At 43.7% G+C, this 288358-nt stretch overlaps 3 protein-coding genes, 1 long non-coding RNA gene, 1 other non-coding gene and 1 pseudogene across 11 annotated transcripts; 3 read left to right on the forward strand and 3 right to left on the reverse strand.

Moving 5' to 3' along the window:
• Positions 1-50509: 50509 nt before the first annotated feature.
• On the reverse strand, positions 50510-64122 carry NENF (neudesin neurotrophic factor). Its single transcript, XM_055233492.2, has 4 exons — positions 63880-64122; positions 53977-54037; positions 52136-52239; positions 50510-50825 (listed from the first exon to the last, which is right to left on the reverse strand). Exons 1-4 carry the CDS (start codon positions 64042-64044, stop codon positions 50649-50651), a joined length of 507 nt encoding a protein of 168 aa, XP_055089467.1. The 5' UTR covers positions 64045-64122; the 3' UTR covers positions 50510-50648.
• A 75-nt stretch (positions 64123-64197) lies between these two features.
• On the forward strand, positions 64198-134511 carry PACC1 (proton activated chloride channel 1). Of its 6 annotated transcripts, none has more exons than XM_055233481.2 (9): positions 64198-64382; positions 65176-65279; positions 87112-87208; positions 111095-111304; positions 112767-112918; positions 118076-118218; positions 120417-120561; positions 122814-122921; positions 133627-134511. In XM_055233481.2, exons 2-9 carry the CDS (start codon positions 65244-65246, stop codon positions 133786-133788), a joined length of 1053 nt encoding a protein of 350 aa, XP_055089456.1. In that variant the 5' UTR covers positions 64198-64382; positions 65176-65243; the 3' UTR covers positions 133789-134511. The 6 variants fall into 6 exon arrangements, with proteins under 6 accessions (XP_055089456.1, XP_055089455.1, XP_055089458.1 ...); XM_055233478.2 differs by lacking the exons at positions 64198-64382; positions 65176-65279 and adding exons at positions 82703-82881; positions 83527-83715; XM_055233480.2 differs by lacking the exons at positions 64198-64382; positions 65176-65279 and adding an exon at positions 82686-82881.
• A 2603-nt stretch (positions 134512-137114) lies between these two features.
• PPP2R5A (protein phosphatase 2 regulatory subunit B'alpha) lies at positions 137115-214430 on the reverse strand. Of its 2 annotated transcripts, none has more exons than XM_055234972.2 (13): positions 213934-214430; positions 172493-172689; positions 168237-168338; positions 156266-156358; positions 152635-152765; positions 151190-151249; positions 150098-150206; positions 149355-149408; positions 142005-142055; positions 141615-141734; positions 141396-141523; positions 140185-140286; positions 137115-138340 (listed from the first exon to the last, which is right to left on the reverse strand). In XM_055234972.2, exons 1-13 carry the CDS (start codon positions 214112-214114, stop codon positions 138208-138210), a joined length of 1461 nt encoding a protein of 486 aa, XP_055090947.1. In that variant the 5' UTR covers positions 214115-214430; the 3' UTR covers positions 137115-138207. The 2 variants fall into 2 exon arrangements, with proteins under 2 accessions (XP_055090947.1, XP_055090949.1); XM_055234974.2 differs by lacking the exon at positions 213934-214430 and adding an exon at positions 199697-199926.
• LOC129459077 (small nucleolar RNA SNORA16B/SNORA16A family) lies at positions 145691-145826 on the reverse strand. Its single transcript, XR_008649885.1, has one exon. It is a non-coding gene; the product is annotated as a small nucleolar RNA SNORA16B/SNORA16A family (small nucleolar RNA).
• On the forward strand, positions 192548-193054 carry LOC129458758 (large ribosomal subunit protein uL23-like; annotated as a pseudogene).
• Positions 214431-261848: 47418 nt separating the features above from the next.
• LOC129458759 (uncharacterized) lies at positions 261849-284391 on the forward strand. The gene is made up of 4 exons (XR_008649725.1): positions 261849-262082; positions 266666-266722; positions 282635-282709; positions 284198-284391. It is a non-coding gene; the product is annotated as an uncharacterized lncRNA (long non-coding RNA).
• The last annotated feature ends 3967 nt before the right edge of the window (positions 284392-288358 follow it).

Genomic DNA, 288358 nt, shown 5'->3' on the forward strand with positions numbered 1-288358 from the left:
GAAGTAAGGCAGGGCCCCTGCGCAGGTAGGGACTTTCATGGGACATGCTGGGAAACCAATGCAGGGAGTGGTTTTAGGCAAAGAGTGATGCGAGACCCTACTTTCCCCTTGAAAAGATCCCTCTGGCTGCCCCATGGAAAGTGGACTTGAGGGTGAGGCAGGGGAAAGCCGGCTAGGAAGGTGAGGCTCAGGTTCAGCTGCAAAGTGATGGAGGCTCAGATGAGGGGTCTGGCGGAGGAGCAGAGAAGTGGTCTGGTTGGTGATAAACTCTGGAGGCAGAACTCCAACAGGACTTGCTGGTGGACCCACCGTGGGATGAGACAAAAATAGAGTCAACTGTGACCCTTACAATTTGGTCTGAGCAACGGAGTGGACAGCGCTGCTTTTTACTGTGGGATAATGAAGGGTAGAGTGGAGAGTTGTTCTGAAGAGGGACAGCCGGCCTCCATCCAAACATGACTTCTAAAATGAGGCCAAATTGAAGATTGAAGAAACAGAGCTCCTGTCCTGGAACTCACAGCCTGAGGGACACAGATGTGTAAACAATAGCAATACAACGTGTGAAGTAGCTGGTGACACTCACAGCTGTGGGAGTGATTCTGGGGAAGTTGGACAGAAGAAGTTTTTGTTTTGTCAAAAACCATTTCTAAGTTACGTAAGTGCTGCAAAAATAGTACAAAGAATTCCCGATACCCTTCACCCACTTTCCCCAAATGTTAACATCTTACACATTTACAGTGCATCATCAAAACCAGGAAATTGACACTAACTACAACCTGATTCGAATTTTGTCAATTGCCCCACTAATATACTTCTCTGACCAGGAGCCAATCCAGGATCACATAGAGCATTTAGTTGCCAAGCTTCCTTGTTTCCTCTAGTCTGGGATAGTTCCTCAGCTTACACTTACACTTTCATGACCTTCAAACATTTGAAGATTACTGGACACTTATTTTGTAGAATGTCCTTCAATTTGGGTTTAGCTGGTATTTCCTCAGGTTGTGAATTATTTATTTATTATTATTTATTTATTTATTTACTTATTTATCTATTTTGAGACAGGGTCTCGCTCTATCGCCCAGGCTGCAGTGCAGTGGCACGATCTTGGCTCACTGCAACGTCCGCCTCCCAGGTTCAGGTGATCCTCCCACTTCAGCCTCCTGAGCAGCTGGGACTACAGGCACACTCCACAGCACGCTACAGCTAATTTTTAAATTATTTATAGAGACAGGGTCTCCCTCTGTTGCCCAGGCTGATCTCAAACTTCTGGACTCAAACGATCCTCCTGCCTCAGCCTCCCAAAGTGCTGAGATTATAGGCAAGAGCCACCATGCTCAGCCGGATTTTTTAAGAGCACCATGTAAGTTTATGTTGTGCCTTTCTTGGGGCATTATATCAGATGCTACATGAGGTTGATATGCTCTATTATTTATTATGTTAACTCTGATCACCTGGTTAAGGTGGAGTCTGCCACATTTTTTCTACTATAAAGTGACTACTTTTCTCTTTGCAATTACTAACCATCTTATGGGAAGGCGCTTTGAGATAATGTAAGCATCTTGTTTCTCTACATTTTCGCTCATCTGTTTCCATTGATGATTCTTGCTTAACACAACTATAATGGTAAGTGTTTGCCAAGTGTTTTCTATTTCCATCATGCCTTGTAATTCCTACTAATTATAATCCTACTTTAAGGAAGAACTGTCCCTTCTTGCCTGTTTATTTACTTATTCGAATATTTACCTCTATTGGTATAGACTCATTACTTCTTATTTTATCCTTAAATGCTGTAAGTTATAATCTGTTGTGATCATTATTTATTTTGTGGCTCCAACTATCTCATTTTTGGCCATCAGCAGACCCTGTAAGTTAGCTCGTGGGTTCAAGAGGAAAGTTTTGAGCAGGGTCATGAACAAGCCATGGGGGCTTATTAGAGAAGAGGAAATGGAAAGGCTTCCAGGCCTGAGGGAGCCTTGAGCACAGGCGGCTCTCCTCTGAGCTGGCCGGTCCTCACTATGAGGGCCAGGAGGATGCAGCCACACACCTTGCTCGGGTGGACAGAGCTCCACAGAACGCCATGTCCGTGTGGGCTTCACCACCAGCAGGACTTCCTCAAGGATCTTCTGGAGCTGCAGCCATGAATTCCGAGCACTCACGGTGTTAGTGCATCCACCTGGATTTGCTTAGGAGAAGCCCTCCACCGTGTCCATGAACCCCGCCCACCACCTCCTGCCTGCAGTTGCTTTGCCAGACTGGATATCACCCAGGGCTGTGGTGTCCCCACAGCTCTGCCTGTGTCTGAAGGGTGTTTCCTGGACTTCTCTGCCTGAAGAACTTGTACTAGGGGAGGCTCTCAGAGCTATCAAGTGGCAGAGCCATGTGTCCTACAGATCATTTAGCACACTGGCTATTGTTTTGACTTGTATGTTGTCACTTTCTCAATCCAGGGCCTCTGTGAAGTCTTGAGTGGATGCCCAATAGGCTAAACAGAAGGGAGTGGGTGGAGGGGGTGGAGGAATAGCAGTTGCAGGACCATCAGTCTGGTCAAGGCCCCAGTTGACAGGGATAGAGCTGGGCCCTGGAAGGAAAATGGCTTATCTAAGGTCACAGGGACAGTTGGTATCTAAGCAGAACTAAAGGCCAGTGTCCATGTCCTTCTCACCATTCCACATTCCCAATCCACTCTGCTTCTTGTTTATCAGCTACTGATGAGGCCACAGTCCGGGTGTACGGGTCCATTTCTCTTGTTTCCCCTGCAGGCAGAGAGATGGAGGCCAATCTTCTGGCCCCTTTCTGGGCCAGGGCCTCTAGGCATATGGACAGCACTGACCACTTGCCCACAGGGAAGGGGAATGTCCTGGGTCACGTAGCAAGCACAAGGCTGAGGGCAAGTCTGGGATCACCTTGCAGCCTCTCCACTGTAGGCCCGTGACCTCACCCAGACCAGCACTAAGTCAGCCACCTCTTCTTCCATCTCTTCTTCCTCTTCCTTCAGTCCCAGAAGGGAAATAGGGCCCTTTTTTTTCTTTTTAAATTTCAAATTAAGGGCTGGATGCTGTGGCTCACAGCTATAATCCCAGGAACTTGGGAGACTGAGGCAGAAGGATCGCTTGAGGCCAGGAGTTTGAGAGCAGCCTGGGCAACACAGCAAGAACCCATCTCTATTTTTTTAATTAAAAAAATTAAAATAAATAAATAGATTTCAAAGTAAGCTTACAGTAGGTTAAACATTCACGTGATTCAAAATTCAAAAGATACAAAAGTTATGCTGTAAGAAGTCTCCTTTTTGACCCTATCCTGTGGGCACTCCCTTTCCAGCTGTGGTTAATCTCTCCTGCAGCTTTCCAGAGATGTCTGCATAAGGCCTCACAGATGGTTTCTGTAAAGGGCCAGGTAGAAGATAAGTTCAGCTTTGAGAGCCATAGGCCTCCTCTCACAACTTTTCAGCTCTGCATGGTGGTACAAAAGCAGCCGCAGATGATACCTAAACTAATGAATGTGGCTGTGCTCCTGTGAAATTTTTTTATGGACACTGAAATTTGAATTTCATGTAATTTTTCAGTATCACAAAATATTATTCTTGGCCAGGCGCAGTGGCTCACGCCTGTAATGCCAGCACTTTGGGAGGCCAAAGCAGGCGGATCACCTGAGGTCAGGAATTCCAGACCAGCCTGGTCAACATGGTGAAACCCCATCTGTACTAAAAATACAAAAATTAGCTGGGCGTGGTAGCACGCGCCTGTATTCGCAGCTACTTGGGGAGACTGAGACAGGAGAATCCCTTGAACTCGGGAGGCGGAGGTTGCAGTGAGCCGATAGCCACTGCACTGTCCAGTCTGGGTGACAGAGTGACACTCCGTCTCAAAAATATATCCATAAATAAATAAATATTATCTTAATTTTCCCTTAAACATTTAAAAATGTAAAAACCATGCTTAGCTCAAGAACTGTACAAAAATATAATATTTCAATGTATGGATAAACCATAATGTAGTTAAACAATGTCCCATTGATGGACATTTAGGCTGGTTCTAGTTTTTTGCTATCACGTCTAATACTGCAGTGAATAAACTCACCCACACATAATGTTATGTGCGGGTAATGTATCTATAGGATAAACTGTGGGACGTTTGATCAAATCTGAACAGCCTTCCAGGCTCCTCCACCTCCTTTCTCATCTTGCTCCCTTGGTACCTGCCAGTTAACATCAAATGTACTGAGAGCCTCACAAGTTCTAGCCACCTTGCCGTTCTCCTTTCTCATTTCTCATTCTAACCAGCCAATAGCCCAGCAGGACTGGTTTCTTCTTTCCTCATGTCACATAAACCCTGGAGTCTGGTGGACCAGAGCTTGCGTTGCAGCTCCTCACCACACCTCAGTTTCCCAGGCTCCTTCTACCCTTTTGCTCTGCCATACTTAGGATGTGATGTGACTTCCATCTTCAAGGTTGCCATATGGTCGTGACATGGCCGCTGTGGCTCCAGACATCATATTCTCATCCCACAGAATAAAAGAGAAAAGAGGGTAAGAGGCCGCAGAGCACACATCCGTGGAGTCAGCCTCCTTTAAAGGGCTTTCTCAGAAGTTATCCCCAGATGCTTCCATTTTCATCTCATTGGCCTTACCTGTGACCCATGAGCCCCTGAATGCCAGGAAGCCTGGGAAGTTTGTTAGCTGGGCACGTTGCTCCCCAGAGCAAAATTGGGATTCTGTCAGTGAAGAAGTGGAGGAAGTAGATACAGGATGGTTAGTTAGCTGTCTCCACCACAGTTGGGATAATCTGGAAGACTTCGTGGAAGAAATGGGCATCAGTAGAATTCAGACAAGAATTTAGCACATGCCAAGAACTTTATTGCGTGCTGGATAGGTCAGGGAGAGGAGGCTCCTTCTGTTAAACTCACATGTGAGGGAACAGTTTCAGTTCCCATTTCGGATATAAGGAAAACAAAACCTAGAGCTGTCCACTCACTCACTCAGGGTCACACGGCAAGTAAATGGCAGAGTCCAGCTTCCAATTCCAAAACCCAGCAGACTCTGCTGGGCTCACCTCCCCATTCCAATGAGTGTATGTAGAGGGGAAGGATAAAGATTCCAAGACAGGGAAGCTCATCGTGTATTTCCAGGACACACTGATGGGCACTAGGCCTCAGAAGGGAAAGGAAGAGCTGAGTCTCTGATTGCTCAAAGCAGGAATTTCTGAACACAGAGAGATCTTATTTACTCATGGGATAATTCCCAAAAGGATTTAGTCTTTTTTACGTTTAAAAAATAAAAGTCAAAAATGAAGTGGAAAATGGAAGGAGACATTTTGGTGGTGGGGCGGGGGGAGTTGAGAGCCTTCTGTTGGAGACCCCGGAGGCAGGGCAAGGCAGGGGGTGGGAGGCAGACCCCAGGCTGGGAGGCCGGGACTGGTGAACAGGGGGCGTCTCTGCTCAGGACCAGCGCCCTCTGCCCTCGGGCAGCAGCCAGCAGTGGCTGACACCTGCCAGGAGCCGGGCAGAGGCCAGACGGGTAAGGAGTGTGGCCAGGCTCTTCTGAATCCTGGGGACCTCCTCACCTTGGGTGAGGTGCCACGCTTCTGCTCTCGGGGTCATCTTCATGCCTCAGTGAGTGGAAAATTGCCTACCACCACAGGCATGTCACAAAGCCTAGGGCCTGAGTTTCACCCCAGACTTGGCAGCTCAGGGGGTTAGAGAATGTAAGGGGGACAGCGGGAGGGGTGGGGATCCCTGGGCAGTAGCTGTGGCCAAGCACCCACCACCACCCCCCATGAACAACAGGACCCCAAGACTGCAAGCAGAGTGAGTTAGGGTCAGATGCGACGAGATGGGTGACCTACAAGGTAAGTTAACCTCTCCGACTGTCACCTTCTGAATCTAAAAACCTAAATAACTAATCCTACCCTGTGAGGTGACATATACAGAGAGCCAGAAACCTAGCAAGTGCTTAGAACAGGTAACACACTAATTTGACTAATGTAGCTATTATCTTTGTTGTTAACATTTTGCTGTTTGGTAGATGACGCCCCATTAACTAAAATCCAGAATATGGAAAGAGGAACAGGTCAGTGGGGGTGCCAGGGGAGCCTGGAGACATCGGTTATTTCAAAGAGAAGATGGAGCCCATCCTTGACCTCAATCAGTTAATGCATACAATGGTTGAAAATGGAAAACAGAACAAACCATATTCCAGTGCTGTACGGATTCATTAGTAAACAGGGATTTGTTAAGCCCTCCTGATGTGCTCAGCATGACTCTAAGCTCTCTGTCAAATACAAGAGAAGTAGAAAAGCAGAAAAAAACCCAGCTAATGCATCCACTTGGAAATTGTGGCAGAGGAATTTTCTGGACACTATCCACACACACTTTTAAGAGAATTTTGTAAATGTTACATATTTTGGATGAAAATACTTTTAAAATGTGCTACACGCATCCCTGGCATCTTAGAGTCTATTGAACATATTTGTTACAAACATCATCTATTCTGCTGTCTTGTAATGTGATGACGGCCTTGGGGGTTGTGGCTGTTTGCTGCCCAACTAGGTAGTCCCCGGGTGTTACTTTGTCTTTGCATCTACTTTTATACTTGTTTCCAGGCATTCCCTCACCACTAGGCTTTCATGTGTGAGTTTTCCTTGCTGTTTTTGAGCTGCCCTTCGAGTACTTTCACTTTATTGCTTCTAATTTGCTCTGAGGTTAGAGATCAGATATAAATGATTCATCTATTGATAGCACATCTTGGCCCTAAAAGGAATTAAGGGGACCATAATGATTTCCTAAGTACTTACTATGTGCCAGACATTTGACCAGCTGTTTTGCAGCCGTTATTTCATTTTTCACAACAGCCCTGGGAGGTGGGCATTTTTATCTCCATTTCAGAGATGTGTAGACTGAGGCTCAGAGGGTTTGAGCAACTTGCCCAAAGTCGCACAGCCGCTAGTGAGTGGCCGGGCTAGAATTCAGCTGCACTGGGAACATCCGTGCTTTTCCCACTGTGTGGCATTGCTGCACCAGTGTTATGGTAGATTGCATGCTGTTCTCTATCGCTTGTTATTGCGTTGGGCTGTGGCAGTTTTATTTTCCTGAGTAGAACATAAGCCCCTCGAGGACAGTGACCTGGCTGTCCACTTATGAACTGCCCACATCATTGGGCCCAGTGCCAGGATTTCAGGTGGTCAACAGCTATTTTGCAAAGAGTGGGAGTCTGGAAGAATGAGGGCAAGAGAGTGGTGTAGGCTATAGCCTGCTCCCATCGCAATGCCTCATTACCTTTCTGCTTCCTAAAATTCGCAACTTGCTACCAGGCATTTTCTGAGCAGAATGCTTTGTCTGCATAAATCCAAACCCTTCCTTTGGCTTAAACCAGTAATCATTAAAGCCTCCACGTGGGCCACTCTGGTCTGGGATGAAGGAGTGGCTGGCTCAGGCTGCCTGCCTCTCCCTGGGGGCAGACATGGAGGCCAAGCTCACACAAGGAGACAGCAGCCCAGTAGGGAAGGCTGGTGTTGAGTTCAGGATTTTCGCTGAAGAAATTCTAGAGCTGGTGCCTCTGAGAAAACCCTTTCATAGAGAGTTTCTTTCCTGGAAGGAGAGTGGCTGAAATTGCAGTGGAGCTGACTTTCCAGCCAAAGCAAAAAGCAGGCCAGCATCCCAGCAGAGCCAGATTCTGCTAAGTAATGCTTGCTCTCAATCTTTGCTCTGTGGCTACAGCTTTGTGTTCCATCACATGACTTACAGAGTTTATTGTGACATGACAGTTTCTGTTGTGTCTTGGTTGTCCATCAGAAACACTGAGCTCAGTGGGGAAAGCCCCCATGTGGCCAGAGATGTTGGTGAGCCAAGCATTTCTCCGGATGACATCACACCCTTGCTGATTGCCCAGGTGTTTCACGGCCTCCGAGAGCTGACACGGAACTTGCATCATTTCTGATGCTTGGCTCTTTCATTTGTTTGTTTTTGGTAAATAGTAAACCTGGACCAGGGTGGGGGAAGTTTCCAAGATAACCAGATTGTAAACATATTCTACAGAAAATTTGGCAGGACTTGGACCTGGAGCCATCTCATTTCTTGTGGGCTGACACCCTGAGGCAGAGGAAATGATGGTGTCCAGCCCCTCTTGTGTCAGTCCCGGAACACACTTAAGATTCTGAACCTCTTTGGGTCAGCCACAAAGGCCCAGGGCCAGGCCCTGCTACCTCATATGCTTTTGTGTACCTCTTTTCCCCTTTCCCCTCTTCAGGCTGGCTGGTACCGGAAAACCCTAGATTCCCCTCCTTCCCTCTGCTTCTGTCCATTTATTTTCCTGGAATCAAAGCACAGCCTTGCACCCACATACTCACTTTGGGTCCATGAGCAAATCATTTCACAGGCCTGTGGAGGGCCAGGACGGGGGTACTCTGCAGAGCTCCCACCTCCTCCATGACCTTACAGGAGAGGAGACAAAGGCTGGCAGGGCAACTTCCCCAAGTACCCAGAATGAACTACTTAACCCTGGGCAGGGCTCTGGAATGCTATGCTTCAGCCGACACATTGAACATGAACTTGGGCTGGACCATTGATGGTTTCTGAGCAGGAGTGCTGGGACCAGAGCTGTGTGTTAGAAAGTGGATTCTGCCCGGGCACGGTGGCTCACATCTGTAATCCCAGCACTTTGGGAGGCCGAGGTGGGCAGATCACCTGAGGTTGGGAGTTTGAGACCAGCCAGACCAACATAGAGAAACCCCATTTCTACTAAAAATACAAAATTAGCCGGGTGTGGTGGCGCATGCCTGTAATCCCAGCTACTTGGGAGGCTGAGGCAGGAGAATCACTTGAACCTGAGAGGCGGAGGTTGCAGTGAGCTGAGATCGCACCATTCCATTCCAGCCTGGGCAACAAGAGCAAAACTCCATCTCAAAGAAAAAAAAATAGTGGATTCTGACTCTGCAGGGAGGAGGACGCGAGGGGACAGAGCTAGGAGACAGAAACTAGTTAGAGGCTGCCTGTGGAAAACACTACTAGGCCACAGTTGACAGGCCTTTGTCACCAATGGGCTGGGAGCAAGGAGGAGGAGACAGGCAACACAGTTCCCCCAGGGCATGACCCCAGGGGGTCCTGTGCAAGATGTGACCTCAGCCAAGGGCACTGGCTGTGGGGAAAGGAAGGGAGGCCCCTGTGAGAGGTTTGCTGTCTGAACCTCCTTAGACATTGGCAACAGGCTGAATATAGAGAAGGGCTTTTACCTGGAATGCTGTCAGTGCTTTAGGGAAGAAGAGACATTTGGTGTAGGGGGTGAGTGTGCTTAATCTTAGGGGCGGGTGGGACATATTGACATCTAGATGATCAGTTGATCATTCCACAGTGTATCGTGTATCAGAACACCACATTGGCCAGCACAGTGGCATGCACCTGGCGTCCTAGCTACTCGGGAGCCTGAGGCAGGAGGATCACTTGAGCCCAGGAGTTTCAGGCTGTAGTGGGCCACAAATGTACCACTGCGCTCCAGCCTGGGTGACAGAGCAAGACCCCAACTCAAAAAAAAACACATTGTACCCCATAAATAGATGCAATTATTATTTGTCAATTAAAAATTAAATTAAATTTTAAAAAAAAAGATGTCCAAGCCAAGTGCCCTACATAGAAAGTGCCCAATAGCACTGGAAGAGTAAAAGCACGTACTGTAGAACCGAAAAGCATCAGGCAGAGAAGGCTGAGACGGCCAAGCATGTAAGAGAATGCAGTGCCCTGGCCCCCAGCGGTCACCCCAGGACCCAGATTGTGCATGTGAGCACGGTGCCACACTTGGTTAAGGCTTGCTGGGGAATGGAGAATTCTGGTCCATTCCACCAAACCCCATCCCCTCCCAGAACCTACCTCCCAACTCCTTCCCTACTGATCCCTGTGATTGCCGATCTGTGCTAGGACTGGGACCTAATAGGACTGTTCCCATATGTGCCCTGCCCCCTAGCAGACCAGGTGCTTTCTGAGCCTGGAGCCCTGTCCCCCTTCTTTCCTTCTTCTAATTCCCCACAGTGTCCAGGACAGAGCCCATATGTGCTGGGGGCAGGCGCACCATAGGATACTCAGACTGTCCAGACAGGGTGCCTGAGGCCCCATTTCCTCCTACCAGGAATTTGTGCCAGGTCCTGCCAGCATAGACAGTGACTTCCTTGACTTCCTAGTTTGGACAAGGTCGATCAGTTCAGGTGGCTGCATGGTTCCCCCCAGGCTATTTACCTAACCTGCTGCAAATAGACCAGATGCCTGGATTCTGGGTGAAGGGGCAGGAAAGGGTTGTTTTTATTCAGACCTGCTCAGCCCACCTGTCCCAGAGGCTCCATGTTATCAAATGTTTTCCAGTTCCTATGGCGACCAAATCACAGAGCCAGGATGTGTTATTGTTCTGGGCAGAAAAGGGAAGGGCCACACCATAGGACTGACGTCCATTCGTCCATCCGTCAGCCAGCCGCTGAGTCACACAGCCATGGTCTGGTGCGTCCACGCAGTCACTCCTCTGTGGTCTGAGGCTCCCACAGGCCTTCTCTCTTTGGCAAGAGGCTGGTCCCCTGTCCGTGACTGTCAGCAAGCATGCAACAGAGCACCCCTGCTGTGCCACATGTTGCCCTGGGCACTTCGGGGAGGCTAGCAAGGTGGGGAGGGAAGCTACTGAGGGGGGCACAGTCCTACACTTAGGGAGTCAGAGCTTATGGGGAGGCATGGTCCCTGTCCTTTCAGAGCACACATATATATTCACAGACAGTTTCTAGGGCCACCTGTCGACTGGCTTACTCAGTGACCTCAGCCAAGCCACTTGACCTCTCTAAGCCTTCATCTCTTTATGCACAACATAGGGAAAGTGGTACTATTTCATCAGATGGTTATGGGAAAGAAATGAGAGTGCCAGTGAAGTGCTTAGCACCATACCCAGCATTCTACAAAGCACTCAATAAAGAGCCGTGTATGGTTATTGCTGATGGGTAGATGGCCACACATCTCTGGACTACCTGAAGGTAAATCAGAGGGAGCTCCTGCTACTCCCCCAACACATGTGCCACCCACCTCACCTGCAGGACAGCCATGGGAGGCCACCACGCACACAACCAGCCCCATCGCCCACCATCAGAAGTAGAAATAGAAAGCTTCAACTGCGCAGACATAGATGAAGACAGAACGAGAGATTTGACAGGTCAACCAAAGAGGTGGGTCAGCACAGGTGGTGAGGACCAAGGAGGCCAGCAGGCAGGCATTTCGAGAGTATCCCGGAGAGGTGCTCAGGCCTCCCAGGTGCGCAGCAGGTGTCTCCGGGCTTCTCCTAACTCCCTTACTTCAGGACTGTGCTGGCCAAGCACCTTCTGATGATAGTTTGGCCTTCTGGTTAGAATTCCCTACCGGAGAACAGGTGCTGATGGGTGAACACAGCCCCCTGGGTAGCTGGATCCTCACTGTGAGCGACTGAATCAGCACTCTGATATTTACACTTGGGCTGCAGTGTGAGTCACCCCTGAACTCAGCCACCTTCAAGGCTCCTAACCAACTTGGATTTCTAGGCCTACAAAGTGGAAAACTGGCCCCTGGAATGTGATGACTACAGGGAGGAAGTGCCCTCTAGGGAAACTCCCCCCTAAAGAGGAGCCTTCCCCAAGGGGAGCCCCAGAATGCACCCAGGGCCATTTTCCATACTGACCTCTGCTACACGCTATAGCCAGCCCAGCTAAGGCCACTTACCCTGGGCTGGCCCTAATGCAATGCCTTTCAGACTATGGATCAAGACCCATAAGTGGGTCACGGAGTCACTTTAGTAGGTGGGATGAGCATTCTTTAAAAAGTCCACAGAATACAATAACATATTAGAGGGCAGGGTGTGGTGACTCATGCCTGTAATCCCAGAACTTTGGGAAGTTGAGGTGAGTGGATCACCTTAGGTCAGGAGTTCAAGACCAGCCTGGCCAACATGGTGAAACCCCATCTCTACTAAAAATACAAAAATTAGCTGGGCATGGTAATGGGCGCCTGTAACCCCAGCTACTCGGGAGGCTGAGGCAGGAGAACCACTTGAACCCTGGGAGGCAGAGGTTGCAGTGAGCCAAGATCACACCATTGCACTCCAACCTGGGCAATAAAAGTGAAACTCTGTCTCAAAAAAGAAAAAAGAATAACATATTAGAGTGTCTCACAGCCAAGTAAGGGTGAGTATTACTTCATGAATCATTGGTGTGTATATATATATACATATATGTGTATATGTATGTGTGTTGTATGGGTGTATGTACACACACAATACATGGATAAACTTGAGCCAATGCCCCTGAAATAGAAAAACAGCACATTCTCATCGAATAGTTTCTCGGAGCATTTGATAGAGGCTATTTACAAAGACGGGTGTGGGTAAATCATAAAGGACAGTGGGGCTCACTTATCACCTTTAGGCTTGAAGGCTTGAATGAAGAAAGTGTTTTCAGAACTTGGAGACAAGAGAATGATGTGGAAAGAGCAGCGATCATCAGGTGAGGGACCAGCCAGCCCATGGCAACCCCACTGGGGAGTAAGTACTTCCCCCTTCTCCCTCTCTCTGCAGTCCTGCCAGGCCTGTCCCCGCACTGAACCCAAGGGAAACTGAGAGCAGGGGAGCCAGGGAGGAGGTCGTTCAGTGGAAACATCCAGTATATAATGTGTGCATGGGATGCAAGGTAAAGTGCAAGTGTTTTTCACTATGGGTTTCAGTTAATGACTTTTTTTTTTTTTTTTTTTTTTGAGACAGAGTTTCGCTCTCGTTGCCCAGGCTGGAGTGCAGTGGCGCAATCTTGGTGCACTGCTACCTCCGCCGCCCAGGTTCAAGCGATTCTCCTGCCTCAGCCTCCCAAGTAGCTGGGATTATAGGCACACGCCACCACGCCCAGCTAATTTTTGTATTTTTAGTAGAGATGGAGTTTCACCATGTTGGTTAGGCTGGTCTCGAACTCCTGACCTCAATTGATCCATTTGCCTCGGTCTCCCAAAGTGTTGGGATTACAGACATGAGCCACTGTGCCTGGCCAGTTAATGACATTTGCAAAACAATACCCTAGAGGCCCGTGTCTGACACCGAAGTTACTGCCAGGAAGAAGCCAGGCACTTCTGAATGCCCCAGGTCAGGGTCAGCCATGCTCGGGAAGGCTTTGGGTGGCAACGCTAATGCCAACCAGGAAACAGCAGCTGAGAGGGAGCTCACCACCACATTCTCCAGATGTGCCAGTGCTAAGCAGCCACCTTCACCCAGACACCACCCAATGGCCCTGAGCCCTGCCCACAGTCTCCATGGGCCAGGGACCGAGGGTCACAGGCGCAAGGAAGGAGTGGGAGGGTGAGTGGGAGAGCGGAACAAAGGGGCCTGTGGTCACCAACACCCACACCACGCCAGGCGGTTGCCTCAGCTCCTCAAGGACAAAGGGCAGAGTTCTATTTCTAGCTCCCTGGAGGAGCAGGAGAAAATGATGCTCTTGTATTCCGCACACTTGTGGTTGGCTCACAAATCCTTGGGCTACTGGTTGTGGTTCTGGGCTCCCACCATGCTGTCTCTAAGCCTCTGTGTCCACAGCCCACATGACTGCTTGAGGCTTGGTCACATGCTGGGGATCTCACGTGTTCCTGACCAAACGTGGCCAGGCTCAAAGGCTGAGTCACCTGGTGCCAATGGCTGGGCCCGAACACGTGTATGGCTGGAGAACCTTAGACCATCAACCACAAGTCCACTTCACACCCTTGCCAGGTGGCCCAGTCCAAAGCTGGGTGTGGAAGGACCACAGAAGAGTGACTCTTCTGGAAAGGAAATAAATTCCTCTAATGATTTAAAAGAAGGGAGGGGGGACAAGAATAATCCATGTTCAGAATAACAGAGAAATCTCATTTTCCCTTGTTTCCTAGGGCAATAGAATGCAACTCTGCCCTTCATAGAGTCAGGATCCTCCTGGGTTACTCATCTGTCCTTAAGGACCAGTTGTTTATTCAAGCGTTAATCAAGTTGAGAGTTTTTGCCCTTTGAACATTCCTCCTCCTTCAGAATCTCTTGGTTTCTCTCTGCCATGCTCCTGTCACTGGTCAGGGCTGGAAGAAGCCTCAAGTCCACAGGTAAAGGTGGCTCCTGGGCTGTGTCCTCTCCTCCCCTCAAACCCACAGGGCCTCGGGCTGGATTCTCCAGCCAGATCCTGAAGACGCCCTGGGGAAATGGCTCACCCATGCCACATATTTGAAGTCAACCAAACAGAAAATAGTTGCTTTACTATTTAATCAATCTTAACCAAGACAGGATTAAACAATGTAGTAAGGGAGGAAGTCCAAGAGGACCAGTCTCTTCCGGTTGCCTGTACATCAGCTTTGACCAATGACCCACTGAAACTAGTGTCCGTGTCAACATCTGGCTCCCATCACTTACAGCCTCACTTCATTCTTCCCTGCTCTGCCAAGATGCAAGCGGCACCAACTCCCTCTCTGCACCTTGCACCTCCAACCACACATGATCTCTCCATGTGGTGTCTGCCCCAATAAATTGGAGAGACCCGTCAGATGGCAGCAGCTTTGCCTTCTTCACTTTATTTTGTCCCTATCATCTGCAACAGTGCCTGAGCTGTGATAAAGGCACTGTAAAATATGTACAGGGTGGACTGGGTGAGGTGGCTCATGCCTGTAATCCCAGCACTTTGGGAGGCTGAGGAGGGTGGATCACTTGAAGTCAGGAGTTCAAGACCACCTGACCAACATGGTCTCTACAAAATACAAAAATACAAAAATTAGCTGGGTGTGATGGCACGTGCCTGTAATCCCAGCTACTCAGGAGGCTGAGGCAGGAGAATTGCTTGAACCCAGGAGGCAGAGGTTGCAGTGAGCCGAGATCTCACCACTGCACTCCAGCCGGTGCAGCAGAGCGAGACTCCCCATATCAAAAAAAAAAAAAAAAAAGTACAGGGTGAAAGAATTAATTAAATATTCATTACAGCTAAGTTTTTCCATGTAAAGAGGAAAAAATGAAGAGTCAGCATGACTTTCAAAACTTATATTTTTTTTGGCAGTACAAACCTTTCCTTCCATGCATAGCTGCATTTTTATAAAACAAACACAGCAAAACAAAACACCTTTCTTATTCCAAGAAAATCTAACCTAAGACCCAAAATAAATTTTTTTCTTCTCTCTTTTTTTTTTTTTTTTTTTTTTGAGACAGAGTCTCACTCTGTTGCCCAGGCTGGAGTGTGGTGGCGCAATCTAGGCTCACTGCAACCTCCACCTCCCAGGTTCAAGTGATTCTTGTGCCTCCGCCTCCCAAGTAGCTGGGATTACAGGCACGCACCACCATGCCTGGCTAATTTTTCTGTATTTTTAGTAGAGATGGGGTTTTGCCATGTTGGTCAGGCTGGTCTCAAACTCCTGACCTCAAATGATCCACCCACCTTAGCTTCCTAGAGTGCTGGGATTACAGGCATGAGCCACCACACCCAGCCTAAGGCCCAAAATAAATTTTTAAAAAGCAGCATACTTAAGTAAGGTTGCCATGTTTAGCAAATAAAAATACAGGAACAAAGGAAAAATAGAACAGTTTCTCTACTCACGTAACGCTTCTGACATCAAATGTGTGAGGTTTTCACACCAAGCAATTCTCTAAGTCTCTGAGGACACCGAGTGTCCTACAATTTAATTCAGTTCTGACACTACACAAAGTCAACACAGACCCCACAGGCTAAGGACTCAGTCCCACAAGACTGCGCCCACTTCCGACACCAATCGCAAGTACTGGGTCCCTAGGTTATCTACACTTGGCTGCAAATCAGGAGTTCCCATGACCCCTTCCTCAGGTTCAATAATTTGCTATCATGGCCCACAGAACTCAGGGAAACACTTCACTTACTATAATGGATTTATTATAAAGGATATTATAAAGATACAAATGAACAGCCAGATGAAGGGGTACTGTATATATCATCTCAGCTACCCAGGAGGCTGAGGCAGAAGCATACCTGAGGCCAGGAGTTCAAAACCAGCCTGGGAAACGTAGCAAGACCCCATCTCAAAAAAAAGAGGGAAGGTACTGTACACAGAGGGAGGTCCAGGGTCCCAAGCACAGGGGCTTCTATGCCATGGAATTGGGGTGCACCACCCTCCCAGCATGCAGATGCATTTGCCAACTGGAAGTTCTCTGAGCCCTGTTATCTAGGGTTTTTATGGGAGATCCACTATGCAAGCATGACTGGTAAAAATTATTGACCGTTGTTAACTAACTCAATCTCCAGCCCCTAACCCCTTCCCAGATTTGGGAGGGAACTGAAAACTCTAATCATTCTTTGGTCTTTCTGGTGACTGTCTCCCAACCTGAAGCTATCCAGGGGCCCCCAGCCACCAGTTATCTCATTAACATGTAAAAAGACACTCATCACTCTGGAGATTTCAAGGGTCTTAGAAGCTTTGCGGTAGGAACTGGAGACTGAGAGCAAATAGTACAAGAGATGCTCCTGCCTCCCCAGTCACTCAGGAAATTACGTGTTTAGGAGCTCTGTCCAGGAACTGGGGATGAAGACCAAATATCGATTTCTCATTATACCACAATGTCACACAGGACATCCAGCTGTTTTAATTTTTAAAAAAATAAAAAATGTGTAAAGATCCCAAATATTACATGGGACCTATTTATACTAAAATTTTATCTGATTTTTAAATGTAACTGAGTGTCCTCTGTTTTATCTGACAGACCTCTACCCAGGGCTGTGCATGCCTGGGGTCCCAGAGGTGCCTGGGGTCTGTGCAGTCCAGTTTCTACATCACAGTTTTAGGGAAAAGTGTGGCTCTCTCATTCTGCTTCCCTCTCCTGTCCCTGGAGCCATTCTGCTCCTGAGTGGAGCTAAGTCTTCCTTCCCCAGCAGCAGCGCCTGACACCCCAGCATCTGTGTGCTTCCAGTGGAGGAAAGTCTGTGAAACAATGGACTCAGTTTCCTGAAGCGTTGGAGTGTTTGCTTTTTTCTTTCTTTTTTTTTTTTTTTCCTGAGACAGGCGTTCACTCTGTCACCCAGGCTAGAGCTCAGTGATGCGATCTCAGCTCACTGCAGCCTCAACCTCCCGGGCTCAAGCGATCCTCCCACCTCAGCTTCCGGAGTAGCTGGGATTACAGGCGTGAGCCACTATGCCTGGATGGAGTGTTTTCTAAGGATCAGAATAACTCCATACATAGCCAACATTTATGACAAACAACTATATCAGTTCACACAATCACTTCAAGTGAAACAGATTGCTTCATACCCTGTTTCCACAGAGGTCCTCCTTCTCCCTGATGGATGGCCGCTGTCCTGGGCAGGCACATTATAAAACTGCGGCTGCCTTGCTTTCCCCTTCCTGCTCCCCAGCCCTCTCCTTCTGGAGTGAACAAAGGAATGACCACACTCAAACCATTCATCCTGGTTCTGTTGGGTGGATACTGGTGACTTCTGTGGGAACCGGTGCTAGAGATGACGGGGCAACTGACACACCTCTTTGTCTTCACTCCCCTCAGCCCAACAAAGCAGCAAAAGGACTTCTTGGATACTCAAATGAACTCATGAGTGCCTTCCAGAATGAGCTCATTCTAGAAAGGGAACTGGTGAATCCCGCAGAGGACATCTGTTGATTTTTGTCTGCCTACATTTGAGTCCTTCCTATGTGGAGGAGTCCTCCAGGGGGTGGTCTCGACAGGAAGCAGACAGTCTTCTAGGGCCCATGTTTGACCCAGCCTCAGCCCGTGGGATGCTCAGGCTGGGGGCTTTGACTCTCGAGGAGAGACAGGTAATTAGAGATGGTGCACACCTGTAGTCCCAGCTACTCAGAACACTAAGGTGGAAGGATTGCTTGAGCCTGGGAGGTCAAGCCATGGCAGTGGGGCCGAGAGTCCAGCAGTCCATGGTAACTGGTAGCAGAACTCACATGGGCATCCTGACCCCGAGGCTGAGTGGCTGTGACTAGGTTCTTAGCTACCTGGCCTTCAGGGCGGTCCCTGCCCATTTTCCCGAACCTGGTTTGCCAGATACGAATCAATTATGTAAATCATCCAATATTCTTTCTCATCAGCTCGTTCTTAGCTTGAGTTAGCCAGAGTGAGTTCCTGCCGTTTGCAGCAAGAGCACTCACAGATACTATCTACAGGTTGTCACACTTCATCCCTCTCACTCACTGCCCCACTCCGTGGTGATGTTAAATAAAATTTATAGGAGCCTATTGTTTTGGACTGAGGTCCTACACTAGGCCCCAACAGACCAAGTCAAAATGGAGTCACTTGTGCTAAGTGCTGCATAATCAAACTGAAACTTTATGAAGCAGGAAAATCCCCTAACAGATCATGTTTTCCTAAAAATAGGAGATTTATGGCAACCAATTGGAAAGGGCCCAGTCAACCTGAGCTGGCAAGATAAGACAGTCCTCTTTCCTTTAACCCTTATAAGGAAAGCAACCTGATGTTAACTCATCTGCTTTTTTGTGGTGTTCTGTTTCCTTGTTCCTGTTCAAGCTACCTTACAATGGATATGTCGTGCCGAGTGGAACTCCCTCTGTTTTGGAAGATATGCTGTCTGATTCCTGGATCACTAATAAAAGCCAAGTAGGGCTGGGCACAGTGGTGCATGCCCGCAGTCCCAGCTACTCAGGAGGCTGAGGCAAGAGGATCACTTAAGCCCAGGAGTTCAAGATTGTAGTGAGCTATGATTGCCCCATCGCACTGCAACCTGGACAACAGAGTGAGACTTTGTCTCAATTAAAAAAAAAAAAAAAAGGTTGGGTGTGGTGGCTCATGCCTGTAATTCCAGCATTTTGAGAAGCCAAGGCTGGCAGATCACTTGAGCACCAGACCAGCCTGGGAAACATGGTGAAACCCCTTCTTTTACAAAAGAAATAGCTGGGCTTTACGGTGCGCACCTGTAGTCCCAGCTACTCTGAAGGCTAAGGTGGGAGGATCGCTTGAGCCCGGGAGGTCAAGGCTGCAGTGAGCTGAGATCACACCATTGCACTCCAGCCTGGATGACAGGGCAAGACCCTGTCTCAGAAAAAAAGGAAAGCCAATTACCTGTTTCACTATGTTGAAATTTTATTTTTTAACAGTGCCCTTGGCTGCCCAGCTCTGTGCATAAAAGTTAAGATGGCGTGGCAGATGCCAAGAGAAAAGGGCTGTGCAGATTCCAGGAGTGAGATGTGGCCATGTCGGGAAGGACAGAGCAAGAAGAGCAGGTCTGGGGTTTCCCAGGCCAGATACTTGTCTACCCTCTACTGCTCTCTAGTGGCCAGAGTCGGGAAGCTGGGCAAACCTTTCAGCTTTCCTCCTTAGAATAACGTCAGAGCAAGTGGGAACACAGAGGAAAAGCTCCCGGCTCCACAGGTCAGAGGACACAGTGCTTCCACTGAGCGTCATAATTCTTTATAATGGGGCCAGACCAGCTGGTAGGGCCGTGACAGGCAAGGTGCAGGGAATGACATGGGTAAAAGCATGGAGACTTGAGATTATATTGCACCATCAGAGAATGCAAATTATTTGGTAGGACCAGAAGGTAGGGTGTGGAGAGGGTGGTGAAGAATGGGTCTGAGACCAGTGGAACAGAACAGAAGCCTCAGAAATAACACTACACATCTACAACCATCTGATCTTTAACAAACCTGAAAAAAAAAACAAGAAATGGGGAAAGGATTCCCTATTTAATAAATGATGCTGGGAAAACTGGCTAATCATATGTACAAAGCTGAAACTGGATCCCTTCCTTACACCTTATACAAAAATTAATTCAAGATGGATTAAAGACTTAAATGTAAGACCTAAAACCATAAAAACCCTAGAAGAAAACCTAGGCAATACCATTCAGGACACAGGCATGGGCAAGGACTTCATGACTAAAACACCAAAAGCAATGGCAACAAAAGCCAAAATTGACAAATGGGATCTAATTAAACTAAAGAGCTTCTGCACAGCAAAAGAAACTACCATCTGAGTGAACAGACAACCTACAGAATGGGAGAAAATTTTTGCAATCTACCCATCTGACAAAGGGCTAATATCCAGAATCTACAAAGAACTTAAACAAATTTATGAGAAAAAAAACAACGCCATCAAAAAAGTGGGCAAAGGATATGGAACAGATACTTCTCAAAAGAAGACCTTTATGTGGCCAACACACATGAAAAAATGCTCATCATAACTGGTCACTAGAGAAATGCAAATCAAAACCACAATGAGATACCATCTCACGCCAGTTAGTATGGCAATCATTAAAAAGTCAGGAAACAACAGCCGAGATGCTGGAGAGGATGTGGAGAAAAAGGAATGCTTTTACACTGTTGGTGGGACTGTAAACTAGTTCAACCATTGTGGAAGACAGTGTGGCAATTCCTCAAGGATCTAGAACTTGAAAGACCATTTGACCCAGTGATCTCTTTGCTGGGTATATACCGAAAGGATTGTAAATCATGCTGCTATAAAGACACATGCACACGTATGTTTATTGTGGCACTATTCACAATAGCAAAGACTTGGAGCCAACCCAAATGTCCATCAATGATAGACTGGATAAAGAAAACGTGGCACATATACACCATGGAATACTGTGCAGCCATAAAAAAGAATGAGTTCATGTCCTTTGCAGGGACATGGATGAAGCTGGAAACCATCATTCTCAGCGAACTATCACAAAGACAGAAAACCAAACACCGCATGTTCTCACTCATAGGTGGGAACTGAACAATGAGAACACTTGGACACAGGAAGGGGAACATCACACACCGGGGCCTGTCGGGGGGTTGGGGGCTGGGGAGGGATAGCATTAGGAGGTATACCTAATGTAAATGACGAGTTGATGGGTGCAGCAAACCAACATGGCACATGTATACCTATGTAGCAAACCTGCACGTTGTGCACACGTACCTTAGAACTTAAAGTATAATAAAAAATAAATAAATAAAAAAGAAGAAGAATGGGTTTGAGAGATGGCCTGAGGCTTTGCCTAGAAGGGAGTTTGGAATGCATCATAGACCACTGAAAGCCTTCCAAGGGTTTAAGCAGGAGCGTAGTATAGGGATTCCTCCTAGAAAGAAACATTATCAAATTTGCACTTTAGAAAGATCACTTTAGCAAGAGTGTGGAGTATGGAATAGAGAGTCTAGTAGCTGAGGCCCTGCCCTAAGCCACGTCAGTGGGGACAGAGAAAAGAGAACCCATTCATCCTTTATTCATTCATCTAAGACATATGCCAGGCATGCTGGAATTGCAAAGCTGCACCCAGAAACCCACATTCTCCCCTTTCTGCACAATGTGGAAGAAAGCCACGGACCTGCCCACATACTTGGAGCCCCAAAATCTTGACCATTGCTGGCAAGAGTTGGAGCCTGATTTGTGTGGCCAGTTCAGCTGCTTTATTTTTTTAGCATTGATAACTGGCATACTGATTAGGTAATAACTCTTAAGAATTGAATACTACTACATCGCCATTTTATAGGAATAAGGAAATTGAGGCATAGCAAGGCAGATTCCACCCAAGGCCAGCTGGCTCCTGAGTCTATCCTCTTAACCATTTGCTATTCCTGCCTCTTTGTGCCGATCGCACAGCAATGCTCACAATGCTCAGAACAGCTTTGGGGAGTGTTTTGCCTCTAAATGTCCTCATCTTGTTCTCTAGCCTCATTCAACCTGTTTCCTGTTCTCTGGAAGTCATTTTATGGCTAAATAAATCCCAACGAAATGTTAACTCTGAAGACAGGCACCTCCTGCCTTCTCCCCTGGACCCCCCTTTCTGCTTGGAGTCCTGGTGTTTGCCAGTGTCTGTATTTTCAGAAGGTTAATGGGTGCGGGATCCCACATTAGGACTCACAGGGAGGGCTCAGCCTCTGACCTTAGAAAATTCAGGTCCCAGGGGGAGTCAAGACAAATGAACTATTCAGTCTGTTCCTTATTCTAGCTATCAGCATCTTCAGCTAACCTGGTGTTTTTTAATGTAGTTTGAGAGTCTCTAAATGGATTTCAGGACCCACTAACTAGCATCTCAAATCACATTTTATTTAAATGAAATTGAATGAAATACAAAACATGAAGTGTATTGCATATAGTACAATTCATAATTGTTTCAAGAAAATTTCTGTTTTAGTTGTGTGTATCTGAGTGTATGTGTGTGTGTGTGTGTGTGTGTACACACTTGATTACAATACAAAATACATTTCTTACTGTGAGTCAAGTCAAAAAGTTAAAGCACCACATATCTTAATATTTTCTCCCTCTAGCTTCACAATAGTTGTTTGCAGCAGTTTTACAACCTATGGTTTGTTCAAGGAAATACAAAAAAAGAGTTTTGATCCGCAGACCTGTGAAGGAGCAGAGGAGCCAGGCTGAGCCAGCACACGAGGGAAGTCCTTGACTCCAGACACCGCAGCAGAGCCAGGGCTGGCCAAAGGGCTGCACGGACTATAACTGGCTCACGCTGAGGGCCCCGCTCCTCACCTGCCTGTCTTAAGCCACCTGTTCTCTCTCTCTCTCTTTTTTTTTTTTTTTAATAGAGATGGCGTTTCGCTATGTTGCCCAGGTTGGTCTCAAAACTCCTGACCTCAAGCGATCCTCTCACCTCAGCCAACCAAAGTGCTGGGATTACAGGCATGAGTCACTGCACCTGGCCCAGTCACCTGTTCGTGAAAACCCCAAGGCTCGCTGCTACCCAATCCGAGGTCAAGACTGCAGAAGGCGTGCAGATGCCTTCTTGCCTATTCAGCTGTTGCCCACTGAAGCCTGGTCTGCAGCTCCCACTGCACCGCTCAGGCTGCCAAATGGGGAGGAAAAACCACGGAGTGGTCGTAAGCTGTTCTTCCGCAGGCTCTTAAGCATTTGTCTCTAACCAACAAGGCCTGGCATATGTATTGAATTATTTATTTATCATTATTATTGTTATTTTAGAGCTGGAGGTCTTGCTTTGTCGTCTAGGCTGGTCTTGAACCTTCTCACCCATTGCTTGGAGCAGCTGGCAGCCCACAGGTATACCCCAAGCAATCCTCCTGCCTCGGCCTGCCGAAGTGCTGAGATTACAGGCATGAGCCATCACGCCTGGCCTTGAATGCATTGAACTTATTCTTCCGTGTATCCCAGGCACGGACCCACTTTCTGTGAATGGGAGAGTGGTCTGGCCAGGGCTCACTGGCCTGTGGGTTAGCAGGACTGATTTGGCTGCTTCTTAGAGGCCCCTCCAACCAGAGCTGCATCTTCATTCAGGGAAGACGACCTTCTCCAAAAGGGCCCCTCTCCAGACCCTACGATCAAAGGTATGCCTCTGTGTGGAAACCACATAAATGCACTCATCTTTCCTCCACAAAACTGAAACTCCTGACACCCCCCACTCTCCACCATCTGGGCAGGGTGGTTTTGTTTTTTTCCAAGAAGCAAATATTCTAGAAGTCAGAGAGAGTGGGGCCCAGAATCAGGCAGCCTGGACTCTCATCTCAGATCTGCTTATGAGAGAACGCCTGTGGGCAGGTTGTTTAGCCTCCCCAAGGGTCAGCAGCCTCCCCTGTAAAGTGGAAGATAATAATAGCTCCTATTTCAGCAGGTTACCATGAGAATAAAATGAGGTAATACAGGGAGGCAGGTAATCCAATACTCAGCATATAGTAAGTGCTCATTAAATACTACCTACCATCATCGTAATGACTGTGGTTATTATGACAGCCTCCAGGCAGCCCCAGAGTGGCCATAGGGCCCCACAGGGCCCCTCCTGGTTGATTCCCCAAATCCACTTCTCCATCACCCTCACTGACCTTCTCCCACTGTGAGGCCTCCTGCCTTTCACAGGAACTGCCTGCTGTCTCACATCTTCGTAGCTCACCTCTGTTCTGTGCCCCAAGGCTGGCTTTGGGTGACGCTGGCTACACAGTCCTTGCCACAGTATGAACAAGATAATGTGGGGTCTGGCATGAAAGGACCTGGGTTAGAGTCCTTGCTCGGCTGCTGCCTGTAGGGAGGCATGGCTTTGTCCTTCAAGTAAATCAGGATGGACCGGAGACGGGTACCGAGCCTGAGACCCCACCAACGAGGATGGTCTCACACATCCTCGGGCCCAGGGCCTAAGGGTTGTGACCATGGCTGCTTGCTGCAGGTGGAAGTAGCAGCTAGTGTCCGGCAGGCAGAAGGATGCATCCTGGGGCCGGGGCGTGGAACCCGGAGCAGGCAAGCAGCCTCTGTCCATCTCCTGGACGGAGTTCAAGGGACACACAATGGGAGCAGGACCTCAGATTGAGAGAACTGAGGCTGGAGCCCAGACACACAACCTGGGAGGGGAGAGTTTCTGTGATGTCTTGTTTTTGTGGAAAAGTCTTGGATGCACACACTGGTAGCTGAAGGTTCACCAGCTGTGGAATCCACATGGGGATAGTCTGTGAGCGCCGGTGATGATGAGCCCAATGCGGGGATTCGCTGCAGCGACCCATCTGGACCCTGAGTCCTGAGCCCTGGGTCAGCCTGGAGGGGTTGAACCCCTCCCTGCTAAGGCCACTGTGTGGGGAGGGGCTGTGCTGGTCCTGGGGGCTTCCTGCCTGAAGATGGGTGTGGGCCAGTCGGCACAGAGCCTGCAGCTGGCTCCGCACTCCCAGAGCCAGGAGGCGGGCATGGTAAATAGGCTCACAGAACACTCACTGTATACTAAGAGACGTTTGTCCCCTGAGCCCCCTTTTACTGTTCTAGAAGGTGGGAATGGCGATGATTTCCAATACGTAAGTTCATAGGCACGCTACTGAAATGAATACAAGGAGTGGTTTGCAAACAGCTAAACTAACGTTCTTATAGTGTCATTAATTATCCTTGGGGTAAGTACAGAAATCCTTTCAGTGTTAAGGATCTTACAAGAATCACTACAATCTAAAGATAATACAACAAATTGGGAAAGTTACAAAGGTTTCTGAAATCAGAAAAGGCTTCTGAGCAAGAACGGCATTGATTATTACTTCAGCCATGGTGGGGATGAGTGCCTGCATGGAGGAGGAGGGGGCACAGTCATTTTGGCTCCAGACTGGCAACAAAACAGGGCTTTGAGTTCTTCTGAACCAGGTGACTGCCGACCCCAGGGCTTGGCCAGTGTTCAGGGATGGGGTCTCAGTGGTCAGTCAGAACCACAGCCTGAGACCTCCCTGCTCTGAGCCAATCCTAGGGTGTCTGGGGAAGGCCTTCGGCCAACATGGGCAAGGTGAATGGTGGAGAAGGGGAGCTGGGCTCAACACCACCCTTGGGATTAAATGAGCTGAGGCAGGGAAAAGGGCATCAAGCCAGCACTTCTCATATGTTGAAGAGATTTTTGAGATGTTGCAGTTATTTTCATATCTCCCCATGCCTTCCACTCTCTCAACAAGTCTGCCCAATTATTATCTCATTTTTTTATTATTTTATTTTTATTTGCAACAGTTTCACTCTGTCGCCCGGGCTGGAATGCAGTGGCACCATCTTGGCTCACTGCAACCTCTACCTCCCGGGTTCAAGCAATTCTCACACCTCTGCCTCCCGAGTAGCTGGGATTACAGGCGTCCACCACCATGGCTGGATAATTTTTGTATTTTTAGTAGAGACGGGGTTTCGCCATGTTGGCCAGGCTGGTCTCAAACTCCTGACCTCAGGTGATTCGCCTGCCCTGGCCTCCTAAAGTGCTGGGATTGCAGGCGTGAGCCACCGTGCCCAGCCCTATTATCTCATTTTTAACTGAAGAGACAAATAAGACTCAGACAGAGTAATTTGCCTAAGGGCACACAGCAAGCTAATGGCCAAGTTGAGACGAGAGCCTCTCCCTGTTGTGTTTGGAAGGACAGAGTCCCAGGACCGGGGCAGGAACAGACCTGGGCTGCAGGTAGGAGCTCAGTAGAGTTCAATGGACTGGAGCCTGGCAGGTCCGCACCCAAAGGCAAATAGAAAATATCTCACTGGATTAATACAGCATCTGGTGGTGGCAGGTGAGAGATATGTCCTTTCTTTTTTATAGTTTTCTGTATCGATCTGGAATTTTGTATAAGCAAGCTTTCCATTTACAATCAGACAAAATAATCAGATTATACTCCAGGGGTCAAGGGGGTGGAGATCCCACCCACACGTGGCCAAGGTAGGGCCCTTCACCCACCAGCAGCTGCCCTTGTGGGCAGGTCTCCGGTCTCGACATACCAGAGCCCCCCGGAACGCTCTTTTCCTGAGACGACTTCCAACCTCCAGTTCTCTCAGCTCAGCCTCCCTCTTGGCAGTCACAGCTGCCCTCCCTCATCCCTCGAGGGTTTTCCAGCAATCCTTTGCACACAGTTCCTTGGCAGAAGATAGCGGGATCACATGGCTGAGTGACGGTGTTTTCTGACTCACGGAATGGAAAGAAACACTACACACAAAAGCAGCACACAGGGCCTCTGTTGCGAGTTGGGCTAATTACTCGGTGTGGGACGTGATTCATCCGAGACTGCCTGGCGAGTGCACGTGCTCGCAGGCCAAGGGCAGCGCAGCACTGAGCTTCTCAGGCCCAGGCCCCTCCCACACAGACCAATGAGTCCAGCGGCTCTGCCGCAAGGGTCTGGGGCTGCCATGGGCCAACCGAGAGGTGTGTGAGGAGACTGCAGACTGGCTGGAGATGGAAGGTGAAAAAATTAGAAGATCCAGGTTGGGAAAATTTGAGGAAGAAAGTAATCAGGCAGGTGTGGGCAGAAAAGGGTCAAACTCTCCTGCAGACCGGGACACAGGCTCTGACTTCTCCACACCACACCCCAGGCCCACCAGGTACAGCAGACACATGCTCATCATCGTCGGAAAGGTTCTAATAAAACATTGATGTATTTATTATTATTTTATTTATTTATTTATTTATTTATTTATTGAAATGAAGTCTCATGTTGTCACCAGGCTGGAACGCAGTGGCATGATTTTGGCTCCCTGCAACTTCTGCTTCCCTGATTCAAGAGATTCCCCTGCCTCAGCCTCCCGAGTAGCTGGGACTACAGGCGTGCACCATCACTCCTGGCTAATTTTTTTGTGTGTTTTAGCAGAGACGGGGTTTCACCATGTTGGCCAGGATGGTCTCAATCTCCTGACCTCGTGATCCGCCTGCCTTGGCCTCCCAAAGTGCTGGGATTACAGGCGTGAGCCACCACACCCGACCAATTGATTTATTTTTAATACAAAGGCCAGTCACTATCTAAGTCCTTGAGCTGTGCTATCCCACTTGATCATCCTAACAGCCCTGTGAAAACATCAGTGAACCCATTTTGCAGATGAGAAAATTCTATCCAGAAACACAAAATAAATTGCCCAAGGTCACACAGCTACTAAAGAAAATTCTAACCCAAATCATCTGGCTCCAGAGTTTGCTTTAAACACAATGCCTCTCCACAATGCCACCTAGAGAACTCCTACTGTGGTCCAGACACTGTCCTTCATATACATTACTGATTTAATCCTCACAGCAACAGTGCAATCAAAGTATTATTGCCCCATTTTATTATTTATTTATTTATTTTATTTTAATTTTTGTTTGTTTATTTGTTTTTGAGATGGAGTCTCACTCTGTCACCCAGGCTGGAGTGCAATGGTGCCATCTCAGTTCACTGCAACCTCTACCTCCCAGGTTCAAGAGATTCTCCTGCCTCAGCCTCCCAAGTAGCTGGGACTGCAGGTGCCTGCCACTACACCCGACTAATTTTTTTGCATTTTTTAGTAGAGACGGGGTTTCACCATGTTGGCCAGGCTGGTCTCAAACTCCTGACCTCAGGTGATTCACCTGTCTCAGCCTCCCAAAGTGTTGGGATTACAGGTGTGAGCCACCGTGCCCGGCCATCCCATTTTAAAGATAAGAAAACTGAAATTCAGGCTGGGTGAAGTGGCTCATTCCTGTAATCCCAGCACTTTGGGGGGCTAAGGGGGGGTGGATCACCTGAGGTTAGGAGTTCAAGACCAGCCTGACCAACATGGCAAAACCCCATCTCTATTAAAAATACAAAAATTACCTGGGCCTGGAGGCACACGCCTCCAGTAATGCTAGCTACTCGGGAGGCTGAGGTAGAAGAATCACTTGAACCTGGGAGTTGCAGGTTGCAGCGAGCTGAGATTGTGGCACTGCACTCCAGCCTGGGCAACTGAGTGAGACTCAAGAAAGGAAAGGAAAGGAAAGGCGAGGAGAGGAGAGGAGAGGAGAGGAGAGGAGAGGAGGGGAGGGGAGGGGAGGGGAGGGGAGGGGAGAGGAGAGGGGGAGAGGAGAAGAGAGGAGAGGGGAGAGGAGGGGAGGGGAGGGGAGGGGAGGGGAGAGGAGAGGGGAGGGGAGAAGAGAGGAGAGGGGAGAGGAGGGGAGGGGAGGGGAGAGGAGGGGAGGGGAGGGGAGAGGAGGGGAGGGGAGGGAAGAAGAAAAGGAGAAAACTGAAGTTCCAAGAGGTTAAGTATGTTGCCCAAAGCCACCAGCTAGTAAGCGGTGACGTGGAGACTCACCCAACTCAGGTAAAGTCCATGATCTTCACCACAGCGACTGTGTTCTTGTCACTTTCTGGGATGGTGTTTCTCTCTTCTGAGTCCTCCACCCCCTCACCTGTGGATTGGATTAGTTGGAGTTTGCCTGAGTAGTAATGGCCACTTGGTTGGTTTCCATGGCCTGGCGTGTGCTGTAGCTGTAGGAGAGGGCTGCCTGTGTCCGTGAGAACAAGGAAGCCTTCAGGAGAGAAATCAGCCACTGCCACACTCCAGTCCTTTAGGAGGCAGTCAGGCTGCTGACAAAGGGAACTCACGCTCCTCCCACGCATTGCCTGGACCAGCTGGCAGCCCACGGGGGTGGCTTCAGGCAGCCTCCCCAGCAAGGAGGAGAGGGATGGAGGGCTGGCTGGAGGAGCACATGGGGAGCACTCCTCAAATGCTTCCTGGAGGTCATGGAGCCAGTGCCAGAACCAGTTCTTATTAACCCAGAGGAAGAGACTTCTGGCAGGGGAGAGATGCCTCGGGACAGCATGGTCTTTTGTCTTTCAGGTCACTTCCTGCTGCAGAGTCCTCACTCTAGCTTTCTCGCCAATCCTCCCCCTACACCAAAAGATCATCTCTGGGTTCAGATCACCCACCCAACTCCACTGATGGATTTAGGCTCATTTAATCCAAACTCGACTCCATTTCAGCCAGAACCAGGCACCTCTAGAAAGGTAACTTTGCAGCAAACAAAAATGTATACAACCAAATAATGCAACCCACTTGAAGAGAGCTGGCTTGAGATTATCTGCTGCTCGGGTTATCTCTGTCATTGATGCCCACATTCATGGAAAATCAACCCCTGAGGGTGTGATTTGGACTGTCACCTGGCAATGCACGTTAACAGGCATGCCTGCAGGTAGAATGACACTTCAACACGAGTCCTGTCCTTGGCTTTCCCAAGTTAGGAATTCTTTTACTGGGCCTGGCTTCAGAAGGGGCCAGAGGCTGTTGGTGAGCAGGGAGGAGAACTTTCATTTTCTTCGTACATTTGTTGTTTGCATTTTTTTCCCCTGCAAGCACCTATGACTTGTATAATGCAAAGATATTTCAAAGACGCCTGACAGAGACAGCAGCCCTGGGTGCATGTGCGGCCTGCGGCTCGCTGATCTCCAAACCCCTGGATCTTGGCAAAGCTGACAGGCCTTCTGTAGGGAGGATGGGAGAAAAAGCAGCCTAAGAAGGAAGCTGCACGTCCACAACTCCCTCCTGGGACCTGCAAACCCGTTCTTTTGCATTCCTTTGCAGGTCACCCTAACTGCCACATTCCAGTTCCTGATCTGCCATCTGCTTCTTTTCTATCTCTTGTGGGGCATTTCCCAGCCTACCACTAATGACCCTCCTGAGTCAAAGGTTCCCCTCTTCCAGGCCTCCTGCTCAGCTGACGTCCTGGACCAGGCAGGCCACCCTCGTTCCACTTCCCCTGGGAAGACACCTGGGTCTTGTGCCTGCCCTGGATTAGGGTGGGCAAATTAGTTCATCCAGGACTAGAAGAATGGAAATAAACAGACTTGTGTCTTGGGGCTGACTCCGAAAGGTCCAATGTTATGCCCAACAGAAAAGCTTACCATCCTCCAAAGCCCCTGGAGCCATCTCAGGAGGCCCAGGGCCACCTATTCCATTCCTGACAAAACCCTAGATGCCCACATACTGCCCAGGTTGGTGGGTCTGGCCATGCTACCGTTTGGATGTGGGTTGTCCCTGCCAAAACCCGTGTTGAGATTTGATCCCCAGTGTGGTGGTGTAGTGGGAGGTGTTTGGGTCATGGGGCAGATCCTTCGTGAATAGATTCATTGGCAAATTCTGGCTCTCAAGAGAATAGATTAGTTCCCGAAAGCAGGGTTGCTAAAAAGAGTCTTGCTTCCTCACTTTCTCTCTCTTGCTTCCTCTCTCTCCATGTGATCTCCGTGCACACATTCACTCCCCTTTCTTTTCTCCATGAGTTGAAGCAGCCTGAGCCTTTCACCAGTGCAGCTGCCCAGTCTTGAGCCTTCCAGCCACCAGAATTATGAACCAAATAAGCCTCTTCCAAATAAGCCACTTTTTTTTTTTTTGAGACAGAGTCTCACTCTGTTGCCCAGGCTGGAATGCAATGGTGCATTCTCGGTTCACTGCAACCTCTGCTTCCCGGGTTCAAGCAATTCTCCTGCCTCAGCCTCCCAGGTCCCTGGGACTACAGGTGCGCGCCACCACACCCAGCTAATTTTTTGTATTTTAGTAGAGACGGGGTTTCACCGTGTTGCCCAGGCTGGTCGCAAACTCCTGAGCTCAGGTAGTCTGCCCACCTTTGCCTCCCAAAGTGCTGGAATTACAGGCATGAGCCACTGCGCCTGGCCTTTTTTTTTTTTTTTTTTTTTTTTTATAAATTGTTCAGCCTCAGGAGCTCTGTTATAGCAACACAAAACAGACCAAGACAAGCCAGGACCTCCCAAGCGAACCCTGCCCACGACTAAGTTGGTGACTCTTCCATTCTTCTCAAGCTCAGCCCAGAAGCACCAGGCCAAGGGCTGCCCCAAATACCCGAGGAGAGCCCTGGCCCTCCTCCTCACTGGGGGACTGTGACCAGAGCCACAGCAGCACGTTGCAGGTCAACAGCACTCAACAGTTTTCAGAGCACACTGGCAGCTTCACAGTATGACCCAGTGAGGAAGGAGGAGCAGGGGTGTCACCTCCAACTACACAGTGAGTAAACTGGGCCCCTTGGCTGGTGAGTGGGAGCCAGACTCCAGCCCGTGCCTTTGGACTCCTAGGTAAAGGCTCTTTCCTTCGGAAAGTAGCACTTCCTGCTGTATGTCATGCATCTGGGATCCCTAGCCCCCTGGGTCTGAGGTCAGGGAAGCGCCAGGGTCCCATCTCTCCACACCCTTCCAGTGTGGCCCCCGTGAGCGCTTGCAGCCTTGAGCTAGCTCTGGGCACTGCCTTCTCCAACTAGCAACAAGCAGAGGCTCAAGGCTGGATTCCTGCAGAGACATGGACACTGGGGTCCCAGCTTCTAGAAGGCGAGCATGGGCTCCTCCCTCCAACCCTCCAGCCCCTGGTTGACAGCTGTGAGTATGGCAGGAACAGAAGGCTGTAGGTTTAGGATAGGGTGAAGGTTTTCTAAGCTTTGAGGCCACAGAGCACATTTTTCAAGTTCAACTAAGCACAACAGCCTAATAAAATTGGAGGAGCTGCTTGACTGATGTAGGTTTGGGGCTGGGCCCTGCCTCCCCCACCCCAACAAGGCAATCCCTCACTCCCCAGGCCCTGCAGTCTCCTGCAAGGAATCCCTAGGCCACGTCATTGCATAGTTTGCAAACCATCCCAGAGTCCTCCTGGCCAAGAGCTCTCTGCCTTGGGGGAGCCATGTTTTGTTTAGGTTCAGCCCCTCCTCTCTGCCAATCCGAGTCCTTGAAACCCCATTTGGGGTGGCCTCCTTGGGCAAGCCAGGCGGCAGTGGGAGAATGATAGAAAGTCAGGGAGTGCGGAGGGGGGCAGCTCTCTAATTCTTCTCCCCCAGAAATCCTGCCTAGGGCCCAAGGTGTCCCTTCACCCATGCGTTCAGGACAGTCAGTCAGGACCATAGATCAAAGGTCCAGAGGGAGGAAAAGAAATGATCCTTGCCCCCAGGAAGCTCCAGTGAGGACTGATGGAGAGTATGCACACGTACAGGCACGAGCACGCACACACACACACACACACACACAAGCCAGTTCAAACAAGAAATCCCACAGAAGCAAGCCCAGACCCCAGAGCCTGCAGGGCAACAGGCCTCCAAGTGGGCTGCTGACGCAAAGGCAGGGGCTGAGCCGGGTGAGGCAATCAGAGAAAAGTCTTCAAGGAAGAGGCACGCGGTGAGAAAAAAAAAAAAAAAAATGCCTGAAGCCGCCCTGGCTACCAGGAAGGCAGGTGCTACACATGGCCAGGCCCAGAGCATGCCGGGCAGAGCGTGCCCTGTGCCGGAAGTGGGGTGGAGCACTTTCCGGGAGGTGTCCAAGATGATCCCAGTTGGGGTGTGTGAGGGGCAGCAGTGGGAGACAGGGCGGTTAGGCAGAAGGGACCCACAAGTCAAGGCATTCACAAGTCAAGGCATTTATCTGGGGGAGAAACCCACTTGCACCCAGCCCCTGCCATGTAGCAAATGTAAATGAAATGATGCTTGAATGCGGGAAAGCAGAGAGGGAGGGAGGGAATGGATCCCTTAGCCGGATAATCCTTGTCCTTGAGGGAGGGAAGGAGGAAATTAAACCATTATCAATGAGGATTTATTTTTTGCTGAATGACTTTACCGAATAAGCTGTTTGGAGCTTGTAAAGATTAAACCCTTTAAAAGAGACAGAAGGGAGAATTCTGGAGAGATGAGTTCAGGGAGCTTCTGTTTTGGTGTCAGTTCCCTGCAGCTTCTGCGTAAACACCTCACCCTCCCCAGAGGATAACCATAACCCAGCGACAAGGGCTTCCCAGATGAGCCACCCTTTCTTCCCACACAGGTAGCTGGGTGGGGTGGGGGTGGCCCAGGAAACTGGAAAGGTAGACAGGAATCCGAGCTTCCTAGGAGGACAGGCCGCAGATGTCCCCGGAGGCACTGACTGTCAGAGCTGGTATGCACAGAGTGGCTCAGAATCCCCCTTCCCCAGCTCAGCTCTGGGGCCTTCTTACCCTCACACCTCCTTCCTCCCCAGTGCTGGGAAGGCCCTAGTCCTGGGAGCCAGTCCTCAGCACTGCTTGGCCGGGACCCATGTCCTCCTTTGACCTTCCTGGAGAAAGAATGTTCCCTATGAGCTCTGTTTATCTACTTTCAGAACAGGCTGGGTCAGGTAGAGGATGATGGGTCAAGTCAAACTTGGGGTGTTCCTGAGGGCAAGAAGGCTGCACTGTGCCTTACAGAGAGCGTCCGTGGGTTAGGTAAGCTTCGATCAGGCATGAATTATAGTCCAACGCTCATGAGCCAACAATAGAGAGTAAATGAGGTGTCTTTACACGGACACACACAAAGCCAGTTTAGGTATTGATGAATAGTCAGTATCTTCTGGGCCCTACCCCACAGGCTGTGCTTCATGCTTCTTCTGAGCCACTCCTCATCCTCACTGCAGCTAGACCTGTGGGGACAGGGCAAACAAAAGTGTCTGAGGCAGAGGCAGGGTGTTCAGCCACCTGTCAGCTCTGGGTGGGAGAGGGCATCCCAACGATATAGTGTCCAGCTCCAGTGGCAAGAGCTAGCGAGGATGTGCAGAGTTTGGCCTCAGCTTCTGTTCTTGCATGGATCCAGCTTTGCAACCTGGGAAACTCCTACAGAGCTGCCCTGAGGCTGGGGCTCCTCTGCCTGTGCCATGACTTTAGACAATGTGCACGGCCAAGGAGGGCAGCAGGTGGAGAGAGGCTTGTGGCTGTAGAAACCTTCCTTTCTTTGGCCCATCCTCACATATTCCTATCCACTCCCCACCACCCTGCCCTAGATGTCTGTAACCCCTCCCCACTGAAATCCTGACTTTGGCTGCCACCCCATCTTCCACTGCCTGTCTGGTACTCTTGCCCTCACCTTTCCCTAGAGATTCCTGGAGGAACCCCTCAGTCTCAGGACACCAGAAGGAGCAGAAGGAGACCCTCCTTCTCACAGCCTGAGCCCTGAGCTCTGCCGGGAGGCTTGCTGGGGTGGCTTCAGGTGTGGTGGGTCCCACAATGCCTCACTGACCCCTTTTGTCTAACCAGGTGTGACATGGGCCTCTGTGACCCAAGCAGAGGACCAACCCACCGCTCATAACACGGTTTCTACGGGAAAACCAAGTTCTGAATTTTGAATCTTTAGCCCACTGAGGGTGGAAGTCCAAGATCTGTGGTGATTTGGGTGCTGACACAAGGGCAGAAGTCACAGCCCAGAGCCGGCAGCGGCTGCACTGCCGGGTCCCCAGTCCTCGACGGGCACCAGCCAACCTGCCCTCTCGACCCTCCACAGCAACTCAGGCCCCCACTCCACGGCTCCCCTGCACCATCCTCATGCCTGGCCAACTCCTGCTGCCAGTTGCTGTGAGACCCAGCACACCGCTGGGCAAACAGAGCTTGCAAAACGCAGCCCATGCTCACCATTCATGGATTCCATATATACAAATTCACCTACTTGCAAAATTGTATCTGTAACCCCAAAATCAATACTGGCTGCACTTTTGGGGTCATTCTCGGACACACACAGAGTGGGGAAGAATGAGGGCTGCTCAACACGCACATTCCCAGCGGGGATGAAACAAGGTCCGCTCAGCCTGCTGGCTTCAGCTCCCACAACGCAAACAAGCGTCCTTTTTGCAGGCTATTTGGTGCCACATTTTTCATGTTTTTGTGCTTAGTGTTGGTGATTTCATGTTTAAAATGTCCCCTAAGCATATTCGAAGCAACCTAGATGAGACTGGAGACTATTATTCTAAGTGAAGTAACTCAGGAATGGAAAACCAAACATTGTCTGTTCTCACTCACAAGTGAGAGCTAAGCTATGAGGATGCAAAGGCATAAGAATGACACAATGGACTTTGGGGACTCAGGGAGAAAGAGTGGGAAGGGAGTGAGGGATAAAAGACTACCAACTGGGTTCAGTGTATGCTTCCCAGGTGATGAGTGCATCAAAATCTCGCAAATCACCACTAAAGAACTTACTCATGTGACCAAATGCCACCCGTTCCCCAATAACCTATGAAAATAAAAAAAAAATTTAATGTCCCCCAAGCAGAGTGCTGGTGTTTGTTCCTAAGCACAAGAAAGCCGTGATGTCCCTTACAGAGAAAACACGTGTTATCAGACAAGCTTCTTTCAGACACAAGTTACGGTGCTGTTGGCCATGAGTTCAGTGTCAAGGAATCAACGGTAGAGCGTAAAGCAGGTGTGTTTAATAGAAACGCACATAAAACAAGGCTATGTATTGGTTGTAACTAGAGGCAGGCAGGAATCTAACCCTGTGTTTCCCCTAGGAGCAAAGGTTCAGTATCTGCTCATTCAGTGTTCACAGAGACTTTATAAAACATAACTACCACGAAGAATGAGAATTGACTCTACAGATACCTGTGCACCTGAGCCCACCGGGATTAGTGAGTCAGAATTCCCTGGGCTTAGGCCCTGGCACCTGAGTTTTTCAAAGTTTCACAGGCAATTCTGATGCTGGGCTTATATGGGAACCACCACAGTCCAACCTCAGAACAGCCTGCGGGTCCCTGGACAGAGCCAGGTGACAATCTCAAAGCATAACTTTTGGCCACAACCGTGAGCTGATGTGTAACAAAATGCTGTGTGGTGAGCATGTGGGTGACTCCGTGTTAGGGATCTGGGGACTCTGAGTGACCTCAGGCAAGTCATCCGACATTCAGGGCCTCAGTTTCCCCACCCACAACGTGAGGATAACAACACCTGTGCACGGTGGGGTGTTTGCATAGGGGAGATTCAGACATATCTTATGGGCTGGGACCCCAGGAACACACTGGTGTGAGAGACTAAGGATGAAAAATAACTCATCCCAAGAGAAAGACTAGAGGTCTTGGTCTGAGAGTGCTGAGCACCTCGCTGGGGAGGTCCAGGAGGAGGGACAGCTTGGAGGACCACTTGGTGCTGGTCACTCAGGTCAGCCTCTAGCCTGGTCCTTGAAGGCTTGAGCCTAAGGAGACGAGACGGAAGACCGCTCGCCCAAGAATCTTCGTGAGACCCAGGGAGCACACGGCCACGCAGCGTCAGAACTGACATGTGGCCCAGGGCAAATGCATGTGTCTCCCCTCCAAGGAGGGCGCCATGCACCACGGCAGTCCGGGACACTCTGTGGGGGAGGAAATCTTCACGGGCAGCATCCCTCCCTCCACCTGTGATGTAGCACCTTCTCGAGCTTTGGAGGCACTGAGGGCAGCTGCTGCAGATATCACCCCAGATCGCTGGAGTTGGGCAGGTGAGGAGTGAGCTCAGGTAGGATGCTTGCTGGGACAAGGCCAAAAGGGAGACCCAGAGGCCCTGCTCAGAGGCTGGGACAAGTGCAAAGCCTGAGAAAGACTGTAGTTCCTGTTTATGTGACTGGTTTCTACCCCAGACATGTATGGCTGGGGAGTGGGGGTCAGAATCAGCCACCTGTCAGCTCTGATTGGCTGATTTCCACCTGATACCTTTAATAGCTGTGCTGATCACTATCGAAGTTTTAAAATGGTGCAGAGAGAGCCAAACACAGGGGCATTTTACATCAGTCCTTTCAGACACAGCCCTGGCAGAAAAGGCAGAATCGGCAGCAGGCTCTGAACTCCCACTGGTGGGCCTGGGTCCCACTGTCTCCCTCTATAAACCAGAACCAGGTGAGACCTATGGGTCTGCAAAGCACTGACAAGTTCCCCCAGTGAGGCTAGTCCTGGCAGAGGAGGTGTGCCCGGGGCATCACGGTTCTCTGAGAAGCCTGATCTGTGCTGTATGCCAGCCATTGTTTACCCTCCCAGCCTGCCTTTCTGTCAACACTTATATTTTGCACAATGTTTCTTTGTTTGCTTTGGGTTGAGAAACTGTATTTTTTTTCTTATTCACAATAGCCAAGATAGGGAAACAACCCAAATGTCCATCAACAGATGAATAGATAGAGAAAATGTGACAAATACATACAATGGAATATTATTCAGCCTTAAAAAAGAAGGAAATCCTGCCAATTGCAACAGCATGAGGAACCAAGAGGGTATTATACTAAGTGAAAAAAGCCAGACACGGAACGACGAATACTGCATGATTCCACTTAAATGGGTATCTAAAATAGTCAGACTCACAGAAGCAGAGAATAGAAGGGCAGTTTCCAGGGGTTGGGGGAAGGGGAAATGGAGAAATGTTGCTCAATGGGTATAAAGTTTAGTTATGCAAGATGAGTAAGTTCTGGAGATCTGCTGTACAACATGGTGCATGTAGATAACGATACAGAATTGCACCCTTTAAAATATGTTAAGAGGATGGATCTCAGGTTTATTGTTCCTACTACCAAAAAAAAACAAACCAAAACACAAAAGAATACAAGGAAATTTTTGGAGGCGATAGAAATGCTTAGTACCTAAATTTTGGTGATGGTATCACAAGTGTATGCATATGTCCAGACTCATCAAGATGTACTCTTTGTATGTATGCGATTTTTTGTGTATCTATTATACCTCAGTAAAGCTTTAAAAATGATCAAAACGAAATGAAACTGTGCTCCCCCCATACACACCACCCCAGTACAAACACAGAAGAGCGAGGCAAAAGGAAACTCTACAATGGCAGGGAACTGCTCTGATCCTGCCTGGTGGGCCACCTGCTTTGCGGAAGTTTTCGCATCTAGTGTTCATTATTCTTTCTTCTGAGACTGTCTTCCTAGACCCTCCCCTCCTCCCCCTCAGCCGCGCCCCCATCAGCCAGAGCTGCTCAATCAGTCCTCCGAGGCCATACATGTGTTCAGGGCTCGCAGCACTTCCTGCCACATAGCAGGTCCTCTGTGGATGTTGGATTCCTTGTCCTTTCTTTTCTTTTCTTTCTTGGGTTCACCTTGCAAAGGAGAACCAGTCAAAGACTCAGTCAAGTTACTTCAAAGAAAAGAGATTTTCTCCATGAGAAAGACACTAATGGGGAAGGAAACAGAAACCCACTGCGTCTGAGGCAGCCACCTTCTCTGTACCCTCTCCCAATAGCCCCAAGGTCCCCCACTCGAGTTTCTCTCCTCCCTTGGCCCAGCTTCTCCATCAGTTCTGCTCACACTTGGGTGGGGTGGGAGAGCATGGAGAAGGCCATGGCCTCTCCTCCAGGGAGCATTTTGAGGCTAGGCCAGGCCACAGGTAAGGTGCAGATCAGCAGGGGGGCAGAGTGGGAGGCGTGTGCTAAGATGACTGGAACTGAGATGGCACCTGTCCTTTCTTCCTGAGATGTGGAGGCCCGCACAGGGAAGATCTGAGAACAGAATTACTGGCCTCTCCAAGGATAAGCCAGCCCTTCTTTCTCAGAGTAGAGCAGTTACTAACCACCGAGGGGTTAGACAACCGCTTTTGATCTCCCCAGGGCTCACAAGGGCACAAAAGGCCCCCATAGTCCAGGAAATTCATGTTAGGGGTTGGGACCCCTTAACACTAATGTCAGAGAATGCTAAGAAGGTATCATGGAGGAAGCACTACCACCCCAAGGGCGAGGCAGCAAAGGGGTGCATTTGGAATGATTAAAACTTAGAGACAGGAGCGCCTTGTGGGGCTGGAACCAGACATCTGGTGAGGTGGGGGTGCCTGCCAGCTGGTGTTGGCCTCTGAGTTAGGGGTGAAGTTAGTTCTACAAGTGTTAGAAAGATTGTAAACTGAATTTAGCTGCTGCTATGGTAAGGAACTGCTGCTGCCGGGGTGAAGAAGTACTACCGGAGCCGCTTACAGGAACAGAAGTAAACAAGAAAAACAGGGCTTCCCTCCAGCTTTCCAGTGTCCTTCTTGCACCCCCTACTGGCTGAATCCGATAGGAAGGAGCTGCCAAAGCCAAAAGTGGTTTGCCAAGTCCCAGCCTTACCATCACAGACGAGAGAACAGAAGAAGGACTAGTGTGACCGGGAGCTGAAGCCTGAGCCTGCTCTCATGCACGTGTGTGTGTGCGCACTTGCCAATGCTCACAGGTATATACACCTACACCTGGACCACAAGCGCCCTCCCCACAGATTTGATTGTGGGTCCTATGCCTTGGGTGTCACGCAAAGTCAGCAAACCTCAAGGCCCTGACTGCAGAGACTTTTCCAATTCTGAAACTCCAGCCTCAAACATCACCTATCATTGCCCCATCCCCAAACAGCCACCAGTTTGAGTCCTTTCTGTAAAAAGGAACCTCAGAGTTCTCCATCTCTGGAGAGATACCTGGGCTTTCAGGGAGAAAATGTCAACAGCAGCCACCCCATGTCTCCTGAAGGGGACTCCAGCAGAGGCCCAGGGAAAAGCAAGCTCTGCACCAAACTGCCCAGCATGTAGTGAACACAACAGAGCTCATTTACCAACAGGAGGCACACACTAAAAACATTCTTCTGGTCTCTGTTTAATCCCAGCTCATTCTGTCTTATTAGGTCCCTCTGCTGTCCTATTGTTTTCCACCACTGTGCATTGCTGTCTCTTTCAGAGCATGTGTCACAGTGTGCATTTTTTTTTTCATAATGTGCTGACTGCCTATCTCCTCCTCTAGATTGCCAACTCACAAGAGTGGGGCCATGCCAGCTTCTTCCACCCCAGCAGACTCAGGTCCTGGCACATCATAAGTCTCAAGTGTTTGTCAAATGAATCTATTAAAAAATAGAAAATGGCTCTAGAGGCATTGAGATAAATGGACAGGTGATGGATCTGTAGATTGGAGTGTATGTGACATAACGAACTCTGAGGAATGTTGTGGAAGGCAGTTGCTCTCCTGTCCTACAAACCACCTCCAGATAAAGAGGACAGCAGGCAGGATGCCTGCTCTGCCATCACGGTGTTTCTGCTGTGCTTGTGGCCCTGTTCAGCCCTCTGCATCCACGGAGATTAGGGCCTGAACCCAGGCTTCTCCCCTCATCCCAACTTCACCTCTGCTTCTTGGAAGGCGTGGGGCTCATTGAGTGTTATAGCTGGTGGGACCCCATAGATTACAAAGGTGGACACATCACCATCACCTGGGGAACACTTAAAAACAGTTCAGTTCACAGTTCAGTGTAGCATAGTGGATGCCCAGAAACATGAACTCAAGTCCTAACTCTGCCACACACTGTATGATCTTGGCCAAGTTACTTGACTTCTCTCTGCCTTGATTTCTGTAAAGTGGAGATGACAGCAGTATCAATCTCATAGGCTTGTTGTGAGGATCAAAGTCAACAATGTATGTGAAGCTCTTGGTGCAATGTCTGGCTCAGAGTAAATACTGAATAAATGTAGCTATTATTGAAATTATTATCTCACAGCTACTTAGCGGCTGGCGTGGGACGAGCCTCCTGATCCTGGATCCAGTGTTCTTTCCAACACGTCACTCTGAATGTGCACACAGCCTGAGGTCAGACTCGGCAAGGCGAACATATAGTTGCTATCCCTGGGACCCTTTAATTAAACCGTATGGAACAGAGAACTGCCCCTGAGAACCAAGAGCAGATCTGACTCCTGGGAAGCAGAGAGCTGGAGAACACAGGAGTTTGGCAGTGCAGCTTTCAGGTCCCTTGGGAAGCCATTTGGCTGCTTCTGTTAGCATTTCATTATGGAAATACTGGGAACCAAAAATAGAAGTTCTTGAGGGAGCTTAATCTTCTGGGCTTTACAAAACAGCTGCTGGAGAGTTCCAGGAATTGACCACCAGGGGGCACTGTCGTCCCATGCAGGCAGCTGCTGGTGGGTCGGACCGGGACAGAAGTTTCCAAGAAAAAACCAACACCCTTCAGCAAGCTCCTACCCCAGCCTGCCTTGCTCAGGACTCTGTGGCTGGGATCCCTGTAGATCTCCACAGCTCCTGGTCCTAGAGAAACCACTTTGCAATTCAGCCCACTGCTCTCTTCTTTGGGGACCCTTAAGAGCAGAGCAGGTTCCTGCATTTATTTTAATCGATTCTTCCTCCCACTGCACCCCAAAACCAGGACCTAGGGCAGTGCTGGACATATAATAAGCAAGAAATATGCATCTCCTTTGTTGATTAATGGATATGTGAAATCAGGTGTGACTGATAAATTGTGGGATGTATCAAATAACAAAATTTCAATAAATTGAGCTGTAAAGGTCTAGTTTGCCTTTATTAGCAATTCATGAACTGGGCAGCATCCAGTCTACAAAATAAAAAGGAACTCCCATGAGCTGAGCTAAGGGCTGAGCTTTATAGGCAGAAAAGGCTGAAGAAAGCCAAAACAAGAAATAAGATGCAGATTGGCCGTTTCAAAGTTACTTTCCTTATTGAGGATCTTGTTAGCTTAATGGGAGATGACTATCAACTCTCTCCTGATTTCTCAGCAGCTCAGATCTTACAAGTAAACAGCTTCGTTTTTGGTTTCACAGTGTGGAATCTTAGCATGAGTGACTCTATTTTGGATGGGTCTGTTGGAGCCTAATGCAGGAGGTCAGTCCAAGTAATGGCCTCCCATACATTTTGTTTAACAGAAGGAAACTGCTTGATCTTTGAAGGAATGGCAGAGACAGTGCAGTGGTATGAATCAGACAGAGGTTATGAGTGACAGTTAATGGGAGGGTCATGGATAAATGGGAAAGGGGAAGAAGTGAGAGGGCTCAGGCAGGAAGGCAACAGATGTACTTCAGGGATCCTGAGTAGTAAGAGATTCCTCAATGTGGAGGCCAAATCCAGAAATATGGGAGAGATTAGACAAAGGAGTCCCAGCCATAGCTCACATGGCCTCCAGGTGGGCATCACCGACCACCACAGCCACTATTACCTCTCCTATCTTTGAGGTGGCTTGCAGCTGCCACCAGCAGGCTCTGAGCTCCCAGAGATGGGCCTGGGTCCCACGACCTCCCTCTGGGTTATGCCATGGGGCTTAGTACCCTGAGCCTGTATCACACATCCTCAGTCCGAGAGAGCCTCTCTCAAATGATAGCAGGTCTTGTTCACCACAGAATTCTGTGAAGACTAGAGCATAAGAAATACTTGTTAACTAAAGGATTAAACTATGTTTTAAAAAAAAAAAACAAGGCCGGGTGCAGTGGCACATGCCTATAATCCCAGCACTTTGGCAGGCTGAGGCAGGAAGATTACTTGAGATCAGGAGTTCAAGACCACCCTGGCCAACATAGTGAAACCCTGTTTTTACTAAAAATACAAAAATTAGCCTGGTGTGGTGGCGGGTGCCTATAATCCTAGCTACTTGGGAGGCTGAGGCAGGACAATCACTTGAACCCGGGAGGCAGAGGTTGCAGATTGCACCATTGCACTCCAGCCTGGGAGACAGACAGACAGACACACACACACACACACACACACACAAACACATACACATACACGTAGAGTCTCTCTCCATAGGACCTCCAGGTACTTTCCCTGGCTATGATTTTAGAGTCTCTGCCACCAGCTCAGCATATACATTCTAATTCCAATGGCCCTGGGGTGGGGCTCCCTGGAAGGCTCGATCTTCAGGCACAACAGGGCAGAATGGAAAGTGGCCAGACTGGAAGGAAGACTTGCCTTGGAATCTCAGCTCCAGCACCTCTCAGTTGTCAGAGGTGTAGTTTCCCTTACAAGTTACTTATGCTTCCTAAGACCCAACCAAATGTTAGTACCTCCTTGAAGAGAATCAAATTAAGCTGCAAACATGGCATGCCAGCACCTGGCTCATGCTAGCCCAGTGCCGCTATTGCAATGACCATCAGCACCGACTTAGACAAGAGGCAGGGACAGGGGCAGTGAGGCAGGAAGTAGGGCTTCAGCTGGGAGAGGCAAGGACAGGGTAGAGGTAACTACAGCCAAGGGGAGGCAGCAAAACTCAATATTCCAGGAGGTGGGGGGATGGCAGGGGAGCAAAAGCCTTGCTCACGCACAGGGAAAAGACAGCAGGAGCCTGGCTGATCAGGCTACTCTGAAATAGCTGCACCCACGAGCCACCCACTGGAGACCTTAGGTTTCCGCTCCCTGACACCTCAGGGTCACACTCACTCCAAGTTCTGCCTCCAGCCCTGCTTAGTGTCTCAGCTGCTGGATTTTCCCTCTCTCAAGATCTCCTAGAGCCTGGCTTCCTGCAGACAGTTTGCAGCCGGCTTGGCAATGCCTTCCAAGCACCCTCCCAGCCCGTGCTCCCAACTCTCACCCCAAGGGTTTAGCATGCAGAAGCCCCATGCCCTCTAATCATCCCAGAGAGGAGGTGGTGGTGCCATTCCTTCAAAGATCAAAAGATCCGAGCCTCGGGCAGCACCTAGACTAAACTTCGGTGGAGGGGTAAACCTGCAAGAGCTAGGCCATGAGCCCAGCTGGAGGGCAGGGAAACTGAAGAACTAGGCAGAGACCAAACTGTCGGGCAGGGGCTTGGTCAGCCCAGCACAAGGGGTCCACACATGCACATATGATATTAGACCCTGGCAGCAAGGCTGAGTCTCCCGCTGGCAGCTTCTGAAGTCCTCTGACTACCCGGATAAGGTACTGGACAGGGCAGGGCAGCCAGAAGAGGCCCTTGGTGACCCTGCGGGGAAGGCGCAGGGGCAGCAGCCCAGGGGCTGATGGGGCGGATGGTCTGGGCTGTTGGGGCAGCTCCTCCAGCCCATTATTTCCCTTTGGGCTTCAGAGCAGGTGGTCTCCAGGAAGCCATGAGACTAGGCGAGGCAGCTCAGAGGGCATGCTGGCCAGCCAAGATTCAGAGAGTGAGCAGTGAGGGCGGCGTTTGTTTTCCTCCCAGCCTCGAGGCTTTCCTGGACCACCCACCCTGGTTAGCATTTGCTGTGGTGGTTGCCAGGGGAACTACTTACTATTTTTATATATTCCCCAGATGATGAGGCTGCAGAAATGCCAGGCGAAGTTGGTCCAGGAGTAATCCTGGAAGCGATGCCCAGGCAGGCTCTGCTGGAAACTTGGCTGGAGGGTGGGGAGCGGCTCTGATGCTTCAGGAATCAGACCCACCTCCCTGAGTAAGGGGTGAAAGAGGGCTGCAAGGAAGGCATGTGCCCTGGGTGAGGGAGTACCAATCCACTGACTCATTCATTCATTCACCACTTGTCCATTTGCCCATCCATTCATTTTATCTCACATCAAAGGTGCTGGGCTTGTGCTACATGATACAGCTGTGAATGGGGCAAGTGCGTCCCAGCCTGGTGGGGAGGAAAACACAAAGTAAATACAATTACAGTTCAGTGAGATCTGATACCACAGGGGCATGTCGGGTACTGTGTGCCCACCTTGGCAGGGAGGGGTCTGAGAAAGCTTCCTTGAGGAAGTAATATCTAAGCCAATATAGGGTTTTACATGCAATGTGGGCAAGTAGGAAGAACATTCCCGGCGGAGGAACAACAGCATGTGCAAAGGCCCAGGGGAGACTGTGAATACAGCACCTTCTGGAACAAAAGTCACTTCACTTCTGGAGTCAGGGCTAGGGCCCAGCCCAGTGGGAAGTGGAAAGCTGTAGAGACCCAAACCATCAGGGGGTTGGGGATGAGACAAACTGCACCACAGCGGTACACCCAGGCACACCTGCTATTAGGCCTCTGGCAGCAAGACTGCAATCCCGGCAAGGCCGCTGGGGGAGAGGAGCAGGCTTTCCCATTGCCCTTGGGACTCTGGGAGAATCTATAGGGCATCTAGGAAACCTGAGACTCTGAGGCTGTATGAGGGAGTCTTCCATCAGAGGAGCTGGGTTAATGCTCTCAGTTCTGGCCTGGGTGAGATGTGTCCAGGGATGAGGAAGAGAGAGGGCACTGTAGCTGCTTATCCGGACTTCTTCCAAACTCCAGCCTGTTGTCAAGACCCTGGACATGTGCCTAAATGCTTTCTGCTCACCCATGTCCCTGCACCTGCTGGGAAGTCTAAGATGCTCATCAGTGCAAGAGGTGGAAGGTGGGAGGTAGAATGGAGCAGAAGAGGAAGAAAGAGAGAGAAGCTGAACATCCCGCAGGTGTCAGGAACCTGCTGGGCATGTTACACACACAACTGCATCAAATTCTAGCGCCAGCAAGGGAAATAAGTATTTTGGCCCTCATTGTAAAGATCGGGAAACTGAGGCTCAGAGAAGCTAAATTACTTCTCCATGATCATACAGGTACTAAGTGATGAAACCGGGATTCAAAGGCAGATCAGTCTGACTCTAAAACCTGTCTTTGTCCACAAGGCAAATGTGATTTACTGCATGCACACCTGCTACTTGACCTCAGCACTGCAGATTCAAAGATTAGATACAGTCTCTTTTGTGAGAATCAAAGGAGATAATGTGGGAAGTAACCATGGGGGATTGTATTTTCCCAAAATGTCCCCACGCCCCCTGACCTTAGGTGAGACTTTGTGCTTGCCTGCCTTGGTGAACAGAAATGATGCTGCCTGACTTCAGAGGCTGAGGAGGGACAGTCCTGCCACCATGCTGTGAGAAGTTACCCATGGAGAGGAGTAGAGCTTCTGGCAGCCAGCACCACTCACCAGAAATATGAGTGAGCCCTCATCATTCCATGTGACACCCGCCACAGACATCAGGGGCAGAAAGGCTATGCCCACTGCACCCTCTCAGTCCCCGGCACACAAAATCTCTGAGCATCATGAGCGGCTCCATCCTGAGTGATGTTGTCATAGTGATGCCACTAAGTTCTGGGGCAACTGGTTACACAGCTATCATAGCTGGAATGAGAACTTTGTAAGCTGTAAAGTACTATACACGTGTAAAACATCATTAGTAAACCTGAGTTTGGCACAACAGGACTGTGTCGGTATCTGAGGAAGTAAACTTGTGTCTCAGGCTGAGTTCTTCCCAAAAGTAGAAACTGCAACAAAGGTTTGCGTGCAGGAACACACATTTAGGAAGTGATCCATGGGCTCAGGCATCGGGGACTGGGAAGAATGAAACTGGGAAGGAGGCTCAGCCAGTCCATGGCTGTGTTGTTGAGCTGACACCACTGTGGGCAGCTGAGGCTCAATATCACTGGAGGCCTTCTGAGGAAGCTGTAGAATGAGCCTCAGGGCTGTGGGGAGAATGTGTCTACTCATGCCGTATCAGCTGTAGGTTGCCCCCAGAGGATGTTAATTCCTTGCACCTGCCAGTTTGCAGATGTCCCAGAACAGCTTAAGCAGCTCTGCCTGGCAGAGAAGCCCAGGGAAGAAAGCTAAATCAGGCACTGAGAGATTACAGCTGGGCTGACAGGCTGTGAAATGGAGCATAAAAATGACCGACACAACGTGGCATTAAATAATCCTCCAGGCAATGATTGCATTTGATGTCCTGGACAGAGGCCCACAGGGCTAACTTCTGCCTGGTCAGTCACTTTGCCCACTGGCTTGCTCAGGCCTCTCCAGTCAAGCCTGTGGAGTTCCAGGCCTGCTTGAGCAAGGCCCTAGTGTGGTCCTAGCGTGCTGGAAGCCACCATCCATCAGAAGGGCCAGCTGCATTCTCTGGGCCCTGCAGGTGATCTCTGGTCATCACAGTGATCTGGGGGAGGGCCTGGAGCCAGGGCACTCATTGCCTCTCAGGGGCCAGGTTCCAGCCATGGATTTCCAGCTTCAGCCCATCACAGCAGCATCTCGGGAGGCTGGCGGTGCCCAGTAGACCATGCTTTTTGGATATTGGGGCTTGAAAAGCAGCCTTCTGAAGGAAGCCAATGTAGAGGATGAGTTTGCTTTGTTCAGGCCCTTCGGTAGTGGTGGTGAGGAAACCCCCTGGAGCAGGTGCCTAAGGTATGGGGTGAGCATCTTGGGTCCAGGATAGGGCTGGGGCCTGGGCCAGACCTTAGGCCAGGCGATCTCTGCACAGCCTCCACCTCTAGGGACCAGGTCTGCCGGTCAGACCCCTCTGCCCTGCTCTTCTTTGGGACAGTCAACTCCATCACTTACCCTCTGGGGCATTTAATTCTTAGCAGTCTTGTTTGTTTGTTTGTTTGAGACAGAATCTTGTCTGTCGCCCAGGCTGGAGTGCAGTGGTACAATCTCAGCTCACTGCAACCTCCGGCTCCTGGGCTCAAGTGATTCTCATGCCTCAGTCTCCCGAGTAGCTGGGATTACAGGCACGCGCCACCATGCCCGGCTAATTTTTGTATTTCTTAGTAGAGACGGGGTTTCGTCATGTTGGCCAGGCTGGTCTTGAACTCCTGACCTCAGGTGATCCACCTGCCTCAGCCTCCCAAAGTGCTGGGATGACAGGCGTGAGCCACCGCGCCTGGCCCTTAGCAGTCTTATTTCAATAGTTTGAAATACAGTAGCGGGCTCCACACAGCAAAACCTTGTTTCCTTTTCTCCCATTACATGGCGTGGGGGCTGACCCCCAGCCATCTGCAAGCAGGGAAGGCTCTGTGCCCCGGGCCCCAGGAGCTCAGAGAGGGAAGGGTACTGATCAGCATTCTGGGGTGCAAGGAAACACGTTTCCTCTGAGAGAGCAGGGAGGGGCTATACCTCAGCAGAAGGAATTTAAATGTGGAGAACTTCACAAATTACGCCAATATCAACAACACTCCTTGCACCGAGCACCTTCTGCAGACCAGGCATTGAGCTTCCTGTTGGAGATGTTGAATTGGAACTTGTAGGGACTGGCTAAGAACCCAGCCCCCTGCGCTCTCCCAATGTCCTCCCTCCTTCTTCATCCCAGGGTGGTGCGTGGTCACCCTGGAGTCCCCCAGCTGGGAGGAGGCCTTGACTTTGTTGCTGGTGCCAGTCGGTCCTCAGGTTTGCCCAGGACAGAGGGGTTTTGTTTTCTGGGATGCAGGACTTTCAGGGCTAAAACCAGGAAAGTCCCAGGCAAATCAGAAAGTTTGGGCACTGTATGTTGGCCAGGCTGGTCTCGAACTCCTGACCTCAGCTGATCCGTCCACCTTGGCCTCCCAAAGTGCTGGGATTATAGGCATCAGCAACAGTGCCAGCACTTTTTTCTTTTAAATTATGACTCTCACATGATTTTCACTTCCACAGGTGGGGGTCCTCTGAGATAGTTTGTGTGTTATCTCCACAGGGTGATAGGCTGTGTTCTGGAAGGATGTTCAGGACTTGAATTTCAGTTTTCAGTCACTCTCACTGGATTCCCAAATCAGACTAGTTTGGGACAAGAGATTACAAAACACTCCTTAGAAACACTAACTCATCTCAACTAAAATAGAGAGTGAATGAACCTGGTATGCTAAAGGGTTAATAATGACAAAATGAAAAATATAAAATAACACAAAATAATGAGGCAATCTCAATGGAATGGGCACATGTCTCTGTGTGCCTCATTTTATGCAATGTAGGTATTTCAAAGAAGTTGTGTGTGAAATCAATTTCTGTGATCTGAATACTCTAAACAGGCCAAAGAAGCCTTGTTATTTAAAGAAATTCTGTAAGCAAATCTTTTTAACTGAAAAAGTAAGGAAACTCCTGTCTCAGAAATCATTTAGTATATTTTGCTTAAAGTGAGGCACACTTGTATTAAACTAAGGAAAAAAATCAGTGAGTCACGTTCTACTGTTTACATTATGTATAATTTCCAATGAGATAAGATAATGAAAAGTGAAAAAAAAAAAAAAAAAGTTTGGTCACTGTATGAGAGTGTGCTGGGCCCGTAAGATGCCCCTGTTTGAAGGAGACAGGCTCACAAACAGGCAATCACAGCAAAGCAGGTGAGTCTAGGCTAAGGGGATCACACAGGAGGGGGGGGAAAGGCTTCCTGGTACAGGTGCACCTAGGCTGAGTCTTAAAAGGAGGATGTGAGCCTTCAGAGAAAAAAAAAACCATTATAAATAGACATAGGAGCAGGAGGCACATGAGGCAGAGACTTCAGGCCTCCCAGGATCTGTGCGAGACTTTTAGGCCCTGCAGACCTCAATGATGCAGATTCTCAGGCCGGCCTGTGCCTCCTCCCCTGGGGTTGCACCCACCCTTTATGGAGCCCACACAGGCTGCCAATTTCTTACACACTGTCCTGGCTGGCTGGCAGCTTTTGATGTGCACTCAGGGAACTGGGCAGGGTAATCCTGGGAGGGGTGGTGAGCCTGAAACCATGAGGGAAAACTGCCTTCATGGGGGCAAAAGTGGGGAGTGGGGCAAACAGTGGTGTTGGGAAGTTCCCAGAGCCTGAATTTGGAGACCTTGATCCACTGCAGAAATCTCTGTCTAAGGAGTGGAATTCTACCCACCCTCCCGCCCCCACATTACATAGTGATGTAGGCAGTGGTGGACACATAAGTAAAAGAAGTCATCTCTCGACTATTCCCAAGGACTTGGACACCATTTGTATTTATTTGTACATCCTGTTTTGGGGCAAAATGTCCTGATACAGACAACCTTGGCTGCATGATCAACTTCTAGAATTCTAGGCCAAAAAGTCCTATCTGATAAGATCCAGGCGCGTTACTCTTGGGTGGCCATCAAGCTCCCATCTTCTTGATTGCAACCCAGAGATTTATCATTAGACTCCCCAGCCCTGGAACACATTAAAGGTCAAACCTTGTCCTCAAAAAGGATCTGAGTTCTCCTTGTGATGACTGATAAGGCAATAAGGTGGTGTCTCAAAGTGTGCTTGGGCCCGTTTGTATCACAACTTCCTGAGCAGCTCACTACAAGCACTGTTCCAGGCCATGTTCTAGAAATACTGAATCATAAGCGCTGGGGGGTGGGGCCCAGGAATCAACATTTTGAACAACCACCTTAACAGATTATTCTGCTTAATGTGAAAATTCTCTCTTGAGGGCAGTTGCTATTTATTTTAATAAAATACAAGTTTTATGTCAAGGAAATTCATCTCCACTGTAAAATGTTCAGGATCCATCTAACACAGTATTTCTCAGCCTCAGTATGAGTGAAATTTCAGACCAGATAATGCTTTGTCAGGTGCATTACAGAATGTTGACCAGCATCCCTGGCCTCGAGATGCCAGTAGCATCCTGCAGTCATGACAAACAAAAATTTTTTTAAAAATGTTGCTAGACATCATCCAATGTCCCCAGAGGGAAAAATCTGCTCCCTCTAACAAAAGGGGCTTCCTCCTAAAATCTGACCTCAGTCCAGCATAAGGAATATGCCTCCCCGTTCTTGGAATGACCTCCACCAGGCTCTGCCCACGCTGACCCCGGCCCTCCTCACCAATCTCCAGCTGCACATGCGCTGAAGCCAGTTCCCACCCTCACTCCAGCTGGGTTTCCTGGCTCCCTTCCCATCGCCCACCCTCCCACCTCATCACTCTCTTTTCCTGCCCCATTGCCTAAATGCCCCACCATCCGGCCCCACAGGACTATGGAAGAACAACACAGCCCACTCGCTTACGTGGGGTGCTGACGGGGCTCCAAGGAAATAGCCTCTGGGGAAGAATTCTCCTTTTGTAAAAATGGGACCTTTATTTTTGTTTTGATTATAAAGTGAACATGGTCATGGCTGAAAATCTGTCAAGCACAGAAAAGTATAAAGTAAAGGTCGCTCAAAATTCCAGCTGATACTGACATCTAGGAGGTGTCCCACTTTGGCTCTTATTGATCCCTGGTGTGCGGACAGGGGTCCCCAGGTAGACAGAACCCCTGACCAAAGACAACAGGAGGCATTTGCTCTTCCAGGGAAAGCATCTGTTTTATTCGGATCTGGGTGGCTCAGGGCCTCCAGGCAGCCAGTTTTGCAGGAGATTCAGCACCTAGTGTCTTCCTGCCTCAGGCTCCCAAGAACCTGCTCCTGCAGGTGGAACATCAGAACTCGTCCTTGATGTCAAAATGGGGCTGGTCTTCAGGCTTGAAGTCCAGGTTAGGGCTGCCATCCTCATTGAGAATTCTCCGGGCAGTGTAGCCGACGATGGGGTATTTGGCTTTGTACACTTTGGTGAAGACCTCATCCAGGGCCTCCAGTTCCTTGGCCGTGAGACCAGTCTTGGGGAGAAAAGCCCAAGAAAGACAGGAGATGGGGTAAGTGGATAGTGTTTGGCACTGGCCTTTCTCCATCCCTGCCTTGCCTCCCACATCCCTAATGCAAGAGAAAAGATATCTCAACAAACCAAATACTGGACAAATGGCTTAAGAGACACTCCTGTGTGTGTGTGGGGGGGGGGAGGGTACAACATATGGGGAGCAATGCTTCATCACATTTTGTGGTTTGACTGATGGCAGGGATGAAAGACTCCAGAGAGCACGCTGGGGTGGGGCAGGGCGTGCCCTATTGCATCTGCATCCCCTTCCTCCCCGTGATTAATCCTCCCTCTCTCTACACTCCTCCCATTAAACATTTGGCACCTTCCCCTTTCTTAAGTTCTTCATTCATTTTTGCAATATTGTTACATTCATTTTGTTATGAGTTTGGCTCATCTCAATTTGTCGCAATGTCAGTTTGATGTTGAGCACAGTTAGAGGAAATTCCAGCCTTACTGTTGGGATTATTTAGACCTTGAATAGGTTTAAAAAAATTTTTTTTTTTTTTGAGATGGAGTCTCACTCTGTTGCCCAGGCTGGAGCACAGCGGCACGATCTCAACTCACTGTAACCTCTGCCTCCTGGATTCGAGCGATTCTCCTGCCTCAGCCTCCCAAGTAGCTGGGATTACAGGCAGGCACCACCATACTCAACTAATTTTTGTATTTTTAGTAGAGACGGGGTTTCTCCATGTTGGCCTCGCTAGTCTCAAACTCCTGACCTCAGGTGATCCACCTGCCTTGACCTTCCAAAGTGCTGGGATTACAGGCATGATCCACCACTCCTGGCCTAAAAAATGTTTTAATGCTATCTTCTCCTTCACAGAAATAGGAGCATAGAGGGAGACCTTTCTTCCCAACCCAGTTCATCCACAAAGCTACCAAGCATGGCCTGGGGAATGGGTCTCTGAGACTAATAGCAAGGCTGTAAGGGGCTGAGGGGATGGGGTGGCAGGTACAGACCATAAGGAGCATTAGGTTGCCAAAGCAGGCTGGGGCCAAATTGTGATGATCACTGAGTTGGATCACAAGTTCCAAATAGTTTGGACTTGACTCTAGGCAACAGGCAGCCGTGGAAGGTTTCTGAGTCGAGGTGACATGGTAGGATAATCTATTTCAAGAAAATACCTGGCCACCACACCAAGCAGACTGAAGGGTAAGTAAGCCAGTTAGGAAGCCTTGCTCCTGCCCAGAAGCAAAAAAAAAAAAAGCAAAAGAGAAAAAGGCATGGACAAGGAGGTAGAGCATTTTACAAAGGCTTATAATCTGGCTCACAGTGTCATGGGTGAGGTCTGCAGGATCCAAGGACATCTTGGCTACTCCTCTAGTGGAGTCCTTCCCCGTCAAGGCATTGTAGGGGGCTCCTCGTCCATAAAACTCTGTAGTGGGAAGGAAGGAAGAGATGTGAGCATGGGTTTACATGCAGAGTAACCAGGAGCCTGCAAGTGGTGGCACTCCCAAGGCCCCCACCCAATCCTAAAAAAGGCTCCAGGCTCACGGAGAGGCCAAACAATGGCAACACAAAGTCCAGTAAGCCACCCCAGCCATCAGGTTGGATTCCACTCACTCTAAATGTGAAGTAAGTCACACATGCAGGCTGAGCAAGGGATTTTCAGAAAATACAAAATGAGAATAGTCCCCCTACAATTTTTTTTTTTTTTTTTTTTTTTATTTATTTTTTTTTTTTTGACAGGGTCTCACTCTTGCCCAGGCTGGAGTACAGTGGCATGATCTTGGCTCACTGCAATCTCCACCTCCCGGGTTCAAGCGATTCTCCCACCTCAGCCTCTAGAGTAGCTGGAACTACAGGCATGCACCACCATACCCAGCTAATTTTTGTATTTTTTTTTTTTTCGAAGTTATGGGGTTTCACCATGTTGCCCAGGCTAGTCTTGAACTCCTGAGCTCACATGATCCACCCACCTTGGCCTCCTAAAGCACTGGGATTACAAGCATGAGCCACTGTGCCTGACCCCCCTCTCACTGTTTTTTTTCACCTAAGTGTTAATACTGAGAAAATAGTCTCTTAAAAATATTAGAGACGCAGGCTGGGTGCGGTGACTCACGCCTGTAATCCCAGCACTCTGAGAAGCCAAGATGGGTGGATCATTCGAGGTCAGGAGTTCAAGATCAGCCTGGCCAACATGGTGAAACCCCATCTCTACTAAAAATACAAAAAATTAGCTGGGCGTGGTGGCGTGCACCTGTAATTCCAGTTACTCAGGAGGCTGAGGCAGGAGAATCATTTGAACCCGGCAGGTGGAGAAGGTCGCATCACTGCACTCTAACCTGGGCAACAAAGCGAGACTCTGTCTCCAAAAAAAAAATTGAAGATGCAAACAAGAAAAATGTTCCCTCTTCTTAAATGTTGGTGGAAGCCAAATCTATTTCCATTCAACAGTGTTTGTTACCAAATAATAGATGAACCAATACAAAACTACCTCCAAGATATCATTAGTAGTTACATTAAGTGGCACTAAAATGTTCTGTAATGTTCTATAATGCCAACTCTTTACTAAAGAACACTTCTCTCATTGCTTCAACTAGGGTAAATCATCAAGTTTGAATTTAATTCTACAGGCAATGGAATGCCATGGAAGGCTTTTGAGTAGAAGCATGTCATTATCGGGGGAAAAAAACCCCTGCTGAAGCAAAACACTGACAAACATTAACTCAATCTGCTCATTTAAGATGGAAGGAAGGCCAGGCGTGGTGGCTCACGCCTGTAATACTAGCACTTTGGGAGGCCGAAGCGGGTGGATCACGAGGTCAGGAGTTCAAGACCAGCCTCGCCAAGATGGTGAAACCCCGTCTCTACTAAAAATACAAAAAAATTAGCCGGAGGTGGTGATGGTGACTGTAATCCCAGCTACTTGGGAGGCTGAGGCAGAGAATTGCTTGAACCCAGAATGCGGAGGTTGCAGTGAGCCAAGATCGTGCCACCGCACTCCAGCCTGGGTGACAGAGTGAAACTCCATCTCAAAAAATAAAATAAAATAAAATGGAATGAAAAGGACTTGCCTAATGTTCCCTCCCTTTCCTCACACCTCCAAGTGCTCCTCACTCTGGCTTCTGTGCTCCCTGGAAATGAAGATTCAAAATGCCACACCACTTACCCTTTCCGGAGGTGACATCAAACACCACTCCCTTCACTGCCAAGTAGATGGGCTGATCTTCCTAGAAAGCGGGGAGAAGCTGTGAAGAGGAGGGGAAGGGCCGGCTCTTCCAGTGCAGCTTAGTAAAATCTTCTCCCATCACAAGCTGGGCAAAGAGCAGGGGCTCAAGTCCCAACGGTCTTCTGTTAAGCCTGGTCCTTGGCGAGCTTGCCACCTGCCTGGGCAGCGTCATGCCCACGCACAGAAATTTGGAAAAGTCATAAAGTCTCCTGACAAGAATGTGGCAATTCTCTCCCTTATAGAGAAAATCAGGGGCCAGGCACAGTGACTCACGCCTGTAATCCCAGCACTGTGGGAGGCCAAGGCAGGCGGATCACCTGAGGTCAGGAGTTTAAGACCAGCCTGGCCAATATGGCGAAACCCTATCTCTACTAAAAATACAAAAATTAGCCAGGCATGGTGGCACATGCCTGTAATCCCAGCTACTCGGGAGTCTGAGGCTGGAGAATCACTTGAACCCTGGAGGCAGAGGTCATAGTGAACCAAGATCATGCCACTGCACTCCAGCCTGAGCGACACAGTGAGACTCCGTCTCAAAAAAAAAAAAATCAGGAACAGAAGCAACTTCATGGAGATGAAAATTCAAACGAATAGTAAATGATGAATTACTTACCAGTCCAAATTTCCTTTCCTCTTCATCAATACACATACATGGATGTAACTGATATGAGCAATCTATTTTATATTTTGCTTCTTACAGGTAACATTCCTTCATATAAACATTTCCACCAAAATGACTGTCATTTAAACAGCTCCATGGGGCCCCATCTTTTTTTTTGATACAGAGTTTCGCTCTTATTGCCCAGGCTGGAGTCCAATGGCGCAATGTCAGCTCACTGCAACCTCCGCCTTCCGGGTTCAAGTGATTCTCCTGACTCAGCCTCCTGAGTAGTTGGGATTACAAGCACCCGCCACCACGCCCAGCTAATTTTTTGTCTTTTTAGTAGAGACAGGGTTTCACCATGTTGGCCAGGTTGGTCTCGAACTCCTGACCTCAGGTGATCCACCCACGTAGGCCTCCCAAAGTGCTGGGATTACTGGCGTGAGCCACCATGCCCGGCCAAGGGCCCCATCTTATATTAGTGATCTTGTGTACCTATTTGTTTAGCTAGCTTTCTATTTTGGGTATTTGGGTGGTTTCCAATCCTTAGAACTATAAATGGCAGCATTATGAATACATGTTTCTATCAACTACTTTCTAATTTGGTGACTTATTTCATTGAGGTCTTTATTTAAAAATTTCTCTCCACCCAGTGAATGCATAGGAAAGTGCCCTATTTCAATATATAGAATTCCTGGGCCTAAGTATATGAAAACTTAATCACTGTTTATATTTTATTAGTTTGTCCTATAACATTTATAGTGCTAGAGATATGTAAGCAATGCTGTTTTCCCACCGTTCTACTAACAATGGGCTTTAGACTTTTTTTGGCTCTATTAGCAGGCATAAAATGTTACCTCGGAATTTCCCCAAGAGAGAATTACACAAAAAAGGATGGCATGACTTTTCTAACTTCCATCAAGTTGGGCTCAGTTTGGGACGATGGGTACAGTCCCAAGACACCCAAGACCAGATCTCTCCTTTGTCTCGGTGCCATCAGAGGTGCAGGGGCATCAGCCAGGTGGCTCACAGCCCAGGCGAGGGTGGGAGTCGCTGCTGGGTCCATAGGAATCTCAGGCTCTGCAAGCACCTGCTGCTTGGTCTTCACTTTGGGGTGGGCCTTAGTGTTCTTGCGCTTGTGGAGCTTATGGTGAAGGGTTTTCATGACCCCATTTAAAGGACAGAGGAGCTACTGAGGCTCAGAGAAGCTAAGCAACTTGCCCAAGGAAACACACCTCACTGCCTCATAACCACTCGGGCCTGCTTCTCTACCTGTCATATGAGGGTAGCGCCCACTTGCCTCGGGAATGCTGAGGAAAACAGCGTATGTAACACCTAGCAGGCACGACACAGGAGCTCAGTAGAGGGCTGCCTTTTATTACTCCAAACCCGCTCCTAAAGACAGGCCCTAGAGGACTGCCATTGACGCCGTAGACACTTGCCCCACCTCATCTAACAAGGGTCATTTGAAACGGCCTGGATTTCCAGGCCAGCAGACAGCATTTTTCTTTGTGATGATTCACTGCCTTTCCTTTACCAGGACTCCTTATTCCTCAGTTTTGATTATTTATCAAGTGGGATTATGTATTTACATCAATTTTAAAAATATATTATAGCTATCAATTAACCCCAATATTTTGTCGTATCTTCCATTCTGTGGCTTTTTCCTTGATACTTCTTTTCTTTTTCCTTTTTTCTTTTTTTTTTTTTTTTTCTGAGACAGAGTCTTACTCTGTCACCCAGACTGGAGTGCAATGGCACAATCTCAGCTCACTGCAACCTCTGCCTCCCCAGTTCGAGCGATTCTCCTGCCTCAGTCTCCTGAGTAGCTGGGATTACAGGCACACGCCACCATGCCCAGCTAATTTTTGTTTTTTTAGCAGAGACAGGGTTTCACCATGTTGGCCAGGCTGGTCTCAAACTCCTGACCTCAAGTGATCTGCCCGCCTCGGCCTCCCAAAGGGCTGGGATTACAGGCATAAGCCACCACGCCCAGCCGACACTTATTTTCTATGGGCAAACAGCCATGTAAATATAATATTCACATACATAAGATAAACAATAACATGCATCTTATCACTAACACTCTTTTCTTTTTTGGGCGGAGGGGGGACGGAGTCTAGCTCAGTTGCCCAGGCTGGAGTGCTGTGGCACAATCTCGGCTCACTGCAACCTCCGCCTCCCAGGTTCAAGCTATTCTCCTGCCTCAGCCTCCAGGGTAGCTGGGATTACAGACATGTGTCACCACGCCTGGCTAATTTTTTTTTTTTTTTGTATATTTAGTAGAGACAGGTTTCACCATGTTGGCCAGGCTGGTCTAGAACTCCTGACCTCAGGTAATCCGCCTGCCTTGACCTCTCAATGTGTTGGGATTATAGGCATGAGCCACCGTGCCCGGCCAACAATCTTTTTTTTTTTATGAGACAGAGTTTCAATCTTGTTGCCCAGGCTGGAGTGCAATGTCACGATCTTGGCTCATCGCAACCTCCGTCTCCCAGGTTCAAGCGATTCTCCTGCCTCAGCATCCCGAGTAGCTGGGATTACAGACGTGTGCCACCATGCCTGGCTAACTTTTTTTTTTTTTTTTTTTGTATTTTTAGTAGAGATGGGGTTTCTCCATGTTGGTTAGGCTGGTCTTGAACTCCCAACGTGAGGTGATCTACCCGCCTTGGCCTTCCAAAGTGCTAGGATTACAGGTGTGAGCCACTGTGCCCAGCAATTTCCTTTTTTTAACAGTAAAATTTTTATCTCCTCCTTAAACTACTTACTTGAAGGTGTAAGTGCTAAGAGGAAGTCATATTATAGGGGAAGAAAAGAATGTTTAGCGTTTTTGAGGCCTCAGAGTGACATAGATACCTCATACGCCATGCAGAGGAACAGTCTTATCAGTAAACAGAGCGTGCTGTGGTGGTGAGTTCTGACCCAGTGTAGATGGACATCCATGGATAGCACGGCCTCCAGGCACAGACTCTCAGGCCTCGGAAATGACAACTGAGAAGGTGGAGGGTGGGTGGAAGGCTTGGGAGTATAAATGCAGACACAGGAATGGAAGTGACACAGAAACAGCCAGGCACAGTGGCTCCCAGCACTTTGGGAGGCTGAGGTGGGCAGATCACTTGAGGTCAGGAGTTTGAGACCAGCCTGGCCAACATGGTGAAAACCTGTCTCTACTAAAAATACAAAAATTAACCGGGTGTGGTGGCAGGTGCCTGTAATCCCAGCTACTGGGGAGGCTAAGGCAGAATTGCTTGAACCCGGGAGGCGGAGGTTGCAGTGAGCCAAGATCACACTACTGCACTCCAGCCTTGATGACAGAGCAAGACTCCGTCTCCAAAAAAAAAAAAACCACACACATACACAGACACACACACACACAAAACAAAACAAAATCAGCCACTGCACTCCAATCTGGGTGACAGAGCGAGACTTTGTCTCAAAAACTAAACTAAATCGGACGGGCGCGGTGTCTCACGCTTGTAATCCCAGCACTTTGGGAGGCCGAGGTGGGCGGATCACGAGGTCAGGAGATCGAGACCACGGTGAAACTCCGTCTCTACTAAAAAATACAAAAAATTAGCCGGGCGTGGTGGCGGTGCCTGTAGTCCCAGCTACTCGGAGAGGCTGAGGCAGGAGAATGGCGTGAACCCGGGAGGCGGAGCTTGCAGTGAGCTGAGATTGCGCCACTGCACTCCAGCCTGGGCGACAGAGCGAGACTCCATCTCAAAAAAAAAAAAAAAAAAAAAAAACTAAACTAAAATAAAATAACCTTGTGAGACAGTTATTACTATACCCATTTTGTAGGTGAAGAAACTGAGGCTTAGAGTTTACATAACCTGTCAACGGTTTCTCTGCTGGTAAATAAAAAGTCAAGATTCAGACTCATACCTGTCTGATTCTAAGCCTTTGCCCTTCCTAGGGCAATTCTTCCTTATTGAAAACTTGAATGCCAATCTCTGGCCTGCAGTTTGTAGACAGTGAAACCCTGCTATCATTAACAGGTGTGTGACAAGGCAAAAGCTACCGGTGAACATGTGCAAGCAATATCTCTACCTATCAGGGCAATTTTGACAAGAGTTGAAGAAAACAAGCGCCAAATAAAGGCACTCTGCAACACACTACCTTTTTTTTTCCCTATTTTCATTTTTGTTCAACACACTCACTCTATAACCTGTCATCTACATAAGAGGTCCTCAAAATCACCTCTTCTATACAACCCTTACTAGAATTACTGGGAGAATGGAGTTTTAAAGAAGCACCAAGGAGATGCCGTCCAGATTTTTTTCTTTTTTAAAATAGAGACAAGGTCTCACTATGTTGCCCAGGCTGGTCTCAAACTCCTGGGCTTAAGCGATCTTCCCAGCTCCGCCTCCCAAACTGCTGGGACTACAGGCGTGAGCCACCACACCCCGCCCAGATTTTCAGCAAGCATTCGAAGAGGACTAATGTATACCAAAGATTTTTCCATTCCCATATGTGAATGATTTAGGGAGCCATGCTATGGATCACTCTGAGGCCCTACAATGCCTAAAAGGAAAGAACTGGCTCTTGGTGCAGTAGATCCAGAACACAGTGTGGTTCTGTGAAAGACACCAGTAGCCAGGACACCCACGCTTCATGGATTTCCCATCTGAAGCTGCCACTGGAGAAACTACGCAAATCCCTGCGTGGGTGTCTGAGCTCTCTCACCTTGAACCACACAGTGGGATGTGTGACTGACAGAGGCGGGTCTGCCTTGGCTCTCATCCAAGAAAGAAGGTTTTATATAGACTAGAAGCAAGTCACTCATTGCTGGATGTTTCAGAAAGACTTGTTACACAGGTCCACAATCCCACAGCAGAAACTCTTGGGGGTCAGACATGTTTTCAATATGAGAATACGTCAGATTTTAGAAAGGTGTTATGGGGAACATACCATATATTATGCAATACCTCTAGGGAGGTCCAAGGCAACACCCATAATCAAATATGTTAGTATTTCTCCAGTGAAACATGAACATTCACAGTAAATGGGATAAAGACTAACGTAGACTCATAGCAGCTCCAACAAGGTTCTGTCATCAAGTGATTTCAGATCAAGTTGGGTTTTGCTGTCAAATGACTTGTGAAAAACAAAAATGTCTAGGTTTCAGAGCTTATTAGATTTCTGTAGTGCATGAAAGGACCGTGGACCTGTTATAATGCCTCTTGCTTGTATCTTTAATAAGGTAGTAAAAATAATAGTAGCTAACATAGTAAGACTTATGGTGCTAAGCCCTATTCCAGGCCTATGCTAAGCCTGTGCACACCACCATCTCATTTAATGCAGGCATTCACAAAACACCTGCTTAGAGTAGGAACTCTTTTTTTTTTTTTTTTTTTTTTTGGTAGAGGTGAGGTCTTTCTATGTTGCCCAGGCTGGTCTCAAACTCCTGGCTTCAAGCAATCCTCCTGCCTTGACCTCCCAAAGTGAGTGCTGGGATTACAGGTGTGAGCCACCACACTCAGCCAAGTAGGAACTCTTATTATAACCACTGTGATGATTTATTTTATGTGCCAATTTGCATAGGTTACTGTACCCAGTTATTCAATCAAATACTCACCTAGATATTGCTGTGCAGGTATTTACAAGTGTTTAACATCTACAATCAATTGGCTTTATATAAGGAGATTATCCCAGATGATCTGGGTGGGCCTAATCTCACAGTTGAAAGACCTTAACAAGGCTGGGTACAGTGGCTCATGCCTGTAATCCCAGCACTTTGGAAGGCTGAGGCGGGTGGATCACGAGGTCAGGAGTCCAAGACCAGTGTGGCCAAGATGGTGAAACCCTGTCTCTACTAAAAATACCAAAAATAGCTGGGCGTGGTGGTGGGTGCCTGTAATCCCAGCTACTTGGGAGGCTGAGGTAGAGAACTGCTTGAACATGGGAGGCGGAGGTTGCAGTGAGCTGAGATCACAACACTGCACTCCAGCCTGGGAAACAGAGCAAGACTCCATCTCAAAAAAACAAAACAAAACAAAACAAAACAAAAAAAACCAAAAACCCGTGGGCTACAGCATCTGCTCCTGCCTGAGGGCTTCCAGCCTGCCCCTTCTGATAGCCTGCTCTATGTATTTCCAACTTGCCCAGCCAGCCCCCACGATCGTGTAAACCAATCCTTATGATAAACCATTTCTCTATCTATATATAGTTGACCCTTGAACAACACAGGTTTGAACTGCATGGGTCCACTTATATGTGGGTTTTCTTCCACCTCTGCCATCCCTGAGAGAGCAACACCAACCACTCCTCTTCCTTCTCGGGATGCAGACCTTTATAATGATCCACTTTCACTTAATAATAAGTATATTTTCTCTTCTTTATGATTTTCTTAGTAACATTTTCTTTTCTCCAGCTTACATTACTATAAGAATTCAGTATATAATATGTATACAAAATATGTGGTAATCGACTATGTTCTTGGGTCTTGTGGTCAACAGTAGGCTATTAGTAATTAAGTTTTGAGCCAGTCATGGAGGCTCACACCTGTATTCCCAGCACTTTGGGAAACTGAGGTGGAAGAGTTGCTTGAGCCCAGGAGTTCGACACCAGCCTGGGCAACACAGGAAGACCCCATCTCTACAGAAAATTAAAAATAGCCAGGTGTGGTGGTGCATACCTGTAATGCCAGTAACTGGGGAGGCTGAGGTAAAGGACTGCTTCAACCTAGGAGGAGGCTGTAGTGAACTGTGTTCCTGCCACTGCACTCCAGGCTTAGCAATAGAGTGAGACCCTGTCTCAAAAAAAAAAAAAAAAAAAAGAAAAGAAAAAAGAAAAAAACTGTAGTTTTGGGGGTAGTCAAAAGTTATACATGGCTGGGTGCACACCTGTAATACTAGCTACTTGGGAGGCTGCGGCAGGAGGATCACTTGGGCCCAGGAGTGCCAGGCTGTAGTGCATCATGACTGCGTGAAAAGCCACTCACTCCATTCTGGGCAACATAGCAAGACCCCGCCTCTAAAACAAAAGAAAGTTATACGCAGATTTTTGACTGCATGGGGGTCGGTACCCCGAACTCCTGTGTTGCTCAAGGATCAACTGTATAGATATAGATATCCAAATGGTTCTGTTCCCTGGTGAAACCTTGACTAATCCAAGTATCTTACAGATGAACAAAGTAGAGACTTAGAGAGGTTTAGTAATTTGCCCCAAATCACACAGCAGAACAGGGACTCAAAACCAGGTATGATCCAATGTATTATACAAATTGTGACACTTCTGAGTGAAAGGGTGTTAATAATTATTTCTGGATAACAGGCCATAGACCAGAACAATCTAGGTCAAACAACAGCGCAGCACAGCTTGAACCCACTGCACTCAACTGCCTCTCTCGTCCCTCACTCCCCTCCTCTCTCTGGCTCCTTCCTTCCACCTACAGAGATCCTCGGGCTCCACTCCCAAAACAATTGTTTCCTACCGCTGTTTCCATCTCAAGGTCCTCTCTCTGTTTCTCTCAGTTAAATTTCAATCTATAACATCAACATCAAAAAACCAAGGGTCTTTTCTCAGTCCTCATCTGGCTCTCTTGCTGTAACCTCAGTGGTGAACTCTCTCTTTCCTTAGATTTTGTGCCAGCGGTCCCAAAGATCATTGGGTCAGTTGGAGAGTCCCTAGAAGGAAGACTCCAAGAACTCAGCATATAGTTCTACTCACAGCTGGGAAGGAAAAACACAGAGGGAGAATCTAGGGGAATCTATGTGCAGGTTTCCTATGCTCTCTCCCTCCCGTGAGGAAGAGCACACTCTTCCCCCAGCAACAAAACTTGACAGTATGTGCCATTCTTCTGGCAGAACATTCCTCTGCTGGAGATGCCCTTTAGACTCAGCACCCAAGGTTTTCACTGGGGGCTGGTCACATAGGGCACCCTCTGCCTAGCATATACAGTGTTCAATACTAACCACACCATCTGTATATACAGCCTAGGCAAGTGAGTCCACCCTTATTGGGTAGGGAAGGGTGAGAAATCCAGACACCAGACAAGTCCCACCCTTGCAAGCAGGCTTTTCTAAGGAGAGCAGGCCTGCCATGTTAACTCTTTTCTGCACAGATGCCTGGACTCTGAACCATCTGGTTCTCTCTGCTACCGGCAAAAAGGCATCCCTTAACATCCTCACATCCCAGCCATGTCTCCCTCCCTTGGTGTCCTCACTGACTCATGGTTCTAAACGGCCCCTTCACAAATGATGCCCAAACTGGCATCACTGCCTAAGGGCCAGGTTCCTGACCCCCATGCAATCCTAGTCCATATAAGGCCAATTAACTCAGGAATTAGGGAGACCAGGCCGGAAGGTTTTGAAAAACATCAGGCCCCTTCCTGCTCTACCACTAACAGGTGGCAGGCCTCAGTTTCCTTATGTGTAAAAGCAGGAGATGGGTTCCTGCCGGCTCTGAAATACTATGGTACTATGACCTCCCCCCAATGCCGTTCCCCCGCTCCGCATCTAAGGACCATCAGCCCCCTGGTGGTCCTTGTTGTGGGGCGGCAAGATGCTGCCGCACGACACAGCCACCGCACCAGTCCCAACCAACCCAGGTGGACAGGTGGTTGTGAGTTTTCTGGACGCCTCTAGACTACTGACGTGTGGGTGTGTGTGTGGGGGGGTCTCTATTGACGTGTCTGGGGGTGCGTGTGGGGGTCTCTTAACCTCCAGTCCACCCTCTGCGCTCGCTTCCAGCTTTGGCTGAGCCCCAGGGGTACATGACCTAAAAGTGGGTTTGAGGAGTCCGATGCAGAGGCCTCGGATACAGGGGCAGGAAAAGGAAGTGCAGGCAAAGGCTGGCTTATCCCAGGACCTGTCTCAATTCCCACCTAACCCAGGGAGCAGGCTCTGCTTCCCTCCCTCCGTCCCCCGCCACTCCCCACTATGCGTGGGCACAGTAAACGCCTCGGCCGATGCTAACATGAAAACCAAAAAGTTCTGAGGTCTGTACGCAGATCATCAACGAAAAGGCGGCCAGAGGGGAAATCTCCCGGGGACCGAGGGGGAAGTTCAGGGTGGGGTGTGCGGGCAAAGCGGGGCGCTCCGACTGTTGAGGACTCGCCCTCACCCCTCCGCCATCCATCCGGGCCTAGAGAGAAGAGGCCCCCCGCCGGCCCAGGGCGCCCGCCGCGGGCTGCGCGTCCCCCAGAGTTTCCTGGGCCGCCGGCGCCTCCTGGGTCCCCGCTGGGCTCGCCGCAGACCGGACGCGACCCCGGGTCCCTCGGCCCGCGCCGCCCCGCCTACCTCCTCCCCGCCATAGCGGGCCAGCTCCTCCTCGGTGAAAAGCCGTACTGGGGGCCCCCGCTCGGCAGGGCGCGGCGTCTGCCCGGCCCGGGCTGTCGGCAGCCCCGGGGCCAGCGCCAGGACCAGGGCCAGCGCTGCCAGCCGCCGCGGCGCGGGGACCGCCATGCCGAGCGCGCAGCGAAAGGCACGGCAGGCCAGGGCGGCGGGGCCCTAGCACGCCCGCCCCGCGCCCCGGAGTCCCGCCCCGCGCCCCGGAGTCCCGCCCCGCGTCCAGAGCCTCCCCGAGGGCGGGGAACCAAGAACCCCCGCCCTCCGCGCGCCTCCTGCGCCCCGGGGTGGGGCTGGCCGGGCTACTCGGGCCGCGCAGCTGGAACCTGGAAACTAGGATTGGAATCCTGAACTCCTAAATCCAAACTACAGACTGGAAGTTACCAAAAAATATCACAGTAGTTCCTCGATCAGGTAGAAAGATGACAGAGCCCGACATACCAGGACCTAGAAAGGTATATTTCTAAAATAAGACCCCAACTGTCTTAATTTGCTTTTATTTTTGGCTGATTTTTTTTCTTCCTAGTTGTGTTTAAGTTTCTGGTTCCCAAGGAGATTTTTGCGAAGGGTAGGGTGCTGTCACCGATATGCCCTGAAATAGTAATAGCTGACATTTGTGCCAAACTTTGCTCATTACTTTATGCAACAAATATTTTTTGAGTACCTCCATGTACCAGGTCACTGGGGACTCATCACTGAACAAGACAGATCCATGCCCACGTGAAGCTTACATTGTGTGGGCAGATAGACAATAAGATGCTAAGTAGTATGTTAGATGGTGGTAAATACTAGGGAGAAAAAGCGAGGCAAAGAGATACGGAGCACTGGGATGGACATTTTATTTTATTTTATTTTATTTTATTGTTATGTATTTATTTATTTTTGAGACGGAGTCTGTCGCCTAGGCTGGAGTGCAGTGGCGCCATCTCGGCCCACTGCAACCTTCACCTTCCGGGTTCAAGTGATTCTCCTGCCTCAGCCTCCAGAGTAGTTGGGATTACAGGCACCCACCACCACGCCTAGCTAATTTTTTTTTTTTTTTTTAATTTTTAGTCGAGATGGGGTTTCACTATATGCTGGCCAGGCTGGCCTCGAACTCCTGACCTCAAGTGAACCATCCACCTCATCCTCCCAAAGTGCTGGGATTATAGGTGTGAGGAAAGGTGCCCGCTTTTGGGATGGTCATTTTAAATAGGCAGGTTAGGGAAGGCCTCACTGAGAACATGGTATTTGCATTAAAATCTACAGGAGGCGAAGGAGGGGGTCTAGAGGGAAGAGCACTGTGGTCAAAGGATCAGGCGCATAAATGTGGAGGAATGAGGATGCCTGGCTTGCTGGAGGATCAAGCGAAGGTAAGACGGGTAGGTGAAGTCAGGAAGGAAGGGGGTAAGGGAGTGAGGGTGGATCTTGGGGGCTTCACAGGTTATTTTCAAGACTGGCTTTTACTCTGAGTAAATGGAATAGAGGAATTAACAGAAAAGGGGTCTCATTCCAGACCCAAGAGCAGGTTCTTAGACGTCCGCGGCAAAGAATCAGGGCAAGTCGCAGAGTATAGTAGTCAAAATAGTTTATTAGAAACTACTCCATTTCTAATAATAGTACTACTCTATTTCCGAGTAGTATCGTTGCTTGCAAGTAGTACTAAGCAAGTACTGCTTATATAGGGGCACCCCTGCCTTCAATGTAATGCTTGCTTTTATAGGGCTAAAACCATTGTACTTTATTACAAAAGCCTATGATCAGCTTGTTACAGACTATTACTATTGTTATTCTCTTGTGTAACTATTGATTTCAGGGAGAATTTATGGGTGTACTGTTATCTTTAAAGTGAAACTCATTTTTAAACTAAGAATGCCTTTTTCCATTATCTCATTTCCTCAACCATAAACATCTTGTGAAGAGTGCCTGTCTTCCTGGGAAAGTCGCCTAGCAGGTTTGGCTTTATCTGACCTTTATTCAAGATGGAGTCACTCTGGTTAGGACACTTCAGACATAATTCCCTCCTCCTTTTTACGAGGAGACCTTTAATCCTAAGGGGTGCAGGGGGACAGAGATCCATCTTCAGTAACTTCTTCAAGCTGAACAGAAGCAATGATATTCCTGCCTAACCATTAGGATCCCTTTGCCTAAAGTAGAGAGCTAGCCAGTCAGAAAGCATCTGTATAGTGAGAACCAATCATACATAATTCTAAGTCCCAGAAAAAGGTGAAATCTAGAAAATTAATGTGTTAAATTTAAAGAAGCATTGAGTAAGCTTAACTTTTATTCCTACATAAAAAGTACAAGGCAGTATATTCCACAGCACAAAACAGAATGAATAGAATTATCCCAAGCATGCTAAACAAAAAAAGTTTCCCGAGGACTAGGCAGTTGTTAGAACCAAGCTGATATGGGGTCAACTGACAGCGTGTCAATGGCAGAGATGTGGGTGTCTAAGTCTTTTGTGGCCTGAGTAATATTATGTGAATAGTCTGGAATGTATGCATAACATTCTGTTTTGATTATAGCATAAGTTCCCCCTTTGAGCTGCTGTTAACATGTCCAGAGCCATAGTTTCACAAGGCTATCTGTCTAATTTGAGATGTTTCTTCAGTCAAGAGGGTAAGGGATAGCGTGTATTATTGAAAACTGCAGCTGTGTTTAGCTACGGCTTTGTCTTGAAGCTCAATGTCACTTGTGGCTGCCTGTGGGGAGAAGATAGTGTCAGGCCTCTGAGCTGAAGCTCAGCCATTGTAACCCCTGTGACCTGCACACATATAAGTCCAGATGGCCTGCAGGAGCCAAGAAGTCTGGAGCAGCCAAAAAAAACAAAAAAGAAGTGAAACAAAAGAAGCTCCTGCTGTAACTGATTGACCAGCCTTACTACGTTCCACCATTAAGACTTGTTCCTGCCCTGCCCCAACTGATCAATCGACCTTGTGACATTCTTCTTCTGGACAATGAATCTTATGATCTCCCCACCATGGACCTTGTGACCCCCTCCTCTGCTGACAATAGATAACCACCTCTAACTGTAACATTCTACTGCCTATCTCAGTCCTATAAAGCTGCCCCTCTCCTATCTCCCTTCGCTGACTCTCTTTTCGGACTCAGCCCACTTGCACCCAAGTGAATAAACAGCCTTGTTCCTCGCACAAAGCCTTTTTAGGTGGTCTTTTATATGGACACGTGTGACAGATAGCCAATGGGTAAAACAACCAAGAAGACTGCTTTTGTAACTTATGACAAGCTTTTACAGTTTCCCAGTTAGATGGGAGAGATTATAATCTAGTGAGGATACATCCTGGAAGATGAGGATGACCCTATGTACATCTTCCAGTCCAATTATAAGGCATATATGGCCAGCCATGTGACCCACATGCCCATAACCAACCCCAAGGAGAAATACAAGCACCTAGCCATAAAGACTCATTTTGCCATCCCATCCACATTTGGCTGGTTACAAGAAGGATGCAATTATAGTGTTGGGGTAGTAACCATTCCATGTTACAGGTTTCAGTGTGGTGATCACTGCTATTGTCTTTCAAAGCATAGGGGCACTCTGCCTAATACCTGAACTTAGACAGCTGTCATCCATTCATCGTGTACAGTATAACCTTACATGAGAGTGGAGTTTAATTTTCTGATCAAACGAAAAAGAGGCTTGTTTCATGGTGGGAAGGGAAATGGCTGGGCCCTGTGTTTCTATAGTAGAAGGGAAAAAGGGTGGTCCATTTACCCCAATCATAATAATTTCCCCATATGCTCATAGTGGCTGGCAGGATGTGCCAGGGCAGCCTGAGGTGGGGGAGGCATTAGTTCCGTGCATACTCAGCAATTAGTGTTGTTGTGTAGGCAGGCTAAAGTTTGTGCCCATTTGGCAAAGAGATTGCTTCTTAGCTGGTTCCAATACATGCGCAGAATTAAGTGTTAATCCAAATCTTTAAGTTATTCATCCTTCTTGTTTCTTCTGAGCAGGCGCCAGAGATCAGTGGTTGGTACACAGGAATAAGTGAGATCAGTCTCCTAAGTTCCAGCAGCCTGTGGGACTTCATAAGAAATGGGTTTAATTCGAGATAAATGAACCCAGCTGCTTATTCCTTGAAGTTTAATTGCAGTTGGGGTACTAAGGAGTACTTGGTAGGGTACTTTGTACAAGTACTTTGGGGAAAGTTGATCTAATGGAGACCCTTCCTTCCAAGTTTTTAATAGAACCCAGTTTCCTGGCTGGATTATAACATTTTCTTCCTTAGTGGAGGGAGGAAGTCTCTGATTTCCATATTCAAGAAGAGCTTTTTGCACCCGACCTAAGTTAATAACGTAGTGCTGTAATTTGAAAGTATCTGTATCTACTAGGAAATCTGCAGTTAAGAAAGGACTTCCATACATTATTTTGAAAGAGCTGAGCTGCAAGTTTCCCTTAGGGGCAGCCAAAACTAGCAACAAGGCCACAGGCAATAGAGACAAATAGGTTTCTGATGTTTCCTGGCATAACTTGGCAAGAGTCCTCTTTGAAGTTTGGCCTTTTCTACTTTTCCTGCAAACTGTGGCCTCCATGCTGAATAAAGGCGATACTGAATTCCTAGAGCCAGTGATGCATTTTGAGTTCTTGTTGCTGTGAAAAATGGGCCACTGTCACTCTGTAAGCTTTTAGGCAGCCCAAACTTAGGGATTATTTCCTTTAATAAAAATTTAGAAATGTCAGTTGCCTTTTCAGACCAGGTAGGGAAAGCTTCAATCCAACAAGTAAAGGTATCAATGAATACTAATAAATATTTGAATCCTTCCCATGGGGGTATTTGAGTGTAGTCTATTTGCCAATCTTCATCTGGGTATGTTCCCCTGTGCTGAACAGGCTTTACTAAAGGAAGAGGTAAAGGTACTTAGGGATTATTTCCGTTAATAAAAATTTAGAAATGTTAGTTGCCTTTTCAGACCAGGTAGGAAAGCTTCAATCCAACAAGTAAAGGTATCAATGAATACTAATAAATATTTGAATCCTTCCCATGGGGGTATTTGAGTGTAGTCTATTTGCCAATCTTCATCTGGGTATGTTCCCCTGAGCTGAACAGGCTTTACTAAAGGAAGAGGTAAAGGTACTTAGGGATTATTTCCGTTAATAAAAATTTAGAAATGTCAGTTGCCTTTTCAGACCAGGTAGGAAAGCTTCAATCCAACAAGTAAAGGTATCAATGAATACTAATAAATATTTGAATCCTTCCCATGGGGGTATTTGAGTGTAGTCTATTTGCCAGTCTTCACCTGGGTATGTTCCCCTGTGCTGAACAGGCTTTACTAAAGGAGGAGGTAAAGGTTGATTATTTGGGTTATTTTGGACACATAGTTCACAGGCCCAAGTCTCTTGTTTTGCTGTTTTAAGAAGGGTTTTTCCTATAAAAAGACATCAATTGAAATAGGGAATCTCTTCCCAAATGAGTGGAGTCATGCACATGTTTAACTACTTTGCATTGATCAGCCTTTGGTACATATAGCTTGTCATTTTCGTCAATTAGCCATCTGGAAGTGTTTAAAGTTAATCCAGGGGTTTTAGCTCATTCCTGTTCTCCTTTAGTATACTGTGGCTTTATCATCACCAGGGCAGTGGGTACCAACATGCCCACAAAGTTGGCTGGCTCCCTTAATGCAGCTAGCTGCCTTGGGTACAGCCCCTGCAAAAGAATTTCCTTTTATTATAGTGGAGTCTCCCTTCTGATGCCCCCTGCAGTGACTCACAGCAACTTCCTTTGATAGCAGGACATCATCTAGTAGATTTAAAATTTCCAAGTGGTATTTTATACGGGAACCCTTAGCAGCAGTTAGGAATCTCTGTTCCTTCCAAATGATAACATGAGCATAAAGACCAGAAAGGCATACTTGGAGTCAGTGTAAATGTTCACTCTTAAATCATTTCCCAATTGAAGGGCTATGGTAGGAGCCATTAACTGCTTGTTTTTTTTTTTTTTTTTTTTTTTTTTTTTTTTAGAGAGAGATGGAGTCTTGCTCTGTCACCCAGGCTGGAGTACAATGGTGTAATCTTGGCTCACTGCAACCTCCGTCTCCTGGGTTCAAGTGATTCCTCAGCCTCTCGAGTAGCTGGGATTACAGGTGCCCACCACCAAGCCCAGCTAATTTTTTTATTTTTAGTAGAGAAGGGGTTTTGTCATGTTAGGCTGATCTCAAACTCCTGACCTCAGGTGATTCACTCACCTCGGCCTCCCAAAGTGCTGGGATTACAGGTGTGAGCCACCACACCTAGCCCATTAATTCCTTTTTGAGCTGAGCTAGAAGCTGTTAGAGCCTGGGCTTCGACTACCTCATGCTAACTGGCAACAGCCTATCTGGCTCTCCAGTTTCCCTGATACATAAAACTGCCCCCATTTGTAAACCATTCTATTTCAGGATTATCTAGTGGCTCATCTTTTAAGTCTGCCCAGCTGGAATAAATTTGCTCCATAACTTGCATGCAAGAATGATCTAGAGGGTCCATAGCCTCAGGCAGATAAGTAGCCAGGCTTAAGGTTTGACATCCGTTAAGAGTAATATCAGGAGTGTCTAAACAATAAAGCCTGGTACTTTAATAAGCATATCTTGGTTATCTATAGGTGTCCTTTAGCTTCTAGAACCTCTTGGACTTGGTGTGGGGTCAAAAACTCCAGATTTTGCCACAAAGTTAATTTGTTAGCTTCATCTACCAGAAAAGCAGTTGCTGCCACTGCTCTGAGACATCTGGGCCATCCTGAAGCCACATGGTGTAATTGCTTAGAAAAGTATGCCACCAGTTAAGGGATATCTCCTAGTTTCTGGACAAGAATGCACAGGGCTGTTTGTTGTTTTTCAGCCACGTAAACGAAGACTGGTTTGTCAAGACTGGGGATTCCTAAGGCTGGAGATGTACTTTTAGAGAGTATTAAAAGCGTGTTTATAATTGTTATCCCGTTCAGAAGGATGTGAGTCTGCTCCTCATACAGCGTCATCTAAAGGCTTGGCCATATCCCAAATCTGGGTACCCATAAATGGCAGAATTCTGCCATCCCTAGGAAAGCCCGTAATTGTTTTCTAGTTTGGTGTTCTGGAACACCTAAAATAGCTTCTTTTTGTACCAGGGCTATTGCCCGGGTGCCAGGAGTTAAGACATATCCCAAATACTTAACTTTTTGAGTTGAAATCTGGGCCTTGGCTTGGCGTAGTGGCTCACACCTATAATCTCAACACTCTGGGAGGCTGAGGTGGGAGGATCACTTGATTGAGCTCAGGAGTTCAAGACCAGCCTGGGCAACAAGGCGAAACCGTCTCTAAAAAAATTTTCTTTTTAATTAGCTGGGTGTAGTGGTGTGCACCTGTGGTCCCAGCTACTCGGGAGGCTGAGATGGGAGGACTGTTTGACCCCAGGAGATGGAGGTTGCGTTGAGCTGAGGTCACACCACTGCACTCCAGCCTGGGCGACAGAGCCAAACCCTGCCTCAAAAACATAAAAAGAAAAGAAATCTAGGCCTTGTACAGCAAGACTCTATATATCCATTAGTTCTCAGAAAATTTAACAACGAAATGGTGTTATTGTCTGAGTCCCTTTTGGTTGGCTAGCAATAAGCAGATCATTAAGTACTGAATAATGGTGCCCTTATCCAATCACAACATTTTAAATTCTTTAGTCAACGCATTTCCAAATAAATGAGGGGTATCTCCAAACCCCTAGGGAAGAACTGTCCAAGTTAATTGAGAAACTAAATGACTATGTGAGTCAGTCCATTCAAAAGCAAAGATGGATTGCGAATCAGGGTGCACCAAAATACAGAAAAAGGCTTCCTTAAGATCTAAGATTGTAAACCAATTAGCATCCCCAGGGACCTGGGCTAACAGCCTGTAAGGATTGCATACTATAGGATGTATGAAAACAACAGCCTCATTGACAACCAGGAGGTCTTGAACAAATCTATAGTCTCCACTTGTCTTTTTAACTGACAAGATTGGGGTATTACAGGGAGACTCAGAGTCTCAGCAAACCAAATTGCAGAAACTTATTTATTAATGGCTGGATTCCTCTTTGTGCCTCTGGTCTCAAAGGGTATTGTCTTTTCCAGGGAATATGAGACACCGGGTTTAAGTTAAACACAAACTGGAGGGGTATTTAATGCCCTCCCCAGAACTTAAATGTTCCAAACCATAGGATCTATTTGGGAGGTTACTACAACATGCAAGCTAGCTGAATCTCTATTAATTTTTCTCCATTGTCGTGGAGAGAAGTAAAAGCAATTCCTCATCCACCTTGTAATCTCTGAAAGAGACTACAGTTTGAAGCTGAGTTAATACATTTCTTACCAACAGAGAGGCAGGGCATTCAGGCATTAAAAGAAAAGCATATGAAGCCGTGAGCCGAGATCGTGCCATTGCACTTCAGCCTGGTGACAGAGTCAGACTCCGTCTCAAAAAAAGAAAAAAAAAAAGAAGAGCAGCTTAGAGGATGCTAAAACAGCACCTATGAGCTTGTCCATTTATCCCCGTGACCATGCAGTCTCGGGATGATAAAGCCTCTTCATAATGCGTCGAAACAGAGCAAGCAGCCCCTGTATAGAGAAAGAAATTAATATTCTTACCTGCCACTTGAAGGGTTACCCCAGGATCCTTCAGATATATGGTTTTGTTGCCCAATGAGAGCTGTGACAGAAGGTCTCGAGCCCCATCACTCTTGGCCTTCAGCACCTAAAGCAAGGATGTCTGAGAAAACCCAAGAGTGAGTGGTGCGCGTTCCCGCTTCCCAATGGCCAGTTTTCTTACAGCAAGCACATTAATTTATATTCAAGTTGTGGTGATCTGGAAGCCATATTGGGACTTTCTGCCTTCTAGCTTCCCTTGCCAAGGCTGAGAAGTGTAAGGGCAACCCCCATGTGGGTGGCAAGCTTAAGGCCACAGCTAAGAGCTGTCCCTTTTGAGAAGCTGTCTTAAGTTTTTCTGCTTTCTCTGTGTTGTCCTTGTTATTAAAAACCATAAATGCCATGTCCCAAAACTGGTTCATAGTAGTCTGGGGACCCAAGGCTGTTTTTTTTGCAGTTTCCAATGGATATCAAGGGCAGACTGGATTATAAAATGTACCCACAATCAGGTTTGTCCTTTTGAAGTGGGATCCGTATATTTCCTAATTGCCTCAATTGTCCCTGAAACAAAGCCAGATTCTCATCTTTACCCTGGGTAACTTCCTTCACGTTATCATAATTAATAGGTTTTTTTGTACATGTGTTTATCCCTTCTAATAAACAAGTGATCATGTGATCTCTCCTCTCAGTCTTCACTATCCCTTTGATCATTCCATCCTGGATTTTGATCAGGAACTGCAATGCCCCCAGCCCTGTAGATAGTATGATTAGAATTGTGGGATAGCATTTCATCTGCATGTGTCTTAGCTATTCCCAAAATCCATTGTTTTTCTTCCACTGTACAGCAGGTGGATAACAAAATATGCAAATCCTGCCAGGTTAAATTATGTCAGTTAGTTTCTCAAATTCATCTGTAAATTTTCCTGGGTCTTCAGAGGAACAACCAAATTTTTCTTTGCATAATGCCAAATCAGACATAGAAAAAGGGACACATACCCTCACAGTGCCTTCTTCCCCATTTGCCACTTCTCTAAGCAAAGATTTTCCTTTGAAAGTTGCTAAGAGGCTCCACTATGGGTAGTACAGGTGGGGCTGGATTCCTCAGGGAGTAACGGGTACAGAATAGGACTGAGTATCTCAGAAGGACGTAGACGTAAAATAGGGCTAGACAGATAAGGAGGAGGATATGAAGAGGTCTCAACAGAACTACCAGAAGGGCTAGAAGGGACAGGGGCAGATGCACCTGAAGCATTGGAACTGACCGAGGCTTGCACTGAAAGATCATCTAGAATATCTAATTGGTTTTCCTCTTTTGTTTTCATTAAACATTTACATGCTTGTTGTAGAGTTTTATCCTGACTAAGCAATAAAAATGCTTGAACGTATGGTATTTCACCCCATTTTCCCTCCTGCTTGCAAAACAAATCAAGTTGAAGCATAACTATTAAAGGCTGTAGTTCCATTAGGTGGCCATTTTTCTTGACTTTCCAAATAACATTATTATTATTTGGAATCATAACATTATTATTTGGCCCTATTAGGGCCAAACAATATTACACAAAAATAAAAATTTCTTTTTCTTAAGCCCACCTAATTTAAATTGGTCCCAATGCTGTAATATGTACCCTAGTGGCGAGCTTTTTAGGATCAAGGCTGTGTTACCCATGAGGGGAGCAGGTAAAGGCGAAAGTAGAGATCATTGTGAATGAGGTTGTACTGCCACTGGCTGAGCTCCACTAAAAAGGATGAAAGAGCTTTCAGAGCCAAATGAGCAAGGGAAAATGATCCTGTGGTCACCTTTTTTTTTTTTTTTTTTTTTAATAAAAATAGATTCGTGGTCTTGCTATGTTGCCCAGGCTGCTCTTGAACTCCTGGGCTCAAATGATCCTCCTGCTTTGGCCTCCCAAAGTTCTAGGATTACAGGTGTGAGCCATATACCCAACCCCTGTGGTCACTTTAATTCAGCTATTCATATTACCCAAATAATGAGTTGAGCCATTTGCACTAGAGAGACCACAATAGGGGACTTGACAAAGAAATGTCTCACTAAGCAAGGGAAATGACACGGACCCAGGAAGGAATGTCCAGGCTCAGGACAGTGATGGCAAGCAGGGTGAGACTTACATGGTCTTGCTGTCCCTAACCAAGAAGTAAAAGTCATTTGATTAGTGAGCAGATGGAAAGGAACTGCTAAAAACAAATCTCCCGTTCCCTATCCTAGAGCTGTTTGTCTACAGGGGACTGGCATAATTGCTGCCTGGCTCAATCATACACCCTGGAATTTTTCATTTAAAATTTCTAAGTACTGGCTGGGTGCGGTGGCTCATGCCTGTAATCCCAGCACTTTGGGAGGCCGAGGTGGGTGGATCACTTGAGGTCAGGAGTTCAAGACCAGCCTGACCAACATGCTGAAACCCCGTCTCTATTAAAAATACAAAAATTAGCCAGGCATGGTGGCACACACCCATAGTCCCAGCTACTTGGGAGGCTGAGGCATGAGAATCACTTGAACTTGGGGGACGGAGGTTGCAGTGAGCTAAGACCACGCCACTGCACTCCAGCCTGGGCGACAGAGCAAAACTTCATCTCCAAAAAAAAAAAAAAAACAAATAAAAATTGGAAATACCAAGTTTCAATTTTGAGAGAAGGGGAGGCAATAAATAATTCATGTAAATTGGCTACATATAGGGAAAGTAAATCTTGCAGAACCATTCATCCCCAGTGTACCTTAACAGGATGCTGGAGCAGACAGGCCAAGAGCCGATAATCCGAAGGCAGATGAGGAAAGTGAAAGTTAAAAATATCAGGACTGGTCAAGTGAGGCCTCTGAGAAGCAGCAGGAAAACACAGCAGTGAAACATAGACAGCAATCAGGAAACTGGCAGGTAGCAGCCTTTAATGAGCAGCCAAGAGTGCAAGCTAAGAGTGCAAGGAGGGCTAATCTAAAGAGAGTAATGGTTAATATCTCGTCACACTGAATCCATATCCAGCTATGAGGATGTGGAGGGCCTCCAACCCTTCGTAGTTGGACCTCTAACCCAGTTTTAGACAAGTACTCCTGTCCTTTACCAGTATAAAAATATATTCCACCACTTACCCAAAGTTGGCCAATTGGTGCTGCACAGTGTATTTCCTCTGGGTTGGAGGGTCTCACCTCATTAAGGTTCCAGTGGAGATGCAACGGGAAAATGTTACCAGAAAAGGGGTCTCATCCAAGACCCCAAGAGCAGGTTCTTGGCTCTTGCAGGGAAATAATTCAGGGCAAGTCACAGAGTATGGTAAAGTTTAAATAGTTTATTAGAAACCACTCTATTACAGAGTACAGCATGCTCAGAAAGCAAGAGGAGGAACGCCTCTACCTTAATGTAATGCTTGCTTATATAGGATATTAGGGCTAACAATAGTGTACTTTATTATAAAGTCCTGTGATCAGCTTGTGACAGGATATTAGTATTCATGTTCTCTTGTGTAACTATTGATTTCAGCAAGAATTTATGGGTGTACTATTAATAGTATCATTAGAGTAAAACCCATTTTTAAACTAAGAATGCCTTTTTCCGTTAACTTGTTTCCTCAACCCTAGACATCTTGTGATAAAGAGTGCCTAACTTCCTGAGAAAGTCACCCAGCAGTTTTTTTTTTTTTTTTTTTTTTTGCTTTATATGGCCTTTATTCAAAATAGAGTCATTCTGGTTAGGACACCTGTGACAGAATAAGTTTAAATGTTAATGGAACAACTCTGGCTGAAGCTGGGAGGCTACTGCAATAATCCAGGTGGGAGATGATGGCTGCTCAGACCAGGGTGGTGCCTGGGGAGGTGGTGAGAAGTGGTTGACTGTGGATATGTTTTGAAGATGTGGTTGATAGAATTTGCTGACAGATGAGACTTGGGATGTGAGAAACAGAGAGGAGTCAAAGGTGAGTTCGAGGTTGTTGCCCTGAGTAACTAGAAAGATGGAATTGCCATTTATTGATATAGGAGTAGGTTTTGCAGGAGAAGATCAAGATCAATTTGGGGCTTGTTCAGTTTGTGATGTGTGTTAGACATTTAACTGAACATATCAAATTGGCAATTAAATATGCAAGTCTAGAATGAGGGGAGAGTTCTGGGCTGGAGATAGAAATTTTGGAATTCACTGGCATAGGTGTTGTATGTAAAGCCACAGGAATGGATGAGATCGCCAAGGGAAGTGCATGTGAACAGAGGGGACTGAACCCCTAACATTTGGTGGTTGGTAGAACTGGCAAACAAGACCAGAGAAGGGCTCACTGTGTGCCGGGTACCGGTTTCAGTACTTTGATGTTAATAAGCTCATTTACTCCTCACTTTAACTCTGGGACATAACTATTACTATGTCAGCGGACCTTAAGTACCTTGCGTAGCTCTCACAGTAGGTGACAGGGCCAAGTCAAACACAGGCCATGTGTCCTACAGCCTGCCGTAACCACCAGGTGATATATCCTTCCCCCCAGCGACTATACCAAATGTTTATACTTTTACTTATTTAACAGGATGGGCTTCTAGTGCAGAGTGACTTAAACAGGATCTGTGTCCATTAACTTTACTCTGAATCTCAATTTCCACATTAGTAACATGCCAGCCTGCCTCTTTCATAGGACTGTGTTAAAACTAACAATGGTAGTGGACTTGTAAAGCTTGAAGTGCAGTATCTGCGTTACACTGTGTCACAAGATCTCTGGGATGGAGGAGGCCCTTGAAAACCCCTGAATAGAATATCATCCCCTTCCTGATGCATGTCACGATAACATCCCTATCATACCTTGTGCTGCCTCTCTGCTTGGGCCCTTTCTCTTTCTAGAGTTCTGTTTGTAAGGAACATCTTTAAGCCAAAAGACCCTTCTAATTTGTACTGATCCCATATAGCTCCCTGCTCCCTGAGATGCTGAGGATAAGTCTATACGTGAATAACATGCTCATAGGCCCTTGGGTTTCTCCAGGCACCCCTCTGATTGTCATTTTCTACTTGAACCCAGACATATTTTTCCAAAGTACTTGGAATCAGTTAGTCACCGGCAAGAAAAATGGAAAGTATTCTTTTTTCAAAAATTTTATTTTATTTTAAGTTCCAGGATATATGTGCAGAATGTTCAGGTTTGTTACACAGGTAAACGTGTGCCATGGTGGTTTGCTGCATCTGTCAACCCATCACCTAGGTATTAAGCCCCGCATGCATTAGCTATTTATCCTGATGCTCTCTCTCTCAAAATAGAAACTATTCTGGATAGAACAGAATGGCTGAATACAGGGAGCCACTTACACAGGTGATGAAAGAAGCTGAGACAGTAACCCTGGGGCAACCAGAGTGTATCAACAGCAGGAAGTCACCATTCCAGCCAATGGAAGGGTAACAGGGTGTTTATTTTTTTTTTTATTTATTTATGTTTTCTGAGATGGAGTTTTGCTCTTGTTGCCCAGGCTGGAGTGCAGTGGTGCAATCTCGGCTCACTGCAACCTCCACCTCCCAGGTTCAAGTGATTCTCCTGCCTCAGCCTCCGAGTAGCTGGGATTACAGGCATGCGCCACCATGCCCGGCTAATTCTTTGTATTTTTAGTAGAGACAGGGTTTCTCCATGTTGGTCAGGCTGGCTTCAAACTCCCGACCTCAGGTGGTCCGCCTGCCTCAGCCTCCCAAAGTGCTGGGATTACAAGCGTGAGCCACCATGCCGGGCAACAGTGGTGTTTATTAGAGTCTAAGGGCCTGAGTCACCCGGCTGAAGCTAGGACCACAAAAAGCCTTTGTATCAGGGCCTGGAGCCATGGAAGGGAAACTGCAAGAGGCAGAGAACAGGGAAAAAAAAAGCCCTGGCTTCTCCCTTGCCCTGACTCCTGAAAATGCCTCCTGCTAAGGTATAGATGTAAATGATTGCCAGCCATTATTCTAGAGATCACAAGACATTGCAACTTCCCCAATTACTCCTGCAGATAACATCACTATTGTAGAACCTCAGCTTGGCTTTTTGAAATGTCTTTTCGGGTTTTTTGCATGTCTGACACTGATGGCTCCACCTGGACCCACCAATCACTCCTGTGGCCCCCACCCAGCAGTGACTAAGTGCACTGGAAGACCATTTCCCACACCCCTGTGATTGCAACCCCAACCAATCAGTAGCAAGCACCCATCCCTATCCTATCCCACAAACTACCTTTGAAAACCCCTGACCCCCAAATGCTTGGGGAGATTGATTTGTGTAATAACTCTGTCTCCCTGTGGCCTCAGTCAGTTAAACCCTTTTTTACTTCAATGCCATGGTCTCAGTGAATTGATATTGTCCATACAGCAGGCAGGAAGAACACATCAGGTGGTTACACTACATGCCCCTAGTGGTCCTCTCCACTGACACTGCCTTCTGCTTGTGCTTCAGCCTAGGACCTGTGTACTGTACCTGTGCCTTCTGCCTGTACCCACGCAGACCATCATGTGCTGGTCCCTTCTTGTCATTTAGGTCTCAACTCAAAAGTAACTGCCATCAGGAGGCCTCTCTTGACATCCCCCAGATATATTAGCATCCTACCACCCTGGCCCATGTCTTCCACCTTTTTATAAGGACGAGTCATATTGGATTGAGAGATCACCTTACTCCAATATGACCTCATCCTAATTACATCTGCAATGACCCTATTTCCATCTAAGGTCACATTCTGAGGTACTGAGGTCTAGGTCTTCAACATATTTTGGGGGACCACAAGTCAATTATAGCAGGAATCTTTAGGGTATAGATGATAATTCAAGCCGTGAGGCTAGAGGTGACCACTTCACTAGCCCCTACGGAGTGAATAGAAAGGAGGTGGAAAATCTAGCTTTGGGGCTGGGCGTGGTGGCTCTCGCCTATAATTCCCCCAGCACTTTGGGAGGCTGAGGAAGACAGATCACTTGAGGTCAAGAGTTCGAGACCAGCCTGGCCAACATGACGAAACCCCGTCTCTACTAAAAATATAAAAATTTTAGCCAGGCGTGGTGGCAGGCACCTGTAATCCCAGCTATTTGGAAGGCTGAGGCAGGAGAATCACTTGAGCCCGGGAGGCAGAGGTTGCAGTGAACCAAGATTGCCGCACTGCACTCCACCCTGGGTGACAGAACGAGACTCCATCTAAAAAAACCAAAACAACAACAACAACAACAACAACAACAAACCTAGCTTTGGGAAAGGCCGCCCTGTAGAGCTGAGATGACGAGAAGCCAGCAGAGAGGCTGAGAAGGAGCAGTAACTGTAACTGTAATAGGCCTGTTGCCTGATGTGTGCGGCAAGTCAATATGCAGAGACAAGTGGTTGCAGTAGAAAAAGAGGCTTACCAATAAGGCCTCCCATCGAGGAGATGGAGGGAAACCTCAAACCCTCTCTCAAGGAGTTTGGGGCTTTTCTAAGGGTTTTTAAGGAGTAGGCTGAAGTGTGGAGACTGCTGATTGGCCAAAGAGAACAGGGTGAAATCATGGGACAGAGAGAAGCAGCTGTATTCTCATGCTGATTCCATTCCTCTGTTGGTGTCTTCAAACTGGTTGGTGTCAGCTGTTTCACTGGAATTTGTGATCTGAAAAACATCTTAAGCAATTTTTTTTTTTTTGAGACAGAATTTTGCTATTGTTGCCCAGGCTGGAGTGCAGTGGTGCTCACTGCAACCTCCGCCTCCCAGGTTCAAGCGATTCTCCTGCCTCAGCCTCCTGAGTAGGGAGGCTAGGGAGGCTGGGGTTATAGGTGCCCGCCACCATGCCTGGTTAATTTTTGTATTTTTAATAAAGATGAAGTTTCACCATGTTGGCCAGGCTGGTCTCGAACTCCTGACCTCAGGCAATCTGCCCTCTTCCGCCTCCTAAAGAGTTGGGATTACAGGCGTGAGCCACTGGGCCTGGCCTTAAATAATTCTTAAGAAAAAGCCTTATGATTCTAATATCAGAAATCCTACCTATAGGAGCAGTGGAGATGCAAATGGTAAGTATCTAGTGCTACATGACTTTTGGCTACAAGGAAGTGGGTCAGAGTACAGCCTGATTAATGCTTAATTATAACTCTATTCCTGTGCAGAATTAGTGTTAACCCTGTGAGGATGGCTTCAAAGTGAGGTAGGAGCAAGCTGGGAGTGTGTGGTATCCGGGAAGCCAGGGAGGAACGCGTATCAAGAAGGAGGGAGGATCAGCCAAGTCCACTGTGTCTGATAAATCAAGAAAGAGGAGGATGGGAAAATGGCTATTTGATGTGACAACACTGAGGTCACTTGTGACCTTGAGAAGCACTGTTCCAGTGCAGTGGAGGGGAGTAAAGCCTGACTGGCGTGTGCTCATGAAGGAATGGGAGACAGGACTTGGGGGCCACAAGGACAGAACATTATTTACATGTTTATGGTCTGTCTCTCCACACTTGCATGAAAGAGCCACGAAAGCCAGGACCTAAGGGTGTCTTATCCATTTCTGTAGCTCAGTGCCCAGCACATTGTATTTGTTAAGCCATATTTTATATTTTATTAGCCAGTATCTCCTTCAAATGTGGGAGCCCATAATTTTCCAGTTTGGTCACATCAACAAAGACTAGAGAGGAATGACAGGGTTGGAATAGAATTCTCTGGTTCCTTCCAGCTCTAATATTCTATGATGGTGTGAACTTGTTCTATCAAGTACCATTGTATTAATACAGTAAGGAATTTAATTAGTGGTCTGCTGTTGTTAATTTGTTTTGATAAGCAACTGTTAAATGAAATGGCTGGAATCAGTGTTCCATTCATAAATTTAACAAACGTTTGTCGAGTGCCTATGATGTGTTAGGCACTATATATATATATTTTTTTTTTTTTTCTTTTTTTTTTTTTTTGAGACAGAGTCTTGCTCTGTCACCCAGGCTGGAGTGCAGTGGCGCAATCTCGGCTCACTGCAAGCTCCGCCTCCTGGGTTCACGCCATTCTCCTGCCTCAGCCTCCCGAGTAGCTGGGACTACAAGCGCCTGCGACCACGCCCGGCTAATTTTTTGTATTTTTAGTAGAGACAGGGTTTCACCGTGTTAGCCAGGATGGTCTTGATCTCCTGACCCTGCGATCTGCCTGCCTCGGCCTCCCAAAATGCTGGGAATACAGGCGTGAGCCCCTGTGCCCAGCCGTTAGGCACTATGTATATTGTCCCATATAACAGATGTAAGAGCAGAGGGCCTGGGATAGGGGTGAGTGGTCAGGAGAGGTGATGGGGACCTCCCATGGCTAATGCTCCAGGAGGTCCAAGGTTCTTTAATGTGGCTGGCGCTACTCTGCTTATCACTGAAGAGAGAAGAGGCTCCCAGTGGCCTGAGTGGAGGGGTTACCAAGCTGCAGCTGCAAGGGACACAGAGCAGCATTCACCAAGGCACAACAAGCAGCCTCTATCTGCTTCACCACTGAGGAGCCGAGGGCCCCCACACAACAGCTGTTTCAGGCAGTGGGAGGAGAGGAAGATGTGGTCTTCAGGTCCACCCTGCCACAGGGCCAACACCAGATTTTACGCCACATCTAGCGCTTGAGGCTTCTTCTGTGGCTGCACAGCGCCTTTGGGCTTTCTCAGCACGATCCTTTCTTTCTGCTTTCATAGGCCTTGTCAGGCACGGCAGGATTTAGCAGTTGCATTCTAAGGCGAGGAGAGGAGGGCTCAGAGCATTGCAAGACCTAAAGGGGAGGGTCGGAGCCAGGACAAGAACCTAGGGGTACTCCTGCCTCTGGAATAATGGAGAGAACATGGGCTCCGCAGTCTACCCCTGGATGAAATAATCTTCATTTGATTACCGCTCCACCCGCATCCTTTCTGAAACAAAGTACCTCAGTTTCCTCATTTGTAAATTAGGGAGAAAAATGTCCTTCTTACAGGGTTCCTTGCAGAATCAACGGCATAATGTGAGTGAGAGCGCTTTGTAACTAACATACAAAATGCTCTCCAGACATTTATTACGGTTTTAAACCGCCAGGCCAAGCTTCCTCTTGCAATTATAGATGAGGGGCTCCTACTCATCTGACTTTGTTCCACTTTCCACTCTTCCCCGTCCCTCCCCCTCCAACAAAGAGAGGAAGTGAGAGACGCAGAGGCACGCGTCTAAGGACCAGCTTAGCTGGCCCAGGGTCACATGCAGGCTTTACCGCCCCAGGGGTGAGAGCTGGTGTGAGGGGCGCCCCCGCCCAGAACTACATTTCCCATCAACACTTTCGCGGCTCCCGGGCGGCAGCGGCCAGGCGCATGCGCCGAGTACCGCCACGCCTGGTCGGGACGCCCCTCCGGACCGGTTTTGCCTCGCGGAGCCGGTAGTTCCAGGTGCAGCGGCCGCAGTGCTGCGTCCCTGCGCCGCTGTCTGGGGCGGTCTCAGGTGTCCCGAAGCTCTGGTCAGTGCCATGATCCGGCAGGAGCGCTCCACATCCTACCAGGAGGTAGGTACGAGGTTGTGAGAGACGGAAGGGAAGTTCGAGGCGGAGGAGCAGGGTCCTGGGGGCCTGGGCGGATGCGGAGCGGGGGGTGTCGGGGCTGCGCGGCAGAGGGCTCTTCCGAGGGACCGGCGGGTGCGTCGGGGGAGGGCTCCCGGGGTGCAGAGGAGCGGCCCAGGGGCAGGAAGGAAGCGGGGCAGCGGAGCGGGCGCCCAGCCTTCTCCGTATGCTGCGGGTCGCATGGCCGAGGTCTGGAGTAGGGTCCCCGGCGCCGCGACCCGTAACCGGCATGTGAATTATTGAAGCCACCTGAGGCCCAGCCTTCCGCGCTCCCGGCCGGAGCGGCAGCCCAATGGCCCGGAGGAACCCGGCGCTCTTTGCAACAAGTGGAGCGCCCGCGCCCTCCTCCCGGCGAGAGCTGATGCGCGGTCGGCATCGTCGGCATCCTCCCCCTTCAAGCCCAAGGCCTCGCGGTCCCCGCGGCTGGTGACAGGATTGATTACCTGTTTTTTGGTGACCACCTAACTTTGAAAAAGTGCCTTCATGGACTTTGCTGGTTCTCGCTCCTCTTCGTCTCTCCCTCCAGTCTCACCTCCTCCCACGACTTTATCACTTTCCAGTTCTTTGTCTCTTCTCTGTCCTGCACTGCAGGCTGTGCGTCCAGCGCTTCCTTCAGGCAGACCCTGCCGCCTGACTTCTCCAGCTGTATTAGTGAAACTGCTCTCCTCCTCCTCCTCCTCCATTTTTTCTCGGGCCCTAAACCTTGGTCATCTTTGGCAACCGTCCTCTTCTGTGCCCCTCCATCGTGCCCCCTCATTGGCCAAAGTCAGGCAGTTCCAGGTCGGTCCTCCTCCAGTTTGTGTCCCTGTGTTTGCTGTAACCTCTGAGTGTGATACTGTGTTACCATCGCTCCCTTCAGTCTCTTATACTGTCCAGATTTGCCTTGAGGCCCTGCCTTCACCTCGGAGCATTCCTTTTTTCTCAGACCTGACGCTGCCCTTCGTCTGCCCAGAACAGTCCAGACTTCTCAGCAAGCTCCCAAAGCTCTGTACAGCACAGCAGCCACGTCTGCCATTACCTTTGCCACCTCCTCACCCAGCTAGGGTCTGGCCACAGTGGAAACTCAGTTTTAGAATGTGCTCCTGCCTCTGTGCATGTTCTCACTCCATTTCTTCATCAACCCTCCGCCAAGCTCCACTGGGTAAAATGCCCCCAGAAGTCAAGGGCTACCTCAAGTTCCATGTGCTCCATAGGGGTCCACTTTCCAGACCCGTCTGCATTTCTGTCTGTTCTTCTCATATGAACTTGCCTTCTGTCTTAGTCAATAGTTACTGCTGTACATACCTCCCTTTGTAAAAGACTGATTCACAGAAGGGCTTTGTGGACTATATAAAGTAGGTGGCTTAGCCCTACAGTGGAGGGAGAAGCCAGCTTGAAGGCAGATGAGATTGGCCTAAGGCTTTTGCCATTTTTTAATGTAGGATCTTGGCTGGAATCTGGCCTTGGACAGATTTCTATATTTCTCCTCCCATCCCCTTTATTCCATCTGTTTCCTTTGTCTGAAAGGAGTCTGAGGGATTTTAACCAGTGCTGTGGATTCCATGACCCCTAGATTCTGTACCCTAAACAGTGGGGGAATCCTGGGGAATGAGATGCGTCTGAAAGTTTTTAGGTTTACAGGGTGTGGAGCACAGTGGATAAATATTAGGGATTACAAGTCAGAAAGCCCACGTTCGTGCCTGGCTGTGCCTCTTGCCATTTGTGTGACTTTTATTGAGTCACATAACTTTCTGAGCCTCAGTTTCTTTGTCTGAAAGATGAAGATAACAAAAGTCCCTACCTCCCAGGGTTCTTTGGGGATTAGATAAGTTGGTGTGGAAAATGCTTGGCTCAGTGTCTGGCAGATAGTGACCCCACAGTGAATGATAGCTCTTGTTAACAGGGTGTGGGCAGCTCCTGCGTCCAGGGCACTTTGGGGTCCTGGCTTAGCAGGAACATGTGCCTCACCATCCACACTTAGCCAGCCTAGCAGGGCTCATAAAATGTTTATTAAAATATAGGCACTTATCCCACTTGGAGGGCCAAGGCCAAGGGTAGACTCAGTTTCTCTTTGGAGGCATCTCCAAGGTGGAAGGCACTGGAAGGGTGCCTGTTCTGTAGTGCCTGTCTCTCCCTTCTTCAGAGAAAGGGGCCACCCAGAGAATGGCCGGCATCTTTCTTGCCTGAACCATTCTGTAAGTGTACCTAGCTCTGAGTAGGTTTATTTACTGAGGGGGTATTTTTCCTTGGGGAGGGTGGGATATACTGAGAATTTGGCCAGGGGCAGGCAATGAGGCAGGCTTATTACAGCTGCGGGTAGTCAGGAAGGGAACATGGTGGGAGGGTGTTAGCACCTGGGTCAGGGTCAACCTGGGTGAGGCTTGGATCAGAGAACTTTGAGACTTCCTAGGACTAACATCTTCCTCTCCCTTTGGCCAGTGAGACCTCTGGGGACCTCTTTATTTGTGCTCCCGCTAGTGGCTTATATCTCTTCATGCCTTCACCAGCCTCCCTGCCCTTTCCCACTGGTTGCTTTTCTTTTCTTTCTTTCTGGTTTTTTGTTTTTTTTTTTTTGAGATGGAGTTTCACTCTTGTCGCCCAGGCTGGAGTGCAATGGCGCAATCTTGGCTCACTGCAACCTCCGCCTCCTAGGTTCAAGAGATTCTCCTGCTTCAGCCTCACAAGTAGCTGGGACTATAGGCATGTGCTATCATGCCTGGCTAAGTTTTATATTTTTAGTAGAGATGGGGTTTCACCATGTTGACCAGGCTGGTCTTGAACTCCTGACCTCAGGCGATCCACCCACCTCGGCCTCCCAAAGTGCTGGAATTACAGGCATGAGCCACCGTGTCAGGTCCCGCACCCGGCCTTTTCTTTTGTGCTTGGAGGGCTTTAAAATGGAGATTTTGCCTGATTCGAAGGGGCAGGAGCAGAGTCGTGGAGAGGGAGATAGAAGAATAGATTCATAAGAGCTGTTTTTCGCTTGTCTCTTGGAGGTGAGTTTTTAATGAAAATGTCTTGAAACCTTAAACACTCATGCTGCGAGCCTGAGAAAATGCTTGGGAAAGCTGTCCCCTCTCCCTCCCAATTCAGGGATGGCTTCTCTTCTAAGCTCTGGTCTTGACCTCTCTTGCCCTCCTCCTTAATCCTACAGAGACTTGTTGATTATCATGGTATCCTTTCTATCCTTCTACCCTTCTCAGTGGTATAATTTCCCCATTTGACAGGTGAGACCACTGATGAAGTGAGGTTGAGATTGCTGGCTACCAGGCTGCTGATTGTAATTAGCACCTATCCCTGTGATGGACCGCCTGCCTTTCCTGCTGTGTTCTGCCATTTGCAGCCCAAGTCAGTGGACTTCAGCCAGAGTGCCAGAGGGAGCTCTGACACCACCTTCACTGTTCCCTCTTTTCTCTCAGCAGACTCTAAGCCGCATTTCCTCTTCCTTTGGGAAGTGGTTAAGACCATGGGCTTTGGAACTAGACCAACTTGGATTTGACTCCTGGCTATATCTTTCCCTGGCTTTATGGCCATGGAAAATATTGTGGGTTGAATTGTGTTTCCTTAAAAAAGATGTGTTGAAGTCCTAACCCCAGGTACCTCAGATTGTGACCTTGTTGGGAAATGGGGTCATTGCAGGTGTAATTAGTGAAGATGAGGTCATACAGGAGTAGGGTGGGCCCCAATCCAACATGGCTGGTGTCCTTCAAGACGATGACCATGTGAAGACAGAGAGAGCACACCTTGTAAAGATGGCAGCGGAGAGTGGAGATTGGATGCCTCTACAAGCCAACGAACTCCAAGGATTGCTGGCTGTCACCAGAAGCCAGGAGAGAGGCATGGAACAGATTCCCTCACCACTCGCAGAAGGAGCCAACCCTGCCAACACCTCGATTTCAGACTTCTAGCCTCCAGAACTGTGAGGGAAGACATTTCCGTTGTTGAACTTGAGAGAAGACATTAAGCTGTTCGGTTTGTGGTACTTGCTACAGTAGTCCTAGGAACACAGAGAGCAGAAAGTTTCTTGAGCTTTCTGAGCTTCGGTGTCCTCTTCTGTAAAATCGCTGTAACACATTCTACGTCATGTGGTTTTTGGTGACAATTAAGTGAGAAGCAGCTTCTGCTTTCTTATTCTAGTGTAGAAAAGCAAGGCTGACATAGCTGACTTGTCTTTGCTCTCTTTGCTTCTCCCTTTAGCTGAGTGAGGAGTTGGACCAGGTGGTTGAGAACTCAGAGCTGGCAGACGAGCAGGACAACGAGACGGTAAAAGTCCAAGGTCCGGGTGTCTTACCAGGTGAGTGGGTTTGGTGCTTTGCTGTGCTGTTGCTGCAGCTGGACACCCCAGTCTAGGCGCCTTGCCAACTGGGAGAGGAGGAGCCCCCTTCCCTGCACCCTGATGTCAGGTCTCAAGTATTGCCCTAGTTTTAAAGCCATACATATTTAACCAGCCTTGGAACAGAGGATATGTCTAGGCTGATATCTGCTCTTAACTCCAATTTGAGCCACTTCCTGAGGCCAGGTCGTTGCATACAATGGCAAATGCTTTGGATCTCTGCTGTTCTGTTCCTCTTTCGCTGGAAGCTGCTAGCAGGTGAGCCTCTAATATCCAGGTCAAAGAAGATCTAATAGGTCCCCCCTTTCAGATACTAGCCCTATCCAGTAATGCTGCTCAGCTGGGTAAGCAGGGTCCCATCAGCCAGTTGGCATCTTGTGGAGCCCTACAGCAATGTTTGACACTGCTGACTACTACTTCCACCCGGATACACGCTGCACCCTTAGCTTCTGTGATGCAGCATTTCTCAGGCCACTCCTTCCAGGCTCCATTGCGGTCACTCTCCAGCTCTTGGGCATGAAATGTTGGTTGCAGGCCCATTTTTCTCACTCTCATAGGCAGTTCTACCCAGGCCTGCTCCCCTGCTTCAGCCACTGCTTGCTCACACATGACTCCCATGTTTATATCTCTAGCCCAGAGGTTACCTACAAACTGCAAATTTATATATCCTGTATTTCCAACTGCCCATGTCATAGTTCTGCTTGGATCTCCCAAAGGTTCCCTCAACTCCTCATGTCCAAAACTGACCTCATGATCATCTCAGTCCCAGCTTGGTCCTCTCCTAGTATTTCCTGTTTGCAGGAATGATACTACCACTTACGCAGCTGAACTTCAGAGTAGTTCTCCATTCCTTCCTTCCCCTCATCCCCTTTTTCTCTGGCCCTTAGCCATGCTGATCTTTTTTTATTTTAGGCCTCATTCCCTCTCATCCTAGGGCCTTTTTGTTGTTTTATTTCTCTGCCCGGAATTCACTTTCCTTCATCACATAGTTAATGCCTAATCATTCTTCAGCTTTCAGCTCACTCATTTTTTTCTACAGAGCCTTCTCTAACCTTCTGGCCAGATTACCTCCCACCCTCCAGCACAGTCTCATAGTCCATGCGCCTCTCCTTTCCGGCTATTGCTGTTGGAATGGTGCGTTTGTTTGTCTGACTAATGTCTGTCTGTTCTACTACAGCAGTACCCAACTTTTTGGCACCAGGGACCGGTTTGTGGAAGACAGTTTTTCCACAGATGGAGGTTGGGGGATGGTTTCAAGATGAAACTGTTCCACCTCAGATTATCAGACATAGTTAGATTTTCATAAGGAGCACACACCCTAGATCCCTTGTATGTGCAGCTCACAGTAGGGTTTGCACTCCTATGAGAATCTAATGCTGCAGCTGATCTGACAGGAGGTGGAGCTCAGGTGGTAATGCTCGCTCACTGCTCACCTCCTACTGTATTGGCCCAGTTCCTAACAGGCCATGGGCCCATATTGGTCCATGGCCTGGGGGTTGGTGACCCCTGTTCTACTAGAATGAAACTCCCTGAGGGCAGAGACCAGTCTGTTTTGCTCACCACCCTAGCCTTGACCACACCATAAAGATTTGTTGAGTCAATGAATGAAGCCCCAGCCTGACTTCAACTTCTTGGATGGATCCCATCTGTTTGTGGGAGAGGGAAACAAGACAGGAACTAATGTGATTCTGCCTGCTCCTTAGAAAAGACTGCATGGAAGGGACCGGGCACGGTGGCTCATGCCTGTAATGCCAGCTCTTTGGGAGGCTGAGGCAGGTGGATCACCTGAGGTCAGGAGTTCAAGACCAGTCTGGCCAACATGGTGAAACCCTGTCTCTACTAAAAAATACAAAAATTAGCTAGGTGTGGTGGCACATGCCTGTAATCTCAGTTACTTGGGAGGCTGAGGCAGGAGAATCGCTTGAACCCAGGAGGCAGGGGTTGCAGTGAGACGAGATCATGCCACTGCACTCTAGCCTGGGTGACAAGAGTGAGACTCTGCCTCAAAAAAATAAAAAAAAAAGACCGCCTGGAAGGAAGGAGGGTGGAAGGGCAGCTAACATTTCTTGACTGCTTCCCCTGTGCCAGGATCTGTCCTACCCCATTTGCCCCATTTAATTCTCACATCAACCCTGTGAAGTGGTTATCTCCCTTTTACAGATGAGGCCCCCAACCTCAGGGAGGTTGAGTAAAGCATGGGGAGGTTCACCAGCTGGTAAACACAGACTGAATCAAACTCCGCCCAACCCTAAACTCTCTCTACTACACCAGTGGTGTCTTTTTTTTTGAGATGGAGTCTCACTCTGTCACCCAGGCTGGAGTGCAGTGGCGCAGTCTCGGCTCACTGCGACCTCTGCCTCCCAGGTTCAAGTGATTCTCCTGCCTCAGCCTCCCGAGTAGCTGGGACTATATGTGCGTGCCACCACACCCGGCTACTTTTTTATTTTTAGTAGAGACGGGGTTTCACCATGTTGGCCAGGCTGGTCTCAAACTCATGACGTCAGGTGATCTGCCCACCTCGGCCTCCCAAAGTGCTGGGATTACAGGCGTGAGCCACTGCACCTGGCCTACATCAGTGGTTATAAAAACTATTTTAAGTGGTGGTAATCCCAACACTTTGGGAGGCCAAGATGGGAGGATCTCTTGAGGCCAGGAGTTTGAGACCAGCCTTAGCAACAAAATGAGATCCTGCCTCTACCAAACGGACAAAAACCAAAAACACTCACACAAAACAATATTTTAAGCATTCTTTTATTAAAGCCCAATATGTAAAAGATAGTAGTATGGCGGCCGGGCACGATGGCTCAAGCCTGTAATCCCAGCACTTTGGGAGGCCGAGGCGGGCGGATCACGAGGTCAGGAGATCGAGACCATCCTGGTTAACACGGTGAAACCCCATCTCTACTAAAAATACAAAAATTAGCCGGGCGTGGTGGTGGGCGCCTGTAGTCCCAGCTACTCGGAGAGGCTGAGGCAGGAGAATGGCGTGAACCCAGGAGGCGGAGCTTGCAGTGAGCCGAGATTGCGCCACTGCACTCCAGCCTAGGGTACAGAGCAAGACTCCGTCTCAAAAAAAAAAAAAAAAAAAAAAAGATGGTAGTATGGCTAACCCTCCCTCTGACATGAGGCATTGCCTCTAAAGCCCTAAGGCTCCCGGGAGAACAACTTGAAAGACCTGTATGTTAGTTTTCTATTGTTTCTATAGCAAATTACCACAAACTTAGTGGCTTAAAAAAACACAAATTTATTATTTTACAGTTCTGGAGGTCAGGAGTCCAAAATGGATCTCACTGGGCTAAAATTAAGCTGTCAGCAGGCCTGAATTCCTTTCTAGGGGCTTGAGGAGAGAACCTGGTCCTTGCGTTTTCTAGCTTCTGGAGGCCTCCTGCATTCCTTGGCTTGTGGCCCCTTCCTGCAGCTTCAAAACCAACAGTGGCTGGTCGAGTCTTTGTCACATCACATCACTCTGATGCTGACTCTCCTGCCTCCCTTTTCCATGTTTAAAGGGACTTTGTGATCACATCGGGCCCACCCAGGTAACCCAGGATAATCTCCCTGCTTTAAAGTCAGCTGATTAGCAATCTTAGTCCCATTTGCTGCCCTAATTCCCCTTTTCCGTGCAACTTGACATATTTACAGGTTCTAAGGATTAACACTTGGACATCTTTGGGAGCCTTTATTCTGCCTACCCCACCTTGCACTACCCTCTTGCCCCCAACCAGAAGTGCATAGATGGAGGCAGGAGGAAGAAGAGGGAGGCCAGACTTGGAAAGATGAGGCTTGTCTTTGTGTTTCCTTTCATAGGGAAGTGCCCAGGTAAATCAGGAGGTGGCCCTAATGACCTCGGACCTTAGCAGCCTCTCTTTTGCCTCAGATTCCTGGGGCTGCAAAGCCTGGGGTCAATCAGAATAGGAAGCCAGGCCTCGGGCAGAGCAAATTTTGGGTAGTTCCAGCAACTGGCAAGAGCATTCCCACTTGCTTTGGGGTAGCCTTCCCAGTTGCTTTGGGGGAACCAGATGAGCTGGGCTCATCTCCTTTCGAAATCACAGAAGATTCAGATCTCAGGAGTCCATTTGGCTGGGTCAGTAGTGAGTTGGCTCAAATTTGATGGACTGAAACACAACTCTCAGCTCATTGCTTACCTCTGAGTCGTCTTTTTTTTTGTTTGAGACAGTCTTGCTGTGTCAACCAGGCTGCAGTGCAGTGGCACGATCTTGGCTCACTGCAACCACTACCTCCTGAGTTCAAGCAGTCCTCATGCCTCAGCCTCTTGAGTAGCTGAATTATAGGCACTTGCAATCATTCCTGGCTAATTTTTGTATTTTTAGTAGAGACGAGGTTTTGCCATGTTGGCCAGGCTGGTCTCGAACTCCTGTCCTCAAGTGATCCACCTGCCTCAGCTTCCCAAAGTGCTGGGATTACAGGCGTGAGCCATCACCCTTGGCCCCTTTGAGTCTTCTAATAATAATAATAAAAATAATGGTAATGGTGATAGTGGTTGCCATTTTCAGGGTGCTTTCATGTACTAGGCCTGGGTAGGGCTTTAGGGCTTTTTTTTTTTTTTTTTTTTTTTTTTTTTGAGATGGGACCTTGCTTTGTGGACTGGGCTGCAGTACAGTGGTGTGATCATGGCTCATTTCAGCCTCCCGAGTAGTTGAGACTACGGGCGTGTGCCACCATACCTGGCTAATTTTTAAATTTTTTTTTGAGACAAGGTCATGCAGTGTTGCCCAGGCTGGTCTCAAACTCCTGGGCTCAAGTGATCCTCCTGCCTTGACCTCCCAAACTGCTGGAATCACAGGTGTGAGCCACTGCTCCGAGCCTATAGGACTTTTTATATACACTTTATCCTGTAATCTTCACAGCCACTCTGTGAGGTGAATGGTTAGTCCTAGTTTATAGATGAGGAACCCAAGGCACAGACGTTAAGGAATATGCTCAGAGCTCATGAGTGGCAGGGCTCAAATCCATACCCGGGGCTATCTCGCAAGGTGTTCTGACTCTGGCTCAGTTGTTCCTAGATGAGAGCTTTCCTGCTCCAAATTCTCCCCTCCCTGTAGCAGATCAATTAAGGACTGCTTCACTTGTTATGCCAAGTGCTGACACCATAAAGAGGGTGAGTAAGTTCCTCCAGGAACTCAGACATATAGAGACAGAAGGCCAGTTACCCAAGGAAGAACTTGCCCCTCCTTCTGAGCCTTCCTTGACTTCCCTGATGAGGTCCCTTTCTCCCTGTGATATGCTTTCCTTTGTTACAGTTAACACAGTTGATAGGTTCCATTTATTGAGTTTAATTATTCAGTTAATTGTTATCTACCCCTTGGCACTGCCCCACAAGTTTTGTGAGGCACACAGATTTTGTCTTCTCCTCCTTTACTGTAACTCCAGTGCCTAGTGTGGAGTGTAGTACGGAAGTATGACTCCATAGAACTCAGACTTCTATGGAGTATGAGTACTGTAGGTACTCAGTACCTATTTGTCCTCTGGGGGAGAGCAGTGGGGATTTAGAGCAGGACAGCCTCTCATCTAGGAGCAACTGAGCTAACTGGAATGAATGAAGGCCAAAGAAATGATAGAGTCAGGTGCTTCAAAATGAATGAAGGAGCCTGGTGTGGTGGCTCACACATGAAGGGGCTCACGCTGTGGCTCATCCCAGCACTTTGGGAGGCCAAAGTGAGCAGATCACCTGAGGTCAGGAGTTCGAGACCAGCCTGGCCAGTGTGGCAAAACCCCGTCTCTACTAAAAATATCAAAAAAACTCGCCAGGGCATGGTGGCGGATGCCTGTAATCCCAGCTACTCGGGAGGCTGAAGCAGGAGAATCGCTTGAAGCTGGGAGGCGGAGGTTGCAGTGAGCCAAGATTGTGCCACTGCACTCCAGACTGGGTGACAGAGCAAGACTCCATCTCAAAAAATAAAAATACAAAAATTAGCCGGGAATGGTGCATGCCTGTAATCCCAGCTACTTGGAGAAAAAAAAAAAAGGAAGGAAGGCTGGCTGGTTTGAGAAAGTGGGACTACTCTGAAGGAAAGGTAACATGTAGGTGAAAAAGAAGGGGCTGGCTAGGGAAGGGAGATGACATGAGCAACTGTATAGAGATGGGAATAAAATAGGACATGTCAGAGATCATGAATAGCATGGTATGGTTGGGGCAGAGGGCTGGGGAGCAAAGTAGAGGGAGATGAGGTAGGAAAGATAGAGTTGGTCAGATTGTGGAGGGGTCTGAGTGTCAGGGTCTGTACATTGTCTAGTAGGGAGCAGGGAGTATTTACAAGGATTCGGGCCAGGCGCAGTGGCTCATGCCTGTGATCCCAGCACTTTGGGAGGCTGAGGTGGGTGGATCACGAGGTCAGGAGATCGACACCATCCTGGCTAACATGATGAAACCCCGTCTCTACTAAAAATACAAAAAATTAGCCGGGCATGTTGGCAGGCGCCTGTAGTCCCAGCTACTCGGGAGGCTAAGGCAGGAGAATGGCGTGAACCCGGGAGGCGGAGCTTGCAGTGAGCCGAGACTGTGCCACTGCACTCCAGCCTGGGCGACAGAGTGAGACTCCGTCTCAAAAAAATAAATAAAAAATAAAAGGATTGGAACAGGACAGTAAGAGGGGTAAAGTGAGGATTCAGGAGATGAATGTGGCTGGATTAAGGCAAAGGGAGACAACCATGCTGCGGCAAAGGCTGATGTGAGAGGGTGCTTTGCTGTAGCAGGGGGAGAAGGAAGAATCAAAGAGGATTCTTAATTTTGAAGCCAGGCAAATGGGAGAATGATACTGCATAGAGATGGAGCCTAGAGAGGCAAATGGCTTAGAAAAGAAGATGGCCAGGTGTGGTGGCATGCCTGTAATCCCAGCACTTTGGGAGGCTGAGGCAGGTGAGTCACTTGAGGCCAGGAGTTCAAGACCAGCCTGGGCAATATGGCAAAACTCTGTCTCTACAAAAAACACAAAAATTAGCTGGGCATGATGGCATGCACCTGTAATCCCAGCTACCTGGGAGGCTGAGGTGGGAGAATCGCTTGAGCCCAGGAGGCGGAGGTTGCAGTTAGCTGATATTGCACTGCTGCACGCCAGCCTGGGCGACAGTGAGAGACCCTGTCTCAAAAAAAAAAAAAAAAAAAGCCTATTTGTTGTTGACATAGGGTCAGTTGAAGTCGAGTTGGCCCAGAGGCAATGACAGTTACAAGATGGACAGGAGAGAAGGGAGGGCTGGAGTTGTGCAACCTGGAGAAGTCCCCTGGGGGCAAGGTCACAGGGACAGATGGAAAATGAGCAGGGGGGCCATGAAGACTGAACCTCACAAACATCCCTGTTTGGGGGCCAAAAGAGGAGCTGGGGCTGGAAAAGGAGTTGAATGGAGGGCCTGGAGGTAGGAGCTGCAAGAAAGGAGGACAGTGTAGCAGAGATTCAAGTTAAGCACCCAAACATGCAGGGTTGTAAATCAGTTTTATTCTCTGGAATACATAATTCCATACCATAATGCACTAAAAGCTTTAGTCTATTCATTTCTTGTCTATCAAGTGAATCAGAACCAATTAGTATTCTGTTCAAAGGGAGAAATGACATCAGACATGCTAATAGAATAAGCACTTTCTTACATCAGAGATGTAATCAAACTGAGGAAAACCCTGGGTTAATTAGTCATTACAATCAGTTCTCCATGGAAACAACTGTATACAATGGGATAGACAAAGAAAAAATTCATAGATTGGACCTTATCAAGATGAAAACCTTGGCCGGGCACAGTGGATCACACCTGTAATTCCAGCACTTTGGGAGGTTGAGGCTGGTGGATCACCTGAGGTCAGGACCAACATAGTGAAACTCCGCCTCTACTAAAAATGCAAAGTTAGCGAGGCGTGGTGGCTCATGCCTGTAATTCCAGCTACTCAGAAGGCTGAGGCAGGAGAATTCCTTGAACCTAGGAGGCAGAGGTTGTAGTGAGCTGAGATCGTGCCGTTGCACTTCAGCCTGGGTGACAGAGTGAGACTCCATTCCCCTCCCCGTCAAAAGAAGACCTTTTGTGTATCAAAGGACACCATCAAGAAAGTGAAAAGACAGCCCACAGAATGGGAAAAAGTATTTGCAAATCATACATCTGATAAGGGACTGGTATTTAGAATATATAAAGAACGCCTACAGTTCAACAATAAAGACAAATAACTCAGTTTAAAAATGGGCAAAGAATCTGAATAGACATTTTTCCAAAGAAGATATACAAATGACTAGTAAGCACATGAAATAATGCCAATATCATTAGTCATCAGGGAAATGCAACTCTAAATCACGATGAGATAGCACTTCACACCCACTAGGATGGTTATAATTTTTAAAAAGTGGATAAGTTTTGGCAGGGATGTAGAGAGATTGGAACCCGCATACATTGCTGATGGGAATGTAGAATGGTGCAGCTGCTGTGGAAAATAGTCTGGCGGTTCCTCAAAAGGTTGACTATAGAGTTACCATATGGGCCAGCAATTCCACTCCTAGGTGTATATTCATGAGAAATGAAAACTTACGTCCACATGAAAACTTACATCTCCAAAAAACGTTCACATGAATGTTCATAGCAGCTTTATTTGTAATAGCCAAAAAGTGGAAATAAGCCAAATGACTATCAACTGATGAATGGATAAGTAAAATGGTACATTCACACAATAGAATATTATTTGGCAATAAAAGAATGAGGAACTGGCTGGATGCGGTGGCTCATGCCTGTAGTCCCAGCACTTTGGGAGGCCAAGGCAAGTGGATCACTTGAGGTCAGGAGTTCAAGACCAGCCTGGCCAACGTGGTGAAACCCTGTCTCTAACAAAAATATGAAAAATCAGCCAGGTATGGTGGTGCGCACCTGTAATCCCAGTTACTCGGGAGGCTGAGGCAGGAGAATCGCTTGAACCTGGGAGGTGGAGGTTGCAGTGAGCCAAGATGGTGCCACTGCACTCCAGCCTGGGTGACGGAGGGAGACTCTGTCTCAAAAAAAGAAAAAAAGAATGAGGAACTGATGCATGCTATAACTTGGATAATTTTTTTTTTTTTTTTTTTTGAGACAAGAGTCTCTGTTGCCCAGGCTGGAGTGCAGTGGCGCCATCTCGGCTCATTGCAACCTCCGCCTCCTGGGTTCAAGCGATTCTCTTGCCTCAGCCTCTTGAGTGGCTGGGATTACAAGCATGTGCCACCACGACCAGCTACTTTTTGTATTTTTAGTGGAGACGAGGTTTTGCCATGTTGGCCAGGCTGTTCTTGAACTCCTGATCTCAGGTGATCCTCCCACCTCAGCGTCCCAAAGTGTTGGGATTACAGGTGTGAACCACACCTGGCTGTATCTCGAAAACATATTAAGTGAGAGAAGTCAGACACAGCCACATGTATGATGCCCTTTATGTGAAATGTTCAGAACAGGCAAATCCATAGGGACAGAAATTAGATTAGCAGTTGCCAGGGAAGGGGAAGTAACCACTCTTGGGTATGGAGTTTCTTTTTGGGTAATGAAAATTTTCTGTAGATAGTGGTGGTGGTTATACATCTTGTGAATATACTAAAAACTGCTGAATATATTTACTTTAAAAGGGTAAATTGTATGGTATGTAAATTATATCTAAAAAAGAAGAAACACAATTGACCACACTAAACAAAAAAAAGGTAGGCAAAAAATTCAGAATGCCTCTTAGCCTAGTGCTCCCTGCAAGGTGCAGTTTCACAGGATTATGGCAGACAGCCAAGCCCCCTTCCTCCAAATAGAGGTTCCATGATATTTTCAGTAACTGAATTGCCCATCACAGATCCCCTTAGTGGATGAACTTGCATTCTGGGGCAAGTTTGGGGTTTTGAAGGAATTCTGTCATGGATTTTACAAAGCATATAAACTACCTTTCCCAGGAACATCTTGTGCATTATTTTTGTCTTCCTACTACCCTAAGTTTGCATTCATTTAAAGGATGTATACTTTTAAAGCACATTCATCCAGTTTGCCACAAAAAGCCAGTGTTAGTTTTCTCACTACATAGCGCGTGGGACATTTTATCAAATAACCAGCACTTTTTTTTTATGATAAAGTATAATGGTGTCTAGTTTCAGAATTGGAGTGTTACTTATAGCAAGTGTGGAGGATAAGTAAATAGTTTTACAGTTTTTATTTAGATCGCGTTCCTATTTGTGGATCAAGAAGAGGCCTGTAAAGAAGCTAAACTTGGCTTCTGTGAGTAAAACAGAAGAGAAGACTTTTGGTCAGTGTTCCATGAGAGTAATTTGTTCCAAGCACCTCTCCCAGATGAATTGCAGTGATAGAATTGGCATGTGATCTTCTTGCTTTATGCCTATTTTTAGAATTTTCAAGAACATGTAGGGAGAACTTCATCTCTTTCCTTAACCAAGGCCATCATGAAGGCAAAACATTTCAAATCATGTTTGTCTGGCTTAATGCAGAGTGGACACACCTGTCCACAAATGCCAGTCATTGTTCCTCTTTATTATATTGTTCAGCCTGGATGTAGTATAGAGTTTGTCTCAGAAGTTTTCCGGGCCAGGTGCAGTGGCTCACCCCTGTTATCCCAGCACGTTGGGAGGCTGAGATGGGCAGATCACCCGAGGTCAGGAGTTCGAGACCAGCCTGGCTAACATGGTGAAACCCCGTTTCTACTAAATATACAAAAAATTAGCTGGGTGTGGTGGCGCACACCTGTAATTCCAGCTACTTGGGAGGCTGAGGCAGGAGAATCGCTGGATCCCAGGAGGCAGAGGTTGCGGTGAACCAAGATTGCACCATTGCACTCTAGCTTGGGCAACAAGAGAGAAACTCCGTCTCAAAAAAAAAAAAAAAGGTTTCCAGGTCAGGTACAGTGGCTCATGCCTGTAATCCCAGCATTTCAGGAGGCCAAGGTGGGTGGATCACTTGAGTCCAGGAGTTCTAGACCAGCCTAGGTGACATGGTGAAACCCCATCTCCACAATAAATACAAAAATTAGCTGGGCATGGTGGCACGTGCCTGTAGTCCCAGCTACTCAGGAGGCTGAGATGGGAGGATTGATTGAGCCTGGGAGGTGGAGGTTGCAGTGAGCCAAAAATCATGCCACTGTGCTCCAGCCTGAGTGACAGAGTGAGACCCCACTTGAGTCCAGGAGTTCAAGGCTGCAGTGAGCTGTGATCACACCAGTGCACTCCAGCCTGAGTGACAGAGTGAGACCGTGTCTCTTAAAAAAAAAAAAAGAAAAAAGTGTTTCAGACTTCTCAACTTGTTACGAAGTTATATTCTTTCAATTACATCTTTTATTATTAATGACTGTAATTGTAAAAATGCTCGCAGTTGTGTAGGGAAAGAGCATTGGGCTAGGAGTCAGGACTCTAAGACTCTCTCATTCTTATTGTGCCAGTTACTGGCTGTGGGATCTGGATTGTTGGACAAAGAGTAGAGTTGGGCCAGATGGCCTTTTAGGTCCCTATCAACTCTTAAAAATTAGATTCAGATGTTATGCAACAAATCAGTCAGTTCAGAGTTCCTTCAGTTTTATCTTGTGATCTTTTCAAACCCCGTTAGAATGTAGTAAGCTGATACTCATTGCCACTGCAGTTATGAGCAGCTCATGACAGTGAATGTATTTTCACCCACCAGGTTTTGAAGTATACCCGTGGTCCCATTTGGACCATGGGAGTTGGTTGTACCTTCCAAGCTAAATAGCTATGGGTAGGTTCCTGTGCATACATCCTGTGGCCCTGCGGCCCAGCTACAGCTGACTGCTCAGGGGTCAGCACTCAAGAAAGGGAAGCCATCTTCTCAAGAAAGGCTGGGCATGAAGGAGGTCAGTGTCTTGTGAGGTATCTGGTGGAACACCCTATACAGGATACTCTCTGCGGGAGAATTTGAGTGCAAGACTCACGGAGATGGACTTAGTAAGTGGAGCAGGGTCATGAGAGAAACATGGAAAGAAGGCAGATAGCAAAGCCATGAAGGAGCAGAAATTGACACAGAGTCTATTAGCAATAGGTAGAGGCAAAAGTGAAATCAAACACAAAAGAAGCTGAGATGAGAAAGAATTGCCTTAATTCCTTTTGGACAACTAGAGCTGCTGTGGACCTTGGTGGCTTAGCTCTCAGCTACCCATTGGGTTTCCCCGGTTCTCACTTATGCTTGTACCTGTACAGTAAACCTCCACTGCCCACAGTAACCTGTTCCTTAAAACCTAGAGGGGCCTCACTGACAGTTCTGGAAATTTGCATTTCTGTGTAAAGTAAAAACTTTCTAAAGTATTTTGCCAAAAAACAGCAAGGAGCATTCATTGGTTTATAGTTTTACATGCTTGATTGCACTAATGTTCTCTGACGGATTGAGTTAGCATGGCAAGACTTAGTTCATCTATTATTTATGTTATTTATTCATTTGACAAACATGGAAACGTTACATGCCTACTATGTGAAAGACACTATATTCTGCCCTGCCTCCATTTTATTTTCAGGTATATCTTTTCAGATTTATTTTTCAAAAGAGATTGTAGTTCTATGATCTTTATTTTTGCTATTTTCATAATTGAGCACTTCATTTTTTGAAGGGTAGAGGGTACATTCTGTTTCTTTGGTACCAGTAATTCTTACCATTGAGCAGGCACTGTGTGATGCATTTTGCAACATTCTGTCATTTACTTCTCTCAAAAATCCTGTAAAATGGAAATGATTATTTCCTTTTTACATGAAAAATGTAAGCCTTTAGGAGCACTGAGTAACTTGTCTAGGGTCATGGAGTAGTTAAGTAGCAAAGCTACAGCTGGAGCTCAAAACTCTGACTGGAAAGCTCATGCTCTTAACCACTGCACAGTATATCTGCTCTTTCAGTCAGAAAATAAATGAATAATGAAAACCAAATTATTTCTTCCTTAAAATTCTCCTTGTGGTTTAGGTGCAGAACTAACAGGACCCCCTCCACGGAGTCTTTGCTGATAACTGCCCCTCTCCCTGTGCTCCCCATTCTTCCTCCAGTTGAAGGAAACTTCATGTTTTATATCCTTACATGTTTCTGAATTCTGTAGCACTTTGGATTAGAGACCATCGGTCCTTCATTTTATATCTCCCTGAAGCATCTAGTACAAAATCTTGCATGTAGAGTTGGTGCTTGATCTTATAGAAGTAAAGAATGAATTATTTCCTTGTCTTTACCAACCCAGGAGACTTTTATAGTTCTGTGCTGAGCCTGCTTTTGTGCTTTAAATAAAGTAAAATGAAATAATTATGAGCAGATATTCTTTTGTGTCTTTGTATTTGAAATCTGCTGTCAAAGCATATGGTTGGGTTTTGTTGTTAATCCAGACTGACAGTCTCTGCTTTTTAATTGGACGGTTTAGTTCATTTACATTTGATGTAATTATTGATATGGCTGGATTTGGCTCTAACATTTTGCTGTTTTCTATTTGTCTTGCTGGGTTTTATTGTTTGTTTCTCTGTTTTTTCTTTCTTGCAAGTTATAAACCTTACAATATTGTTGAGTAATTTCTGCTGTAGGCAGTCTTAATTTTTTTTAAGTAGCTTTTTGTTTTATTCACTTATTTAACATTTTCAGTGCTCTTTACATCTGGGAGTTACCATCTAGTGTCAATTCCTTTTAGCTTTCAGAATTTTTCTTAGCATGCATTGTAGTGCAGGTCTGCTACTGATGAATTCTCTCAGCCATTGTGTTTCAAAATATCTTTATTTCATCTTCATTTTTGAAGTTTTGCTGAATAGAGAATTATACTGGTAGACAAAAAATTTTTTTTCTTTCAGCATTTGAAGATGTTCTCTTGTCTTCTGGCTTCCATTGTTTCTGTTCAGAAATTAGTTGTCATTAGTATCAATGCTCTATATGTAATATATAGATAGATAGATAGATAGATAGATAGATAGATAGATAGATAGATATTTTTTTCCCTCACCGCCTTCAAGATTTTTCTCTTTTCTTTACATTAGCAGTTTGACTATGATTTGCCTCAGTATGGTTTTTTTTTTTTTTTTTTAGTTATCCTGGTTGGCGTTTATTGAGCTTCTTTGATCTGTAAGTTGATGTCTTTCTCCAGTTTTGCGCCATTGTTTTTTTCAGATTTCTTTTTTTTAATATATATATATATATTTATTATTATACTTTAAGTTCTAGGGTACATGTGCACAACGTGCAGGTTTGTTACATATGTAAACATGTGCCATGTTGGTGTGCTGCACCCATTAACTCGTCATTTACATTAGGTATATCTCCTAATGTTATCCCTCCCCCCTCCCCCCACCCCACAACAGGCTCCAGTGTGTGATGTTCCCCTTCCTGTGTCCGAGTGTTCTCATTGTTCAATTCCCACCTATGAGTGAGAACATGCGGTGTTTGGTTTTTTGTCCTTGTGATAGTTTGCTGAGAATGATGGTTTCCGGCTTCATCCGTGTCCCTACAAAGGACATGAACTCATCATTTTTTATGGCTGCATAGTATTCCATGGTGTATATGTGCCACATTTTCTTAATCCAGTTTATCATTGTTGGACATTTGGATTGGTTCCAAGTCTTTGCTATTGTGAGTAGTGCCGCAGTAAACATACGTGTACATGTGTCTTTATAGCAACATGATTTATATTCCTTTGGGTATATACCCAGTAATGGGATGGCCGGGTCAAATGGTATTTCTAGTTCTCTAGATCCCTGAGGAATCGCCACACTGTCTTCCACAATGGTTGAACTGGTTTACAGTCCCACCAACAGTGTAAAAGTGTTCCTGTTTCTCCACATCCTCTCCAGCACCTGTTGTTTCCTGACTTTTTAATGATCGCCATTCAAACTGGTGTGAGATGATATCTCATTGTGGTTTTGATTTGCATTTCTCTGATGGCCAGTGATGATGAGCATTTTTTCATGTGTCTCTTGGCTGCATAAATGTCTTCTTTTGAGAAGTGTCTGTTCATATCCTTCACCCACTTGTTGATGGGGTTGTTTGTTTTTTTCTTGTAAATTTGTTTGAGTTCTTTGTAGATTCTGAATATTAGCCCTTTGTCAGATGAGTAGATTGCAAAAATTTTCTCCCATTCTGTAGGTTGCCTGTTCACTCTGATGGTAGTTTCTTTTGCTGTGCAGAAGCTCTTTAGTTTAATTAGATCCCATTTGTCAATTTTGGCTTTTGTTGCCATTGCTTTTGGTGTTTTAGACACGAAGTCCTTGCCCATGCCTGTGTCCTGAATGGTATTGCCTAGGTTTTCTTTTAGGGCTTTTATGGTTTTAGGTCTAACATTTAAGTCTTTAATCCATCTTGAATTAATGTTTGTATAAGGGGTAAGGCAGGGATCCAGTTTCAGCTTTCTACATATGGCTAGCCAGTTTTCCCAGCACCATTTGTTAAATAGGGAATCCTTTCCCCATTTCTTGTTTTTTTCAGGTTTGTCAAAGGTCAGATAGTTGTAGATGTGTGGTATTATTTCTGAGGACTCTGTTCTGTTCCATTGGTCTGTATCTCTGTTTTGGTACCAGTACCATGCTGTTTTGGTTACTGTAGCCTTGTAGTATAGTTTGAAGTCAGGTAGCATGATGCCTCCAGCTTTGTTCTTTTGGCTTAGGATTGACTTGGCAACGCGGGCTCTTTTTTGGTTCCATATGAACTTTAAAGTAGTTTTTTCCAATTCTATGAAGACAGTCATTGGTAGCTTGATGGGGATGGCATTGAATCTATAAATTACCTTGGGCAGTATGGCCATTTTCATGATACTGATTCTTCCTATCCATGAGCATGGAATGTTCTTCCATTTGTTTGTGTCCTCTTTTATTTCATTGAGCAGTGGTTTGTAGTTCTTCTTGAAGAGGTCCTTCACATCCCTTGTAAGTTGGATTCCTAGGTATTTTATTCTCTTTAAAGCTATTGTGAATGGGAGTTCACTCATGATTTGGCTCTCTGTTTGTCTGTTATTGGTGTATAAGAATGCTTGTGTTTTTTTTTTTTTTTTTTGGAGACGGAGTTTCGCTCTTGTTGCCCAGGCTGGAGTGCAATGGCGCGATCTTGGCTCACCGCAACCTCCGCCTCCCAGGTTGAAGCAATTCTCCTACCTCAGCCTCCCGAGTAGCTGGGATTACAGGCATGCACTACCACGCCCGGCTAATTTTTTGTATTTTTAGTAGAGACGGGGTTTCTCCATGTTGAGGCTGGTCTCGAACTCCTGACCTCAGGTGATCCGCCCACCTCAGCCTCCCAAAGTGCTGGGATTACAAGCGTGAGCCACCGCGCCCGGCCCGGATGCTTGTGATTTTTGGACACTGATTTTGTATCCTGAGACTTTGCCGAAGTTGCTTATCAGCTTAAGGAGATTTTGGGCTGAGACGATGGGGTTTTCTAGATATACAATCATGTCATCTGCAAACAGGGACAATTTGACTTCCTCTTTTCCTGATTAATACCCTTTATTTATTTCTCCTGCCTGATTGCCCTGGCCAGAACTTCCAACACTGTGTTGAATAGGAGTGGTGAGAGAGGGCATCCCTCTCTTGTGCCAGTTTTCAAAGAGAATGCTTCTAGTTTTTGCCCATTCAGTATGATATTGACTGTGGGTTTGTCATAAAAAGCTCTTATTATTTTTAGATACGTCCCATCAATACCTAATCTATTGGCGTTTTTAGCATGAAGGGCCGTTGAGTTTTGTCAAAGGCCTTTTCTGCATCTATTGAGATAATCATGTGGTTTTGGTCTTTGGTTCTGTTTATATGCTGGATTATGTTTATTGATTTGCCTATGTTGAACCAGCCTTGCATCCCAGGGATGAAGCCCGCTTGATCATGGTGGATAAGCTTGTTGATGTGCTGCTGGATTCGGTTTGCCAGTATTTTATTGAGGATTTTTGCATTGATGTTCATCAGGGATATTGGTCTGAAATTCTCTTTTTTTGTTGAGTCTCTGCCAGGCTTTGGTATCAGGATGATGCCGGCCTCATAAAATGAATTAGGGAGGATTCCCTCTTTTTCTGTTGATTGGAATAGTTTCAGAAGGAATGGTACCAGCTCCTCCTTGTACCTCTGGTAGAATTCGTCTGTGAATCCATCTGGTCCTGAACTTTTTTTGGTTGGTAAGCTATTAATTATTGCCTCAATTTCAGAGCCTGTTATTGGTCTGTTTAGAGATTCAGCTTCTTCCTGGTTTAGTCTTGGGAGTGTGTATGTGTCCAGGAATTTATCCATTTCTTCTAGATTTTCTAGTTTATTTGCGTAGAGGTGTTTATAGTATTCTCTGATGATAGTTTGTATTTCTGTGTGATCAGTGGTGATATCCCCTTTATCATTTTTTATTGCATCTATTTGATTCTTCTCTCTTTTCTTCTTTATTAGTCTTGCTAGTGGTCTATCAATTTTGTTGATCTTTTCAAAAAACCAGCTCCTGGTTTCATTGATTTTTTTGAAGGGTTTTTTGTGTTTCTATTTCCTTCAGTTCTGCTCTGATCTTAGTTATTTCTTGCCTTCTGCTAGCTTTTGAATGTGTTTGCTCTTGCTTCTCTAGTTCTTTTAATTGTGATGTTAGGGTGTCAATTTTAGATCTTTCCTACTTTCTCTTGTGGGCATTTAGTGCTATAAATTTCCCTCTACACACTGCTTTGAATGTGTCCCAGAGATTCTGCGTATGTTGTGTCTTTGTTCTTGTTGGTTTCAAAGAACATCTTTATTTCTGCCTTCATTTCGTTATGTACCCAGTAGTCATTCAGGAGCAGATTGTTCAGTTTCCACATAATTGAGCGGTTTTGAATGAGTTTCTTAATCCTGAGTTCTAGTTTGATTGCACTGTGGTCTGAGAGGCAGTTTGTTATAATTTCTGTTCTATTACATTTGCTGAGGAGTGCTTTACTTTCAACTATGTGGTCAATTTTGGAATAAGTGTGGTGTGGTGCTAAGAAGAATGTTTATTCTGTTGATTTGGGGTGGAGAGTTATGTAGATGACTATTAGGTCCACTTGGTGCAGAGCTGAGTTCAATTCCTGGATATCCTTGATAACTTTCTGTCTAATGTTGACAGTGGGGTGTTGAAGTCTCCCATTATTATTGTGTGGGAGTCTAAGTCTCTTTGTACATCACTAAGGACTTGCTTATGAATCTGGGTGCTCCTGTATTGGGTGCATATATATTTAGGATAGTTAGCTCTTCTTGTTGAATTGATCCCTTTAGCATTATATAATGGCCTTCTCTTTTGATTTTTGTTGGTTTAAAGTCTATTTTATCAGAGACTAGGATTGCAACCCCTGCCTTTTTTTGTTTTCCATTTGCTTGGTAGATCTTCCTCCATCCCATCACTTTGAGCCTATGTGTGTCTCTGCACATGAGATGGGTTTCCTGAATACAGCACACTGATAGGTCTTGACTCTTTATCCAATTTGCCAGTCTGTGTCTTTTAATTGGAGCATTTAGCCTGTTTAAGGTTAATATTGTTATGTATGAATTTGATCCTGTCATTATGATGTTAGCTGGTTATTTTGCTCCATAGTTGATGCAGTTTCTTCCGAGCATCGATGGTCTTTACAATTTGGCATGTTTTTGCAGTGGCTGGTACCGGTTGTTCCTTTCCATGTTTAGTGCTTCCTTCAGGAGCTCTTTTAGGGCAGGCCTAGTGGTGACAGAATCTCTCAGCATTTGCTTGTCTGTAAAGTATTTTATTTCTCCTTCACTTATGAAGCTTAGTTTGGCTGGCTATGAAATTCTGGGTTGAAAATTCTTTAAGAATATTGACTATTGGCCCCCACTCTCTTCTGGCTTGTAGAGTTTCTGCTGAGAGATGAGCTGTTGGTCTGATGGGCTTCCCTTTGTGGGTAACCCAATCTTTCTCTCTGGCTGCCCTTAACATTTTTTCCTTCATTTCAACTTTGGTGAATGTGACAATTATGTGTCTTGGAGTTGCTTTTCTCGAGGAGTATCTTTGTGGCGTTCTCTGTATTTCCTGAGTTTGAATGTTGGCCTGCCTTGCTAGGTTGGGAACGTTCTCCTGGATAATATCCTGCAGAGTGTTTTCCAACTTGGTTCCATTCTCCCCGTCACTTTCAGGTACACCAATCAGACGTACATTTGGGCTTTTCACGTAGTCCCATATTTCTTGGAGGCTTTGTTCATTTCTTTTTATTCTTTTTTCTCTAAACTTCTCGCTTCATTTCATTCATTTGATCTTCAATCACTGATACCCTTTCTTCCAGTTGATTGAATCTGCTACTGAAGCTTGTGCATTCGTCATGTAGTTCTTGTGCCATGGTTTTCAGCTCCATCGGGTCCTTTAAGGACTTCTCTGCATTGGTTATTTTAGTTAGCCATTCGTCTAATCTTTTTTCAAGGTTTTTAACTTCTTTGCTATGGGTTTGAACTTCCTCCTTTAGCTCGGAGAAGTTTGATAGTCTGAAGCCTTCTTCTCTCAACTCATCAAAGTCATTCTCTGTCCAGCTTTGTTCCGTTGCTGGTGAGGAGCTGCGTTCCTTTGGAGGAGGAGAGGCGCTCTGATTTTTAGAATTTAAAGTTTTTCTCTTCTGTTTTTTTCCCCATCTTTGTGGTTTTATCTACCTTTCGTCCTTGATGATAGTGACGTACAGATGGGGTTTTGGTGTGGATGTCCTTTCTGTTTGTTAGTTTTCCTTTTAACAGTCAGGACCCTCAGCTGCAGGTCTGTTGGAGTTTGCTGGAAGTCCACTCCAGACCCTGTTTGCCTGGGTATCAGCAGCGCAGGCTGCAGAACAGCGAATATGGTGAACAGCAAATGTTGCTATCTGATCGTTCCTCTGGAGGTTTTGTCTCAGAGGGGTACCTGTCTGTGTGAGATGTCGGTCTGCCCCTACTGGGGGGTGCCTCCCAGACAGGCTACTCAGAGGTCAGGGACCCACTTGAGGAGGCAGTCTGTCCGTTCTCAGATCTCAAACTCTGTGCTGGGAGAACCACTACTCTCTTCAAAGCTGTCAGACAGGGACATTTAAGTCTGCAGAGGATTCTGCTGCCTTTTGTTCGGCTATGCCCTGTCCCCAGAGATGGAGTCTACAGAGGCAGGCAGGCCTCCTTGAGCTGTGGTGGGCTCCACCCAGTTCGAGCTTCCCTGCCGCTTTGTTTACCTACTCAAGCCTCAGCAATGGCGGGCACCCCTCCCCCAGCCTCGCTGCTGCCTTGCAGTTCGATCTCAGACTGCTGTGCTAGCAATGAGCGAGGCTCTGTGGGCGTGGGACCCTCCGAGCCAGGCATGGGATATAATCTCTTGGTGTGCCATTTGCTAAGACCATTGGAAAAGCGCAGTATTAGGGTGGGAGTGACCCAATTTTCCAGGTGCCATCTGTCACAGCTTTGCTTGGCAATGAAAGGGAATTCCCTGACCCCTTGCGCTTCCCGGGTGAGGTGATGCCTTGCCCTGCTTGGGCTCACGCTCAGTGCGCTGCACCCACTGTCCTGCACCCACTGTCCGACAAGTCCCAGTGAGATGAACCCAGTACCTCTGTTGGAAAGGCAGAAATCACCTGTCTTCTGCATCTTTCTTGCCGGGAGTTGTAGACTGGGGCTGTTCCTATTCGGCCGTCTTGGAACCCAATATCAATAGTGTTTTTTCTTTTTTTTTTTTTGAGATGGAGTTTTGCTCTTGTTTCCTAGGCTGGAGTGCAATGGTGTGATCTCAACTCACTGCAACCTCCACCTCCTAGGTTCAAGCAATTCTCCTGCCTCAGCCTCCCGAGTAGCTGGGATTACAGGCACGTGCCACCACACCAGCTAATTTTTAGTAGAGATGGGGTTTCACCTCGTTGGCCAGGATGGTTTCAGTCTCTTGACCTTGTGATCCACCCGCCTCAGCCTCCCAAAATGCTGGGATTACAGAGGTGAGCCACCATGCCCCCGGCCTCAGATATTTTTGTGACCCATTTTCTGTCTCCAGTTACATGTCATTACACTGCTAGATACTGTAACAATTATCCAGGCTCCATTTAGGTTTTTTTTTCCTTCCGTATTTTCTTCAGATTGGATAGTTTCTGTTGATTTAACTTCTAGTTCACCAACTCTTTTTCTGTCATCTTTTGCTATTAAGCCTATACAGTGAACTTTTTATTTCATTTATTTCTTGTCAGATCTGGAATTTCCATCTGTTTTTTTTAAATTTAATGAAACATTTTTACAGTGGTTAGATACACATAATGTAAAACTCATCATCTTACCCATTAAAATGTATAGTTCAGTGATATTAAGCACTTTTATATTGCTGTGCAACCATCACCACCATCCATCTCCACAATGCTTTTTCGTCCTGCAAAACTGAAATTCTGTATATTTGGCCGTTGTTATTAGTTTCTGTTTCTCTATTGATCTTGTCTTTATTCCTTATTCAGATATTTTCCTTTAAGTGCTGTAAAGTTCCTCTCTGCTAAATTGCAGCACTGGGTCATCTTGGTGTTGGTTTCTATAGATTGCTTTTTTCTTGAGTACAGGTCATATTTTCTTGTTTCTTAGCATGTCTAGTTGATTTTTGATTGAACACTGGACATTATGAATGATGTAGAGATTCTGGATTCTGTTATGATCTTCAGAAGGGTATTTTTTTTTCTTGGCATATATTTAATATGGCAAGATTTAAGCTCTAAACTCCTATCTCTACTGCATTAGCCGTAGTTGAAATCTCCATGCAGTTCTTTCAATTTCCAGTTACTTTTTGCTGGCCCCCCGTGGGTTCTCCAGCCAACGATCTGAATATACATTTAGTTGCAGATTTGGGAGTTTCACCCCCTCTGTGGCTCCCTCCCTTTCATGGTTTTGTCTTAACTTTCTGGCTGCTCTTCCAGCCCTGAACTTTGTCCCTGTCACTCTGAACCATGCCTTATAGGAATTGGCATGTATTCTTAGGCAAAAAGCTACAGATGTATAAATCTCACCAAGTACAGTTCTTCTCTTTCAGGGGTAGCCTCTCTTTCAATTTCTACCTGCTTTTGATCATTCTCCCAGTGCCTTCAAATAATTTAAAATATGTTGTCCAAAGTTTATAATTGTTTTCTGTGGAAGGGTGATGTGACACTGCTACTCTGTCACTGTTGGAAGCCAGATGCCAAGCAGATACCTTTTGGGGCTTACGTTCAGATGCTTCCCTTGTTCTCAGCCTTGTGCTCAGCTGGGCTGTGGAGGAAATAGGGCTTCTCAGGGAGCTCCATTTTCAGCTGAGGAGCAGAGAGGGCGCAGGGAGCCCTTTGGGAGTATCGTAGTCAGCTCGGACTGCTGTAACAAAATGCCACAGCTGAGTGGCATAAACAACAGAAGTTTATTTCTCACAGTTCTGGAAGCGAGAATCCAATATCAAGGTGCCAGCAGGGTTGATTTCTGGTGAGGCCTCTCTCTTTGGCTTGCAGATGGCTGCCTTCTCATTGTGTCCTCACATGGCCTTTTTTCCTGTGTGCATGTGCTCCTAGTGTCTCCTCCCCTTATAAGGATTCTGGTCCTATTGGATCAGGCCTCATCCTTATGGCCACATTTAACCTTAATTATGTCCTTGAAGGCCCTGTCTCTAAATATAGTCACATTGAGGGTTAGATCTTCAACCTGAATTTGAGGGTGGGGGATACAGTTTCGTCCATAACAGAGATTAATCTAGCTTCTAGCCTCAGGGTTTTGTGAGGGAGGTAGGGGAGACAGAGTTGTGTTGTACCAATGGCATCAGGACGTGTTTAATCAGTCACCATGTAAATGCAGAATGTTCCAGGCATAGCATGAAGGGCTAAGGGTTCAGTTAGGGATAAGACTGGCCCCATCCCTGCCCTCATGGAACTCACAGCCTAGGGGGATAAAAGATGTATAGACATGACATTGCAGAGTGACGAAGTAGGGGACATACAGGGCTCCCTGGGAACACTGAGGAAGAGGTGCCCAAATAAAGGTTAGGGGTCAGGAGAGGCTTCCTCAAGAAAATGTCTTTCTTTCTTTCTTTCTTTCTTTTTTTTTTGAGATGGAGTTTCACTCTTGTTGCCCAGGCTGGAGTGCAATGGCGCGATCTTGGCTCACTGCAATCTCTGCCTCCTGGGTTCAAGCAATTCTCCTGCCTCAGCCTCTTGAGTAGCTGGGATTACAGGCATGCGCCACCATGCCCAGCTAATTTTGTATTTTTAGTAGAGACGGGGGTTTCACCGTGTTAGTCAGGCTGGTCTCGAACTCCCGACCTCAGGTGATCCTCCCGCCTCGGCCTCCCAAAGTGCTGGGATTACAGGCGTGAGCCACTGCGCCTGGCCAAGAAAATGCCTTTCTAAATTAAAATGCTTCCATGGAAGGATGGTGTGACCAAGCTACTCTGTCACTGTTGGAAGCCAGATGCCAAGCAAAAAGCTTTTGGGGCTTAGGATGAGTGAGGCATCAGCTGTGGAAGAAAAGAAAATGAAGCAGAGGGAATGGTAAATGTGAGAGGCTCCCGGGTTGAGAAGGGCACCCCAGAAGAACAGAAAGTCGATGAGTAGAGGTGGAGCTGGAGCTGGGAGAACTGGGGAAGTGGAGTGGTGAGGAATAAGCCCAGAGAGGTAGGTTGGGGCCAGCTCACTTGTTGGATTGTAACTGCCTATCCCTCTAGAGAGTAAACTCCTTTTTTCTGTTCTTTTTGTTTGTTTTTTGCTTTTTCTTTTAACATTTTTATTATTTTTTATCTTTTATCTTTTTTCTTTTGAGAGTAAACTCCATAAAGACAATGAGTAGGTCTCCTTCAGCTTGGTATCCTCTGCCTGGCAGAGAAGCTGTGTAGTAAATGTTTACAGGTACCCTTTGTTATGATTTGTGGGGTGAGGTGGAAAGGTTGCACGTGCAGGTGACTTCACCTCCTTGGTGAGGCAGGCAAGGGCCTGGAGGTTGCTGGCCATCTCTGTGTGTACCTTGTCCCTGTGCCCTGGGTCACATGGTGTTTTGTTGTTGTCAGGCCTGGACAGCGAGTCCGCCTCCAGCAGCATCCGCTTCAGCAAGGCCTGCCTGAAGAACGTCTTCTCAGTCCTGCTCATCTTCATCTACCTGCTGCTCATGGCTGTGGCCGTCTTCCTGGTCTACCAGACCATCACAGACTTTCGCGAGAAACTCAAGCACCCTGTCATGTCTGTGTCTTACAAGGAAGTGGATCGCTATGATGCCCCAGGTAGAGCTTGCCCCTGGGCCAGGCGTCAGGGCCCCAGATCTAGGGTGTCAGCTGGCAGATACTCCCTGAGCTGCCATTGTATTTGTGGTACTACAGGCAGGGCAGAGGAGTCCAAGCATAGTCTAGGTATAGAGTCTACGCCCAAAGAGCTGCTGTTGGGAGTGTGTTACGTGCTGAGGAGAGAAATGGACAGAGCCTGGAGTAGCTACTGCAGGCTACTAGAGGGGTCAGGGAAAGCTTGGCAGAGAGGTAGGATTTGAGCTGGGCCTTGAAAAGCACATAGATGGGAAGAGAGTATCTTTGGGATGGGGATCAGCAGAGCAAAGGGGTGACTAGGGAGGCAGAGGGCTTCCCTGGAGAGGATGAGACTAACTTGGCTGGGGCCAGAGGGCAGGGATGAGGAGAAGAAGCAGGAGTCAAGGCTGGACTAGGGGGTGGGGAGGGTGGCAGGGGAGGTGAGGCCATTCAACCCTGCCTGGAGAGGGACTCCCAGGCCACACTGGGTATACCTGTCCCACTGGGGTGTCTGGTCCCTGAGTGGGGAGTCCACTCTGCTATAGAGCAGGCTGTCTGCTCTGGGCTGCAGGGCTGGCACTGGATGCTCTGGGGGCCGTAGAGTAAATGAGGAGGCGTGAGCTGTATGACTTGGGCCCTGTCCACCCAGTGTGTGCCACCTGCTCTGCCCACAGATGCCCCTGAGTGACCTGTGGGAGGGCCTGCTCACATGGCAGAGCCAGAGTCCAGGTGCCCTCTCTCTGGGGCTTCCTGCCAGCCTCCAGCAGAGTCAGGTGTGCTGGTCATGGCTCCTCTGCCCATCTCTTCCTGCCTTGTGTTTGTCCCTCTTTTCTGTGTGTCTCCTTGAGTCTTGTTTATCTGTAGGTTTTACTTTCTCTGTCTGGTCTCTTAGTCTCTCTGAAGTCTGTCTGTCTCTGATGCCACGTGCTGCTGTCTTAGCATTGCTGCCCTTGAGGCTGGACAGCTACTGTCAGTAGAGGTGCCTGGGCTGGGAAGAGGGAGGGACTCTTGGGATGTGACTCGCACAGTTGGGGCTCCCAGTCTAAGAGACAAAGTGAGTTCTGAGGAATTCCACAGCCTAGAGCCTCCCAGCGATTCTGCAGGTGGGTGTTGGCCCAGAGGGATGGCACAGCAGGGCCAAGTCAAGAGACTCCCTCAGAGGGTGTGGAGCAGGGCTCTGAGGTAGAGCGGGTTTTGATGTGGGCATCAGGGCGTGGGATCCAGGTTGGCCAGGGGCTTACTGAGGAGGGGCTTGTGCCCTCTACTAGAGCGGGGCTTTCTGAGGCCAGGGGATGTGGCTCCTCACCCTCTGAAACCCATTTCTTCTCCCTTCCCTGCAGTCATCCAGGGAGTCCAGAACGTAGGTTGTTGGTAGGTGTGAGATGATTTCAGGGGTGTGGTCAGGACTGTGATTTCTGACACTTGCTTTTCCTGTTTGTGCCCCCAGGTATTGCCCTGTACCCCGGTCAGGCCCAGTTGCTCAGCTGTAAGCACCATTACGAGGTCATTCCTCCTCTGACAAGCCCTGGCCAGCCGGGTGACATGAATTGCACCACCCAGAGGATCAACTACACGGACCCCTTCTCCAATCAGACTGTGGTAATTCCGGTCTGCCTGAGCTGGGTCTGGGCAGCTGCTCCGTTAGCCCTGCAACCCGAGGCCCCAAGTTTCCTTCTTCCCAGGAGTCCTTCTTCCACTCACTCAGTGTGGGGCCTTGGTCCCCAAGCAGACATGCGGCTGTGCCATGTGGACACTTGGCTGTGGTTGGCTCACTTGCATTCAAGGAGGACAGTGAGGCCTTTGCTCAGTAATGCTCAGGGATTCCTGACAGTGCGGTGAGGCCGTGTCCGCAATGGAAGAATGACAGGGCTAAAGGGTGGGGCTGCTGTGATATAGCAAAGTGGGTCCCATACCTGACCACTTGACAGAATTGCCAGGATACTTTTTGAAAATACGAATTTCCAGGTTCCGTGTGAAGCCAACTGAATTATAATTCCTTAGGTGGGGCCTGAGAATCCATAGTTTGAAATAAATACGCCAGCGTAAAGGAGTGCCGGTCTGGGGACAAGGACTCCTGGGCCCTGGACTGGCTGTGTTGTCATGCACAACACAGCACGGCTGGGAAGGATGACTGAGGGATGGGGTTCGGAGCGCCCTGGAGGAGTGGCTGCACAGGGTTTCAAAGGCAGGGTAGGCATTTTGTATTGATTTACATCTCATCTTTTTCATTTCATATACTTGCTTCAGAAAGCATTGAAAGGGGCTACAATAGTTTTCCAGATGAAATTGGGAAGGAAAGGTTTTCTAGGCAGAGGAAATTGCACTATGACCTAAAGGGAAGAGATGACATGTTGTACTTGTGCCTCTGGGCAAAATTGCAGTTGGTGGGGAAATGTTTCATAGGGTCAGGAGCCCTGGAAGACTGATGGGTGATGAAGCTGTGGATGGAGTAATGACCAGATGAGAAAAGAACATGCATTGTGCTGTGGAGCCACACTCGCTTCCTTGGGTAACAGGGAACTGTTAGGGTTTTAAGATGAAAGAATCACACGAATATTTTTTTGTTAGTATGTGAACGCTAGGACCCCTCCTAAAATCCTGCTGAAATGATTCTGTAAGGAATGAGATAGAACAGACTAGAACATCAATAATAGCTTTGCACATGAAGAAAGGCTATCACCAGTGGACCAGACATTTTGAGGAACTGGTGTAAAGCATAAAAAAACAGCTTGGGCCAGATTGGTGGAGCAAACAAATTACAGAAAACCCCTAACCCAGAACAGATGAAGGAGAGACCTGCTGTAGAGGTACAAGCTTTCCTTCCAAACCCCCAGCTTGGAATCAGTACCGTTAGAGAGCAGGGTAGTCATTACTGGACTGCCTGTTGGCTGGGCCAGACACACCCTGTACCCTCCCCAGGTATGCAGAGCCGCTGGGGATGGTTGCTTCTGGGTAAAAGACCCTGGAACCATTCTCTGCAGAAGCGAAGGGAAGATACTTTGTGTAGGCATAGGAAGCAGAGCAGACTTCTACAATGGAAAAGGAGAGAACTAAAGGAAAGGACTCTTCCCAGAGTAGAACACACTGGAATACTCAGTGTGCTTCCACAGAGCATACTTAGCTTTCCCATGCAAGGGAGAGGCCTATTAGAGAAACAGAAATTTACTACTTTGGAAGGAACCAAAACCCAGACCTATACTAGTCAACCTAATCCTTCATTCCTAAATAAGAATGGAGAATTAGTGGTCACCAGACATTTGCATGAAACCAATGACAGAAAAGGACCAAGATGAACAAATAGAATGGACTCTAGAATAGGGAAATGGAAGCTAATTAAAACAAAAAGGAAAGCAACTTTTAAACAATTCCAATGTAGAGTTATATGTATAATAGAAGTTCTTTGTCTGGATTCCCAACTCCCTTCATCTCTCTGTAAAACATGCTAATGAATACTCATGGCTGCTTCCGTTCCACCGAGTGCCTGTTCTCTGGATGCCCTCCTCTCCTCCCCAACTTGAAAGATATGCTTAGGAGGAGTCAGTGAGGGTCATTTCCAAACCTGTGTAGGCCAGTTGCACTTGTTACAATAGTTACATAATTCGACTAAATAGTATAAAAACCCTTGAAATAAGGGCACAGAGAGAGTTGTTGTTATCGAAATGAAGTTGAATGCAGCTACTGCCCCCAGCTCTGAGTGATGGTTTGTCTCCTCCCTCAATTCCTTGAAGTCCACAAACTATAAACTAACAGAGAAGTTATCTCCTCCCTATCCACCAAGTTTCCTACCCAAACCAGCGTATAGCAGTGGAGGAAGAATATGATGAAAGCAGTAGAGCTCCCATTTGGAAAAGGAAGAAGGAGAAGGGCCCGCAGCTCCGCTCTGCAGCAGTGGTGGAACCCTGCAGGGTGGGGCCAGTGAGACGCCTTCTTGGCATGAAGTAAGCTCCTTGGTTTGAACCTGTTGCTGCCCTCAGAAAGAGACTCCTGTGTGCTCTGGCCTCGTCCCCTGGGAGCTTCTGCCTTGGTGGTAATGCTTTGTGGCCATATCTGAAGTGGACATTAGAAAATACGCCCTCCCTGATGGCTGCACAGCTTGTGCCACTCACTTCCTGCTTGTGTGAGCAGCTTTAGGGCTAAACAATCGCAAACTTGGAGGGTGGCTTCTTACCCACCTCCTGCCACTGCCTTTGTTTGCAGTGAGATTTCAGAAATGTGTGGGCTTCTGGCTGTTCACATCTAATCAAGTCCATGTGAAAGTGACCCCAGTCAAGGGTCTCATCCTGTTGTATTTGTAAAATCTTCAGAATTTTGCTGATTTTCTGGTGCTTTCTTTCATGCTCTCAATTTAATGGTAGTTATTTTTTACCAAATGCTCTGCTCCGGCACAATAAGGTTTGCCACCTTTCTAGCCTGCGGGATCCTTATCTATTTCCTTACTGCCCGCCATTTTCCCACCGCCCAAATGTTTGGCTGTTGCCTCATTTTTAGATTTTTTTTGCAACTATAAAACACTCCAGCTGGGTATGGTGGCTCACGCCTGTAATCCCAGCACTTTGGGAGGCCGAGGTCGGTGGATCACGAGGTCAGGAGATCGAGACCATCCTGGCTAACATGGTGAAACCCCATCTCTACTAAAAATAAAAATAAAAAATCAGGCGGGTGTAGTGGCACATGCTGGTAGTCCCAGCTACTCAGGAGGACGAGACAGGAGAATCGCTTGAACCCAAGAGGCAGAGCTTGCAGTGAGCCGAGATTGCGCCACTGCACTCCAGCCTGGGCAACAGAGTGAGGCTCCGTCTCAAAAAAAACCAAAAAACAACACTGCAGTGTCAGCTAATAAATTGTGTATTAGTCAGAGTATAGGCTAAGCTCCCAAATAAAAACAAAACCCGCAAATACAGTGACTGAGATGGGGGAGAAGCCTCATTCTCTCTCTGAGAACAGTCCTGGCATGCAGGCTGTGTGGCGTCGTGGGCAGTGTTGCCTCATAGGATGGTCTAGCCATGACTTCTGTCACTGTGCTGTCCCCTGGGCATTGTTCTGGTCCATGTGGGCAGTGTGTGTGTGTGTGTGTGTGTGTGTGTGTGTGTGTGTGTGTGTGCGCACACATGCCCAGGCCTGGGAAGGTAAGAAGTGGAGGGCAAGCAGTTCCCTTTTCAGGAGATGGCGTGGAGTTGAATGAGTCCCCTTTTCTTTCGCACATTAGGAACTTCCATCACGTGGCTACGTTTGAGGGCAGAGATGAGACTCCAGCAGGGGGAGTGGATTCTGCTGAAATCTGGGTTAGAAAAGCCGTTCTAGTACTAAAGGAAGAAATGGATAATAGAAACCGGAGACAGTGCTTTCTGTTGCACACTTAAAATGGTACAGAAAGGTTGAAAAATAAGTAGATGGACAAAGCTGTCTTGGGAAAATGCAACGAAAACCAGAAGTGGCAATATTAATAGTCAGTATGGAATTCTATGTGCAAAAGGTTGAAAGAAGGATGTTTAATATTGATAAGAGGTTCAACTCCATACTCTCCACTAAGACGACTGAACAGTTCCAAAACTTAATGTTCAAAACAGCATGACATTTATATATTTTAAGCAAAACCCGTTAGAAGTAAAAAATACCATCACTTTAGAGCACGATTTAAATACCCCTTTCAGAAATTCACAGATCAAATAGACAAAAACTAGAAAGGATAAGAATTGAATGGTGCAGTTAATAAATTTAGAGTATGTATATGTGTGTATACATCTGGGGGCAGAAAACTTTGTAACTGACAGTGTACTCACTCTTTTTCAAATATCTGTAGAGCATTTATTTATAAAAGTTGATGTAAAAGACATTTTTTTCTAAAATTAATCTATAAATTCAGTTTCTATCACAGTTAAAAGTCCCAATGAATTTTTTTGTGGAACTAAGCAAGCTAGTTTTAAAGCATACTTAGAACATGTTCAAAAATAACCAAGACAAGTTTGGGGATGGGGAAGAGTAGTAGGGAGGGCACCTTCCCAGATCTCAGAACAGTGGAAAAACCACAGGAGTGAAAGCAGCACAGTACTGGACAGAGACAGACAAATGTGTGGGCTCTGCTAGGGCCAGGAGCAGACATAGATATTGGTTCTGTATTGAATTTAGTATAGAATAAAGGAGGGAGGGGAAGAGGCTTTAAAACCTGTCTCCATGCATTGTTTGGGAAGTAGGAGTTAGAACCCTATTTCACACTGTATGCAGAGCTTAAAGTATATAAAGTATCTAAATGTAAAAAAGATTAAAAAGTGCTATAAAGAAATAGAGGAGAATATTGATATAATTTTGGCTTTCCTCAGCAAGCAAAACCCAAAGCCATAAAGAAAAGGATTTATAGGTTTCACTACATTAAAGTTTCCATAGGGCAAATGACATTGGAAACAAAGTTAAAAGAAAAATGACAGACTAGAAGAAAAGATGGGCACACATAACAGATGAAAGTGATCATCCTTGTTAAATTAAGAGCTTCCATGACTCAAACAACCAATGAGAAAAGTGGACAGAGGATGAGCTACATTCAGCTCTGGTCGGGCATCGTACGGGGAAAAACTCCCCAGGAATGAGCATGAGTCCCAGCCCAGGCCTGTTCTTGCCTGAACAGGAGGGTCTGGCTAGTGGTCCCTTTGGAGACCACTGGGCAAGGAGCTATGGGCTTTCCAGTGAGTACTTCTGCCCTCAGACCCAGAGGCCTCTGTGTGCTCTCCCAGGACTGAGACTCTGTCCTTTGTCTCTCTGCAGAAATCTGCCCTGATTGTCCAGGGGCCCCGGGAAGTGAAAAAGCGGGAGCTGGTCTTCCTCCAGTTCCGCCTGAACGAGAGTAGTGAGGACTTCAGCGCCATTGATTACCTCCTCTTCTCTTCTTTCCAGGAGTTCCTGCAAAGGTGGCCTTTTAGAGTTCACAGTGGGCTTACTGTCTACTTTTTATCTCATTCCAGCCGTGTATATCCCTGGGCTAGAGCGGAGGGGTGAGGGCAGGGAAGGGAAGGGGCATTCTCAGATGACCCACTGGCCCAGGAAGGGACCTCATGAGCTTGGCCGGTCCACTCAACATCTTATCACAAAGTTAAGCAAATCTGGTGTGGAGGAGCATGCTGGCTCTCCATGCACATAGTGCTGGCTGGTTCCAGAGAGATCATTTGGTCTCGCCATTGCCTGGGGCTGCTGAGGAGTAGGGGGAAGTTGCCTTTGATTTGTAAGTCCCTTTGAGGGCAAGTTCTTGTGTGATTCCTTGGTTTCCCCCACAGTGCGCACGGGAACCACATCTTGCCCTTAGTGTGGGCTCAATGTGCGTTTGCCTGAAATACAGTTGGTCCTTGAACAACTTGGGGTTTGGGGTTACCAAACTTAACCACTCCTGCCTATGCAGCCAAAAATTTGTGTATAACTTTTGACTCCCCCAAAACTTAACTACTAACAGCCTACTGTTGACAGAAGCCTTACCAATAACATAAACAACACATATTTTGTGGTTATATATATCATAGACTGTATTCTTATGATAAAGTAAACCAGAGAAAAAAAAATGTTATTAAGAAAATCATGGCCAGGTGTGGTGGCTCACACCTGTAATCCTAGCACTCTGGGAGGCCTTGGTGGGCGGATCACGAGGTCAGGAGATTGAGACCATCCTGGCTAACATGGTGAAACCCCGTCTCTACTAAAAATACAAAAAATTAACCAGGCGTGGTAGCGGGCACCTGTAGTCCCAGCTACTCAAGAGGCTGAGGCAGGAGAATCGATTGAACCCAGGAGGTGGATGGAGGTTGCAGTGAGCTGAGATTGCGCCACTGCACTCCAGCCTGGGCAACAGAGCGAGACTCCATCTCAAAAAAAAAAAAAAAAGGAAATCATAAGGAAGAGAAAATATACTTACTATTCATTAAGTGGAAGTGATCATTGTAAAGGCCTTCATCCTCATCGCCTTCATGTTGAGTAGGCTGAGGAGGAGGGGGTTTGGTCTTGCTCTCAGTAGTGGCAGAGGCAAAAGAAAAGCCGCATGTGAGTGGACCCACCCAGTTCAAACCTGTGTTCTTCAAGGGTCTACTGCATCTCTAGTATGAGGATATAAGCTCTGCCACCTCTCTTAGTCTTTGATTTACAGTGATGAATGTCCCCTGACCATCAGAAAGTTCTTGTCTGCTCCACACACACTGCTTTGGGGTCACACCGTGGAGCCTAGAGGGCAGGAGAATTTTCTTCATGTGCCGGAGCTGAGAGGGACTCAGTTCCTACCAGGTCCTGCTGAGCCCAGAGGCTCCATTCAGAGCAAGCAGGGAGGGAGCTACAGGGCCAGGGAGGCTGCTCACCAGCTGGACATGCAGCGAGCTGCCTCCATTCCACACCACCACTGCTTTGTTCTTCCACCCCAGAGCTCGGAGTCTCTGCCTTAGCGTATTCCACCCTTTCTGCCACCTAGAATTCTCTCTCCCTTCCCTGCTTCAAGCTGGCCATCTTGCCGTCCTCCTGGAAGACTTTCCCCGGGATCCCGCCCCCACTTCACGCTCCTTTAGTGAGCTTCCTCGGTACGCTGCTGCAGTTTTTACTTGTTTTTATGTTCACTTTGATTTTGCTGCATCTGCACTGTCTTGGGGCTGATGCTGTAGGTGACGCATCTGGCTGAGACCTCCCCAAGGAACCCTCTTCCCCTCTTTGGGCCTTCCATGGGAGCTGACAGGCCGGTGAGGGCTTCCTCAGGCTCTGCTCAAGTCCAGAGTTCTCTGAGGAGCCGTGAGCGCCATGTTCTGGGGAGCTTCTGCCAACTTCATTGCTGACAGCTTTGGTAGCAGTCGACAGGAATGATGGGGGGAGGGAGGAGGATTTCTCCCATTGGGAGCTTCAAGGATCATGTTCCTGCCTTGAGGCCAGTGACTACCCCTCCATTTGGAAACCAAATGGAGAGAAAAGAGGGATGGGCCTTGCTTTTGCTGGTGACTGACAGCCCTGTTGAGGCAACCACAATTTGGAGAGGAGGCAGGGAGTGGGCAGCATCCTGGTTGTGCCAGCAAAGAAACCAGCTTGCAGTGGGGGCTTCAACTCCTGCTGCCAGACCTGGATCTTCCTTCTCCTTCCTTCTTCCAAGCCCAAACAGGGTAGGCTTCATGCAGGCCTGTGAGAGTGCCTATTCCAGCTGGAAGTTCTCTGGGGGCTTCCGCACCTGGGTCAAGATGTCACTGGTGAAGACCAAGGAGGAGGATGGGCGGGAAGCAGTGGAGTTCCGGCAGGAGGTAGGTGGCGCTGGGTTTGCTCAAAACTGCTAGTGACTTTTCCACATTCGAGTCTGAGGTGGAGGGAAGCTTTGCAGAGAAGGGTCCTTTGAGCAGGGCCTTAAGGGTGAGTAGGCCTTGGTCACGATGAGAAGGGACCCCCATGGAGGGCTTCATATGCTATGCCAGGGAGTCTGTGTGTGCTTCTGCAGGCAGCACACATACCGGCCAGTCCTCACGGAATGCATGTGTGGGGCAGAGATCATTGTGGCTTGCAGAGAGGTCAGTAACTCACCCAGCCGTGTCTGATGCCCTGCATCTAGCAGCACTGTGAGGGGCTGGCAGTGGCCTAGCAGATTGATTATTTGCAGGGAAGAGAGACTAGACACAGTGGTCCCAAGTGTGCATGTTGATCCTTTTCCTAAGGTCATCTTCAGCTCTCACAGGTGTCACAGCAAGAGATGCCAGGTGTATCTCCTGGCTGCTAGGCCAGTGGGCTGAAAGCTTTTTGATCACATTTCCCATTAGTAAAAACTTTTTGATCATAAACTCTATATACATATAACTTTGCAGGTGATATACTATTATTATCTTAGTGTTATATACACTTTAAACATTCAAAAATAGAAATGTTAAAAGGACGAGATAAAAATAAATACTAAAAAAAGCTAGTCTTTTCCTCCTGTATCCCAGTGGCTCGGGATGCTCATCTGGAGCAGAAGGACACACTCCAGCCAACTAGGCCATCACTGGCCAGAAGTTAGGCCGGAGAGGACTGTCTTGGGTTAGTCTTAAACAGGGCCCTTTCATGAGCCCTAGCTCCTCAGACTAGTCCAGGCTGGATACTTGGAAGAGGCTCAAAGCCAGTTTTCTTCAAGGAAGCAAGGCTATTTTTCCCACCTTGGGAAGTGACAACCCCTCCTGGTGACTGGACCTTAAAATCTTCCTGTTTTGTAAGATAACTGTCATCTCCCAGATTTTTACCTCCAAATTTGCTCCAAGAAATTCAAGCCCTTTCTTATCTGGCCCCACAGCAGCTCTGAGGAAGGAGACTGTGTTCACTTACCTGACAATTAAGTTCACCCCCGTCTACTCTGGCTCTTCTAGTAGCTCCCACTGTGATCCGAAACCAAAGGGTGAAAACTCTAGTGAACCTGTACATTTAAGAAATTTTAGCATCTTTTATTACTGTCTAAATTGGAAGTCTTTTGTTGGCGTTATGAGCTCTTTTGAGCAAAACTAAAAAATGTGTTTTAAAATCACATTTTAGAGTTTAGAGTGCTCTCACATAGGTATGCCCCTATACTGTACTGACGTAGGCATTTTGTTCAACTTTGTGGGTGGCAAACCTGAGGCTCAGCTTCGATGATGGATCCGAGCCTCTGGGTGGAGCTGGTTTCTGCCTTTTTACCTGTCTGCTCTCCGTTACACCACACAGCCTCTTTAGTAATTGACAACCAGATCTCACCAAGCACACCTACTAAGTATTTACAGGGAATGCTCAGCTGTGTGGATCTATGCAGCTGTGCTTTATCCCTGTAAACTTGAAGGGTTGAAACAAGGGTTGAAAGTTCAGACAAATACTTGATCTGAAAACCAAGTATTTTGAAATTTGGAATTTTTATTGCTTTTAATTGTGAGTCTTACATGGTAGTTTGAATATGGTTTATTTTTAATATTTTATTTTTTTTGGAGACAGAGTCTTGCTGTGTCCCCCAGGCTGGAGTGCAGTGGTGCAATTTTGGCTCACTGCAACCTCTGCCTCCCAGATTCAAGCGATTCTCCTGCTCAGCCTCCTGAGTAGCTGGGATTACAGGCGCCCACCACCACACCCAGCTAATTTTTGTATTTTCAGTAGAGACGGGGCTTAACCGTGTTGACCAGGCTGGTCTCAAACTCCTGACCTCAGGTGATCTACGTGGCTCGGCCTCCCAAAGTGTTGGGATTACAGATGTGAGCCAACATGCCTGGCCTGAATATGGTTTAATTGTGAGTACAGATACCTAGTGACAAATTTCAGTGACAATCCAACACCTATTGTAAATCACAGATCCCATTTCCCCAGAGAACTGTGGAAACCAAGGTAAAGCCTTGGCTTTGCTACCAATGTCAGGATCTTGTATATATGAGATTTTTGCCAGTCTCTCTCCAAAAGATAGTGTGAGGAGAACCACAGACTATGATCCCCTGCCTACTCTCTCTCCTTTCCCTGGGCACAGGCGAGGGAAGGGCACACAGAGGTGGTAACACTGCTTTCTCTCCTCCATACCTAGACAAGTGTGGTTAACTACATTGACCAGAGGCCAGCTGCCGAAAAAAGTGCTCAGTTGTTTTTTGTGGTCTTTGAATGGAAAGATCCTTTCATCCAGAAAGTCCAAGATGTGAGTATTATTTAAGATTATGATAGCAAAACCCCCTGCCCTGAAGCATTTTGGCTCATTCTTGTAGACTGGTAAGTCTACCTACCTGTCTTCATCTTTTTTCATAGCACAAATCAGCCTGTAATTTATATTTATGACATCAATGTTATGTATTCTTTGTGTTTGGTCTTGTCTTCATCACTAGACTTTCTCTGTAAAGGAGGGGGACTTTCATTTTGTTCACCATAATTTATCTGGGATATAGTGGAGTGCTTAGCGCAGAGTAGCTGCTTAGTAATAATGTTCATTGAATAAATTGAGTAGAAAGCATTAAGTTACCACTATACAGGTTACTGCAGTTGCAAGTTATTATTTTTCTTAATGGTTCCCTGTAGGATAAATACTACTTGTAGTAAGAACAGAATGGTACAAATAAAATATTAACAAAGCATTAATTAATGCCATGTTTTAAAAAAATTGATACATAATGTACATATTTATGTGGTACATGCAATATTTTGATATATGCAGACAAAGTCTAATGATAAAAAATCAGGGTAGCTGGGTTATCCATCATCTCAAACATTTATAATTTCCTTGCATTGGGAACATTCTTCTAGCTCTTTTGAAATATATAATACATTCTTGTTAACTATAATTGCTCTACTCTACTATCATGTCATCTATCTTACTGTATTTTTGTACCCATTAACCAATTTCTCTTCATCTCCTGCTTCCTCCAACCCTTCCCAGCCTCTGGTAACCACCATTTTACTCACTGCCTCCATGAGACTCATTTTTTTTAGCTCCTACATGAGTGAGAACGGGTGATATTTGTTTTTCTGTGCCTGGCTTATTTCACTTAACATAATGTTCTCCAGTTTCGTTCGTTTTGCTACAAATGACAGGATTTCATTCTTTAATGGCTGAATAATATTCCAGTGTTTTATATATATATATATACCACATTTTCCTTATCCATTCATCCTAAGTGTTCATGGACACTTGAGTTGATTCCATATCTTGGCTGTTGTGAATAGTGCTACAGTAAACATGGGAGTGCGGCTATCTCTTTGATACACTCATTTCCTTTCTTTTTTTTTTCTTTTCTTTTTTGATTTCCTTTCTTTTGGATATGCACCCAGCAATGAGATTGCTAGATCATATGGTAGTTCTAGTTTTAGCTTTTTGAGGAACCTCCATACGGTTTTTTCATAGTGACTTTAATAATGTAAATTATTACATTCCCGCCAACAGTGTACAAGCATTCCCCTTTTTCCACATCTTCACCAGCATCTGTTACTTACTGTCTTTTTGATAGTGGTCATTTTAACTGAGGGGAGGTGATAACCTTATTTTGGATTTGGTTTGCATTTCCCTGATTGATTAGTGTTGTTGAGCATATTTTCATATGCCTTTTGGCCATTTGAATGTCATCTTTTGGGATAAATCTCTATTCAGATCTCTTGCCCATTTTAAAATTGGATTATTTGGCTTTTTTTGCTATTGAGTTGTTTGAGTTCCTTATATATTCTTGTTACTAATCCCTTGTTGGATGCATAGTTTGCAAATAATTTCTGTTATTCTGTAGGTTGTCTCTTAACTTTGTTGATTGTTTCCTTTGCTGTACAGAAGCTTTTTAGCTTAATGTAATCCCATTTTTCTGTTTTCGCCTTTGTTGCCTGTGCTTTTGAGGTCTTACCAAAGAGATCTTTGTCCAGACCAATGTCCTAAAGCATTATCCCAGTGTTTTCTTCTAGTTTTATAATTTCAAGTCTTAGATTAGAGTCTTTAATCTATTTTGACTGGATTTTTCTATATAGTAAGAGATAGGGGTCTAGTTTCATTTCTTCTGCATATGAATATCCAATTTTCCCAGCACCATTTATTGAAGAGATCGTCCTTTCCCAATTATATTTTCTTGGTGCCTTTGTCAAAATGAGTTGGTTGCATATACATGGATTTATTTCTAGATTCTCTGTTCTGTTCCATTGGTCTATGTGTCTGTTTTTATACCAATACCATGCTGCTTTGTTTACTATAACTTTGTAATATATTTTGAAGTCAGGTAGTGTGATGCCTTCAGCTTTGTTCTTTTTGCCCAGGATTGGTTTGGCTATCTGGGGTTTTCTGTGGTTCCATACAAAATTTAGGATTTTTTTTCTACTTCTGTAAAGAATGTCATTGGTATTTTATAGGAATTGCATTCAATTTGTAGATTACTTTGGGTAGTGTGGACATTATGCTAGTTCTTCCAATCCATGAACCATAGGATATTTTTACATTTTTTGTGTCCTGTTCAATTTTTTCATCCCTATTTTACAGTTTTCATTATAGAGATTTTTTACTTCTTTGGTTAAATTTATTCCTAGGTATTTTATATTTTTATACCTATTGTAAATGGGATTGCTCTCTTTTTGATTTATTTTATTCTTGCATTGCTGTAAGTTTTTTAGATTGTTCGCTGTTAGCATATAGAAATATTCCTGATTTGGATGTGTTGATTTTGTATCCTGTGACTTTACTGAATTTATCAGTTCTACCAGTTTTTTGATGGCGTGTTTAGGTTTTTCAAAATGTAAGATCATATCATCCTCAAACAAAGACAGTTTGACTTCTTTTCAGTTCGGATGCCCTTTATTTCTTTCTCTTGCCTAATTGCTCTGGCTAGGACTTCCAGTATTATGTTGAACAAAAATAATGAAAGTAGGCATCCTTGTCTTATTCCAGATCTTAGAAGAGTTTCAGTTTTTCCCCATATGATATTAGCTGTGGGTTTGTCATGTATGGCCTTATTGTTTTTAGGTATGTTCTTTCTATACTCAGTTTGTTGAGATTTTCTTTTCTTTTTTTTTTTTTTTTTTTGACACAGTTTCATTCTGTCTCACAGGCTGGAGTGCAGTGGCATGATCTCAGCTCACTACAACCCCTGCCTCCCAGGTTCAAATGATTCTTGTGCTTCAGCCTCCTGAGTAGCTGGTAGCTGGGACGACTACACGTGCACATCACCATGCCCAACTAATTTTTGTATTTTTAGTGGAGGTGAGGTTTTGCCATGTTGGCCAGGCTGGTCTTAAACTCCTGACCTCAAGTGATCTGCCCGCCTCGGCCTCTCAAAGTGCTGGGATTACAGGAGTGAGCCACCATATCCGGCACATTGAGAGTTTCTATCATGATAGTATGTTGAATTTTATTAAATGCTTTTTTACCATCTATTGAAATGATTACATGATTTTTGTTCTTGATTCTGTTAATGTGATGTATTACATTTATTGGTTTGCATATGTCGAATCATCCTTGCATCTCTGGGATGGATCCCACTTGATGATGGTGAATGATCTTTTTAATGTATTATTGAATTTGGTTGGCTGATATTTTGTTGAGGACTTTTGCATCTGTGTTCATCAGAAATATTGGCCTGTAGTTTTCATTTTTTGTTGTGTCTTTGTCTTGTTTTGGTATCAGGGTAATGCTGGCCTTGCAGAACCGAGTTTGGAAATATTCTTCAATTTTTTGGAATAGTTTGAGTAGAATTGCTATTGATTTTTTTTTAATGTTAGATAGAATTTAGCAATGAAGCCATCAGGTGCTGGGCTTTTCTTTTATTACTGCTTCTATCTTGTTACTCATATTGGTCTGTTCAGGTTTTCTGTTTCTTCATGGTTCAATCTTGGTAGACTATGCATCCAGGAATTTTTCCACTTCTTTTAGGTTTTCCTTTATTGGCATATAGTTTTTCATTAAGTCTCTAATGATCCTTTATATTACTGTGGCATCTATTGTAATGTCTTTTATTTTGGTCTGATTTTATTCATTTGGGTCTTCATTCTATTTTTCTTAGATAGATTTTGTTTAACTTCTCAAACAACTAACTTTTCTTTCTTTTTTTTTTTTTTTGAAACGGAGTCTTGCTCTATCACAAGGCTGGAGTGCAGTTGTGATCTTGGCTCACCTCCTGGGTTCAAACGATTCTTCTGCCTCAGCCTCTGAGGTAGCTGGGACTACAGGCGCCCGCCACCATGCCCAGCCAATTTTTGTATTTTTAGTAGAGACGGGTTTCACCATTTTGGCCGGGATGGTCTTGATCTCTTGACCTTGTGATCTGCCTGCCTCAGCCTCCCAAAGTGTTGGGATTACAGGTGTGAGCCACCACGCCTGGCCTCAAACAGCTAACTTTTCATTTAAGTTTCAGTTTCATTTATTTCTGCTCTGATCATTATTATTCTGATAAATTTGGGTTTGTTCTTTTCTAGTTCTTTGAGGTGATCATTAGCTTATTTGAAATCTCTACTTTTTTTGATGTAGGCATTTATTATAAACTTCCCTCTTAGTACTGCTTTTGCTGTATCTCATAGGCTTTGGTATATTGTTTCCATTTTCATTTGTTCAATAAATGTTAAAATTTCCTTCCTAATTTCTTCATTGACCTTTGGTCACTAAGGAGCATCATGTTTAATTTCCATGTATTTGTACAGTTTCCAGAATTCCTCATTATTGATTTCTAGTTTTATTCCACTGTGGTCAGACAAGATACTTAATATGATTTAGATTTTTCTGAATTAGTTGAGACTTGTTCTGTGGCCCAAACATATGGTCTCCCCTGGAGAATGTTCCATGTGCTGATGAGAAAAATGTATATTCTGTAGCAGTTGGAGTTTTGAGATGGAGTCTCGCTCTGTCGCCCAGGCTGGAGTGCAGTGGCGCGAACTTGGCTCACTGCAAGCTCCGCCTCCCGGGTTCATGACATTCTCCTGCCTCAGCCTCCCGAGTAGCTGGGACTACAGACGCCTGCCACCACAACTGGCTAATTTTTTTTTGTATTTTTTAGTAGAGACAGGGTTTCACTGTGTTAGCCAGGATGGTCTCGATCACCTGACCTCCTGATCTGCCTGCCTCGGCCTCCCAAAGTGCTGGGATTACAGGCGTGAGCCACCGTGCCTGGCCGGATGAAATGTTTTGTAAATGTCAGTTAGGTCCATTTGGTCTAGAGTATAGTTTAAATCCCATGTTTGTTTGTTGATTTTCTGTCTAGATAATCTGTCCATTTTTGTGAGTAGGACGTTGATGTCCCCTACTATTATTATATTGCAGTCTGTCTCTCCCTTTAGATCTATTAATATTTGCTTTATATATTTGGTTTCTCTGATGATACTGGATGCATACATATTACAGTTGTTGTATCTTCTTGTTGAATTGACTCCCTCATCATTACATAATGATCTTTGTCTCTTTTTCCAGTTTTTGACTTGAAGTCTATTTTATCTGTTACAGGTATAGTTAAACCTGTTTTTTTATTTACATTTGTGTGGGATGTCTTTTTCTATCCCTTCACTTTTTTTTTTTTTTCCCTGAGACAGGGTCTTGCTCTCTCACCCAGGCTGGAGTGCAGTGGCATGATCTTGGCTCACTGCAACCTCCACCTCCTAGGTTCAAGTGATTCTGCTGCCTCAGGCTCCTGAGTAGCTGAGATTACAGGCATGTGCCACCACACCTGGCTCATTTTTGTATTTTTAGTAGAGACAGGATTTCGCCATGTTGACCAGGCTGGTCTCAAACTCCTCCTGACCTCAAGCAATCTGCCCACCTTGGCCTCCCAAAGTGCTGGGATTATAGGCATAAGCCATCACGCCTGGCCTATCTCTTCACTTTCAATCTGTGTGTCTTTACAGGTGAACTATATGCTGTATGGCAGCATACCGTTGGGTCTTGTTTTTTAATAAATTCAGCAACTATGTCTTAAGAATTTGGTCCATTTACATTCAGTATTATTACTGACAGAGAAGGACTTACTACGGCTATTTTGTTTTTTGTGTTTTGGTTTTGTAACTTCATTCTTTCTTCTTACTGTCTTTGTGGATAAATGATTATCTCTTTAAATTCCTTACTTTTTATTTTTATTATATCCATTATAGGTTTTTGCTTTATGGTTACCATGAGGCTTCTAAAAAACATCTTGCAGTTAAAACAAGTTATTTTAAATTGAGGACAACTTAACTTTGATCACAAAGAAACAAAAAACTTTTAAAACTACACTTCAACTCCATACTCCTGACATTTTGACTTTTTATTATATCTATTTATATTTTTGTTTTGCCTGTCTCTTTTTTTTTTTTGAGACGGAGTCTCACCCTGTCGCCCAGGCTGGAGTGCAGTGGCCTGATCTCAGCTCACTGCAAGCTCCCAGGTTCACGCCATTCTCCTGCCTCAGCCTCCCGAGTAGCTGGGACTACAAGCGCCCGCCACCACACCCGGCTAATTTTTTGTATTTTTAGTAGAGACGGGGTTTCACCATGTTAGCCAGGATGGTCTCGATCTCATGACCTTGTGATCTGCCCGCCTCGGCCTCCCAAAGTGCTGGGATTACAGTCATGAGCCACCGTGCCTGGCCTGTATGCCTGTCTCTTAACAAATTGTTGTAGTTCTTATTTTTGATCTGTCTTTTAGTCTTCATACTAAAGATATGAATGGTTTACACACCACAGTTACAGTATTACAGGATTCTGAATTTGTCTGTATGCTTACTTTTACCAGTGAGTTTTATACCTTCAGATGGTTTCTTGTTGCATGTTAGTGTTCTTTTATTTCAGATTAAGGAACTGCCTTTAGATTTTCTCATAAGAGAGTTCTGGTGGTGATGAATTTCCTCAGATTTTGTCTGGAAAAGTATTTCTACTTCGTGTTTGAAGGCATCAGTAGCTTTGCTGGGTACAGTATTCTCAGTTGGCAGTTTTTTTTTTTTCTTCCCCCTTAAGCACTTTGAATATGTCGTCCCACTTCCTCCTGACACGTTAAGGTTTCTACTAAGAAGTCTGCTGCCAGATGTATCAGAGCTCCTTTATCTTGTCTGCTGCTTTTTTCTTACTGCTTTAGGATCCTCTCTTTGCTTTGACCTTTGAGACTTGGGTTGAATCTACTTAGTGTTCTTTGACCTTATTGTACCTGGATATTCATATCCTTCTCTAGACCTTCATGTACCTGGATATTCATATCTTTCTCTAGGTTTGGAAAGTTCTCTGCTATTATTTCTTTGAATAAACTTTCTACCTCTATCTCTTTCTCTACCCCCCTTTTAAGGCCATTGACTCTTCTTTTTTTTTTTTTTTTTGAGTCTTGCTCTGTTGCCCAGGCTGGAGTGCAGTGGCGCAATCTCGGCTCACTGCAAGCTCTGCCTCCCGGGTTCACGCCATTCTCCTGCCTCAGCCTCCCAAGTAGCTGGGACTACAGGCGCCTGCCACCATGCCCGGCTAATTTTTTGTATTTTTAGTAGAGACGGGGTTTCACCATGTTAGCCAGGATGGTTTCGATCTCCTGACCTCGTGATCCGCCCGCCTCGGCCTCCCAAAGTGCTGGGATTACAAGCGTGAGCCACCGCGCCCGGCCTTTGAGGCTATTTTCTAGACTTTGTGAGTGTTCTTCATACTTTTCTTTTTTTATTTGTGTATTTTCAAATAATTTGTCTTTAAGCTCAGTAATTCTTCTGCTTGATCAATTCTGTGTCTGAGGCACTCTGATGCATTTTTCAGTCTGTTAATTGTGCTTTTCAGCTCTAGGATTTCTATTTGAATTTTTAAAAATTATTTTAATCTGTTGAATTTCTCTGATAAATTTCTGAATTGAGTCTTCGTGTTTCATTGAAGTTCCTGGTGTTTCCTCAGAACATCTATTTTGAATTCCCTAAGTGGTCACACATCTCTGTCTCTCCCGGATTGGTCACTGGCACCTTAGTCTGTTTGATGAGGTTGTATTTCTCTGAACTTTTCTGGTGCTTGTGGACCTCTGTCTATGGGCATTGAAGACTTAGGTGTTTATTTCAGTCTTCACAGTCTGCCCTTGTTTATACCCATCTATCTTCAGTAGATTTTCTACAAATTTAAAGGTGACTGATGATGAGTTCCCTCAGCATGTAGTCAGTCACTGCAGCTGTTGCAGCACTAGAGGGCAGTCTAAGCCAAGTTACACTGTGACTATCTTGTAGACTTCTAGATATCCAGCCCTGATATACTTGGGGAGGATCAGAGAGAATGCCGTGGGGGTTCCCAGGCAAAGTCCCTTATCTTTCCCTCAAGAGGAAGGAGTCTCTCTGCTCTGAGTTGCCTGGAGTTGGGGAGGGGTAAGGCAGGTACTCCCATGGCTGTCACAGCTGGCACCACCCTGGTTCCCTCCTAAACCAATGCAATACTGAGGTTTGCCTAAGGCCACTTTAGTCAGCCAGTGGTGAAGCTGGCTGGGGTTTGGGTCCATCCTGCTAGGGTGGCAGATTGCCTCTTGGCCAGGGTGGGTTTAAAAGTGCCATTTGGGAGCAATGGCCTATAATTAGGGGATTCAGGATTCTTCCTGGTGCTGTGGCAGGGCTGGTACCAGGTTCTAAGGCAAAGTCCCTCGTACTCTTCCCTCTCCTTTGCCCAAGCAGGAGTGTTCCACCATGCTGCACTGCTTGGAGTTGAGGCAGCTGGTGCCATGCTGGATCACACCCCAAACCCACAGACTCCCAGACCAGTGCAGTACCAGGGTTGTGGTTGCTATGGCCTGGCTGCCACTGAAATCATTTGGGGCCCAAGGCCACTTTAGTCTATTGTAAAGTGGGCCCAGACTTGGTTTCCTCCCATTGGGGTGGCAGATGCCCCTCTGATCTGAGGTGGGCCTGATACTCTTTTCACGGGCTCTAGCCTAGAATCAGGGCCTCAGAGTTCTGCCTGGTGCTGTTTTCCCTTGTGAAGTTCCGACGCAAAGTCCCAGACCCACTTCCCTCTCCCAAGCCCACAGATTCTCTCTGCTGCGCTGCCTAAGGTTGGGGGAGGGGTGTGTAGGCAGCGTGAGACCCTCCTTTCTACTCGTCTTCAGTATGTCTTTTCCTGTTGTTATACTAAACCAGATACTGTGATCTCTCACCTGATTTCTTGGCTCTTGTGTGGATACTTTCTTACATGGATAGCTCAGTTTGGTGTTGCTGCAGAGGACCATCGCTGGAGGGTTCTCTTTAGCCATCCGGCTCCACCTCCTTTAATGTCAAATTCTGACTCATGATCTTGGAAGGGGAGGAATAATTGGACAGCTTTGCTAAAGGAACATTTAAGACACACCGTCCACCAGAGCCAGGCCTAGATCTAGTATTGATTGGCATTCAGGTCATCACAATATATCCTGATGTGATTGTGGCTCACAGGAAACAGTTTCATAGCTAAGACCCAAACATGTAAGCTTCCAACCCCAGGTGGGGATTCTGTGACATGGATGTGCTTGCTCTGCTATTACCTACTACCATTATTAATTATGGACTGGCAAGGCTTTGTATGAAGAGGGGTGTGCAGAGGCTTATTGAATCAAGACTGGGGAGAAGGGCTTGCAGCTCGTTGTGTAATGTGTGATAAAACATTTGTTAACCTACTATATTCAGTATGAGGTACCTATTATGGGCCAAGTGGAGCCCAGTACCCGAGCCATGCTTTACTCAGCTTCACAACAGTCTTATATAAACAGTGGTGGTATCACCATTTTCAGATGTGAACACTGAAGTGCATACTAAGGTCACCCTGCTAAATTGAGCTTAAAAGTATTTTATTTGGGAGGCTGAAGCAGGCGGATCATGAGGTCATAAGATCGAGACCATCCTGGTCAACATGGTGAAACCCTGTCTCTACTAAAAATACAAAAAATTAGCCGGCCGTGGTGGCACGTGCCTGTAGTCCCAGCTACTCGGGAGGCTGAGGCAGAATAGATTGAACCCAGGAGGTGGAGGTTGCAGTGAGCTGAGATTGCGCCACTGCACTCCAGCCTGGCAACAGAGTGAGACTCTATCTCAAAAAAAAAAAAAAAAAAGTATTTTATTTTTACCAGGTTGTGGAAGTCAGAAATTCAAGATAAGAACTCTGCCTTAAAGAGTTACAACTCTGCCTTAAAGAGTTAGTGAGAGAACAATCCTATTGCTTTAAATTATTGTTCCAGACCATAAGTAACTGTGAAAGGCGTTCATAGGATAAATAGCTCTGCTGAAGTCCAGAAAGGGTTAGCTTAGTGGTCAGGGAAAGCTCTGAGACTTTGAAGGATGAGTAAACCTAGACAGGAGGAAAGCATCGCAGATGGGGAATAAGAGCAGAGGCCTGGAGGCAGGAATCCTCCTCTGAGTTTGGGAGGAAAGACAGCCATTGGACTAGAAATGAGGAAACACTTGAAACTATGGTAACTATGAGATGGGAACAAGAGCTCACCTTCTTATGGATTGGGTATAGTTTTAGGGAAATTCATCTCAAAGCAAGGTCACTTATGGTTGGATTAGGCCACAAAATTAAATATTGCCTATCTTATTTGTGCAGAGCTTTTCTGAAAAACAGCTTTGTTTCAGAATCACTTTATTATAGGGAGGAGTATTTTTCTTCTCAAACTGAGCTATGGACATTAAAAGTATAGTCTGAATGAAGTATGGAGTTATGACAGTTTCAGAACCCAGGTATTTTTCTTATAGTCCCAATAATTTGGGAAGGGCTCTTGATAATGACACTACTAAACATACAAAAAATTAGCCGGGCGTGGTGGCAGGTGCCTGTAATCCCAGCTACTTGGGAGGCTGAGGCAGGAGAATTGCTTGAACCCGGGAAGCGGAGCTTGCAGTGAGCCGAGATCACACCACTGCACACCAGCCTGGGCAACAAGAGTGAAACTCCGTCTCAAAAAAAAAAGAATCAAGACTGAAGCAAACCAGTAATCCTATTTGTTTCTGTTTGCTTCGCAGATAATCACTGCCAATCCGTGGAACACAATTGCTCTTCTCTGTGGTGCCTTCTTGGCATTATTTAAAGCAGCAGAGTTTGCCAAACTGAGTATAAAATGGATGATCAAAATTAGAAAGAGATACCTTAAAAGAAGAGGTCAGGCAACGAGCCACATAAGCTGAAGTCACCTCACGTTGTTTAGAGAACTGTCCACATCAGTGGGAGTTGTCATCACTTCCACTTTGTAAACGGAGCTATCAACAATCCTGTACTCACTTGAAGAAATGGGGCGTTGCTGGGAGGAACAGCATGTCAAACTGGAACTTCTAACCTCGCCCCAAAAGAGGCCGTGTAGAGCCTAACAGAAGAGCGCTAATGGATAACCTACAAGTTATTTAAATATTTAAATTATTAATAAACTTTCTAAAGAGCTGGCCAATGACTTTTGAATAGGGTTTGTAGAAGCCGCCTTTCTTCCTGTTTGGTTCATTGTATTGTATTAGGTTAAGCTCTACTAGGGTAATGAAGGCTCTACTTTTCACTTTTTAAAAGTGGACAAAAGAGTGTGATTTTCTTTTTCCAAAAATTCCTGACTATCAAGACGTGCAGGTCATGCTTTGGAGCCTATGCACTGTACACAAAGGCAAAACCCTATGACTTTGGCGTCATCTGCCACTGATGTCCAGCCTCTGACATGCTCTTTGATTTGTTAAATGTTAAATGAGACTTTAAAGCTACTAGAAACTAGTAATTAAGTTTCTTAATGGACTGACTAGCCACCTACTTGTCTGGCTAGAATGTTTGTTGATGTATGAGTTTAGATTAACGCTCAAAAGCACTAGGTGCCTACTCATTGTATTTTGATGATTTCATTAACAGGTAAATAAAAGTTAATACAAAAGGAATGAGTGTGACAATATGAATATCTGCTCAATCATCAGGCACAATTACTTTCATTTGGTGATTTCCAAAGACAAAAAGGTAGTATGAATCTGGACTCCCAAGATGGATGGATCTGACTCCCAAGGTATGTTCTAACTGCTTCTAGGGAAGGGTTTGTTAGGCATGGCGACTGATGGCAACTGTCCAGCAAGAGTGACCTGGTGTCCCCGAGGAAGCTGGGTTGACTCTTTACTGTGTCCACAAAACTACCCATCATCTGAGGAAGGGGCACACGCAGTATGACCGTCAAAAAGCTTTTAGTGTAGCCTTTGACAGAGATGAATATGCATTAAAAAAAGTCTACTTTTCACATTAAGTTTCTAAAAATTGTTTCCAGAGTTTTAAATTATTTATGTGCCTGTTGCTTCAAAGAGGACTTGGTAGCATTTCCTAAAATTTGTAATCTGGCTTCCGATAATCCAAAGGGAATAACTCAAATGTATGACTAGGCATTTTAAATGGGAAGAAACTGTTTTTTAGATGAATGATTAAAAGTGAACTGTATAAAGAAATATTCCCTGCCACTTTTCTGCTCCACAGAAGCATTAGAATTCAAGTTTTAGCCTAGGTCTCTTTATAAAATCTTATTTTATTGCAGGGCAAATGCAAAGCCAGGCATAAAAGCTTACATTAACAGTACTGATAAAAAGGGGGGTGAAGAAGGGGGGGTGTGTTTTTTTAAAGCATGTCTGACAATATGTCACGTTCTCTTTTTTTTTTTTTCTTTGGAGACAGAGTCTCACTCACTCTGTTGCCAGGCTGGAGTGCAGCAGCGCTATCTCGGCTCACTGCAACCTCTGCCTCCCGGGTTCAGGTGATTCTCCTGCCTCAGCCTCCCGAGTAGCTGGGATTACAGGCATGCGCCACCAAGCCTGGCTAATTTTTGTATTTTTAGTAGAGACAGGGTTTCACCATATTGGCCAAGCTGGTCTTGAACTCCTGAGCTCATGCAATCCACCCGCCTCAGCCTCCCAAAGTGCTGTGATTACAGGCGTGAGCCACTGTGCCCGGCCAGTCACTTTAATATTACTTAAATATCTAATAAAATTTGTTTCAACGAACATACTATATTCTCTATATTGTAGAAAGTTGAGACTACTGGGTATGGTGGCTCACGCCTGTAATCCCACCACTTTGGGAGGCTGAGGCGGGTGGATCACCTGAGGTCAGGAGTTCGAGATCAGCCTAACATGGTGAAACCCCATGTCTACTAAAAATACAAAAATTAGCTGGGTGTGGTGGTGCACGCCTATAATCCCAGCTACTTGGGAGGCTGAGGCAGGAAAATCACTTGAACCCAGGAGGCAGAGGTTGCAGTGAGCTAAGATCATGCCACTGCACCCCAGCCTGGGCAACACAGTGAGACTCTGTCTCAAAAAAAAAAAAAAAAAAATAGTCAAGAGACCTATTAAATGTGCTTTCATGTAAGCACATAATTAGGAAGTGAACGATTTTTACCTTTTCAGAGAGAAAAACCTTTAGTAGCTGTAACCTGTCAAAAGCTACTCTGGTTGCTCTTCAATAAAAGAAATATACCTAAACCTTCTACAGAATAGACATTTAGACATCACCTTCCCTTTCTGGAAAGGCAGGTGCTTGCCTTTTCCTTCTGTTTCGTGTAGGATCGTCATTTTTAACTGCGCTGTCCCCCAGCTGTCAGCAATACTGGCTGACCCTGGGGGAGTGTAGAGAGTCTAGAAGGAACACCTTAACCTGATGGCCACGACAAGATGACTCCGCAATACCTACTACTAGAGAAAAATAAAATATGAGCTATTGTTGTAAAAGAATTTTAGTGCTCTTCCTTTTGGTACACTGCTTTCATGATGACCTGGGAGTGGTGTGCATTCCCTGTGCTAGAGTTTTTAATATTAAAGCAGAAGTAAACATGAGTAGCAGATAACACTTTATTACAATAATGTCTGATTTCTTTCTCTTTTTTTGAGACAGAGTCTTGTTCTGTTGCCCAGGCTGGAGTGCATCTTGGGTCATTGCAGGCTCAAGCGATTCTCCTGCCTCAGCCTCCTGAGTAGCTGGGATTGTAGGCACCCACCAGCACGCATGGCTAATTTTTATATTTTTAGTAGAGACAGAGTTTCACCATGTTGGCCAGGCTGGTCTTGAACTCCTGACCTCAGGTGATCGGCCCGCCTCAGCCTCCCAAAGTGCTGGGATTACAGGCGCGAGCCACCGCACCCAGCCAATAATACCTGATTTCTAACTGTGCCACAGGCTCCCTGCTCTTCCCTAAAAGTGCTATTTATTATGGATTATGAAAAATTAGCTTCAAAGTAAATTAAACCCATCCTCTTAACATACAAGGACATGAAGGATGATGGAAGGATATCCTAGAACTTAGAATTTTATGCAAATATTCTGTAAAACATATTTTGGTAAAGGGCTAGAACACTCAACCTTGGCACACAATCTTCCTATTTTTAAATTAGACTTCGTCCCACAATTTGTCTTAAAAGTTTCTATAAATACACATATGTATATAAAAAGGGGGGCAGACTTCTCCTGTATGCCTAAGCTTAGAGCTAAAAGAAGCAAAGATGACATAAGGCAAAATACAAACATAGACTTTATTAAATGCTGCTCAATCCCCCAATGAAGATCTTTCATTACAAAACAGTTTTCCACACAACTGCAAGTTAAGAGATTGGAATGGTACTCTGATAACAAAAGATGTGAGAAATATTTGACCAAGTAAAAACATACAAGACCTCTATATAGTCAACCTTTTCAGAGCTCTACAGAGGAAGCCTACTGCAGTTCCTTTAAATAAAGCCAGGCAGTGAGAACTAGTGCTCTGTATCACCACACTGTGGGACTCAAAGCCTCCATCCCTGGGTCAGGAGGGACTAGGTGAAGGACAGGTCGCGAGGACTGGAAAGGCCCTGCCTTCAGCCTTTGAGAGGAAGAGGAGGAATGAATTGAGAGGCAAGCTGGGTAATTCACCTGAGCTGCCTCTACCCATCTGTTACCTACCACTCTGGAGAATTGCAGAGGAAGGGGGATATTCATGAGGAACAATCTGAAGAATTTTGGTTTACTTTCCCAGCTTTTATTTATATTTTGTGCTTTAAAAAGCCTGGAGATTTAAGGTTTTGCCTAAATTCGAGTACAGTAATGTATTTATTGAGGGAGGGGTTAGGGCAGGTAATTCCCCCCATCATATTTCTGGGTGAGACAAAGAGAAGGGTAAGGATGATACCTTAGTTTTATTTTAGGAAGTAGTTTTTCCTAGGATGTAACTAAGGTTTGCAGCAGTGTGAAAAGCACATTATAAAAGGGAAAAATATACAGAGCAGACTACCATATCTATGTGCAACACAATCAAAGAAGAATTCAAGTCATAATTCTTACCACTCCCATAATTATCTCACTCATATCATAGATGATGATAAAATTCATTCGTTTCTGTGAAACTTCAGAAGTGACACAATAAATCCAATGATTAGACAAAGGTTACAATATACTGTGGCCATGATACAGCACGGGGCTACGTTTAGTCCATATATTTTTCCATTTACAGTTGCCAGAAAAAATTGGCCTTTTAATTATATTATACTGATGAGGTTTGTTTTGTAATTTTTACATATTTCAAAAAAGCATACAAAACTGTGCCTATCTGGCAGAGGTGGGAGGCTTTTTTTTTATTCGGCACTTGTATTGCTGAGAATACTGTGCATGTTGTAAGCACTATTCTGTTTTTCTAGAGCTTTCTTTAGCTTTAGCTCCTCTAATTTTTTCCATAATTCTTCACGTTCCAATTCTTTCTTTTTCTCTCTGTAGATAAACCAAAATTTTTGTAATCAGAAATTACTTCAGAACCCAAGAGAGATGCTGTTTGACAGCTTACTGGAGAACACATTACTTACCCACATCTCACTTAAAGACCTCTGCTAAAGCTTTGGAGTCCACTTACCTGGAGCACCTAATTTCTTCTTGTCACTCTCCTAAATGAAGAGTCTGTGCATCTCCTGTAGCAGCTAGATGTTACTACTTGCTTTCTGTCCCCTACACATTATCACTACCATGATACTGTACTTTATAGTCAACAAAGTACTTACACGTTAATTTTCTCATGTAAACATCTTGCAGTTGTAGTAGTCTAATCACTATTAAAAAGGCTGAAGGGGCTGGCCACTAGGTCAGTAGGAAGCACTTCCTTCACCACACCAGGCAGAAGCCACATCATTTTTGCCACTAACAGCCACATCTCTAGCCACTAACCAGTTTGTATCTTACTATCTCCTCTTTTACATGTCAAATGAAAACTTTACTTTCAGTAATCTCTCTCTAGAACAAAATGAAAGTCAAAATATTTCATATGTCATTTCAACTACTTAATTTCAGTTCTGAGGAAAACATTTCTGAATAACTTGGACCAGTCTATTCTGAAAGGCTCCATGAACATGTAAAACATAGGCTTACAATTCTGCAGTAATGAGTTAAAAGGATAAATCCTTTTAAAGGATTTGCTGATTTATGCAGATAAGAAATAATGATTATATTCTTAGTCATGTGAAATACATATTATTTTTCAAATACAAGTTTCCTATGATCCTAGTCATCTTATTTTTCTTCCCATTGCTTCCTGAGGCTCAAAACATGTACTTAATTTCTATTCCTGCCTGAATGCTGCTACTTAAAGGAAATAATGCATTGAGTTAGTTATTAATGGGCTAGATGGCTTTGAAGAAAGGCTATCCATTTTCTACTTTAAGATAACCATAACTAGGAACTTGTCAAAATAGATCAGCTTTTCTAAACAGAACAGGTAATATGCTTATTAGAAGTAAATGGTAACCATTATCCTCAAATAATGGGTGGGCTCAGGTACACTGGTTACTAACCACTTAAGTTTAAGAAAGCGCTTCTTGAATTTGAAATAAACATGAGAAGAAAGTAATTCTTGAAAGATTATTTTATAGTAATTTATGAAATTCTCAAAAAGAGGTTATCACTAAGCCATGTTTCTAAAGGCTGGTATGTGCTAACATTTATACTCTAAAATACGTATTATTGCAAGGAACAACATATTAATAGTACCCTAAGCCATATCATTATGTGACTTCCCTATTCCCAAAGGAGAACTATGCTGACTTTAAAATACCACCTTCTGATAATCCACAGCGTAAGAATCACCTACTGCTAACAAACAACACTTGAAAAGTAAAGCTCACTCTGGAAGCCCAGGTGGACAAAAAGGATTTTCGTAAATGCATGGATAAAAAATCAAATTGTACAAATTGATATTTAAAATTCAGCATAAATTTCAGATGCAGATGCTAACAGACTGAGGAAATCTAAGGCTCAGAATGAGATAAACAGGATTTATGATCCACATTAAAATCATAATCTAACCATTACAGGAAGTAAATTATGTAACTACCCTCAAAAATAAATGTTACTGCTTTTTCTGCTTTAACAAATTATAAAAATACTGGGGCTAGTTTATCTGGAAATGACTTACATGTTAAGAGACTTTCACACTGTAATGTTTACTATAAGGTAATTAACTTCTTAAATATGAAAATCTGAACTGAGAGAAGATGCCTTCCTGAACTGAATCACATTCAACTATCATAAAATGTACAGATAATTTTGTAATTCAAAATATCAAATACCTGTGTCTTTCAGCTTTGTATGAGCTAGTAAGGTCATCGAAAAGCTTGCCATTCATTTCCATGAGGGTTTTCAGCACATTATACACCAGTGCTACAATGGTCCTGAAATGAAAATGAGCCAGTCCTGAGTTACGATACTGCTAACGAGAGGAAATGTAACACTATGGTCTCTAAAATGGGTTACAGGTTGGCTGATTCATTTAATCCATTTTAGAGATGATAAAACAGGCTCAAGAGGTTTGTAATATGCTCAAGGTCATACAGCAAGTGGTGGTAGAGACAGTCTAAGAAAACTTAAATCTTTTCCACTTTATCATGCTTACATTAAACTCTAGTTAAAAATGTTCACTATAGTTATCTTCATTTCCGCTTTACAGTCTCATGGCTGAAATCCTGAGTAACAACATTAAAAGAAGATGAAAAAGATCCAATTACCAAAACTTACAAGGAAAGTAGAAAGCCGGATAAGGATGTTAAAGAAGTTAGAATATATTACCCTTAGCTCTTCAGTTTTCCCCTGGGACAGTGCCATTTATAGAGGTGAGACTATACACTGACAGCAGACCAACACACTCTGCATTAACGGAGTAGTTTGTGCATCCTCTGCAAATGTTCAGTTGGTCTCCCCAAGAGGGTTTGACCACAACCTCCAGGGAGATTTGCAATTTTAAACTGACATGAAGGCTGGGCGCAGTGGTTCATGCCTACAATCTCAGCACTTTGGGAGGCCAAAGTGAGATGATCACTTGAGCCCAGGAGTTTCACTCCAGCCTGGGCAATATAGTGAGACTTCAACTGTCCAAAAAAATAAAAATAAAAATTCGCTGGGTATGGTGGTGCACACCTGTGGTCCTAGCTACTTGGGAGGCTGAGGAAAGAGGACTGCGTGAACCCAGGGGTTTGAGGCTACAGGGAGCTATGATCGCACCACTGCACTCCGGCCTGGGCAACAGAGCAAGACTCTGTCTCTAAAAAAATTTTAAAAATAAATTGACATTAAGACCACACACTGAAGAACACACACACACATTTATAACTTGATAAAGGTATATATGTATATAAAATACAGAATAGAATACAACTGATGTTAATCTTGGAGTAACTTCCAAATCTGTAATAGGTTTCAGGTATGAGTTAGGAAATCAATGACAAAAAGGTTTAAAAAAAAAAAAAAGAAAAAGAAAAATACAACCTATATGAAAGATACTTACGGATTCCAGTGTTCTTTGGAAATTTTGTACAAACTGGCAAACATAATTGGCAGAATTTTATCAATGTTCTCCTCAATCAAACTAAGAATATATTCATTATTCCAGAAGTACAATGCCCTTTCTGCAACCTAAAAATAGACATTTAGAGAAATGTCAAAACTAAAATAAATAGGAAAGAAATACTAGTGTAAAGTAAGGTCCTCACTGAACACATCATACCTGAAAATGAGAACTGGACACGCACTTGGATATCTGCTTGAAAAGTGGCTCTTCAATTTTTTTGAACTGTGTTGGTTCAATGACATCTAAGATTTCTTCAATTTCTCCTAAAAACATCACCTAGGTTAAAAAAATTTTAAGAAACATGATAAATTATGTGAAACTAATACAGAAACCATACAAATGAGAAGGTTAATCTGCATAGTATACAATGGGCAAAAAAATGTCTGGATGGCACAGAGTTTCCTATAGCACAGGTCTTCTACCAAGTCTGTGTACATCTCCCGCTCTTTAGCACCAGCAATACAGCCAGCCCAGAGAAGCATGGTTTATAGCCCTGGGATCGACAAGTTCTAGTAAAATGCACTACATTTAGTGAACACAACCCACCTCTTTCTGACTGCAGGTTTTTGGCCAAAATTTCAGCAGTCCTCTGATCACCTGTGAAAAAGAAAAAGTTTAGCATGAATTTAACAATGAAGCTAGTTAGTCCCAAGGTATTTTCCATAGCTGTGATTATATCAACACTCATTCTGAAGTAAATCAATATTGCTTAATATATAAGTGTATAAGTAGACTTTCTGCTCAGCTTTAGAATTTTATTTATTCAACAAATATTTACTGAGTGCCTATTATGTATCAGATACTGTTCTAGATGCTAGGGACACACTGATGTACAGGACAGATGAGGTCTCTGGTTTTCATAGAGCTTACATTCTAATGGATGAAGACCAATGCAAGTGATCAATTAAACACATAAAACAATAGTATGTGCTACTTCTAAGAAAATAAAGGAAAATATAAGTTGGTGGGGTGAGAGAGGGAGGTTATTTTAGGGAGAAACCTTAAGGAACACATGATTCCTGTTATTTAAACCATTATGAAGCACAAAAAAAGCTGGACAGCTTCTCAGTCTCCTTCATGGCTAGCACAATCTTTATAACCAGAATACAATGAAACAAAAGAGACTATTTTTATTTATTTATTTATTTTGAGATGAAGTCTCACTCTGTCGCCCAGGTTGGAGTGCAGTGGTGTGATCTTGGCTCACTGCAACCTCGGCCTCCCAGGTTCAAGCAATTCTCTGCCTCAGCCTTTCGAGTAGCTGGGATTACAGGCGCCTGCCACCACACCCGGCTAATTTTTGTATTTTTAGTAGAGAGAGGTTTCACCATCTTGGCCAGGCTGGTCTTAAACTCCTGACCTCATGATCCACCAGCCTCAGCCTCCCAAAGTGGAGACTATTTATTTAAATAAACATAGTTGAAAACATTTGCATTAAACTGAATCACAAAAGAAGAATGCTATATGCCTAATTGTAACTTATTCCAGAAATGCCAGGATGGTTCAATTCATAGGTTAAAAGGGGAAATAAAAAAAAAAAAAAATCATTTTAAAAGATTTTCAAGTCATTTGACATTTTTAATTGACTATATTCTGATAAAAAAATTTAGTAAGCTAGAACTAAAAGAATTTATCAGAAACCACCAGCAATCATTCTACGTAATGATTTATTAGAGACAGGCTATAAAACCATCTAGGCCTGGTGGTTTTGTGGAAATAGATCTTTGACAGCTTTTTAGGTTACTTTATAGTCTGTCTGGTCCAGTAATGTGGAACATTAATTCAAATTAAAATTGGGAAGAATACTGTTTTGGAGACAATCCAGTAAGATAACAATGTGATGAATAATGTTGGAAAGGAATACCAGAATTACACTTATTTGTGTAAATATATATTTATCCTCTAAAACTTTAAAAAAAAAAAAACCTGCAAGTTACTAGAGTGAGTAGGAAAATTCAGTATGTGGCCACATTAAAAAATGTATATATAAAAATCAATACTTTATAAAACATCAGTAAAAATCAGATGAATAATAAAAAGGTACTTTTCACAACAAGAACTATAATGTGCATAAAGAATAAATTTGCAAGAAATACTTAAGACATGGAGAAAAGTATAAAACTTTACTGAAGATCACAGAAGACTACAAATACAGTTATATGTCATTTAATGATGGGGATACATTCTAAGAAATGTGTCATTAGGCGACTTCATCATTTAAACATCATAGTGTGTACTTAAACCTAGATGGTATGGCCTACTACACACCTAGGCTGTATGGTGTAGCCTTTTGCTCCTAGGCTACAAATCTGTACAGGATGTTCTTATACTGAATACTGCAGGCACTGTAGGCAGTTGTAACAATAATATTTGTGTATCTAAACACAAAAGGTACAGTAAAAATATAGCATTATAATCTTATGGGATCACCATTTTTCTTTCTCTTTCTCTTGGAATCACCGTTTTTCTCTCTCTCAACATTTCTCTCTCTTTTTGATGAGGCCTCACTGTTGCCTAGGCTGGAGTGTAGTGACATGATCAGACGTCACTGTAAACTTGAACTCCTAGGCTTAAGTGATCCTCCTGCCTCAGCTTCCCAAGTAGCTGGGACTATGGTGTATGTCACCGCACCTGGCTAATTTTAATTTTTTACTTTTTGTAGAGACGAGGTCTTGCTCTGTTGCCCAGGCTGGTCTTAAAGTCCTGGCTTCAACCAATCCTTCTACCTTAGTCTCCCAAAGTGCTGGGATTACAGGCATGAGCAACCATGCCCAGTTCCATTTTTCGTTTTTAAGAGACAGTCCAGTCTTGCACTGTCGGTCAGGCTGGAGTGCACTGGTGTGATCACAGTTCACTGCAACCCCCTAGGCTCAAGAGATCCCCCTACCTCAGCCTCCTAAGTAGCTGGGTTTACAGTCCTGAGCCACCACGCCTGTCTGAGACTGCCATTTTATATGTAGCCTGTGTTTTTTCTTTTTTCTTTTTTTTTTTTTTTTTTGAGACAGAGTCTCGCTCTGTTGCCCAGGTTGGAGTGAAGTGGCACAATCTCGGCTCACTGCAAGCTCCGCCTCCCAGGTTCGCGCCATTCTCCTGCCTCAGCCTCCCAAATAGCTGGGACTACAGGCGCCCGCCACCAGGCCCGGCTAATTTTTTGTATTTTTAGTAGAGACGAGGTTTCACTGTTAGCCAGGATGGTCTTGATCTCCTGACCTCGTGATCCACCTGCCTCAGCCTCCCAAAGTGCTAGGATTACAGGCTTGAGCCACCGCGCCCAGCCCGTAGCCTGTTATTAAACAAAACGTCATTATGCAGCACATGACTGTAAATAAGTGACATGGTTCAATATTGTGCAGAGATTATTTTTTCTGTACTTAATTTATAAGTAAATTTAATATAGTTTCAATCAAATGCCAATTGAATTATTTTTTGGAACTAGAAACATTTATTCTAAAATCCATAAATATAAGCAAATAGACAAGAATTGTTTTTTTGGTGGGGGGAGTTAATGGAACAGAACCTGTATTATGGGTATCAGCAACTAAAACAAGAATATATTGGCAAAGAAATGGAGAGAAAAGATATATATGAGTATCTAGACATACTCATGTATATATAGATTTTAATATAAGACAAAGGTGGCCTTTCAGTTCCATGGGAAACTGGTGGTAGTGGGACAGGTAGCTCACTATTTAGAAAGAAAAAATGTAGCAGGCTCCTTTGGTTGGCAGACTTCTATGATGATCTCATGAGCTTGTTAATTGTTCTCACACCCTTGTGTAATCCCTTCTCAAGTGTGAGCTGTCCTAGTGACTTGCTTCTAACCAACAGACTGTGGCAAAAGTGACAGAACGTCACTTCCGGAGTAAGTTACAAAAGATTGTGGCTTCTGTCTTACCAGTAGACTCTTGCTGTCTTGGCTTTGATGAAGTGAGGTGCCACGCTGGAGAAACCTGGGTGACAAGGATCTGAGGGTGGGCTCTGGCCAATAGCCAGCCAAGAACTGCAGCTCTCAGTCCAACATAACTTGACAAACTGAATTCTACCAACATACATATGAACTTAGAAGCAGATCCTTCCCCATCTGACACTTTATATGAGACTCAACTTCTGGCCAATACTCCAATTGCAGCTTTGTAAAAGACCCTGAAGCAGAGGGCCCACCTAAGCCATGACCAGATTCTTGATTCACAGCAACTAAGGCAACAAATGCTTGTCATTTTTCCTCCCAATGGAACTATATTTTCCCAAAATGTTGCAGATCAGTTACAGCAAACAGAACTATGACCATTCAAGGAAAACTGTCACTCTCGGCTTCTTTTTGACCACAGCAGCTATGTGGAAGCAGCTGCAGCTTTGATAAAGGCCATAAATGCTTGCTATTTTAAGCCAATAAATTTTGTGATCATTTGATATGCGCAACTGAAAATGAATGTAGGCCACGCATGGTGGCTCAGGCCTGTAATCCCAGCACTTTGGGAAGCCAAGGCAGGCTTGGGCCCAAGAGATCGATACCAACCTGGGCATCATGGTGAAACCCCATCTCATCCCTACCAAAAATACAAAAAAATTAGCTGGGCATGGTGGTGCATGCCTGCAGTCCCAGCTACTTGGGAGGCTGAGGCAGGAGGATCACCTGAGCCTGGGAGGTCAGGGCTGCTGTGTGCCACAATCATACTACTGCACTCCATCCTGGGTGATGCGGTGAGATCCTGTCTCAAAAAAAAAAAAAAAAAACCCAAAACACAAACAAAAAAACCCAAATGCAGTTCCTTACCCTCATCATACACAAATTTCAATGTCAGGCAGTACAGAATAACGAACAGTGGGTTGACTAGTGGCCCCAAAAAGATGTCAATGTGGGCCAGGTGCAGTGGCTTACAACTGTAATCCTAGCACTTTGGAAGGCCGAGGAAGGCACACTGCCTGATCTCAGGAGTTCGAGACCAGCCTGGGCAACATGATGAAACTCCGTCTCTACTAAAACTACAAAAAAAAAACTAGCCAGGCGTGGTATCATGCGCCTGTTATCCCAGCTACTCAGGAGGCTGAGGCATGAGAATTGCTTGAACCCGGGAGGTGGAGGTTGCAGTGAGCCAAGATTGTGCCACTGACTGCACTCCAGCCTGGGCAACAGAGTGAGTCTCTGCCTCAAAAAAAAAAAAAAAAAAGAAAAAGAAAAGAAAAAAAATTATTTTGGGGCTCAAGTTAGATTTTCTTGGAATAAGAACGGTGTTTTGTTTTGTTTTGCTTGTTTTATAAAAATGCAGCTTTGCGTGGAAGGTTTACACTGCCAAAAAAATAAAACTTTTGAAAGTCATGCCGACTCTTCATTTTTTTCCTCTTTACATGGAAACTTACCTGTAATGAATATTTAGTTAATTCTTTCACCCTGCACTTTTTTTTTTTTTTTCGATGGAGTCTCACTCTGTTGCCCAGGCTGGAGTGCAGTGCTGTGATCTTGGCTCACTGCAACCTCCACCCTCCTGGGTTCAAGCCATTCTGCCTCAAGCAGTTCTGCCTCAGTTTCCCAAGTAGCTGGGATTACAGGTGCCCACCATCACGCCTGGCTAATTTTTGTATTTTTAGTAGGGACGGGGTTTCATCATGTTGGCCAGGCTGGTCTTGAACTCCTGATCTCAGGTGATCTGCCTGCCTCAGCCTCCCGAAGTGCTGGGATTACAGGCTTGAGTAATAAACTAACAAAAGCTCTGAGCTAGTTATAATTTGTAGAAAGCTTTGATAGGAATGCCTGCTTTCCAGAAAATTAGTATTAAGGCTCAAACCCAAGTAATATGGCCGTAATTTTGGTGCTGAAATGGCCTATGTTAGAAATTGCAAGCTCTCAATATCGAGAGAGCTTTATGAGTTGGAAAATATTTCCCTTTCTTAACCTGGGTATTTATCTTTCTCTCCTCATCCTGCTCCTATTTTCATTAACCCAACTCAGCCAAACCAGATAAAAGCCGAATAACTGGCCATCATCCCTCTCCCTAATCGTCAAGTGTTGTTTTTTGTTTGTTTGTTTTTGGTGTCATCTCAGCTCACTGCAACCTCCGCCTCCAGGGTTCAAGTGATTCTTGTGCCTCAGCCTCCCTAGTAGCTGAGATTACAGGCACACACCACCATGCCCAGCTACTTTTTCTTTTTTTTAAAGTAGAAATGGGGTTTCACCATGTTGGTCAGGCTGATCTTGAACTCCTGACCTCAGGTGATCCGCCTGCCTCAGCCTCCCAAAGTGCTGGGATTATAGGCATGAACCACTGTGCCCAGACTCTATCTTCCATTCTTTAAAAATAAATCACCTGTCTTCCTTATCCACCCCAAATTAATTAAGTAAAATTTTATTTGTATACTATTTACCAAGCATGAACCATGACTTTTCAATATGTGTTATTATGGGTTTTCTTTTTCTTAATTCTAATGGGAGTTATCATAGATTTGTATTAAGGTTTTACTTTTTTCTTTTTTTTTTTTTTTAAGACAGAGTCTGACTCTGTTGCCCAGGCTGGAGTGCACTGGTATGAGCTCAGATCACTGCAACCTACACCTCCTGGATTCAAGCAATTCTTGTGCCCTTGCCATCTGAGTAGCTGGGACCATAGGCCTGTGCCACCATGCCCAGCTAATTTTTGTATTTTAACTAGAGACAGAGTTTCACCATGTTGGCCAGGCTGGTCTGAAACTCCTGGCCTCAAGTTATCTGCCTGCCTCAGCCTTCCAAAGTGCTGGGATTACAGCTGTGAGCCACTGCACACCCGGCCAAGTTTTAATCAACTTCAGAGGTTTATGTGGTTTCATGTGTAAATATATGGTTTCTAATTCTCCTGAACTGTCTTCAAAAACTGTTTACAGCTGTTTCTAGAAAAGACTGTAAATCTAAAAGTCAAAATACTAAAAGAAATTAAGGAGTGGAAAAATGTCTTTTGTTCCATTACACAAAGTTCAAGTGAAAGGGAGAATACTAAGTATATGATTTTTTCAAGCATCCCTACGGATAGCCTGAGAAGGTTCATAACATAGTAAAAATACATATATATTTTAGTTTTTCAATCCATTTGCTATTTACTAAATATTTATTAGGTTGCTGCTAAAGTGATTGCAGTTTTTGCCATTAAAAGTAATGGCAAAAGCCGCAATCACTTCTGCACCAACCTGATACTAGGTAAATATTTAGATTGAACATGCCTAGAAAGCATTCTCTCAAAATACTTACTTCACCAAGGTTAAAATGTTTTCTATGCTTTTATACTTTTCTGTTTCACCCTACTTCATCTTTTGTTTTTCTTGAATCCTCAGTAAATTTTCATAACTAATTATGTTTTCACTCTCTCCTGAATTTTCATTCTAGAGGCAAATAACAGTAGAATTCAAAGACTAAGTTGCCTCGCTGGTTCATAAACAACTTTTATTCCAAGATTACATCTTATATCTTAATCACCAAAAGCAAGGAAATGTTTTCTATCCCTATCAAGTGGTTTATTGTTAATGAGTGGCAAAAATTCTATTATTAAAAACAAAACAAAATTCAAGGGAGTAGTAGTTTTGGGAACCTCGAAGTATGCTTTAATTCCAAAAGGTGAATGAAGATTTAAGATTATTGGTGAAGACAGTATGCATATAAAATTTCACTGTGGTCATCTGATCCTATCATCATACATCTTAACTACTACATATTAATAGTGGTCTATATTTTGGTTATTCAAGACATGTAACTCATGAGAACTCTCCCCTCCTAACCCCTTCTTTGAATGCTGATTAATCTCACATTTCTTCTTCTAAATGACTTTAGCTTAAGGTACATTATTCTGTTTAATAACTATAAAGGCTATAAAAAGAAAGCTACAATGAAATGCTATAAATGCAGACCAAAAACATGAAAATAAATAGAACACTTACTGGCTCTGTTAGTGTTGTATCTTTCTCCAGGAACTGTACGACACAATATGCTAGCTAAAAGGTAAGGGACAGTTTATAAATATTACTGAGTGAGATAACATTTAATAATGTAGGATTTTTATATTTAGCCAATATTTTTTAGACTACCTCATTTTGATAAATTATTTCAATATACAAAAATATACTCACAATTGTGAATGAACTGTGAAATACCTCAATCGTGAAACTATACTCACAATTGTGTAACTTTTTAGCCTTGAAAGTAACTTCAAGTTTAAAAAACATTTTTAGTAGTAATTTCTGACTATAAAGTTAACTGAAATAAGACTAGAGCTAACAATTTAGTTTTTCAGCATGTTTCTACATGTACACCTATGCTGATATATTATTCTCTAAATATTAATAGAAGAGACCAAAATCTCTCTAACTAGGTCTAGGTTATTGCAGCTGGAAGAAACATTCTGTAGATATGTAAGATTTATTCAAAGTCACATAATTAGGTCAAGGCCTGGACTAAAATATGAGGAAAGTGTGTATCTTAAAGTGTAAGTGTAGATATAGAAATTAAATATTGGTCTTAACAACTAAATATTTTAAAATAAGAAAAATTTGCTTTGGGTAATTTTGTAAGCAAATTGCTTAATTATACTTAAAACTGTCATCTCAATATTTCTCAATTTCTCTGCCTTTATATTTGCCTTTGAAATAATATTCATTTCATTTGAAATGTTTCTGAAACTTACCTGAGCATGAAACAAAGCTAATCCTTTTGCAGTATGCATAGGAATAAGAACCTTCATTAGAAATTGTTTATGTTCTGCTTTCAGTGGCAATGCAAAGCCATTGATAATACTGGAGGGAAAAAAAGGCAGGGGAAGGGTTAAATAGTTACTACTTTGTTTCTAAAAGCTGTCATATCCATGAGTACATAAGGAACAGTGCTCTGCTTCAATCTTGGTGTTGTATAACTGTTCATCTTCAAACTACTTTAGGAAGACTATTACTATGAAGTCTGTTCCTCTAAGTCATTTGATGATTCCAAAAGAAAATTAGGACTGTCAATTAATTCCCAAGTAATTTCTATCTTCATTTTCTATCAAACCTGTCACTTTATGCATTGTTGCTTTTATTTTTGCCCCCAAAGCTCCAGGAGAGTCAGTATCACAATATTGTTAGAACGTTCAATATTTTCTGAAGTAAATGGGTAGTTTTTCTTACTTTGTTGGATAATGTGAAAGTAAGAAGTAGTTCTCTCCACAATCATTTTCTACTATTAATAAAGGAAACTAAAATCATTCTCGAAATAGTAACAGAAGGGTCTAAAATTCTCTTAATATTAATACGTAGTGAATAAGGAAGGCAAAGTGTTATGGCAAAAGGTAATAAGAATTCAGCTGAGGCTGGGCATAGTGGCTTACGCCTGTAATCCCAGCACTGTGGGAGGCCAAGGGGGGTGGATTGCCTGAGGTCAGGAGTTCAAGACCAGCCTGGCCAACATGGTGAAACCCCATCTCTACTAAAAATAAAAATTAGAAAATTCGTTGGGTGTGGTGGCAGGCGCCTATAATCCCAGCTACTCAGGAGGCTGAGGCTGGAGAATCGCTTGAACCCGGGAGGCAGAGGTTGCAGTGAGCCGAGATTGCGCCATTGCACTCCAGCCTGGGCAACAAGAGCAAAACTCCATCTCAAAAAAAAAAAAAAAAGACTTCAGTTGAGAAACTATGTGTTCTACATTTAAACTCTAAAATATGACATAATTTCTCCAACCCCAGCTAAGATTTTAATACATAAAACATTCACTTAATTCTTAAAAAGAAGAAAAAAACCTGACCTACCTTCCTAATATTTCAAGAAGTTCAGCAACACCATTGAAATGTTCTGTTTCATATATAAACCTGAATTTAAAATAAAGACAGATGTAATCAAAATCAAACTTCAGAAAACTAAGAGAAACAGGCAGGAGGGTGAAGAAATCAATCCAAAGGACAGCTATTAGAAACACACAAGCATGTTTTGGGTCTTATAAGCTCTTTTGCCCCAAACAGTTAATTCGTATCAATCTTACAAAAGAAGATCTGTTTCCTACTGAACTACATATGCCTTTGCCAAAACTCGCCATATGTGAAGATAACAGATTGTCATTTCACCGGGAATATTCAACTTAATAATTTATAAGAAAGATAAGTTTTCTCAAAGAAATACTTTTTAAAATAAGAAACCTCTAATTATAGAGAAATCCAAGAGAAAAAGACCCATATGTAATAAAGCCATTTTTAATCAGAATTTCTTTAAACCTCTAACTATATAGGCTGCATAGCTTTCCAAGATTAGGGTTGCCTTTAAAGCAGGGAGACATAAATAGAATAGGGCAGACATTTATGGGCTTAGGAAGTGATGACAGAGAACTGGAGAAAGATATTCACTCTAGAGGAGGCAGATATTACTCATCTCTAATTGTTGCAATGTGGGAATAGTAACCAAATTTTGCCAGATCTTCAATTAATTAAAACAAACAAACCAAACCTTAAATGTGGGTGTTGTTATGAAATCTCCTGATCTGAAGCAACTACTTAACAGATTAATATTTATAAAGTACACTTGGCCCTCTGTATCCACAGGTTCCATATCTGTGCATTCAACCAACTACAGATCAAAAATATTTTTGAAAAATAAATACAAATTTAAAATATAGAATAACATCTATTTGCATAGCAGTCACACTGTATTAAGTATTGTAAGTAATCTAGAGATAAAGTATACAGGAGGATGTGTGGACGTCATATGCAAATACTATGACATTTTATATAAGGGACTTGGGATTTTGGTATTAGCAGGGGCCCTGGAATCAATCCCCCCAAGATACTGAGGTATGACTACAAGCAAATGATAGGCCCCATATAAGAGGACTGCTTGAGTTAAGGAGTTCAAGACCAGCCTGGGCAACATACATAGTATGTTATATATATACTACGTTACATATATAAATGTTATATATATATACTATGTACTTACAGTACATAGACCTTGTCTCTACTAAAAGTCAAAAAAATTAGCCAGGCATGGTGGTGCACATCTGTAGTCCCACTACTTGGCAGACTGAGAGAGGAAGATTGCTTGAGTCTGGGAGATGGGGGCTACAATGAGCTATGTTCTCACCACTGCACTCCAGCCTGGATGACAGAATGAGACCCTGTCTCAAAAAACAAATAAAAATAAAAACTTGAATACAAGAAGATATGTAGGAGGAAAAGGTGCAATATACAATAAATGATTAACTTACCTGAGGAAAATGTTGTTAATTTGTTTTCTGATGAATGCTCTTAATCCAAGAAATTTCCCATAAATTCGGTGCAGAACAGTCTTCAGGAAGTCACGTTCTCTGGGATCTTCACTATCAAAAAGCTCCAGGAGCTTTAAAAGAAATCTGAGAAATTACTTTTAAAAAATAATTGAGCTAAAGCTTTATTCTAATTTTGATTTTAAAGATTATCCATGACATCTTTTAAAAATTTTTTAGAGTTCTTCCTTACCACACTGACTTTATTCTTGCTAAGTAATGAAGTTGAGGAAAAGCTTAGGAAATATTTCTTCTCACTTACTTCACTTCAACATATGACATTTACAATAAATATAAATATTTCAAAAAGTGGATTTTTCTTTACCTTCCCACTGATTTTAAAATTCAATCCTACTCTTGAATACTAAAGAGGCTCACAATTTTGGAGTGTTAAAATTTGGGATTTTTAATGCTTTTCGATCGTCAAAACTACATAGAAAATCGTTTAAGTTTTTGATTGCAAGTCATCAAATAGTCTTAAAAATATCCATGTGTACATGTATATTTATAGTTTACTAGAAAGATGTACACATACTAAGACTTCTTTTTGTGAATTTACAATAAATTCAAGACAGTTACCATGCCAACATTTGAAAAATTAACATTCAGTTATTAGGATAAAATATTGACAGATACATACTAATAGAGTAGAAATCATATATAAAATAACACTGGACTAAAAGAGGAGGCCAATTTTTTTTTTTTTTTTAAGACAGAGTCTTGCTCTGTAGCCCAGACTGGAGGATAGTGATGCAATCACAACTCACTGCAGCCTCGACTTCCTGGGGTCAAGAGATCCTCCTGCCTCAGCCTCCCAACTAGCTGGGACTACAGGCGCATGCCACCACACCCAGCTAATTTATGTATTTTTTGGTAGAGACGGGGTTTCACCATGTTGCCCAGGCTGGTCTCAAACTCCTGACTTCAAGCGATCCACCCTCCTCAGTGTCCCAAAGTGCCAGGATTATAGGCGTGAGCCACTATGCCCAGCCCATAGATTTTTCAACTTAGCAAATAGCTGAAAAATTTTAAACCAGTTCCACAATCAGCACTCTCCTATACCTCAATTGGCCCAATGAGTGTGCTCCTATATTCTGCACAACTTTTCAGCAAAACCTGAGATAAGAGACTTTAGAAAAAGTTAAAGTCAAAATCTCAAATTTCCATTTAAAATGGTAAAGAAACTTAATTTCTTCTGTCAAAAAAAAAATACTGTGTTTTAAACATTGGATTTTCTTAGAAAAATATAAAATACTCTCTCTAGAGTACAAGTATCTGTAAAGCTGTCAAGGAATTTTATGTTCTGAACTTTCGTGTTTATAATTACAATAAAGATAGCAAGCTCTAAACCTCATCAGAAGTTCTTATTCCATTTTGTTTTGAATTATATACAATTGCTAACACATGCATCTGAAACCAGAGTGGATGACTTAAGTCATATTTATATCTCCCAAAACAACTGACATAGTTTCCATTCTTTGTTTGCTAGGCTGTTAAGGCCCTCATGAGACTCCAGCAAAAAATACCTATGGAGTATGAGAATTTTTGTTAATATATCTAATAAGTTCAGATCAAATTATTCTAATTAAAAATGGCAGCCAGGCAAAGTGGCTCTCAACTGTAATCCCAGCACTTTGGGAGGCCAAGGCGGGCGGATCACTTGAGGTCAGGGATTTGATAGCAGCCTGGCCAACACAGTAAAACCCTGTCTCTACTAAAAGTACAAACAAAAATTAGCCAGGCATGTCGGCTCACTTGCAGTCCCAGCTACTTGGGAGGCTGAGCCAGGAGAATCGCTTGAACCTGGGAGGCAGAGGTTGCAGTGAGCCAAGATCCAGCCACTGCACTCCAGCCTGGGCAACAAGAGCAAAACAGCCATATAAACTGCTAAAAGCAATTACTGGGCCCTAGCTTTTCAGATAATTCAGGCATTTAAAGTAGAAGATAGAAAATAGATCCTGCCCCACCAGTTTTCTTTTCGCTCCCTTCACACCACAAAATAATACAGCAGCCTAAATACCTCAAGCTCTAGACTAACAAAGCACTAAGGCAATTGTTCCCCTCAACCTGTTATTGTATTAAATACAATTTCATATGGCATTACTAGAGCTCCCTAATGTATCCCACACAAGAGCTGCACAAGGAAATAAACAGGCATTCATTTGCAATTACCAAAATAACTCCATTTAATCTAATTTTTAGTCATGACTAAAATGTATATGTTACTGTTAATACACACCTAATATTTCTTTATGAAGAGCTACTTCAGTGGTTGAAGGAAATATTTTAGGCTGACAATGTTCTTCATTTATCAATCCTTCACAGCAACAGGTCAGAATACTTTATATGAGGTCAAGGGTAGTTACGAATGACCAAAAATCAGCTCTAAATATACCAAACTCACATTCGTAGAATCTTTATAATAGGGCACATGCAAAGTGGTCTGAAGGGTAGGAAAGGTCCTTGCAATGATTTTAATCCTGGCCTCAGCATCAAATTCCTAAAGAGGCCTGCATACTCAGGCCTAGAAAGGTCTGGTCTACTTCACAATTTTCTTTGGGGCCAGCCAATTCCATATAGTTAAAAAGGGGCCTTTAGGCCAGTGTAGTGGCTCACACCTGTAATCCCAGCACTTTAGGAGGCTGAGGCGGGAGGATCCCTTGAGGGCAGGAGTTCAAGACCAGCCTAGCCAACATGGTGAAACCCCGTCTCTACTAGAAATAGAAAAAAAAAATCAACTGGGCATGGTGGTGCATGCCTGTAGTCCCAGCTACTTGGGAGGCTGAGGCAGGAGAATCGCTTGAACCCAGGAGGCGGAGGATGAAGTGAGCTGAGGTTGCACCACTGCGCTCCAGTCTGGGCAACAGAGCAAGACTCCCTCTCAAAAAAAAAAAAGAGGCCTTTAAATTTTTGAAAAGGTTTTGAAAATAAAAATGAATATATTCTTAGAAATTGTGAATATGTAGGTTCCAAAAATAACAGCTAATAAGCAGTTTATAAAAAGAAAGAAGGCATCACAATTAACTCTACCTCCTTACGTTCTTAATGATTCCATTTTATCTGTGGTTTAGGAATTGGGTGGTGGGATGCTTAGGTGCAAAGAGGAAAGAAAAAGGAAAAGGTAATTGATACTTAATGACAGGAAAGGAGCCTAAAGCCCAGATTACTCACAATGATTCTATTACTTTTTTCCCGTCATTTCAAAGTCCCAATGCTTAAAATATATGTCAAGTTCAAAGACTTACAAATGTAAAACAAAGATTTGCCCTTGGATTGAATGGTCATACCAAATTTTCTCAGATACTGCAGAAAGGCTTGTTTTTCTGGTATTTATAAAATAACTATGATAATTTAGGATTAAATAGGATAATTTGATTGACTTCATCAGACTCTCACCCTTGATAAAAATACTCTTGTACTCTCAGAGCTAACTTGACTTTTATTCTAATTGTTTGCATATTAAGTGCTGTCAAATTAAACCATTAAAGTTTTGAAAGACTATACTATTTTAATCATAAGTTAATAAATCATTGCTAAGATGAATATAAGAGAATCTAGGACAAGAGTTCCTTACCTGTTGTACAAATTTCTGATCAATGTATCGCTTTGCAATGCTAGGCTGGAAATCAGGGCTCTCCAAAAATCTCAAGAAGAATTCATATACCAACTATGAGAGAAAGTCAAATAAAGGCTAAGATGATGGCTACAGAATATTACCCTAAATTATCACTTCATATTAAAAACACATCTTTTCTTACCAACTTAGTAGGGAGATTTCAGATCTCATTATAAAATGTAATCAGTTGATAAAAAAATTTTTTTTTTTAAATTCACACCTGTACTCCCAACACACTTCAGGAAGCTGAGGTGGGAGAATTACTTGAGCCCAGGAGTTTGAAACCACCCTGGACAACATGGTGAGACTCCTGTCTATACAAATAATCAAAAAATTAGCCAGGCATGGTGGTGTGTGTCTGTTGTCCCAGCTACTGGGAGGCTGAGGTAGGAAGATTGCTTGAGTCTGGAAGTCAAGGCTGCAGTGAGCCGTGATTGTGCCGTACCATTGCACTCCAGCCTGGGCAACAGAGTGAGACTCTGTCTCAAAAATAAATAAATAAATAAATGAATAAACTAAACCCAGAAACTATATATTCACCATTTGGTTTCCTAAGCGGATAAACTTTGAGATTTATTTATTGCTTTACATAACTTGATGCAAAACGTTAAATTACAGGAGCTAGAAAATAAGAACAATGCCTATAAAATTAAATATTTCTTAATTAAATATATTCCTATTTTGTAATCCATACTCACTAGGAACATGTTCCTTCCCAGTGGACTACTACCTACCTCAATTTAATCACTACAGAGTTTCTTAAATGAAGAGTCAACAACCTCCAGATAAAACAGGCAGTGTATCATTAATTTTTAAAAAGAAAGGAAAAGAAAAACTTCTGGTCTTTCTATAAAACTACAGTGGGAAAACTAATTAAATCAAAACCAGCATATCCTATCCACACTTGAGAAATAATGAACCAAATTACATAAGTACAGGGCTAGGGAAGAAATGTCTGTGTACCAACCACAGCAAATAAACTAGAAGTCATAGCAGGCCTTCTATAAAAGTGCCAAGCAACCTATACGTAATAGCAAATGTTCACTTGCTACCACAAATCAGAATTAAATATTTGGTTCAGCTTGTCACTATCACACCTGCTTTCAAGGAGGAAGGCAAATATGACTAAAGTTTTCTTATTGTAACCTAATAGCTTTAAAAAGGCAGAAACTTAGCCCAAAATGGACCTTATTAGCTATTAAACAATACTATATCAATTTAACACCCTAAAAATAAAAAAGGAGGATTCTATCCCAAAGCAAAAACAGTCATTCAATAAACATTTAGGTAGCCAGTTAGGTTAGATGTAGAAGGAAGAAAAGAAAAAGGGAAAAGAAACATTGCTACATTAAATTAATAGACCTTATAGCAAACAAAAGCACTACCAGATCTAGGCCTTATCATTCACCAAGTAACAACACATTTTTATGACTGTGAGTTCAGTAACAGTCTATGGCTAACAACAGTTTGGGGATCTGAGCAAATACAATTTTGCTTGATGTATCTCTGCCCAACTGTGGAAAAGGAGTGATGCTTATCTGGTCTAATGTTACCTAACATTTTGTGTTTATCATAAATTAAGGATATAACAAGAAATAAAACTTGATAGCAATTTAAGTTTTTATTCATAGATAATTTTCTAATCAACAATAGAAATAAAAGATAAATTTTGCTTTGGGGTATACACATGCAAAAAGATACACAAAACTGATCACAGAGTGCTCTGAAAAGTCAGCACAGTCTCATGGACTGCTATGCAGTTTCATTAATGGCACAACTTAATTCATTCAGTGCCTATTTTCATGTCCAGTACTGGGCTATGTATAGTATGAACAGACATTAGGGATGATATGGCTCAAAAAGCTCATTCACTACACAAAAATTATATTATGTGGCACAGACTATAAATGCAGGAGCTATTTAGAAAAAGGCTGTATCACTGTGGAATAGGTAGGAAAAGCTTTAAGGAGGATATGCAACTTAAGCCCTGCATTTGTTTTGATTCTGGACCCTTTGTTTTGATTCTGGATCCTCAGGAAGAGGATGGCTTTATTTTATAGAAAGGTAGCAGCATGTCTTGATTTAAAAATATATATATTTATTTATTTTTAGAGACAGAGTTTCACCACGTTGCCCAGGCTGGTCTCGAACTACCAGGCTCAAGCTATGCACCCGCCTCAGCATCCTAACGTGCTGGTAAGGTGTAAGCCACTATGCCTGGCTTTTTTTTTTTTAAGCAGCATGTCTTGAAATGAAGAGAATGCAGGGTATAGGCTGATGGTATGGAATTACAGACTCCAAATCTTTATGCAAATCCCTGGAGATTCCATCATAAGGTGGGATCAGGTTAAACATTAAACATGAGCCAAATGTGGCATGCATTAGCCTATCTACTCTCCCTTCTTAAGATCTTCATCAGAAATACAGGGTTTAAGGCTTAATAGTTTTCAGAGTAATAGCCTGTCCTATGGGAGACTTTTATGACATCAAGCTACAAATCAAACTGAATTCTCTAATTCTCTCAAACTGAATTCTCTAAACCATATATATAATTGAACCATATATATAATTGAACCATATATATAATTGAACCATATATATAATTGAAACCTGTGCCATTCACAAATACCACATATAAATTCTTTCATAGTTTTCATCTACATCATTTACCTGACACAGTAAAAATTAGGTGATCAGTCAAAATTAGCAGCAAAATGCTGTTATGCCGCCAACTTAGCACCACTAAAGAGATGATGACAAAAAGTTACTTAAATACGTATTGAGGGCCGGGTGCAGTGGCTCACACCTGTAATCCCAGCACTTCGGGAGCCTGAGGTGGGCGGATCACCTGAGGTCCGGAGTTGCAGACCAGCCTGGCCAACATGGAGAAATCCCGTCTCTACTAAAAATACAAAATTAGCCAGACATGGTGGCACATGCCTGTAATCCCAGCTACTTGGGAGGCTGAGGCAGGAGAATCGCTTGAACCTGAGAGGCAGAGGTTGCAGTGAGCCGAGATCACTCCATTGCACTCCAGCCTGGGCAACAAGAGCAAAACTCCATCTCAGAAAAATAAATAAGTAAATAAAAATGATGAATAGTTATCCCAAATAGAGGTAGAAGAAACACTAGTGATCTACAGAGCTGGAAATCTTCAAAATGGAATAATCGAGATTATGCTTCTATAAAATTTATCCTGTCCCAGTGTCACTCTCTATATACTCCATCCTACATTTTAAAAAATGTATCACACCCTAACAGAATATATGCCAATTATTTTACTATTATTTTGTTCTTCTCTGCTAGGATGTAAGGGATTTTGCTTAGTTCATTACTTTACCCTCAATGTTTACAAAAATGCTTGACACACAATAGATGCTTACTGAATGAATGAAAATCACATTTGTTAAGAGGCTGTGTTTCTATGTAGTGACTGAAGTTTTTCTATGGTCTTATTTTCTTTCCTTTTTTTTTTAGACAGAGTCTTGCTTTGTTGCCCAGGCTGGAGTGCAATGGTGTGATGTCGGCTCACTGCAACCTCCACCTCCTGGGTTCAAGCCATTCTCCTGCCTCAGCCTCCTGAGTAGCTGGGATTAGAGGCATGCGCCACCATGCCTGGCTAATTTTTGTATTCTTAGTAGAGACGGGGTTTCACCATGTTGTTCAGGCTGGTTTTGAACTCCTGACCTCGTGATCCTTCTGACCTCATGATCCACCTGCCTCAGCCTCTCAAAGTGCACGTTGAGCTACTGCGCCCAGCCTTCTATGGTCTTTTATACAAATAACTTGCTCCAAGAATCTAAGACACAGTTTTGCAAAGAAAAACAGGCACTTCACCAATGAATTCAGTTCACTAAATAAAATGACAAACTTCACCTGTGTTCAATGTATGGCTAGTCCTTCTACTTCTGTACACCAAAGATACCCTAAAAAGTGAAAGATAACTAAAAAGTATAGGGAACTGAGGAGTGTAATCTTACTATTCTACTCAGTTCTGACCATGACTTTCCTAAGGGAGTTAAAATAAAACATACAAAATTCTGGTTTTCACCATTAAAAAGACTTGGGAGAAGTTCCAACAGAAAACAGCATGGATGATTAAAGTATCTGAAAAATAAGACCTATACAAAAAGCTAAAGGAATAGAAATGTTTGGGTCAGAGAGGCAAAGACTGAGAAGCAAACTTTAAAGATCTACAAGTACCTAAGAGGCTGCTTTCAAGTAATACAGGTGACCAATGTTTTCCAACCTCTATTAAGAGGAAACGTAAATAAGGTTTTTAACTGATTTAATATATAAAAGAATTATATAAAAATTAATGCATAGTCAACTATATGAGATATTATATATTAAGCACCCAAAAAGAACATTGCCTGGGGTAAGGTAAACATTAACAAAATCTTAGTTTTTTTAAGAATCTGTTTTTCTCCGTAATCCTTGTGAAAACAATAGATTCTGCATAAACCTTGAATAGTTTAAATACAGTCAGCCTAGGTTTTTTCCCTCTGCTCTTTTATCCATAAGAACTAAAAAGATAATAACTATTCACAATTAAAAAGGCCAAAGCAATAAAAGTATTTCTCAACCTCATATAAAAGATATTCCTTTTTATTTTTGTGCCTATAAAGTTAGTGCATTAGGCTATGATTCCTACCATTTTGGATTCTTGGCCCATGAAAATATTTAAAATATAGTATATGGCCAAGAGTTATTTGAATGTAAAGGTGTACATTGTAAAATATGTATGTTGCTAGTTTAAATTTCTAATTATATTGCCCAGAGAGAAAAGCCTTCTAATCCCTAAAATACAACTTATTCCTAAAAAGGTCTATGTTCTAGGCACTATCCTACATAATTAAATCTTAATTATCTGTGCCACTAAAGTAATTAATAAAAGAAAGTGAAAACACACAATCTGCCTGTATTCCAGGCTAGTACAGCAGCCAAGTGTCCTAATTATCTAAAAGTGCAGAAAATTAATATATTGTTCATCTTCAATAAATAGAAAGCAATAATACTTAGGAAAGAAATGAGAAAATAATTTAAAACTGTTGTACATTAAGTTACCATATAATACTACACTTAATAAATTAGAAGATACAACCTATCCCCTAATACTGAAATGACCTTCCTTGTGTTCCTTTCTTTTATCTCTTTTTAGTCCATTATTCCATTGCTCATTCGTATTTCCATTACAGTGTAGGAGTAAGTAAAAAGAGATAAACTTGTATTAGCACATGTTTAGAAAATTCATGAAATGGGTGGGGGAAACAAAGGCTTGAAGGGTTTTGCGATTACTTGTAATTACTCTCCCTCATTAACAACTGATGTTTATTTTCCACCCTAACAAATTAATTTCTAGCATCTAGGATCTCATAAGCTAAATGTAAAACGTAAACTTTTAGTACGAAACAAAAGAATTCCAGGTGAGTTAAGCGCACATTATAATACAGAAGAAACTTTCACTGAGCAAATTTCTTCAGTGCTACAATTCCCTATAATCTGATTTGTCAGAGTAGTTTTAATATTCCATCTAAAAAAACTCAAGATGATTAATAATGTAGCTACAATATATTGACAAATCCTATAAATCAGGTCCTTTAGTATCTACCAGTTTCTGATGTCCTTATTTAATTGCCAAATTTAAAAACTGTATGCCAAATTTTGGTTTCTAGAAATTTTGGTTTTCAGAAAGATTTTTTAACTATAAACATATATATCTAGGGCAGAGCCTTTTAATCAAGGGACCACAGATGAATGAGAATTTCTTGTATCTCTGGGAATTTGTCTTGAGAAAACTACTTCTCAAAAATCGTATTTTGGCTGGACACAGTGGCTCATGCCTGTAATCCCAGCACTTTGGGAGGCTGAGGTGGATGGATCACTTGAGGTCTGAGTTCAAGACGTGCCTGGCCAACATGCTGAAACCCCGTCTCTACTAAAAATACAAAAATTAGCTGGGCATGGTGCCAAGCACCTGTAGTCCCAGATACTCAAGAGACTGAGGCAGGAGAATCATTTGAACTTGGGAGGTGGAGGTTGCAGTCAGCTGAGATCACGCCACTGCACTCCAACCTGGGCAACAGAGTGAGACTCCATCTCAAAAATAAATAAATACATAAATAAAAAAAGAAAAAATCATATTTTGAAAGCAACTTACCACCTCCTAAAATGTTAAGAACCACTGGTTTCAGGGAATTTAAATAAAACCTCAAATCATACCAGTTAAAAATGGAATGCATATTGTCTACTTGGCTCAATTTCCACTGCTACTTTCCATGAGCATATAAATATATTCTAATGAAAACACTTTCTTCACTTTTAAAAATTCAAAGACCAAGGTGTCTTTTTCAGACTATTCAATTACATCTGATTAAAAAATCAGCTAATGAGAATTTTTCATTATCAGCTTATCAACTTATCAGCTAATGAGAATTTGTAAAACCTTTGCATTTCAAATACAGCATTATTAATTTTACACCAACTATGGAACAAAATTTCAGATAAACTTGTGTACAGTTCTATTAAAACATAATTTACCACTTTGGATTTTCTAGTTCTGTAAGCTCTAATGTGCTGAAAGATCTTAAAACTGTTAGCAGCTTTCACTAATCCTAGGACTCCGCTCCATTTTATTTGTATGTATAGGTGCTACACAGAATGAATAAATTAATAAATAATGAGGCAGACTATTGAATAAAGTATCCCAAACGATATAGAATGTAATTTTCTTTCTCTCGTTTTTTTATTTTTATTTTTTGAGATGGAGTTTCTCTCTTGTTGCCCAGGCTGGAGTGCAATGGCGCAATCTCGGCTCACCACAACCTCCGCCTCCTGGGTTCCAGCGATTCTCCTGCCTCAGCCTCCTGAGTAGCTGGGATTACAGGCACGTGCCACCATGCCTGGCTAATTTTGTATTTTTAGTACAGATGAGGTTTCTCCATGTTAGGCTGGTCTTGAACTCCTGACCTCAGGTGATCCGCCCAGCTCGGCCTCCCAAAGTGCTGGGATTACAGGCATAAGCCACCATGCCTGGCCTCTCTCATCTTTTATAATAACAGAAAATGTAAACGTCACTACAAAATATAAGTACATGCAAAATTTTTTTAAAAATCAGCAAATTAATTGGCCTTAATACCTAGAATCCATATATAAATGAAGAAAATTGAACAGAGCTCCAGAGACCTGTGGGACACCATCAAGTATAGCAACATACACATAAATGGGAGTCCCAGAAGATGAGAGAAAAAGGGTGGAAAAATATTTGAATGATGACCAAAAATAAATCAAAGATTATGAAAAATATTAGTTTACATAATGAATTCTAATTGTAACTCAATAAACAACAGGTAGAATAAAGTCAAGAAGATCCACACCTAGATACATCATAATCAAACTGACAAAACTTAAAGACAAAGAGATAACATTTATAGCAGCAAGAGAAAAACGACTTTTCACATACATGATGAGATCCTCAATAAGATTAATGGCTAACTTTTCATCAGAAAACCATGGACATAGGAAGACAAATGGGATGACATGTTCAAAGTGTTGAAAGAAAAAGACTGTTAGCCAAGAATTCTACATCCAGCAAAACTCTCCTTCAAAAATGAAGAGGAAATTAAGACATTCCTAGATAAACACTGAAAGAATTTGTCATTAGCCAACCTGCCCTACAAGAAATACTAAAGAAATTCCTTCAGGTGGGAGGCTGAAGTGGGCAGATCATGAGGTCAGGAGATAAGAGACCATCCTGGCTAACACGCTGAAACCCCGTCTCTACTGAAAATACAAAAAATTAGCCGGGCGTGGTGGCAGGCGCCTGTAGTCCCAGCTACTCAGGAGGCTGAGGCAGGAGAATGGCGTGAACCCAGGAGGCAGAGCTTGCAGTGAGCCGAGATTGCACCACTGCACTCCAGCCTGGGCAACAGAGCGAGACTCCTTCTTAAAAAAAAAAAAAAAATTCCTTCAGGCTTTTGAAGAAATAAAAGGATGCCATACAGTGTCTCAAATCCACAAAGAAAAATAAAGAGCACATGTAAAGATAAATACATAAGTAAATATAATAAAAGGCAGTATAAATGTATTTTTATTTATAACTCTTACTTTCCTCCTTTACAAGGCCAACTGCATAAAGCAATTACTGCAAAACTGTGTTGGTGGGCATATGATGTGTAAAGGCATAATTTGTATGACAATACCACAAAAAAGTGGGGAGTGAATGGATGTATACTGGGCCAAAGTTTTGTATACTATTGAAATTAAGTTAGTATTAAACCAGACTAGATTGTTTCAGAATGCTAACTGTAATCCCCAGGAGAGAGAGAGAGAGAGAGAGAGAGAGAGAGAAACAGAAAAAGAGAGAAAGAGAGAGAGAGAGAAAGAAAGAAGGAAGGAAGGAAAGGGAAGGGAAGGGAAGGAAAGGGAAGGAAAGGAAAGGAAAAAAGAAAAGAAAAAGTCAAAACATATAGTTAAAGAAACAAGGGAATGAAAATGGCACCCTAGAAAATACCTATTTAACACAAAAAGGAGTAATGGAAAAGTGGAGGAATAAAAAAGACATAAGTCACAGAAAACAAATGGCAAAATGGCAGTTGTAAAGCCCACCTTATCAGTAATTACATTAAATATAAACGGTCAAACATACTAATGAAAAAGGCAGAGACTATAGAAATTATTTTCAAAAAATGACCCAACTGCATGCTGTTTATAAGAGACACACTTTAGATTCAAATAGATTAAAAGTAAAAGGATGGAATGATATATCATACCACGAGTAACCAAAAGAGAGCTGGAGTGGCTATACTAGTATCAGACAAAATTAACACAGAAATTGTGAATAGAGACAAAGGACCTTTTCAGGGCCATCTATGAAGAATATATAACAATTATAAACTTATATACATTTATCAATAGGGTCCTAAAATACATGAAGCAAAAACTTACAGAAATGAAGAGAGAAACAGAAAATAGAGACTTCAGTCCCCCTTTAAAATAACAACAGACAGCAGACAGAAGATTAACGAGGAAACAGAAGACTTAAACAGCACCATAAATCAACCAGACCTAACAGACTTCTACAGAACACTGTACTCAACAGCAACAGAACACACATTCATCTCAAGCACACATGAAACATTCTCCAGGACAGACTGTATGTTAAGCCACTAAATAAGTCTCAGTAAGTTTAAAAGGATTGAAATCATACAAAATATATTCTCCATTCTGCAATTACAGAGGCAGTAAAAAAGAAAAACTTTAAGAAAAAAGTATATTCTCCAAACATACTGGAATAAAATTAGAAATTAATAACAAGGAAATCTAGGAAAGTCACAAATAGGTAGAAATTAACACATTCCTAAATAACTAATGGGTCAAAAGAAAAATCACATAGGAAATTAGAAAATATTTTGAGCCAGGTGTGGTTGTGCACACCTGTAATCCCAGCACTTTGGGAACCAAGTGGGTGCTTGAGCTCAGGTGTTTGAAACCAGCCTGGGCAACATGGCAAAACCCCATCTCTACTAAAAATACAAAAATTAGCAGGTGTAGTAACACACATCTGTACTTGCAGCTACTTAGGAAGCTGAGGTGGGAGGATGGCTTGAGCCCAGGAGGCAGAGGTTGCAGTGAGCTGAGATCATGTCACTCCACTCCACTCCAGCCTGGGTGACAGAACCAGACCCCATCTCAAAAAAGAAGAAAAGAAAAGAAAAACATAATGTATAAAAATTGATGGTTTCAATTAAAAACTACTTTAAAGTTCATATGGAACCAAAAAAGAGCCCGCATCACCAAGTCAATCCTAACCTAAAAGAACAAAGCTGGAGGCATCATGCTACCTGACTTCAAACTATACTACAAGGCTACAGTAATCAAAACAGCATGGTACTGGTACCAAAACAGAGATACAGATCAATGGAACAGAACAGAGCCCTCAGAAATAACGCCGCATATCTACTACTATCCGATCTTTGACAAACCTGACAAAAATAAGCAATGGGGAAAGGATTCCCTATTTAATAAATGGTGCTGGGAAAACTGGCTAGCCATATGTAGAAAGCTGAAACTGGATCCCTTCCTTACACCTTATACAAAAATTAATTCAAGATGGATTAAAGACTTACATGTTAGACCTAAAACCATAAAAACCCTAGAAGAAAACCTAGGCAATACCATTCAGGACATAGGCATGGGCAAGGACTTCATGGCTAAAACACCAAAAGCAATGGCAACAAAAGCCAAAATTGACGAATGGGATCTAATTAAAGAGCTTCTGCACAGCAAAAGAAACTACCATCAGAGTGAACAGGCAACCTACAAAATGGGAGAAAATTTTCGCAACCTACTCATCTGACAAACGGCTAATATCTAGAATCTACAATGAACTCAAACAAATTTACAAGAAAAAAACAAACAACCCCATCAAAAAGTGGGCAAAGGACATGAACAGACACTTCTCAAAAGAAGACACTTATGCAGCCAAAAGACACATGAAAAAATGCTCATCATCACTGGCCATCATAGAAATGCAAATCAAAACCACAGTGAGATATCATCTCACACCAGTTAGAATGGCCATCATTAAAAAGTCAGGAAACAACAGGTGCTGGAGAGGATGTGGAGAAATAGGAACACTTTTACACTGTTGGTGGGACTGTAAACTAGTTCAACCATTGTGGAAGTCAGTGTGGCGATTCCTCAGGGATCTAGAACTAGAAATACCATTTGACCCAGCCATCCCATTACTGGGTATATACCCAAAGGACTATAAATCATGCTGCTATAAAGACACATGCACACGTACGTTTATTGCGGCACTATTCACAACAGCAACGACTTGGAACCAACCCAAATGTCCAACAACAATAGACTGGATTAAGAAAATGTGGCACATATATACACCATGGAATACTATGCAGCCATAAAAATGATGAGTTCATGTCCTTTGTAGGGACATGGATGAAGCTGGAAATCATCATTCTCAGTAAACTATCGCAAGGACAAAAAACCAAACACCGCATGTTCTCATTCATAGGTGGGAACTGAACAATGAGAACACATGGACACAGGAAGGGGAACATCACACTCTGGGGACTGTTGTGGGGTTGGGGGAGGGGGGAGGGATAGCATTAGGAGATACACCTAATGCTAAATGACGAGTTAATGGGTGCAGCACACCAACATGGCACATGGATACATATGTAACAAACCTGCACATTGTGCACATGTACCCTAAAACTTAAAGTACAATAAAAAAAAAAAAATTTATGGGTTCAAACAAAAACTTATAGATAGAACTGTTCATAACAGCTCTATTCACAATAGCCAAATCATGGAAATAATTTAAATGTCCATCAACTGGTAAGTGGATAAACAAATGTGGTATATCCATACAATGGAATAATTCATCCATAAAAAGGAATGAAGTATTGGTACGGACTACATTTATGAACCTTGAAAACATGCTAACTGAAAGAACCCAGAAACAAAAGCCCACATATTACATAATTTCACTTATATGAAGTATCCAGAATAGGCAAATCCAGAGACAGAAAGCAGATTAGTAGTTGTCAGGGGCTGTAAAGAGAGCGGAACGGGCCGTGAGTGCTAAATGCCAATGGGGTTTCCATTTGGGGTGATAGAAAAGTTACAGGATTAAAGAGTGGTGATGGGTTGTACAACATGGCAAATGTACTTTGTGCCACTGAATTGTACACTTTAAAATGGCTTAAATGGTAAATATATGTTAAGTGTATTTTATTACAATGAAAAAACATTGAAAAACTTTGCATGAAAGAAAGTAATGTTAAGAAAACCATAAAAGTCAAATATTTTATACACACATTCAGAATCTAAATGAGAAAACCATGATTTCTGCAGAATAGCATAAATATAAAAACTGCCAATACGTAATTATGTTCCATACCTGTATGTGAGGCCAAGAAGCCTCAAGCGTGGGTTCATCCTCTTCTGGATCAAAATCTGGATTATCACTTGGAGGAAGTGTACGGAAGATGTTAGCACTGATCTGTAAAGAAAAAATAATCTTACGTTCTTTGTTGTATGTGTAATTGAATTGGACAATTCAAAACGAAATATTTTAAAGATCACTTTAAGAAAAAAGTTATAGCTGTAAGCTTAGTTCAAAATCTATAAACCTCTTCAAGATACAAAGAAAGCAGGTGTTTGTTTCTCTCTTTTCTCTATCCAATAACTCTTGACTTCCTCAAACCTAAGCTCGTGAAGATTACAGATAACCTCTGGATTCATCTTCTTTAAATTATAAATTGTTCTTTCCGAATTTTGCTTAAAAAGAAAGAGGGGGCCAGGCAAAGTGGCTCACACCTGTAATCCCAGCACTCTGGGAGGCCGAGGGGGCAGACTGTCTGAGGTCAGGAGTTCAAGACCAGCCTGGGCAACATGGTGAAACCCCATCTCTACAAAAACACAAAAATTAGCCAGGCATGGTGGTGCACACTTGGGGTCCCAACTACTGGGGAGGCTGAGGCAGGAGAACCACCAGAGCCCAGTAGGCGGAGGTTGCAGTGAGCCGAGATCATACCACTGCACTCTAGCCTGGGTGACAGAGCCGGACCCTGTCTCCAAAAAAAAAAAAAAAAAGAAAGAAAAAAGAAAGAAGGGAAAGGGAGAATATAGAGGAAGGGAGTACAGGACAGGGAATTCAAGGGAAAAAGTTACTAATTCTACTTATCTTTGATTCATTTCATCTGTCTACAATTCCTCCCCTATTCCAACATGGCCATATTCTATACTTGTCTTGTAACTCAAGAGTTTGGTAAAATCTCTCCATTCTTATACATACATACCACACTAAGAGAGAGGTGAGCGAGGGTAGAATGCCTTCACTGTTATTATAAATGTGTTTATAGTACCTTTTGATGATTTAATTTACTGTATTTCATCTACTTTGAGACTTTTTAAAAACATATTAACCACCTTGAAATCAGGATGTGCTTCATTTTAGATCCAGTGAAATATGGTATTTATAATTTCATGCTTTGCATTATCTTAGTACCAAGGTAAATATATATCCTTTTTCTCTAGCAAAGGATAGACTGTGGTCCTAGTCTACAATTTTTTTAAGAATAATGAACAGACTGACAGACCAAGTAGTTTAATAAACATTTAAGGCCCAACTACTAAGGGGTTGATCATTTTGAGATAAACTATTCCAGAGGTAGAGGACAAGACAAGGAATTGCAAGCAAATTCCCAACTATTCTTATGAAGTAGCATCTTTGGTACACAAATTAACTGCTAACAGTCAATTACTGTAACCATAAGACTTAGTAAGTAATAACCTAAAATTTGATCCGCCAGAACTCAAAGCCAGTACTTGAGGGCAAAGCCAATAAACAGTTTGATGGACATCAATTTCACAAAGAGTAGCAGCAAGCCATCGATATAATTTGAAAAGAAATCTATCTCACAAGAGCGTAGAATTTGTCCTTGAGATCATACTTATTATTGTCAGTAGTAAAAGAAAGTTAACCTTGTAGCCGCTAATAAAATTAACTGTATATAACAAATATTCAGAAGAGCTTCAAGAGTCTAAATGGGTAAGATGACTCAAGTATTACTTAGGTATTAAATTAAGTACTCATAAATTTTTAAGAAACCAACAATATATACCTACTATGTGCCCACAGAAATCAAAATATTTAAGAAAGCAACAACAAACACACACCTTTTTACTTGGGCAAAGAAATTAAATCCTGTAATTTATTAGTATATAGCAAATTTGACTCAAATATTTGAGACTTTCAATATCTGTCAACAATTTTAGAGATTAATTCCCAGGACTTTAAAAATTCCTGAATATAAGCCATTTGCAATCAGTAACAGTAGGAAATACTGCTTTTTCTCCCTGAACTTTTTAAATGATAAAAAAAAAAAATTGAAGAAGTCCATCAATATTTAGTATTTATGTTCTCAAACTATCACTTCCTTTTACTGTCTGTGGGAGTTTAAGCCAATTTCATTTTGATTAATGTTCTCTCTATAGCTAATCTTTAAATTTTTTTGAGGATGGACGTGGTGGCCCATGCATGTAAACCTAGCACTTTGGGAGGCCAAGACAGGAGGACTGCTTGAGGTCAGGAGTTTGAGACCAGCCTGGGCAATAAGCAAGGCTCCACCTCTAAAAAAAAAAAAAAAATGAAAAAATTAATCGGGCATGGTGGTGCATGCTCATAGTTCTACCTACTCAGGAGGCTTAGGCAGGAGGATAGCCTGTGCCCAGGAGGTCAAGGCTGCAGTGAGCTATGATTATGCCACTGCACTCCAGCCTTCCAGCCTGGGAAAAGAGAGACACTCTCTTTTTTTTTTTTTTTGAGACAGGGTCTCATTCTGTTGCCCAGCCTGGAGTGCAGTGGCACAATCTTGGCTCACTGCAACCTCCGCCTTCCAGGTTCAAGCAATTCTCCGGCCTCAGCCTCCCAAGTAGTTGGGATTACAGGCACCCACCACCACACCTGGCTAATTTTTGTATTTTTAGCAGAGATGGGGTTTCACCATGTTGGCCAGGCTGTTCTCAAACTCCTGACCTTAGGTGATCAACCCGCCTTGGCCTCCCAAAGTGCTGGGGTTACAGGCGTGAGCCACTGTGCCCAGCCAACTCTGTCTCCAAAAAAAAAAAAAAAATTTTTTTTGAAGGCTTTTATTCTCTTTAAAGAAAAAAAAAAACCCAACAATCAAAAATTTCCTGATTCCTTTTGAGAGGTCTTCTACTACAGAGTGATGAAAGGAAACCCAATCACTATAGTAGGGGCAAACATATTTCTTACTACACATTTGGTTCTTCCCCAAGAACATATATTAGGCAAGGGGAAAGAAATGAAGGCAACTGTAGGTTATATTTATATTTGCTTTTAGCTTCAATACTCTAAGTTTAAATTATGTACTCAGCAACTCTCTAATTAGTCCAACTGGATTTTTTTACTTATTTTTTTTGAGACAAGGTGTTGCTCTGTCAACCCAGGCTGGAATGCAGTGGTGATCTGGCTCACTTCAGTCTTGAACTCCTGGGCTCAAGTGATCCTCTCCCCTCAGCCTCCTGAGTAGCTGGGCCTTTACTAAAGGCTGATGCCACCATGCCTGGCTAATTTTTTTATTTTTATTTTTAGTACTTTTTGTAGAGATGGGTCCTTGCTATGCTGGCCAGGCTAGTCTTGAACTCTTGGCCTCAAGTGATTCTCCCACCTCAGCCTCCCAAACTGCTGGGTTTACAAGCATAAGCGAGCCACTGCACTAACCTGAATTTTTATATTTTGTTAGTATACAATAAAATTTTTAAAAAATCACAAATACTAAACAAAATCCTACTGTTTGATAGAAAATAAGGTTGAATTACTAATTAACAGCAAGCATCCTAAACAACCTTGCTTCAGTAAAGTTGGCTGTAGTTTTTTTTCACATCAGATATTATAACTTCTTAAAGATCCTGACTTTCAATTAAAGTGTTATACCTGACTCCCTTACCCACTGCTTAAATGTGGAGATCCCTAGTCTTTCACTGGTCTTCCCTTTCCCCTTTACAAGTTCTTAGTAATGGCCGGGCATGGTGGCTCACGCCTATAATCCAAGCATTTTCAGAGGCTGAGGCGGGTGGATCATGATGTCAGGAGTTCAAGAATAGCCTGGCCAAGATGGTGAAACCCCATCTCTACTGAAAATACAAAAATTGACTGGGCGTGGTGGTGGGCACCTGTAATCCCAGCTATTCAGGAGGCTGAGGCAGGGAACTGCTTGAACCTGGGAGGCACAGGTTGCAGTGAGCTGAGATCACACCACTGCACTCCAACCTGGGCTACAGAGCGAGACTCCGTCTCAAAAATAAATAAAAATAAAAGTTCTCAGTAACTATTCACCTCCATGACATTAATTACCTATCAATCTGTATCATCCCAGGCCTAAATCCTTCTCTTAAGCTCTAGATCTGCACTATCCAATATGGGAGCCACCAGCCACTATGACTCTCAATTCCCAAACTTGTATACACAATGATGGTATCATTGGAATGGATGGGATATGAACTATTTTCTAAAATTTGGGGGATGTATTAATTATTGTATATTTATTTAAAATCAGTCTCATTAATTCATTATTATACCTCAGATCTTAAATTTACATAAATCTGAGGAACATAATTCTAGAGGCTTACCATTTTTACTATATCAGAATACGCTGATTCAACAATTACACCACGATTAGTTGAAACATACTCAACCAGTTCATTCAGTGTTGCTCTTTTAATTTCTTTGCTCTTCAAGTCTGAAACAGAGTCCATGAAATCAAACAGTATACAACACTGCTGCAACTTCTGACAGAAAAGCTCTTGTTGTTCATTTGAAGTGGCATCTATAAATAAAAATAAAGAAAAACTTAGAAATAACCTACTCAGAAGTTACTTTTATATATTTATTAATTTTGTAGAAGCTATTCACATATGTAAAACTTTCCAAAAATCTAGTGAGAAATGTGCCCATCTAACCCCATCATTCAGGGATTTATACTGGACTCTTCTCTCTCTCTCATTACTCACAATCAATCATTAAAAAAATTTTTTTAAAGAAATGTGGTCTTGCTACATTGCCCAAGATAGACTCAAACTCCTAGGCTCATGTGATCCTCCTGCCTCAGCCTCCAGAGTAGTGGAGATTATGTGCCACCATGCCCGGCTAATCATTAAATGTTATTGATTCAGTGTCTTTAACATATTTGAAATCTATCATTGTCATTCCCACTGCCATTTCAGACTCTCACCATGCCTCATCTGGACTACAGCAATGATATTCTAATTGCTCCTCTTATCTGGTCCCATAACCATTACCACTCCTGACTCACCCTCCAAACCACCTCAAAATCTTGCCAAAATGAGAATCGGTATGTTCAAGTTCCATGTTTTTCAATGATACTCCAATAATTCAATAATAAAGTTCAAACTCCTCTGGGCTATATACAAAGTACAGCTGTCTACTGCCAAGAGTCATCTCTCAACCCTTTCCAACATGCCTCTTCATTTTGGTTAAACCATACTCTCTGCAGTTCCCTGAAGATTACACAATGTTTCCTCTGTCTGGAATGCCCTTCTTCCCACATTCCCACTCTGGGAACACTACCTACTTATAAAGTTTCAGCATAAGTCCCTTCTTTTTTTTTTAATTTTTATTTTTTTGAGACAAAGTCTTGCTCTGTCTCCTGGGCTGGAGTACAGTTTTCAGCTTTCCTTATGGTACTGAAGCTAAATTGGTTGGTTTATCCACTTTTACCCAAATGTGTTTTAGGTGCATATCTCTGTTATAGTATTTACTGTGCTTTAAAGCAATTATATTTTACATATTCAGCACCCCTCAACTAAAAGCAGGAACCAACGGCCAGGCACAGTGGCTCACACCTATAATCCCAGCACTTTGGGAGGCCAAGGCGGGCAGATCACTTGAGGTCAGGAGTTCGAGACCAGCCTTGCCAACATGGCAAAACCCCGTCTCTACTAAAAATACAAAAACTATCTGGGCGTGGTGGTGCATGCCTGTAATCCCAGCTACTCCAGAGGCTGAGGTAAGAGAATCGCTCGAACCCAAGAGGCTGGGGTTGCAGCGAGCCAAGATCGCACCACTGCATTCCAGCCTGGGCAACAGAGACAACATCTCAATCAATCAATGCAGAAACTAAGTTTTATTTATCAATTATCTCTGTCTTTCTATCTCTCTACTTCTCTTTCTCTTTCTAGTATCTAATACAATGCCCGGCATATAATAGGTACTCAAAAAACGGGCCAGTGTGGTGGCTCATGCCTGTAATCCCAGCACTTTGGAAGGCTGAGGCAGGTGGATGACTTGAGGTCAGGAGTTCAAGACCAGCCTAGCCAAATGGTGAAACCCCATCTCTACTAAAAATACAAAAATTAGCCAAACGTGGTGGCGGGCACCTGTAATCCCAGCTACTGGGAAGGCTGAGGAAGGAGAATCACTGGAACGCGGGAGGTGGGGGTTGCAGTGAGCTGAGATAGCGCCACTGCACTCCAGCCTGGGCCACAGAGACTCAAGTCTCAATTTAAAAAGTTTATTGTTTTATATTCTATTATTACAAAAATATGGACACACTGTATTCATTTGATTCTAACAAATGTTAAATCCTTTTGTTTCTAACCTTCAAAACCATAAAACTTCAATTCTGAACTTTCATTCTATAAACAAGGAATTCAATTAGCTCAATCACTTGTTTATTGAACTTCTGAGAGTAAATTTTAAAAATGATATTCAACTCTGATATTTAGCTCATAATATACAAAACTATGCCTCCATTCAAAACCAGTACATACTTTATATAAAGATACAGGCAGAAATCTTCATAAAGATGATAACCTAATCAAGAATGCCTATGCTTCGTAATTACTCCAGGGCAGGAAGCTAGTAAAATTACCTTGCAATTATATTCAAGTTGCTGTCCTTAGAAAAGCTGATTTAGATAAGTATTCTAAGCATGCTCACACAAGGTCACAAGACATTGGCACTTTCTTTTCATTGATCAATTATTATTGAATAATTTAACAATAAAACAAATGTGGATATATTATAAAGAACAGCAAAAGTCACATGATTTTTGAAGTAAAAATATGAAGACTTGAATTTGCTGCAGTTAATTTGTGGCTATGCCAGTAAAATAAGATAGCTCCACACTTACAAAGAACTTGTATTAACATTTCCTGCTCCAGAATCAATAATGACTCTCTGCTTTACGAAGGCTAAAGTCTATAATCCTAAGATTGGCATTCAGAATCCACGTAATATTGATATATATGACATTTTTTACTACCAATTTGGTAAAGTTTTTGATTCAGGGTCACTTTTTTTTTTGAGACGGAGTCTCACTCTGTTGCCCAGGCTAGAGTGTGGTGGCGCGATCTTGGCTCACTGCAACCCCCGCCTCCCAGGTTCATGCAATTTTCCTGCCTCAGCCTCCCAAGTAGCTGGGATTACAGGCCTGCACCACCACGCCCAGCTAATTTTTGTATTTTTTTTTAGTAGAGATGAAGTTTCACCATGTTGGCCAGCCTGGCCTCAAACTCCTGACCTCAAATGATCCGCCTGCCTCGGCCTCCCAAAGTGCTGGGATTACAGGTGTGAGCCACCTCACCCTGATTCAGGATCACCTTTTATGGAACTGTTCTTAAGTGGGAATATTTTTATGTATCCTTAAAAAAAAATTAAATTTGCAGCTATTTTTAATACTAAGTAATATGCTAAACAGTTATCTTTATCCCAGAATTAAAATTCATTCTATTGGGGGTGAAAATGAACCACTAGCCAACATACATGCTACATATAACCAGCAGTCTTATGTTTACTACCTTTTTTTAGTCCCAAAATGGCCATTAGTCATTCTAAGCAGAATCTGCTTCTTCTCTGTAAAATCAGTTGTATTTGAATGGCCCTTCTCTTAAATCTTCTGGGGCTTTTTACCCTTAAAGTTAAAATGGTTATGTGCATTTAATTTTCATTAATAAATGATGTCTGCTAATACTTAATTTATTTCAACTAACAAAAAGATGTCTGCTTGATAGTGGTACTTAGTTTGAAAATCAGAAGATGGACACCTCTGCTTATGTATGTACTACACACTAAATGAGATACATGTTGACTATGTGGGCTACAAGAATCCTTCTCAATCCATAGTGTACAGGAAATCCCCATAGTTCTCTCAGTTATTCAGTAATATCTTTATATAGTTATCTATTTTCAAAGATATCTATATCCTTAATATATGGCTTTATTTTATAATATATATCTTTATAATTAATATAAATTCCATAATGATGACTTGGTGAAATAGTTGCACACCCTGAGAGGCTGCGTTCTAACAGAGTTTTAAGATATATTTTAGCCCTTTTTCCCTAACGCTAATAGTAATACAAACTCACACAAGATCCCACTTCAATTATGTGATCACCTTATACAGCCAGTCCTATTCTCTCCTTCCTCCCACTACCACCTCCTCAATGTGAAACCAGCCCTCTTATTCTCTGAAGGCCGTGTCTTTGTTCAAAGTCTTTTCCCTACCTGAAATACTTCACTAGATTTCCTCCCCTATCTTTCCATATCCTACTTGCCCTTTAAGAACAAACTTACATCTCACATTCTCCACAAAATTTCCCTTAGGTAGGTCAGGATACAATGATCACTCCCATCTCTCATGAGAACTATAGAGTGTTCACAACCTCAATTACGCATTTGAGTACCCATTATCTTTAGGCCTATATTCAACAGGTGTTTCTTTCATCAACCACCAAAAGATTTCAGGCTCCTCAAGGGGAAGGATTATTCACTGAGCAGGGTTTCCTTTTTAGTTCTTTTTTATCTAGGGTAGGGTATATAAGGAGTTAATAAATACTTATTTGATGGTTGAAAAAACTGAATTTGAAGAATAAAGATACTGCACTGAAATACAGTCTAGTGAACAAGGAGAAGTTCAAAATTGGTGCTGGATATCAACAGTGACATAAATAATGAATTATTACAACATGGCTATGTTTAAGAATTAATCATGCCAGGCGCGGTGGCTCACGCTTATAATCCCAGCACTTTGGAAGGCCGAGGTGGGCAGATCACAAGGTAAGAAGATCAAGACCATCCTGGCTAACATGGTGAAACCCCGTCTCTACTAAAAATAACAAAAAATTAGTTGGGCATGGTGGCAGGCACCTGTAGTCCCAGCTACTCGGGAGGCTGAGGCAGGACAATGGCGTGAACCCGGGAGGCAGAGCTTGCAGTGAGCCGATATTGCACCACTGCACTCCAGCCTGGGCGACAGAGCGAGACTCTGTCTCAAAAAAAAAAAAAAAAGAATTAATCATAATGACCATTTTTATCAACAATCTACCTTGATGGTAGAATTAAATGGATTGAGATAACAATCATGAAGATGAGTGCATATATTTCAAGGTGAAATACAAATGGAAAGTATGTTTTTCTAACACTACAGGCTAAGTAGCCTGTGGCCAGCATAAAAGAAGACACAAAATGACTTTCAGGATTGGAAAATACAGTCATGCGCCACATAACAAAGTTTTTTCAACAACAGACTGCATATGTGATGGTGGTCCCATATAAACCTATTTTTACTGTACCTTTTCTTGTTTAGATACACATATACTTACTTTTGCAAATTGCCTACAGTATTCAGAACAGTAACATGCTGTACAGGTTTGTACACAGCCTAGATGTGTAGTAAACTATACCATTTAAGTTTGTGGAAGTATACTCTATGATGTTTGCACAATGACAAATTTGTCTAATGATAAATTTTTCAGTACGTAGCCCCATCGTTAAGCATAATCATAGTGGGTTTAAGAACATGTTACACATTTTTTTTGTTTTTGAGACAGAGTCTTGTTCTGTCGCCCAGGCTGGAGTGCAGTGGTACAATCTCTGCTCACTGCAACCTCTGCCTCCCAGGTTCAAGAGATTCTCCTGCTTCAGCCTCCCAAGTAGCTGGGATTACAGGCGCTCACCACCACGCCCAGCTAATTTTTGTATTTTTAGTAGAGACGGGGTTTCACCATGTTGGTCAGGCTGGTCTCGATCTCCTGACCTCGTGATCCACCCACCTTGGCCTCCCAAAGTGCTGGGACTACAGGCGTGAGCCACCATGCCCAGCCCCATGTTACACATTTTTTTAAAAAGACTTTTTCTGGGCACCTAACTCCTAGGTCTCCTCCAGAAAGAAATTAATGTTTTTCATAGCTTATCCATTCAGTAATCCATTTCTTAGCCTAAAGATGCATTTAAATTTTTGTTTTTTCTCCCCCAGAATTATATCCCAGCATTACATAATGCTTGGGTGGGATAGGTCACATCTGAATTTTCCCAAACATTAGAAGTATTTAGAAGCAGTTAATGTTACAACTCCATTGGCTCTGGGTTAAAACAGAAGTTTCCAATTCTTGATTATTTTTAGGTATTATGATACAGAAAGATCTTTTCCTACTAAACCCTTCCCCTTCCCATTAAGTACATAACGTCTATTGAGCAGTCTGCTGTGCTACATATTAAAATACTGTACTACTGCTAACATTAGTACTTCATTCCAAAGACAATTCTAAGTGTTTTATATGCACTAATTTCACTCTCACAACAATCCTTTGAAGCGAATTCTGAGAGATGACTTCCTGTCTTCAAAAGATTAGAAGCAAGTTGAGAAGGCAAGATACAGAACACAGAAAGTAATGCTATCAGGCAAAACGGAAAAGGTACTACCACAGTACATATTTACCACATATATACTGATTATTCTCCACACAATCTGGAATCAAAAAGAATTCAAGAGTGCTTACAAGATTAAATATAAACAGAAAAATTAAAAATGAAATCAGAGGGCTGGGCGCAGTGGCTCACACCTGTAATCCCAGCACTTTGGGAGGCTGAGGCGGGTGGATCACGAGGTCAGGAGATCGAGACCATCCTGGCTAACACAGTGAAACCCCGTCAAATACAAAAAAATTAGCCGGGCGTGGTGGCAGGCGCCTGTAGTCCCAGCTACTCGGGAGGCTAAGGCAGGAGAATGGCGTGAACCCGGGAGGCGGAGCTTGCAGTGAGCCCAGATCCTGACACTGCACTCCAGCCTGGGTGACAGAGCGAGACTCCATCTCAAAAAAATTAAAAAAAAGAAATCAGAATTAATTAAATGCAAGAAAGCTTTACAAGATATTTGACTGCTATATTTAAGGGCTTTTGTTTTTACTAAGTTTCTTGGCAGCTAAGGTAAAACAGTTGTGAAGAGTAGGCCATACTGTAAACGGTTAAATGAGAGAAGAGAAGCTGCTGTCATGTACTGCTGGTTGGCCTACTTGTAGGTTCAAGACATGCAACATTTTTATATAGGTCAAAAACATTTTTATAGTAGTTATCCTATAACAAAAGATGGTAATCGTGGCTTTCATTATTTAAAAAATTATGAAATATTTTGCATTTGTAGATGCTTAATATGTCCCAACTCTGGTACATTTGTGAAACAGTAACACTGAATTTTCTCATAAGAAAAAGAGCAGAAAATATAAATAGGTTGAAAAAAGATCAGCCTGTCTTCTTGCTATATTTTATAAACATGAGTAACAATCTGTAAGAAAAAGAACACACAGGCTGGGCGCGGTGGCTCACGCCTGTAATCCCAGCACTCTGGGAGGCTGAGACGGGCAGATCACCTGAGGTCAGGAGTTTGAGACCAGCCTGGCCAACATGGTGAAACTCCACCTCTACTAAAAATACAAAAAAATTAGCTGGGCGTGGTGGTGCACACCTGTAATCCCAGCTACTCGGGAGACTGAGGCAGGAGAATCACTTGAACCCCGGAGGCAGAGGTTGCAGTGAGCCGAGATCGCACCATTGCACTCCGGCCTGGGCAACAAGAGCAAAACTCCGTCTCAAAAAAAAAGAAAACAGAAAAGAACACATAATAAATCTGTTAATGTAAAAAGCACAGACAATATCTGCACTGGCCACTTTATTCTTCAGCTTCTCCGTTTTAAGAATTCTTGCAAATAAAGTCTGTCATAATGATATTTCAGTCTGGGAATTGGGCTGATGTTGATTATCCATTTGCCATTCTCACTATGGATGATAACGTCCATTCTGATTCCTACGGTGACAGCTTGCTCACCTGGCATTCTCGCTGCAAGAGATGCTGATATTTTCTATCAGAATTTCACTTAGTTTAAAAACGATCAATGGAACAGAACAGAGCCGTCAGAAATGATGCCGCATATCTACAACTATCTGATCTTTGACAAACCTGACAAAAACAAGAAATGGGGAAAGGATTCCCTATTTAATAAATGGTGCTGGGAAAACTGGCTAGCCATATGTAGAAAGCTGAAACTGGATCCCTTCCTTACACCTTATACAAAAATTAATTCAAGATGGATTAAAGACTTAAATGTTAGACCTAAAACCATTAAAATCCTGCAAGAAAACCTAGGCAATACCATTCAGGACATAGGCGTGGGCAAGGACTTCATGTCTAAAATACCAAAAGCAATGGCAACAAAAGCCAAAATTGACAAATGGGATCTAATTAAACTAAAGAGCTTCTGCACAGCAAAAGAAACTACCATCAGAGTGAACAGGCAACCTACACAATGGGAGAAAATTTTTGCAACCTACTCATCTGACAAAGGGCTAATATCCAGAATCTACAATGAACTCAAACAAATTTACAAGAAAAAAACAAACAACCCCATCAAGAAGTGGGCAAAGGACATGAACAGACACTTCTCAAAAGAAGACATCTATGCAGCCAAAAAACACATGAAGAAATGCTCATCATCACTGGCCATCAGAGAAATGCAAATCAAAACCACAGTGAGATACCATCTCACACCAGTTAGAATGGCCATCATTAAAAAAGCAGGAAACAACAGGTGCTGGAGAGGATGTGGAGAAATAGGAACACTTTTACACTGTTGGTGGGACTATAAACTAGTTCAACCATTGTGGAAGTCAGTGTGGCGATTCCTCAGGGATCTAGAGCTAGAAATACCATTTGACCCGGCCATCCCATTACTGGGTATATACCCAAAGGACTATAAATCATGCTGCTATAAAGACACATGCACACCTATGTTTATTGCGGCACTATTCACAATAGCAAAGAGTTGGAACCAACCCAAATGTCCAACAACGATAGACTGGATTAAGAAAATGTGGCACATATACACCATGGAATACTATGCAGCCATGAAAAATGATGAGTTCATGTCCTTTGTAGGGACATGGATGAAACTGGAAAACATCATTCTCAGTAAACTATCGCAAGGACAAAAAACCAAACACCGCATGTTCTCACTCATAGGTGGGAATTGAACAATGAGAACTCATGGACACAGGAAGGAGAACATCACACTCCGGGGACTGTTGTGGAGTTGGGGGAGGGGGGAGGGACAGCATTAGGAGATATACCTAATGCTAAATGACGAGTTAATGAGTGCAGGAAGTCAACATGGCACATGGATACATATGTAACAAACCTGCACATTGTGCACATGTACCCTAAAACCTAAAGTATAATTAAAAAAAAAAAAAACCGAAAACATCTTTAGAAACAAACAAGTTCACAGGAAAAATTCGCAACACCTTATGGCACTGTATCATCAGCAACTAGAGTTGTGGCTGACAAGGTAACTTTTGGATCATGCCCTGAGTACTACAACACGGCAGTTTGCTCAGTCACTCTGAATTTAATTATTATAAGAGGTCCAAGTTTTTTTTTTTTTTTTTTTTTTTTGAGACGGAGTCTCGCTCTGTCGCCCAGACTGGAGTGCAGTGGCGCAATCTCGGCTCACTGCAAGCTCCGCCTCCCGGGTTCACGCCATTCTCCTGCCTCAGCCTCTCCGAGTAGCTGGGACTACAGGCGCCCGCCACCACGCCCGGCTACTTTTTTTTTTTTGTATTTTTTTTTAGTAGAGACGGGGTTTCACTGTGTTAGCCAGGATGGCCTCGATCTCCTGACCTCGTGATCCGCCTGCCTCGGCCTCCCAAAGAGGTCCAAGTTTTTGTTGGGGCAATTTTAACCAGGTTTTCTTGAACTGATGACATATATCTGTTTCAAATGGATGCTGATTTCTTCCAAAATGTATAAATAAATGAGTAAATAAGAGATGAGTATTTAAGGTCCTAGTGACTTATATTTAAATGAAGAGAGTGTCCTACACATAAACTTATAAGTATACAGTTGATCTGCGTTATCCATGGGGACAAGTTCCTGGACTCCCCCAGATACAAAAATCTGAGGATGCTCAAGTCCCTTATGTAAAATGGTCTAGTATTTGCATCAACCTATGCATAGCCTCCTGTATACTTTAAATCACATCTATATTACTTATACCTAATACAGTGTAAATGCTATGTAAACAGTTGTTATACTATTTAAGGAATAATGACCTGAAAAAAAAGTCTGTACATATTCTGTATAGACTCTTCCTCCCTCCCCTGGAGTATTTTTGATCCAAGGTTGGTTGAATCCACAGATGTGGAACCCACAGATATGGAGGGCCAACTGTATTTTGATCTTCCCAAGTATTTACCAAGGAGCAATTCAGACTACTATCTACTATCATGGTATACCATATTTAACAATTTCAAATGCCTTAAGTCTTTTTGTTGCCTCAAGGAAATTTGACTATGCACTTAATATATGTAATAACCTGCAGTATCAATTTGTAGTCATCTCTTCAGCATCAGAGCTAAGGATTTATTAAAAGCATTCTTCCAAAAATAAAAAATAAAAAAATTTAAAAACAGCATTCTTCTAGAAAATATCACTAAATCCACAATATAAAAAGCTCTGCATGAATATTATGAAAGGTACAACAAACGGCACAATCTAGGAATTATCTTTAAAAAAAAAAAACAGATATGCCTTGCTTTGCTAAATACATAATTAATTTAAGTTTGGCTAAAAGATGTGTTTTTAAAGCACATTTTAAACTATATTTCAATTTATTATGACTGCCACTTGATCTCACTAAAGATAATTCTCAACACTGTAAAAATCCCTGCATGGCCTCAGGCCAAGGGTGACTCAAGATAATTCTAGGGAAAGGCAGAATTTCATCTTTGGAGGATTATTAACATACGTTTTAAAACTCACAAAAGCCCCACTAGGTTTTTCCTAAATTCTTGCGTTTTTTTCAATACTCAACTTGAAAATATATCTGGCTCACACTTTTTTTTTTTTTTTTTTTTTTGAGACTGAGTCTCAGCTCACTGTAACCTCTGCCTCCCGGGTTCAAGTGATTCTCCTGCCTCAGCCTCCCAAGTAGCTGGGACCACAGGTGCCCACCACCACGCTCAGCTAATTTTTGTATTTTTAGTAGAGACAAGGTTTCACCATCTTGGCCAGACTGGTCTCGAACTCCTGACCTTGTGATCCGCCCGCCTCGGCCTCCTAAAATGCTGGGATTACAGGCGTGAGCCACTGAACCTGGCCCTGGCTCACACTTAATATATGTAAGAAATACTGCTCTAGTACACTGTTTTTCAAAGTGTAGGTTGCATGCCATTGGTGGTCAGTAAGATCAAGTTAGTGGGTCACAACCAGAGTTTAAAAAAAAAAAAAATCAGAGTGTATTGAAAGTAAGGATATTATGTCATGGAAGTACGTAAGTTGTGAAGTAAAACGTGTTTCTCACTATAGTTTGCAGTGAAAAAGAGTTTGAAAACCACTGCTTTACAATATGTGAAGTACTTCAGGATCCCACACTACACAGCATGACCAAGATCATAAAGCAAATTTGTACTGAAGCTGGGATTTAAACCACCTAGAATGTAAGGTGAACAAGTATGAGAATACTGTTTTTGAAATAGCAAATGTTCCTTTAAAAGCTGTATTCTAAATACCCATTAGAGATTCACAGTACATATCAGTTAAAAATGGCAATTTTATTTTCTCCCCTTCCCTCCAAAATGAGTAGACCCCCCCACCAAAAAAAAGAGATAAAAACCCACAATAACATAAAACAGAAGAAAAGGCCCTTAGGCAAGAGACCAACAAATTTCAGCGAAAACTCAAAGTAGGTGGAGAAGTGGTAACTGGCAAAACTAAGAGGAAGTCACGTCCTAGAATAAAAAGGGGGAATACAGACAAGGGCCCTACAGAACTTCAGATTAGTTCAAGATTAAGAAATAGCTAGTGAAACAGCAGAAAGGATTAAGACATGAACTGAAATGGGGGATTAAATAAAAGTCTGGACTTGCTGAAGAGTCTACCATCCCACTCCAAAAGACAGTCAAGCACTCACGCTTCAGACAAAAGAAAATTAGAAGGTTCTTCCCTAAAGAAACTGAACAGTGCCAGAGGCGGGTCCTACATTCCAGCACGTAACTAGATCCCTAACCAATTACTCTAAACAAAACCAGATAATCAATCAACCCCAACCAACTCTTACAGTAATTTTTTGTTTATCCATACATATTAATGGAAAATAAAGGATCACCAGACATTCAAGGAAAGACCACAACATGACATAAAACAAAATACAGAGAAAAACATGATCCCAAAGGGATAATTTAGCACATTACTGAAAATTCAGATGCCCAGGAGAGAAGAATAAAAGCTTTCAGATTAAAAAAAAAAAAAAAAAGTCACCCACAAAGGAATCAGAGGTTAAATATCCATGGAATTTCTTATCAGCAGAAGTCATGCCAGAAGATAATGGGGCTATCCTATTAGAATTCTAATGCCAGTCTAGAACTCTGTAACTAGTCAACTATCAATTAAGTACAGAGGTTCAGGAAGGGCATTTTTAGACATGTTCTGGATTAGGCTTTGGCTTAAGGAAATGTTATGGCTGTTTGATCTTCTATTCAGACCACTCAAACTTTCTCCAAATCAGCAATAAGGTTGTTTTGCTTTCCTATCATTCATGCGGTCACTGGAGTAGCACTTTTAATGTCCTTCAAGAGCTTTTCCTTTGCATTCACAACTTAGCTGTTTGGTACAAGAGGCCTAGCCTTTGGCCAATCACAGCTTTCAACATGCCTTCCTCACTAGGCTTAATCATTTCTAGCTTCTGATTTAAAGTGAGGTGTGAGACTCTTCCTTTCACTTCAACACTTAGCAGCCATTGCAGATGTATTTAATTGGCCTAATCTCAATTTTGCTGTGTCTCAGGGAATAGGGAGGCCCAAGGAGAGGAAGAAAGACCGGGAAATGGCCGGGTGGTGGAGCCATCAGAACACAAACACCTACTGATTAAGTTTGACATCTTTTTTTTTTCTTTTTTCTTTTCTTTTATTATTATTATACTTTAAGTTTTCGGGTACATGTGCACAATGTGCAGGTTTGTTACATATGTATCCATGTGCCATGTTGGTGTGCTGCACCCATTAACTCGTCATTTAGCATTAGGTATATCTCCTAATGCTATCCCTCCCCGCTCCCCGCACCCCGCACCAGTCCCCGGAGTGTGATGTTCCCCTTCCTGTGTCCATGTGTTCTCATTGTTCAATTCCCAACTATGAGTGAGAACATGCGGTGTTTGGTTTTTTGTCCTTGCGATAGTTTACTGAGAATGATGATTTCCAGTTTCATCCATGTCCCTACAAAGGACACGAACTCATCACTTTTTATGGCTGCAGAGTATTCCATGGTGTATATGTGCCACATTTAAGTTTGACATCTTATATGGGTATGGTTCATGATGCCCCAAAACAATTACAATAGTAACATTAAAGATTACTAATCAGAGACGGTCATAACAGATATATATTGCGAGAATCTCCAAAATGTGACACAGAGACACAAAGCGAGCACATGCTATTGGAAAAATGGGACCAACAGACTTGCTCAATGCAGGTTTGCCAAAAACCTTCCATTTGTTTTAAAAAAATAAAACACACAATATCTGGGAAATGCAATAAAGTGAAGCACAATACAATGAGATGTACTTGTATGTATACTTCATATTTACATAAAATTAAAATACCAGAGAAATAATAAAATCTACATAGTTGAGTATATAGCCTGGCTTATTTCAATGACTCATTCAATATTAGCAAACTTTGTGAGAATTTTTCGAAGTAAATTAGAATCTTTAGGAAAATGCTGCAAAGAAGTTTTACATTATGTTCTTTAATGTCGATTTATGAAACCTACTTAGGAAGACTGTACAACTAAATTAAGGGGTCTTTAAGACAAGTTTGGGTGTTTTAACTCTGTGTAATATATATCTGACTACAGAAATATCATGGAAAATGAAACCTCATTCTCAACCACACAGGGATGTTAGTACACCCTCAATAGAAAGTAAGTCCAGTTTCCCAAGAAGCACAGTGTTCACGATGAATTTTCAATGCCTGAGTCTATTCCTCTGCCTTACAAATTCAGGTATGTTTTTAAAAATCATACATAATACAAATACAAATTCCCCAAGCTCATAAGACAGTAATAAATACCAATTTATTAATTCAGGATGAGAAACTATTCCCCATATACTATATTAGAATATTCTGATTATGTGTTCCCATAGGAAAACTTATAAAACAAGCCAAATCATAAGCCTAATGATGCCTGGGGTATTCATTTTCTACTCTTAGTAACAAATTATCCCAAAATTCTGTGGCTTAAAACAATTATTAGGCTGGGCGTGGTGGCTTACACCTGTAATCCCAACATTTTGGGAGGCTGAGGCAGCAGAACTGCTTGAGCCCAGGAGTTGAAGACCAACTTGGGCAACACAGCAAGAACTTGTCTCTACGAAAAATTTAAAATTTAGCTAGACTTGGCTGGGCACTGTGGCTCATGCCTGTAATCCCAGCACTCCGGGAGGCTGAGGTGGGCGGATCACTTCAAGTTAGGAGTTGAGACCAACCTGGCCAATATGGTGAAACCCCATCTCTACTAAAATACAAAAAAAAAAATTAGCCAGGCATGGTGGCACGTGCCTGTAGTCCCAGCTACTCAGGAGACTGAGGCAGGATAATCGCTTGAACCCAGGAAGTGGAGTTTGCAGTGAGCCGAGACTAAGCCACTGCACTTCACCCTGGGCATCGCAGCGAGACTCCATCTCAAAAAAAAAAAAAAAAAAAGGCTTGGTGGCACACACCTGTAGTTCCAGCTACTTGGAGGCTGAAGTGGGAGGATCGCTTGAGGCCAGAGGGTTGAGGCTGCAGTAAGCTGTGATCATGCATTCCAGCCTGGGCAACAAAGCAAGAACCCATCTTAAAAAAAAAACAAAAAAAAAAAACAACTACCTTTCTCAATTTCTTTGTGTCAAGGATTCAGAAAGGACAGAACAGGGATAGCTTATCTCTGCTCCATGATGTCTAAAGCCTCAGCTAAAGGACTATAAAGCTGGAGGATGGAATTCTGAGAAGGCTAAATCACTCATATGTCTGGCAGTTGATGGCTTTTGGCGGACAGACTAGCTGGGGCTAGTACCAGAACCTCCAACATATAGCCTCTCCATGTGGTCTGAGCTCTCTCATAATATGGTAACTGTGTTCCAAGGGCAATGAATCTGAGAAGTCTAACAAAAAACAAGCAAGGCTCTTATGAATATAATTATAAAACATTCTTGAAATGTATAAAAGAGATAAATAAATGGAGATATATTATATTCATGGATAAGAAGAATCAATGTTTTCCCCCAATGAATCTATACAAGGAATACAATTCAGATTAAATTCTCAATAGGGTATTTTGGTGGAACTATTAGAGTTGTTCTTAAAAATGCATCTGGAGAAATAAAGTGCCAAGAATAGCCCAGATGATTTTTAAGATGAAGAAGGGAAGAGTCACCATATTTAGTAATTAAAACCACATGGTGTTGTGCAGGAATTCACAGACCACTGAGGAAAAAAAAAAAGGCACTTAGAAACAGGCCAGTGTACACATACAAAAGGTTAGTATATAATATGGTTGGTGTTTTTTTGTGTTTTTTAAAGTCAGTAGGAAATATTTAAAATTCAATAAATTATTCCAGCTACTCATATGAAAAAAATTAAAATTAGATCCTTCCTTCACACACAAAAATTAGTTCCAAAAGAACTAAAAAAATTAAATGTCGACAAGAAATTGGTATACAGAATGTACAAAAGAACACCTACAAATCATTAAGAAAAAAACCCAAAATCTATAGGAAAAAAAGGTCACATGAAACATAAATGACCGATAAGTATATGAAAAGATATTCAACCACACCGGTAACCAAAAAGATGTAAGTATGTATAAACAGTATACATGAATTTATACATGAAATGTCATACACATCACTTTATACTTATTGGGTAAGAATGACAAAAAGTGTGGGCAAGACTTCTTCCAGAAGACTATCCCTTCCTCTGTAAACTACTAAAAACTGAACAAAATATATAAAACAATTGTTTTCAGATGCTAGAAAACAGGCAGTACAGGACTGTGATCCCTGTGGGAAGGAAAACAAAGCCCCACAATCGCACCAGCTCCCTATCTGCTAGGGCTCTCCAGAGAGAGAAAGCACAGGAAAAAGAAACCCTAAAAGAACAAGCAGATTTAATGAGCAAAATAAAGACCAGAGATAGGGCTACTGAGGTGGCTAGGATTTGCATAGAAAAGTACTTAACAGAAGGCAACTATACAGAGAAGGAACTTTCTATTTTCTCTGCATTGAAGTGATAATTTTTATTTTATTCTATTTATGTAACAAATCATTTTTTTTTTTTTTTTTTTTGAGGTGGAGTCTCGCTCTGCCGCCCAGGCTGGAGTGCAGTGGCGCGATCTCGGCTCACTGCAAGCTCCGCCTCCCGGGTTCACGCCATTCTCCTGCCTCAGCTTCTCCGAGTAGCTGGGACTACAGGCGCCCGCCACCACGCCCGGCTGATTTTTTTATATTTTTAGTAGAGACGGGGTTTCACCGTGGTCTCGATCTCCTGACCTCGTGATCCGCCTGCCTCGGCCTCCCAAAGTGCTGGGATTACAAGCGTGAGCCACCGCGCCCGGCCTTCATTTTTTTTAATGTAAAACCAGCCTTGCATTCCTGGCATAAATCCCACATGATCAAAATATCTCATTCTATTTATATATTTCAAATTCAATTTGTTAATATTTTATATACAACTTTAAAAAATCTATGTTCATAAGGGATATTGGTCTATAATTTTCTTGTAATTTCCCTGTTGGGGTTTTAAATTAGGAATCAGTCAAATAGATATATAACTATTCAGATTTTTGTTTCTTCTTGTGTCAGTTTCAGAAAGCTGTTTATTTCAAGGAATTCTCCCATTTCCTCTTAGGTTTTCAGATTTATTGGCATGATTATGTACCTGAAAGCTATGAAGTCCTAAATAAGGCTAAGATACTAATTATTACTACAAAAAAAGCTAAAATTCTAGTCCAGAGGGAGATCAACTTCTGACAAGACAAGGTGAGAAGTTCCACAGACCTACTCACCAGGGAAACTGATAGAAGTTATGTTTAAAACAGCCATATTTATAGCCTCTGAAATGGTCCTAAGGGCAAACAGCAAAAAAACATCTATTCAGGAATATCTATGAAAATTCAGTTAGAATAGCAAGAGCTAGTGGTACAGTCATGCATCACTTAAAATGACAGAAATACATTCTGAGAATGCATCCTCAGGCAGTTTCATCACTGTGTGAATATCATAGAATGTATTACACAAACTTAGATGGCACAGCCTACTACATGCCTAGGCTGTATGGTAGAGCCTACTGCTCCCAGGCTACAAACCTGTCAGCATGCTACTATACTAAATACTATGGGCAATTGTAAGTGTATCCAAATATAGAAAGGTACAATAAAAAATATGGTATAAAAGATTTAAAAATGGCACATCTGTCTAGGACACTTAACATGAATAGGGCTTACAAGACTGGAAGCTGCTCTGGATGAGTAAGTGGTGAATGAATGGGAAGGCCTAAGACATTACTGTACACTACTATAGCCTTTATAAACTGTATACTTAGGCTACCCTAAATTTATTTAAAACATTTTCTTTCTCCAATAATAACCTTAGTTTACAGTAACTTTACTTTATATAAACTTTAAAATTTTAACTTTTTTACTCTTTTGCAATAACATAGCTTAAAACACACACTGTACAGCTGTATAAAAATATTTTTTCTATCAATAGTCTATAAGCTTTTTTCTATTCTTCAGACTTTTTAACTTTTTAAACTTTTTTGTTAAAACCTGAGACACAAACACACATTGGCTTAGGCCTACCCAGGGTGAGGATCACCTACATCACTGTCTCATCTCCACATCTTGTAGAATACCTCCTGAAGGGCCTGCCTGAGGCTGCTTTACAGCTAACTTTTTTTGTTTTGCAATAAGTAGGAGTACACTCTAAAATAATGATAAAAAATAGTATAATAAAGGCCGGGCGCGGTGGCTCACGCTTGTAATCCCAGCACTTTGGGAGGCCGAGGCGGGCGGATCACGAGGTCAGGAGATCGAGACCACGGTGAAACCCCGTCTCTACTAAAAAATACAAAAAATTAGCCGGGCGTGGTGGCGGGCGCCTGTAGTCCCAGCTACTCGGAGGCTGAGGCAGGAGAATGGCGTGAACCCAGGAGGCGGAGCTTGCAGTGAGCCGAGATTGCGCCACTGCACTCCAGCCCGGGCGACAGGGCGAGACTCTGTCTCAAAAAAAAAAAAAAAAAAAAAAATAGTATAATAAATACATAAGCCAGTAACATTTATTATCAAGTATTATGTATTGTACATAATTGTATATGCTATACATACTTTTTTTTTTTTTTGAGACGGAGTCTTGCTCTGTCGCCCAGGCTGGAGTGCAGTGGTGCGATCATGGCTCACTGCAGGCTCCGCTTCCCCGGTTCATGCCATTTTTCTGCCTCAGCCTCTGGAAGCAGCTGGCACTACAGGCGCCTGTCACCACATCCGACTAATTTTTCGTATTTTTAGTAGAGACGCGGTTTCACCATGTTAGCCAGGATGGTCTCGATCTCCTGACCTCGTGATCCGCCTGCCTCAGCCTCCCAAAGTGCTGGGATAGGTGTGAGCCACCATGCCCGGCAGTGATATATACTTTCATATGATAGTGCAGTTGGTTTTTTTTACACTGGCATCACCATAAACATGTGAGTCATGCCTTGTTCTATGAACTAAAGCTACATCACTAGGGGATAGGAATTTTTCAGCTCCATTGCAATATTTTGGGACCACCATCCCATATACCATGTTACGGACCAAAACATCGTTATGCAGCACATGACTGTATTTTAACCAAGACAGCTCCTTCCCCCTTGGCTCAGCTACGTAGAAACTCTACTTCAAAGAGACGCAGCCAAGAACACACGGATCCTCCTCTACTTCTAGCTCCCAGACATCTTTAGGTAAGGAGTAGGACCCATCAGCATTTCTCATCCTTTCCACAGCAACTTTTTGTTCCTGAGGATAAGTTCTAGACAAGTGCAACTGAAAGGCAGTCCTCCTTTCTTCTGCCCAACCTCCACGCATGGGCAGAGGCTCTACCTTTTGTGCAACACTACTAAAAAATACTGGGGCCTCAATCACCTTTGTTCTGGCCTATAAAGTGGTGATTCCACACTGGAAGAGGCAAGCCAAAAAGAAGACCTCAGGCTGCTGCTCCCACTTCCCCCAACTGCTCAGCTCCTAAAGCAGGGTTTCAGAGAGAAGCATACGATTTTCCCCACCCCCAGCTCTGAGCCCTGACTCGAGATTTTGCCTGGGGGGAGAAGTAGGCCATAAAACAGTTAGCTCTTCATCTTTTCCCAAAACAACTGACTTCTTTACAACAGGGCATTAAAAAAAATGTTCAAGCCTAAGGGTACTCTTAAAAACAGTGGAGGTTTTGGTGAAAGATAATGGGGAGATTTGTAAATTAAATGAGGATACAGACTAAACTGTAGGCTAGTTATTTTTCAGGAGAGACAAAAAAAAAAAAAAAAAAAAAAAAAAACAACAGCGGTGTGGAGCCCTCCTGATGTTAGAACAAATATCACATACTGACCTTGGGAACTAGTCCTTCAAAGGAGCCTGGATTTGACTAGATTAGTCTGTAGAACAATGTGTGCCCCAAAGCATTATTGAAAACAATTGAGCAATCAGCTGAAAATCAATGGAACTTAACAGCTGGCAGTATGGTCAGGAAAAGACAAAGAGACCCTGCCAAAACCACTGTCATCCCAAGGTGCTTGGGCATATCCAAAGCTGCACCTCTCTGAGGAACAAGATCAGAGGCTTTACAAAGTATGGGGGAAAACTACACCCAGTCACTAAACAAATAAACAAATGACAATAACAAGGTTGGTACCAAGAGTTGCTACAATATATTATTTAAAACAGCCGAGTCCAACACTTAGGATGCGAGGACTTTTTTGCTTATCTGTGGTGGTGGGTATCACAAAAATTATGCATGGACTTTTTTTTTCTTTTAGCTCGTCAGCTATCGTTAGTGTTAGTGTATTTTATGTGTGGCCCAAGACAATTCTTCTTCCAGTGTGGCCCAGGGAAGCCAAAAGGTTGGATACCTGTTATTTTAAATGTCCAGTTAATAACAAAATGCACAAAGAAATAGGAAAAGTATAACCCATGTGCCAGAAAAAAAGGTTGTAGAACCTGCCTGTGAGAGTGACCATATGTTGGATTTAACAGAATATATGACTTTAAAGTAGTCATTATATATGTTTAAAGAACTAAACTATGATTAAAGAAGTAAAGAAGGGCTTTTCACAAGATGGCACCAAAAGCAAAGGAAGGTAGGTCCTGCCCTTTCTAAAGCCGAAGCCAAAGCGAAGGCTTTAAAGGCCAAAAAGGCAGCGTTGAAAGGTGTCCACAGCCACAAAAAATAGAAGATCCGCACGTCACCCACCTTCCGGCGGCCCAAGACACTGCGACTCCGGAGGCAGCCCAAATATCCTCTGAAGAGCGCCCCCAGGAGAAACAAACTTGACCACTATGCTATCATCAAGTTTCCGTTGCACTGAGTCTGCCATGAAGAAGACAGAAGACAACAACACACTTGTGTTCATCGTGGATGTTAAAGCCAACAAGCACCAGATTAAACAGGCTGTGAAGAAGCTCTACCACACTGATGTGGCCAAGGTCAACACCCTGATTCGGCCTGATGGAGAGAAGAAGGCATATGTTCGACTGGCTCCTGATTACGATGCTTTGGATGTTGCCAACAAAATTGGGATCATCTAAACTGAGTCCAGCTGGCTAATTCTAAAAATAAATAAATATATATCTTTTCACCATAAAAAAGAAGTACAATGACAATGTCACAACAAACAGAGCATATCATAAAGAGCTAGAATTTACAAAAAAAAAAAGGAATAAAATGAAAATCCTGGATTTGAAAAACATAATAGCAAAATAAACTAAAAGGACCCATGAGGAGACAAGAACTGGTATTAGAAAGAATTGGGGAACTTGAAAATACATCAACAGAAATTATGCAATCTGAAGAACAGAAAGAAAAAAGAAGAAAAATGAACAGAACTTCAGAGACCTGTAGGACACCATTAAGTGTACCAACATACAGCCAGGTACGGTGGCTCACGCCTGTAATCCCAGCACTTTGGGGGGCCGAGGCGGGAGGATCACCTGAGGTCAGGAGTTTGAGACCAGCCTGGCCAGCATGGCAAAACTCCATCTCTACTAAAAATACAAAAATTAGCCAGGCATGGTGGCAGGTGCCTATAGTCCCAACTACTCAGGAGGGTGAGGCAGGAGAATCACTTGAACCTGGGAGGCAGAGGTTGCAGTGAGCCAAGATCATGCCACTATACTCCAGCCTGGGCAACAGAGCAAGACTCCATCTAAAAAAAAAAAAAAAAATGTACCAACATAATGTATTGAGTAACATAAACCTAACACAAGAAACTCCAAGACGGATAAACTCAACAAGATCCACAAATAAACATCACAGTAAAAATGATGAAAGTCAAAGACAAGGAGAAAACCTTGAAAGCATCAAGAGAAAAACAACAAGGGCTAAGATAACAACTGACTTCTTAGCAAAAACAACTGAGGCCAGAAAACAGTGGAATAACATATTCAAAGTGCTCAAAGAAAAAAAGAAAACTTGTCACCAAAAATCCTATATCCAATAAAATGATCTTTCAAAAATGAAGGTTTGGGAGCTGAAGCAGGTGGACTCAGGAGTTCAAGATCAGCCTGGGCAACAGTTGAGACCCTGTCTCTACAAAAAAATACAAAAATTAGCCAGGTGTGGTGGCAGATATTCTGAGGCAAGAAGATAACTTCTTGGAGGCTGAGGCAAGAAGATAACTTGAGCTCGGGAGGCAGAGGTTGCAGTGAGCCAAGATCATGCCGCTGCACTCCAGCCTGGGCACTAGAGCAAGACCATATCTCGAAAAGTATTTAAATCCTTAAAAAATGAAGGCAAAATGAAGACGTTCCCAAATAAATAAAAATGGAGAATTTTTGCTAGCTGTTCTACCTTATAAGAAACACTAAAGGATTTCCTCCAGGCTCAAAGCATATGACCACCAATGATAGTTTGAAATCTGTATTTAAAAACATAGAGCACCAGTAAAGATAATTATGTAACTATAAAGTACATTATAAGTGCCTATTTTTCTTTCTTCTCTTACCTGATTTTAACAGCCATTACATAAAATAGTATTATATAATGTACTGTTGGATGGTTAATATGTAGAAATGTAATGTATTTGCTAGTAACAGCACAAAGGAGGAGGTGGGAGGAAAGTTGTGCTGCATTAAAGAAATAACTACTTACGGTAAAGTAATAATTATAACAATATATTCTCGGGGTTGTAATATTAATAGATATTATATAACACTAACATCACAAAAAAGGAGGAAAGGAAATAGAGGCATATAGGAATAATGATTCTACATCTCACTGGAACAAAGCTTGTATAAATTTGAAGCCGATTCTAATAAGTTAAGATGTATATAGTAAACCCACGGGCAGCCACTAAAAAAAAAAAAACTCTCAAAAATATGTATGAAAAATAATCATTACACAAGTTTAAATGCTGCATTAGAAAATATTCACTTAATACTAAAGAAAACAGAAAAAGAACACAATAAAATAGAGAACAAAAAAAGACATGAGGTACAGAGAAAACAAAGTAAAATGGCAGACATAAATCCAACTATATGAACAACTACATTAAGTGTAAGTGGATTAACCAGAGAGGGGTGGTGACTCATGCCTGTAATCCCAGCACTTTGGGAGGCCCAGGTGGGTGGATCACAAGGTCAGGAGTTCAAGACCAGCCTGGCCAAGATGGTGAAACCCTATCTCTACTAAAAAGTACAAAAAGAATTAGCCAGGCATGGTGGCAGGTACCTGTAAGCCCAGCTACTTGGGAGACTGAGGCAGGAGAACTGCTTGAACCCTGGCGGCAGAGGTTGCAGTGAGTAGAGATTGCGCCACTACACTCTATCCTGGGTGACCAAGCAAGACTCCGTTTAAATAAATAAATAAATAAATAAATAAATAAATAAATAAATGTAAATGGATTAACCAAGCCCGTCAAAAGGTAGAGATTGTCAAACTGAATTTTTAAAAAATGATCTAAGTCTCCAGAAGATACAATTTAAATTTAAAAATACAAGTAGATTGAAAATAAAAAGATGAAAAATAATATATCATGTAAACAACCACAAGAAAGCTGGAGTGGCTATACCAATATTAGATAAAACAGACTTTAAAAAATAGGTAAATGTTTGACATATACAGACAAAACAGACTTTAAAAACTTTTGTCTCATATCTTAAATAGACATAGATAGAAGATATATATCAAACTATATATATTTTTAAAGTCTGTTTTGTTTGATATTAGTGTGGGATATGATGAGGTTTCTCTTCAAATAATCTGATCAATCTTTTATTCTTTAATTCATAGTTACCCCCCCTCCATTTTTCTCCTTTTTCCCCCCTTTTCCCTTCTTGCCTTTGTTAAATGCCCAGGCACACCACACTACCAAGTGTTATCAGTACCAGCTCACGTTCCTTTCCTTATTTGGAAAGAGGACTAACTTTATGGCTCAATACAGACACCCCTTCCCCTATTCCCTCCACTTTCCTTTACGTGCCCACCCTGTCTAAAAAAAATAAAATGTTTAGCCAACCAGGATTAGTTTAGATTGTACGACCCGAACCTGGCCAATGGGGAAAGGGTACAGGGGCAGGACTTACATCTGGAATAAAGGCTCTCGTGCCCCTTTGTTCAGGTGTGCTCTCATGGCAACTGGCCAGGGAGGCACCCTCTGTGCAGAAGTAAAATTGCTTTGCTAAGAATCCTTTGTTCAAGTGTTCAATTTCCTTAGGATTTTGAGCGTTATTCCTAACATTAGTATAGCCACTCCAGTTTTCTTGTGGCTGTTTGGATGTATATTATTTTTCATCCTTATATCTTATTTAGATATAAATATCATTATATAAAGATACTCTTTATCTCATATCTAAAGAGGGTCATTTTGTAATGATAGAAGGGTCAGTCTTTCAGGAAGAGGGTAACAATTATAAACATATTTGCACCTACTAACACAGTACCAAAATGTATGAAGAAAAACTGACAGAAACAAAGAGAGAAACAGAAAATTCAAAAGCAATAATTGTTGAAGCCTTCAACACCCCACTTTCAAAAATGGATAGAACAATTAGGTGGAAGATCAACGAGAAGACAACTTTGAACACACATAAACCAACTACACCTAACAGGTGTCTACGGAACACTATAGAATTTATACTCACTGTAGAACACTCCACCCAACAACAGGAGAATATATATTCTCAAGCACACATGGTACATCCACCAGGAAAGACCAGACCACATACCAGATAACAAAACAAACCTCAAAAATTTTAAAAGAACAGAAATACAAACTATGTTCTCTGACCACAAAGGAATGAAGTTAGAAATCAGTAACATTAAAAAATCGGGGGCGGGGGCCGGGGCTGGGCGCAGTGGCTCACACCTGTAATCCCAGCACTTTGGGAGGATCACAAGGTCAGGAGATTGAGACCATCCTGGCTAACAAGGTGAAACCCCATCTCTACTAAAAATACAAAACATTAGCTAGGCGTGGTAGCGGGCGCCTATAGTCCCAGGTTCTCGGGAGGCTGAGGCAGGAGAATGGCGTAAACCCGGGAGGCGGAGCTTGCAGTGAGCTGAGATTGAGCCACTGCACTCCAGCCTGGCATACAGCAAGACTCTGTCTCAAAAAAAAAAAAAAATTGGGGGCCGGGCTTGGTGGCATGTACCTGTAGGCTCAGTTACTTGAGAGGCTGAGGCAACAAGGATTCCTTCGAGGCCAGGAGTTAAGAGGCCACAGCATACTATTACAGCATCTGTGAACGGCCACTGCACTCGAGCCTGGGCAACACAGCGAGACCCCATCTCTTTTTTTGTTTTTGAAATGGAGTTTCACTCTTGTTGCCCAGGCTGGAGTGTAATGGCGTGATCTCGGCTCACCGCAACCTCCGCCTCCCAGGTTCAAGCGATTCTCCTACCTCAGCCTTCCAAGTAGCTGGGATTACAGGCATGCGCCACCACCCCGGCTAATTTTGTATTTTAAGAAGAGACAGGGTTTCTCCATGTTGGTCAGGCTAGTCTTGAACTCTCCACCTCAGGTGATCCACCCACCTCAGCCTCCCAAAGTGCTGGGATTACGGGGGTGAGCCACCGCACCTGGCCAACCCCATCTCTTAAAAAAGAAAAGTTAAAATATTTTTGGGAAATTCAAAAATCTTTGGAAATTAAATGATTCTTAAATAACTAATGGGTCAAAGAAGAAACCTAAAAGAAAATAAAAAATACGTTGAGACAAATGAAAATGAAGACATAACATACCAAAATTTAAGGGTGTTTAGAGAGAAAGATATAGCTACAATTGTCTATATAAGAACAAAAGATCTTAAATCAAAAACTTAACTTTGCAGTTATAAGTAACCCAATAACAGCCGAAACAATCCTGAAAAAGAAAAACAAAGTAGGAAGATTCACACTATCCCATTTCAAAACTTACTATATAAAACAAGTAATCAAGACAGTGTGGTACTGACACAAGAATAGACATATAGATCAACGGGATAGAATTGAGAATCCAGAAATAAAACCATGTGCTAATTTTCAACAAAAGGGCCAAGACCATCTAATGGGGAAAGAAGTATTTTCAACAAGCAGTGTGGAGATAAATGTGATAACTACACACAAAATAATGAATTTGAATCCTTAAGTCATACCCTATATAAAAATTAACTCAAAATGGCCAAAGACCTAAATGTAAAGGTTAAAATTACAAAATTCTTACAAGAAAACACAGGGGTAAATCTTCATAGCCTCATATTTGGGAAAGGATCCTTAGAAATGACTCCAAAAGCACGAGTAACAAGAAAAAAGAGAATTTAGACTTAATCAAAATTTAAAACGTTTGCGCTTCAAAGGATACCACCAAGAAAGTGAAAAGACACAAGGGGCTTATATCAAGGATATATAAAGAATTCTTACAACTCGATAAAAAGACAAAAAACAATTCAAAAGTGGGCAAAGGATCTAAAGAGCCATTTCTCCAAGGAACATACACAAATGGCCAATAAGCATGTTCAAAGACACTTGACATCATTAGTAATTAGGGAAATGCAAATCATAACCACGAGGAGATACTACTTCACATCCATTAGGATGGCTATAATCAAAAAGTCAAAATAAGAAGTACTGGTAAGGATGTGGAGCGATGAGAATCCTCCTATACCACAAGTGGGAGTGTAAAATAGTGCAGCCACTATGGAAAAAACTGTGGCAATTTCTCAAGTGACTAAGCCCAGAATTACCTTATAACCGAGTAGTTCCACTCCTACATATACCCAAGAGAAATGAAAACATATGTCCACACAAAAACTTGTATACAAATGTTCATAGCAGCATTATTCATAACCAAACAGTAGAAAGAACCAAAATGTCTATCAAGTGAGGAATGGATAAATAAAACATGGTATAACCATACAATAGAATATTATTCAGCCATAAAAAGGAATGAAGTACTAACACATGCTACAACAAGAATAAATCCTGGAAAACATTATGCAAAGTGAATGAAAGAAGCCTATTACGAAAGACCACATATTATAATATTCCATTCACATGAAATGTCCAGAATAGGGAAATCTAGAGATGGAAAGTAAATCAATGGTTACTCAGAGAATCCCTAAAGGAACAGGGGGTGATAGTTAAAGGGCATGGGATTTCTTTTTAAGATAATAAAACTATTCTAAAATTGACTGTGGTAGCTGCACGTGTCTGTGAATATACTAAAAGCCATGGAATTGTATACTTTAAATGGGGAATTACATAGTATATGAATTACATCTCAATAGAGCTGTTTTAAAAATTTAGTCCAGTTCTGGTCTCTAAAATACTTTCAAATCAAATACCCAAAACATTGCTGAGAGACAGTAAAAGTTTAAAGATCAATTGCAGCAATGCCACTGACCAATAATCACATAAACTTCATTCCACCACCAGTGTGTATACAACACATACATAGAATCCACTAGTTTTGTCTTTATGTTTCCTATAACTTATAATACTAAATTAGATTAATAAAAATTTTCAAGGAACATGTAAATGAAATACTAAAACCAACACATAAAATGAAAAAGAGGTAGTATTAATAGCTTATTAAGATGGCCACAGAGGGTTGGTTTTAAGAACAGTTCACCAAATTTTTAATACAATACAGTAACATAATTTGTAGTTTTCCCCTGTAATGTGGTTTTGCTTGTACTGTTTCAAATGCATCTTCCCAGAAAATCTGGTCTCTATTCATTTCTCTCAAGATTTCAAATACCAACTAGAACACTGAAATCTTAATATACATACTCATTATCATAAAGCCTTCCTCTTCTTGCCCATCTTCATTAAATCACTGATAAACTAAACTTCTGAGGTGATAACCAAGTTATTTCAAGTTGTTCACTGTTAATCCTCTACATTTAAGGATAAATAATTTGAAGTAGCAGGAATCATTTTTAACAAATAATTTTATAACTATAATTTTCCTTAGAGGAAAACATTCCTAATTACTGCTAACATACTTGAAATCTAAAGTAAGATCTCATATAGGATTCATGCTACAAATTATAGAACAAGCACTGTATCATAGCAACCCAGCAATACCACTACAGTGACACGCTGAGGATGCAATCCAAGATTCTAATTTAAGAAACTGGCACAGAATATAGGACATGTAGCTTTTTTTGGCAATACCCCTAGAACAATAATAACTAAAAATCTAAAATCAGCTTTTATTTGAAACTTTAGAGAGCAGGCTATTATAAACTAACAATAGAAACGTTTATTAACAAATGATTCACAGCACTGTGACTAAATATGACTTATTAAGGTTCTGTGATTTCATTAAAATTGAAAATGGTGGGAAAAAACTGTAGACATCATATTTCAGGAAATTAGAACATATATGCACTACCAGTTTGATAATGTTCTAATATATAAATGTATGTATTTTAAGAAAACCCCTACAATACTAACTAAAACTTTTAAGAACTTAAATACTTCCATGTTTTAATCAATTACCATTCAAATGTAAGTATATCCGCAACTACTGCTATTTTTTATTTCAAAAAATTAACTGGGCTGGGCATGGTGGATCACACCTGTAATCCCAGCACTTTGGGGGGCCAAGGTGGGCAGATCACTTGAGGCCAGGAGTTCGAGACCAGACTGGCCCACATGGCAAAACCCCATCTCTACTAAAAATACAAAAATTAGCCAGGTGTGGTGGCTCGCAGCTGTAATCCCAGCTACTCAGAAGACTGAGGTAGGAGAACTGCTTGAACCAGGAGGCAGAAGTTGCAGTGAGGAGATTGCACCACTGCACTCTAGGCTGGGTGACAGGGCAAGACCCTGTCTCAAACAAACAAACAAAAACAAGGTGTTCAAGTCTCTAGAGCAGGACCTAAGCTCTACAGACATCCCACTTCCTTCTACCATCAGCATAAATGGGCTTTGGGATGGTGGTGGTGGGGAAATCCAAGAACCCTGGAAATTATATAAAATATTATATATATATATTTTAAAACGGCACATTCTTTAAATTGGATTTTCCAAGAGATTCACATATAATTTCCATGAAATTAAATACTAGTACTCTTAGAAATTATTTCCTTTCCATTAAACGTTAAGAAACTTATAACCAAGGTTTCAAATGAGTTGGTTCAGTATTTCCAGAAATAAAAACTTTATTCACAAACAATTCTAAATTGATTCTAATTTTTTTTCATTCAGAAATTTGCTATTTGTAATATTCTATTAACAGAAAATAATAGGCTATCGAACAGCATATACAGTGTGATCCCACTCATGGGAAAATATGGGAAGATGCTCAAAAATTTAAGAGAGATTTCCTCTGGGTGGGAATTTTTACTTTCTACCATTGTTAAGATTCTCCTTTGAGTTGTTTTAACAGTGAGTCTATAAGTTTTTACAAAAATAATAAATAAGTAATAAAATGGGGTAGTTTAAAATATGACACTTCCCATTACATATTCTTTAAACGAGTTTATTTTAGAAAACCATGAAAACTGAGATTTGCTTATGACTCACAGCAAGTATTGTATTATAACCTAAAATAGTCATTCCTGTTCTATAGAAGTTACTTCTCTAGATCTTAAAAAAATTAGTTCTTAAAAATATAGAGTATCCAGGTGATCCAAATTAAAAACAGATTATCAAAACAGACGAAGTACCAAAACCAGTGACTAGATATACGGCAGCTAGGTGAAGGCTGAGTTATTTTTAGCTTTCCTATATGAATAATCAAAATTTTTTATGGGCCAGGTACGGTGGCTCACACCTGGTAATCCCTGCACTTTAGGAGGCAGAGGCAGGCAGATCACTTGAGGTCAGGGGTTCGAGACCAGCGGTTCAAGACCAGCATGGCCAACATGGCAAAACCCCGTATCTACTAAAAATACAAAAATTAGCCAGTTGTGGTGGCGGGAGCCTGTAATCCCAGCTACTCGGGAGGCTGAGACAGAAGAACTGCTTGAACCCAGGATGTGGAGGTTGCAGGGAGCAGAGATCATACCACTGCACTCCAGCCTGGGGTACAGAGCAAGACCCTGTCTCAAAAAAAAAAAAAAAAAAAAAAAAGTCTTATGAAGGCAGTATGACTGTGGGAAATAAATGCATCTTAAAAGCACTTCATTGTCATATTTGCTAATTTATGTTCACTCTGGATTCAAAATTAGGTTGGTTCATTCACTGGAAGCACAAAAGTATGTGGAAAACTATTTGAGGAGATGATATCTAACTCTCATTTCAGCTTGTCTGGAAGTTTTAGTGGAAGAATAAAATCAGTCAAGTGGTCGATTAACCCAATTGACTTTTATATCCAAGTCTCAGTTATCTTGACCTAACTTTTTTCCTCTTTCAAATTGAGAAGAAATGATCAGAAAGATAGTACTATGCTAATGTGGAAGAGTATTTTAAAAAGTTTTCAAAAACTTTGTGTAAAAGGGGACCAGAATATACCCAACATTTCCAAAAGAAGCAAAAACGAGTAGATTCTAATCGGTTCTTGATAATCTACAATTTCTTCAAGCTAATTACAGATCATTATAACTTTGAGTGGTGACTCCAAAATCTAACTGTGACACAAATGTGCTGAATGATTAACAATTCACTTCATCTTGTTTCTCAGTACTCATTCATAAAACAAATGCTCTCATATTTTTTTGAGAAAAACTTTAGGTTACCTAAAAGGGAGAAGACAGTGCTTCAAAGATCAATGAAGCATTTTTGTATCAGAAGAATTTAAGAAACAAAGATCCCTTGCTTTAACGGGTCTTAGAAAAATCTATGTTCAATACTGGCTTACTTGCCCAGCACCTATAGTCTAAAGACTATACTATAGTCTAAAGATCTAAAGACTATAGGCTATAGGCTTAGTCTTAGTCTTTAGTTAGACTAAAGACAATAGTCTAAAGACTTACTCATTCAGCTTTTACAATTTCCACTCACTTTTCACCTTATGCAAATCTTATTTCAAGTTATCAAAAAGAAATGTATTGGCTGGGCATGGTGGCTCACGACTGTAATCCCAGCATTTTGGGAGGCCGGAGCAGGTGGATCATGAGGTCAGGGGTTTAAGACCAGGCTGGACAACACAGTGAAAGCCTGTCTCTACTAAAAACACACACACAAAAAATTAGCCAGGCGGGGTAGCAGCTACTCGGGAGGCTGAGGCAGGAGAATCACTTGAACCCAGGAGGCAGAGGTTGCAGTGAGCAGAGATTGTGCCATTACACCCCAGCCTGGGCGACAGAGTGAGACTCGGTCTCAAAAAAAAAAAAAAAGAGAAGGAAAGAAAAAGAAACTTTTTTCTCTTGATAAGGTTCTCAATTATAAATATTTCTCTGTTGCACTGTAAGGAAATAAGGTACTCAACTTTGCTTCAGTCCAGGCAACAAACACCTTCCATTTAATAGAGGAATCAGCAACCAACTGAGAAGAGCAAGTCATACATGACCGGCACAAGAATGTAACCTACCTAGGTTTTGGTTTTTTCATCTATAAAATGCTAACCAGTTTAGTGTTGCAGGTAAACATTACTCAGTTATAAATCATCCTAAAATTGTAAATTATTGTATGATATAAAAAGATGTTTTTCTTTCAATCAATTTAATAGCTTTTGCTTCATTCTTTCATTCAATAAATATAAAACAGCACTGACTATCTAAATCCTGTGTAGGAAGATACGGCTCTTGGGTCTCAAAGCACTTATAGTCTAAAGACAAAAAGCAGGCACTTTAACCTTATTCAGGCAACTTGTCCCAGCATATTTCGTGCTCTCCTTCATGCACATAACAACGACATCTTATCATGCAGTGTACACAGAAGATGTTCTATACAGTAGGGAATAGATAATCCCAATTTGGCCAGGAGACTAAGTGGCCAGCAACCCAAACTATCAATGTCTTCTTATAAGCAAATCTGAAAGTCTTGGCAGGCCATTAAAGGTTAATATAAAGAATATAGTTAATGTTTAGAAGTCATAGAAATTACCAAATGGGCACGCTTTGATTCACATATGCAGTGGTCTATTTGATATTTATAACTGGGTTTCTAAATGGCATCTCAAATTTAAAATTTCCAAAATACAACTCTGGATTTTCCCTCTATACCTGATTCCCCCTCCAGTGTACTCCCTTCTTGGTGGTGGGACATATTCCTATCCACCCAGGTGTCCAAGCTAAAGCACGTGAGAGTCATCCTTGACTTCTACACCTCTGCCTTTCCATCTCCTCCCAAACAATTCATTAACAAGGTCCTATCTAAGATATATCTCAAATGCATCTTTTTCTCTCCATCTTGGGCTACTACCCTAGCCCAAGTCACATAATGTCTTACCTGGCTTATTAATCTCCTAACTTGTCCTCCTAAAAATCTTGTTCTGCTACGATGCATTCTCTACCCAGTAGCTATGGTAATTTTTAACTGCCAAACTTTCTGAAAGAGTTGTCCATACTCAACTCATTCAGCTTTTACAATTTCCACTCACTATCCACCTTACACAAATCTCATTTCACGTTATCAGTCCTCCAAACGCCTCTCAAGTCACCAATGTTGCCTAAAGACTAATCCATGGAAACGTTTCAGTTCTTACTTGACTTGTGTACAGTTACCCACTGTTACTACTTTCCCCACCCATCCCCCAGTTTTTAAAGACTCTCCTCCCGACAGCTTTGTCTCCACTCTCTCCTGTCTTCTTTGGCCTCCACTCCAGCTGTCTCTGTTGGCTCTTGGTTGTACGTTTTTCCCTTACCCATTATCTCAATGTTGGTATTCCTTGGCATCTTCTCATTCTATCCATTTTCAGTGGGCAGTTGCTTCTACTTCCATTGCTTCAAATGCCACATGTAAGCCAAAGACTCTCAAATTATCTCTAGCACATTGCTCCATATCCAAATAATCCACCTTCCTACTAGGCAGCTTCACTTCAATTTCCCATGGACACTTCGACCTGTCCAACAAAGAACCATTATCTTCTCCTCCCAAATCTAATGTCTCCCTTTTTCCCTTTCAATAAACTGCTATCATACATCCAGTTGCCCAAGTTAGAAATGTATCATCTTTGATTGTTCCCTTTCACCAGATTTTGCCTATGATACCACCCCATCCTCACTTGGACAAGCACCTTTATCTCTTGTCTGGATTACTGTGTCAGTATCCTCACTAGTGTTACTCTCATTTCCCAATACACTCTTCATGTTACTGTCAGGTATGAATGCAATAGATTGCCTACATCCATTCTTCAACATAGCAACAAGACTATGCACTAGACCCTAAATGCTGTTCCACTTCTCTAGTGATATAGAATATACCACATAGAGATATAGAATGTAACCTATATTCTAGATCACAGCTATGTAAACTGCTGGTAATTCCCAAAATATGCTATGCTTAATTACCTTTGGGTCTCCATATATTGTCTTTTGGGTGGACCTCTTAGCCCATCTATCTTGGCCTAACACCTTCTGGCCTTTTAGATAGCAGTTTACCTGTCACTTTCTTCAGGAAACTTTCCCTGATCGCTCCCCTCCCGTACCAAAACGGGATTGAGTCCTTCACATACTCCCTTAACATTTTAGAGCTTATTCTTATCATGACACTTAACACATTAATTGAAACTGCCTGCTTCCAAGTCTGTATTCACCACCAACTATAAACTCCTAAAGACATTAAATTTAAAAGAAAAAGCATTCATCATTGCATTCACTTTACTAAGTTTTAATCTCCGCAGTGGTTCACCAAAATTTTATGCACTATGGAAAACCAAAGAAAGGAAAAGATTTCAGTACTAGATTTTTGAAAATATACAAGTATGTGTCTAATGTCACAGCAAACAAAATATTTTGCCACTGATCAATTTAAAGAGAATGGTAGGGCAAGTTTTTGTTGTTGTTGTTGCTTGTTTTAATAAAATTAGAAACATATTCCTACAGAAGTTATGTCTTATTTTATTTTTAACTTCAATAGATATTTTTCTTTAGAAAAGCCTGTTGAAAAGTTGTTTTAAAAATCTACCCAGTTTTGCTAATTAAAATTCAGGAGTTATAACAAAAACTGTCTCACCTTTTTCCCTTTTATCAATTTAGAGGCAGGGGATTAACAATGAGTTCAAATAACCATTGACTTATGGTAATAGCTATAATTATGGAATATCCTTGATACAATGTGAAACGAAGACAAAACCAATTAGACAAAATATACAGTTTTTTAAAATCTGCGTTCTGCTGAAAAATAATACAATTTTAGATTTGATACTACTGAACTGCAAGTTCTAAGCCATTTAAAAATTCTTGTTTCAGGTATTCAACCTCTTTTAGCTATTATCTAAACGGTTTATTCATTAACTAAGCAAAACCTGAGAGAATAAGGGTTTTAAAACACTGTACTCTCCTCCCTACCTTAAAGAAAACTTCTCTGATGAAATGGCAAGACATTTATTAGAATAACAAGAGTGAAATCAATTCCCAGCGGAGGCTAAACCAGAATGACTTCTGAGATCCCATTCAGCACTGGAAAGCTCAACTAGATACAACATCAGAGTAAGGTTATAGTAGCTGCAATTAGCATCACCATTCCAGTAGGAGGAGTGTGTTTCCAAGAAATCCCTTGTCTTCAGTATCCAAGTTAGACTACCCCCACCAAAAAAATAAAAATAAAAATAAATAAATTCCAGTATGTTTCTTCAGCAAACCCAATCAAAATTACAGGATTTCTAAAATTCTTCATTACTCACTTAAAAGGCCCACATAAATAAAATCCTTCAGGTAACAGTTCAAAAAGACATATCAAAACTAGTCTTGAAACTGCTTATTAGTCAACATCCTGCTCAGAGAAGTAGAGTTTATTTTGCATAATCCCAGTCTGTCATATAAAACTCTTTCAGCAAAGCATTTAGATTCCTTGTTACATAATAATACACTAAAAGTAATTATATATTTCAAATCTGTTCCTTTTACCTCCTTCAAGGACATCCTTATAAAGATTGCATCTCAAACTTAGAAATTACTGCAAACAAATTGTTTCAGTTATTTTATACACACATGTCCACGTCTAGAAGTCAACCCAGTATTACTTTTCCTCACAAATCTTATACAGTAACTTTCATAGCAACAAATCCATCAATAATGTTACATGTCACTCATACTGGTCATTGGCAAAATACAAATAATCTTTTGTTTTAAACCTACATTTATATTTACTGCCAAGATATTAAGGACCCAAAATTCATTTACTTTAAATCAAGCTTGTCCAATCCACCTTATTTGGTTGTTGTTGTTCTGTTTCGTTTTGTTTTGGGCTTTTAGCATCCTGAAGCCATGGTTTTTAGTTTCTGTCTCTAGTGATAAGCAGAAAAGAAGGATGAGGAAGGGGCTTTACTGGCACAACCAAAAACAGAAACTAAGAACCCATGACGGTATTCTCTCCCTTGGATTCCCCTGTTTTAAATAATCCTGAACCAGTTTTAGGCATAAATATATTAAAACCAAAAAACTGGGTGAGGCAGTGATTCACATCTGTAATCCCAGCTTTTGGGAAGCCAAAGACAGAGGATCACATGAGGCCAGGAGTTCAAGACCAGCCAGGACAACATAGTGAGAACTTGTCCGTACAAGAATAAAAATAAAAAACTTAGCTGGGTGTGGCAGCACACACCTGTAGTCCTAGCTACTTGGGAGAATTGCCTGAGCCCAGAAGTTTGAGGCTGCAGTGAGTTACAATTGTGCCACTACACTCCACCCTGGGTGACAGAGCAAGACCCTGTCTCAAAAAAAAATACGGAAAACCAAAAAACAAAACAGAGAAGAATCAACATCTGGTAGATAGCACCAAACATCACTAAAAGCAGCACAATCTAAAGGGGAAGGGGTGACTAGAAGACAACCAACAGATAATTTCTTCATCAAAACAGTGATTCTGTCTCTATGACCACATTATGCACAAAATACTGTATTTGGTACCATAACAGGATTTGAAAAAACAGATAATGACTTCTGCTTTCACAGAAAAATTCACCATCTCATTCTGGAGAGACAGCATCACAAAATAACAATTGAATACCCACCCAAACAACAAATCAACTAACACAAGTATTATTCAAACCAGTTACCAGAAAAGACAAAGACAAAATAGGAATATAGAATACAAGCAGCCCTGAGTTCTCACTGCCCTACCTTCGATAAAAAGCTGTGGTCAAGATTAAGTTAGATGATAGACACGAAAACACTCTGGAGAAAAATATTTCTTAATGTGAAACAAAAATAAGGCATGACCAAAAACGCAGTAAAGTTCAAGAACAGTTCCTTTGTTCAATATCTTGTATTTAACATATACAATGGTAGTATCAGGCCTAGATCTTCAAGAAACAGAACAGTGTTGTGAGCATATAGAGGAAACTAGTTTTACATCCCAAAGTGGTTGAAATCATTACTTATTATCCTGAATGATGGGATTAAAATTAGGCAAACCTCTATCATATGTTCTCGATTTTACTTGCCAGCTCCAAAAATCACACAGAAAAGAAAACTGACCACCTTACATCAAATAATAGTTGGGCTTTAATTATGGTAATGACAACAAACCAACAGAATCATCCCATCATACCTAAACTCCAGAATCTAACGGCACTATCTCCCCTTCAGGAAAGTAGCTGATAAGCCATAGGGGGCAGCAAAGTTAAGAGAGTGAAATGTAAATAGCAGGAGGTGAAGCCAGGGCAGGAAATGTTAATAGGCTGGGTAACGAACCATGAGTATCAGAGAGAAAAGGACAAAGTCTCAATTAATGAATTAAATCAATAGACAATGCTAACCCAGTGATTCTCAATCCTGGCTGCGCGTTAGAATCACCCTGGGAGCTTTTAAAAATACTGTTAAGTGGATTTTACCTTAGGCCAATTAATTTACAATCCCTTAGGGATGTGCCCAGGTAATTTTTGTTTTGTTTTGTTTTAAACTCTCCAGGTATAGGCCGGGTGCAGTGGCTCACGCCTGTAATCCCAGCACTTTGGGAGGCCAAGGCAGGCAGAACACTTGGGGTCAGGAGTTCAAAACCAGCCTGACCAGCCATGGCAAAACCCCTATCTCTATTAAAAATACAAAAATTAGCTTGGCATGGTGGTGCGTGCAAGAGAATCGCTTGAACCTGGGAGGCAGAGGTGGCAGTGAGCCGAGAGATCGTGCCACTGCACTCCAGCCTGGGGACACAGCGAGACTCAGTATGAAAAAAAAATAAAATAATAAAATAAATAACTTCTCCAAGTATAGCCAGGATTGGGAACCACAGTGCTAAACACATAGTCTTTATTCCCAGCTTTTTACAAAAAGCTAACTTTTAAAAATGAAGCACAAAAATCTAAATGTGTTATTTCTGTTAGTAAACCTGTCTTTGAAATCCAAGGCAGCAATAACTCCCTAAAGACTAATTCATCTTTGTTACTTTATCAAGAGAAAAATGTTATTCTTGCAGGTGAAAATGGCTAAACTGAAGTTGAAAGGAATGAGTCATCACTGATGCAGGAAGACAATTTAAATCTGTTTACATGACAGTAACATATTACAATGGTTGCATTATTTTACCAAATACATTTTATTGGATTAGCACTTTATTCAGTTAGACATTTCATAAAATAATCCACAATTAACAATCAGATAAGGTAATAAAACGGAGGGAATGAAGAGATGATCCTAAACAGGAATTCTAAAGATGTTAAAATAGGTTTAAATAGAAAAGTTTTTCCTTTATGTGAGGACTAGCAGTGAACACTTTAGCAATGTCTCTTAAGAATATCCTAAAAACATTTTAAGTTTTTTAAAAATAAATCTTCCAGAAGAGATATCTCAGAAAATAGTCCTAAAATGACTAAAATGTTATTTCCCTTTGTAAACAATTTTCTTAACATCTTCAGATGAATTTGAACTCTCCTCTAGTGCCATCCCAATTGTGTTTAGATGGAATGACAGTAACTTTGAGAAGATCTATAAACCTTAAATGTTGAGTGAGTAGTACGGTTTTCTCTCCACAAAAAGGTTTAGTTACAGAACTTAAGATAATATCAGTGTTCTTGTTCCACAATTACCTTAGATCACCTACTCTAGAAAACACACACATTTTTCCCCCTAAAGGTAAGGAAGCACTGCAATCAACACCACTATTACTGGCCTCAATACCTCTAGTGGGACACAGTTGCTAAGAATGGACCAACAAAGAATCTGAGTGCTACTTGGGAAAGTTTCACCTCTTCTGAAGGGGATTTCAATCTCAAAGCCAGTTTCAGCCTGATCTTGCTATTTATTTCCTGGCTGTCTCCTATGAGGACTGCACATCTATACAATTCTACTGGTTAGGTTGATTTCTTCGCTTGGTAAAAAAATCTTACCACAGCTTTTAATGTTTTAAAGAGTCTGACTTAATCCTATTTCCATTTCTACACTCGTGCTGAAAGATGTTACAGCTGCACTTCACATAAATCATATCTGAAAACTGATTATAAATAAAATCACACTTTAAATACACTAGGAAAGTTTACCATTTAAGTAAGTAATCCTATTAATAATCCTTCATTTAAAAATATTTTTAATCTGGATTTTCAAATATTTAAGAGAATGGGAACTAACATTCTTTGCCTATTTTTAGGCACTTAAATTATTCCCCTTAATCCCCACAGGCCTGGGGAGATTTGTATTATCCCTATTTTAAAGATAAGGAAAGCGACTTAGAAAGATTAAAAATTTACCTTTGACCCAGGACTAACCCCAGAGACCCAACTCTATCACACTGCTTCAAATTTACGTAAAACAGTTAACAGCACAAATACTGAAATCATTTGACCTAGGTCCCGGTGTCAGTTGCAACATCATCCAGAGAAGTAATCACAGGCCAGAAACTATTCTTTTTAGGCCTCAACTTTCTCATCAATAAAATGGGAATATTGATCTTGCAAAAAGTTCAGGGATGACCCAATGAATAGGATGTTTGTAAAAATACACTGAGCCATGGATTATCAAACAACAGTGTTACCCTTACTTACTAGGTGTGAAAAAGCAGGAGATACACAGGGATTAAGGGTTACACATCTTTGGATTGTTTCACTTGGTATGAACAATGCTGTTTTATAATTTAAGAAAATTTTTAAGATAAAATAATTTTAAAATGCTAAAATGTTATATAAATGTAAGGCATCAACTACTTTACCAAACCAATCCTTCCAGAATCTTAAACAAAATAGTTTAGACTGAAAAGCCTTTTAACAAGGCTTGTTTATTAAATACTTTCAATTATAAAACAATTTATTCTGAACATTTTTGCCATTAAAATCCTACAACCCACTTACTAAATGATTTTGCACAAATACTTCTTACAGGTGAAAAGGTTGGATCATTTTGTTAATCCTATGGTTTGAGGAAAACTAGTTGGCACCTTTCCAGTTCAGATGCATGTGGTCAAAGTGTAACATAAGCAGGCTGGTATGAAACTTAAAAAATCTTGGAGTCCATGGATATCTGAATCACTCCACAGTAAGATGGTATTTCAGAGGAGGAAGAAAATTCTTTCTTTCATACACATACTAAAGGGCTTTCCACTGTTTTCCTGAAGGCCACAAATGGAAAAAACTACCACTGGCAGAAAAAACACAACACTGTGGTATCAAGTACACTGCCAAAGTTCCAATTGAAGCAATTGAATGTTGTTGTTTTTTTAAAATCACTTTCAAGCATTTTGGCATCTGGAGTAAAAGAAGTTGTTCCTATTAGTTTGTAATCCAAGTAAGGGTCTTATTTCCTCAATTAAATTTGCATAAATTTATCCTGAATACATAATTTTCCTTATGATGAATACTGCATTTTCATGCAAATATCTACAATTAATGTAAAGTTCCAATTTACTTTTTTCTTTACTAGTGACCAAATACTATATGGCACCTTCAACTTGTTAAACCCTGCATCATATAACTTAGATGATTACTGACTCTATGCATATTTTTGCCAGGCTTTTAAAAGCAAAATGTGGCCAGGCGCGGTGGCTCACGCCTGTAATCCCACCACTTTGGGAGGCCGAGGTGGCCCGATCACCTGAGGTCAGGAGTTGGAGACCAGCCTGACCAACATAGTTAAACCCCATCTCTACTAAGAATACAAAATTAGCCGGCCGTGGTGACACATGCCTGTAATCCCAGCTAGCTGGGAGGCTGAGGCAGGAGAATTGTTTGAACCCGGGAGGCGGAGGTTGCAGTGAGCCGAGATCGCGCCATTGCACTCCAGCCTGGGCAACGAGAGTGAAACTCCGTCTCAAAAAAATAAAATAAAATAAATAAAACAAAAGCAAAACGTATCAAAGCTGCATCTCCTGGCTTGAAACCAAACAAATGTTTAATATTCAATTACTTTTATTAAAGTATACTATTAAGAAGTACAATACTAAGAAACTAGAATATCTAACTAAAAAGCAAATTCAATAACTATGAAATAACCCCGGCACCAAATCTTCAAACTACATAGTTTGACAATTTAATGGGAGAAAAAAAATCAGTAGTATAAAAAAACTATGATATTTTAAATAAGTGTAAAATTTAAAATCTATGAATAGCAAAGACGATATTCTTTTATAGCTATGACATCATTCAAGAATTAAAGTCTTGGCAATGCCTATCATTATAGTCTACCATTTTGCTATGTAAATTTTAACAATTTTTGTACGCTAAAAAGCAATCAAATGATAAATTCGATAGCACAGACTAATATCTCAAAACCTCTTTTCAAAAGCCAGTTTGATTCTAACTGTGAGATGTCATGATTTAGAAGCACTCCAAGAGTCACGGCAAGGTAGGGTCTCAACAGGGTTCTGGAGCTGTTGTAGGTCAACTGTGATTTGATCTGGGGTTTTCTTTAGACTACAGGCCCAAAGACAAATGAGCACCAGACTGGCCTTGAAGGGGATGCTGCAGCTTTTTCAAATGAATTGAAAAATCTGAACATCAGATGATACGGATTTCCGTCAGGTTGCAAATTTTATTTAAATATGTAGGAGCGTTATCATCTTGTTCCATCATTTCTATCTCATAAAAAGCAAGGACATTAAAATTATAAAATTAAACATGAGTAATACACAAAGAATAAACTAGACCACCAGGAAATAACATCGACAATCCTCTAAACCTAGTGGGAAAAGTGAGCCAAAAAGAGTGCGAAGTTTTCCTGCAAGGCATTAGGCACGGATACCAATTTGAATTCCTGTACAAACCTACAAAGTCCCTGGAATCACTGCCTGGCAAACTAAGTTCCCATTCGACTGCAAAGCAACACTAACCTACTCCTTCATATTTCCAAATAGACCATGTGTATCGTCTCAGACAACAGAATATTTTAAATCTTTCTATTCTTTGAGCTAAAGGATACCATTTAAACCTAACGATCCAGTGAATGAGGTACTACACTGGTCAAATTTTAGGCTTTTTCTTTATAAATACATCCAAAGGCCAGCTAACTCTTAACCGTTGTTTGCATTCGGATTCCTGGTCTGATGACTGTTAGGGGCAATCAATGGGAAGTGAAGTTGAGAAGAGGGTGGGTGCAGACGGCTTTATAATTGTAAAAGTAAAGGACTAGCTAAAAGTGGCCGAACAGAGGAGCTGACACTCGGGAAAGTGAAGGTCCGGGAAGGTTCGTGCGGTTGTTAAAGCAAGACCGGGAAAGGGCAAACCTGGAAGAAGAGTGAAGGACTCTACCTCGCGGGACGCAAGATAAGAAGTGCAGGTTAAGCAAGCGCGCAGGTGGGGAGGAGTGTTGGCCTCCCCTAGGATGGAAAGAGTTCAGGTGAGAATTAGAAGGAAAGAGCCAAGACTTCACAGAAAACCTGTTTGAATAAGGAGGAGGGGGTGAGGGGACGCCAAGGCATCGTGGGGAACTCGGCTCACACACTACCAGTCCCAGCTGAGCAGGAGAAGCCCAGCAGGAAATGGCTCTGCTGGCGCAGAGGCAAGCGTTGCCAGCCCCTGAGCTCGCTCCTGGGGCTGCGCCCTCGGAGGTTACCTTTGAGCTGGGGCAGCGGGTGCAGCTCCGCCTGGCTGCCCTGGCTGCGAAACTGCGACGAGCCCTGGGAGCGCTTCTGCCTCTGCGCCTTGCGGACCGATTTCCGGGTGAAGCCGTCCACTTTCTCCGAGGCAGAGATGGCGGCGCTGGCAGCCCCCGCCGGCGGCGACGACGACGACATCTCCGCGGCCCTGGCGCTTGGCAGCTCCGGCGGCTGCTTGCAAGGCACCGGCAGCGGCGGAGACGGCAGGAGGAGGCGGGGGAGAGGCGCGGGGTGCTCGCGCCCCTGCGCCCCGGCCCCACGGCCCTCTGGCCCCGGGACGCCGCCGAGCTTCTCCTCGCCGCCCGCCAACGCCTCACGGCCACATCTCAGCGCCGGAGGTTCCTGGTCCCCGGCGCGCGGCGAGCTCCCGGGGCTGACGGAGGGAAGGGCGGGGGCGGAGGGGGGTGAAGAAGTTGTTGACTCCGGGCGCGCAGGGCGGGCTTAAGAGAGCCCGAAGTTTAGACAACTGAGGCGAGGGCACGGGGGTGCGGGCGCCGAGCGCCCCTCTCGTCGCTTCTGCCCCGGTCGCCAGCCAGCCGGCCGGCCAGCACCTCAGCGGCCGCTGCCGGCGCAGCCCGCCCTGCCTGGAGCCTCCTCCCGGGGCGCTGCCATCGCCGGTCCCCTCGGAGCCACTGCCGCGGTGCCCGCTCTTCCCGGTCAGCGCCGGCCCCTCATCGCCCGGGGGGCGCTACCCCGTGGCCCCGGCCCTCTGCGTGCACACACTCGCTCCTTGCCGCGCTGGGCGGCCCGAACCCCCTCCCCCACGCGCCCGTCGGCCGCCCACGGAGAACCCCCGGCGAGCGACCGCTACAACTTGAGAAGGTGGTTGGTACAGGCGAGCGGGGAGTGTGTGCGCGTGTGCGCGCGCCAGGGCGCGCGGCCCGGGGAGGGGCCTCGCGAGGGGTGGGGAGGGAGGAGTTTGACTGACAACTTCCGCGGGGTCCCGCCCGCCTCTTGGTGCGGCGGCGGGGGAGGGGGTGGGAAAGCATGCCAGCCCTCTTAGCCAATCACACGGCTAAGCGGCAGCTACGGCGTGAGGTGCGGCCTCTTGAGGCAGAGGAGTGGGGCGGGCTGTGTGACGGGCTTCGGCCACAGCCAATCGTAAGTGAAGACGGCGAGCGGGGTGCCCCTGCGTCACAACAAATGTGGCAAATCTGTTGGGAGGGAGGGGAAGAGCCCCTCCACCAGCGGGCACTTTTGCGCTCATGCGCAACTGCTCCAGGTTGTCATTGCTCTCCTGACCGTCTGCGAGAAGACCGGGAAACTTGAGAGGGTGCGTTCAGAGAGCAAAATAGAGCGCCCCTTCCCTTCCCTCACCTCTCTCCTGGCCAATGAAGAACTGAAGCGATTGGTGGGGCGCCGGAGGGCTGGGGCGCGAAAGAGCGCCAGGTGTTACCCCACTGAAAGGGGGCGCAGCAAAGGTCGGGTGGCAAGCAAGCAGTGTGATTGACGGGCGAGGGGCCCGGGGAAGGCGAGGAGGTGAGCTCGTCCAATCGTTGCGAGGTACTGGACACCTGGGCGGGTCTTAGCGCCTTACTGGCCCCAAACCGCAAAATTGGTAGTTGCGGAATAAATTAGTAGTTCTTGGGAGGTTCGGACTCCGCAATTCCAGAGAGCTACTCTTGCATGGGGTTTGGGCAGTCTAGCATCGACTGCTTCAAAGAGTTCTGCAAGTCCACGCCCTCTAAAAAGAGCTTTCTCATTCCCAATTTAGTATCCTGCTAATTTTCACCCCTCCTTGAGCCAAAGGCCCTCAACTACTCCAACGAGAAGAGTACAAATTCATTGGTCAGTGGTGTGTGGATATGGAGGCTTGCCATGTACTCTTACCGGAATCTCTTTCTTGGCGATTCCGTCTAGATTTTGAATTTCTTAAGGACAAGGACTGGTCATCTTAGTTTTTTGTGCAGTGCTTTCCATACGGAGGCCGTTAATAATTATTAATCTGAACAGGCAGCCTCCCTTTGCGCCAATGGACCCAAATCTGTAATCCCCTCCTTCCAGCTCCAGACCTTTTCCTTTCAACATAATAAAAGTAGTTGTCGTATATTTAAACGAAGCCACCTGATGCATATGTACAGAAGATTCCAACTTCGGTAGGAAGTTGAATTCTAGACCTAGAACCAAACATACTATCCTCAAAACATTTCCTCCTTCAGATTTGCTGGGCGGTGAAATTGTACATAATCCTCCCAGTCAAGGAGGTTCAAACCTCAGCAGCGTTTCTGACACTTTTCGCTTTCTCACATAGTCAAGCTCCACATCATGTTAAATCTACTTTCACAATTGGCCTTTCTCCCAATGCCACATCAATCTTTTAAGATCACTTTTATCTTACCTGCGTGTTTGAGGAACCACCCAATACCTGCAGAATACAGTCCAAATTCAAGGCTCTCTGCAATCTGACTCCTGTCTTTCCAAGTGTAAATTCCTCCATGTGCCCACACAAACTCTTTTTAGTTCAGGCACACATTCCACATACTGATCCCCTAAAAGAAGTTATGCATTCTCAACACTTAGTCTTTGCTGTTCCAACATCTTGAAATAATCCACTTTTTTTTTCTTTTTCTTTTTTGAGACGGAGTCTTGCTCTGTCACCCAGGCTGGAGTGCAATGGCGGCACAATCTCGGCTCACTGCAAGCTCCACCTCCCAGGTTCAAGCGATTCTCCTGCCTCAGCCTCCCGAGTAGCTGGGATTACAGGCATCTGCCACCACGCCCGGCTAATTTTTTGTATTTTTAGTAGCGACGGGGTTTCACCACGTTGGCCAGGCTTGTCTCGAACTCCTGACCTCGTGATTCGCCCACCTCCGCCTCCCAAAGCGCTGGGATTACAGGCGTGAGCCACCGCACCCGGCCCACTTTTTTTTCATCTTTTTGAAATTTCTTTTCTTCAAACCCTCTATCTTTTATGAAGCATGACAATCCAGCCAGAAGTGATGCCTCCCTTCTTTGTATTCCTATTGCGTTTAGTGTTCACACCACTCACAGCTGAAAGTCTGTCAACACCAAGAGAGCAAGAACTCAGTTATTTTACACATCTGTTTCCCCCACTGAGCAGAGGATAACAATCACATTTTTAGTTCTCAACAGCAGAATTTCTGAAAGCATGGTTACTGGATCACCTGCATCAGCATCCTCTGGGGTGCTTATTGAAAATGCAGATTCCTGGACCTCTCCCCGCCTCCCCCCCACAGAATTAGAACCTATGGGAAAAGCACTGAGAAGTCTATTTTTAATAACTTCCCTAGGTTATTCTTACGTACACAAAAGTTTGGAACTACTATTCTGTAGTCATCTGGAAGTTATTAAAAACAGATTGTAAATGTCTATAAGTCAGGAGTAGTATTATTTATAATAATTTACATAAAATAAGAAAGGGAGACAAATAGCAGAAAGAAAATCAGTACAGGCCGGGTGCAGTGGCTCACGTCTGTAATCCCAGCACTTTGGGAGGCCAAGGCGAGTGATCACGAGGTCAGGAGTTTGAGACCAGCCTGGCCAACATGGTGAAACCCCGTCTCTACTAAAAATAAAAAATTAGCCGGGCGTGGTGGTACGAGCCTGTAGTCCCAGCTACTCAGGAGGCTGAGGCAGAAGAATCGCTTGAACCCGGGAGGCAGAGGTTGCAGTGAGCCAAGATTGCAGCACTGCACTCCAGCCTGGGCGACAGAGTGAGACTCCGTCTCAAAAAACAAAAAACAAAAAAAAGAAAAGAAAAGAAAAAAGATAAATGCAATAAAGCAAATTCTGTAAGTCAATACAATAAATCATATTCCATGTTCATACTGGAATATGATAAATAATAGATACTGGATAGAATAGAAAATATTGGAAACAAGTTTTTGGGAGTCTTGGAACCAGCAAAAACCATCTGGGCTTTGTCTGAAACAGCCTCTTGGGGAAGAATTTTGAGCATAATTTTAAAGATCAAGTCAAAACCTGAAAAGAGAGGATCAAGTCACTAAGCATTTTCCAGGGGGAAGAACAAAAGCCCAAGAGTCAAAATGCCTGACTCTGTGCTACTTATCAATAGAATGATCCTGTCCAGTCACTTTTTCCACATGTGTACATCAGAAAAAAAAAAATGACAACCTGCTTCACAGGGCTGGCATGAGTTTTAAATATGACCCAAGAAAAAACACTCAGGGAAATAAAAATTATGTAGATGAAAATGTTATGCATACATGTATATCAAACATTTATTTTCCATCCACTATTTTGAGTAAATAAGGTATCTGGGTCCTAAACAGAGATTTGGTCACTAAGAATCGTCTAATAGGAAACTGCAATGACAGTACTAATCTATATGTGCCCCTGAAGCAGGAAGAGTGTCTGATTCCATGCCATAGAATTTCTGATCCTTCCCATATGTGAAGCTCCTTGGTCAAGAGCAATTTAGAGACCAGGACTGCATCACTAACAAATTCCTTGGATGGTTTGTGCTTACATTACTTGACTTCTTTAGTTTATAAACGTATATACACTTACTGACCTTATTCTTTTGTTGAGAAAAATGATGCAAGAAACAGTAATATCCACAACATCAAAGTAATGGTTGTGTAATGGTTTTAAAGAGCACATCACAAAGAGTGTTCTTTTCAAATCACTGTGAAATTCTCTAAAGCATATTCAAGCAAAGTTTCGACTGTCAACATTCTCTTTCCTTAAGAGTCATGATTCCCAAACTGCTCCAATAGAACACCAGACCAAGGTGTCGGATCTACAGAATCAAAGAGTAGTAGTATTTTCCAAATTGACACAGAATTTCTCTCATGGTCAAGCACAGTGGCTCATGCCTGTAATCCCAACACTTTGGGAGGCCAAGGCCGGAGGATCACTTGAGCCCAGGAATTCAAGACCGGCCTGGGCAACGTGGCAAAACCCCATCTCTACTAAAAATACAGAAAATTAGGTGGGGGTGGTGGTGTGCACTTGTAGTCCCAGTGACTCAGGAGGCTGAGGTGGGAGAATCACCTGATGCCAGGAAGTCGAGGCTGCAGTGAGCACTGATGGTGCCACTGCACTGTAGCCTGGGAGAAAGAGTGAAACTTTATCTCAAAATAAATAAATAAATAAATATCTCATATCTCTTTAAAATGTTTGCATCTTACTACCACTTTACTAGAATTTAAATCAAGATAGTATCTGACTTATAAAAATACACTAATTTTTAGTGCCTCATTTCTATTTATTTAAATACATTCACATTATTTAAAATTCAAAAGGAGTAAAGGGGCAACAGGAAATGTCTCACTCCCACCCCTGCTTCCCAACATCTGGTTCCCCGCTTTGGGGACAACCACTGCTATCAGTTTCTTATATATGTTTCCAGAGATATAATGTGTTTAATTGCTTAAGGCTTAGCAAAGTCACACTTCAAGAAGCTGCAGGAGAGAGCGCCAAATCCTAACTGCTATTCCAGCAGGGAAATTAATATTGTTAAAATGTTCATACTATTCAAAGCAATACATAGATTTAACCCAATCCCTATCAAAATTCCAAGGCATTCTTCACAGAAATAGAAAAAACAATAAAATTCATTTGCAACCACAAAAATTCCCAAACAGCCAAAGCAATATTGAAAAAGGAAAAGTTAGAGGTATCATACTTCCTGATTTAAAAGTATATTACAAAGCTATAGTAATCAAAACAGAATAGTTCTGGCATAAAAACAGACACATAAACCAGTGGAACAGAATAGAGAGCCCAGAGATAAATTCAACTGTATATGATAGTCTCTTCAATAAAGGTGCTAGGAAAACCATACATCCACATGCAAAACAATGAAATTGGACCTTTATATCACACACTAAAATCATCTCAAAATCAACATAGGGAAAATGCTCCTTGACATTGGCCTTGGCAATGATTTTTGTTTTTATATTACATCAGAAGCTCAGGGTACAAAAGCAAAAATAAATAAATGGGACACATCAAACCAAAAAGCTTCTGCATGGCAAAGGGAACAATCAACAAAATGAAAAGATAACCTATGGAATGGAAAAAAAATTTGCAAACCACATATCTGATAAGGGGTTAGTATCTAAAATTTATAAAGGACTCTTACAACTCAATAGCAGAAAAAATAAATAACCTAAAAAAAAATCTAAAAAAATAAAAATAAATTTAAAAAATTGACAAGGCTGGGCATAGCAGCTCACATCTGTAATCCCAGCACTTTGGGAGGCCAAGGCGAGCAGATCACTTGAGGCCAGGAGTTTGACACCAGCCTAGCCAACATGGCAAAACCCCATCTCTACTAAATATGCAAAACTTAGTTGGGCGTGGTGGTGCACACCTGTAGTCCCAGCTACTTGGGAGGCTGAGACATGAGAATCACTTGAACCCGGGAGGCAGAGGTTGCAGTGAGCTGAGATAGTGCCACTGCACTCCAACCTGGACGACAGAGGGAGACTCTGTCTCAAAAACAAATAAATAAAATAAAAATGGACAAAAGACCTGAACAGACATTTCTCTAAAGAAGACATAAAAATGGTCAACAGGTGCTGGGCACGGTGGTTCATGCCCATAATCCCAGCACTTTGGGAGGCTGAGGTGGGTGGATCACCAGAGTTCAGGAGTTCGAGACCAGCCTGGCCAACATGGTGAAACCCTGTCTCTACTAAAAAAAATACAAACAATTAGCCAAGCATTATGGTGGGTCCCTGTAATCCCAGCTACTTGGGAGGCTGAGGCAGGAGAATCGCTTGAACCTGGGAGGCGGTTGCAGTAAGCCGAGATTGCACCATTGCACTCCAGCCTAAGCAACAAGAGTGAAACTCTGTCTCAAAAAAAAAAAAAAAAGTCAACAGGTATATGAAGAGGTACTTGACATCACTATCATCAGGGAAATGCAAATTAAAACCACTAGGAGATATCAGTTCACATCCATAAGGATGGCTATTACCAAAAAGACAATAGGCAACAAATGTTGGCAAGGGTACAGAGAAAAGGGAACCCTAGTACACAATTGGTGGGAATGTAGATTGGTACAATCATTATGAAAAACAGCATGGAGTTCCTGAAGAAATTCAAAACCGAACTACCTCATGACCCAGCAATCCTTCTAGTGGATGTATATCCAAAGGATATGAAATACCACTTGGTAAAGATATGTGCATTCCCAATGTTAAGTGCAGCATTATTCACAATAGGCAATACATGGAAACAACCTAAATGTCCATCAATAGACGAACATATAAAGAAAATGGTATGTACGTGTGTGTGTATAATGGGATATTATTTTTATATATATAAAATATATATAGACAATCATTATATGCATTATACAGACACATTTTATATATATAATATATATATATATAAAATGGAATATTATTCAGCCCTCTAAGAGGAGATCCTGCCATTTGCTACAACATGAATGGACCTAGAGGACATTATGCTAAACGAAATAAGCCAGATACAGAAAAATATTGCATGATCTCATTTATATGTAGATTTAAAAAAAAAAGAGTTCAAATACACAGAGAATGAAACAGTGGGATGCAGTGAGGAAGAGGAAACGGGGAGATGTAGGTCAAAAGATACAAAATAACATATGTGTAAGATGAATAAGTTTAGAGATCTAATGTAGGAGGAAAGTTAATAAAAATTGTATTATATTAGGGGTTTTTTTGTTAAATAAGTAGATCATACCGCTCTTGTCACAAAAAAGGTAACTATGTAAGAGGGTAGATCTATTAATCTGCTTCACTAGAGTAACCATTTTACTATCTACTTTTCTAGATTTTTTGAAAGAATTCTAATTCCATATTGTCTATCTGGCCATTTTGCAAGCACAAGAACATATTGATATGATTAGAAGTCATGGTTTTCAATTGCTGCCATTTTTGCTTTTCAACTTTAAATTTCTTTTAGTTAAGCTTATTATGATTCACTTCATTTGTTGTGGGCTGTTCTACAGGCTATTCTGTTGGTCAACCAGGAGCTTAGACAAGGCCAGTGGCAGTAGAGATGGCTAGACTGGAGATTTATTTTGGACGAGGAGTATATAGGATTTGCAGATGGACTGAATGTGGGCTGTTGATACAGCAGAGGTATTATTAATCCCCCAAAACCTGCTCCTGTACTTATACTTTCTGATTATCACGGAATCATCTTTCCAAAACTATGAAATCTTTTGCCCCATCTAAATGGGCTGTAATCATCAATGTTCAATAGCCCCTGGTCTACCCAGTTCTTTACCTGTATAGTTGAGGAACCAGGACATAGTTTCAAGGGGCTCAACTCATGCTAATATACCCTTGCCCTTGCAGAGTGGGACGAACGAACCTGACGTTAGCAAACTCTCCACACTTTAATTCAACCTTGCAAACAGGAGGAGAATGGCGTGAACCCGGGAGGCAGAGCTTGCAGTGAGCCGAGATCGCGCCACTGCACTCCAGCCTGGGCGACAGAGCGAGACTCCATCTCAAAAAAAAACCAAAACAAACAAAAAAAAACCCTGGGGTACCCTTACTTGACGACACTGCAGAGAAAGAAGATGGTATCAGATTATGGAGTGTCAGCAAGTTTGGACCTGATCCTGAAGTCAGTGGGGAGATGCTGGAGACTATTTGAATAGAAGGTGTCATGTTGAAGTAGTGTTTTAAGATCACCAGGTGAAGGCAATGGAAGCCAAAGAGATTGGCTGGAGATGATTACAGGTGTCCAGGCAGCCAGGGCTTGAATGAGTGGTGCTAAGCGGTGTGTGTCAGTGGCACCCATGAAGCTTTTCCAAGCTATAACTTCCTGGCTCCCCAGTGGACATGAGAATCTTGGGGTAGAAGAGGCAAAACGTGTAGTTTGAAAAAAATCCCAAGTGATACTCCAGTCCCCTCCCCCTATCCTATCCTCCATTTCTTGGTGATGAGTGGCTTGAACTAAAAATGGCCTTAGGAATAGATGTGAGAGATACTACAAAAGAATACTACACTAGAAAGATTTGACTAAAGGTGTAGGAGGGAGGCGGCAAGTCAAAGAGGAAAATTACAAATGATGCCAAGGTTTTGAATTGGGTGACCAAATAAATTGGGGGCCTTTAACAAAAGTCCAGTAGCTGATCCAGTTTTCTTTTGTGGGAGGAGGTAGAGAGGGGTGTCAGAGGAAGGAAGGGAAAGAGAAGCAAACATGAGTCTGAGGTTAGAAATGTTGAGTTAAAAGAGCTTTTTAAGGTCGTTGAAGCTGAAGAGCTGGATCTTTATCTTTAAAAAGAGGTGATGACATGTTGTATATTAATTTGGAGAAAGAAGATGACTAGAATGGGCTGACAGCCTAGTGTAGGCCAAAGCAAAGAAGGAAATTACACAAATAACACAAGCCTCTTTTTCCTCTTTTAAGGAAAAAAAATCATGACAGAAACAAATGGGCAAAAGATGGCCTGTCATGTGCCTCTGCATTCTCTAGTGCCAAACAGTCAGTAGAACTGCACAGGAGAGGACCAGGCCCAGGGCAACCCCTGTATCTGCTGTGGCTGTGGGCCAAAGATCAGGAACAATGCAGCCCTCACTCTGGGCTCACCATGTGCACACACACAGACACACACACACACACTCACCCTGCGTTTAAATTCTTAACCACCTTCTAAGCAAAACTATACCTAGATCTTTTTATGATGCCTTTATAGAGGAAGAAAAAAATCAATTTACCAACTGAGCACCTCCTCCTAGTTTCAGGCAAGATCTGTGCAAAGTCTTCTAGCTTTCCCAGCTTCTTGATTAGTTAAGGCCTCTTCTTACACTCAGCAGGTAAGTCCCACTCCCTCACACTGAATTAACAGTGATTGCTTCTCAGCTTACTTTGGGTCAAGGATATGGACTAGGACTGGAGAATGACCTTAGCCTTTCAGACTGAAAGATGCAATTTTAGTCCTTATACATATTGGGCATGTTTCAGTGTGAATTATTTGCATATTGCCCTTCAGAGAGAAAGTACTACATCAATCCAATGATTTAATACAGCACTATATCCTTCTGGGTGCTAGAGAAGCAAAGTTGAGGAGGACACAGCTTGTGTTCTCTTGGAGTTTACAGTTTCATGATGAAGAAAAGTCAAGCACACAGAGAATCACTGTATAATTCAAGAAGAGAGGAGATGTACCAACAAAATGCAATTGGGGCTAAGGGAGGAAAAATAATATTATGATTGGAGAATGAAGAACAAGGGACACGGAGGAGCTGGAAAGTTAAAATTGACTTTGAAAATTGCACAGGATTTCAGTGGATAGCTAGGTAGAGGAAAGGAGAAGAACATTCAGGTAAGGGAAACAGCATGAGCAAGGTCACAGAGAGAGGAATATGTGTGGCATATTTGGAGAAAAGCAAATAGTTTGGTTTGGCTGGGGTATAGGAAAAAATTAGGAGATAAAGCTAGGAACACAGGTCGGGGACCTACTGCAGAGGACTTTAAATGCCAGGGTGAGGAGTTTGTACTTAATTCTTCAAGTAGTGGGAAGCTACTGAAGACTTTGGGGCAGGACAGCAATTGATTAGACTTGGATCTAAGAGGTTTAATCTCCCATCTGTTAACTGGCAGGAAAAGAGGGTAGAAGCTACAGGCAGGGCAAAATTTTAGACATGTGTTTAAATGTCTGTGCACTCTCTGAATAAAGATGCTCATTAACACTTGGAATGAGGGTCTGATATTCAGGAAAAAGGTATGGTTAAGGTTCTTTGTAGCCTTAGTTTCTTTACTCTGAGAACTGTTTTGGTAATCAGAAGATAATGCTTTGAAAAACACAACAGTTCCTGACTCATAATGGGCACGTGAGACAGATGTGATGGTACTTGTGGCGGTGGTAGCATCAGTAGTAGTTGTACAGTTAGTTCTTCCTTGTAACCCTTTTGTTCTTCCCAGAATTCTGCCACGAGTTCAGGAAACAAAACCAAAGGGCAAACTCTTGCTGTAGCCAGAATTGCCCTTCTCCTAAGATGATCATGGCTGTATATTGAGTCAAGCAGTTGTACTGGCTCCTTTTTCCCCCCACCCCCCATAAGATAACCACTCTACTGGGAAAACGCTTAGCCCCTGGAAAAGAGTTCTGTTGAGTGTCTCTGTTTTGTCTGTTGCATTCAGACACAGAAGCTCAGAAAAGCTATAACCCTTGATGGAAGAATGAGTGGAGCTAAAAACATGTAAAATACTTTTTATTGTTTAGGGATATATAGTGCATATAAATATATGCATACACACAATTATATATATATATATGTATATATTCCTAAACATTCCTGTATATATAATGGGAATTGAAAACACCAAATTCAGAAAACTGGTTATTCCTAGAAGGAAGGCAGGAAGGAAAATATAAATGAGAGGGATACACTGAGGGCTTCAGCTATATCTGAATGCTTTATATTATTTTCAACTAGATGTTGGATTGATGTATGTTTATTATATTATTCTCTACAGTTTGTATGTAGGAAATGATGTGTGTGTATAATATATATATTTTTAGTTTTGGAATGAGGAAAGTAGGGTCTCTATATTTTAGAAATGATGAGCTTGAGCTGATATTTGGGCACTTACAAAAGGGGAAATTGAATATGGAGCGAGTCCTTTGCAGCATGCATTTGATCCAGCCAGCAGATGACTGCGAAGCCTCATGCACCAAAGTAGGAATCCCCAAAAGGAGCTGAATAATGGAGAGCCTCAAGCACTACCCCCAGAGGTTACCCACCACAGGATAAGTGACACTGAAGTAGCACCAGCAGAGGAAAGCTAGAGGAACAGATGGGTTGCTATAACGAAACAAGGGAAATGTAATTCCTTAGATGCTTGAGGGGAAAAAGCATAGACTAGGAAGTAATCTGTCAGTAGCAGCAGGGAAGAAAGAAAGAGAAGACACTTGGACTTCTCTGGAAAATACCTGTATTGACTTATCAAGAACAATTCTAACAGTGCAAAAACCGATTGCTACGAAGAAACTTCAACTTCCAGACATGAAAATTAACTGGAATTTGACTTGCCCTCTCACTGGTAACAACTAGAAAATTGGCCATAATGTATGAAACAGTTGTTTTCACTGGACAATACACAGTGAGGAATTGTGATCCCTGAGAAAAGAGAAAGAAATGAAAAGATCCCTACAATATTCCTGGCTTTCTGCCTGGAGGCACTTTCCAGACCACCAAGAAGGGGACCCAAGTAGACATGACAATCTTGCTATGATGAGGACAAAAAAGATCAGAGTTTGAGGAGACTGAGGAGGCTGGAATTTGTAAGGCAGAATAGCAGAGAAGACAGAGGTGTGCAGAGAAAGAGCTCCAGAAATCTTGATCCCCTTGAGTCTCTGCAACTCCATGACACTGGGCAAAAATAAATACATAAAAAAACTCTTAGGGAGCTGTAAGCTACACAATTTCCTGAGCTCCCACTGGGCTGGGAAACATTCCAGTTCCAACCAGGGAGAATGGAGAGACCTTGTTGAACCCTTGTGGCATTCAGAAAAGACCCCAGAAGGGTTTCATGTATATGCAGTAGGGCAAAACTAGCCCTAAAGTAAAGGCTACTCTAGACCTTCCCTAACCAATCTTAAAAGCAAGCAGATCAAACTGATCTGCTAGTTTTGACCAGACCCCAAGCCATATAGAAATCCAGTATCCAACATCCAATCAAAAATTACTAGATGCCCAAAGAAGAAGGAAAATGTGATTCATAAGCGAGAAAAAAAATCAGTCAACAGAAACAGACCCAGAAATAATAGAAGAATATGTGATTGGGTAACAAGAACTATAAAAAAAGCTATTGTCAATATGTTTAAGAATTTAAAAGAAAACATAAAAATGTTGAGCAAAATTGAAACTATAAAAAAGAATACAATGGAATTTCTAGAGCTGAAAAGTACCATATCTGAAATAAAATATTTATTGAATGGGCTTAACAGCAGCTTAAATAATGAAGAAGAAAAGATCAGTGGACTTGAACATATAGCAATAGTAACTATCCATATGGCAGAGAGGATGATAACTAGAAGAAAAAAAAAAAAAGACAGGCTGGGCACGTTGGCCCAGGCCTGTAATCCCAGCACTTTGGGAGGCCGAGGCAGGAGGATCACTTGAGGCCAGGAGTTTAAGACCAGCCTGGCCAACATGGCAAAACCCTGTCTCTATTAAAAATAACAAAAAAATTAGCTGGGCATGGTGGCATGCACCTGTAGTCCCAGCTACTTGGGAGGCTGAGGCGTGAAAATCACTTGAACCTGAGAGGCAGAGGTTGCAGTGAGCCAAGATTGCCCCACTGCACTCTAGCCTGGGGGACAGAGTGAGATAGCTCATTCAATGAATTTTTTATTTCAGATTTTGTACTTTTCAGCTCTAGAAATTCCATTGTATTCTTTTTCATAGTTTCAATTTTGTTCCTCAACATTTTTTATGTTTTCCCTTAAATTCTTAAACATACTGACAATAGTTTTTTTATAGTTCTCGTTACCCAATCGCATATTCTCCTATCAAAAAAAAAAAGACAAATAGAACCTCAGTTACCCATAAGAAAATGTCAAATGGTCTAAAATAGTGTAACTAAAATCCTAAAAGAGGGCTGAGAGAACAGAAATACTATTTGAATAAATAATGGCAGAACATTTTTCAAATTTGATGAAAACTATAAACTCACACATTCAAGAAATCCAACAAACCTCAAGTAGAATAAAAATCAATTTAGGTAGAAAATGCATTCTGAGTATTTTTAATAATGGAGTGATTTTCTGAATGGACTGGACCTAAAGGCACTAGTCCAGGGAGGAGAGGGAAAGTTTTGCAAAATGTAGGGAACTGTACAACTTGTGAAAAAGTAGAAACCCACCTGGAAGGCACAAACACTAAAAGATAATAAAAGAGAAGAGATGGGCCATCTGGAGGAACCAAATACTGGAAGGTGCAGACAAACTGCAGAGTAAGCAGAGAAACTCATGAGAATAAAAGAATAGAATGGCGTCTCCAGCTTTCAGCCTTTCCTTGTCCCCATACCTCATTTTTGGACAATGGTCATCTCAGAACTGAACTTGAAGCTCCATTCTTTTCTGCTTTTTCTTGCTTTTATTGAGCCTAGGTCTTTGTGTGTCTTTGGACCACAACTATTAGAAGTGGTTTATGCTTCACTTGTCTCCTTTCACTTCTAAGTAGACCCATGCCTCTCCTTTCAGCCTGTTACTTGCCTGGAGTCTTGGTTGGATCTCTTGACCCAGTTTATAGACCTTGAACCTGGGAGGCCACAAAGATGCCTCCTAGCAGCCAGAACTCCTTGCTTGAGAGGCAATGAGGGGTTGAGGAAGGGATACTGACTTAGAACCAGGATTTGAATCATAGCTCAGCTTCTGCCACTAAGAGACATTCTAGAGCTGTGTTATCGAATATGTGTTAGCCACTAGACAAATGTGGCTACTGAGCATTGGAAATGTGACTAGTATGACTGAGGAATTGAATTTTATATTTAATTTTAATCAAAAACCTGAGACACTGAAAATCATTTTTCCATTAAACACAGTATGGAAAATATTGTTACATTGTAACAATAATATAAATAATTAATATAAACAATAATATAAATAATATATAACAATAATATAAATAAAATGCTTATTTTAATTTTAATTATTATACAATAAACTAGGCTTTAGTTTAAAAATTGAATATGGAAAATTTTTAATATTTAAAATGAAGATATTCTACTGATACAGAATTGAGTAGGGATTCAGTAGCTAGTAAGTACTATGACTGGGACCGTAAAGAAAAGAGACTGGGCTGGGCACAGTGGCTCACGCCTGTAATCCCACACTTTGGGAGGATGAGGCGGGTGGATCCCCTGAGATCAGGAGTTCGAGACCAGCCTGGCCAAGATGGTGAAACCCTGTCTCTACTAACAATACAAAAATTAGCCAGACATGGGGGCACGCGCCTTTAATCCCAGCTACTCAGGAGGCTGAGACAGGAGAATCCCTTGAACAAGGTGGAGGTTGCAGTGAGCCGAGATTGTGCCACTGCCACTGCATTCCAGCCTGGGCGACAGAGCAAGACTCTGTCTCAAAAAGAAGGAAAAGAAAAGAGACTGGCTGGGTGCCGTGGCTCATGCCTATAATACCAGCATTTTGGCAGGCTGAGACAGGAGGATCGTTTGAGCCTAGGAGTTTGAGACCAGCCTGGGCAACATAATGAAACCCCATATCTACAAAAAATACAAAAAATTAGCCAGGCATGGTGAAGCACACCTGTAGTCCCAGCTACTTGGGAGGCAGAGGTGGGAGGATCGCTGGATCCTAGGAAGTTGAGGATGCAGTGAACCATGATTGGGGCACTGCAATCCAGCCTGGGCGACACAGCAGACACCGTCTCAACAAAAAAGAGACTGGAAGAAGTCAAGTCACAAATTTACAAAGTGAACAGCAATTGCAATTTGCTGCAGCAGAGCAAAATTTAAAAACTGTTTATTTTATTTAAAAATATAAAGTAAACAGGCTGGGTGCGGTGGCTCACACCTGTACTCCCAGCACTTTGGGAGGCTGAGGCAGGCGGATCACTTCAGGAAAGGAGTTCAAGACCAGCCTGGCCAACATGGCGAAACCCCGTCTCTACTAAAAATACAAAAATTAGCCAGGCATGGAGCACACGCCTGTAATCCCAGCTACTTGGGAGGCTGAGGCAGGAGAATTGCTTGAACCCAGGAGGCAGAGGTTGCAGTGAGCCAAGATGGCACCACTGCAATCCAGCCTGGGTGACAGAGCAAGACTCTATCCCCCCAAAAAAAAAAGAAGTAAACAATAGTACAAGACATTTTCAGCAAATATATAGTGAACTTGATAAGACATTTACTCTCAACAGTTAAAAGAGAATCAATATTGGTTGCCTGAAATTAGAATTATACGCCCAACAAATATTTTAAACAATTTTTCGCAGGATCTGAGCATATAAGGTTGGCCTACTATAAGATGACATAGATTCTTACACAAAAGAGGAAGTCATTTTTAGATAGAGCAGTAATAAAAGAAATTATTATTTTAGTCATGGATATATTGGTGGAAAAGTATAAGAAAAAATGTAAAATATATTTTACAAAAAGTTAAAGCATGGTACAGCCATTATGGAAAACAGCACAGAGGTTCCTAAAACAATCAAAAAATAGAAGTATCGTATGATCAAGCAACCTCATGTCTGGGTATATATCCAAAGGAAATGAAATCAGTATCTGAAAGAGATATCGGCACTTCATTCACTGCAGCATTATTTACAACTTAAGTGACCATTGATAGATGAATTGATACAGAAAATATGATACACACACACAGGAATATTATTCAGCCTAAAAAATAAAAGAAAATCCTGCCATTTGTGACAACATAGATGAACCTGGAGGACATTATGCTAAGTGAAGAAAGCTAGACACAGAAAGGCAAATAATGTGTGACCTCGCTTATGTGAAATCTAAAAAATTAAACATAAAAACAGTGGGTTGGCCAGGCATAGTGGCTCATGACTGTAATACCAGCAGTTCGGGAGGCCGAGGCTGGTGGATCACCTGAGGCCAGGAGTTCGAGACCAGCCTGGCCAATATGGTGAAACCCTGTTTCTACTAAAAATACAAAAATTAGCTGGGCATGGTGGCACATGCCTGTAGTCCCAGCTATTCAAGAGGCTGAGGCAGGAGAATCGCTGGAACCTGGGAGGCAGAGGTTGCAGTGAGCCGAGATTGCGCCACTGCCCTCCAGCCTGGGCAACACAGCGAGACTCTGTCTGAAAAAAAAAAAAAAAAAAAAGGCCGGGCGCGGTGGCTCACGCCTGTAATTCCAGCACTTTGGGAGGCCAAGGCGGGTGGATCACAAGGTCAAGAGTTTGAGACTAGCCTGGCCAATGTGGTGAAACCCTGTCTCTACTAAAAAAATACAAAAATTAGCTGGGTGTGGTGGCGCATGCCTGTAGTCCCAGCTACTCGGGAGGCTGAGGCAGGAGAATTGCGGGAGGCTGAGGCAGGAGAATTGCTGGAACCTGGGAGGCAGAGGTTGCAGTGAGCTGAGATTATGCCACTGCACTCCAGCCTGGGTGACAGAGCAAGACTCCATCTCAAAAATAAATAAATAAATAATAATAATTAAAAATAAATAAAATAAAATAAAAACAGTGAGTTGAATGGTTGTTACCAGGGATGGAGGGTGAGGGAAATAGGGAGATACTGGTCAAAGGGTACAAACTTTCCTTTATGAGACTGATAAATTCTGAAGATCTAATGTATAGCATGATGACTATAGTTAATAATAATGTAGTGTATATTTAAAATTGGCTAACAGTATATCTTAAGTGTTCTCACCACACACACAAAAAAGGGTTGTTATGTGAGGTGATAGGTATGTTAGCTTGATTGTGGTAGTCATTTCACAATATATACATATATCAAATCATCACATCGTACATCTTAAATATATATGATTTTTGTCAATTATACCTCAATAAAACTGGGAGGAGGGGAATTAAAGCCCTTCAATTTAACCTGCCAAACAATTGCCTATTGAATACAAAATTTTTCTAACAATATCAAAGTTCAATTGATTTAAGTTTTGGAAAATTACAAGGACTTTCTTCTACTTTGAGAAGTTATATAAGAGGCCCTGCCCAATTAACACTTTGAATGTGTTTTGTCTTAAAAGGACTTTCAAACTTATAAAAAACAAGTATTGCTATTTTGCAGCCTATTTAGTGAACTGACTGGTGTAGATGTTTTTGAGTCTTTTATTCCTGTCAAAAAAAACAGTCAGCTAGATATAACACAGATTCTATCACAAAGAAGGGTGCTCTAGCTATGTTAAGTCAAAAGTCTAGATTTATTGTAATTTTAAAGCAAGAAACTGATATTTCTTCTATTACTTTGTTGCTCTTATACATATTGAAGATATTTATGTTCAGTTTTCTGAACAGTGTCATGATACAGTTGTTAAATATATGTGCAAATGCTATGAATCATCAGCTTGTAGAACTACAGAAATACATAAAAGAAAATAAATGTAATGATCTTGTGCTCTTTGCCAATGCCCATTGGTTGAGTAGTGGAGAGATCTTTACAAAGGTTTAATGTACTGTTAATTCTCATTTAAAATTTTCTTGAAACAAAAGGAATACTTTCCAAATATTTAATAATAAAAGACCAAAAACAGCAGTATGATTTTGTTTTGTCATGGATATCACGCAGCATATGAATGAGCTAAATTTGAAGCTTCGAGGAAAGGAAAAGTCTTATCTATGACCTAGCTAGACAAGTATAAAAATCTATGTTGAAACTAAAATTTTTCATAATACAAATCAATAACAATCTTATACATGCTTCTAACAAATTAACATGCAAATTTTCATTATAATAAACAGCATTATGCAAATTTGTTGCAAAACTAAGAATATGAATACATTATAATAACTGATGAATGTATCGTTTATTTTCAACTTATGTAATACCCCTTTGAATTCAACTTTAGTAATACTGAGTTGACACAAGAGTTACTGAATTAAACAGACATAATTTGAAACTGATAATAGTTTGCTTTAAAGTCAAGTTAATTCTTCTAAAAATAAAGAAACCAGATTTGACAATATGGGTGCAAATGTTAAAAGAAAATTATTTTTGGTACTCAACTTAGTTATTGGAAAACTTTTAGGTATGTTTGGAATAACTTGGGTATGTGAATCTACTTTTTAAACTATAAAGTGTGTGAAATATACAGATCAAATATTTCTGATGCAAATTTAGCATTTGAATTGAAATATGCTATAAGTTTAAAAATACTCAATTCAGAGATTTCAAATTAAAAAGAATATAATATATATTTAATAATTTTTAATATGGATTACATGTTGAAATAATATTTTAGCTGGACATGGTAGTCCAAGCTACTCGGGAGGCTGAGGTGGGAGGATCCCTTGAGCCTAGGAGTTTAAGGCTGCAATAAGCTATGATTGCACCATTGCACTCCAGCCTGGGTGACAAAGCAAGACTGTCTCTAAAAACATAAAACATAAAAATGAATTTTAAAATACTTTGGAGATATTTGGTTAAATAAAATGTATTATTAAAATTAATTTTACTTGTTTCTTTTTATTTTTTAATGTTGCTGCGAGAACATTTAAAATTATGTATATGCCTCACATTTGTGGCTAGTTTCTGACATTTCTTAGTTGTATACCTTAGGCAGGTGTTTTAACATCTCCACACTTCAGTTTTTCCCATCTAAAAATGGGGTTAACAAGAGTTCTTACTTTATAGAGTTGTTATAAGAATACTTAAATAGTGTCTGGCATATAGTAATTACCATGTGTAATTGCTATTATTATTGTTATTATTAACTATGTGATCTTGAGAAGTTCCTTAACCATTAATTTACTCATATGTAAAATGGTGATAACAACATGTACCTCACAAGACTACTTCTTGAATTAAGTGAGATACGATATACAAGATTGCTTGGCAGGAGGTAGGTGACCACGACATTGCTGAAACTTGCAGATCTTTGATGATACTCAGAAGGTTCTGTTATCTGGTTTTTCTTGCCCCTCTTAAATTCAATTGTGTTTTTGTGTGTTTGTATGTGTGTGCGTATGTGTGTGTGAGAAAAGTTGTAAATTATAAGGTGCTCTTTAGTTGTTAAACATTATTTTTATTATCCCCTACCATAAAACTCTCTCTCCAAGTATATGTTCATTAAACTTGCCTTACTTAAAGCCTTCCTAGCCCCACTCGCTTACCAGCTAGACTGAAAATTTGCTTTTCCATGAGGCCCTCACTGTGGATTCCAGCCCCAGTATAATCTCCTAACCCTCTAAATTCCTGAGACATTTCCCACCCATTGTATATTGTTGTCAGGTAATCCTATACTACTTTGTATTATTATTTAATATTATCATCTGTATGTCTCCCTGGTCAGGCTACAGTGACTGTTTTATAACTTGTGAATTTCCCAACAGCACATGATAATTGCTCAAAAAAAATATTTGGCCACCAAGTGGGAACATTTGGAAAAGCTGGAAGGAAAAAAGGAGTTTTGACCCTGGAGATCTGGGTATACTCTGTAAAGGACAAAAAGTATCACGGGATAGAAGGAGTTTTATGCAAAAGTTTGAGATAAGCTTGAAAGGGCTGAGTACAGCTGATATGGAAAAAGAAGGGCGGAGGTGGTGGCTAAGGACAGAGCAGAGATTAGGAGCAAAGCGGACACCTGCCCTGCAGGACAGTCCTAGAACTCAAAGCAGAGCTCTGTCTTTCCCATGGTTCCCCCAACAGCTATTTCCAGCCACACCCAATTTTAGAAGGTGCCACAAGGCCTCAGCCAATCAATTATCTTGCAAATGTCAGGCAGCTTATTCTGAGAGTTGCCTTCCTCTTGCCCTGGGAGCTTTCCCCACACCGAGGCATTTAAAATGTTTTGAAATTCTTTCTTCTGCATGACCGTTTTTGCTGACCACCTGACAGTGAATGAAAGCAGGTGCCCTACTCTACTGCCTTCTGAACTCACAAATCCCTCCTGGGTACTCTATCAGGAGAAAATACCCTACCACCTGAGTCATTGCAGAATCTACCATCTCCAAACACAGTGCCTACTCCATAACATGATGAATTGATGTCACCAAGTTGATGCTTGTTTGGGCCACAGTGAAGGAAAAACACAACTAACATGAAGAAAAAGAAACTGCTGTTCAACCATGACTCATGGGCTTACCTCACAACACAAGGTTCAGGTTTGTTTTGCATTTTTGTGGCTCCAAGGTGATAGTGAATTGGCAAGGAGAAAAGGAGACAGCATGGTGGAAGTCAGGAGAGGTGTGATTCAGTTCTTCTCACCAACTGCAGTATGAGTTGGGCTGGGTATCAACTCATTTGAGTTTGAAAAATACAGACATGTCTTACCGCCTCAAAATTTTATTATTCAAAGTTAGTCTGTTCCCACTAGGCATGATGCCCCAATGACAATCACACCTGAAAGGGGTCTGACACTATCCCTGGGAAAGGATCACTAATTTCTGGATCTGGGGAAGTAGGACATGACAAGTCTGGTTACCTTGGCCACCTGGCTCAAGGACGTGGAACTAACAGAGACCAGCATACATGGATAGGGACCCAGCTGGCTTGATCTTTCACGCTTGCTCTTTTTTTTTTTTTTTTTAAGTCCAACCAGGTTCAGCCAGACTCTTCCTCTCTCTTTCAAATGTTATTCCCAGCCCCAGGCCAAAATCTGATTACATAATTAGACACTCAGTAAGTGTTCTCCAATGCTGATTTTTAATGAACTTGGACAATGCTGCTTCCTGTTTTGAAAGAGACAAACCCATCTGAAAAGCTAGCCTGTGCCTTCCTAATGCCCACAGCATCTTGGAAATCAAATGGGCATTTTAATCACTTTAGAGGCAAAACAATCATATATAAATAGGTTAAAGTTCTTACAACTTTAAGAGGGCAGCTGTTGAAAAGAAAAATTTGGTAGCAGGATATGATTGTAAAGCCAAAACTAGTACTGGCTGATCTGTCTATCTATCTATCTATCTATCTATCTATCTATCTATCTATCTATCTATCCATCCATCTTACCTAGTCACAGATTGTTCTGGGCTAATATCAAGATTATGAGACCTGGCAAGGTAGCTCATGCCTGTAATTCCAGCACTTTGGGAGGCCAAGGCAGGAGGATTGCTTGAGCCCAGGAGTTCAAGATCAGCCTGGGCAATATGGTGAGAACCCATCTCTACAAAGAATGAAAATATTAGCTAGGTATGGTGGTACATGCCTATAGTCCTGGGTACCCAGGAGGCTGGGGTGGGAGGATCACCTGAGCTCAGGAGGTCAAGGCTGCAGTAAGCTGTGATTATGCCACTACACTCCAGCCTGGGCAACAGAGCAAGACCTTGTCTCAAAAAAAAAAATTATGACTATGCTGACTCAAGAGTCTACCATTTTCCTGAGATTTTGGAATGGCAGGTAAAAGATATTTGTAACACTTTGGATGGTATCTTCCTAACAAATCACTTCTTGGTCTCCTGGGTAACTTTAGAGGGCACTTTGGAGTTAATTCTAGGCCGTTTTAAGTGCCACAACAAGCCTGGTGATGTTCCTTAGTGGAAGTAGAATTGGGCTGACTTTCCCAGCATTTTTGGTATGTGTTGAATAGAACAAGGGGCATGAGGAAAAGGAAATGTTGGAGGTAGTAGGCTTGCTGGGAGAAAGGGTAGACATTGAGAAGGGGTGTTGTAGTTATTTACCATAAAAGTTGTTCTATCTTCTCACCCTATATCCATGACTACAACTCAGGATTAAATGCTAACACTAGTATTTCCTTGCTTAAAACCTTTCATCTGAACAATGCTTCCCACTGCATCCTTGGTCTGACATTTAAATTCAAATTTGGTTCTGCCTGTATCTTCAAAATCATTTCTCAGCACTCCCTGTCACTAAAGACTGCTTACAGTTCCCAGTGAGGTGGGAGCTCTCTTTTATGCCTTTGCCCAGATTGAGCTTTAAGAGTGCCTTTTTCCCACCTTCTTTACCATCTATTTTCCATGTGTTCTTTCAGATAACTCAGGTACCATCCTTGACACCCTCCTGAGCTCAATCTCCCTCCTCTGTTACTTCTGAGCACCCCAGGCAGATTTCTATCATAGTCACAGGATACTGTAATCATCTCTTTGCTTTTCTGTCCCCAAATAGACTGGATCATAGACTCTTTGAAGGTAAAACTATTTATTAAGCGTCATTATATTTCTGTGACTTGTACAATGCCAGTCACTTGTAGACACTCAATAAATGTTGATGAATTAATTAATTTGGTATAGATTGGGGGTAGAACCATCCCAACCAACTGGCATTGCACAATGCCACTAGAGCTGGCCTCATCTCCAGTTCTCTCCTGGGCACAGGCCTGGAGCTCCACTGGCACCCTAGGAGCTCGGTCCTGTGTCTACACAGAGACTCACATTATTCCCTCCATCTAGACTTGGAATCTTCAACTCCAAGCTCTATGCTCTCCCTCTTTCCTCTTTTGGAAATTTGTTTTTCTTTCTTTCTTTTTCTTTCTTTCTTTTTTTTTTTTTTTTGAGGTGGAGTTTCGCTCTTGTTGCCCAGGCTGCAGTGCAATGGCGCAATCTCGGCTCACTGCAACCTCTGCCTCCTGAGTTCAAGCGATTTTCCTGCCTCAGCCTCCCGAGTAGCTGGGAGTACAGGTACATGCCACCATGCCTGGCTAATTCTGTATTTTTAGTAGAGATGGGGTTTCTCCATGTTGGTCAGGCTGGTCTCGAGCTCCCGACTTCAGTTGGTCCACCCGCCTCGGCCTCCCAAAGTGTTGGGATTACAGGTGTGAGCCACCACACCCGGCCAGAAATTTGTTTCTTGTTTAAATCCACTTGGTTCTTTTCCCTTTGTCTCTCTTCCCTCCCACCATTACATACACAATGTTTTGGTTGCATGTTTCTGTCTGTTTTTGCATGCATGCATGTGTGCCCTGTCTCCTCCAAAGTTCAGGCCAAAGTTCACAGACGGCCATGGCTCTCCACCAAGCCTACAGCAGTGCTGTGTATACAGTGGAGGTTGCCTCCTTCACTGGCCCAGAGCCTGTTTGGGATCATTCACAATCCCTACAGTCTGTAGCCATCTCTACGAGAGGCCGGTTTGTATAGATCTTCCTCATAGTATTCATTTCCACAGTATTCTGTGTCCTGTACTGGATCTGTGCTGAGTTACTGAACATTAAGATTTCACTTTTGTCTCAGAGATGTCTGATGAGAAGGTGGTGTGTCGTGACTAACCAGCTCAAAACAATTAAACAAAATGTGATATCTCAACTGGATTGGAACACTTCTACCATTTCCTAGTAATACTTTTTGGGAGAGAAGGAGTAAATTTGGAGCTTGGCCTTTCAGGGATTGGAATTCACTGAGATACCAGGTCTCTTCTATTGCAAATAGAAAACAGTTTTTGTACAAGGGTTGTAACTCTTGCCCATCCATCTGCAGAGTACATGCTTTTATGGGTTATTTATTTTTAAAAAATTAAAGAGTTATGTTAAACCATTTTTTGTTGTTGTTGTTTTGAGACAGGGTCTTGTTCTGTCACCCAGGCTGGAGTGCAGTGGCACAATCTTGGCTCACTGCAGCCTCGACCTCCTAGGCGCAAGTGATCTTCCCACCTCGGTCTCCTGAGTAGCTGGGACTATAGGTGCACACCACCATCCCCAGCTAATTTTTTTAAAAATATTTTTTGTAGAGATGGAGTCTCACTACGTTGTCCAGGCTGGTATCAAACTCCTGGGCTCATGCATTCCCCGTCTCAGCCTCCCAAAGTGCTGGGATTGCAGGCATGAGCCACCATGTCCGGCCTAAACCATTTTTATTCTCATCCAATGGTCTGAAGTTGAGAACCATTGGTCAAAGTTAGGAGTGCTGCCTGTGACACTGGAGTGGATAGAAGTACACTGGCCCACAAAGGAATCAGATTCGTGACCTTGGCCCTATTACCACTAGACCAACTAGGATGTCAGCCCAGAGGCCTGGCAAAGATGGAGCTTGGCCACAACTCCCTTGAGAAAGAGCAGGCTACTCTGCAGATGACCAGTTCTAGATCCCCATGGTTTCTGGGCAGTCTGACCCTAGATCCCCGGTGACCAGCTTCCCCTCACCCCAAATGGCTTCCTGTTTGAACGGTCTTCCTACTTCATTAGGTGGGAATAAGTCAAGATAAATGCCACTCAAGCCTATGTCAAGATGGTTAAGAGGAGGGGGCTGGGAACTAGGCACATCTGAATCTGCATCCCAGGGCTGCCGCTTGGTGCTACCTGGTCTTGGGCAAGTTGCTTAACCTCTCTAAACCTTATTTCCTCATGTTTAAAAAGGTGATTGTGACAGCTGCTACTTCATGTATTTGCTGGGTGATTAAACGAGAAAAGGCATGTAATGCGTGGAGCACTATGCTTGGAAGACAGTAGGTACTCACTTGGTGGTAGCTCTTCTTCATATATTCATCATATTGTAAATAGTGATAATAAGAAGCCGTACTGAAAGTGATTACAACAAGACAGGGCCATGTTGGCCGTGCTCTCAGGACACAACCCCAGTCACTCCTGCTTGCCTTCTCCCAAGGTGACCCAGTTAGACAGTGCCAGCTTTGTTGGGGGCTGCTGAGTGAAGTGAGAATCCTGGCCTGCATCAGGCTGCCTGGGCATGACCCCTGAGCTAGCAGCCATGGGAGGGGAGCAGAAGGGGCAGGGGAGAAAGAGGGTGCTAGTGGGAGGGCTGGGACTTTGAGGAGGAAGTGGGTTTGTGGTAGGGACAGGGTGGGGTAAAGAAGAGGGATGGGCAGAGCTTGAGAGATTTTTAGCAGGAAGGAAGGCAGTTGAGCAAAAAAAAAAAAAAAAATCTCTTTGTGTCTTATTGGCCTCTTGCTGTCATTTGCTGAAAATGAGGACTCAGATAAACCAATGCAAATCTTCTCGGGTATCACAAAATTTAGGCCTTTCTCTTTTTGTGTCTTTTGTGGGGCATGAGAGAGGTACGGTCTCATCATTGTCCTATCTGCAGCTCCAAAAAAGAAAAAATGGGCTGTGTTTTTCAGATGGTCAGACCATCAGACCAAGATTTAACGTGCCTTTTTCAGCCTAAAAGTCTTCTTGCACAACCCAGTGTTATTTCCACAGGCAACTGAAGTAACTCTGCTCTTGAAATCCTGCCCCATGTGACTTTTTCTTGTTTGTTAGCCCAGTAACTAAATAGTCATGACAGGAAGAGAATCCCCCTGTTCTGTGAGGCAGGGACCTGGGAGGTCAGCAGCGCCCTGTGGACATCTCCAGGGAGAGCACATTCTATCCTGCGTACTTGGGACAGGACAAACAGAGCTGGTCCCCACTCTTGGGGGCCTAGCTTAATGCTCCATGTCGCTCTTCAGCCACACAGTTATCCAACCGAGAGGCAGCTCGGTGTAAACAGAATGACTCTAGAGCCATGCCCCATGGAACACTGGGCAGGTTCTCCTATCACAACAGGAAGCAAAGTCACAGGAGAGCAGGAGGTCAAAAGCGAGGTTTCTTCAGCACCTGTGGAGACACCAACTTGCCTCCTCACCCTCCCCCGTAGTTCCATCTTTGCTAGACCACTCACTTTCCCAGATTCATTTTCAGACCTTCCTTCATCCTCAAACTTCACTCAGGTTTCATATGGGGAAGGGGCCAGGGTGAATGATTTCATCCCAGGGGATCTATTTGATTCTGCATCTCCTCATCTCACCCCTGAAATGGCCTATTGTTTGGAACCGTCTATCGTTTGAAATATCTCAGCTCAATTGTTCTGTTTTCACCAATTTTGCACGTTCAAAATCAACCCCTAATCCTAATCTCCCAAATCATCTCAGTTTCCTTATTCCCATTAAACAGGACAGCCATTTATCCCGTGTTCAAGTACTACTTTGCCTCACCCATACTAGCTTCATAAATGGTCACCAGCAGATCCTGCTGATTCTTGATTCATCTGAAATGTCCCTGATCACTATCACTACTGTACAATGCAAGCTTTTATCCCCTTCCTATGCCTGGACCTGGGTAACAGCCCCTTACCAGACCTCTCGGACTCATGCCAGCATTATCCACATTAATCTGCCTGGAACACAGGTTGCATCACTCTCTTTGCACAGAAGCCCCATCACAGTACAAGGTCCAGCTGGGTGCCCAGCCTGGCATTCCCCACATTCCTCTCCATTCTGGCCACCAACTTCCCCAGGCAATCTCCCACCTCCCCAAAAGATACCCACACTCCTGCCATGCTGTTTTAATACTGCACTCTACCTGGTATGGGAGATGCTAACACAGGAAGGGAGAGAGGGAGGGAAGGAGGAAGGGAGGAAGGAAATGCACACTTCCATCTCCCCCGCAAATCTTTCTGCAGTGGCTCTAGTCCTTGCTACCACACCCTCGTCTGAACTCCACCATCAGTGTCTACGCCATTCATTAAAAAACAGACAAGCTACAGATGATGTGCAGGTGTGTTAAAAAATAAAAATAAAAAACAAACAAACCACTTTTATTATAAAAATTTCCAGACTTACATAAAAACCCCTATGACCCCATCAACCAGTTTCAATAGCCATCAAGTTTGCCATACGTATTTAATCTATCCTCCCTTTACCTCCCCACCTTTTTGCTTTTTGGCTGAGGTTTTTTTTTTTTTTTCTCTTTTTTTGAGACAGAGTCTCACTGTACCCCAGGCTGGAGTGCCGTGGCACGATCTTGGCTCACTGCAACCTCTGCCTCCCAGGTCCCAGTTCAAGCAATTCTCCTGCCTCAGCCTCCCGAGTAGCTGGGATTACAGGAAAGTGCCACCATGCCCAGCTGATTTTTGTATTTTTAGTAGAGATGGGGTTTCACCATGTTGGCCAGGCTGGTCTTGAACTTGCCTGGCCTTGTGATCCACTCACCTCAGCCTCCCAAAATGCTGGGATTACAGGCGTGAGCCACCGCGCCCAGCCTGCTGAAGCATTTTAGAGCAAATTATAGGCATTATGTCAACTTACTCCCAAATACTTTAGCATGCATCTTAGAAGGGGTATTTTCTTCTGTCACCACAATGCCAAAAATTGATAATTCCTTCTTATCTACAGTCTATATTGAAGTTTCCCAAATTGTTCTTTTTAAAAGTTCATTTTCAGAACCGGGTGCGGTGGCTCATGCCTGTAATCCCAGCACTTTGGGAAGCCAAGGCGGGCAAATCACCTGAGGTCAGGAGCTCCAGACCAGCCTGGCCAACATGGCAAAACCCTGTCTCTACTAAAAATACAAAAATTAGCTGGGCATGGTGGCGGGCACCTGTGATCCCGGGCACGGTGGCTCACACCTGTAATCTCAGCACTTTGGAAGGATTGTACTTGGTTATGTCCGTCAGGTCTCTTTTCGATCCTTTTCTTTTTCTTTTTTTTTTTTTTTGAGATGATTTCGTTCTGTCACCCAGGCTGGAGTGCAGTGGCACAATCACTGCTCAGTGAAACCTGAACCTCCCAGGCTCAAGCGATCCTCCCACCTCAGCCTCCTGAGTAGCTGAACTACAGACATGCACCACCATGCCTGGCTAATTTTTGTATTTTTTGTAGATACGGACTTTTTTTTGTTTTGTTTTTGTTTTTTGTTTTTTGTTTTTTTGAGATGGAGTCTCATTCTGTCACCCAGGCTGTGGTGCAGTGGCGTCATCTCGGCTCACTGCAGCCTCTGCCTCCCAGGCTCAAGCAATTCTCCTGCCTCAGCCTCCAGAGTGGCTGGGATTACAGGTGCACACCACCTAGCCCAGCTAATTTTTATATTTTTAGTAGAAACAGGGTTTCTCTATGTTGGCCAGGCTGGTCTTGAACTTCTGACCTGAAGTGATCCACCTGCCTCGGCCTCCCAAAGTGCTGGGATTACAGGCCTGAGCTACCGTGTCTGTCCCAGGATTTTGCTATGTTGCCAAGGCTGGTCTCTAAGTCTTGTCCTCAAGCAGTCCTCCTGCCTCAGTCTCCCAAAGTGCTGGGATTACAGGTGTGAACCACCACACCCAGCCCTTTAACTCCTTTTAAGATAGAATAGTCTCTCCTCTACTTTTCCCCTCAAGTTAATTGTCCTGTAGAATGTCCTACGTTCTGGATCTGCCCTGTGGTATCATTTATAGCCTACTCATTACAATCCTAATACCTTGTCTTGATCTTTTTTTTTTTTTTTTTTTTGAGACACAGTCTCATTCTGTTACCCAGGCTGGAGTACGGTGGTGGGATCTCGGCTCACTGCAACCTCCACCTCCCAGGTTCCGGCCTCAGCCTCCTGAGTAGCTGGGATTACAGGTGTGCGCCACCACGCCTGGCTAATTTTTGTATTTTTAGTAGAGGCAGGGTTTCACCATGTTGGCCAGGCTGGTCTTGAACTCCTGACCTCAGGTGATCCACCCACCTCAGCCTCCCAAAGTGTTGAGATTACAGGCATGAGATGCTGTGCCCGGCCTTGCTCTGTCTTTGATCTAACTTTTGTATATGTAATTATAGACTCCGAAAGAAAAAGTCTCGTGTGTGAGTATGTGCAAATGAATGTGTGTATGCGTGTGTGTGTGTGTATGCGTGTGTGTGTGTATGCGTGTGTGTATGCGTGTGTGTATGCGTGTGTGTGTATGCGTGTGTGTGTGTGTATGCGTGTGTGTGTATGCGTGTGTGTGTGTATGCGTGTGTGTGTGTGTATGCGTGTGTGTGTATGCGTGTGTGTGTATGCGTGTGTGTGTGTATGTGTGTGTGTATGCGTGTGTGTATGCGTGTGTGTGTATGCGTGTGTGTGTATGCGTGTGTGTGTGTGTATGCGTGTGTGTGTATGCGTGTGTGTGTGTATGCGTGTGTGTGTGTGTGTTTGGCTTCAACGTTACAGTTTTCCACATACTACATCCTCAATAAACACCTGCTGAGCAACATTTATTAAGTCTACTACCTGAAGAATTGTGTACTAGGGAGAGATACAGAGAAAAAAGGAGACAGATTCCTAACCTTGGTGTTTCTAGTCCTGTTCATACAGGACAGTGGTTCTCAAACTTGAGAAGGCTTATTAAAAACACAGACTGCTGGGTCCTACCCCCAGAGCTCCTGATTCAGTAGGCCTGGGATGAGTCCTGAGAATCTGCATTTCTAATAAGTTTCCCAGATGCTGCTGCTGGCCCAGGGGTCAATCTCTGAGAACCATTACTATGAGACATGGGCTTCAAAAAGTCTCCCACAGCCTCTGGTGCCCAGGCCACTTATACAGTACTGATTCCCTAGGCTGCCACTTCTGAAGTCTCTCTGAACTCAGTGAGTGGCCTGATTGTCCAAACTTTCTGGGAGGAAGGAGCTACTTTGCAGATATGTCCTCCTGGTGGAGAGGGGTAAGATGATGGTGCTGACAGTAGGGTTCAAAAGTGGCTTCCCGATACAGATGAAAAGGGTCAGCAAGGTTCTTTGAGTCCCAAAAAGCCTGAGAGGCATGATGGGCAGCAAAAGCCTTTCCCAGGCCAGATCCTGACAGCTTTGAGCAAGGGTCTCAGAGTATAAAGGGCATGCCTGCTCCTTTGCCTCCTACAGTAATTCATGCCATCCCTGCACAGGACTACCACAGGGCAAATGTGACTGAGGCTTTTTGCCACTGCTTCTGCTCCAGTATCTGCCATCTAGATATGGAACGAAAAGATGTCCTTTGGAAGCAGTGGGCAAAATGAAAAAAACTTTAAAGTCTTTTAAGAGCATCCTATTAAATTGAATCAAAGTGACTAAGTAAAAAAATTCTGTTATTTTGCTCAAGGCTCCCAACTAGACTTTTTTTCTATCCCAGGCTTATTTCTTTTCCTGTGGATAATAGCTGTTTCTTAGTTTTCCTTATAATTCCTGCTATTCTTTCTATCTCCTACCTTATTCCTGGGGGGCAGATTCCTTTTCCTTCCATCCACCCCTTATATTTGGACATTTCCCATGTTCTAAACTCAACCTTCATCTATTCTCACTAATAGACTCTCTTTGATAAACATTACCTACTTTTTTTTTTTTTTTTTTTGAGACGGAGTTTCACTTCTGTTGCTCAGGCTGGAGTGCGATGGTACAATCTTGGCTCACCACAACCTCTGCCTCCCAGGCTTAAGCGATTCTTCTGCCTCAGCCTCTGAGTAGCTTGGATTACAGGCATGCGCCACCACGCTCAGCTAATTTTGTATTTTTAGTAGAGACAGGGTTTCTCCATGTTGGTCAGGCTGGTCTTGAACTCCCGACCTCAGGTGATCCCCTCGGCCTCCCAAAGTGCTGGGTTTACAGGCGTGAGCCACCGCACCCAGCCCATTATCTACTTTTATAGCTTCAACTTTCCACTCATATGTTCATGGCTCCCCAAAAAAATACTTCCAGCCCATCAAGACCTCTCTCTTGAGCTCAGACTATCATGCCAACTTCCTGCTGGATGTCTCCACCCAATGACCCACAAGTACCTCCAACTCAGTACATCTAATCCAACTTATTTTCTCCATCCCAATACTTACTTCTTATCCCCTTGCTTTATATCCTATCCCTGTTTCTCCAAACTCAGTGATGGCATCAACATCTCTCGAGTTGCTCAAGCTTGAAATCATGGAGTTCTCTTCAATTATTCTCTTTTCCTCACCTACCCTCTTGAAATATCTGGATAATTCATAATCTTCTTGCAATCTCCCCTGCCTCTGACTTAGTTGCAATCCTTATCGTCTCTTTCCTGAGTCACTGCAGTGCAATAATGATAGCTGCTGTATATTGAGTGCTTACTCTGTGTCAGAAACAGTGCTCAAATCCTTACATACTACACCAACTACATCTGTTTTCTGCTGCTATAAAAGGATACCGCAGGCTGGGTAGTTAATAAAGAAAAGAAATTTATTTGGTTCATGGTTCTGGAGCCTGGGAAGAGCAAGAGCATGGCACCAGCATCCAGCAAGGGCCTTGTGTTGCATTATCCCATGGCAGAAGGGCAAGAGAGTCTGTGAGACAAAGAGAAAGATGGGGACTGAATTTATCCTTTTATCAGGAGCCTATTCCCATGACAAATAGCCCACTCCCATGATAACGGCATTGATCTATTTATGAAGGTGCAGCCATAACCTAATCACCTCTTAAAGGTTCTATCTCTGTGAGACCATCCTGAGCAACATAGCAAGACCCTGTCTCTACAAAAAAAAAAATGTGAAAATTAGCCAGGTATGGTGATGTGCATCTGTGGTCTCAGTCTCAGTTGAGAGGCTGAGATGGGAGGATTGCTTGAACCTGGGAGGTCAAGGCTACAGTGAGCCGTGATTACACCATTGCACTCCAGCCAGGTCAACAGAGTGAGACTCCACCTCAAATAAATAAAAAATAAAGGTTTTACCTCTTAAACTGTGTAATTGCAATTAAACAGTTATTTTTGCCAACAGCAATTAAATTTCAACGTGAGTTTTCAAGGGGATATTCAAACCATACATATACCTTATATTTTTCCTTTTTGTTTGACTGTTTTATAATAAATATTATATCATAATTAGTAATCAATGGGGTAACTATTATCATCCCCATTTTATAGGTGAGAAAACCAAAGGCTTAAAAATACTAAGTAACTGGCTGGGCACGGTGGCTCATGCCTGTAATCCCAGCCCTTTGGGAGGCCAAGGTGGGCGAATCACCTGAGGTCAGGAGTTCGAGACCAGGCTGGCCAACATGATGAAACCCCATCTCTACTTTAAAAATACAAAAATTAGCTGGGCGTGGTAGCGCACACCTGTAATCCCAGCTACTCAGGAGGCTGAGGCAGGAGAATCGCTTGAACCTGGGATGTGGAGGTTGCAGTGAGCCGAGATCAACGCTATTGCACTCCAGCCTGGACAAGAGCAAGACTTTGCCTGAAAACAACAACGACAACAACAACTAAGCTTGCCCAAGATCTCCTGCTTTCTGGTAAGTTGTGGAGACAAGAGCCTGTGTTCTTAAACACTGCCATGTAGTGATGTGGGCCCGACCTTGGTGGCACTCTAGAATCACCTGGGGAGCTTTTAAAGACTACCATTTTCCCAGCCTCAACCCAGACTAACTGAATCAAAATCTCTGAGGGTTTGGCCTGCACTTGGGTATTTTTTTAAAACCTCTTTAGGTGATTGTCATAGGCAGTCAATACTGAGAACTCTTGCATTACTGTTTGTATGCATAATCACTTTCTCTACTCCAATCCCACTCCACTCTGAATCTTCCTCCAGACTGCTGTCTAATTGTTCTTTTAAAGCACCACTGTGATGATGCAACTGTCCTGCTCAAGCACCTCCAGTGGTTCCCCTCTGCCTATACAATAGGGGCCAACATCCTCAGTGGAGCAGCCGGACTCTTCTCAGTTTGCATGCCCATCTGGGAGCCACCCTTCCCGTATTTTTTTTTTTTTTTTTCTGAGACAGAGTCTCGCTCTGTCGCCCAGGCTGGAGTGCAGTGGCGCAATCTCGGCTCACTGCAAGCTCCGCCTCCCGGGTTCACGCCATTCTCCTGCCTCAGCCTCCTGAGTAGCTGGGACTACAGGCGCCCGCCACCACGCCTGGCCAATTTTTGGTATTTTTAGTAGAGTCGGCGTTCCACCATGTTAGCCAGGATGGTCTCGATCTCCTGACTTCGTGATCTGCCCGTCTCGGCCTCCCAAAGTGCTGGGATTACAGGAGTGAGCCAGTACGCCCGGGTTTTTTTTTTGTTTTTTTTTTTTGAGACAGAGTCTCACTGTTGCCCAGGCTGGAGTGCAATGGTGCAATCTTGGCTCACTGCAACTTCCACCTCCCAAGTTCAAGCAATTCTCCTGCCTCAGCCTCCCGAGTAGCTGGGCTTACAGGTGCCCACCACCACGCCTGGCTAATTTTTTGTAGTTTTAGTAGAGACGGGGTTTCACCATGTTGGCCAGGCTGGTCTCAAACTCCTGACCTCAGGTGATCCACCCACCTCGGCCTCCCAAAGTGCTGGGATTACAGGCGTGAGCCAAAGACCTTCCCTTACTCTTTACCTGCAGCTACACCACACACTTGAGATTTCCAATACCCTTGCACATGTTATTTGCTCAGCCTAAAGTGGCCTTTTCCCCTTCCTTCCCATCCTACCCAGCCTTACCTCCCAACAAACAGCTCCTCCTTTTCCTTTGAGACACAGTTACAATATTAGCTCTACAATTTCCCCAGGTAGTATTAATGGATTCCCCTTTGTTCCCTTTGTAATTTGCCTAATTACTCTGAATTGCAATCATTTTCTTACACATTTGTCTCCTTCAAAAGACTTTGAGCCTCAAGAAGATCTGTGTCCTGTTGGTATTTTTATGGCCTAGTCCATGTCAGGCACTCAGTAAATGATGAAAGAATGACCCTTGCCCAGCTGTGCTGCCTACTGTCACCTGGTTCTATCAAGCAGTGGTCAAGAACAGAGTCCCCAGAGTCAGATGAGTCCAAATCCCAGTTCCATTCCCTTACTAGCTGTGTGGCCACCCACTTGAGACTAACCTTATCTACCCTCCCTCTGGCTTAGCCTTCTCATCTGTAAAATGGGGATAATGATAGTACCTACCTCATAAAGTGGCCATGAGAATTAAGTGAGGTTAATCTATATCAAGGGACAAGGGACCAGCACAGTACTGAGCACACAGCAAGCACTCACTCTCCATTCTTACTATTATTAGCTTAGAAAACAGCCTTCCACTGTATTGATACCACTTAAAGAAAATTACATCTGTGTGTGTGTGTGTAGAAATACATGGGAAAATGTCCACTAAAGTGATATTTTACGGTTTTTTAACTTATATTTTTCTTTACTGTTTGACTGTTTCACAATAAATATCAATTTTTATATATACACTTAGCCACTTTAACTCCCAGAATACACCCATACATATACACAAACACTCCAATCCATAATATGCATATACAAACCCCACCAACACACAGACACAACCACATAAACTCCCTCAGGAGGCAGAAACTCTGAGTTCAGATGTGACTCAAGCTCAGGGACATTGAAAACATGCCTACATAGTGGGAATGTTTAGACTTTAGGCCATCTCTGGCTCACAGCCAGTAGTGGGGCGCGGGCACTCCACCAGCTCTGGAATAAGGAAGTGGCATTCCTATCCATCCAAGCCTTCAAGTAAACACCCAGCCTGGGTGTCTGGAGACAGACCCCCTTATGAAATGCAAGCTGTGGAGGAGAGCCCATCTATGCGGATTTCTCTCGCAGGGTGGAAGTGTGGAGGTGAGGAGCGGAGGGCTGGACCCATCGCGCAATACACAGAAGAATGCTGGGAAGTTCACTATCTCTCAGACAGTGCTGTTCAGAGGAAAAGGAACGAACTGCTGTCAGAAAATGATTTATTTTTAGTCCCAAAAGCTTAGGAAATGCTAGAAGAACTGGATGGATGGAGCTAAATCCTGCATTTTAATTGGAACTTCCTTTTTCTTTCACTGAAAAAGAAAACTTGTAATGACTTTTGAACTGGCCTTAGTGCTTAGACTGCAATTTCACTATAGTTTTATATCAAATGTATTATCATAATTAGCCTACTCCATGTTAGAGTGTATTGTGACCAAGAAAAATCAGATGCCATAATGACTTCCAGAAATAAAATCTGCTTTTCTGTTGACTCAGAAAAGAGGCAAATCTTTGGACCCATGTACCAACCCTGACATTTGGAGAAGAACCTGGAGAGATCCATAGCAAACAGAACAGAACCCTATCCAGGGTTGAAGACTCTCGTAGGGTGGGCACCAGTGCCAGGCCCCTGGTATACACCCAGTTTGGAGTCAGGTAGGGAGATCACAGCATCAGGAAGAATGTATAGCTCCCAGACTTAAGGCAGCAAAGAAAGGGGGAAATCCCTTTGCTTAAAAAGACATGGTCTCAGGTTGGGTGTGGTGGCTCATGCCTGTAATCCCAGCACTTTGGGAGGCTGAGTCGGGGGGATCACTTGAGGCCAGGAGTTCGAGACCAGCCTGGCCAACATGGTGAAACGCTGTCTGTACTAAAGATACAAAAAAATTAGTCAGGCATGTGCCTGTAGTCCCAACTACTTGAGAGGCTGAGATGGGAGAATTGCTTGAACTCAGGAGCGGAGGTTGCAGTGCGCCAAGATCTCACCACTGCACTCCATTGAAATAATTAGAAGAAAGAATCTAGCATTCTGTCTTGGTGTGTGGAGATCCGGTGTTGAAGTTTGCAGAAATATGTAACTGACGAGGGCTACCATGTACAGACACAGAGGTTATACAGTATGTGATCTATGCAACCCACCTTCCACACTTAGAATGTGTGCTGCACAACTTAGCACTGAATTCTATACTGTCTCATGTAACACAGATGATCCCAATCATCACCAGGCAAAGGAGAAATAATTCAGGCAATAAATGAAGAGAAAGTAGCATTAATAACAAATATTTTACTAACTTGCAACTTCCTCTTGTGAATCAGGACCTCAGCTTTTCTTCTGCCACCTCAAATTTCCTAGTTCTTTCTTTTCTAAAATTGAGGTTTATGTATGTAATTACATATCATAAAATGTGCCGTTTTAAGGTGTACAATTCAGTGGATTTTAGTATTTCACAACTCTGTACAACCATCACCACTATCTAGTTCCAGAATACTTTCATCACTGAAAAAGATACCTCCTACCCACAAAACAGTCACTTCCCATTAATTCCCATCTCCTCCCAGCCCCTGGCAACCATTAATTTGCTTTCTGTCTCATAGCTTTGCCTGTTCTGGACATTTCATATAAATGGAACCAAACAATATATGGCCTTTTATGACTGGCTTCTTGCCTTAGCATGTTGTCAAGGTGCATCTATGTGGTTGTATGTATCGCTGCTTCATTCATTCTCCCTGTTATTTCTGGGCATCCCAGATGATGCTTCTCATGCACTCAGGCCTTCGTCTGCTCATGCACATCTGTCCCCAAGAAACCACCTGGAAGAAAGGCCTCGAAGTTGCTCCCTCTGCCCACTTTGAGGATGTCATTTTCCCACATGAGTTCCATCTCCTGGTATTCTTCAAACTGCAAACCCTGAGGTGTCAAATGATATTCAGTTCCCATCAGTCCTCTCCTCTCTGCACTAGAGATATATTCTGTGCAGACCTGGGGACACTGTCTCTCCCTGCTTGAGTACGGCCCTCAAGAATGGCGTTAGGCCATTCTTGCATTACTATTTAAAAAAAAAAAAAAAACCTGAGGCTGGGTAATTTATAAAGAAAAGAAGTTTGACTGGCTCACACTTCTGCAGACAGTACAAGGAGCGTGGTGCTGGCATCTGCTTCTGGTGAGGGCCGGGGGAGGTTTACAATCATGGTGGAAGGTGGAGGGGATGCAGACGCCTCACATGGCGAGAGCAGGAGCAAGAGAGCGAGCCAGGGGAGGTGCTACACACTTTTACACAAACAAATCTCATGAGAACTCTCTATTACTAGGACAGCACCAAGCCATGAGGGATTCTCCCCTATGACCCAAAGACCTCCCACCAGGCCCCACCTTCAACACTGGGAATTACATCTCAACATAAGATTTGGAAGGGACATGCAAACTATATAGCCGGTCCTTAGGAAGGCACCATCTTCAGCTGTTAATTACGTCTCCTTCTGGTGTCGGAAGACAGGCCTGCTCTTCCATTTCCCCATCTCTCTCACTCACTCTGATCCTAGAGACTTGGGTTGGGAGGGAGCCCAAGGCAAAACAAACTCTCTGTCTTCAGCTAGGTTCCCTCAGAAGCACATCTTAAGACAAGAATCGGTGTGGAAGTGATTTTTTTTAGGATGTGTTTCCAGGAAAAAACAGTAGGGCTGTGAGAAGGTGGAATGAGGAATATGTGGAATCCGGAAAAGGATGTGGAATCCAGAACAGGATATGGAATCAAGTGAAATCCCACAGAGGGTGACTTGAGCTCAGTCCCACAGGGCAGTGACGGTGTAGGTGCGACCTCAGAGTGGGGTGTTTATTCACTGCACCTGTCAGTCACTGGGTAAGGGCTGCTTTCTGGGTGTGTAAAGACCCTTCAGCTCTCTGTGCCTTCATGCAAAGGGGGTCCTGGCAGCCTGAGAGCAGCCCTTTGACACAGAGATGCAGGTGCTGGCTGTTAGAAGTGAAAGCACACATTTCTGCTACGCTGTTTCTCGAGGTTTCCTTTTCCAACAACTATATCAGAACCTCCTACATCACAGTGCTGAGCACTTAGTATCTGTAATAGACAGACAGACAGAGAGAAAGAGAGAGAAGGAAAGAGAGAGCGAGGCTCTACTAGAGGCCTAAAAGTAAATTTTTACAGTCATAATTTTCTTTTGAATCATTTGAAAAAATAAGAGTACATTATATGCATCTCTGGCTAACTCTTCCACTTACTGTACATACTTCGGCATGTGCAAAAGAAAATGAAACCAGTAGCTGCTAGATGGTCAATGTAAAGAAAAGAAACACAGGCCAGGTGTGGTGGCTTAGGCCTGTAATCCCAGCACTTTGGGAGGCCGAGGCGGGCAGATCACCTGAGGTCAGGAGCTCAAGACCAGCCTGGCCAACATGGTGAAACTCCGTCTCTACTAAAAATACAGGCCGGGCGCGGTGGCTCACGCTTGTAATCCCAGCACTTTGGGAGGCCGAGGAGGGCGGATCACGAGGTCAGGAGACCGAGACCACAGTGAAACCCCGTCTCTACTAAAAAATACAAAAAAATTAGCCGGGCGTGGTGGCGGGCACCTGTAGTCCCAGCTACTCGGAGAGGCTGAGGCAGGAGAATGGCGTGAACCCGGGAGGCGGGGCTTGCAGTGAGCTGAGATTGCGCCACTGCACTCCAGCCTGGGCGACAGAGCGAGACTCCGTCTCAAAAAAAAAAAATACAAAAATTAGCCGGGTGTGGTGGCGCATGCCTGTAATCCCAGCACTTTGGGAGGCCGAGGCGGGCAGATCACCTGAGGTCAGGAGCTCAAGACCAGCCTGGCCAACATGGTGAAACCCCGTCTCTACTAAAAATACAAAAATTAGCCGGGTGTGGTGGTGCACGCCTATTTGGGAGGCTGAGGCAGGAGAATCACTTGAACCTGGGAGGCAGAGGTTGCAGTGAGCCGAGATAGTGCCATTGCACTCCAGCCTGGGCGACAAGAGCAAAACTTCGTTTCAAAAAAAAGAAAGAAAGAAAGAAAGAGAGGAAACATAGACACTCAGGGAAATCTGTTTCATGAAGTTCCAGGTGACAAAGTTGATTGTCAACAAAGTGTCCAGTGTTTGATAAGCCAGGGATGCATGATAATGTACTTCTCACCCTGGGTGTTGGAGGATTCCTCTCTGGTGTATGGAATGAATCTTATTTTCTTTCTTCTTTTTTTTTTTTAGATGGAGTCTCACTCTGTCACCCAGGCTGGAGTGCAGCGGCACGATCTCGGCTCACTGCAACCTCCACGTCCCGGGTTCAAGAGATTCTCCTGCTTCACAAGAACCCAGGGAGCAGAGAACATAGCTCTGTAACTGACTTGGGAATGTTGCTGAGCTTCTTTGTTTTTCTCTTTCCTCAACCATTCTGCCTCCCTCTCAAGGTTGATGTAAACATGAAATCAACGGATACAAAAAGACTTTGAGAAACAAGGTATAATGTATTATTTTAAATGGTTTTTGGATTTTTTACAAAGAAATATCGGGTAATGGAGAGGAAAAGATTCAAAGAATGAGACTGAGAAGGTTCCTTTGAGTCCTCAGTGAAGTCTCAGTCTCAGTGGGAATTCACCATGACCCCAGATCTGGCCTGTGACTGTACATTCATTAACCCCACCATTAGCAGCTACTTTAGACATTCCAGGCAACAGCTGGACTAATCAATAAAGGTCCATGAAGGGTCCCTGGCAGAATTAAGGTCAGGAGAGAAGGCAAAAGGGGAATACAAGATAGGCTGAGGGGGGAAAACAGATGAGAGAGAGAGAAGGCAGGGGTCTGGGGGAGGTGTGGGGGAGGTAAATGCATTAAGAAGTAAGGAGTAAAGAACAGAGAGGAAACAGAGGTGACCATGCTGGACAAGGGCAGACACCATTAGCAGCTCCTCCTGTGACATTCACAACCTGGGCTTCTACAGTAGAGGCCACATCAGCCGCATACTCTTCACAGCCCTGTTCCTAACTCTCGACCTGCCTTTCCAAATTATTTAAGGGGAAAAGAGTGGGGAGGGTCTCCAAGAAAATCTGACCTTGACCCCCACAGCTCTCCGGCATGTTTGGGCAGAAGGTGGCTAGAGAACCCGGAAGCAGAGCCCTGATCTGGCCGGTAAACAGAGGGCCCTCAGTGAGCATGCCAGCCAGTAAATTGTCCTTTTGTTTTGCAGGCTTTACTGAACACGGTTTTATTTCATGTGACTGTGCTATTTCAGGAGGAGTAAATATTGCCGGCGGTCTGTTTAAAAAGGCCAATGACCTGACATGTTGTGGGTTTTTTTGTCTTTTCTTTTCCATTTGAATTATCTCCAAGAGGCAGGCTTGCCCAAGTATCGTGCAGTTTTAACTCACTGGCTTTTGGCTGTAACTTTCCCTTTTTGTCTCGTGATATGCTGGACTGGCAAACAAGAGAGCAAAGATATGAAGATAAAGAGGCGAAGAGCTGACCTAGGCTCCAGGAAAGGAGGGGGAGATGTCCAGGGTGTAACCTGGAAGAGGGCAGGGAGCCATAGGTTCTCTGCTGCCTTCACTGTTTCCGGAGCTGGTGTTTGACCTATAATTATAGTCTCTTTCCTCTGATTTCCTCTATGAAAATAGCAACCTTCAAACTAAGTGCAGAGTAGAAAAAATGCACTACATAAAGGATCAGGGATTTATAAACCCGGCCAAAATTACAGGATTGTAGTGGTTCAGTTCTCTGAAGAGAAGGTTGGGAAGAGACAGCACAGTTCTTCAAACTTGACTCAGGTCCTAAAATACCTAGGTGTGCCTCTTTGGGGGCCAAGTCAGGGAGAGATTCACTGCAATTATTTTTTCACTGGATGTCAAAACATTGTAAAAATGGATGTCCCTGGTCAGGCACATCCACACTTGCAGGATTTTTATTTCCACTTCTGAAGAATTCTCACTCATCACCTAATTGTTCTGCCTCCTCATCAAACTTATTATCTCTAAGGAGTAGCTAGGGGTGAAGGACATCCTGGTCTTAGCCCACTACCTCCCAATCTTCTAAGACCTGCTTTTCCCCTAGACAATGTGTTCATGTTGGAAACATCATGTTCTTAGATGACCCAGAACCTGGTCACAGCTGGAACACACATTGGCCCTCCCATTGGGATTTCTTAACTTAGAACAAGTGAAAGATCAGCTAAGTTCATCTCTGGTGATAGAAACTGTCCTATGGAAATACGGCCACGGAAATGCAGACAGCCTGTCTGCAGTAAAAGAGAAACGAAGCAACCATGAGTGAGAAACAGATACACAGTAGAGACAAAGGCCGGCACAGTGAAGTCCCTGGTGCTTGTGGTTCCTGAGGCCCAGCTCCACGTTTTCCTGATCTTTTCTTAGTTTGGATACTTAACCTTTCTATGGATTCCATAAGCTAATACATTCCCTCTTTTGCTAAACTAGTTCAAGGGGAGTTTCTGATGTGTGTAGCCAAAAGTCTTAACTGATGCAATATAGTTAATGCCAAGGATTCTCCAGGAGAGTTGGCAAAGCAATATGATCAATGCAGCATCTCAAAACTGGTTTCGCAAAAGGGTTAAGAGCGATGTTTATGGTATGCTGACTTTGAACAACTATCACTACCTACTTTTCAGAAAGATAAATGTTGGGAAGAGAAATGAAAATATCCCAAGCAGCATTTATGACTCAGCAGCTGAAGAAGAGGAGGGGACATGGAAAAACCCTTGTGGCCTGGCCTCTGCCTTCTTGTGGAATCACATATAAGATTTCTAGGTAGGAGATTTCTGGAAGGGACTGCAAGAATTATTTTCCCAGCACCATCACAATGTCGTAACTCGCAACATTGGATCTGCAACCAGTTAAAACCCATGTTTTCCTCTCAGTAGAATAGTGACTGAAGAAGAGTGACTGGTCAGCATGACAACCTTTTCTACGCTTAAGAGTTGTTACCTCCATACGAAATGATTCCAGTCGTCTCTGTGTGTCAATGAGGCAAATATAACAGCCTGTCATGGTGGTGTAGAAAATGCCCTGGACTGGGCTGGGTGCAGTGGCTCACGCCTATAATCCCAGCACTTTGGAAGGCCGAGGTGGACGGATCACCTGAGGTCAGGAGTTCGAGACCATCCTGGCTAACACGGTGAAACCCCGTTTCTACTAAAAATACAAAAAATGAGCCAGGCATGGTGTCACACGCCTGTAGTCCCAGCTACTCAGGAGGCTGAGGCAGGAGAATCACTTGCACCCAGGAGGTGGAGGTTGGAGTGAGCCAAGATCATGCCACTGCACTCCAGCCTGGGTGACAGAGTAAGACTCCGTCTCGAAACAAAAAAAAAGAAAAGAAAATGCTCTGGACTGTGTCTAAGGACCTGGATTCCAACCAAAGTTTTGCTATCGAGCACTTATAGAACTAGCTAGGCCTCTCAGTCCAGTTTCCTCATCTGTTAAATAAGGAATTGGGCTAGATGATCCCTAAAATCTCTTCCAGCTCTCATATGCCATGGCTCTAAGGTAAATTACTACCTAGAATCATTCTCCACAATGAATACTATTTGCTTTCCACCAAAAACAAGGGAAAAAAAGGGAGAAAGAACAAGAAATTCAAATATTTTGTTTTCTCATATTTAAGGTGAGATGATTCTTTTTATAAAATTAAGATTATTTCTAACATCATTAGATCTTTTAAAAATAACAGGTTTATTGAATAAGAAATGTATATTTACTGTAGAAAAATGTAAATACACATAAGCAAAAAGAACTTAAATAACCTAAAATCCTTCCTATCAGAGACAGCCTCTATTATGTTGATGTATAAATGAAAATGTTTTTCTATACACACATATACATTTTTTCCTTCTGAAAATAGGATCAGACTATTCATTCTGTTTTTCAAGTTGATCCTGACATTTAGCAACATACTGAAAAAACATCTTTCTATGTTAATAAGTATACTTACATAGCATTGATTTTAACAGTTATATGGTAATCTGTTGTTTAGATACATCCCCTATGGCTGGATAGTTACATTTATTTTTCACTATTAACAGTTTTATAAATATACTATGTGCAAACATGTGTGTTTTTTAAGGCTTCTGAGTGCACAGCCAGCAGCAATTCAGCAGAAGTAGGGAGGAAGAGCTGTCACATCCTTCTTTGTAGATGCATGCGCTAGGCAAGCTCTTCCTAACAATCAGATGGTTGCAGGGAACCATTTGATTCCCCTATGCCACGTGACTCCCACCATTCTGGTCACAACTGATTGGATTGGCATCCTTTTCTCCCCTAAAAGCAACCATCCGGGAGTGGCCCAAAGCCTATGAAGGGGCAGGAGACCCCTTCCCTGAGAGGGATTCCTACCCTGGGTGGTGGGTGGACAAGCTGAGCAGATTCTCCCTCAAGTTACTGAATACAACACACACAAGAGGACTTTAGTCAGCAAGAGCAGGAGCAGGCAACAGTGGATTCCCCACAACCTCAGAGAGGAAGGAGTCCTATCCAATGTGGTTCCCAGAGCCGCCCTCCCTGGCTCCGGCTAGTTTAACCTGGAGGGTGAAGGGACAGCCTCCAGAGCCAGAGAACCTGGCTTTGGATCCTGGTTCCATCACTTCTTACCTAGAGGATCTCTGGTTAGTCCCTTTGCCTGTGTGACCCTGAGTTTCCTCATCTGAAAATGAGGAGATCAACACCTACTACAAAAAGTCGCTGTGAAAACTAAACAAAATAATATATTAAAAAGCCTTTAGAAGAATGCTTGGTATAGAATAGGTAGTATTATCCCTCTGCTGGGAAGGTTTGTTTTACCTAGAACCACAGGAGTTTAAAGAGTGCTATAGGTCACTGATACCTGCAAGGACAAACTGGTGACTTCAGATACCCTGCTATTATTAGTTTACTCTTTAAGTGTTTCCGTTTCCTCCACCAGCTTGGCGAACTCCTTGAGGGCATGGGCTCTGTCTTCTGTTCCATTTTAACCTCCACTGTGCCTTTGCAGGGTAAGCTCCTAATCTGTGATTGATTCTGCTGATTGGTGAGATTGTCTTTTCCTTGTTGAGCCAGCACAGCCAGTTTGGACCAGCATAGCGGAGAGCTGGCCCGGCAGCCTAGCTCTCCTCCCTCCATGACAGCCTTCCAGAGGTAGCTCTCCCTGGAAGGCAGGCAGAGCACAGCAGCCCTCAGCAGCAAGTGGAAGCTTTGTGTTCAACGCAGAGCCAGTCAAACTCTTGGGCCTGGAAGTTGTCACCTATTTCAGTTTGCAGGCTTGAAAAAGCATCCCCATTGAAGCTAACCCCGAACCTCCTACAGCATGTGCCAGGGCTGACAAAATGTAGAGGTGCAAGTCTGTTTTAGGGACTCCTCCCTTCAGGAAAGCCTGCTTCCTGAGAGGGCCTGAAAGTCACATGCTGTGGCTTCCCTCTCTGGTGTATCCTGAGGCTAGAACCCTAGACGAATAAAGGGAATGAAGTCATGAAGTCAGTGAAAGTTGTTAGTCCTTCTCACCACTTCCGTCCCCTCTGAACTTGCCTGCTGGCCTACCTAGGCCACCAAACATGGGCCTTGAATGCCTAATTGCCCAGTAGCTACCAAGACCCGGCTTCACATAAGCTGGAGAGAGGCTCAGCTAAACAGGACAACTAGAGAGGAAGGAGATCCTGCGTAGCAGCAACAAGTTTGGAGCTAAAGGTGTCAGAGCACAGAGATTCAAACTTTTTTTCTTTTTTAACATTCCTCTGTGCCAGGTATTAGACTGGGTGTGTTGCATAATAATATGCATAATAATAATATTAAAAGCTAAAACATAGTACACACCATCTGCCAATGACTATGCCAAGCATTTTACACATATTAACTCATTTAATCATTATCAAAAACCACTGAAGTAGGTAGTATTATTATCTCTATTTTACAGATAAAAAAACTGAGGCACAGTAATTTGTTTAAGGTCTCACAGCTACTAAATAGCACACCTGGGCATGCACATAATTCTACTGTTATAGTTTGAAACTGTCCCCGTTGAAACTCATGTTGAAACTCACTCCCCAGTGAAACAGTATCAGGAGGTGGGGCCTTTAAGAGGTGACTGAGTCATAAGGGCTCTGCCCTCATGATTGGATTGACTAGTCCATTCCTGCGTTAATGGATAATAGGTTATCATTGTGTGAGTGGGTTAGTTATCACAAAAGTGTGCCTGTTATAAAAAGCCAGGTTTGCTCTCTCTCATGAGCCCCCTCACCATGTGATGTCCCAAGCTGCCTTAGGACTCTGCAGAGAGTCCCCACAACAAGAAGGCCCTGACTAGATGGAGTCCTTTGTCCCTGGACTTCTCAGCCTCCAGAACTGTAAGAAATAAATTCCTTTTTTTTTTTTTTTTTTTTTTTTTTGAGATGGAGTCTTGCTCTGTCACCCAGGCTGGAGTGCAGTGGTGTGATCTCGGCTCACTGCAAGCTCCACCTCCTGGGTTCACGCCATTCTCCTGCCTCAGCCTCCCGAGTAGCTGGGACTACAGGTGCCTGCCACCATGCCCGGCTATTTTTTTGTATTATTAGTAGAGATGGGGTTTCACCATGTTAGCCAGGATGGTCTTGATCTCCTGACCTCGTGATCCGCCTGCCTCAGTCTCCCAAAGTGCTGGGATTACAGGCGTGAGCCACTGTGCCCGGCCAAATAAATTCCTTAAAAAAAAAAAAAAAAAAAAAGTACCTAGTCTCAGGGATTTAGTTATAGCAACAGAAAGCAGACTAAGACACCTACTGGAAAGCTTTTCAATTAAAATCTAATATGATCATCTACACATGCATACGTTTAATTCTCATAGTAAGTCTATAAGCTAGGTTAATGTGGTCTCATTTTACAGATGAGAAAACTGATGGTCACAGAGGTTAAATATGTTCAAGTTCCATAAGTAACAAGTGGTGAATATCATGCCAGGCCTGTGTGGCTCCACCACACCCTGACACAAAAAGAAGACCTTGTAAAAGAACAGGAAAATGCTTAGTGGGCTTAGGAAAGGAGGTCACTTCAAAACCACAAAAATTGGGAATATGCTACCCTGCCGGAGGTAGCACCCAGGCACAGCAAAGAGTGGAGGCTCCGGAACCAATCTGATTACTTGTCCCATTGCAACTTTCCAATCACACCAATTAGCCAGATTGATTTAAATCTGATAGTGGCAGATTTCTAAACGCCTTTTAGAAAGGTGAACCTGGCAATGCTTAAAAACTGGCTCTAAATGCAGCCAAATCTCAAATAGAAAAATCTCTAAGCTTTATACTCTCTGCTCACTTTCTAAGCCCTCTAATTTTTTTTTTTCTTTTCTTCTCTCCTTCCCAGTTAGGATAATTAAGATCTTAGAATCATACACCTGGAAGTTTAGAGATGATTTAGTGCCCCTCTGCTTGCTTTAAGGCTACTTACTGCAACAGTTACCTCCCTCTGTATGTTTAAACCTTTTCTCCCTGACAGAAGGTTTGTCCTTGTGAATGGGGTTGAGTGATCAGCTAGTGGCAGAGCTATTTTAAGGCACCTGCCTGGAATCTCACAATGGAGGGTGATGCAGAAGCCACCTCCTTAAAGATGGCTTTGTCTACGGACCCCCTACTACCACCACCGCCCACCCAGGTCCTCACTGGGCAAGGCCAGAGGATCTACTCTGCCTTTTCCAAACCTAAAGGAGCTCTTGGAAGGGTCATCAGGAATACAGAAAGAAATAGGATCTATTAAGGAACTAACACGCAAATAACGACAGTAAGATAAGATTGTGTTAACAGACTTGGAAGGAGTTTTATATGAGCACCCAAACCAAAAACTACCAGTGCCTGCAGGGATCCAGAAACCTCACCAAGGAGGATGCCCAGGGAAGGAACTGAGACCCAGGGAAGCTGAAGACCTGGGAGGCTACATGGTTTCTCCACTGAAGGCAGGCAGCGCTGGTTTTGCAACCTGACTTTCCCCTTGCTAGTGTGGGACTACAACCAGTGACACACCCTGGCATTCCCAGCCTTTATTTTCATTGCGCAGCTGTCTGATTGGGTGGGTCCCTACACTAAAACAGAAAAGATAACGACTACAAAATTGAATTACACCGTGGACAGACTCTTATCACCACCGTCAAGCACTCACCGATTACCCAGCTCCTTTTAGACTGAGTGAGTTTGACCAATGGAGTGGAGGCATATACTAAGCTCAGCATCTCTGGGTCCCTCCCCACTGTAGCTAAGTTCCCAGCCACGGTACTGTTGAGGCCCTAAGTTCCCAGGGTGAAGATCTGACTATGGCACCAACAGACAAATCAGGACAACAATCATCTTAGTCCCACACCAGTTGTTTCTCAACAGAAGCTAACAACTTACATTGATTAAATGTCGGCTAAGCATCAGGCACTCTGATGAGCGCTATATATATATTGTATATATACAATTAATTAGGTACATTATTATGCCGATTTCTTTTCTATTCTTTCTTTCTTTTTTTTTTTTTTTGAGACAGAGTTTTGCTCTTGTTGCCCAAGCTGGAGTACAATGGCTCGATCTCCACTCACTGCAACCTCTGCCTCCCGGGTTCAAATGAGTCTCCTGCCTCAGCCTCCCAAGTAGCTGGGATTAACAGGTGCCTGCCACCACATCTGGCTAATTTTTGTATTTTTCGTAGAGACAGGGTTTCACCATGTTGGCCAGGCTAGTCTCGAACTCCTGAGCTCAGGCGATCCACCTGCCTCGGCCTCCCAAAGTGCGCATGAGCCACCGCATCTGGCCTATTACGCCTATTTCACAAATGAGGAAATTTTAAGAGATTAGGTCACTCGCCCAAGGTTCCCCCACTGAATCGTGAACTCCAGGAGACTAAGGACTGCTTTATTTCTGATGCCTCCCTCACACACAGAACGGTGCTAGACACAGGGAAGATGTTCAATTAAAAAAAATTCCTAAATGGATGAATGAACAAGTACTAAATGCTGAAGCAAAGAGAAATGTGTTCTCTAGAAAGAGAATGAGAAATATAAATGCCCAAGCAGAGAGGAAGATATTCTGTAGGCTAACTAGAAGAGCTGTAATAATCTACAGCTCTTTTAACCTTCCCTTTCTCCGTGTAGGTTCCCCATTGAGTGTTTTCAATGGGAAGTGTCTAACTGCTCTGTGGGTGTACACCACGGCCGGTTGCTAATTTTGGAACACTTGTGAATCCTGGGCCCGGAGTCATGACCAATACTGGTGAGTCATACTCCCCATACAGAGCTCCCTACACACTGCCTGTCAGAAAAAAAAAAAATAGCAAAACAGAAGTTGCCATCTCATCCTCTGCTCTAGTTGTCTCATTTTACCTTCTGAAATGATGGAGGAAGTTCTGCTGAGGATGGGGTCAGGGTAACAGCAGACTTCTGAATAACTCTGCACCCCCAGAAACCTGCAAAGGACACAGGCCCTCTTGGTGGTCTCCTCCTGGATGCCTTGCTTTCTCCTGGAAGAGTCCTCCCTTCTACCCCAGATATCACTGCGAACCTGTAAGTGGCAGTACCTTCTTTCTGGTAGGCAATGTCTACTGTGCCATCCTAGGCAGGTATAATACATAAAATAACCTGTCATCTGGGACCATTAGCCTCTTTAACAAAGGACAAATTTCATTCCATACTGGAGAGAAAGGTTTTAAAATACAAGTGTCCTGGAGAGAGGAAACATGTTGACTTAAAGTCACACAAATGTGCAAAGACCTGACAGCAGTCCTTTCTGGGTCAAAAAGAAAGCAGAGAGCTCAGGGGGATAGAACCCTCGAATACAGACTATTGGGTACTTCAGATCCAACCTGTGGACTCTCATTCAGGTTGGGGGTTATTAATTTTTTTTTTTTTTTTTTAGATGGAGTCTGGCTCTGTCGCCCAGGCTGGAGTGCAGCGGCGCAATCTCAGCTCACTGCAAGCTCCGCCTCCCGGGTTCATGCCATTCTCCTCCCTCAGTCTCTCGAGTAGCTGGGACTACAGGCACCCGCCAACATGCCTGTCTAATTTTTTTGTATTTTTTAGTACAGACGGGGTTTCACTGTGTTAGCCAGGATGGTCTTGATCTCCTGACCTCGTGATCTGCTCGCCTCGGTCTACCAAAGTGCTGCAATTACAGGCGTGAGCCACCGTGCCCAGCCCAGTTGGGGGTTATTCAGGTTCCTTTGCTTGGCCATAGTAGATGGCTAAGTCTTTGCTTCCAAGTTCTCTTGACCATGAGACATGTAGAGCCAGGGAGGAAAGAGAAAACCCAAACCAGGTCACTGTTACCTGTGAATAACACCTTGATCGAGTTCTGAGAAGAGGAGTGATGATACTAAAGGTTAAGTGAAGGTTTTCACTCCTCTTCAGATTTTGACTTTTATAACTCTGCCATCCCTTTACTGTAGAGAACTGAGAAAGAATAGTATATGGGCATGTGAGGAGATTCCAACTGCATAAGCAGATCATGAATGTTCCCAGTGCCAAGTCCTCAGCCAAGAGTGCCCCAGGAGTTTCATTCCTACTGACCGACCTGGGTAACACAGGCATAAGAACAGAGAGAGAAGTGGTGCTTTTAAAAGTAGATCTGACTTAGTAGTCTTTAAATAACTAAGGATTATGATATGGGAGAGCACTACTTTGCATCTCCATCTCTGCTGAGAGAAGAACTTGAAAAAATGGGCATGAAACTAAAGGGATTTGGGCTTGCTAGGTAAGAGCTTCTAAAAGGTAAGAAAGCTGTTGAAGAAGAGAATTTGCTTCTCTGTATCAGGATGGACACTTACTTGACTGTGATGGTCACTGAAATGTAGCCTACCTTGACATAGAGTAAATTCTTGCTCTTCAAAGTGTGGTCCCCAGATCAGCAGCAGCAGCATCACCTGGGAGCTTGTTAAAGATGCTGAGGCCCCACCCTGACCTCCTGAATAAGAATCTCCTCTCGGCTGGGCGCGATGGCTTACACCTGTAATCCCAGCACTTTGGGAGGCCAAGGCGGGCAGGTCATGAGGTCAGGAGATCGAGACCATCCTGGCTAACATGGTAAAACCCCATCTCCACTAAAAAATACAAAAAAAAAAAAAAATAGCTGGGCATGGTGGCAGGCACCTGTAGTCCCAGCTACTCGGGAGGCTGAGGCAGGAGAATGGTGTGAACCCGGGAGGTGGAGCTTGCAGTGAGCCAAGATCGTGCCACTGCACTCCAGCCTGGGGACAGAGCGAGACTCCATCTCGAAAAAAAAAAAAAAATCTCCTCTCTAACAAAGTTCCCAGGTAAAATGCTTGAACATTATGGACTGAGAAGCGCTGCGCTAAATGACCTTTGCAGATTCCTCCTGTGATGGTTAATACTGAGTGCCAACTTGATTGGATTGAAGGATGCAAAGTATTGTTCCTGGGTGTGTCTGTGAGGGTGTTGCCAAAGAAGATTAATATTTGAGTCAGTGGGCTGGGGAAGGCAGACCCACCCTCAATCTGGGTGGGCACCATCTAATCAGCTGCCAGTGCAGCCAGAATAAAAGCAGGCAGAAGAACATGAAAAGACTAGACTGGTTTAGCCTCCCAGCCTACATCTTCCTCCCATGCTGGTTGCTTCCTGCCCTCGAATATCAGACTCCAAGTTCTTCAGCTTTGGGACTCGGACTGGCTTCCTTGTTCCTCAGCTTGCAGCCGGCCTATTACAGGACCTCATCTTGTGATCGTGTGAGTCAATCCTCTTAATAAACTCCCCTTTATATATAAATCCATCCTATTAGTTCTGTCCCTCTAGAGAACCCTGACTAATACACTTCCTACTTGAGGAGTTCATGAGCTGCCACTAGTTAAGAAGTGGTGCAGCCCCTCTGGGGAGGGAGGCCTGGCTGCTAAGGAAGTGGGAGGCATGCTGGCATTCTCCTCCCAAGCCACAGCTCTCCACATGCCTGTTGTACAGGGGAGAAAGTACACCTTTCTCCTCAACCTCAAGGGTACCGTAGCTTTAGGTCCTCTGAACACATGAGACCCCCTGTAGCAAATACCTGGGAGCCCAGACAGCTTGTAGAGATTATCCGTGCCTCCCTCAGAACCATGGAGGACTCCCAGAGCAAGGAGGGAGGCAGGCAGTCCAGTGGTCTCTGCAGATCCTAGCTCTCCTCTCACTTGTAAAAGCTATCTGCATGCCTCCCTGGAGGCCACAGGTGACAGAGAGTGCCCAATTTCTGATCTATCGAAGAATCATAAACCAACTGATATATTTTTTCCAGAAGGTTTTTAAAAACTCATTTTTGCATAAATTATTCATAAATACCAATGAGAAAAAGAACACCCAAAACCAATATAGAGAGTGAGGGGTCTCAAGACACGGTCAACAACCCTTTTGACTAAGAGGATCTAGTTCACAGACACACACACACACAGAGTGTGTTCACCCAGCTGCTGATATTAACTACTGCCTTAGTCAACTCCGACTGCTGTAATACAATACCATAGACTGGGTGGCTCAAACAACAGATGTCAATTTTCTTACAGTTCTGGAGATGTTTTACAGTCCAAGATCAAAGTACCAGCACATGTGATTCTTGGTGAGGGCTCTCTTCCTGGCTTGCAGATGGCTGCCTTCTTGCTATGTCCTCGCATGGACTTTCCTCAGTGTGTACCCATGGAGAGAGAGAAAGAAAGAAAGCTCTAGTCTGTCTGTCTTCCTGTTCTTATAAGGACACTAATCCAATCATGGGGCTCTGCCCTCAGGACCTCATCTATTAATAGTACCACCAGGCCGGGCGCGGTGGCTCATGCTTGTAATCCCAGCACTTTGGGAGGCCGAGGCGGGCGGATCATGAGGTCAGGAGATCGAGACCACGGTGAAACCCCGTCTCTACTAAAAATACAAAAAAAAATTAGCCGGGCGTGGTGGCGGGCGCCTGTAGTCCCAGCTACTCGGAGAGGCTGAGGCAGGAGAATGGCGTGAACCCGGGAGGCGGAGCTTGCAGTGAGCCGAGATTGCGCCACTGCACTCCAGCCTGGGCGACAGAGCGAGACTCCGTCTCAAAAAAAAAAAAAAAAAAAAAAAATAGTACCACCAGGTTGGGGATTAGGACTTGAACTTATGAACTTTGTAGGGACACAAACATTCATTCCATAACAACTATCAAAGTAGTAGACTTCAGAGCGATTGTTTTCTAATCCATATTTTTCCCCTCAAATCATATGTTCTTGGCTAATACTGAGTGCCCTAAGACTACATGTTAGAGAAATAGAAAATTTTAGATTATCCATCTTCATAATAACTGGTAGTGCTGTAGAAATGCAGTTCATCAGTCTCTAGGGTCTCTCTATTCTACCATTTCAGGTGGGCTGTGGTCCTATGGTCAAGTCAAAGAGAAGCTGCACTGAATATTTATTCACAGTAAGGACAGCAGTTGAGATCAGAGGCTCTAGAGTTAGAATGATCTGGGTTCAAATGTGATTCTACGACTTCCTACCTGTGACCTTTCCAAACTTTGATTTCCCCATCTATAAAATGGAGGGAATGACAATACCTTTTATCATTATATATTATTATGTAGTTGTGAGGGTTAAGTAATACATGAAAAGCCCTGCCACAGGGTAGAGACTAAATACACAGTGGCTATTATTATTGTTGCAGTTGGTATCATTGGATGTGATACTTATGTTTTTCTAGCTCATATGTGCTCTTTCTACTATCACGCCAAGATCTCCAAGGAGCAGGGATTAAGCTTCCCTCAACAGAATTCCTCTTGTCTTCTTGACGTTATAAAAGGTCTCCTGCTTCAAGTAACTCAGGGAGCTGCCAATGTAAGGCTCTGCCCTTGTGGGGCATAAGAACTGTTGTGGCCACTTGCCTGTCTACTGGCCCAAGAACTCCTCCAGAGTCCTGGGCATCCAGTAAAACTTGCAGCACAAGTTAAGCCTTTTTTTTTTTTTTAGAGAAGCCAAGAGTCCTCCTCCACCTCCCCAAGCCTCATTGCCCCACTCTAGTGAGCAGTGATCTTCACTCACACCTTGACTACCCACTGCTCATTTCCCCTTAAATGACTCTTCACCCCTGAGCACACATATGTCATGTATTGGCCTTCAAGAGTGATCTTTCATTTCAACTTTCATTTCTTCCAGGATTCCCCAGGATCAACCATCTGAGTAGATACCTTGGAATGTCCCCAGATTTCAGAGGTAAATCACTAGTACTTTCCTACAGTAGTAGACACCATTTCTGCCCTGCCCCTGTGGTCCTAACCATATGCAGTGACATCAAAATCTGGTGTCATATCTCATGGAAGACCCATACCCCCAAAGCCCTTCATCCCATTCCCTTTATCCAGTGCTCATAAACCACATGAAGGACCTGGCCCAAGGCCTTGAGCCCTGCTTCTTTTTCAGCCACTCCCAATGAATCTGCCAATCATCTCTTCCAGGAAGCTTCCTACCTTCTCCCCCAAGCCGAGCTGGACTGGGGACCCCTACATTGAGCTCACCCTGTACTTACCTCTGTCGTTAACCACTGTATTGGAATGATCTGTGTCTCCATCTGCCTCCCACACTAAACTGAGTTCCAGGAGGGCGGGGGCCATGTGTTATTCATCTCTGCATCTCCAGCATTTAGACTGTGATTAACATATAGTAAGCATGCAGTACATGTTGAAAGAAATAAATAAAGGTGGGGGGAGGAAGGGAGGAGGAAAAGAAAGATAGAAAGCAAGGAAGAAAAAAAGAAGAGTCCAGGCGTGGTGGCTCACTCCTGTAATCCCAGCACTTTGGAAGGCCGAGACGGGTGGATCACAAGGTCAGGAGATCGAGACCATCCTGGCTAACGCAGTGAAATCCCGTCTCTACTAAAAATACAAAAAAATAGCTGGGCGTGGTGGCGGGCGCCTGTAGTCCCAGCCAGTCAGGAGGCTGAGGCAGGAAAACGGCGTGAACCCGGGAGGCAGAGCTTGCAGTGAGCCAAGATCGCACCACTGCACTCCAGCCTGGGCGGCAGAGCGAGACTCTGTCTCAAAAAAAAGAAGAAGAAGAAAGGGAAAAGGAGGAAGGAAGAATAAAGAAAGAATGAAAGCCATAAGAAGAAAGAAATAATGAGAACAGGCTGGATCAAATTCTGTAGAATAATTCCTAATGGCCACCATGCCCAGTGAAAGTGGGGAAGGCAAACGGCCTCACCTTATGGACCTGCAGTTCTGTGGGACAAATTAAAGCTGTAAAGCAGGTATTTTTGACTGGAGCAGCAGACAAATGTTTCTGTTTAGTAGAAAAGTTACTGCAGTCAATGCTGCTCCACATCACTAATGAAGGCTAAAAAAATCACAGCTGAAAGGTATAATGGTGCTTTCTTCCACCATTATACCTTCCACTGTCTGAACAGTGAAGCTAAAGCCCATCCTTCTCTATATTTAATCTTCCAACATCTCCTTCTCTGTTACTAGTATAAAAACAGAATAAGTTTATATGGGCCCATTAAAATCATTGACCAAATAATCATGATGATTCCTGGAGCCCTAGATCATCAGAAACCCCTATAAAGTCCTCTCTACTGACAGCAGGACATAAAACCATGATCAAACACAAACACTGAACCCTTTCCTGGTCACAAATACACGCTCCACTCAGCGGCCAAGGTCAGTCACTTCTTGTGTACATGAACCCTCCCCGGTCCACCCCTGCTGACAAACATTTCCATACACATCCAAGGAGAATGAGAGAGGGACCAAAAAGCTCTTGGGAATTCAGTGGCATAATCACCTTACAGGTATCACCACAAATGGAGAGGGGCAGGAATGCAGAAAGGCAAAAGGCAAAACAAAACAGCTAGATAATCAAGAAAGTATCCACATGTGTACACACACACACACCTACTCAACAGTTTAACTTCCCTAACAATGTTTTGCTCTGATTAATAATTAAATGGCCTGTGTACTTTGAATAGACGCCAACTACTTCTCAGCAAGGAGAAGTGGTAGAGAAGCATATCAACGAGGTCAGCCTGGAATGAAAATGAGCCAGTCCACCATGCAGATAATCAAGAGCTTCTTGCATTCATTCCCTGTATCTGCTCAAAATCTTTAACTCAAATTTGCTTAACTCAAAATTTTGTTTAAGTCAAAATTTTAGAGATTAGAGATGAGGTGTGGAGAAGGTTCACTTTACCAACTTTGTTCTATTCCAGCCAATTTAGTCATTGTTCTGTCCACACAGAATAGAAGCAATAGTTTGACCCTGAAGCCTGAGCTAAACTCTGTTGGTTGTGTTTGGAGGACAGCTCCCCTTGGCTTTGGGGGCTAACCCCCATGTGTCCTCTCTCTCCCTTTAGCAGATGCTCCCTTATGGATACCACACCATCCCTCTGAACACAGTATATATTCCTCATGATTCATTGTGGTCAGCAATTTAATTACTGACCACAAATTATGTGGGAATTATCTTCCAGGGAATTGGGAAAATGAGTGTGATTGTAGGAAAAGATAATCTATTATAGATTATTTTAAAAATAATGTCAGATGTTAATCTTGTATATGGGAAGAGAGGGAATGACTACGTTAAAGATAGCAGAAGGTCTGAGGGATCCCAACTAGTGCTCAGGTAAGGAGGGTGGGAAAGAGGGAAAGGAGAAGTGAAGGAAGAAGGCGTATTTGGACAAAAGGCACATGCCACATGGAATCATCTTCCCCCAATCAAAGGAGGGTGGGCGCTTCCCAGGAGGGCACAGTATCACTCTCCAGGTACCCACCTGGCATGGAAGCAGGTGCCTGCCTGTGCCTGCCTCTTTCCCACTCTCCTTTTTCTTCCTTCTTCCTCCCTGCCTCCTTTCCTTCCATCCACTTTTACTGTCCACCTGTGTGTTAGGTGCTGTGGAGGTGGTGGGAATATAAAAATAACAGAAGAGTCTCTAATGTCCAGTCATTAAGCAGTAAAGCTAGTAACCAACAAGTTCAGCAAAGCAAGCTATGCAACCATATCACAGGGCTTGTGTTGATAAATGTGGCGGGGCCCAGTGTGCCTCAGTGGAGGCAGCAGCCATTTCCACCTGACAGCCAATAGTTGATTTCAGTAACAATATTGTTCTCAAAATTTCCCCACACCTACTGCTCTAGAATAAAAGAAAATAGAGACATGACAACCAAATGCAATGTAAGAATTTTGATTGGATCTTGTTTGAAAAAAAACATCCAAAGTCCATTGACTTTGGAGACTCAGAAGGGGGAGGATGAGAGAGGGGTATGGGATAAAAAACTACATATTGGGTACAATGTACACTACTTGGCTGATGGGTGCATGAAAATCTCAGATGTCACCACTCTACGATTCATATACATAACCAAAAACCATTTGTACCCCAAAAGCTACTGAAATTTTTTAAAACACACACACACACAAACATCTGTTAGAAGACATATTGGGAAACATTTTGGAAAATTTTATATGATTTGGGAATTGGGAACCAGGGGATATTAGGTAATTATCATAATTTTCTTAAGTGTAATAAAGGTTACTGTATGTCAGAGGATGTCCTTATTTTCAAGAGATGTGTGTTAGCCGGGCGCAGTGGCTCACGCCTGTAATCCCAGCACTTTGGGAGGCCGAGGCGGGTGGATCACGAGGTCAGGAGATCGAGACCACGGTGAAACCCCGTCTCTACTAAAAATACAAAAAATTAGCTGGGCGCGGTGGCGGGCGCCTGTAGTCCCAGCTGCTCGGGAGGCTGAGGCAGGAGAATGGCGTGAACCCGGGAAGCGGAGCTTGCAGTGAGCCGAGATCGCGCCACTGCACTCCAGCCTGGGAGACAGCAGCAAGATTCCGTCTCAAAAAAAAAAAAAAAAAAAAAGAGATGTGTGTTGAAGTATTTAGGGATGATGTCTGTATCTTACATTGAAATAGTTTAGGAAAAAACATATATTTGGTACAATGTATACAACTGTAGAATCTAGATGAGGGATTTCAGTGTCAACTGTACTATTATTTCAACTTTTCTACACATTTGAAATTTTTTATAATAAAAAATTTGAATAAAAAATTATCTCCACTTGCTAGCTGTCGTAATAAGGCCTTTAGTAGAATAAAGCCTTCTGTGTGTCAATTAGCTAATAAATAATCATAACTAACATTTGTCATGTGCCAGGCAATGCTGAGAGCTAGCATGCAATAATTGCAATATGAGCTTTCCTTTACAGAGAGGAAAACCGAGGCTTGGCAAGGTTAAGTTCTTATCCCAACACATGCAGATAGTAACTGTCAGGGCCAGATCCCAGCCTGGCTTTGATCTGGTTCTAAACTACCCACTCTTAACTGCCAACTTCTACTGACGGCCTTCTAGAAAAAACCCTGACATTCAATGTCTGGGTGAAGTAATAGTAACAGGAATCATTGCCATGAAGGGCAGTCTGTCAACTGGCAAACAACCCTTCTAAGAGCCTTTCTTGCTTTGATAGGGAGAAAAAAGGCTTCGGGGGCTGCCAGAGGAGAAGAGGCCACCAGTGAGTGAGGAAAGGGCATGGAGAGAGAACTGGGGAAGGGAAACGGCCTCACCTTATGGACCTGCAGTTCTGTGGGACGAATTAAAGCTGTAAAGCAGGTATTTTTAACTGGAGCAGCAGACAAATGTTTCTGTTTAGTAGAAAAGTTACTGCAGTCAATGCTGCTCCACATCACTAACGAAAGCGAAAAAAATCACAGCTGAAAGGTATAATGGTGCTTCCTTCCAGAGGGTTGCTTAAGCAAGGTCTCATTGTGCCTGAAGTCTGTATTACTTACTGGCCATTCAGGACGTGCAATGCGATTTAAGAGAGCAGTGCTGGGCTGCACTGAGCCGGCTATACCCTCTTACTCAGTCCCCTATACAACAGGGCCAGAGAGGGTGGAGGGGATGTGCCCAGCCAATTGGCCTCTATAGGAATTTCAACCATGACCTTGACCTTATTTGCTCTCTGCTCCAGTCTCCTGACTAACCAGCCTGAGTTCCACAGCCAGCCTGGCGGGGCCACCATGTAACTAACAGTCCAGGGTCAAGCTGTATTTTGCTTTTGGTGTATAAAATGCAAGAACTGGAGAAATCATATAAAAAGTCAGGAGGAGGTAAACATTCCAAGCACCAGCCTCCCCGGAATTTGGCATTAGAACAAAAGCCACTTCCTTCAGTGCCCTTTTCTTACAGAGCAGCTTTTCCTGTGAGGAGAGAGTTACGTCATTAACACCTTGGTTAGCGGGGTGTTCTGAGTTGTCAGGATTAACCATCTAGGCAGTGGGGTGAAGGGTCCCGTTATGCAGAATGTGGGGACTGCCCTGAGATGTTTTTGTTTTTAAAACAAACACAATTGTACCAGCTGATCTCAGAACACATTTCTAGAAAAATCGCAGCCTGTGACATCACAGACCTTTCAGCCTCGGACCAGCAGCAACACACTCTGAAGTAGGTCTCAGAAGACAAAAAGCTGAAATCAACTCATGCTTCCTGCTACACAGAATCCACTGAGAGGAAAAGGAAATTTTACCAAAACTTCAGAAAGCTACAGAAATGACACCCATTTTCACAATCCCGGAAGGAAAGTTGCATCTGAGGGTAATAAAAACAGAACAATGGAAGAGTATTTGTTAAAATAAATGGCTTTGACAGGGCATTTTCTCTAAAGGTCTCCCTCGCCTCAAGTAGTACTCCTGCCTTCAGTCCATCTTGCACGCCACACAGCTGTGGGCATCCTGGGAGCTGCTGCCATGTCCTTTCCTAAAAGCCTCAGTGCCCCCACCCCCAACCAACCCACCCACCCCACCACTTGTCTCCCTTTCTCTGGCTTCTTGGAGCAATAAGACCCCCTTCTCCCAGTGAGGGATGTTTCTGAAAGGTAAGCATGAACCCATTCCTCTCCTGCTCAAAAATAGTGACCGGCTCTCGATCTCCTCAAAGATAGAAATGCACACTTTGGCCGGATGTGGAGGTTCATGCCTGTAATCCTAGTACTTTGGGAGGCCAAGGCGGGTGGATCACCTGAAGTCAGGAGTTGAAGACCATCCTGGCCAACATGGTGAAACCCTGTCCCTACTAAAAGTACAAAAGTTAGCCAGGCATGGTGGCACACATCTGTAATCCCAGCTACATGGGAGGCTGAGGCAGGAGAATTGCTTGGACCTGGGTGGCGGAGGTTGCAGTGAGCTGAGATCATGCCATTGCACTCCAGCCTGGGTGACATAGACTCTGTCTCAAAAAAAAAAGAAAGAAAAAGAAAAAGAAATGCACACTTTGTTTGGCACCCAGGCCCTCATGACCTTTCTCCTGCCCACTTTTCCCAGACTGTCTGCTACCACACGATATGTGCAGCCTTTCTCCCAGTCACACGGACTCCTCTGAATGTTTGCCTGTCTTTCTTGTGTGGCACCTACTTGTGCCTTTGCACTCACTGTCCGCTTGTCTAAAATGCTCTTCCTCCAAATCCACAGAGAAAACATAACCCAAATACCACCTCCTCAGTGGAACCCCTCCAGAAGTTTCTTTCTCTCTCTCTCTCTCTCTGTGTCTTTCTCTCTCTCTCTCTCTCTGTGTCTTTCTCTCTGTCTCTCTCTCTCTCCACACACACCCTGCTCACCTCCCCAGCCACACAGGTATCACTCCTCTTTTCAGGGCTCTGCTCTGTTCTCTGTTCACAGATCTGCCACCCACACTAGTCTGTGAGCACTCCTTTGGGGACAGAGCCCATGAAGTGCTCACCTTTGTGTTCCCAGTTCTTAGCCCAGTGCCTGGCACCCAGTAGGTGCTTCATAATGTAAGTCCCCCAACCAGCAAGGCCAAATTCTGCTTTTTCCAAGTCATCCTCAACACTCCGTAGGAAGGAGTTCTGCTACCACAGAACAATGTATTCTATATTGCCTATAAATTATTACATTTCTCTCTTCCTGGAGTTATATATAGATGCACACACACACACACACACACACACATATATACACACACACACACATATATGTATATATGTATATATAGGCACCCGGCCTAAACAACCTAAATCTTACAGAAACTTGGCTTCTGTATGAGGGATAAATGGAGTCAGTCTTTAGGCTAACATTTTTTCTATAAACTAAGATTTTAAAACAATTGATGTTGATATCTTAAAGGGTCACTCAACAAATTAATTAATCAACATTATCTCCTAAACAGCCAAGGGCCAATGGAAGGGTGAGAGAGAATAAAAAAATGTGACTTCCCTAAAGCATATTATAGTTTAGTAGGACAAAATTTTAAAAATTCGATAATTTAAAAACTTTTTTAGAGAAAGGGTTTTGTTCTGTCACCCAGGCTGGAGTGCAGTGGCACGATCACGGTTCACTACAGCCTCAAGCTCCTGGGCTCACATGATCCTCCCACCTTAGCCTCCCAAGTATCTGAGACTACAGGTGCACTGCACTGCACCCAGCTAATTTTTAAGAATTTTTTTGTAGAGGCAGGTGTCGCTATGTTACCTAAGCGGGTCTTGAACTCCTGGGCTTAAGTGATCCTCCTGCCTTGGCCTCCCAAAGTGTTAGGAATATAGGCAAGAGCCACTGTGCCCAGCCTACATCCTAGAATATACTATACACACATACACACACACACACACACACACACTGCCCTCCAGCCCAGGTGACAGTGTGAGACTCCGTCTCAAAAAAAAAAAAAAAAAAAAGATGTAGGTTGTATATTCAGAAGTTGCAGGAATGCAGTGGCCTAATAGGATGAAACATCCTGGCACTGAGACCTGGCCTCCTTCCCCATTGTCTGTCCTCTTGCTTGGCCTCTTCTCAGGCTGGGCTCTGCTCTCCCTTCCCAGGGCCAAAGGATTCAGAGGCAACCCAAGATTTACACATTGAATTCCTCTCCAATTTTCTTGCCATCACCCTTGTGGGGTCTGGCTCTCTGCTGTTGCAGTAATATTTTTATTTATTTATTTATTTATTTTTGAGATGGAGTCTCGCTCTGTCACTCAGGCTGGAGTGCAATGGCATGATCTTGTCTCACTGCAACCTCTGCCACCCATGTTCAAGTGATTCTCCTGCCTCAGCCTCCTAAGTAGCTGGGATTACACGTGCCCGCCACCACTCTTGGCTAATTTTTGCATTTTTAGCAGAGATGGGGTTTCACCATGTTGACCAGCCTGCTGCAGTAATAGTAATACTTCATCAACAGGACCTGCCACTCTCTAACCTGCCATGGTTCAGTGGCTGTAAAGGAGAAAATTAATATACATTGCTTCTTCCAAAGTGACCCTGGAGAAACTTTTTTCCCCCCAGTTGTCACTACTTCAGAAATTCTAAAGTGAGATTGGGGAAGATGAAGGATATGTGAGAAATTCTCCCTTGGCTTCCACCTGCCACTTGTTATCGGCAGCTATCTGAAGAGTCCAATTGCCTGGAGGCCTTCAGCTAGAATGATGGTATTCTTTTTTTTTTTTTTTTTTTTTTTGAGACGGAATCTCGCTCGCTCTGTCGCCCAGGCTGGAGTGCAGTGGCGTGATCTCGGCTCACTGCAACCTTCACCTCCCAGGTTCAAGCGATTCTCCTGCCTCAGCCTCCTGAGTAGCTGGGATCATAGGTGCATGCTACCACACCCGGCTAATTTTTTTGTATTTTTAGTAGAGATAGGGTTTCACTATGTTGTCAGGCTGGTCTCGAACTTCTGACCTTGTGATCTGCCCGCCTCGGCCTCCCAAAGTGCTGGGATTACAGGCATGAGCCACCACACCCAGCCTGGGATGGTGATATTCTAGGCAGTGTCTCCAGGCTGCCAAGTAGAGCAGTTTCAGAATGGCCTCAGGGTTGATGTCAGCCAAAGGAAAGCAGCTGATGTCTTTATCCATGACCCTCCTTCCATCTCCATGACCCTGCATTATCCTCCCATGGCCATCCTGCCACAAACTCCCCCTCAAAGGCCTTAGCAGAGGGCCAAGAATTTGTTAGTTGAAGGAAAAAACTTGTTTCAATGTCAAACTGACATTCCTAAGGGCTCCTGCAGCCTCCCCTACCGGAATCCTTCAGATCCTGGGCTTGAGTGTTGGTGATATGGGAATCTAACTCTGTGCAGCTGTGCAGTCAGGGAGTGGCCAGGTGTTAAGGACATGAGGACAGGGTCAGAGACCAGTTACTGGAGAGTTGGACACACATGGGCCCAGGCCAGCCTGAGAAGGCCATAAAAAGTCCTGGCATTGTGCCCCAGCCACCTTCTCCACTGTCTTTCTTAACGACACGATCACTGTTAACCAATGGTGGCCCAAACCTAATTCAAGATCCTGAGAACCCTTCAAAGAAGGGGAGGAGCCAAGCAGGTAACGGCATCTCAGGGGTTTCAACAGCAGGGATTAGAAGTCAGACTGGGAGTGTCTGAGTTTTGGGGCAGGAAATAAAATACTGAATCTTAGATGGGAAATGCTGAATTATTAGGCAGGTGTTTGGTCAAAGCAGAATATCATAAAGCAGACTGGGAACAAGGACTCAGGATACTGAAGTCAAACCATGCTTACTAGCTGCAGAACTACCTCGTTGATGGGCTACTGGCTGAGAATATCTCCTTCCTCCTACCTGGAACAAGGTCTGCTCCTAGACCTGGAGGCACAACTGACTTTGCGGGTGGAGCCCTCCTTATGCTAGAGGTCAGCACCTTAAGGACCAGAACCATGCCTGGCTCACTCTCTACTCAGTGAGTGCCTGATACATGGTAGGCACTTGATGAACACTTACTGAGTGAATGACCATTGTGTATGTTTTTGGGGAGCTGGATCAGGATGTAGGCACAGCCTCTCTCCCCTAGAAAAGCAGAGTCAGTTCATCCTGAAGGTTTCACTATTACCAGATATCTGCCTGGACCTGTACAGCTCTAGCCTCTGGATTTATCTTGTTTTAACAAACACATCGTGCTTGCCATGTGCAGCAAATATAAACCAATTTAATGTTCAACAATCCTTTGAGGTGGGTATCTTTATTTTATTTCTTTTTTTTTTTTTTTCAAGACAGAGTTTCGCTCTATTGCCCAGGCTGGAGTGCAGTGGTGCAATCTCCACTCACTGCAAGCTCCGCCTTCGGGGTTCACGCCATTCTCCTGCCTCAGCCTCCCGAGTAGCTGGGACTACAGGCGCCCGCCACCACGCCTGGCTAATTTTTTGTATTTTTAGTAGAGATGGGGTTTCACCATGTTAGCCAGGATGGTCTCAATCTCCCGACCTCGTGATCCACCTGCCTCGGCCTCCCAAAGTGCTGGGATTACAGGCCTGAGCCACCGCGTCCGGCCTGAGGTAGGTATCTTTATTAACCCCATTTAATAGATGAGAAAACAGGCACAGAGAGGTCAAGTAACTGACCAAGGTTACACAGTGATAGAGCCTGGCTATGACCCCAGGCATTCTGGCTCTAGAGACTATACTCACAGACACAAGCATAAAGGCCAGAGGGTCCGAACCCACCACTATCCATGGTTGAGAATTGAATTACGCAGCGTGGATCTCTATGGCCTCTAAAAGCCATTCACCAACCCTAGACATCCTGACAAGTCTGAGATGCTGGTGGTGACTAGAGATATGGAAACAATTCCCACTGCCTTTGCTTGTCTCTGAAATGCAAACGAGACATGCGTTGGTGGAGTATTACCTTGTAGGACAACTCCCTGGGGCCTCCTAGACTCGGCCACCCATTGTACAGGGCCAGTTTCACAAAGGCAGGCATGTAACCTGTGGAGTCACACAGGTCTCTGTGCTCTGAAGGGCCCTGTGCTTGGTTCGATGCACCGCTATTGCCATCTTGAAATTCCTAATAATTTTTGAACAAGGGCTCTGAGACTTTTATCTTGCACTGGGCCCTGTAAATTAGGTCCTGCCTATGCTTGTGTGTTGTCCATTAGATTCATCCTGATTTCCTTTCTCTTGCCCTCTCTCTCTTGCCCACAGGAATCAGCCTCTTATAATCTCTGTAAATTCTTGACATTCTTAGGTGTTAGGGGAGCATGCAGGTCAACTCCAGTTCTTAAGGGTCTCTTATTCTAATCTGTTTCTTCTGAAGCTGATTAGGAATTTTTTTTCATAAGATCTTAGGCATCTGATACTCACTCCATCCCTCCCACCCTCTCCCTGTGTTGACTTCATTCCTCCTGCTTCTGATCTTTCAGCTCCCTGCCAATCCAGGAGCGAGATAAAGACTGCGAGGGCTGAGGCAGGTTGTTGGTAAAGGAAGCCCCAGCTGAAAGAGAACATCCACAGTCTAGATTAAAAGAGATTTAAGAGATATTAAACTAATGTGAGGATCTTGTTTAGATTCTGATTCAAAGAAACCAACTGTAAAAAGACATTTTTTTAGACAATCAAGAAATTTTGAATATGAACTGGGTGTTAAAGGATGTTGACAAATTATGCTTTATTTTGTTGGGTATGAAAAGGTGTTGTGGTTACATAAGAAAATGCCCTTATTTCTTTTAGATATCTGTATTGAAGTATTTAGGAGTGTTATAACATGGTATCTAGGATTTGCTCTAAAATGCTTTAGGAGAAAAAAAAACTTAGGGTTGGGAGGGAGAGACATGAAACAAATGTGACAAAGTATTGATGTTTTTTGAAGTTGGTGATGGAATTTCTTAAACTCTTTTCTTTGTGTAGGTTTGGAAGTTTTCATAATAAATAGTTAAAAGCAAAAGAGCAGAGGAGTGACAGACAGAGCATCCAAACCACAATGTTTCCAGAAGAGTAGAAGCAGATGTTTACTGTTGTTCTATTTCAGTGGCTCAGAGAATCTCTCTGGTCTCTAAATGAGCTGTTTTTTGCATGTGTGGATGACACAACTTTGCAGTTTCCTCTGAAACATAACCTCTTGGAGCTGTTTCAATGAACAGTAGGACTGGCTCCACTGAACCATCTCCCCTTACTCTCCTGCCTACTTTCTCTTATGATAAAGAGCTTATGAGGATATGAGTAGAACAGGAACTACAGAGGAGCAAACTCATGACCTTAATATATTAGCCTCCTTACAAACCGCCTCTAAGCCCTGCTTCTCCTCTAAATCCTTGCCTCGAAATCCTGCTCCTCCTCTGGACCTCACACAAGTGCTAACCCCTATGACCTTCTGTGACCACTTGATCTATCCTAATCCCTTCTTCCCAATCTCCATGGCATTTGCAGCCCAGCATCTGGTATTTCACCCTCTATTTGGCTCTGAGTTGTTCTCAATCATTTTGTATGACCCAGTCTTCACTCCCCACCAGGTTTCAGTTTTCCATATCTGCTACTCCAACAGGTTTTTAAAAAGGCCTATTCCATGCTGAGCACACTGCAGGCCATTCATTCATAGGTTCATCCATTTATTCCTCCAATTCTGAGCATTTACTCCATGATAGACATCGTACTAGATGCTGGGAATTCAGCAGTGAACAAGATAGACCCAGTCTCTGCCCTGGAGCTCCTTTGGTTGAGGTTGAGAGAAAGAGAGAGAAAGACTAATATTAAACAAATAATTGTACAACAAAGTAATTCATGACAGTGGTGGTACGTGCTGTAAATACAGCATCTGTGGTGCCCTGAGTGTGTAGAACAGGAGACCTGGCCTGGTCTGAAGAGTCAGGAAAGGCTCCCTAAGGAAGTGACTTTAGGAAGGGACTTAAAGGAAATATAATAATTAGCCTGGCACGGAGAGGGGAGGAGCATTCCAGGCAGAGCAAACAGCATGGGAAAGGCTCCTGGGGGAAGTAGCCTGGCATGTCAAAAGAAGTGAAGTTTTACTGGCATGCAGAGACCATAGTTGAAAATGAGCATACTTTTTGAATTGAGGTGAATTTTGAGATTTCTAAGCACACTGGAAGGTGGATTCTTATTATCAGCTAAGTTAGGTTGTTACAGTAATACCCTCCAATTTATCTTGTCTCTCTGCATGCATGCTCCTTTGCAATGTGATTTTGCCCCTCTTCTCAAAAAGCAGTAGAGTCTATTTCTCTACCTGCTGAATCTGGGCTTGGCTATATGACCTTCTTTGGCCAATGGGATGATAGCAAATGTCATGCAAGCAGAGGCTCTTGCTTGTGGGAACCCTTCTGGCACCATGTCAACAAGCTGTTCCTGGTAGCACTACTTGAAGATGAGAGGCACTACACGGAAAGAAGCTCCAGCCATACCCACAGTCCTGGGATTCCACATGAGGCCAGACATATGAGCGGGGCCATCCTAGACCATCCAGCCCCAACCAAACCAGTTCAGACCAGAAGAATCACCCAACTAGCCACAGAATCAACTAGAATAAACATTTGTTATTGTTATAAACTGAATGCTCTAGGCTTTCCAAAATTCATATGTTGAAATCCTACCCCTTAACGTGAAAATAGTAGGAGATGTGATATTTGGGAGGTAATTAGGATTAGATGAGGTCTTGAGGGTGAAGCCCTCATGAATGGGATTAGTGTCTCCATAAAATATGCCCAAGGGAGTTCATTCCTCCCTTCTACCAGGTGAGGACACAAATAGAAGGCACCGTCTATGAACCAGAAACCCTCACCAGACACCAGATCTGCTGGTGCCCGATCATGCACTTCCCAGCTTCCAGAACTGTGAGAAATACATTGTTGTTTAAGCCACCCAGTTTATGACTTTTCATTATAGCAGCCCAAGCTGACTAAGACGGTTTTTTTTTTCCAGATGGAGTCTCACTCTGTCACCCAGGCTGGAGTGCAGTGGCGTGATCTTGGCTCACTGCAAGCTCCGCCTCTCGGGTTCACACCATTCTCCTGCCTCAGCCTCCCTAGTAGCTAGGACTACAGGCGTCCACCACCACACCCAGCTAATTTTTTGTATTTTTTAGTAGAGACAGGGTTTCACCATATTAGTCAGGATGGTCTTGATCTCCTGACCTCGTGATCTGCCTGCCTCGGCCTCCCAAAGTGCTGGGATTACAGGCGTGAGCCATGGCGCCCAGTCCATTTTAGAGACTTACATAAACTGTGGTATAGTCACATGACAAAATACCATATTGCAATTAAACTGGATGAATTAGATATTTACATGTCAAATGGATATTCTCAAAAACATCAGGTGACTGTACATAAAACAAAATTATCTTCTCTATTTCTATGTGTCTATCCAACCAGTCCAAGTAAAAAACATGCAGGCCAGGTGCGGTGGCTCACGCCTCTAATCCCAGCACTCTGGGGGGCTGAGGCAGGCAGATCACGAGGTCAGGAGATCAAGACCATCCTGGCTAATACTGTGAAACCCCGTCTGTACTAAAAATACAAAAACAAAATTAGCCAGGCATGGTGGCGGTCGCCTGTAGTCCCAGCTACTTGGGAGGCTGAGGCAGAAGAATGGCGTGAACCCAGGAGGGGGAGCTCGCAGTGAGCCGAGATCGCACCGCTGCACTCCAGCCTCGGTAACAGAGCAAGACTCCATCTCAAATAAATAAATAAATAAATACTAAAAAAAAAAAACATAGAGCAGATGGAAACTCACCCAGCTCATTGTATTAGTTTCCTATTGCTGCTGTGACAAATCAGCATAAATTTAATAGCGCGAAACAACACAGAAGTCTACAATTGGTAAGCAGGGCTGTGTTCCTTCTGGAGGATCTAAAGAATACTTGCCTTTTCCAGCTTCTAGAGGCTGCCTGCATTTCTTAGCTCTTGGATGCATCTTACCAGCCTCTGCTTCATCATCACCAACCTCATGCAACATTGTGACATCTCCTTCTCTGCCTCTGACCTCCTGCCTCTCTCCAATAAATGCGCTTGTGATTATATTGGGTCCAGCTGGCTAACCCAGAATAATCTCCCCCATCTCAAAATCCTTAATTACATCTGCAGAATCTCTTTTGCCATGGCAGCATATTTACAGGCTCCGGGGTTGGTAAGTGAACATCTTTTGGGCGGGGGAGTTGGGGGCAGGCATTAGTCAGTCATGGTAGCGTTTACCTGAAGAGAGAAGGAGGAAAATAGGATTAGAGTGATGAACTAAGAGAACTTCATCTGCCAGGTTTTCTTTACTTTAAAAAAACTTATTGGCTGGGTGCAGTGGCTCACGCCTGTAATCCCAACACTTTGGGAGGCCAAGGCAGGCGGATCACCTGATATCGGGAGTTCGAGACCGGCCTGACCAACATGGAGAAATCCCATCTCTACTAAAAATACAAAATTAGCCGGGCATGGCAGCGTATGCCTGTAATCCCAGCCACTTGGGGGGCTGAGGCAGGAGAATCGCTTGAACCCGGGAGGCGAAAGTTGCGGTGAGCCGAGATTGCGCCACTGCACTCCAGCCTGGGCAACAAGAGCGAAACTCCGTCTCAAACAAACAAACAAACAAACAAACAAAAACATCTTAACAGGGTATGGTGGTGTGGGCCTGTAATCCCTGCTGCTCAGGAGGCTGAGGAAGGAGAATCGCTTGTATCTGGGAGACAGAGGTTGCAGTGAGCCGAGATCATGCCACTATACTCCAGCCTGGGCGACAGAGCAAGACCCTGTCTCAAAAAAAAATAATAATAAAAAATAAAAAAGTTATCTGAGACAAATATGTCAAATTGTCATTTTATGATTACGGGTGGTGTTAGAAACAAACTGCCCCCAAAAACTTCTTGGTACTGCCGACACTCCCCCTCAAACCCCTCGGTGCTGCTCACCTCTCCCCCTAATGCTCTGCAACGCTTCTCCTTTCCCCAAGTCTCTACATTTCTAAGCCCTTATCTAGGCGCCGCGATGAAGCCAGCAGACTTCACTTACCAGACCTTGCTGCAATAAGCCAACTCCAATGACAAACCATCCAGACCGCACAGGGGGAGGTCGTGGGAAGCATAAACAAACTTTACTTACACCCTCCTGTAATAAACGTCACAAGGTGATATGTGGCAAAATTAACCAGCAAACAACCCTGGGATGTGGCCACACCAAAGAACTCCCTCAAACTCCTCTCCCCAATATAAACCCCTCATTCTGTAAGCTTGGGGCTGCTTCCTCTCTGATTGTTAAGCGGTCAGCCAGCAGGGTAATAAACTTCCTCACCTAACCTTGAGTCTCTTTCTTGTACTTTTTCTCTTGGCTAACCTTACAGGTGGTAGGTATGAGTTATATTATTCCCTGTACCATTCACTATCTTTTTTTTTTTTTTTTTTTTTTTTTTTCAGAATTCCAAAGATAGAAATGGGGTTAGGAAGGGAATTTTTGCCCTCCTGGTTCTTGTCTTCCTTCTCCACTTCAAGGTATGTTGTGCTACTGTGTGAATCCATAAGGGAGGAATCAGACTTTCTTTTTGATAAAGACAGAACAAGACCTTTGTGTTTTAGATCTACAATGCCTTACAGAGTAGCTAGGTCAATGGTTATCAAATTGCCCTGGGAAGCCCCACCTGGGGCCATACTTCAAGCGGCTGCTGTGGCCAAAGATAAGGATTTCAAAGATTCCTCTTACTCCACTCCTTCCATGCTCACCTTCCTTCAGTTAAAGCCTTTGCCTTTACCTGTTTTTATGTTGAAGTGCCACATAAGACGTTGGCATTTGAAATGATGTTCTGTTGTTTAATATGTAACAGCTCCCCATGTAAAAAGGAGGGGAGGCAAGTCCTTTGAGCTAGATGCCTTGAAGGAAGAAGAGTCTGTACTGAGTCAGGTGCCCCAGTGTGGGAGGGAAGGAGACAAGTCATTGCCAAGGGGACAAAGGAAAGCAGAGAAGAGAAATGGTTCTCCTTAGGGTCACCATTTCCCTCCAGAGCCCCTGTGAAGGAGGGTCATATACATAAACTATAAACAATGTACCTAGTTTAATATGCATGTACATACATACATACGTACAAACACTCAAAACCACTAATCCATTCCAACCTTCACCATTATGAGCCTGAGGAGCCTGGATTGAGACAGATAAAGTGACTTGCCTCACGTTGAGACTACATAAAAGGTGTTACTATCACTTAGTAAATCTCTTTTATTGGTGGGTCAGAGGCCAGGCTGTTGTAAACCCACAGAGGAAAGCCTTGCAATTTTCCAGTAACTGGAATTGTTTTATCTGAAAATATTTCCTGGAGTCATGGATTCCTAGGGCAGGGGTGTGGAACTGAGGAAGGAGGGGGTGTTTCTTGAGGAGGAAAGATCCTTTGTTCATCCTCCTGCCTCAAGACGAATGAAGTAACTGCTGAAAAGAGGGCTATCAGGAAGGAGAGGATAACTCATAAATCTTTACATTTTAAAAAATAGCTTTAGAGGCCAGGCTCCGTGGCTCAGGCCTATAATCCCAGCACTTTGGGAAGCCGAGGTGGGCGGATCACCTGAGGTCAGGAATTCGAGACCAGCCTGGCCAACATGGTGAAACCACTCTCTACTAAAAATACAAAAAAATTAGCCAGGCGTGGTGGCGGGCACCTGTAATCCCAGCTACTCGGGAGGCTGAGGCAGGAGAATCGCTTGAACCCTGGAGGCGGAGGTTGCAGTGAGCAGAGATCGTGCTGTTGCACTCCAGCCTGGGGGACAAGAGAGCGAGATTCTGTCTCAAAAAAAAAAAAAATAAATTAAAAAGCTTTAGAAATTCTGATTCCTCAGAGCTCCAGTGGACACAGAGATGTCTGCCCTTTGCCCTCTTTTGTTCTCCCTTGCTTTTGTGAGCATATATGTGTTTTCTCATTCTGTCTTTCTGAGTCTGCTTTTTGTCTGCCTGTCTTTTGGTTTCCTTTCATATTTATTATATTTCATTTGAAGTGAAAGGACAGGGCCGGGAGTCATGCCTCCCCAGGCGTGAGGCGTGTGTGGGCTGTATCCCAGAGGAGATTTTCTTTGCCAATTGTGGAATGAAGACTGTATCAAAGTTCAGAGGATCCGCCAACACAGAAGAGAGAAACACCAGATGCTTGGGGCCTCTAAGCAGAAGGAGCAACCCACCAATCCCAAGATACCTGCTTGGCAACATAATGTGCTGTGCAAAGTGCAGCAAGTTGTGAAGAGCCAGCATCTACTTCTGGAAGCTGTCCATCTGAAGTTTCTGAAAAAATTTTCATCGGCACCTGTCAGATGACTTGATTTCTGAGTGAAGAGCTGCATGAAGATGTGCCTTCAAACCAGTCTTTGTACATCACGTTCAGGTGTCACTGAGAAAAGTGATGACTAACATTTCTTGGACATATACCTGCTGGGTATTAATCTTTATACTGGGCATTCGCTGATGGTAGTGGAACCTACGGGTGGCCTACTCAACTTCTATTTCTCCATTCTTCCATTTTAGCTAACAGAACCCCAATTTTCTTCATCTATTGTTTCCTTTTGAAACCCAGAGAAAGGTGACCCCATTCCAATTCCAAAAGTAAGTATTGATTAGTCTAAGCCAGTCATGATATTTCCATCTCCCTTGCCAAGGACTTGTTGAGGAAAGGTCAAATAACAAAACACTGGCCAATGAAGCATGAAGGAAAGTTCTCGAAAAGAAAGATTCTGCGAAAGAGACACAGAAAGAGATGACCTTTCTCTCTGGTTTTTGTTTCTAGATGAGATTCCTGAAATTCTTACAGTTATCTTGTTATCAACCTAAAGAGGAATGTAACACCTACGGGAGGGCGGAACCAAGTATTCTCCCCTGGAGCCTGAGATATCTCTGGACTTCCTAGCATGTGATATAATAATTTATTATTGCGTTATATCATACTAAGTTGGGGGCCCTGTTACCTGCATCAGAAATCTTCCTCATAGCCATAGGTTGGTTCATTTAATCTTCACTGCTGTCCATGTGGTATCTATCTCCTTTTTATAGGTTAAGAAATGCATTTAAGTTAATACAGCTAGTAAGCAGCAAAGCCCAAACTCAATCCAGTTCTGAGTTTTAAAAATCCCTAACGTGGCTGGGTGCAGTGGCTCACGCCTGTAATCCCAGCACTTTGGGAGGCTGAGGTGGGCAGATCATGAGGTCAGGAGTTCGAGATCAGCCTGGCCAACATGGTGAAACTCCGTCTCTATTAAAAATACAAAAATTAGCTGGGCATGGTGGCATGCACCTGTAGTCCCAGCTACTCTGGAGGCTGAGGCAGAAGAATCACTTGAACCCAGGAGGCAGAGGTTGCAGTGAGCCGAGATTGCACCACTGTATTCCAGCCTGCACGACAGAGCAGTACTCAGTCTTTAAAAAAAAAAAAAAAAATCCCTAACATGTGTGTCTTAGTCCATTTTATGCTGCTATAACAGAATACCACAGGCTGAGTAATTTGTAATGAACAGAAATGTATTTGGCTTACAGTTCTAAAAGCTGGAAAGCCCAAGATTCAGGGGCTGCATCTGGTGAGGGCCTCCTTACTGCATCATAACACAGCAGAAGACATCACATGATGAGAGTGAGAGCTCAGACTGGCAGCAGCGAGTCTTTTCACAGTCAGCATTCATCCATTCATGATGGTGGAGCCCTCATGACCTAAACACCTACCATTAGGCTCCACCTCCCAACACTGTTGCATTGGGAATTCAGTTTCCAGCATATGCTTTTTAGGGGACATATTCAAACCATAGTGATGTCTTCATTTTATATCTGTAGGAAAGTCATGATTTTATCTTTTTTTTTTAAGGTTTGTTGTTTTTTTTTTTTGATAAGAGTCACTCTGTCACCCAGGCTAGAGTGCAGTGGCATGAGCTCGGCTCACTGCAACCTTCGCCTCCTGGGTTCAAGTGATTCTTCTGCCTCAGCCTCCTGAGCAGCTGGGAATACAGGCACGCACCACCATGCCCGGCTAATTTTTGTATTTTTAGTAGAGATGGGGTTTCACCATATTGGCCAGCCTGGTGTCGAACTCCTGACCTCATGATCCGCCTGCCTTGGCCTCCCAAAGTGCTGGGATTACAGGCGTGGGCCATCAAGCCCGGCCAAGTTGTTCTTAAATAAGAAGTATAGGCCAGGCACGGTGGCTCATGCCTATAATCCCAGCACTTTGAGAGGCCAATGCAGGCAGATCATCTGAGGTCAGGAGTTCAAGACCAGCCTGGCAAACATGGTGAAACCCTGTCTCTACTAAAAATACAAAAAAAAAAAAAAAAAAAAAAAATTAGCTGGGCGTGATAGCACATACCTGTAGTCCCAGCTACTATGGAGGTGAGGCAGGTGGATCACTTGAACCCAGGAGGTGGAGGTTGCAGTGAGCCGAGATCACCCCACTGCACTCCATCCTGGGAGACAGAGCGAGACCCTGTCTCAAAAAAAAAAAAAAAAAGAAGAAGAAGAAGAAGAAGTATAATGAAATGGAATAAAGAGTGGAAAACCTCCTTCCTCCTCAACCCTTGCATAATTGCTAATGACCTGGTATTTCTGGAAGTCGCATTGGGGAAAAGATGGTGATCAGTAAGAGGACATCCAGAGCTTATTTTGTCATTCGGAGTATGCTTTTTTTCCTTCTGGGCACAGTCCATGGGCTGTCCTAGAGGCTGCTGTCAAGGTTGGCAGCATGCCCAGTTTTCTTTGGTGCAAGACTACCTGGGTTCAAATTATGGCTCCCCAGCTCCAGTCTGAGAGGCTTGGGGCAAGTTACTTAAACATTCTGTGTCCCAGTGCCCCCATCTGTAAAATGAAGATAACACCAGATCCTACCTGGTAGGATTCTTGTAAAGATTAAATGAGTGAATATAGATATAAATCACTTGGAATAGTGCCTGGCCTATTTGTAAAGGCAAGTTTTAGCTGACACTATTATTTTTTTTTCCTCCTACAACACCTATTATTAATAGAATAGACACCGATAATTGAAATCACACAGTCTCCATGATCCATATGTTGCTTCAGCAGAGATTGTATTTGGTTGATTCTCAACATTCCTGGAGTTGCTGGCCAGTACCACTGGGTGCAAATAAGGACAGCCCGAAGAAGGGAGCCATTCACAGACTGGCCCTGGGGGTGTCCTGAGGCCAAATGAGGATGCCTTCCATGTTACTTCAAACTCTAAAGGATGAAAGGCTCTGGGCTGTTTTCACAACAGAAGCACCTATGACACCCCCCGTGGGTGCTGTCTATGAATGGCTCCCTTCTTTGAGCTGTCTTCACGCCACTCCTTTTACATCTTGATTATGTACTTCTTGAAACACCTCACACTGTGCCTAGGACATAGTAGGTGCCTAATACATTTGAGCTACATCACTATGATCCCACCAAAGAAATCACTTTATGAAAAATAGTAGCTGTCATTCACATAGTTCTTTACAGAGCATTTTCCAAAACCTTATTTCTTACATTGTCACAGTTTCTTTGATTATAAGGCAGGAAGGGAAAAATCTTATTATATTTTCCAGGATACAAATAAATAAACTGAAGTCCAGCAGGCTTGAGTAAATGGCCCAAGGTTCGTCCAGTTAGTGGAAGTTTGGTCTCTTGAATTCAGGTTTCAGGTTCCAAATCCCAGGTGTTTCCCATTGCCTGGGGGAAAAACTGGGAAACTGTTGATTCCTCTCCTCCCACTGTCCCATTTGCCCTCTGTTCAGTCAAGCCAGATATGGACAGAGCCACCTTTTAGAGAAACCATAACAAAACCACCTTCTTTAAGTGAGTCTCACTGCCAGTGCAATAACAAGCCACTCCACACAGTCAACAGTCACGATGGAGGAGGTGCCAGGAACTGTGCTAAGTGCTGGGGATATAAAGACGAATAAGTCAGGCCAGGAGCTACATTCTAGCACACCTGAGAGAAGGAGGTGAGGTGTGTGCTCCTAGAAACAGGGTAGGAGGCAGCAATGGCCAGAATAAAGGCAAAATGTCAACAACAGCTCAGAAACAAGAAAAGTCATAATGTAAATAACAAAGAAACAACTGCAAAGAAAGCTGAACTTGACTTCCAAGCCTCCCTCCTCTGTCCCCATTCCCAGTATCCCGTTAGAATGTCTTATGGCTAAAAAGATCTTGTA

This window comes from Symphalangus syndactylus, chromosome 19 (genome assembly GCF_028878055.3).
Source record: "Symphalangus syndactylus isolate Jambi chromosome 19, NHGRI_mSymSyn1-v2.1_pri, whole genome shotgun sequence".
NCBI lineage: Eukaryota > Metazoa > Chordata > Mammalia > Primates > Hylobatidae > Symphalangus > Symphalangus syndactylus.

Excerpts from the sequence above, each read along its gene's own strand:
- NENF (XM_055233492.2), bottom strand. The coding sequence starts at position 64,044 with ATGGCGGTCCCCGCGCCGCGGCGGCTGGCAGCGCTGGCCCTGGTCCTG. Across the intron at positions 54,038-63,879 it reads CCCGCTATGGCGGGGAGGAG|GAAGATCAGCCCATCTACTT; the intron begins GTAGGCGGGGCG and ends CCCGCTTTCTAG. Across the intron at positions 52,240-53,976 it reads TGATGTCACCTCCGGAAAGG|AGTTTTATGGACGAGGAGCC; the intron begins GTAAGTGGTGTG and ends TTCCCACTACAG.
- PACC1 (XM_055233478.2), top strand. The coding sequence starts at position 82,846 with ATGATCCGGCAGGAGCGCTCCACATCCTACCAGGAG. Across the intron at positions 82,882-83,526 it reads GCTCCACATCCTACCAGGAG|GCTGTGCGTCCAGCGCTTCC; the intron begins GTAGGTACGAGG and ends CCTGCACTGCAG. Across the intron at positions 111,305-112,766 it reads GGATCGCTATGATGCCCCAG|GTATTGCCCTGTACCCCGGT; the intron begins GTAGAGCTTGCC and ends TTGTGCCCCCAG.
- PPP2R5A (XM_055234972.2), bottom strand. The coding sequence starts at position 214,114 with ATGTCGTCGTCGTCGCCGCCGGCGGGGGCTGCCAGCGCCGCCATCTCT. Across the intron at positions 150,207-151,189 it reads CTTCTTGAAATATTAGGAAG|TATTATCAATGGCTTTGCAT; the intron begins GTAGGTCAGGTT and ends TTTTCCCTCCAG. Across the intron at positions 141,735-142,004 it reads AAACCTGCAGTCAGAAAGAG|GTGATGTTTTTAGGAGAAAT; the intron begins GTGGGTTGTGTT and ends TTTTTAACCTAG.